We start from the raw sequence: 247,433 nt of genomic DNA, 5'->3' as shown, positions 1-247,433 counted from the left end.
AGGGACTGAGTGTCATGGCTTTCTAAGATGGCTTTCTCTGATACCAGGAGGCCAGTCTCCCCTACTTTTCCCTTTTAATCTCTGATCTGGCAATGATGTAGGAATTTCGATAGTTAACTAGTACAGAATAACTAGCACCCCAGAGGCCCAGGTGGGGCTGTGTCATGGCGTATGTGCTCTGAGTCAGCAAACATTGCCAAAACCTGTGCATAAGGTACTTACTAGGTTCTACAGAGAATGAAATCAAAAGATGAAAAAGACACATTTCAGGCCTTTGAGTAGGGAAGGCAGACACTTACCTAAAAAACTAGCCTTGCCATCCACTTATCAACTGACCTAATTCTCCCAGGCTCAGTTTCCTTTCCATGCAGTGGAGGCAACAACTTTGTAACAACTCAGGGCCCAAGTAAGTCTACTGTGGGGACCCTCCTAACAGAACATAGCACCAGGAAAGAGGTCTTTCCTTCTCACTAAAGAAGATCATGTTAAACTGCTATAGTGTCAGGAGCACAGAGGTCACGTGTGGCTGGAATCTTTTTTCTGAGCTTGCAATTGAGAGCCCCACTGATGACCCTGTAAAGTCTTGTTACCAAGCTGGGCGTTTAGATGTCTATAGATCATAATTATCTGGGTGAAGCCTCCCAGCAGACTCATTACGATCAGCCAGTTTATCTTGAAACCAAAGGCTGCTACGGTCCCATGAGTTGCTTGGAGTTTAGTTTTTTCCAAAGTGTGATATTTCTACTACTACTCACATTTCAAAAATATTTTGGGTTAGGATAATAAAAAAAATTTTTTTTAAAGCAACTTGAGTTTAAAGAAAAATATTAAGTAAAGAGAAGAAGAGTAGGTGGTCTACAGCATTGCAAAGTTTTTAATGTCAAATTTGGTCACCACTGGGTCCATGGATGAAGGGACTTCTCAGAGGGGAGGGAACATAACAGGAAACCCCGTGCCTCCAATCCCACGGTCAGCTCTCATTTCTCCTCTCCTAGAATCTTCCTAGGTGCCTGAAATCACTTCCTCTCTGTTTCCAAAGTCCTTTGTGCCTGTGTCCACAGTGGCTCTTATTCCAGTTTATCTCAGTGCTTTTCCTCCCAGTTTGCTTGCTCTCCTAGTGTGAGCTCTCCTGGGAAATCAGCTTTGTATTCCCCGCAGTGCTTGGTACATAAAGGTGAACTTGGAAGATGGAGAGAAGAAGTGGGAGAATGAAAGCACTGTCTCTCCAGCTGTTTCCTGATGATTAGAAAGCTGTGAGGCAAGGAAAGGGATGGAAACTCCAGCTGCAGCACTATTGGAAAAGCCAGTTTGATTATTCAAGCAAAGCAATCCATATTTGGGGACAAAGATAGGTTTGTGACTCTCAGAATAGTTGCTTTCTATTTACAAGAACTCTGACAGAGCAGCTTTATCCACGCAATACAGGTGCTGACAGAAGAACAAGAAGATACCCTGTTTCTTTGGCATTTCCAGCTCAGCTGACCTTGAGTGGATTGGGAAGTCAGCATTAGTCTATGGCATATTCCCATCCCTCTCGAACTCACCCACCCTCCATTTGGATTTCTCTTCTTCCTCTCAGCCAGCAAGATTCCCAGTTTACCTATTGATATTTAAACTCTTCCTGAATCAAACCCGTTTTTCAAGAGGACTGTGAGTCATTAGTGCAGTTCATGGAAAGGAATGAAGCAATAATGGTGGTGTTATGGACTGGAATGGACCCCCCACCACCACCACTTACGTCTTAATCATTTAGCCAACTGCCTGCTTTGCCTCTTACAGTACAATTTAAATTCACTCTGGCAGCCAAACAGAACAATTGCAACCCAGCTCTGCCAGCCAGCCTGCTAGCCAGAAATTAAGTGCATAGACTCTGAGTCCGACTGCTAGGTTCAAATCTTAGGTCTTCTGCTTATCAGTTGTGTGACCTTAGGCAAGTTATAAAACCTCTCCTAAGCGGGTGACTTTATTTATAAAATGGAGCTGTGTTCTCTACCTCATTTGGATGTTGTGTTTACTGAAATTAATCATAAAGCACTTAGCACAGCACCTGACCCACAGCTGGTATCCAGTAAAGCTAGCCATTATCGTTTCATTCTTGCATTGGAATGTCCTAATTTCTTCATAGAGGCACAGGTACTTGAAGTACAGCTATTTATTTTGTAGGCAGGACATATTGCCTTGTAGCAGAGAGAGTAGTAGATAGACTTTCACTTGCTGAATGACCATGCTGAACCCACTTATTCTCTAAGGGTCTGTTTTGCAACTGTAAAGTGAGGAGGGGGGAAGGAAAGGCAGGAATTTTCCAGGATTGCAAACTCAATAGTCTGTAGAGGCCAGAAAGGTAAAATCAGTGGTGACTTGGGCTGAGTATAAGACAATAAAGAATGGTGGGGATTACGGTTAATTGTAGAGTTTAGTTACTCAAACTGTGGTCCACGGACCAGCAGGATTGACAGAACCTTGGAGTTGGTTAGAAATAGCTGACTCGCAGGATCCTCCTCAGCCCAAGCAAAACAGAACCTGTATTTTAACAAGATCCCTTAGGTGATCTGTGTGCACATGAAAGCTTTAGAAGGCTGTTGTGGAGCACAAGCCATCTAAAGGCGTTCAATTCTAGTTTAGTTTTTTTTGTGTGTGTGAGTCAAATAAGTAAACTTTGGGCTGCATCAGGCCTTAGGCTGCCAGCAAGTGCCAAGGGCCCACCATAGCTGCTGAGCTCTGAGATGCTGCCAGCTCTAGGATTCTCCATCTCTCCAGATTCTTTCATTGTAAGTTAGGGCTCTGGGCAGTTGGATATGCAGCCCAAACCAAGCCCGGGATGCTTAGAATAGTAATTCCTGGAGTGGAAGATGCCTAAGAAATCATCTGCTCAGCTCTCTGCCTTCTGACAGGTAAATTGTTACTGTTCCTCTCCACTTTGCAGACAAGATAAGTGAGGCACAGGGAGACCCACTGATCCAAATCCAGACACTAGAAATGGTGGTGATGGATACATTCCATCAGAAGACGACAATCCTGTGCTGTTAGAATAGGCGACCATCCTGGTTTCCAAGGCCTGGAAAGTCTATTCATTCCTTATATTCTCCAATGCATAATAATTGTTCTCCGTTTCTCTTGGCACCTCCCTGCCACTTCCTGTCAGCCCTAGGGATGGAAGGTTTCCTCCTTTCGGACAGAGAAGGCCCAGAGCCGGCTTCTGAACGGATATCCGGCAAGCAAGATGCGCATGAGGCAAAGGCCTCATTGTTCCTTGGGGTCAGCCCGCCCCTCCCCCAGATCGGAGGGCACTTGTCGCAGACCCTGGGAGTCCCAGGGCCCATTTCCCAGGAGTGGAGCCTTCAGAGGAAGCAAGGGAGCAACGCTGAGTGCAGATCTGGGGTCTGATGTTCTGAGGGTACAGTGGAAAGGCACTAAGAGCTCCAAGATAAATAATCCCGGAATTTGAAAACGAATTTCCAACACTGACTGGGTGCTGTTACTTATTAACGTTCCTGACTCCGGCGATTCCGTCTGCATTTTTATTAATCTGAATGAGTCTGGTGGTAATGAAGATCGTTGATTTGCGGGCCCCGCGTGCTGGAAGGCAGGTTATGTGCAAAACCAGCCGCTTCCCACGCCCGGATCCCCAGAGTCTCAGCCGGGCGTCCCGGGCGCAGAGGGGGTCGGGGGGTGGGGCCGTCGTCCGCGTGGACCCGCCGCCGCGCCTCCACCCCGCGGCCGCCGGGGGGCGCTCGGACTGCGCGGCCACCGACGCGGCCGCCAGCGCCGGGTCACCACCGACTCGCAGACCCCTTCGCGCCCTCGGAGGAAACAAAAGTACACCTTTGTCAGCCACCGAGCGCGTGTGCGTGTGCTACGGCGCACAGTGGCCGGCCGCAGCGTGCGGGGCCCGCGGGCGCGCCTCGCCGCCTCTGGGCGGCAGCCCCTGCGTGGGCCTGGCGTGCCCCAGAGGAAGCGGGCTGCGGCGCGCTGTCGGGCCCGCCTGACCTCCCACCCCGAGCAGGCCACGAGGGGAGGCCAGAACCCGCACCGACTCCTGCCCGGCCGCGGCGCTTCGCCCGCCGCCGCCGTGGCCTGTGCACTTCTATTTCTGGGTTTTCGGCAGGGCGGGAAGCGGGCGAGCGGGAGCCCCAGGCGTGGACGTGCGAGTCCGGGCTCCAGGGCTGGGGGCTTCGGCTCGGCCGAGCCGCCTTTGATTCGCCCGCCGCCCCTAGCAGCCCTGGGGCACCCCCGCCTTCACTCCGAGGGCACGTCCCTTGGCGGCTCTTGGACTCTGGTAGCTAAGCGCCAGCCCGGCCCCAGGGCAGGGCGCTGGGAGTACTACAAGTCCCAGCAGGCCCCGCGCCGCGAGCGCCGAAGCGGGAGGCGAGGCCCTGCCTGACGCCTGCGCAGTGCGGCCGCCCGAGCCTGCTAGTACCACACCCCCGGGAGGGACCGAGGGGAGGCAGAAGCATCCGAGGCATTAAAGCATCCGAGGGAGCCCGAGGGGAGGAGAATGGAGTGACAGAGAAACACGGAGGTTGGGGGGTGGGGGGGAGACTGTTGAGGGAGGGGGGAGGGGGGACACAGAGGGAGGAAGAAGCGGCGGCGGCGGCTCCTCTTTGCAGAGGTGGAAACTCCGAGGGATAAGAGCAGGAATAATGCGGTAGGCTAGGCGGGCTGCTCGCTCCCGGCTCCGGCAGCAGCGGCAGCAGCAGCGGCAGCACCTCAGGCGCTGACAGCCCCGCCGGCCGGCTCCCTCGCTGACCGCCGACTGTCAATGGAGCTGGAAAACATCGTGGCCAACACGGTCTTGCTGAAAGCCAGGGAAGGTAAGAGGCAGGGCTGGTGCGAGCCTGGCGCATTCGCCGCGGGCCGGGGTGCCGGTGTCGGGCGGCGTGTGGGCTGGGGCTGTGCGTGTGCAGGATGCCCGCAGTGAGTTGGTCGGGAGCAGGACACCTCGGAGAGCTGCTCTGCAAACGTTTCAGGGTTCCTGCCCTTGTGCTCAGGGAATCTGGACTTGGGCAGAGAAGGAGAAACGTCGAGGTTGCAGGGATTAGGATGCTAAAATATCCCCTAGTTTCCAGCCAGCTCTAACCTTATAGATCGTGCCATCTCGGCAGCTGTTGAAAGGTCAGTTGGAAAGGCTTTCAGGAAGAGATGGGCAAACATGCAAATAAAATAGCTTTTCCGAGTCGGCCCGGGATGGTTCTGTGAGTGAATTCGGGGGTGGGGGGTGGGGGGGAATTATTAGAAGCCAGTCTTTGCTTGCGCAGGCTGAGTTGATATAGGCTATTGCTGGAAACCATCCGCTGGGAATGTTTCTTAGGGAAATCCCGTCGTGTGGAAGGAAGCCTTTTAAAGGCAAAGTAAGATGTTGAGGAATTAGCCTGTTCATAGAGTAACGAGAGGATGGCTGTACAACTCACCTAGAAAATAATTCAGGATTTCAGGGGTGGGTCCCCCCTGGGTCCCCCCCCCCCCCGCCTTTTGGGGAGGAGGAGAGGTAAGTGAATTTTTTGGTTTTGGGCTCAATTAAGGAAAGAAAGGTAAGTGTGCCAAGTGTTTTGATGCGTTTTGGATGGAATTAGATTTTTCTGCATTAGGCTATCAGGAAATATCGTCTAAATGGAGTGGGTAAGAACCTAAGTCGAGACTATAAACACACTTTCTGACTCTTCCTTGAGATGGAAAAAAAAAAAAAAAAGAAAGAAAAGAAAAAGAGAGAAAGTGGCCCAGAAACTTACATGCTTCCTAAAATGATTGCGTGCGTGTAAACATACATATTTGGGAACACCTGGAATTTATGTAACATCTCTTTTGCCAGGATTTGAGCTCTGGGTGCAGCCTTTTTATGAAAGGGGAAGTGGTTTTCCCTTTCGTGGGAGGAGGCTTTATTTGACACCCAAGGTAGTAGGCAGTCTACGTAAGGTCTTGACTTCAGAAGGATACTCGGGGAGCAGCCCACGAAAACGCCTTATTTACTTCTTAATATTTTCATTCACCCACTTTAATGAATGAAGGAAGACTTTCTGGCCAACAATAAAACGATTCATGTTTATGCAGACGGTTCCATCACCTTGTGGCACTGTACACGCTGTGTGAGTAGGTGATGCACAGCTCAGCAACTCACGTCGTAATTTCGGTGTCACTTGTCTCTAAAGCAGCAGCCTGGAAGATTTGCTTTGAAAACTCCAGCAGAGTTGAAAATGTGCAGGTCTGTCCCTCCCATTGCTCAGCTTTGGTGTGAACAGACTTTTAAGAGAGGCTGTTACTTGGTGACTTCAGGTTCTAAAGCATGAATGTTTTCTGTTTTCCTAACGGGACATTTTAGCAAATTGGATCAAGGTGGGGGCTGGTGGGCTCTCTCCTGAACGGGGCAGTGTGTCCTGTAGGGGGAAAAGCGGACAAAACAGCCCCCCTCCCCCGCTCCCAGCCTTAGCAGCCGCCACCTAGTGGTGGAATATGGTTGTACATCTCAGGGCTCGGGGGCTGGGAAAGTTTTCACCCTCTCTCCATTCTGAAATTTTTTCCTGGGAAATCATTGGCTGTGATGGTACTGGAGGCTTCGCAAGTTTCACTGGTGTCTCCTGTTGCCTGGGGAATTGGGCTGCCTAGATTTGCTGCTCTACACATTCGTTTGCCTGGAGCTTGCTTTTTTCTTCTCTCAGAATTTGGTTGGTCCTTTTAAAATGTTTTGCTTGGAGTGGGCCAAGTATTATCAATTTTCTCCCCCAGTTTGGTCTCCCCATTTTTTTTTTTTCACCAAAATGAATTTACCACTTGATAATTTTGTCAGGTTAACAAATTGTTTTTTTTTTTTTTAACAAATTGTTATTTTTCAGAGGCTTAGGAAAGAGGGCTACAGTCTGGAGGCTTATATGGAATGACCGAATTACAGTGATTAAAAGTTCCCAAGAATGTGCCTTTCACTTCCTTTTCCTTTTAAAGTCTTTTCAATTTCTCTTTGAGAGTTTGGTAGTCATCTCATGGTGAGAAAATAGGCTCCTGATTGACGCCTTTGAAATGGAGGGGGCCTTGCCTCTAAGGATACAGAGAAACTGACACGTGAATGAGAAAAATTAATCGCTTACACGGAAACTTCATTTTGAAATTTGCGTTTCTCCCCCCCTTTCTCTCATATGTCTAAAGAGAATCCATGATTTTAAGTGCTTCCACTTTCTTCTTGCTGGGTCTTTATTAAAGATTTGAGTACATATATTCTAATTAATGTAGAAGCTTTTAGAAATAAAAGCAATTAATTTTTCTCTTCTCGATTCTCATGTAGTTGAAGTCATTCTTTTCAATTAAGTAATTTTCCTAATAATCGTATAACCCAAATATTCAGAAATGAAAGTTCTAGTCAGTTTAGTGAAAGATCTAACATAAAATTTATAGTATCTTTAAAAATCTGAGTTGTTTAGAATGTTTAAAATCACTTCTTGAAGATTCTTGTGAATGGTTATAGATGAGAAATATGATTGGTAAATACGAAATTTAATTTAGTTCACTTAACAAAATACACTGTAAACAATTTAAAATGTGACTTTCAAGTAAAAGTCACATTTGTCCCAAACAATAGAGAAACAGGCCTTGAAGAAAGACAGACATACTTTGCAAATGCTATGAAGGAATTTGTAGTTGTCCATGTTGGTGGGTAATTTTGGGGCCTATCTTTTGTTATTGTTACGCATTCTTAAAGGCAGATGTCTTCTAAATTCATTGTAAGTTCAGATTCTTACCATAATAATACATGTATAAAGTGGAAAAATGAATATAGCAATAAGATAGAAAATCTATAAGTGAATTAGAGTAAAAATGATTCATCATTAGTAATTAGAAAACATAGGAAGGCAGATTGCACCTTTGTGACAGTTGTTTTGAAATAAGATAGAGATCTGGGTTCAAAATTTTAAACCGCCCAAATGTATTTTGTTCTGGTCTCATGAGAAAACATCAACTTGATCACCCTTAGGAACTTCAGCTTACTCTCCTAAAAAGTGGGTGGTTAGGGAAAAAAAGAAAGAAGTTGAGACTGAATTCATGCCAATTTATGGAAATGAGCTAAGTGATTAAGCATTTAATGAAAAGAGACCCAGACTAACTTTATCTGTCTATCTATTTACATTTCAGAATCTCAGAAAATTGGCAAGCGTGCTAGTGCTGAAATAATAGTAGTGAGAAAGAGTGTTTGCAGAGGGCCTTTTGTGTGTTTCCTTTTGGTTTTATTGTTGCAGTAAAGGTTTTTGTGTTTTGTCATATTCTAGATCTGTTGCCTCACTCCTGAGTGAACGGTGTGGAGCAGAAATTTTGTAAAGGCCCACCTTTCCTTTCTTCACAGGCCAGCAGTAGCCATAGTTGATCAATAAAGACGACAGAGAGGGAGTATTGATCACATTTTCCTGAGCGTGATACTAGCAGGCACTGAGTACAGGAACTGAGAAGTCAAAAACATAATGACTTTGCCCTTGGATGTCAAAAACCAGAATATGCAAGAGCCTTTGACTCAGATATCTCTGTAAATTTGTTGGCCCGGCTCTTCCTGATGATTAAGATTGGGGACCTGGGGAAAGGTGACAGCAGAGGCTGGGGAGGGCTGGAGAGGAGAGGGGACCCGCATGCAGCCGGCGAGGGGCAGGCTCTGCCCGACAGACTCAGCGTTCCACAGCGGGGCTGAAAGCCCTTGTTGCCCCTCTTCCCTCTTCCCCTTGCACCCTAGTTCACGATGACAGAACCAAAACATCAGTGTATTCCGTTATTAGAACATCGGGATGTCTCTGAAGCCCGCAGCCCTCCTACTGCTATCGGCAGGCGTACTTAATCCACCCCGTGGCTTCTCGCTTCAATCTTCCCGCACAGAAGAGCGGCAGCTTTGCATCCTGGGTGCAGGCTGCTCAGCGTGTGTCAAAGCTGCTGGGCCTATTTAGTACAAAGCTGTCATTAAATGAAACTGCCTTTTACTTTTTCTGAGTTTCTTTTCAGTACTGACAACTTGGAGGTGGAGAAACCAAAAGCAATTGTTTTCAGAGGCCTTGCTTTCCTACAGAAAGATTTCCAGTGATGATTTTACTTAATCTAGCTGCCTGTTTTTAAAACCATCAGATAAATGCCCACAAGACTCTCGTCTTTCGGTAGCTTAGCCGCTTCTTGTCAGATTCTACACTCCAAAACGCTTGATTCTTCCAGCCCCCAAACTAATCCTTGTTTAAATTATATCTTCAGCAGCCATAATTCTTTTTTTTTTTTTTTTTTTTTTTGCGTTACGCGGGCCTCTCACTGCTGTGGCCTCTCCTGTTGCGGAGCACAGGCTCTGGACACGCAGGCTCAGCGGCCATGGCTCACGGGCCCAGCCGCTCCGCGGCATGTGGGATCCTCCTGGACCGGGGCACGAACCTGTGTCCCCTGCATCAGCAGGTGGACTCTCAACCACTGCGCCACCAGGGAATCCCAGCCATAATTCTTGTAGTGGCTTGCCAAATGATACCCTTTGGGTGTGGGCCGAAGACTTCGGTAACATCCAAGTGAATTTCAGGAAAGAGCTCAGTATAGGACCAAATTCACCTTTACCAAGGGCCATTCAACCCAGACTTGGGAATTTGCAGTGTTCTAGTGAAATGGTTCCAGGACTGCAGGTAATACTTAACGTTAATATTTGTTGCCAGTATATTTGTAGCTCAAGGTAAAGTATTATAGTATCTAGTCATTTTTGAAATAAAAAAGGCTTATGGTTACAAAAAGATTTCACTGCAGTAGATCATGCAATTCAGAGATGAAATTTGAGAAAACAATAGAAAGTGACTTAAAAACAGGTGACACATAGAAAAGGAAATCAGGAATTTCTTCAGTCTTACAACCCCTAGCCCCTACACCTCACTTCAAAATAGAATAGTGAAGATAAAAGGTTTTAAGATGTGATTTTAAATGATTAAAATAGATTATGTGGGCTTAAATAAAAGGAGTGATTTCTACTTTGAAACACATCCTATTACATTTCAGTGAAAATTTTTATTTAAAAATATCCTAAACGTTGAAAAGATTTTAATCCATAAGTAAAACTTAAAATTTTATCTTTTGGGGGTAAAGACAATATTGTTCCATCTGGTACCATTCAGACACTGGAGGAAGCACCCCATTTGGTATAAATTGTGCTGCCTTTTAAAGAGAAAGCATTTATGTCCTGACTAGACCTTGCCCTCTCCCCCAGTTTCTCATTTTGGGTTAACCATTCTTAAATTGTCTTCTGAAGTTCTTACAAGGGTAAAAATCATTCATTCATTTAGCATTTGATTGTTGAAGGACCCTGTTGGAGGTGACATTTTGGATGTTCAGCCTTGACGAGATGCAGCTGGAGGTGGGTGAAGAGATGGAATTGGGCATCATCATTATCTTCTTAGGCTTTTAAACTGATGAATCAGATCTGAATAGAACCTGATTTTTCCCCCGAAGAGCTGAAGCTGTCTGTTGTGTGACCCGCTTAGCTGGGAACTCTCTGTTGACTCTGCTGTGCCTAGAACTTGAACACTAGCCTGAGGGACCAAAACACAATTTAAGGATAATTCAGAAGTCATACCTGAGGGATAGGCCTGAATCTGGAAGACAACTGCTAATTTTCCAAGGTACTGTTTTTATGACAGTCAGTTCCTACAAATGGAAACCACTCAAAACAATAGCAAGAGGACACTTTGGTTGAGGAATGAGAAGATCCAAGAGGAAAGTCGTGTGCGGAGGTGCCTTCCAGGTGGGACCTTGGTGGTCTTCCTAGGGCAGCAGCCTGGGCAGGGCTGATGGGCTGCAGTTCAGGGGTAAAGATGGTGGAGGCCGCCTTCCTTTCTGGCTTTTTCTTGGAATTGGTTTGAGCATGTCCTCCGGTGGAGCCTGGAATGACCTGAAAGTGTTAGAGGCGTCTGTCTAGTCCTCTAAAGATGTGCTGTCCAACATGGTAGCTACTAGCTGCATGTGGCTGTTTACATTTAAATTAATTAAAGGGAAACACTCCATTCCTGAAGCCAACCACGTCTCAAGTGCTCACCAGTCACGTGTGGCTACTGCTACCCTGTTGGATGGTACAGATGTAGAACATTCCCAGCACAGCAGAAAGTTCACTTGGACAGAGCTTCTCTAGAGTTCTACACCTTGAATTAAATGAGTGTGATAACCCCATAACTTCTGACATGAAAACTGGGAGAAGGTAAGGGAGGGGAAGGAGGGGGAGAAACAGGAGGGGCTGGGGGGCTGGGGGATCAGGGATTAGGACTGAGTCACATCAGAGAAAAATGCAGTTCAAGGACAATCATAGGTGTTGGTGGTGATAGTAAGCCACCCATATTCCTCCCCCCCCTTGTTTTTTTTCATATCTTGTTGGGAAATTTGCCTAGATTGAGCAACTGACTGTCCTGATTTAAATTTTTTTTTGTTTTTTGCGGTACGTGGGCCCCTCACTGTTGTGGCCTCTCCCGTTGGAGAGCACAGGCTCTGGACGCGCAGCCCCAGCGGCCATGGCCGACGGGCCCAGCCGCTCCGCGGCATGTGGGACCCTCCTGTACCGGGGCACGAACCCGCGTCCCCTGCATCGGCAGGCAGACTCAACCACTGCGCCACCAGGGAAGCCCCATGATTTAAATTAAGTGCATGTTATAGATGCGCACAGGGCCCCATGTTCCTTCTCGAAACTCCTGAGGTGAGGATATTTTAAAACCTTCATTTTATTAATAAAAACAAAAAGTCATGTGTACAGTAAATCCTCAGAAAGAAGGAAAAAAAAACAAAGCCTCTTTCTATGGATTTCAAAAAGACAGTCTAAAATGAGCGGGAAAATAGGTAAAACAAGTTTAAGGGTTTCTGTTTTCTTTTGAACACGCCAGATTGAAAGAAGATCATGGAGAAAGATGTCAAGAACACACTATTCCTGCACCCGGTTTAAAATGATTTCTCTTTAAAAACTGTTTCCTGTGTGATTTGAAACCTTTTAATGATAACCCAGTTAGAACACACTTAGAAAGCAACATGATTATTTGAAACAATGAAACAGTGCGCTGCTGTTCTTTGGGGTCGGAAGCACAGGACTCTGTCTGAAGTTGTGCCAGGGAGTCGACTGGTAACCTCCTCCTGGCAGAAGTCAGCAATAAATTAGGCTCATTTCCATAGGGCCTGTTTTGTCTCTAGGAATTTGTGGTCGGTGGAGTATCAGTATTTTTTTAAAAGGCAATGATGAAATAAACCTTAAAGGAGAACTTCTGGGGCCTGTGCAGAAAGTAAAAGAAACGGAGATAAACAGATAAGAACATTCATAGGTTGAGAAGCGGCAGAGGTCCACGGGACGGCCAGGGCCTGGGCTGCCCCAAGGCTTCTCGGTGGGTCTACTGATCTGTTCTCCACTTTCCAGAATAGAGGTCACCCCTGCTTTTCAGATGAGGAAAAGCGAGAGGAAAGAAAGGGAGTCACTTGTCCAAGGTTACTTGAATTGCAGACTTTTCTAGAGAAGCCCTTCAAAATCCTTTAACGTTCCAAAAGAAATCTTTCCCCTCCCCTGTAATAACATAAGCCCCAAACTCCCACAAAACCCGAAAACCAAAAAACCAAACCCATTTCTCTGGGCGGTATGGTTTCTAAATGTAAATGCCCTGAGGTTGCACTTGTGGAAGAGAAAGAGGGTCTCTTACAGATTTCCTGGGGAAAAGGGGCAAAATGGGAATCTAATTGCCCTCCAGACCCTGACTTCAGCTAAATGCCAGTTTGAGAGCAGTTGGATAAAGTAATTCCTGCTAGGCTATGAATGACTACCATAAAGTGAGTCCTCACAGTGGGTGTTCCCCTTTTAAAAGTAGAACTGTTTATCAGCTCGACTGCATCTGTGATTGACAAGGGGGAGACATATACAAACGTGCCTGCACCTGTGCATGTGTGCACACATGGCTGCGATCCGTTCTGAAGCCCCCATCACCTGTGTTCTACCTGCGTTCCCCCGTCCCTGACACATACCAGCACAACCAAAGAGCAAGGTCAGCCTCTTGGCATTCTTCTTCTTCCTGGCAGGGCTTGGGGAGAATCCTGAGTAGCCAAAGAATTGCCCCTGAGGGACAGGGGATTAAACGAGATGGGCGGTGGTAGGGACATGTCAGCGGTGGCAGCCCTGCTCCCTTTCCTTGGCAGGGCCAAGACATGGGCACTGGACAGGCCAGTTCCTGCTGATGTTGGCTTGCCACATGCAGGTCATGTCTGCCCGAGCTCCCCTTCCTTGGGTGCTTGCTACCCCTTGGGAGATCCTTGTTCCCGTGCAGCTCTGGCTGATGCACCTTAGGTATATGCTCATGTCTCTGCAGCTTTCTTTTTTTTTTTTTTTTTTTTTGCGGTACGCGGGCCTCTCACTGCTGTGGCCTCTCCCGTTGCGGAGCACAGGCTCCGGACGCGCAGGCTCAGCGGCCATGGCTCACGGGCCCAGCCGCTCCGCAGCATGTGGGATCTTCCCGGACCGGGGCACGAACCCATGTCCCCTGCATCGGCAGGCGGACTCTCAACCACTGCGCCACCAGGGAAGCCCTCTGCAGCTTTCTTTACTAATAGAAAAGTAGGGGGCTGGGATGGGGGTTACCTACTGGAGTGGTTTCTCGGCCACATCGCAGGGCACACCCCCTCTTCCTCCCAAAGAGAATGTGTGAAGCAGCCTTTTCCCCCAGAAAAGCTCTCTCAGAGTTAACCCTTTCCATGCCACAAGGATAACCTCGTGGGTATTTGCATTTAGAAACCAGACCATGCATGCGTGGGTGCATTTTGCATTAACTTAGGAACTTTACTTTTCAAGGATCTTTGGGAGCTGAGAGTCTCTTCCTTGGGGGTTGCTGTCAAACTTGAGATATCCTGCTGGAGAGGAGGCAGCACGAATGAGGGGACAGGGAGTCAAGCCTTTGATCTGCTCCTGCAGAGAAGGTGAAGCTCCAAACTTAACCGCTTCAGGAAGGGAAGTGGGGGGTGAAGGATAGAATGACCCGCTACAGGGTGGAGAGAACCCAGCCAGTGTAATTGCTCTGCATATCTGATAAAAGGTCTTATGAAACCTCATTTGAAAATGGAATTCCATCTTGGCACAGGTCTTAGCACCACTTGTGAAATGGAAACAAGCTGGAGGAGGGTCAACAAATGGGCCATGAAAAACGGCTTTCTGATGGCTGTTGCAGGAATGCACTCTGCTCCGTCCTAACAGTGTCTGGGCGCTGAGGAACAGCTTGTTAGGATGCTTAGATAACATCCCCCGAGAAGGAACCCCAAGGTCTAGGACAAATAGGGGTGGGATGGGGACAAAGAATTGGGCCGCAGGCTTGAATGGCAAAGATGTCTCAAAATCCCACTTTTCTCAAGCCGAGTGCTGTAGTGGGTTGATGCCACTAAGCCTACAGTCACAGATTAGGGAGGCTGTCAGTCAGACGAGTGTGTGCCTGGAACGTAGTAGGTGTTCAACAAACCTTGATTTGGGAATGACTGATGTATATCTAAGTTTTGTGGAGGAGGGGGAAGAGCCAAGAAACTAAGGTCCTCAAGAAGTGGCCTTGATGTCGCAGTAGATGGTAAATTAGGAGATGATTCAACACGGTTAAGAAAGATTAACTAAGGGTATAGGGCAAATTGGAAAATGTTTTCCAAATGTTTGTCTTAACTGTGAAAAACGTCTGGCAGACTTCCCCACTCCGACCCCCAAATTGGAAGTGGTTTGTTTTTACTTGTTTTGGAAGAAATAAATATTTGCATTCGTCCAAACATTCGGGGCAAACAGTTCTCCCCAATTCTGAGGCTCTGTGTGGGTCGGAGATGTTTCATGCTGATAACACTCATACCTTTTTTGGTTAAATTGAAGGTAGCTTAGGACACAGTCTTCACATGCTTTTCACATCACTGCTAGAACGAGGCTGAGCAAATGGAAAGAAAATAGGAAGCCAAACACGGATCCTTCCAGATCTAGCAATGGCTGATGACCTGGCATTTGAAGGATAGAATCTTTATAGAAAAATTGCCTGTTTGCTCATGGGCAAAGAGGCTGGATCCAATTAAGACAAGGAAAACGTATGTTAACTCAGAGAAGAAATTTCTAAACAGTCAATCCTGTAATCCTCTCTGAAGAGGAAGGGGTCGACCTGATGGGGCTTTATGGATGATGCCAAACCCTGTGCTATATAATAATTAGTAACCACTGGTTATTCTGCCTCACACTCATTCCCCAAACCACTAACCATCACTTGCGGTGGAATGCACCAGGCCTAGATATTTGCCCCAGATGTCTTCCCATGGATAGTATCCAATTAGAGGACTTTTGAGAATTAAAGCTTAATTCTCCTATAACATAGCAGAATACAAATTAAAGAGGAGCAAACCTGGTTTCCTCGTCGGTTCAATGGGTGACTAAGGTGAGGGTTAGTCTTCAGGTTCCCTTCAAGGACGCGTCTCAGTTTACGTTTTGGTAACGCTTGGGTGGCTAATTGTTTTACGTCCTGGTGTCTGGTGCTTTTGCTAGTTTTTTTGGGCAGCTTACAAACATTTCAGGAGTGGCTGTGAGGGGGTCGAGGATTTGAGAGGCCTATTCAGAGAAGTGGACCTATGTCTGCTTATAATTTCATCCTTCCACGGTGGGCCTCTGCATTCTAAATGTCTTCCTAAAATATAGAGCTTTGGGGATCCCTGCAAGCAGAATTCCGAGGGCGATAGCCCTAGATTGGCTTCTGCATCTTCCCTAGGGTCGTAAATCCAGTATTTAGTTAGGTCTTCTTAGGTGCTAGGCACCATGCTAGGCTCTGAATGGAGGACAGGAAGCAATGGAGCTTCCCTTCTTTGTTTTTTTAAATAAAGATATTTTAATTTTTATTTATTTGGCCATGCCTCTCGGCTTGTGGGACTAGCTCCCCGACTAGAGATTGAACCCATGCCCTCGTCATTGAAAGTTCAGTCTTAACCACTGGACCGCCGGGGGATTCCCGCCTTCTTCCTTTTAACAGAATTGTTTAGGAATTATAGAGTCCTTGGTGCCCATGGTTTCATTTGCTCTTTACAGCCCTGTGAGGTATGTTTTGTTCTTCCCCAGTTTATAGATGAAGAATCGAAGGCTCCGAGAGGTATTGGGTTGGCCAAAAGGTTCGTTCGGGCTTTTCTGTAACTTCTTACAGAAAAACCAGAAAGAACCTTTTGGCCAACCCAATAAATGCCTTGTCCTGGAGCATCCTGCTAGTTCCACAGCCCGGACCCAGCGCCAAGCCCAGTCTCTACCCTGACATTCTGCTCCATCATGGCTGCTGCCCTCAATAATCTTACCAGCTAGTGGGAACATCAATACTAATGTGCATGAGACATTTGCAAAAGAATCAAGTGTGCCGCTGTGACTCACAATTCAACAGGAGTCATTCTATCTAAATTTGAAGGTTTTCAAACATTTGCACAGACAATACTTGCTTGCTAAAGAAAATGCAAACAACAGCGCACAACATCAAGAAGAAAGTCAAAATCTCCCTCCTCCCATGTGCCCCTGCTACCCGTTCCATCCCTCAGAGATAGTTACTGTCAGCATTTAGATGGACATTTTCCCAGATCTCTATGTATGTGCACTCATGAACATACAGATACATTTGACACAAATGGGATCCTAGTATCCATGTACTTCTGCAGCTGTTTTCAGTCAACAATAAGTTGTAGTGCCTTCCCATATCTCTGTTTATAGTTTCCCATGAAACGAAGGTGTGTTAGGAAAAATTGCGAAAGACTTTGTAAATGGAGTGTTGTTGCAGTGGAATGCTGGGTGTTTACTAGCAGACCCTGAAGGGCTATCGGGCTGTAAACGGGTCTGTGTCTTTGATTGTTTTGGAGTAGCTACATTATTGCATTATTAATGTATTTAACCATACATTATTAATGTATTTAACCAAGCCCCTATAGTGGGCCATTTAGGTTTTCCAATTTTTAAGTATATTGTAAACAGTGTGGGAATCGTCTACCCATTCTATAACATCTTTATACACTTATTTAAAGACTTAGTCCCCCCGACTCCCCATGGTGGTATCTGCCTAATAGATACTATCCCTCACTCCCCACCTTGGGAAGAAGAGTGATGATTTCTGAAATGGAGTTAAGTGATCCTAGGGATGTACAAAGTACATTTTCTTATGAGAAAGAAGCATGATACACGTGAGGACATGTGATATGATATTTTTGAAACCTTTGGTGTTTAACACCTGCACCTCTGAGTGTTCAGTCATCTTTTCTATGCTATTCAAAGCTTGGATTGGGGAAATCAAGTTCAGTCAAAGACTTTCCTTGGTGATGACTTTATAATTGCCCCTGAGTTTTGCATGTGTGAATCTGGCAGGGAACACAGGCTCAGATAATAGCCCATATTTCTCTCTCTCTCTCTGTTTTGTTTTGTTTTTTGGCTGCACTGTGTGGCTTGCGGGATCTTAGTTCCCGACCGGGGATCGAACACACATGCCCCCTGTAGTGGAAGTGCAGAGCCCTAAACACTGGACCACCAGGGAAGTCCCACATATTCCTCTCTCTTGATCATCACCACAAGCCAGACTTGGAAGCTATTATTATTGTTATTTCAATTTGAGAAAGAAAAATATCAAGCTCAGAGAGGTGATGTGATTTTCCAAGGTCACACAGCAAGGACCCACTTCTCCCCCTTCCCCCTCTGGTGCTAACTCACCGCATCTTTTCCCATCTCTAAGGACTTCCACATTTGTTTGTATGTTGCGTAACTCTAGGGAGTCATCTGAACCTGGAGTTCGGAGTTCATTGTTCAGAGGGAGTAGTTATAAATTTATCTTGGGGAAGGGGCACCCTTTCCTAATTCTTTCAAAGGTGCCGCATGTGCTGCTGGTGGTTGCACACAGTGTCCTTTGCCTCCTGTCTCTTAGCTGGTATGGCTTTCTCCTCTGTGGAATTCTGGGGGTGTTTCCATGGGTAACTGCTTTGACTGCAGGTTTGCATGTGATTTACCTGGGTGAGGGTTCTGTGAGTCCCACCTTGAGAATCCAGAGCTCAGGTAAAAACAGTACAAAGCAGAAAAACCCCTGGCCCTGCCTCCCCACTCTCTATATCCCTCTGAGATAAGCTTGGCTCCAGGGCATAGTCCAAGGTCCTGGGTCTTGAATATTTTTGTAACAGTTGGAGAAGAGAGTGGCATTTTCTTCCTGGAAGCGTTTGTGGGTTTTTGGCTCGCCCGGTGGAGACTCACTGTGCCTGGAAGCGCAGGGAACGGAGAAAGGCGGCCCCTTAATTGGATGATGAGTCTGCACATGGCTGTGGGCTCACTGTCATCTCCGAGTGCAGGAAGGAGCTCCACCAACCAGAGCCTGCGCCTTCCTTCCCCAGAAGAGGGGTCTCAGGACCGAAGGAAGCCCGCGTGTGCGTGGAGTGCAGGGCCAGAGCAGAAGCAGCCTCTAAAGTAGGGCCGGCCCCTCCCTGAGGCAGTTCTGCTCTAATACTGATTCCCAGGCTGCATTAGTTCCCTAGGGCCACTTAGGGCTACAAAGTACCACAAAATGGGTGGCTTAGAACCACAAAAATTTATCGTCTCACAGTTCTGGAGGCCAAAATCAAGTTGTGGGCAGGCCACGCTCCCTCTGAAGGTGCTGGGGAAGGATCTTTTCCAGACCTCTCTCCGAGCTTCTGGTAGCCTCAGGCGTGCCTTGGCTTATAGATGGTTGTCCTCTTTATTATGTCTCTTCATGTGCTTTTCCCTCTGTACCTGTCTGTCTCGGGGTCCAAACTTCCCCCTTTTATAAGGACACCAGTCATATTAGATTGAGGCCCACCCTAGCGACCTCATTTTAACTTAATTACCTCTATAAAGACCGTGTTTCCAAATAGGTCACATTCTGAGGGTTATGGCTTCAACATCTTTTTTTTGGTGGGGCAGGGCACAGTGCAACCTGTAACACAAAGCCCTGCCCCTGATGTTCTAAATCAGAAGCTCCTGGGGAGCACCTGAGCATCTGTATTTTAAAAACTCCCCAGGATCAGCCAGGTTGGGGAACCACTGCTCTAAAAGGTTTCTCACTCTCTTCTGAGGTGATCTTGGAGATTCAACTCCAACCTGGCTCCCCAAGCAGTACCCTCTGCAGCTTCCCTAGCAGTAGGTTTCTGCCCCCTGCTCAAATCTTTCTAGTGTAGAGGAACTCACATATATATGAATGATAGGCTTTTTGCTTTACCCACTAAACAGTAAACTCCCCTGAGGGCAGGGACTAGGTTTTTTCTTTCCTGTATCTCCCTGGGCCTCACCAAATGCTAATGGCAAACCCAAGTTTGCAGTCAAGCCCAGGTGTGCCTGGTGCCATGCTAACCCACCAGGTCCTGGTTCTGCTCTTTAGAGGCATCCAGAATCAATGCAGCACCCTTTGCTGAGGAGGCCCTTCTGATGTTAGAAGACAGCTGTAATGCCCACTGTAGAACTGGTGCCAGAACCCCAGCCTCTAGATTCCCAGGTCTGTGCTTTCGTTGTACATCACGTTCGAATAACACACACATTCAACCAAGGGTCAGAATCTGCTGGCAGATGGGGTGTTGCTTACACCTGGCACAGCTCAAGGAAAAGCTGTTTAATAAATTCCTAGAGGCGGGGTCGAGACACCCACTTTTTTGCTTTTCAAGATAATCACCTCGGCCCAGGTGATTTCCAGAGCTCTTCTCACCCTTTGGATCTTGAGAATTTGCTGGTGTATATTTCACTGATAGGAATTCATCTGTGGGTACTTCATGATAAGATTCGATGTTAATTTCGAGAGCAGGCATATTAAAATGAAAAGTACCCCAAGGAAAGAATTGGAGCTGGGAGGGGTTGTGTGTATAATAGAAACAAACAGAAAAAGCAAAAAACCCATCACTGTTAGTTTAACTGAAGCCTGCAATCTAAGAAAGGCAAATGCATGATTCTAGTATTTTCTTTAGTGGATTATAGAAAGGCAAATTAAATCAAAAATAAAAAATAAGCCATTTGATTGTTCTGCACTGTATTATCTTAATAAACCGTCTTCCTGGAAAGTTTAAAAAGACACAGTGCTCTGTCTGGCCAAAAAATACAATAAGTAAATAGTGTTGAGAAAATAAGAATTTTCCATCCAGACATGAGTGATGGAAACATTTTCATGTGGACTTGGTGACATCCCGCAAGCAATCAGAGATTGATAGGCATTACCTACTTTCCAGGGCTGTGGTTGGGGACATTGTTGTCACCCGCAGGAAAAGAGGTCAGAGACTCAGACGGGAATGGGCCCTGCCAAGCACTCTTGTGGGTTCCTGGCAAATCCTGACTCACTTCTTCATTCCCCTGCAACTTGCAGTCTAGACGTCTGCCTTATCTCGACTGGTGGCACAGATTTCATAGACTAGGGTGATGCTGAGAGGGTTGGTGGTCCTCTTCTGTGTAAGGTTTCCACAGCTGGAATTGGTACAAGGTGGAGACTGGTGATTTGGGTTCTGTCCTTGCTTTGTTGTTAATTTGTCTGACTAGGTCACAGGCTAGTAACTTAGCCTTTCTGTATCTTTATCATTACGTAATGCCCTAATGATTACAGAGACCAAAGAAAGGATATAAATAAAACACAAAGTTCAGATACAGACTCAAGTTTATGCAAAAATTTAGTATATAATAAAGGAAGCATTCGAATCAATAGGTAAAGAACAGCTTACTCAGGAAGCGATGTTGAGGTAACTAGCTCACTAGTCATTGGGGAAGACATGTTAGATTCCAGCAAGACTGGTGTTTCCCTCCCCAATTCTGATTCGAAAAATCCTAAGGAATGACTCCCGTTGGCCTGCCTTCATCGCTCTGGAACAATTAACATAGATCGCAGGCATCAATTCTTAGACTCTTAGGTTGCAGGCCATTGGGGTGAAGTTGTAAGAGGATGGGGGTTTTAAGTGGGGAGGTCATTTCTAGGGGGGAAATAAAAAGAGGGTCATGGTCAGACAGGCAGTATGGAGGGATTTGCTATACAAGAAAATATCCTCAATCTCACTAGTAAGCAGAATCTTAAACATATGCATAATCTTACATTGGCAAAAATTTTAAACATTGATAATGCCTCTTTAAGGAAGTGTGGGTAAATAAGTTCTTTCAAACATTATACTTCCACTGCTGATCGGAGTGTAAATTAATAAGTCTTTCTTAAGGACAGCTTGGCTATATATATATATATGTCTCAAAAGGCTTGAAATTGTGTAACCCTTGGTCTTGAAATTCTATTTCTAAAATATTTTTTTAGGAAAAAGGAAAAATCAATGCACAAGTGCTATGCAGGAGGTTGTTGAGTAGAGGGTGTTTATAATAGAGAGAAATTGGAAACAATTTCAGTGACCTTCAGTAGAGGCTTGATAAAATGAATTTTGGCATATTCAAAAAATGGACACATACGTAGCCATGAAGAATTATGGAGATCAATTCTTATTGACATGGAGAGATGATCATAACATAGTGGGTGGAAGTTAGGAAAACCTGGATTTTGTACAGTGAGTGTTCATTATACTTAGAAAAACAAAGACATTTCCATCTGGAGAGGGGCGAATGGCAATTTGTGCCTTGTAGGGCACAATTTCTATTCGATGGGAACATAAAGAAATAAAATCCATAAAAAAACAAAACAAAACATGCCAGGCCCTCTGGGTCTCACCAGGGGTTGTCCTTCTTAGCATTTCACCATGGTAAGTCATAAGATTATTCCAGCCATCTTGCTCAAATGATTCTAGAAATTTTCCCTTGGACCCATCAGTTGACTGAGTAGCTTGATTGAATCTGTGAATAGATGCCTTAGTGCACCTAGAACACTTTTTCGGGTGGGGAAGCATCTTTGTCTTGCAAATAGGAATTTGATTTTTAGGAAAAGCTTACATTCTTACTGTTGGGTTTGGTGCATGAGGGCAAGCGGCCCCTCTGGGTGGCAGTTTTGGAGCTGAGGAGGAGGCAAGAGTGGAGAACGGGACTCTTCCCAGTACCCTGGGCAGGGTTGGGGTTTATCTAAATCCCCCCCAGGGTACTTGCTTTGTTAGGCTGGGTTCTTCTGGGTGTGCAGGCCCTTTGTGTTTGCCTCAACAGTAAGGCAACTTGCTTGTTTTATCGTCACGTGACAGTTGGTGGGAGGTGAGCACCTGAATTCTTGTGTGACAAGTTGGGGAATTGATGAAGAGACACTGTGACGGTCTGGAATCCTGTAACCAGGGATGTGCCCGGGGCACTGGCATCCTGTCAGCTCTATCTAGTGAACCAATGACCAGCTAATGAGCGGGCCTACTTTGGTATGCACACAACTGGAGTCAGTTTCACTGCTATGATTCAAGCACCTCCCAGGTGTGCAAGGCCAGGTGAGGCGCTTTAGGAATGTCAAGATGAAAGAGACTGCTTTGGTCTTCAGGATGTTCCAGTGTAGTTGGGGAAGGACAGACACGTGGCCAACTACATTACAAGGTAGACCATAACTACAAAGGTGGTCTCGATGGGGGCGTTCAGTAAACACTTCACAGAGAGTTGGTGTTTGGCTGGACCATGGAGGCTGGTGGCTGATAGTGTGAAGCCACCATTCACAGAGCCCCTGCCGGGTGCCAGGCTTTGTGAAGGGCGCTTTACAGAGATGTAGTTTTCAATCCAGTGCGTTAGGTGTCATTGTCATTTGTACATGACAAATCTGACAGAAAGGCTACTGTCTGAAGTCTTGCAGCCAGTAAGCATTGTAGCTTGGATCTGACCCTAAAAGCAGTGTTGTGGGAAGAATTCCACCTCATGAGGTTACAGGGTGGAGACGGAGGTTCCTGGCAGTGGGGAGGGTAGAGCTAAATGGTGGTGACCGGGGGGAATAGCACCGGGTGGTTGTTTGCCTGGTGCCTGGACTAGCTGCAAGGTAGCAGGGCAGGAAGCCTGGAAGGGTGGACAGTCACGTGGGGAACGAGGAGGTCTCTGAATGCCAGGCTGAGAGTTCCATTTGGAGTCACTGAGTTTTTGAACAGTTACGGAGTTTTTGAACATTAGCATAGGCTAATAGGCTAATGCTGGCTGAGCTGGAAGGCCCTGGATCTGGCAGCAGAGGCTGTGAGGCCAAATGCCCAGTAGTTCTGAGAAGTATGTAGGGGCTGACCAGCCTCCTCCCCAAAAGAGGGAATGGGGTGGATAGGCACGGCCTTGGAGGCTGAATCTATAGAACTCGGCACCTGGTGGGATATGGAGGTGTGTGGAAGGACAAAACTATTAAGTTTGAACGCAGGCGACATTGCAGAGCAGCTGGGAAGATGTTGCTGGTTCTGGGAAAAGATGCAGGTATGGTTCGGGCCTCACTGAGTGGAGGAATGGCCGGGACGGAGCCTTGAAGTTTGTAGGAGCCTCCAGGCCAGAGGTGAGGTTTGGCGAGGTGCCGGCAAGCAGCAGCTTTGAAGAGACATGGGAGCAGATGGCTCTGTTGTTTTTCTCTGCCCAGCACCCATTCCCTCTTCTGGTAACTGCGCCTCCATTTTTCTCGGGGACCGCTCCTCCCTCATATTCAATCCATGAGGTTGGGTGGTAGTGACTTCTCATTGGCTCTGTTGGTGAGCATGTGACCCAACCCTGGCCAATCAGAGCACTGCTTCTCTCTCTACCTCAGGGACCAGAGATAAGGCTGTGATTCATGGTCAAGGAAGGGCTGCCCTTCTGTCGCTGGGGTTGCCGAGCTGGTGGAAGGGAAGCCTGAAGCTGCTGGTGGCTGTTGCCACAGGCTGCTTGAGAATAAAGCCAACCTGAGAGGGAGAGAGAGAGAGAGAGATGGATTCCTCATCACATTTATTTGATGTTGGTCTCCAGCCATCCTGGGAGCCAGATGTATACCCTAGGCTTCCTGTTTGGGTGACCCATGACTTGACACTAACAGTCAAAGGGTCCTGACTCACTCCGGGTTAGAAGCCATGTCTTTAGGGGATACCTAACCCTAGAAGGCGTGGCCAGAGGGATGGGGCATGTATCAGGAGGACCCTCTGCGTCAAGGAAGGCTGGGTGAACATTTGTCCCGGGCTTTGCCTGAGCATAGGGGCAGGTGCGTTTGATGTTTGCCACAAACAATACAGTCTCCCACCTGACTGCCCTAATGGGACTCCAGTTGTAGAAAAAAAAAATCAGGAAATAAGTAAACAAACATGCTGGTCACCATGGAAATGTGAACCCAAGGTGTTAGGAACAATAGCTGTGTGTGAGTCCGGAAGTGGATTTGTCTACACAGACATTGGTTTGATCCCAAATCTGTTTCCTTGTGGGAGACTGGACATGTCCATAAACTCATTATATAGCCAGCTCTTCCCTGGAGAGGGTAACATCTCTGATAAGCCTTTGTTTTATCATTATTAAAATAGCTATAAACTTAATACAGTGCTTATGCCTGCCAGGGCCCTCCCTGGCAACTGCCTTTTGAGGTAGATACTCTTTTTTTTTTTTTTTTTTTTTTGCGGTACGCCGGCCTCTCACTGTTGTGGCCTCTCCCGTTGAGGAGCACTGGCTCCAGACGCGCAGGCTCAGCGGCCATGGCTCACAGGCCTAGCCGCTCTGCTGCATGTGGGATCTTCCCGGACCGGGGCACGAACCCGTGTCCCGTGCATTGGCAGGCAGACTCTCAACCACTGCACCACCAGGGAAGCCCGAGGTTGATACTCTTTTTAATCCCAGTTCCACAGGTGAGGCTCACAGAGATTCCTCAACTTGTCCAAGGTCACAGCTATTAATGGAAAAGTTGGGATTTGAACCCAGGTCCCAGGGTCTGTTCCCTTTCAATCACCATGTTCCACTATCCCACCTTGGTGTTGAAAAAAATATTAATAAAAGTAGTTAATACTTACTTTGCATGTCTTATTTCCTTGAGTCCCTATCACAAATCTATGAGGTAGGTACCGCTGGTTAATCCCATTTTATAAACGAGGAAACTGAGGCACAGACCATTTAGGAATCCTAGCCAAGTCCCACAGTCAGTAGGAGGCAGAAATATATTTTGAGGTTGATTTTTTTCAGATGGACTTGAAATGCTAGTATGCCTTAAATTTAATTTGGAACCCCAGGATGGGTGATAACTATTTCCTAAATCTGGCTTTCATTGATTGTGATGTTCTTCATTTATTTAAAGAAATAAATCAGGAGAATGAACATTGTGGACAGAGAATAATCGTGACCTGATTTGTCTCTTATCATTGGAAAACCATATCCTGGGATTCACTAATGTGTAACTAGTTGGAAAATGTTAAAGCAAAAGGGTAAGATTTAAAAACAAAATCACACCATTAAGTCTATGTAAATTAGTTCCTCGGTGAAGAAAAAACCCAATGTACTACTGTTTGTGGGCCAGCTAGACGTGTTACAAATGCTGTGGAGTGGGAGTATGTGACAATTTTTTTTTTCATTGAGGGCCCATTAGAAGACACACTCAGGCTGCTTAAACTCCCCCAAACTCGTGAATTGGTTCAATAACAAAATGTATGAATCATTTTAATATGAAGGTACAAGGACATATACTTGAGTAATTTCTGACACTTTTTTTTTTCTTTTTGAAAATGTGTTATATTTAGGATTTACTGTTAGAATTAAAAGTGGATTTGGGGAGGCCAGGGCCTGTGCCTATTTATTGCTTTTTGTGTGTACCGGTATACAGAAGGTGCTCAATAAATACTTTTGGGATGAATTATGAACCCAGGAGCACCAGGAAGCTCCTCAGGCTGGCTGTTGGCCAAAGGCTGATGAAGTTTCGGTCCTAACAGGGATCCTATTAGGATTGTGCTATTGTTACCTCCATTTCACAGATGAGGAAATTGAGGCTTAAAGAGGATAAATAACTTCCCAGCATCCTGTGTCTTCTCAGTTGTTTAAACCAAGCAAGCGAAGATGATTCTTACATGCACTTTTCTGCTCTGTTGGGTCTAGGGCCCACTCCCCTGCTTTGAGTTTGGGAAAGAAGGTATAGGCCTTTGTTTTGTAGGACTATTTATTTGAGTTACTGGTTTCTGCTCCATCACAGGGTCCTGCAAACTAGTTAAGAGCTTTATTCTCAGTGTATCTTGTATATTTTTATTGAGAAAAGGCCGCCGGTATTGTGTTCCTTTGTGCAGATGGTCACGGTGCCCAATAGTGCTGGGGCCCAGGTTGTAGCAGGGGCTATTTATCATTTAGTCCAGGGGTTGCAAACTGTTCAGCCCACACACTATTTTAAAAATCAGAATATTTCACAAAACATTCCTGACTTAAGACTTCTCTTAGAAAACTGGAAGTTCTGGCAATATGAAATAAGAGTTTTTATGTAGCAACATCTGTTGAGGGCGGCTACTACTGGCAGAATTTAAAAGTTCTCTGTCGAGAAGCAAGAAGAACTACAATCCTGCAGCCTGTGGAACAAAAACCACATTCACAGAAAGATAGACAGGATGAAAAGGCAGAGGGCTATGTACCAGATGAAGGAACAAGATAAAACCCCAGAAAAACAGCTAAATGAAGTGGAGACAGGCAACCTTCCAGAAAAAAGAATTCAGAATAATGATAGTGAAGATGATCCACGACCTCGGAAAAAGAATGGAGGCAAAGATGGAGAAGATGCAAGAAACATTTAACAAAGACCTAGAAGAATTAGGGAACAAAAAAACAGAGATGAACAATACAATAACTGAAATGAAAACTACACTAGAAGGAATCAATAGCAGAATAACTAAGGCAGAAGAACGGATAAGTGACCTGGAAGACAGAATGGTGGAATTCACTGCTGCGGAACAGAATAAAGAAAAAAGAATGAAAAGAAATGAAGACAGCCTAAGAGACCTCTGGGACAACATTAAATGCAACAACATTCGCATGATAGTGGTCCCAGAAGGAGAAGAGAGAGAGAAAGGACCTGAGAAAATATTTGAAGAGATTATAGTCGAAAACTTCTCCAACATGGGAAAGGAAAATAGCCACCCAAGTCCAGGAAGCGCAGAGAGTCCCATACAGGATAAACCCAAGGAAAAACACGCCAAGACACAAAGTAATCAAACTGGCAAAAATTAAAGACAAAGAAAAACTATTGAAAGCAGCAAGGGAAAAACGACAAATAATATACAAGGGAACTTGCATAAGGTTAACAGCTGATTTCTCAGCAGAAACTCTACAAGCCAGAAGGGAGTGGCATGATATACTTAAAGTGATGAAAGGGAAGAACCTACAACCAAGATTACTCTACCCGGCAAGGATCTCATTCAGATTCGATGGAGAAATCAAAAGCTTTACAGACAAGCAAAAGCTAAAAGAATTCAGCACCACCAAACCAGCTCTACAACAAATGCTAAAGGAACTTCTCTAAGTGAGAAACACTAGGTAAGAAAAGGACCTTCAAAAAGAAACCCAAAACAATTAATAAAATGGTCATAGGAACATACATATCGATAATCACCTTAAACGTAAGTGGATTAAATGCTCCAACCAGAAGACACAGGCTTGCGGAATGGATACAAAAACAAGACCCATCTATAAGACCCACTTCCGACCTAAGGACATGTACAGACTGAAAGTGAGGGGATGGATAAAGATATTCCATGCCAGTGGAAATCAAAAGAAAACTGGCGTAGCAATACTCATGTCAGATAAAATAGACTTTAAAATAAAGAATGTTACAAGAGACAAGGAAGGACATTACATAACGATCAAGGGATCAATCAAAGAAGAAGATATAACAATTATAAATATATATGCACCCAACATAGGAGCACCTCAATACATAAGGCAACTGCTAACAGCTATAAAAGAGGAAATCGACAGTAACACAATCATAGTGGGGGACTTTAACACCTCACTTACACCCATGGACAGATCATCCAAAATGAAAATAAATAAGGAAACAGAAGCTTTAAATGACACAATAGACCAGATACATTTAATTGATACTTATAGGACATTCCATCCAGAAACAGCAGATTACACTTTCTTCTCAAGTGCGCACAGAACATTCTCCAGGATAGATCACATCTTGGGTCACAAATCAAGCCACAGTAAATTTAAGAAAAATGAAATCATATCAAGCATCTTTTCTGACCACAACGCTATGAGATTAGAAATGAATTACAGGGAAAGAAACGTAAAAAACACAAACACATGGAGGCTAAACAATACGTTACTAAATAACCAAGAGATCACTGAAGAAATCAAAGAGGAAATCAAAAAATACCTAGAGACAAATGACAATGAAAACATGACAATCCAAAACCTATGGGAGGCAGAAAAAGCAGTTCTAAGAGGGAAGTTTATAGCTATACAAGCCTACCTCGAGAAACAAGAAAAATCTCAAGTAAACAATCTAAGCATACACCTGAAGGAACTAGAGAAAGAAGAATAAACAAAACCCAGAGTTAGCAGAAGGAAAGAAATCATCAAGATCAGAACAGAAATAAATGAAATAGAAACAAAGAAAACAATAGCAAGGATCAATAAAACTAAAAGCTGGTTCTTTGAGAAGATAAAACAAAATTGATAAACCATTAGCCAGACTCATCAAGAAAAAGAGGGAGAGAACTCAAATCAATAAAATTAGAAATGAAAAAGGAGAAGTTACAACAGACAACGCAGAAATACAAAGCGTTCTAAGGAGACTACTACAAGCAACTCTATGCCAATAAAATGGACAACCTGGAAGAAATGGACAAATTCTTAGGAAGGTGTAACCTTCCAAGACTCTACCAGGAAGAAATAGAAAATATGAACTGACCAATCACAAGTAATGAAATTGAAACTGTGATTAAAAATCTTCCAACAAACAGAAGTCCAGGACCAGATGCCTTCACAGGTGAGTTCTATCAAACATTTAGAGAAGAGCTAACACCCATCCTTCTCACACTCTTCCAAAAAATTGCAGGGGAAGGAACACTCCAGAACTCATTCTATGAGGCCACCATCACACTGATACCAAAACCAGACAAAGATACTACAAAAAAAGAAAATTACAGACCAATATCACTGATGAATATAGATGTAAATATCCTCAACAAAATACTAGCAAACAGAATCCAACAACACATTAAAAGAATCATACACCATGATCAAGTGGGATTTATCCCAGGGATGCAAGGATTCTTCAATATACCATAAATCAATGTGATAAACCATATTAACAAATTGAAGAATAACAACCATATGATCATCTCAATAGATGCAGAAAAAGCTTTTGACAAAATTCAACACCCATTTATGATAAAAACTCTCCAGAAAGTGGGCATAGAGGGAACCTACCTCAACATAATAAAGGCCATATACGACATCATTCTCAATGGTGAAAAACTGAAAGCATTTCCTCGAAGATCAGGAACAAGACAAGGATGTCCACTCTCAACACTATTATTCAGCATAGTTTTGGAAGTCCTAGCCACAGCAATCAGAGAAGAAAAAGAAATAAAAGGAATACAAATTGGAAAAGAAGAAGTAAAACTGTCACTGTTTGCGATGACATGATACTATACATAGAGAATCCTAAAGATGCCAGCAGAAAACTACTAGAGCTACTCAAGAATTTGGTAAAGTTGCAGGATACAAAATTAATGCACAGAAATCTCTTGCATTCCTATACACTAATGATGAAAAATCTGAAAGAGAAATTAAGGAAACACTCCCATTTACCATTGCAACAAAAAGAATAAAATACCTAGGAATAAACCTACCTAAGGAGACAAAAGACCTGTACGCAGAAAACTATAAGACACTGATGAAAGAACTTAAAGATGATACCAACAGATGGAGAGATATACCATGTTCTTGGATTGGAAGAATCAATATTGTGAAAATGACTCTACTACCCAAAGCAACCTACAGATTCAATGCAATCCCTATCAAATTACCAATAGCATTTTTTGCGGAACTAGAACAAAAAATCTTAAAATTTGCATGGAGCCACAAAAGACCCCGAATAGCCAAAGCAGTCTTGAGGGAAAAGAACGGAGCTGGAGGAATCAGACTTCCTGAGTTCAGACTATACTACAAAGCTACAGTAATCAAGACAATATGGTACTGGCACAAAAACAGAAACATAGATCAATGGAACAAGATAGAAAGCCCAGAGATAAACCCACGCACCTATGGTCAACTAATCTATGACAAAGGAAGTAAGGATATACAATGGAGAAAAGACAGTCTCTTCAATAAGTGGTGCTGGGAAAACTGGACAGCTACATGTAAAAGAATGAAATTACAACAATCCCTAACACCATACACAAAAGTAAACTCAAAATGGATTAGAGACCTAAGTGTAAGACCACACACTATAAAACTCTTAGAGGAAAACATAGGAAGAACACTCTTTGACATAAATCACAGCAAGATCTTTTTTGATCCACCTCCTAGAGTAATGGAAATAAAAACAAAAATAAACAAATGGGACCTAATGAAACTTGAAAGCTTTTGCACAGCAAAGGAAACCATAAACAAGACGAAAAGACAACCCTTAAAATGGGAGAAAATATTTGCAAATGAATCAACGGACAAAGGATTAATCTCCAAAATATATAAACAGCTCATGCAGCTCAATATTAAAAAAACAAACAACCCAATCCAAAAATGGGCAGAAGACCTAAATAGACATTTCTCCAAAGAAGACCTACAGATGGCGAAGAAGCACATGAAAAGCTGCCCAACATCACTAATTATTAGAGAAATGCAAGTCAAAACTACAATGAGGTATCACCTCACACCAGTTAGAATGGGCATCATCAGAAAATCTACAAACAACAAATGCTGGAGAGGGTGTGGAGAAAAGGGAACCCTCTTGCACTGTTGGTGGGAATGTAAATTGATACAGCCACTATGGAGAACAGTATGGAGGTTCCTTAAAAAACTAAAAATTGAATTACCATATGATTCAGCAATCCCACTACTGGGCATATACCCAGTGAAAACCATAATTCAAAAAGACACATGCACCCCAATGTTCATTGCAGCATTGTTTACAATAGCCAGGTCATGGAAACAACCTACATGCCCACCGACAGACGAATGGATAAAGAAGATGTGGTACATATATACAATGGAATATTACTCAGCCATAAAAAGGAACGAAATTGGGTCATTTGTAGAGACGTGCATGCATCTGGAGACTGTCATACAGAGTGAAGTAAATCAGAAAGAGAAAAACAAATATTGTATGTTAGCGCATATATGTGGAACCTAGAAAAATGGTACAGATGAACCGTTTGCAGGGCAGAAATTGAGACACAGAAGTAGAGAACAAACGTATCGACACCAAGGGTGGAAAGCTGTGGGTGGGTGGGGGTGGTGGTGTGATGAATTGGGCGATTTGGATTGACATGTATACACTGATGTGTATAAAATTGATGACTAAGGGGCTTCCCTGGTGGTGCAGGGGTTGAGAGTCCGCCTGCCAATGCAGGGGACACGGGTTCGTGCCCCGGTCCGGGAAGATCCCACATGATGCGGAGCGGCTGGGCCCATGAGCCATGGCCGCTGAGCCTGCGCGTCCAGAGCCTGTGCCCCGCAACGGGAGAGGCCACACGTACCGTTAAAAAAAAAAAAAAAATGATGACTAATAAGGACCTGCTGTATAAAAAAATAAATAAAATAAAATTCAAAAATAAAAAAATGAAAACTGGAAGTTTTGGCAATATGAAATAAGAGTTTTTACGTAGCAACATCTGTCTACAGTTGTATATTGGTTGTCTATTTTGGGGCAAGGTTTCAGGCTCTACATTTCACCATAGATCCCACTATTCCCTCTTGCCTCATACCAAGTCCCCTTTACTCAGTTATGTCACCTGACCAACCCCCGGTTTGGGACCCCTGTCCTTTTCCATAATATATTTGCCTTGAAAACTTTAAGTTATCTAATAAAAACAAGTTGTTTTTTTTTTTTTTTTAAAAACAGCAGTTTTGCAGGCACAGGGTTCACTTAAAACATCATTTCAGCAGGCACAGATATAGTTCATTTAATGCTGAGAACTGGCAAGAACGCTGTATGAATACTTAGCAGTCGGAATGTGTTGGAGTGAAGGCCATGGCAGGCATTATCTGGAGTCTCCAGTATACTGAATGGGAGGGCTTCCTTCAAGGAAACAAAAAGTAACACACAAAGCTAAGTGACAGCAGCACTGTTCAAGGGGAAGACCCTTAAACTTCTGGGCTACTGAAGGAGGTGGGGAGCCGGGGAAGGCAGGTGGAAGGGGAGAGACCCTCCCATCAGCTTCTCCCACTCCCCATGGGAACATTCCACGACAAAGGAAATGGAAGCAAGTGAGCTGGGAAATACCCAAGCTGAAGCTCCAAGGATGCTGTTTACAAGTTCTTACAGGAAAGACTATTATGGGCGAGCTCTTAATGGGTTGTCTGTCTGTCAAGGGAAGAGAGGCTGGGGTGGGGGAGGGCTGGAGTTAAGATGGAAATGGCTCAAGCACTGAATCTTGCATTTCCTGTCTTTCCATTTGCAATCTGCCTGGGGATTAAAAGGCCAGGAGGGGAGCCTGCTGAGCTGGGGAGGAAGGGGGATCTGTGTGTGTGTGTGTGTGTGTGTGTTCCTTTTTCATGTCCTGAGTATCTTCTGGGTGCAGAGAGGGCTTTCTGGCCTGCAGAGGAGAGGATGCCCCTTATAGTGGATAGAAGCTGCCCAGATGACAGGCTGGAAGATCAGATGTTATTGCTTTCCTGGCTGGAGGGTGAACTGGAAGGAGAGGTGCCTAGCCCTGAAGATCACAGTGAAAATTTGGACTAGCTCACCCTGGGGAGGTGGCACGATTTCCTCTGAAGTTTTAAAATAAAGGGCAGAGATTCGATTCCATCTGGAATGATGGGTGTGGCCATGCCTGGCGGCTGGGATGGACACAATGATCTTCCCAGCCCTCTTTGTTCTGGGACTAGACACCCCACTCCTCACCGCCTGAGAAAATTTGGGGACTACAAAGGTTTAGTCTCAGCACATTAGAATTACTGCTAGAAAATAAAGATCCTTAAAGCTGGATCCTTTGGCTTCTTGGGCAGCAAACAGAGAAACACCTCCCTTCTGTTAGACACTCAAGCTCCAGTGTCATAGAGCAGAGTGAAGAGAATCTTCTTTATTTAAAAGTGGACTGCGTGGCGGTTGACTATTCCAGGGCCCGACATTAAATAACCGAATGCAGTTTGCTGTCTGGAAGTGGTTCGCCACGTTCTCCTGGGCCCCGTCGAGAAGTGGTGACCCCTGCAAAGAAGGGTGATAATGTGGCCAGTGTTAGGATTCATAGTGTCCCCTTTCATTCTTAAAAGGGTCCCTGTTTGGACAATAAGTTACATCGTCACTTTACCGTGAAAGAGCAGAAGACACTCAGTAGAAAACTTTGTTTGGGGAGGCAGTGTTGAAACCAAGCCATTTGAAAAACATGATTTTCCACTTAAAAATATATATAGGGCTTCCCTGGTGGCGCAGTGGTTAAGAATCTGCCTGCCAGTGCAGGGGACACGGGTTCGAGCCCTGGTCCGGGAAGATCCCACATGCCGTGGAGCAACTCAGCCCATGCGCCACAACTACTGAGCCTGCACTCTAGAGCCTGCGAGCCACAACTACTGAGCCCGTGTGCCTAGAGCCCATGCTCCACAACAAGAGAAGCCACCCAATGAGAAGCCCACGAACCACAACGAAGAGTAGCCCTGCTCGCCGCAACTAGAGAGAGCCCGTGCGCAGCAACGAAGACCCAACGCAGCCCCCCCCCCGCAAAAATATATATATATTTATTTCTTTTTTGTAAAATCTAAATGATGTCTGCAACCTTCAGAGGCTGACTTCTTGCTCGAAAGAGAGGAAGGAAGTTTTGTTATTGAGAAAGCTCATTGACTAAAACCAAACAGAAAAACAAACAAACAAAAAACAAAAAACCCCAGGGAGAATGAAGTAAAGGAACCTGGAGCTTCCTCATCAGAGGCCTGAACCATGCAGGGGCTGCGGGGGCTGAAAGGGGGCTTGTAGCAGCCTTCTGTCCACGTGGGCAGACGCCTCAGAAGCAGGGCCTTCTGTCCATGTGGGCAGACCCCTCGGAAGCAGGGTTTTGAAAGGAAAGAGGATGCAGAGAGGTTCATGACTTGATGCTGGCCAGCTGGAACATCCAGGATGCAGATGCCCAGGCCACAGGGCCCTGAGGTCAGAGGGAGCATGCTGGTGCCAGACTCTCAGCCCTTTGCTGGGGCCACTGGTCCATCTGTGACCACGGTTGATTGCAAGAGTGTGGGTTAGGGGTTGAAAAACATCTGGGCTCTAGACACTTCTGTTAAAAGATAAACTGAGGGATATTAAAAATTTTAAGGGTTCATTGGAGCAAAAATCAGTTCCCATCGGGCAGTGCCAAACCAGAAGCAGTTAGGAGTATTCCACTGACTGGGGGCTGGGGGGACTTATATAGAGAAACTGCGAAAGCAAAGAAAGGAAATGATTCAGTTGACTGAAGTGTAAAGCCCAGTTGGCTCTTTGTGATTGGTTGTCCTTAGCCTTTTAATTTCGTAACCTCAAAGCACTTACAGGCTTAGAATTTTGTTGGCTTATGTAGGCTGCCTCAGCCTAACCACCTCCTTCTTAATTAATGCAACACCAAAAAAAGCAAAAAGGACTTCCCTGGCAGTCCAGTGGTTAGGACTCTGCACTTCGACTGCAGGGGGCACAGGTTCGATCCCTGGTCAGGGAAATAAGATCCTGCATGACGCGCAGCGTGGCCAAAAAAATTAAAAAAAATTAATGCAGCACTTCCTAGGCGGGGTGACCTATACCGAATCATTCTCTTAGTTTCCTAACCTATAAACTAGGGATGGTACCACCACCTATTTCCAGGGCTTCTGTGAGAACAAATGGAGGAGGGCAAAGCTGGGCTGGGCCATGCCAACCTGAGGAGATGGCCTGTGGTCCGTTTGTGGTCACAAGGAGGGCTCTTTCCTGTGGGCAAAAGGGAGTAGTAACCCTCGAGCAACTTCGCTTTAGGGCCATGTGACAGGTGGCCTACAGTGCACTCTCTTCCCAGCCCTGTCAGCGGCTGACAGGTCCAATGAGGCTTCGCCAAAATGTAGCTTTTCCTAACACGGGTCTTTCTTCAAATTCCGTCCTACACTGCTGACCACATACTTCTCCGGGAGCGTCTTTTGCCAGAATGAAGCTGGCGTAACTGTAGAAAGAGGCAGTGTTATATATACATGATTGTGAAAAATGCTGTAGTGACTGGCACTGAGGAAATATTCATTCATTCATTTAATTTATCCACCAACAAACAGGCATTGAGCCCTGCTCTGGTCCCAGGCACTGCGACTGGGGTAGCCTGGCAGACATGGTCTCTGCCTTGATCTGGAACTTGCCTCCTTGAGGGAAAAGCTTGCAAAGAACACAAGTAACTTACCCTCTGTTAAAGAAAAAAATAAAGACTAAGAGACCAAAGATTGAGCACTAAGTGGGGAAGTTTTACTGCTTAGTGGGGAATCCGACAGCGTGGAGTCTTGGATGTGGGGGACGAGGTCTAGGCAGGGGAAGGGTTGCTGTCGGGCTTTCATAGCTAAACGCCCACAGGCTGTAACTCATTGACACTAGGAAGATAGCCTCGTGAGCATTGGTGCCCAGGCAATACCTGGGCTTGTTGGTTAGGTGGGCACCTGGCTGATTGGAGGTGGTCTCCTGCATGACAGGGGCTGCCCATGGCATCATGGTACTCTGCCGGTTGTGTCTTGTGCCCTGTGCAAGATTTGCCGAGTCTGGACTGTGGCACCCAGTGGGGTCTGTGTTGTAACAGTAGGCTGGGTAGCCAGGTCAGGTTTGTCCCATCTAATGGGTTATATACCCATTAAAGGTGAAAATTCTTAAGATAATGCAGAAACATGGAAAATAATCTGTGAACTCTTAACTGCAAGGAGTAGAACATGGAAAGATCACAACTGCAGTACTCAGAAATCCTTGGGTAGCAAGTGACAGAAATGCAAATCTAACTAGCTTAAACAAAAATGAGAATTTGTGGCCTCATGTGTCTGGGAATCTAGGGTATTGTTGGATTTCTGGGTCCAGGATTCAAACAATGTCCCTGGGGTTCTTTCTGTCCCTCGCAGCTCTGCTGGTCTCTCCTCCACTTAATTCTTGGCTGCTCAGGGGGTCCCATAGCAGCCCTCTTAGCAACCCCAGTGCAAAGAGAGCATCTTTTCGGAAAAGCAGCCGGAAAGTCCTGGAAGATACACTTTTTGGTAGCACGGTATCTCTTGCCTGCCTGATGCCTGGAGTGGAGGGAAGGAATGATGGCAGGGGGTCAGGTTGAATGGCTGTCGGAGGAGGGGAGGAAGGAGGGCCACAAAGTGAAAACCACGACTGTCCACCCCAACTGTGTAAGAATAGGCACCTCCTGGTAGTGCCAGAGACTCCTCAGTAACTTGTAGTCCTGGGTGGTAGGAGCTTGGGTTTTAAAGTTGTTTCCAGTCACAAAAATCACAGTGTTTAAAGAGAACAGTCTGACTCAGAATTGTCCTTCCTGTTACATTATGATTGGGGCCAAAATAGACATTTGCGTTTAAGCCTTGATCCTGTATACCAGGGTTTAGCAAACCTTTTCTGAAAAGGGCAGATAGTAAATATTTTAGGCTTGTGGCCTGGGTGGCCTCTGTGGTACTACTGAACTTGACCATGGTAGCTTGAAAGCAGCCATAGCCTATGCCTAAACAAATGGACGTGGGCCAGATTTGCCCCACAGGCATTATCTTGCTGACTCCTCATATAGATGTCTGAAAATCTTGTATTCAAATAGGCCATAAAACATTGCTCTGAAGTAAACTGTATATTTGCAAACCACATATCTGATAAGGGATTAATATCCCCCCCAAATAAGGGACTCCTAGAACTCAATAGCAAAAAACCAAATAACCCAATTAAAAAAAAGGCGAAGGACTTGAATAAACATTTCTCCAAAGAAGACATACAAATGGCTGACAAGTATATGAAAAGATACTCAACGTCTCTAATCATCAGGGGAGTGCAAATCAGAGCCACAGTGAGCTAATACTTCACACCCGTTAGGATGGCCGTTATCAAAAAACAAAAAGTGTTGACGAGGATGTGGAGAAACTGGAACCCCTGTGCTCTGTTGATGGGAATGTAAAACGGTGCAGCTGCTGTGGGAAACAGTATGGAGGGTCCTCAAAATATTAAAAATAGAACTACTATATGATAGCAATTCCACTTCTGGGTATTTATCAAAAAGAATTGAAATCAGGATCTCAAAGAGATGTTTGCACACCCATGTTCATTGCAGCATTATTCACTATAGCAAAGAGATGGAAACAACCTAAATGTCCTTTGACAGATGAATGGATTAAGAAAATGTGCGCGCACGCGCACACACACACACACACACACACACAACGGTATATTATTCTGCCTTAAAAAAGAAGGAAATCCTGCCACATGCGACAGACAACGTGGATGAATCTTGAGAACGTTATGCTAAGTGAAATGAGCTCTTCACAGAAGGACAAACACTGTATGATTCCACTTATATGAGGAAACTGAAATAGTCAAACTGATAGAAGCAGAAAGTAGAGTGGTTACCATGAGCTGGAGGGGAGGAGGGCAATGCGGAGTTGCTGTTTAATAGGGATAGAGTTTCAGTTATGCAAGAATAATTCTAGAGATCTGCTGTACACATTGTGCCTATAGTTAACAATAAACAATACTGTATCGTGCACTTAAAAGTGTAAGAGGGTAGGGACTTCCCTAGTGGTCCAGGGGCTAAGACTCTGTGCTCCCAATGCAGAGGGCCCGGGTTCGATCCCTGGTCAGGGAACTAGATCCCAGATGCGGCAACTAAGAGTTCACATGCCGCAACTAAATATCCCGCACGTGGCAACGAAGATCCTGTGTGCCGCAGCTAAGACCTGGCGCAGCCAAAAAAAAAAAAAAAAAAAAAAATAGTGCCACAATGAAGGTTGGGGTGAATGTGTCTTTAAAACAAGAGTAAGAGGGTAAACATCATTAAAAAAAAAAAAAAAAACTATATCGGGGCTTCCCTGGTGGCGCAGTGGTTGAGAGTCTGCCTGCCGATGCAGGGGACATGGGTTCGTGCCCCAGTCCAGGAAGATCCCACATAACGTGGAGCGGCTGGGCCCGTGAGCCATGGCCGCTGAGCCTGTGCGTCCGGAGCCTGTGCTCCGCAACGGGAGAGGCCACAACAGTGAGAGGCTTGCGTACCGCAAAAACAACAACAACAAAAAAAACTATATACCTAAAGTAGATTGTATAACAGTTTATTTTCTGTTCCTAATTTGGTGGGAGAACATTTGGAAAACATAAAATTGATCCCAGCACAAAAGCAAGGAATTAGAATTGCCCTGTTCAAAGGGGCAAGTGATGATCCATCATGGATCAGTCAGCTGAAGAAATCAGTCATGGCCACATCGGAAGAGATGATGTCTGAAGGCTGCACGATGGCTGGCTGGGTTCAAATGCTGGCTAGGATCGCTCTTCTCGCCAGTTTTAGCAATTCATACAGTTGTGTCACGGATTTGAGACTAGCATGGCATGCCTTGTTGAGGTTTAAAGCTCCCTCCTGGACCCTCCAAGCCAGGTGTTGCTCAGGATTAAAAACATTCATTGTTTGGTCAACCGAAGGCCCTCACAGCTCTGATGAGAATGTCACCTGCGAAGGACTGGGCTCCTCCCAGTTTGCATTTTAGCACCATCAGAGTCTGCTTCGGCAGCTGCTGTGTTAATGGGCACAGAGGGAGTGGCTGAGGGCCTCATGCGGGTCTGTTCCAGATGAGAAAAGTCTGGGGTCCTGGGGTCAGAGTGGGATCTTGGGCCTTCTTACGTTCTGCAGATGTGATTGCATGGCACGCAGAGGCAACCTGGAGTGCAGAGTCCATGTGACCGTCTTGGGGTATCCACTCCACGCCTCCTACCGGGGCCAGGGAAAGGCAGAAACTCTGAGAACATTCCACTTGAATAAGATGCGTTTAATAAGAACAACGGGAAATGGTAAACCTGGCTTGGGGAAAGGGAATGTGCTCTTTCATGTAAAACAAACCAAAAATGTGACTGTGGGAAGCATCCAAAAAATAAGATGACCTGGAGGCTGGATTTAAAAATTGGCACTGGGGGAAATCTCGTTTCCCCAGTCGATGACTCCCCCTTTAGCTGTGCTCATGCCAGTGGAGCAAACCAAAATAACTTCATAAATTAAAGTTTATGCGGGAAGAAAGCTAGGCCTGGACTATCACACACCAGATGAAAACCTTGACAGCTTTGTTTACAACCGACATCCTTGGTTTGAAGGTTAATGGTGTCTAGAGAAGGTTAGGTTGTACACATGTGCAATTAAAAAAATCACTATTGATAGAGACATAGCTGTGTTTACTTACTATAGTTTATGCCACCTTTGTTGGCTTGTTTGTTTTCCCTTCTGGAAAGAATGTCTTTGTCCTTCAGTAATTAATTATAACCAGCTTTTGTTTAGATCCAAGTACATGGAAACTGCTCAGAGAGCTCAAAGTATGTCAGTAGTAGTGCCTTGTAACTAGGACCTCAATTTTTTTTTCCTTTCATTATGCAAGAAATAGAAGGATGCATTTGGGATGTAAAAGGTTCAAATTACAGAGCAGCATTCATTCACAGGAGAGCTCAAAACTCCCCTCACCGCCACCAACCCGCCGCCCTCACTGCCGATGAGGTTTCCTGTTCTTTCTAGAACTGTTTCTTTATGTTCACTGTTTATATGTCCACCAATAAGTGTGTATTTATGTATACATAATATACACGATTACTTTTATTTTTAATACACGTATGGGGTCATGATGTATATATATTGACGGACAACTTGCTTTTTTCACTTCACGTGTCCAGATCTGCTTCTGGTCAGTCCATGTGTGCATGACTTTTAATGCTGCAACACATCTCATAACATGCATGCGTAACTTACTGAACCATTTATATATCCTTCCTTTTGCTGTTAAATGAAGTAATGAAGGCATGATATCACGACTGCCTTCTGGAGCTAGTCTGCCTGGCTTTGAAATGGGACTTCACTTGAGGGGTCGGGGGTCAGGGGTGTACGACCCAGGGCGGGGTTGGCAAACTGCAGCCCTCTGGCCAAATCTACCCTCCTCATGTTTTTGTATGGCCCATGAGGCAAGAATGATTTTCTTATTTTCAGATGGTTGAAAAAGAAAATCAAAAGATAAATGTTTCCTGATACATGGAAATTATATGAGATTCAAACTTCAGTGTCCATAAATAAAGTTCTGTTGGAATACAGCCGTGCGCATGTGTTTACTGTTGGAATACAGCCATGCTCACGTGTTTACTGTTGTCTGGGGCTGCTTTCATGATGCAGCAGCAGAGTTGAATAGTTGTGACAGCAACCATCTGGTCCACCTAAAATATTTACCATCTGGCCTCTTACTGAAAACATTTGTTGACCCCTGACCTAGGGCAAATTACTAAGCTCTCCGTGTCTCCACATTCTATACCATAAAATAAAGATAATAATAAAACTACTTTGTTCAAATATAGTTTAAAAAAAACACAAAAGAACAAGACCTACTTTGTAGGGTGAAGTTACTTATCTATATCAAATAAATATCACATGTAGATTATACCAGATTATAATGTGTCAAATGTATGTGTATAAATTACATGTGAAACATTTAGAACTCTTTAAATGCTTCATAAAGGTTGGCTACTATTATACCATCGTTATTATCATTATCATAACTCTGTGCACGTGTGCAGGGACATTGCAGACACCAGAAGTGGACTTGATGGTGGAGGGATGTTGGTGAGTGCTACTGAATTGCTTTCCAGAACAGCTTTACCAATTTTTGCTCCCAGGAGTCCCTGCCGTCCCACATTTCTGACCAGCTGGATAGGGACTCATGGAGTAGATTAAAAAAAACCGAGTCTGCGAAGAGTTGGGTCCTTTTGGGCTCCAAACACACTCTTGAGAGGCAGAATTTCCCCTCTGAGTGCTGTGCCCAGATCTCTGGGTCGACCGTGCCTGGAAAGGTGTCCCCTCCAATCAGCATGAACTCACAGTTGTTGAGTGAGGGCCTCCTCTGTGCTGAGCCCTGGGCCTGTACATTCTCATTTTAAGTTTTCACAGCCACCTCTATTTTCCAGATGAAAACTGAGGGGCTTAGAGAAATTAACTTGCACAAGGTTCACAAAACTTTTGATGCCACTCCCTTACTTCCAGGAAGGGATAAGGAGGTGTCAGACTCTCCATCCGCTCCCCTCACTTTCCCAAATCCGCATCTTGATAACTGGGTATGAGCTACGTGGAAAATTGGCAGTGAGCTTCAAAGGGAGTGGCTTAGTCACGGCCGCGTTTATCTCCTCCCGTTCTAAGTAAAGAGAATTTGTCATAGCATACGTTACTATATTTTTCATGCCCCAGTGTCACACTTTGTGCTGCTCAGTCATGCTGGGAATGATGCAGTTCTAATAGATAACCCCCCGTTGGGTAAAATGTCTATTTTTAGGCGTCTCCCGGCACTCCTGTGAGGGGCCTTTGCAATAGCATTTCTCATGTTCCATCAGCGGTCTGCAAAAACATGAAGCAAATTTACCCAGATATTGTTGACCTTGTACATGAGGGGAAGAATGTTTCTGGTTTTGTGTGTGTTTTCCCTGACGAACATTTGCATTCTTTCCTTCTTCACTTCTTATTTTTTCTCTTACTGACGTTAAGAAACAACAGAAGGCCACTTACCCCACAATTTAAAACTTGGGATCTTAACCTGTACAGACAGTTGTTCTCTATGAGGAATGTGAAACATTTGACAGAATTTCCTGAAGGAATGAAGAGCCACAATCCCTTGATTAAAACCACGTTACGACAGAAATCAGGCCATATCCGAAAGCCCCTGGCAGAGGGCTGCTTATTTAATCAGATGAAAAAGGTAGCGCAAGTTGGATGTTTATGGCATCACCAGGGCCTTTCTGTGATGCTTAAACTTTTTAAAGAACGTACTGAGAACTTCCTCTTAAAGCTGTCTCTGCTCTGAGTTATTTTCGCAAAGGCTGGCCTTCCTTCCTGCATCCCAGTGACTGATAGTCATGGTAATAGATGAAAAGCCCAAACTTCCATTCTGACAGGCTGTGAACTTTTATCTGAAGTTGTAATTGTCAGGCTCCCCGTGTTATTTTCTTGCTGTCTTATACAGCGATGATGAAAGGGGCCTGGGGAAAAGTAAAAGAAAAAGCCTTCCAGAAGGTATGTGCCTAAAACAGTGTTTGTCAGCCTTATCAGTATTGACATTTGGGGCTAGATAATCCTTTATTGTGGGGTTGTCCTGTGCACTGGAGGGTGTTTTGTTTGTTTTTTTTAAAAAATTATTTATTTATTTATTTATTTTTGGCTGTGTTGGATTTTCATTTCTGTGCGAGGGCTTTCTCTAGTTGTGGCAGGCAGGGGCCGCTCTTCATCGCGGTGCGCGGGCCTCTCACTGTCGCGGAGCACAAGCTCCAGACGTGCAGGCTCAGTAGTTGTGGCTCACGGGTCCAATTGCTCCGCGGCATGTGGGGTCCTCCCAGACCAGGGCTTGAACCCGTGTCCCCTGCATCAGCAGGCAGATTCTCAGCCACTGCGCCACCAGGGAAGTCCTGGAGGGTGTTTAACAGCATCCCTAGATGCTAGTAACACTCCTGTAGTTACGACAGCCAAAAATGACTCCACACACTGCCAGGTGTCCCAGTGTTGAGAGCCACTGGCCTTGATCTTGGTGGTCTTGAACTTGCATCCTGCTCCTTTGCCCTGTGCATCTCCCACTTGCAGCTCTCCCATGAACAGGAACCTGTTTTCTTCATCCTACCCTTACTGCCTTGAGATAGTGCTACATCTGGACAGGTGTGCCAAGCTCGCCCAGGCCCGGGAACCTGGAATAAGGCATTTCGCTTGAAGTGCTGCAGCCAGCACTCTCCCTGGCAGGTCCCTGTCGCTGCTTGTGCTGCAAGGTGTGCTGATGGGCAGGTGTGTCAGTAGTAAGACCGTCTTGGAGACAGGTGTGTGGAAGGGAAACTATCTGGTCGGTGTGGGGTGGAGCCTGGCAGCCCCAGCTTCTGGTCCTGATGGCGGGGGCAACTGATGGATCACCACGCTCTGCTCCCTGGCAGCCCAGGCCTGTGACAGACAGAGAGCTGCCCTGCTGTTTCCCCTTTTGGAATCTGAGAGATGGTGAAACTCCTGGGAGAGGCTCGGCTGGATCCCAGTGAGCGGGAACACAGCCCTTTCCCAGGGCCGAGGGGCGGGAGGTTCTATGAGTGCCTCTCTCTGGGACATATGGTTCCACCGGCCCCCAGAGCACCCAGATACCTGGGTGCAGTGGCTACACTGGGGCACTGGGGGAAGAGCACTGGTCCAGGAGTCACGTGGCCTGAGTTTGGTTTCCATTCTACTCCGAGTAGCAGTGTGACCTTAGGCAAATAGAGTCCTCCCTCTGTCCTTATGTTTCCCATAAAGCCACCTTCCTGTGTTCCTGTAGAACATTCTTCACTTCTGTTTTCTCCTGACTTACAGGCAAAGGTGGGATTGTTGACAGGTGGAATTGTGGCCTCATTGAATTTGCTTTTAGTTGTGAGTTCCTGACTAGTGGGGTTCAGTGAGGGGCTTGGGGGGGCTCGTTCATTGTTTTTTGCCTCATGTTTATGGGGTCTTGGAGGAGAGCCCAATAAATAGCGTTTCTCTTTCCTGAAGAAATTGAGAGATGAGACCCTGGTTGCGGCTTTGAACTTTGGAACTTGTCCAGATTTATTTATCAAGTAAGTCATCTTCTTCCCCTGGAACCAGTAAATCAAGTGTCCCAAAGGCCAGGAGTTTTTAGGGAAAGTGCTGGACACTGGAGGGCAAGGGTCATGGTCAGTGTGGACTGTGAAGGCCCTGTCCTATGCCCGGTAGGGGATGCTGGCCTGGCTTTCCTTGACCATCTCATTGCTCCAGGCTGGTTTCAGACCCTGGCTGTCCTGACCTGCTGGTGAGGGAGTACTGCTGTCATGTCCTTCTGAGCCTGGAGACAGCTCAGTGGTGACAGCCCAGGGACGACGCAGTGGTGTCCACACCACCCGGTGCCCCTCTGAGCTCAGTGGTAGAGCTCAGTAGTGGAGTAGATTACATTGGCCCTTGGTGGGATTCCCAAATTCCAAGGAAGAGCGTGGGGGATTGGGCCAACCATGAACTATCTCAGGTTCTGGGGTGCATCAGAAAACCTGCCACACCAGGTCGCTGATGTCTGCTCCTCTCGGCGTCATGGTCTCCACAGCCCCCTGGACCCTGCCTTTGGAGGCCTGTGGAGGAGCGGGACAAGCCTGCACTCTGTGTTCCCCCTTTAACTGGAAGCTTGGAGTCCTCGAGGCAGCTGCTCTGTTTTATGTGTCCCATTGACTGAGTCCAAGCTCTGCGTGAGCCTGGTCCCTGAAGTGTGATGTGTGGCCTCTCCAAGGCTGGACCAGCATCCCGGCTCTGTCCCTGGCACACACCCAGCTTGTTTGGAGGTCATATAGCTCACCATAAAAATGGTGTGAGTGGCCAGCTCTTTCTTCACTGTGGCTCTGGGCAGCCCAACCCAGCTTTAGGGTGGATGCGAGGCCTGAGAGTGAACTTCTTTGTGAATAATGACACAATTCCAGAAAAATGCAGCATCTCCCGGATACAGCTTCTGGGGCTTGGCCTGGGGAGGGGGGCCTGCAGGATTTTTTCGTGTTTGGGCTCTTGGCGGTTCTTTGCCCCAGGGGGGATGTGTGTGTGTGCATGTGTGCATGCTTTTTCACAGGACACATTATTTTCAGATGCTTGTGTGGACAGTTTTTGGGAGTCCCCTGGGGAAAGGAAAAAGTACAGAATGCTGTGACACCTGATGGAAAATATTATGCCTTAGTCAATGGAGCTGATGTGTCTCCTCTGACTCTTGCCTTTAGACTAAACCAAACCTCAGCCAGAAAGGATGAGGCACACATGGAGCCTTCTGGGCTGGTGACTGTCCCTCTGCAGTGGCACTGTCTTAATTCTAAGCGCCTTGGAAAAATGCTTTCAGAATCATACAGTGCTTGAGTTTGGGGGAGGTGCCGAACGGTCATCTTGGCCAAATAACTCTTTTTAAAGGAAGAGGAAACTGAAGGCCAGGGAAGACCTACGACCCACCCAGGGTTGCACAACTAGAGCTTGAATCCTGTCTCTTGAAACCCAAAAGAAGGTTTTGTCTATCCTGTGCTACTTGAGTCTTCAGACATATATTGTGACAAGTTTTAGCCAGGATTTTAATTTCCACTCTGGTCTCATTTGTTCAGTCACTCTGAGCGTCACACGTGCTCCAGGGACTGTGGACATAGAGGTGAGCAAGGCGGACCTGGTCCTTGTGCTTGGGGGGTTCCCAGTCTAACGGGGAAAACGGCTGTGAACAAGACACCACGTGTGAGATGTGAGCAGAAGCAGAGTCCCAGCTCCAGGAATCACCCATCACCCCCCAGACCCCACCCTCCATCCTCCAGGCCCTCTCTGCTCTTTGCAGAAAGGCTCTCAGTATCAGAGAATTTAGGGAACTTACTTATGGTTGGCATGGCCGGGTCAAGGCCTGTGGGTCTGGGGAGGTGACACCGGGCCGCAGCACACCCCTCTCCTCCCCACTCCCACCCCGACCCGTCCCCTAGCCTTCTGAGCCACTTTCCTTGGACTCTGGCCTAGTGGCTGTGTCTCTGGTAATGAGTGTTTGGCCTTTGAGCATATTTCTTTTCTTTCCTTTTTAAAAAGATTGAGATATAATTCACATATCACAAAATTCACCATTTAAAGTGTACATTTCAGTGAATCTCAGTGTATTCACAATGTTGTGCAACCGTCAACACTATCTCATTCCAAAACAGTTTCATCCCCAAAAGAAGCCCTACACCTGTGAGTAGTCACTCGCCTTTTGCCCCTGTTGCAGCTCCTGGCAATCTGTGTCCTCTCTTGCTGGACATGTCACATAAATCGATCATACAATATGTGGCCTTTTGTGTTGGGCTTCTTTCACTTAGTCTGACATTTTCAAGGTTCATCCATGTGGTAGCAGGTGTCAGGACTGCATTCCTTTTGGTGGCCGAGTAATATTCCGTTGGGTGGATGTATCACCTTTTGTTTATGTATCTGTTGATGCCCCTTTCATTTTCACTCTAATCACAGCCTCCAATGTCTGCTTGTGTTCTCTGGTGAGTGTTTGGAAGTTGTTTCTAATTTGTCTAATGGAAACTTTGGTCAACATTCTCCCCTTGGTAGGCTGGCTGTACTGGCCTAAGGAGAAGCTAAAGCAGTGATTCTGAATTGGGAAGGGGAATGTCCTCTCCCCCAGCTCCCCAAATCTGACATGACTCCCCCGGGGGCACTGTGACAGGTGGGAGTACGTCATATCTCGAGAGTGTTGGGGCAGAGTGGCTGAGTCCGTGGATGAGGGGATGCTGTAGATGGGCTGGGCTGCCTGACCGACTGGCCTGCATGTCTTTATTTACATCTCACCTGAGCTGCCGTGACGGGTTATGGCGCAGCCAGTGCAAGAGCATGTTTGGGACCCTTGCTTAGAGTATTGTCTTTATTATCTTTTATTTTCCCCATTTATTTCATTAAGATGTAAACTTCACCTTTTAAAATCACACGGTTCTGTACATTTTAACAAATACATGTAGTCATATAAGTACCACCGCAATGAAGAACATTTTCGTCACCCTCTGAAATTCCCCCAGATTCCTTTATAGTCATCTCCTCCCCCAGCCCCAGCTTCTGGTAACCTCAGATTTATTTTCTGTCCCTGTGTCTTGTCTTTACAAGAATATCACAAATGAAATCACACAGAATGTAGCCTTTTGAGTCTGGCTTCTTTCACTTCGCATAATGTATTTGGATTCACTGTGTTGCCATGTGTATAAGTTCCCTTTTATTTCTGAGTAGTATTCCATTGTTTGTTTATCTGTTCCCCAGTTGAAGGACATTTGGGTTGTTGCCAATTTTTGGTGACTATGAATAAAGCCACTATAAACATTCATGAACAGCTTTCTGTGTGAACATAAGTTTTCATTTCCCTTGGGTAAATATCTAGGAGTGGGATTGCTGGGTCATATGGTAAGTGTATGTTTAACTTTATAAGAAACTTCCAAGCTGTTTCCCAAAGAGCTGTAGCATTCTCACCAGGGATGTATGAACATTCATTGTCTTTTATTACATTCTAGTCTCCAAATTGATCAGAGCCAATATACGCTTGGCATTTTTCGTTGCAAGGTACAAAGACCTACTTTGTTTACCTTACCTGTTTTAGTTCAGATTCTCCCAGAAGTAGCCTCTGAGGCAGTGATTCGTGTATAAGTGGCTTATTTGGGGGATGGTCCCAGGAAACACCAGCAGGGCAGTGGAGAGGTGAGAGGAAAACAAAGGAAGCCAAAAAAGTGTGTTCCATCGAACAGTTTACCATTTGGGGCAGCTCATGCTCTATCCCACTAGGAACTCTGAGAACCAGTACAGAACACACGCCTGAGGCTTCTCCCACACGAGGAGCGAGACAGCTGGGTTCTGCAGACCATCTCCCATGTCACGGGCTGAAGGCTGCTGCTGGGGTATTGTTCGTGGCGCTTGCAGCTGCCCCGGGTGCAGGGACAGCTGGCTTTGGCAGACAGAGTCACAGGTGAAGGGTATTTGGAAGTCAGGCCAACCTGTGACAGTCAGGGTGTGCGCTCCTCAGATAGTAGACATTTCCTTCCAGCCGCTCCCCATCTCCCTCTCTCAGCACGGCTCTCGCCACTGGTGGCTCTCGCCACTGGTGGCTTCCCTCTCTGCTTTGTAATTCTGCTGTTGTGTCTCTTCTTATGTTCCCACTACAACTCACTGACTCTGTTGAGTTCAGACTCCCCAAAGAGAGAAACTGGCTGGCGAGTTAGTCACTGCCTTTTTACTGGGCAAAGTCCTCAATTTAGATCATCCTATAGACCTTCTGGCCATCCTTCGACTGCCCTTGGGTTAGGTGGCCTGGTCTGGGCCACTCAGCTGTGACCAGGGAGGTGAGTCAGAAAGTTTGGAGAAGCGCTGTCCAATAGAACCTTCTGTGATGATGGAAGTGTTCTGTATTTGTGCTACCCAATATGGTAGCCACTAGTCACAGAGCGCTATTGAGCACTGGAAATGTGGCTGGTGCTACTGAGGAACTGAATTTTTAATTTAGCTTAATTTTAATTAATTAATATTCAACTTCAGATAGTGGCTAGTGTACTGGACAGCGCAGTTCTAGACCATGGGCCACGAAGTGGCCTTGACCTTTTTCTCTAGCATATAATGTGATATGTGATATAACCTTTTCTAGAGGTCAGTTTTTTAAAAAGCTAATTAATATCTGATCCAGAATCTGTGGGATTCTGATTCCGAATCTTTTAAACTCTTGTTTCCCCCATCTGCTTCAAGAATGGGAAGTACCATCATTTTAGGCAATGAAGTTAAAATTGACCCAGTGATTTTGGGGGGGGTATGATCCTGTTATGAACCTCCTTTGATATATTTACATTTTATCCTCAGAAGTTCTCTTTAATTCTGTGACTCACTCTGACCTCTGTACTACCCCTATTTTGTGTTGTCAGATGTCTGCGTGTGAGTTACTGATTTCCCCCCTCACACTTGGAGACACTTGGCAGGTGGTTGACCCACCAAGGAGTAGGGCTGAAGTTGTCTCTTGGAACTTGGAAGTACAAGTTGTGTTCCTGATGGCAGCTTAAGTGTGCATTTCTAAGTCAGAACCAAATTAGAACAAGTGTTCCGTGAAACACCATTACAGGAAATGTTAATAGGTATATCCAAGAAAAAAGGTTCTATGGTCAAATATTTTGGGAAATATTGCTTACTATAGCTTTTTCTTAGGTATTCTTTTTTTAAAAATTCTTTTCCATTATGGTTTATCATAGGATAATGAATATAGTTCTCTGTGCTATACAGCGGGGCCTTGTTGTTTATCCATTACATATATTATAGCTTACGTCTGCTAACCTCATCCGCCCATTCCATCCCTCCGCCAACCCCCTCCCCCTTGGCAACCACAAGTCTGTTCTCTATGTCCATGAGTCTGTTTCTGTTTTGTGGATAGGTTCATTTGTGTCATATTTTAGATTCCACATATAAGTGATATCATATGGTATTTGTCTTTCTCTTTCTGGCTTATTTTACTCAGTATGACAATCTCTAGTTGCATCCGTGTTGCTGTAAATGGCATTATTTCATTCTTTTTTATGGCTGAGTAGTATTCCGTTGTATATATGTATCACATCTTCCTTATCCATTCATCTGTCGATGGACACTTAGGTTGTTTCCATGTCTTGGCTATTGTGAATAGTGCTGCTATGAACATAGGGGTGCATGTATCTTTTTGGATTAGAGTTTTGTCTAGCTATATGCCCAGGAGTGGGACTGCTGGATCATATGGCAACTCTATTTTTAGTTTCCTGAGGAGCCTCCATACTATTTTCCATAGTGGCTGCACCAATTTACATTCCCACCCACAGCGTAGGAGGGTTCCTTGGATATTCTTTTTTTGTGTGTGTGGTACACGGGCCTCTCACTGTTGTGGCCTCTCCCGTTGCGGAGCACAGGCTCCGGACGCGCAGGCTTAGCGGCCATGGCTCACGGGCCCAGCCGCTCCGCGGACTGTGGGGTCTTCCCGGACCGGGGCACGAACCCGTGTCCCCTGCATCGGCAGGCGGACTCTCAACCACTGCGCCACCAGGGAGGCCCTCTTGGATATTCTTAATGCACATTCTTACATCAAAGGCTCTGAGAAGTCCTGCAGAGGAATAAAATATTCTTTTTCACTGTATAAATCAGGTTTTCCAAAATTATTTGGACATGGAATCCACCTTTTTTTTTTTTTTAATGGGCCATCTCTTTTTTGGCATTTCCTAGGATACTGGTCTGTAGACCCTTTAGTTTAGGAAACAGGTATAGGCAGTTCTTAAACTTTTCTAGCTTAAAAGTCTGAGCGCTTGGCTAAGAAGGAAATTCTCTTTTCCATTATGCTCTTAGCTTTTCTTCTACAATCTTTACTTCTTGTCTCCTTCTCTTCCCCTCTGTCCCCCAAGTGTTGAAAACCTGGTTGATTACTAATTGTGGGACTTTTTCTGTAACACACATTCTGAGAGAGATGGCTGGACACATCAGAGAGTCACAGTGTTGCTTTTCTCAAATGCCATGTGCCCCAAGAGGCTCTATGTTTGTTATCAAAATGTGCTGCTCACATGCTGCCTTGGGTGCTGTCATTGGCATTTTCAACTTGTTCCTGTGTCATTTTGCAGCCTGGTTCTTCTGAATTTCAGCAAAATGACTGTGATTAGGTATGTCTCTTTACATTTCAAGTGACAGAAGCTCAACTCCAACTAGCTTAAGTGAAACAAACAAGAAACAAATCAATCCTAGGGAGCTTAGTTTAGTTTGCTTTAATTCTGGGTGGGGCTCAAATGATGTCATCTGGTGATGGTCCCTCTCTGTTTCCTGTCTCCCCGCCTTCCAAAGCTCTTGGCTCTGCTTCTCTTGGTGTGTTGGCCTCTTTCTTTCCTGACACAGCTCATCTCTTTCGCCATCATGGGAAAGATGGCCAGCTGCTCTTTTTTTTTTTTTTTGCGGTACGTGGGCCTCTCACTGTTGTGGTCTCTGCCGTTGCGGAGGACAGGCTCCGGATGCGCAGTCTCAGCGGCCATGGCTCACGGGCCCAGCTACTCCGCGGCATGTGGGATCTTCCCGGACCGGGGCACGAACCCGCATCCCCTGCATCGGCAGGCGGACTCTCAACCACTGCGCCACCAGGCCCCGACCAGCTGCTCTTTGTCGTTAAGATTTGCCGTCCCCCCAAAGAAAGACTTCCTGTGCCAGCACCAATATATCAGATGTCATTAAAACATTCTGATCAGCCTTGCTTGGGTTTTGTGTCCACACTTGTGAACAGGGGTTGGGGTCCTATGAGTCATGCAGGTGGCAGGGCACTGATTGGCAGCATAGCATAGTAAGTGCGGGCAGGACAATTTTTCAGCAGAGAGAGGGGCCCTGGGTGGACTGAAACGATAGTTATCCACTCACAGCGCCTACTCCCTTTTCCTGGTGGCCAGGGCTACCCTGAGTCGTCATGGTGTGATGTGTCTCTTTGATCTTCAGTTTTCACAGTTGGGTTTTGGAATTCAAAACCCAATCAGACAGAAAGCGATTTTAGGTTTGAGGCTACAACTTAAACGGAGGCCTCTTGAGCAAGAGGCCAGACAGAGCTCGACCACCTGCGTAGCTGCGAGGCCAGACGTGTGCTGGTAAACATTTAACAACCAGCTCTTTGGAAAGAAGAATGTCGTGATTTGTAGCATTTGTGTTTCCATGGTGTGAATATTCCCTCCATAGCTGATTTCAGGCTGTCAGCCTGACATCACTCAACAGGGAGATGGGAAAAGATGTTTGTAATTGGCATGTGCCCATGTAAGCCAGCTCCACAACATGGTGTGAGGTCTACCAGGAAGACCGGAAGCCTGGGAGAGGTTATCAGATTCGTAGCTTGGGCTGTTGAGGGGAAAGATAGAACAGGACCAAAAACGGATGAAAGCAGAACAATATGCCTTTGGCAGGCGGTTGAGTGGAGGCTGGGGTCCTTTTTGGAGTCAAATGACCTGGGTTTGAATTTCCACCCGCCACTTAAGCGCTGTCTGACCTTGAATAGTTCCCTTCACCACTATGTACCCAGTTTCCCCATCTGCAAAATGGGAAGAATACTGAGGCTCCATTGAGATGATGCATGGGATGTGTTGCACACAGGGCCTCGCCCCTACCAAGCACTTAAATATTAATTGTTGGGACTTACCTGGTAGCGCAGTGGTTAAGAATCCGCCTGCCAGTGCAGGGGACACGGGTTCGAGCCCTGGTGTGGGAAGATCCCACATGCTGTGGAGCAGCTAAGCCCGTGCTCCACAACTACTGAGCCTGCGCTCTAGAACCCACAAGCCACAACTACCGAGCCCACGTGCCACAACTACTGAGGCCCGTGCGCCTAGAGCCCATGTGCCACAACAAGAGAAGCCAGCGCAATGAGAAGCCCACGTACCGCCACAAAGAGTAGCCCCCGCTCGCTGCAGCTAAAGAAAGCCTGCACACAGCAACGAAAACCCAACACAGCCAAAAATAAATAAAAAGATAAATTTATTTTTTAAAAAATTAATTGTTGCTATTACTGACCACAAACAATAATTTGTATAGGATCTTAGGGTCCAAAGAGGAAGGTGCAGACCTGTCCTAGGGCGCTCAGTGTCTAGCTGGGAGGCAGACTCCAAGATGCCTTCCATCCTTTTGTGCTACTCTGTGCTGGGCCAGTGGGGACTCACTGCAACCTCTTGGGACAAGTGGCAGGCTTTACCCATTTTACCCCCTCTGCTGGGAACCAGGAAGCCTTTCCTCTGTGAATCAAGCACATGTGTCTGGTCCCCTCCTGCCCGTAACTTTTGGGGCCCTGCTCATATGTCGGGCTCTGTCCTCCCTGCTTTCTATTCCTCAGTTTCCTTAATCTTCTTAACTCCTCTATGAGCCAGGCAACACCAGCCTTGTTTTACAGATGAGGAAACTGGGGCTCAGGGTAGAGCAGGGCTTTGCCGAGGCTCCTGGGCAGGTGAGTGGAAGAGCAAGGATTTTAATTCAAAGTGGGCGTTGTGGACTGAATGTTTGTGTCCTCCAGAATTCATATGTTGAAGCCCTAACTTCCAGTGCAGTGATATTTAGAGGTGAGCCTTTGGGAGGGGATTAGATTTAAATGAGGTCCTGAAGGACTTCCCCGGCGGTCCAGTGGTTAAGACTCCGCACTTCTGCTGCAGGGGGTGTGGGTTCGATCCCCGGTCGGGGAGCTAAGATTCCGCATGCCTTGTGAGGGGCCAGAAAAATAAAATAAAAAATCCTGTTATTTGAAAAAATGAAACAAACAACAAATAACTAAATAAGGTCCTGGGAGTGGGGCCCCATGATGAAATTGTGTCCTTAGCTGAGCCGGGGACCACCTGGAGACAGAGGGCCTCCCTGGCTTCTCCTAGGAGGATGTCCTGAGGTGGAAGAGCTGTGCGCACCGTCTTAGGGAGGTTTATTTGAGGCTGCTGTGTGCCTGAGCAATCTGGATTCTTAACCTACTTTTAGAAACAATGCTGGTTGTTTTTACCCAGGAGAGCCCTTCCCAAGTGCTCAGCCACCATCCACTGAGCTTTCCCTTTTATAACTTGTGTGTTTTTAAAGGTGAGGAAGTTTAAATGGTAAAGCCGTAGGGTCAGCCAAGGGACCACGCTCTCTAATCCTTGCGGCTGGGGTAGGAAACAGGGAAAGTGGATTCTACCTGGAGCCAAAGAGGCCTATAGCTGCTTTTTCCTATTGGGCGGCTGGTTGAGGAACCAGAGGGCCTGTGCTGCTGCTTTCCCATGGGACCTGGATTTGGCCAGTTTGGCGGGGTTGGAGTAGGGAAGGGAGATGTGTTTTATTATCTGGTGCTGGTTTGGATGGCCTCTTCTGCCAGCTTACCAGTCTGGGGCCGGGGGTGGGTGGGTGGGGGAGGTTATGATTGTCCTGTAAGCTGGGCCTTGGGCTGCAAGGGGTTCCTAGGCTGGCAGGTGCCCGAGGCTGAGCTGACTGTGTCCTGAGTTAGGGATTGAGGATGGTGGTAAGTTGAGAGGCAAAGTCTTAGACCAGGCCACCTGTGGGTGGCCTTTGTGCCCTCTCTTTGTAGCTGTGGTGTGAAAGAGCTAGGCTGTTCAGGGATCTTCCAGCTGCTGGTGGAGGTGGGGCATGGTGCCAGGTGGCAAAGAAGGAAGTGAGTTGGCTGAAGACTCAGCCCAGGGCCTGGGTGCCTTAGTGAGGAGGTGGGAGGGTTTAGCACTAGGGAACCATAGAAGGAGCTGATGCAGGAGCAACTCGTGGTTTAGAAAGCTGACTGGTAGCCCCAGGTAATTTCATGGACCGCAAGGGGTTGGACCCACACGCTGCAAACCGTGAGGCAGCCTTTTTCTTCCTTTTTGTGGCATACTGCTCTGATTTCAGCATGTCTCAAACTTTTCACCCCCTCTCTAGTACAGGTCTAGGTACAGTGATAGTGGTCCAGGCCCTCTTGTTGGCGATTACTTCAGAAGGGGCTGTACTTGGGATGTGACTCTGACCTACAGGGACTGCACGTGCTCTTTTCAACTTGCCTCTCTGTTTTGCTCACTGCGTGGAACTCACCCATAGGTTTTTATGCACCGATGTGGAATAAGTGAGTTCTATTTAGGCTGGTTTGGTCTTAGGGAGAGAAGCCCCATAAAAGCCATTTCCAATAAAGGGGGGTTTATTGTACATATACAACAGGCATCTCGAGACAGGCCCCATGAGGACTCGAAATGGACCATAAAATAAGGAATGAGGCTGTTCTTTCCATATTTCAGGAGCTGCTTGCTGACTTAGCACCGGACCCAACAGGGCAGCCTCATCCCCCAGGCTGTGTGATCTCATTGCTCTCATGTCCCCACAGCTGAATGCCCCAAGTTCTTGGGGTCCCTGGGACAGAGAGCCCATCTGTCCTCTCCAGGCTACAGGAACCAGCCAGCCAAGGGATGGGAGTCTCTTGGGTCAGACGTCCATTCCTGTCCAAGTAGGCACATCATTGGCACTTGTAACTGACAAATCAAGATGGACAGGAGTGGAGGCAAGGGTAAGGCGGGATGGCTTAGGCGCCCCCCCTTCCCATCCAGGAGAAGCTGCTCATGGCCATTCAGCTGTTTGGTAGAACCACTTTGAACTCATCCTGCTGCTCTTAGAAGGTGCTTGTGGCAGTACAGGAAAAAAAAGCCGTTGACCACTCTTGGATTCTACAGCAGGTAGCTCCAGTGCCTGCTGCGAACCTGAGTTTTGCCTTCCATGAAATGAAGGGGTCCGATTAGAGGCTTCTGGGAGTGTTTTCAAAGCTATGGGTTTGGTGGAAATTTGCCTCGGCTCAGCCACACAAATGGTGATGTGGGACCGGGAGGCTGCTCGGGCATCAGAAAATGCATCTTCGGGCTTCCCTGGTGGCGCAGTGGTTGAGAGTCCACCTGCCGATGCAGGGGACACGGGTTCGTGCCCCGGTCTGGGAAGATCCCACGTGCCGCGGAGCGGCTGGGCCCGTGCACCATGGCTGCTGAGCCTGCGCGTCCAGAACCTGTGCTCCGCAACGGGAGAGGCCACAACAGTGAGAGGCCCGCGTACCGCAAAAAAAAAAAAACAAAAGAAAATGCATCCCCCCAACTCCTCTGCCCAGCCAGGTCCAAACCCCTAGATGCTGCCTCACAGGAAACAGGGTCCCCTGAGGATGGGAATAAAAGCTGGTGGAATTTCCGCAGATGTGAGGAAGGGGACAGGGTGCCCTTGTTTGTGCTGATCCCCAAATGAGTGTACTGTCTAAAGCCCACCAGGTTTGGTACCTGCAGGGTGTGTCACCAGGTGGCAAAGGATAAGGTAGAGACACTGGCACCAATCCCACTCCTGTTCTGTGCGCTGGCCTCATCCACACCCGCCTGTGTGCTCCCAGATGGAGAAATTCTTTGTATTTGTCATTTATCTCTTACCTGCTTCTGAAGCAGCAGATGGGAAAACGGAATTAGCAAAGGCAGCTTTCAAACAACCTTTGTGTTAATTAAGTAGAAATAATTAGATTATTTAAAAACAAAATCCAACACAGCATATTTCTGATTTTTGGATGTACTGTTTTTCCGTGCAAAGAAGCGATTTTATAATACTATAGAGGACGTGCCAACGTAGCTTCCTTCCGTCTCCGGGCAGATCCCATGTGTGGGCGTCAGCAGTTGGTCCTGATGTCTGAGGACCTGCCTCAATTAGTGCAGCCTCATCAATGAGCTCGACCCCCTTGGTGACTTTCGTTGCATAGAGGGGGCATAATTTCGAGGTTGGAATAAGTCAAGTGGCCTAGGCTTGAATCCTAGCTCTTCTACCAACTAGGATGTGACCTAATTTATTTAATTTCCCTGAACCTCTGTATTTTCATCTGTAAAACAGGGATAATAATAGGGTTGTTGACATTTAAATCCTTGACAAATGGCGCATGGTAAATGCTAAGTGTTGTCCTTGTCATCTTGGTCATCCTCCTCCTCATCATCTCAGGACATGGAGTAGAGTAGGGGATGGATGGGGTGTACTGTCTCTTTAGTCCCTGGAGAATGCAGTCCTGGCCCTGTCTCCAGGCCTGGATGAAGGTGGGGTTCATCAGTCATCTCTAGAGGCCTGGGCCCCAGCTGGCCTCACTCCTGGGTGATCTGGGGGAGTGGATGAGAGAGGGGGAGTCCTCACCTGGCAGCTGAGTCCCTGTGGGCCTGGAGGCCCCCTCCAGAGGGGGAGGATGTTCTGGCCCCTCCTCAGGGTAGAGCTGGGGCCTTGGTCACCGGCGGATCATAACTGTACCTCATTCCACACTCTTCCGGGCAAGTTTCTGCGTGTTCTTTAATGGAAATGGTAGAAATGAGCCGGCATCATTTCTAAACAAAGAGGGACTTTTCACAGGAAGCTTGCAGACCTGACACCTTCTTGCTTGCTGTGGCGCGTGGCCTCTTCACTGACAATTGGTGTGTGACTTGCTTGAGAACAATAGACAATAGTCGTGGCCTGCTTCCTGTGAGAAGCGAAGAATGGGCACAGGTGGGGGTCCGGAGGAAGGGATTTCCTGAGAGCATCCTGTAGCCCCCTAACGTGTTGGCGCTGTAATGAGAGCCGTCAGGGCTGACATTATTGAGGGTGCCCGTAGGCGGGCCCTGTTCTGAGACCTCACACACTGGAATGAATGATCCAGAGGAGGTGATCAGGACTGATGGAGGTGCCGAATGCTGTTGTCCAGGCCTCTTCCCTGGAGCCATCTTGGAAGGGGCTCGCCAGCTCCACGCCAGGGATGTTGAGCTTCGGGAGAGAGGGGTCTTGGCTTGCCCTGCCCCTCCCGCCCTGCCCGTGGCCCCTCGCACCGATTTCCTTGTCTACTTCTGCCGTTTGGCCTCCTGTTAGTTCCTTCGGTGGACCTTCCTGTGCGCCAGTCCCGCTGCCTGGAGCCTCTTCGCTCCTCTCCCGGCCCTTCGCCCATTCGATTCTTCACTGACCTTCAGGGTTTGGCATAAACCTCACCTTCTCAGGGAGGCCTTCGTTTGCCGTCCTGAGTAGCCGGGCTCCTTTGCGGACCACGCCATCCACGTTGTTCTCAGCCACAGCCCCCTGTTCGTTTCTTCCTTTCCCATTGCTCACCAAAACGTGTAACTGTACATTGGTTGGTTTTCTTGTGTGTTGTCCCGTCCCCAACTGGACCGTGGGCTGCTTGGTGCAGGTCTGGCTCATGCTGCCCACAGTGGAATCAAGTGAGTCCGCAGCACGAGCAGACCTTCTCAGAGACCCTCAGACGCTGGGTGAAGGCACGGCTTAGTGTGTGTGCGCTGGGGGATCTCGAGGAGATTTTCAGAGGTTTCTTCTGAGAGGCGTGAAGGAGAGTTAAGTACAGGTTTTGTAAGTAAGACAATAGGCATTTTCTCTCCAGCAGCGCCAACTGCAGAGTACCTGGCATGCTCGTTCAAAGGAAAAAAAAATCACTTAGTTCCTAAGAAGGCTCTGGAAATTTCATCTGCGTTTGGGTGAATTGGCACGCAAGGCCTCTGGAGCAATACAAATGTGGAATTTGAACTCTACCCTGCCTCAGAGAGCAAGGCTGGAGCGATAGGACAAAACGCATTTAAATGTCATGCGCGTTATTATTAGTTGTAATCTTATCTTTGTTAATAATAATAACAGGACCCGCCTAGAAGTTGCTGAATAATAGCAGACAGGCGCTTTCCTAAGCTCACCGTCAGACAGAACTGTGGACTCTGGGGGGGCGGTGGCTCCGCTGACACAACGGGAGGGATGGCGATTTCAGCCGGAAGCTCCACCCTGGTCACACGTGTTCTGCCACATCCTCCACGCCCTCTGGGGCTCTGGTCATTCGGAGAGGCGCCGTGGAGGCCCGTGGCCTCTCAGACACTGGCCTTGCCTCTTCAGAGGCTTTTCTACTCCCACCTCCCACCACCCCGAGCTGCTGGCACACGTTAGGGGGTCTGCAGGTTTGGGACGTGCGAGGCAGTTTCTTTCTGCAGCGATTCTGCTGTGGCCTTTCCCTTCTATTGTTTGCTGCCCCAGTGACTTGCTGAAACCATGTGTTTCCTACAGATTTTGTTTGCCTGCGTTGACTTCTTTGTTTTGCTCTAGTAAACAGCCATTTAGCATATACAGATCTCTGCACTTGACAAAGAGAAATCTGGAGCCCTGAACCGGGTGGCTGCACTGAGTCACTGACTCTTCTGAGTCTGAAGACCTTGGCTGGTCCAGAACTCGTAAATGACTCATACTGTCAGCGCTGGCCCGTGTGCGGAGGTTCATTTGCTGGCTGCGGTCGTGGAGGGCAGTATCGGGCCTCTGACTAGTCAGGGGGAAACCTATGTCTGAGAACTAGGTTAGTCAGTGTTGAGTCCCAGCTCTAGCACTTTGAGCAGCTGTGTGACTTTGGGGAAGTTGCTTACCTGATCTGTGTGTTTCCTCATCTGTGAAAATAGTACCTACCTTGGTGGGAGGATTAAAGGAGTTAATATTTGGAAACCATCTGGTGCAGGGCCTGGGGCTAATATATGCTAGCTGCACTTGTTATTTGTCTGTTGGGCCCTGTTACTGGACTTTCCCCAGAAATCCTGTTGGGAAAGGCTTTCCAGAGGACCCACTTCACTTAGAAGTGGAATCAAGGCGTTTATCACTGTAGGTTGATGTGATCTCCTGGATGTGGTGGTGACGGTCTATTCGTCAGAAATGGTTCAGAATGTTCTGAACTTCTACCTTGTACAGGACGCACAGATGCTGAATGGGAACAGCCCTGGGTTTGCACCCCTGTGACTGCCCTTACTGCCGTGTGACCTTGGATGTGCTGCGTATCTTCTCTGGGCATTTCTCAGCTGTGAAATTGAGCCTGTTGAGATCCCTCTTTCACAGGGTGGCCGTGAGCTTGAACTGCGCTTATGTTTGTAAGGTGCTTAGGTGACACAGAGCCAGCACATGGTGGGTCGGGGGTTTGCCCTGACTGATGAGCTGCATCTGAAAAGGCCAGAGTTCGGTATCCTTAGAAAGGGCATTGGAAATACAAGAGAATCTTGAAGAAAGTGGAGTGGTGGGGAGTGGGGGGCAGAGGAGGTGATCACAGCCTTTAAACTTCTCAAGGCTTTACCCCATCAGATTGTCTAGGTCATTTGTGGCCCAGCTCATAGAACTGGAGTGACAGGAGGCGAGACCATTGCGGAGGGACCTGAGCCGCCCCAGAGAGAGTGGATTCCTGTTCTCAGAGGGCTTCAGGCAGAAGCTGGATGGTGCCTGGGAGGGACAGGGATGTGGTGGTCCATCTTGATAGCCTTCAAAGTCCTTCCCACCCTGGATATTCTAGGATTCTCGCACAGAACCGGAGATAATGTTCCGCTTCAATACCACACACATGTCATTCCCCCGCCTCAGAATATGAGGGCAACTAATGGATTAATGGGGCACCTTTAACCAGTTTTAAAGGCCCAGTCAGAGAGGAGATTACACCAGGTCATGGATAGACTGTGGATTTCCAGAAGGGGGCCTTGGCAGCTCCACTCCAAGCTCAAAGGAAGTGATTTTGAGATGCATCCACTGGCACCTGTTCTGAGGCCAGTAGTGTTGGAGGCCGTGCTGGACACCATTAGCATGAAGGGGACTTTGATGTGGTCTCTTCCAGATGGAGCTCCATTGTGGGATTCCGCTGTCTGCCTTGGTACAGCAGGTTGTAAAGATCAGGAGTGGGTGACTTCAAGAGTGTACAGACTCCACATGACCATTTAAAAAAAGATTTTAAGTTTATTTATCCGTGAGCAATCCATGGTGGTCATTACCGGATGTCGGGGGCAGGGTGCCAGCCTCAGCACCCTGGCCCCAGGCTTTCTCAGGCCCGTCCAGGGCGCCCTAGGCATTGGTACCTCAGACCACAGGTGCAGGTGGACCACTGCTCTGACCCACAGGGCAGGGCTTATTTCCCCAGGCTTTGTTCACATTGGCCACCGACGTTTTGACTGTGGTTTTGGGGCTTGTTTGATGGTGGGAAAGTGTCTGAGCCATACACTTAATCTTTTTTAAAGATTTTATTTTTTTGAGAACAGTTTTACCTTCACAACAAAATTAAAAGGAAACTACAGAGAACTCCCATATACCCACTGGCCCCAAATATGCACAGCCTCCTCCTTTATCAGCATCCCCCACCAAAGTGGTACCTTTGTTACAATTGATGAACCTACGGGACACCTCCTAATTATACAAAGTCCATAGTTCACATTAGGGTTCACTTTTGGTGGTGTGCATTCTGTGGCTTTAGACAAATGTATCCACCATGATAATATCATATAGAATAGTTTCATTGCCCTAAAAATCCTCCATGGTCTGCCTATTCATCTCTCCCTACCCCAAAACCCTTGGCAACCACTGACCTTTTTACTGTCTCAGTAGTTTTGCTTCTTCTAGAATGTCATATGGTTGGAATCATATAGTATGTAGGCTTCTCAGGGTGGCCTTTTTCACTTAGTCATATACATTTAAGTTTCCTCCAAGTCTTTGCATGGCTTGATAGCTCATTTCTTTTTAGCACTAATATTCCATTGTATGAATGTACACCACAGTTTATATATCCATTCACCTTCTGAAGGACGTCTTGGTTGCATCCAAGTTTTGGCAGTTATGAGTAGAGCTGCTATAAATATCTGTGTGCGGATTTCTGTGTGGACAAAAGTTTTCACCTCCTTTGGGTCAATACCAAGGAGTGCAACTCGCTGGATCATACTGTAAGAGTACGTTTAGTTTTGTAAGAAACTGCCAAACTGTCTTGCAAAGTGGCTGCGCCATTTTGCATCCCAGTCAGAAATGAACGAGAGCTTCTGTTGCTCCACATCCTTGTCAGCACTTGGTGTTATCAGAGTTTTGGATTTTGGCCATCCTAACAGGTGTGTCCTGGTATCTCGTTGTTTTAATTTGCATTTCCCTGATGACAAAGAATGTGGAGCATCTTTTCATATGCTTATTTGCCATCTGTATACCTTCTTTGACAAGGTAACTGTTAGGGTTTTTGGCCTATTTTCTAATCAGGTAGTTTGTTTTCTTACTGTTGAGTTTTAAGAGTTCTTTGCGTAATTTTATTTTATTTTTAATTTTTATTTTGGCCTCGCAACATGTGGGATCCCAGTTCCCCGACTAGGTATTGAACCCGTGCCCCCAGCAGTGAAAGCGCAGAGTCTTAACCACTGGACCCCCAGGGAATTCCCAAGAGTTCTTTGTACATTTTAGATAACAGCCCTTCATCAGATATGTCTTTTGCATGTATTTTCTCCCAGTCCATGGCCTTGTCTTCTCATTCTCTTGACATTGTCTTTCGTAGAGCAGAAGTTTTTAATTTTCATGAAGTCCGGCTTATCTATTCTTTCTTTCTTGGATCAAGTCTTTGCTATTGTATCTAAAGTGTCATTGACAAACCTGAAGTCATCTAGATTTTCTCCTATGTTATCTTCTAATGCCTAGGACTTTTCAGTGGTGTCACTGTCATCTCTTGTTGAGATTTTTGGGTAGCCTTCCCTTGATCCTATGTGGTCTCTTTTTCTTTAGCTAGTTAGAGCTGGGTTTATGTCATGAATGAAAGAGCCCTGAGGTGCTTGGTTTATAGCAAAGCTTGGCTGGCCTTTGGCATGTGATGGGGGACGGGTTCCAACTCAGCCATCCCGTTGAGGAGCTGAGAAGCGGGACTGACTGGCCGACACGAGATTATAACACTGACCCAGGGAGGCCAGGGGTTTCCCCTGGGGCACAGGAGCACACACTACACTTATCTCTGAGATGTCTGACCCTGACAAGGCTGGAAGAGATGAGGCAGCGAGTGGTGAAAGTTCTGGTTGGGGCCGCACACGATGTGGAAGGGAGAGCAGGAGAGCAGGAGATGTTCGGAGAGATCCCAGGGGTAACATTCATTGTGCGGCTTCCTCATGCACTTACCCACCATGCTGACTTCAGAAGGTGATCATTGATTCCGAGTGTCACGCTGTTGTTGTAAGTGGTGTCTGGTTGGTCCTGGGAGACTCAGCACAGGTCTCTTTATGTGGCTGGTTTTGGTGGTTCTCTTTCCTTTGGTGTCTCCTAAAGCAAGGCTGGATATGTTCCTCTCCAGCCTGCTGTCTGCATCTGGAGAGGGGGGCTTGCATCTTTGCCTGTTGGAGGAAAGTTATAGTTCAGGTTTCTCCATCCCCTTCGCTGATTGTCCCTCGCATCCTTTAACGGAGCTGGTGCCCTCTGGGTGGGCTCTGCGGCCCGGGCCGCAGCCCCAAGAACGCTGTCAGCGGGGAATCAGCACGCCAGGGTTCCTGCCTCGGGTGCGGCTCCTCACTAGGTGGTCATAGGCGAATCTCCTGGCCTCTGTGGGCTGCAGGTTCCTGCTGTTACATGGGAGTTGCTGTGGAAAGGCAAAGACCTTTTTAATGTAAAATTTCTCAGAGAGCAATATTGGAAAGTGGTTCAGAACCTGGGATTGGAATTATGGTTTGGCCACATGCTAGCTTCCTAAGGCTGTCAGTTTCCTCACCTGTAAAATGGGCTAATGACGGTCCCTGTCTCGCTGCTTTTGGGGAAGATGAAGTGAGATAGACACCGGAGTACAGTCACTGGTACATTGGTAAGACTCAGTAGGTGGCAGCCAGTACTTCATATCCCCGTCATCGCGGGCGTGACCCTCACACAGGATGGGGAGCAAGTTTCCTGACTCTTGCTGGGGTTACAGCCCAGATGAGCACCCAGAGTGAAGTGAGGAGGGCATACTGTTGATCAGCATCTTTGGTTTCTTTTCTCCAAGCAGTGACCTGGACCGGTTGCGTGACTGTGACCTGCACTTGACCTGTTAGAAACAGATGAGGGCAACCTGAGAGAGCTTCCTTTACACTGGGCAGGATTGGATCTGTGACCACGGATCGTGTTACCACTTCCTGGAGACAGGCAGTCCTTTCAGTTTTATGTAAACTTTCCTGTGATGGAGACTTGATACAGAGGAAGAAAAACATAGGGTGAACCCTTTATTTCCTGTGATAAATGATGACCTTTGGAACTGGGGTCAAGTCTGAATTCTCCAGGCAGAATTATTTCTTGCTGCTGTGGTTTTATAGTCACGACATGCTGTGCTTTTGACTGCTGCTCCTTCTGCCTGATGATCTGATCGAGATGCCAATAAATTAGATGGCTGCCTTTGGAAGGCGTTCAGATATTACTCGTTGGAGTAAAAAGGCAACATTTGTTCAGGGAGAGGGCCGAGCATTATAAAAATGGGTATTAGGTACTTAGTGTCAACATCAGACAAGAAAAGAAGGGCTGCAGGAGCTGGGAACCGTCTTGCTGGGCAATACTAAAGATGCAGACAGAGATGCAATTGTCCACGGCTGTCCCAGCACCGCAGTGGGTTTTGAGGATTCCCTGCTTGAGGTTTGAAGGAAGTCTGTGTCTTTCCTCCTCTATTTGCCAGATTAACATTTCCACACATTTAGCCACAGAGGTGGGATATACCGGGCTTTTGCTGGAGAGACGTGCAGCTGAGATTCTGCTGTAAAGGATGAGGTTTTGAGTGAAATCAGAGGGCGTTTTTGGTTTTCTTGAAGTCGCCTTTGACATTTTAGCAACACAGCTAGCAGATCAGGGGTAGAAGACTCCAATAGGATTTGAGATCCAACAGGATGTGGGAGGAGTCCTAGACCTCAAAGAGAGGAGGGACTTTGGGGAGGATGAAGTGCTCCTTTTACTTATGAGAAAAGGCCCAGAGAGGGTGAGTGGAAGGCCAAACAGCACACAGCTAGTTAGGGCCAAGTTGAGACCTGAACCCACGTCTTAACTTCTCATCTGGGGCTCCTCTGTGGTTGGCCCATGCTTGTTGCAGTTCACAAGTCCTGTGCAGTGGTCGACTGTGATGGTGCTGTTTGTCACTTCTGTACCAATGTACTTTGGCAGATGAAATTTATATTTTACGATGTGTTCTTTTTTAAAAAGTGATGTGATCATACTGTGGAAAAATTTCTCCAAGGAACAAAGTCCACCAACCATTAATGTTTTGGCATATTTCTTTCCTGTCTTCATTTGTGCCTGAGCATGTGAGTGAGGAGAGAAAGGAAAAGAAAGACCCACAAAGTAAATATACAATAAGTAATTGTAATAATGTCAGACTTATCATTTAGCCTGACTTTGAAGTTTATTAGAAATTGAGTTGGAGTCCCCTGATGGCCATATTTCCATCGCTTGTCCTTGTGACTTGGGAAAATTTATGGTTCCTTGGCCAAATCTCTGGATAACATGACCAAGTTTTAGCCTCACCTGGGTGAGTAATGTTTTAACCTAAATGTTCTCAAGTGAAGAATTAGCTGGTGATAGTTCAGAAGGTAGCTTGTTTGGAATCCTCTCGCTAGACACTGAGCATGGGTTACTGACACATGGATCAGTTCAGCCAGACCCACAGAGAGCTCACAGACCGCCACACTGGGGCGTGGAGACCACACAACCAGCTGACTGTGTGCACTTTTCCCTTCCCAGTGGTTCTCCAAACTAGTTCTGGGGGCCATGAAGGGATTTCTAGATGTCAAAATAGAAATAATAATGTCCACACACTTTCCCTGGAGGGATAATTAATGCTGTTGAGACATGGTCCCTGTATATATCCTGTAAATGGACAGCAGTGGCAAGTGGAAGATGGCAGCCTGGGGTCCCTGGGGCTGGTCCTCATTGCACTGCTCCGGGGTGTCAGGGAAGGCCTGCACCACACTCCCTTTTCTCTTCTCTGTAACACCCCTTCCACGACACGGCCGGCCTTCACTCTCCAGACTGGCACCTAGGAACCTATATTCTTTTTAGAGCCACTTCATTGAGGTATAATTGACAGGCAGTAAACTTTGTGTATTTATAATACGCACACCATTGGAAAAGTTTGGGCTTATCCCCACACCTGTGAAGCCACGGCCACAAACAAGTTGGTGAGCCTGTCTGGCACGCCTGCCCGTTTCCAGATGCCCCTTTATCATCCCTCCCTCTCATCCCTCCCTGCCTCCCCCCCCAACCCCAAGCAACCACTCATCCTGCTTTCTGTCACTATGGATGAGTTGACATTTTTTAGAGATTTCTGTAAATGGAATCACATATAATTAGCACTCTTTTTTGTCTGGCTTCTTTCACACAGTGCAAGTATTTTGAGATTCATCCACACTGTTGTATGTATCAATACTTCCTTCCTTGTTTATCTACTCACCTGTTTGGGCATTTGGATTGTTTCCAGTTTTTTTTGCTATTACAAATAAAGCGGCTGGAAACATTGTGTGTACGTCTTTCTATGGACATACATTTTTCCTTTTCTCTTGGGTCAACACCTAGAAGGAGACACCTAGCATGGCATGGCTGGAGATGGTGGGTATAGGTTTAACTTTTCTGGAAATTGACAAACTGTCAGTTCCTAGTACCACCGTACTAGGAATCTATATTTTTAAATAAGCCTCCCCAGCGATTCTCCCATAGCCTTTTCCTTCCTGCGATTACCTATTGGCCTGTGGTTGGTCCTGAGTGGCAGGCCTCATGAGCCCGTCACCTCCACTTGTTCTCTCATGGCCGGCTTGGACTTGGCATCTCTGTGCAAGATGCCCCTGGGGAGCAGAGGGGAAGCTCAGACTCTTTCTGTGCATATGTGCCTCCCACCCACCCAAGCCACAGCAGATGCACTGACTTCCTCTAGGGTCGACAAGCCACGTGGCAAGGAACCGCCTTATCCAGTGCCACAGTGTCCCACCCAGAGGCCTTAAAGAGGTGGACGCTCCCGTGACCCCCTCGTGAATGCTTGGATGCCTCAGGGTTCACTTGTCGGCTGACCCCTGGGTTGACATGAGCCCACTGAAGAGACAGCCTGGAACCTGGCATGACTGAGCAGTGAATCAGAGCTCCTGCCTGCTTCCTCCCAGCCCTTCTGCCCATCCCCCGGCATTTACGGGCCCCCTTAGGTACCAAGCCATGAGCTGGGTGCCCATCACAGAAAGATGAACAGGGTAGTTCTGTCCTTGCTAGACTCCGCATCCAGGAGGGGCAGATTTTCTGATGACAGCAGGCCCGGGAGGGGGCAGGCTCGCTGCTTCTGGGTGGACAAGGGGCCGGGGCGTGGTTAAGCCAGACTTCACTCCAATGGCGACAGCAAGGGCCTCGTGTCCCTTCACAGCACAGACGACTCTTGAGGGCTCTTGGGGAGCGGGTGGCGACGGCCCGTGGCCCCCTGGCATTCTGTGGCTAAGGCCGCCTCGAGCCCTGCGGGGCGAGGAGGAGACGAGGTGTTCCAGGCTGCGGGCCAGGGCCCAGGCTCATGCACGTCATAGCTGCTCAGTGCGCAGCACGTGCTCTCGCTGGGCGCACTCACACCATTTTCTGGGGGGCAGTGAAGTGGAAGGGAAGCATGTGAAAAATAGAGCAACCTCGGGAGACTGTGAAGTCCTGGTTCTGCTCCTGGAGAGGCTGTGGTCAGTTTGCACACTCCTTGGGCTGGTGGTGATGGAGGGGCACGAATCCCACCACCTGGCCACGCAGGCTGTTTTGATCCTGTGGCCTCCTTTTCACTTGGATTCCTGCTGTCCTGACCCCACAAGTCCCATGTTTGAGTGGCACTGGGGCCAGGATGGGAAAAGCCCTAAATGCAAGAGCAGTGTTGGGACTTTACCTGTAGGCAGTGGCACGCCCCTGCGCTGTGCCCAGGGAGTTGGAGGCCTTAGCGTCTTTGACTAGAGGCTTTTCCCTGTCTGTGCAGAGCAACTGTACTTAAGGTGAAGAAGAGTGACTTAAAAATATTGGTGCGGGAACAAGTTATGTTTGGTAATGAGATATCCCAAGCATGCTTTGTCTGAGTGACGGTAACAGTTCACGCTAGGACGCACACAAAATCAATACTCCAAGCCTGTGGGCCAGCACACTCGTTGCCCCCAGCTTACATATTTTTTCTTGTTGGCTTTGCTACCTGCAGGGATGTGAATGTCAGGTTTCTGTGGCCTGCCAGGCCGGTGCCCTCCCATCCATCCCTCTGTCATCATTCAAAAGTGGTTCTAACAGCTCTGGTCCGCTGTCATCCGCTCTCCAGTTCCCTCTGCCTTTGTAGGTTGATACCTGTCTTATTCCTTGTCATTTTAGGGGTCTCAGGAAGGAGAGGGAGTAAACGTGTTCTGTCCAGCTCCGCCATGCTTGCCCGGGAGTGAACCAGGTCTCTCCAGGTGTTGGGCAAACACAAAGCATAGAATCTACCATTTTAACCATTTAAAGGTGTGCAACTGAGTGGTCTTAGTTACATTCACAGTTTTGTGCAACCATTACCACGACCCATTTCCAGAACTCTTTCATCATCCCGAGCAGAAACTCTAAACCCATTAAACAGTAACTTCCCACTCCTTCTTCCCCTCAGCTCCTGGTCGCCTTTGTTCTGCTTTCTCCCTCTATGGATTTGCCTACTCTAGGTGCCTCGTGTTAGTGGAACCGTACGGTATTTGTCCTTTTGTATCTGGCTTATTTTACTTAGCATAATCTTTTTAAGGTTCGTCCATATTGTGGCATGTATATAATATCCCGTTGTATGGATATAGCATATTTTGTTTAGCCATTCCTCTGTCGATGGGCACTTGCGTGGTTTTCACCTTTTGGCTGTCGTGAATAGTGCTGCTGTGGACACTGGTGTACAAGTATCTGTCTGAGCTCCTGTTTTCAATTCTCTGGGGTATACACCTAGAAGTGGAATTGCTGGATGGTAACAAAATTCTGTGTTTAATGTTTTGAGAAGCTGCTTTCCTCGCAGAATGCTTTGGAGGCAATGATTTCCCCACTGCCTGCAGGATAAAGCCCGATGCCCGCCTCTTGCCTTCAGGACTTTGATCATTCTGCCTCACTACAAGGATCTGCTCTGACCAGACTGATTTGCCATCATGTCCTGTGTCCACACCTGGGCTGGATCGTTCCTTTCACCTAGCATACCCCTTCACCTCCCTCTCAGATTTACTGCAAATCCTGCCTTCAACACCTCCTTTGGAAAAAAATTCACCCCTCCCTGCTGCTCCCAAGGCAGTTCTTGTGGGTCTGACTCGGTGATCCAGATCCCGGTTTGCAAACTAATTCTGGGTTGGTAGTCTGTGCCCTGAGATTACTGTTTCGCCCCTTTCCTCTGGCTCCTTAGCTCCCGCTAGGTGTCAAGCACACCGAAAGCAACCACAGACTGTTCCTTGTGGCTCAGCCCGTGCTTGTATGTCCGGCCTGTGACTGCCAGCCTGCGGGCGAGCTGGTGCTCTGCACCCAAGCTCCACATGGCATATCCTCTTCACAGGGAGGGATCTGGCTGGCCCCTGGCATGAGCGTGCTGGGCCTTCCATGCCGGTAGGTTGCCTCAGGTTTCCGGGGTGCGGCCTGGCTGCCTTTTTTCTTGGGCCCCTGCCCATTTGGAAGCATGCCCTCGGGTACCGCCGTCCCTGAACCAGGCCATCAGGTCATCCGATCCCCCAGGGGGGCCAGGAAGCCTGGCTGAACACTACGACTGTGCGTTAGTCACAGAGAAGCAAGCAGCCAGTTACTGGACTTGGTGGGCGGATTTGGTGGAGCCTCTGGTGTCTCAGGGGCCGTCTCGTTGCCCAGACACAGCCTGAGTGGCCCGTCACCCAGGCCAGAGACCCGGTGTTGACTCTCAAGCCCGGCCTACTTCTCATGAACCCTGGCGATTCTCCCTCTGAACTCTCCGCCCACGTCTCTGGCTTAGAGGATCCTCTCTGGCTTAGAGGATCTCTGTGGCTTCCTACGCGGTTCCCCCACTTCCGGTTTGTCCCCCACTCCAGTCTGCCCGTTTATGCAGCGCAGCCTTCCTAGAGTTCAAATCGAGCTGCACCCGCCACCCTGGTGAGTGACCAACAGCCCCTCCCCGCATGGGCCCCCGCACTACTTTAGTTCCCTGGGTGTGCACAGGCCCTCCTCTCACTGTCTTGTCTCACGTGTGCAGTTCCCTGGCCCTGGAGCATTCTCCCAGCTCTTCGCCAGGGCAGGGCACAGGCCCTCCTCTCACTGTCTTGTCTCACGTGTGCAGTTCCCTGGCCCTGGAGCATTCTCCCAGCTCTTCGCCAGGGCAGGGCACAGGCCCTCCTCTCACTGTCTTGTCTCACGTGTGCAGTTCCCTGGCCCTGGAGCATTCTCCCAGCTCTTCGCCAGGGCAGGTCCCACTCGTGCTTCAGGCTTCGGCCCTGACGTTGCTCCCTGGGAGACACTCCTCTGACCCCAGCTCGATTGTCCCCGCGGTTTGCGCTCCCTCTCCCCTCCTCCACCTGTGCTCACCAGCCTCAGCATGGTCTGGTCTCCTTACCTGGCCCCCTCACCAACTCAGCCAGTCTCATGCCACTGTGTGCCCAGCTCCTTCGACCAGGGCCTGGGCACGGAGGCTGCTGGAGAAATGTGGGTCATGGGGTAGGACAGACCCCCGGGAGGCTGGACTGAGGCCCTCTGGGGGTCCAGGTTTCTCACCTGGAGCAGGAAAGTTTGGCCCTGGGGTCTGGGACAGCTTCCTGCTGTCACGTCCAGTGGTTGGGCCCAGATCTAACTGGAGTAGAGACAAGTGCTCTGGGAGTTGTCAGTAGGGTCCAGCGTTGGTGGAGGCCCTGGAGGCTTTGAGGAGGCTTTCTAGAAGCATTTGGGCTGCTATCTCGTGAGCAAACAAGATTGAGTGTCTAATCTTCAAGGCAAGTTCTTTTAAGAAGGCAGGTCTATGGGGCCAGGGGGAGCCTGCAGTTACTCCAGGTGGCAGGGTCTGCTGGGCATGAGCAGCCTGCTGACCAGGGTCCAGTCCCTCCTCTAAGCCTGGACTGTCACAGGTGCCCATGGAGACTGGTCCTTCTGCAAAGGTGGATGCATCTCAGGGCCTCTCAAAGGTGGCAAGGGGCTTGGCCTGCTTCTGATTTTTTGTTTCGTTCTGAGGCTACGAATTCATTAAAATAAATTTTTTATTGAAGAATTGTCTTTTTATTATTTCTTTCTTATTTATTTATTTTTGGCTGTGCTGGGTGTTCGTTGCTGCGCGCAGGCTTTCTCTAGTGGCGGTGAGCGGGGGCTACTCTTTGTTGCGGTGCGCGGGCTTCTCATTGCGGTGGCCTCTCGTTGCAGAGCACAGGCTCTAGGCGCACAGGCTTCAGTAGCTGTGGCTCGCTGACTCAGTAGTTGTGGCTCGCGGGCTCTAGAGCGCAGGCTCAGTAGTTGTGGTTCACGGGCTTAGTTGCTCCATGGCATGTGGGATCTTCCTGAACCAGGGCTCAAACCCGAGTCCCCTGCATTGGCAGGCGGATTCTTAACCACTGTGCCACCAGGGAAGTCCCCCAGAATTTTTAAATTCCACAGGAAGGTTACAAACATTATGGTATTTAAAACGATTTACCTTTACTATGATGGTGCTTTTAAAACAAAAACTGCCAGCAGCTCTGGGTACCAGGTAATGAGAGGACGTGGAAGAAATACTGATTCATAGTGCACTGCAGGCGGGGGCGAGCTGGGATCAAACAGAAGTGTCCCCTCTCCCTCGGGCTGAGTGTAGTCTCATTTGAAGATCATACAAAATATTTGATCTTGAAGCTTCTATGAAAGTGAAGCCAAGCCCCACCTCCCTCCCCCTCCCCACCTTCCCACTCCCACCCCCAGGCCCTGCAAGTCCTTCTCCAAGGCTGGGAAATGAGGACATGGGGTGGGGCCTGGGGGAGGGAGCAACTCACACACATTCCTGGGGCTGTGAGTTGCGGGTTTCTGGAATGCCCCATCTCTGGGCTCCCTGGCCAAGTGCCAGTGGGGCCTCGGGCACAGATGCTCTTACCCAGGGAGGCTTGTTCCTGGGGTGGAGTGAGCTCTATACCCGCCCTCTGGGGACGGGCCTTCTCTGTGGCCGCCTGTGCTGGTGGTTTCCGTGAGATCTCAGAGTCATCAAGTGTCTGTCTGAGCTGCACATCCTATCCCTCACTCTGCAGATGTGACCATGAGTCCCCCTCCTTGCAACATACATAACTCAAGGTCACACAGTTAGTAGCAAAGCTGAGAGGTAAACCTGATTCCTTAAGGCCTGACTTGGGGCTGGGGGGTGGGAGGGGGAATGCCTCCAGCAGGAGAATGTTTCAAGTTTCCTCTTTTTTTTTTTTTCTTGCGGTACGCGGGCCTCTCACTGTTGTGGCCTCTCCCGTTGCGGAGCACAGGCTCTGGACGCGCAGGCTCACTGGCCATGGCGCACGGGCCCAGCCGCTCTGCGGCATGTGGGATCTTCCCGGACCGGGGCACGAACCTGCGTCCCTCGCATCAGCAGGCGGACTCTCAACCACTGCGCCACCAGGGAAGCCCTCAAGGTTCCTCTTTTTGTCCCCAGGGCTTAGTATGGAGCCTGGCATGTCAGGAGGTCAGCAAATCTTTGTTGAATGAATAATAGCAGCCACGATTTATTGAACGCCAGGAATTACGGTAACTGCAAATCTATATGGTTTCATCGAATCCTCCTCCAGCCCTGGGCAGTAGGTACTTTTATCCCCTGTGTGCAGGTGGGAAAGCTGGAATGCAGATGGGAAAAGAAACCTGCCCAACGTCAAATAACTAGTGAATGGAGCTGACGTTTGGACTCAGGTTGTGGGTCAGGGCCACTGTCGAGACCATTGCTGTCCAATAGGAAATTCATGTGAGTCTTCTGTGAAACTGAAAATTTCTAGTCATCCCATTAAAAAAAAGTAAAAGAAAAATAAAAGCAAAAGAGAAACACCTGAAATGACATTTATAATATATTTCATTTAATCCACTCTAAGCAAAATATTATCATTTTAACATGTCATCTACGTAAATATTATTACTAAGATATTTTGCAGGTTCTTTTCATGCTGACTGTTCAGAATCCAGTGTGTATTTTAACATCTCACTTTGGATTGGCCACATCTCGAGTGCTCAGTAGCTAGTCGTGTCCAGTGGTTTCTGTGTTGGGCATCGGGGCTCACTCTGCTCGTCAATGAATGAATATTGGGATTTGTTGCCGTTTGCAGCTGAGGAAGCATGAGGAAGTGGTCAAAGGGAATAACAGATAGAGAGGGCGTGGCAGGCCTGAACATGTGTTTTGGGTTCCAGAAAGCACTCGCTGGGTCTCTCCTCAGGTGTGTATGCTGGGTGAAAGCTGTCACCTCGAAAAGGGAGTATCCCACTAGGGGCTGCCCCTGAGAATGGAGCATTTCACCCACATTCTGGGACGGGGCGTGGGCAGGGTTGTGCAGAGCGCAGACACCCTGCACTTCCAGCTCTGAGCTGCGGGGAAGCCCTGCTAGTCTGCGTGGGGATCTGGCTCTGAGCTGTGTTGCTTTTGGCCAAAGGCGGTTGCAAAACTCCCGGAGCTCAGAACAGGTACAGTGTGTTCTTCAGGAAAGGTTACGAGGTTTCAGACATAACAGAGGTTCTGAGTATACAAATAGAGGATGTCTTCAGTCCAGTGTCAAGAGTGAAGTCATCAGACTCATACATCATGGGGTTGGTGCTGGCTGACGCATTTAGGGCACCTTGGGCTTGGAGGCGGCCTGTAGCAGGGGAGACTAGAAATTACAGACCCGGGGAGTGGGGAAGGGTGTGTAAACGGAAGGGGAGACAGTAATGCACTAGTGTTTTCTTAAATGGGTCTTGAATGAAAGGGGTTAAGACTGTCACTTAAAACATTTCCTGGATGGTCCTAAGGTGTAGCGAGAGGAGGGTTGGTGGGGAGAAGAGGGCTCCATGGGCCAGGCTCCCCCATCTCGATTCCTGGCTCAGGGCAGAGATCAGAGCAAGCTGTGGCCAGTCTCCCCACCAGACAAGGTGGCCATGCACAGTTCTTAAAATCCTGCCCTATGATTCAGGAATAGGACTAGGTGGCCTGGGAAAAGGAGTGATGGCAGGCAAAATATTTTAACATTAAAAAAATAACAGTGGGACTGCTCTGGCGGTCCAGTGGTTAAGGCTCCGCGCTTCCAATGCAGGGGGCACAGGTTCGATCCCTGGTCAGGGAACTAAGATCCCGCATGCCAAGTGGTACGACCAAAAATAAAGAAAAAAAAAAAAGAATAATAATAATAAAAAGTAACAACAACTGGTCGATAAGTCCACATCTCCTGAGGCAGGAGTGGAGGAGCCGGGAGCCACTAAGGCTGCGCCAGAGCCGGGGATGAAGTCCAGGCAACAAGTTCTCTCACCTCACCTACAGCTTCTTGGTGGAAAGCCCTCAGGCAAGGCTGTCTCAGCATCCCCGTCTGCAAAATGGGTCGAAGAATCCCTACTTTCCCTGCAAGTTCAAGTTAGATGCTGTACATGCAGAAGCAGTTTGTAGAGCCAAGCATCGCAGAAATCCGGAGGTTATTATTTTTATTAACCCTACGGTGGATCTTTTATTTTTATCTATCTTATAGCCTTTAGGTATTGTGGTGTTGTTTCATCTGAATTTTTAAAACTTTTCATTTTGAAAAATTTCAGGTGTACTCAGACATAGAGAGGATGGCATACTGAGGCCCCTGTGCCCTTCAGCCCGCTTCACCAATTCTGAATATTTCATCAGGGCGATTTTGAGCTCACCGAATCATTTCTTTCATTAATCGAGTTCCCGAAGTGCTTTAAGTCCTTTGAAGTAAAATCTGACCCCTCGCTTGGGAGAAAGAGTGTGTTTGTGTATTAGGCGTTTTGGCCTAACATGCTTGCCGCAGCAAGTGATGGGCTTTTCAGCAACGTCTCTTCAGTGGACTGTGTGGAATCCCACCTGGGGCCTCTGGGGCCCCCTCACCCTTCCTTAAGCCACGAGGGCAAGATCAATTCTTGCAGGAGTATGCGGGCCTCTGAGGACTCTCCTTTTCAACTTGCTATAATTTGAAGGGAAAAGGTTGTTCTGGAGTCTAAATGATTATTTACAAGAGGAGCTGGGGAGTGGTTGACAGGAGTTTTGAGGGGGCCGGGAAGTCTGTTGTCTCTGCTCATTTCAGCCCGCCACGCACACGGTCATCCATTCCCGTGTGGCGGTTTCGGTGGGAAAGGTGGGGAGGGGGGAAGTCGGGGGTGAAGGCTGATTGGGCTTCCTTTGATCTGTTTCTGCTCAAAGCTGCTATGTGTTAATTCAAGTTTCTTAACTTGGCGAAACCACCTCTGGGTGGTTGTGAGGGTCAAATGTCAGCTCCAGATGTCACGTCTGTCTAGCTCACTAATCTGTCCCTTGTACCTAAAACTGTATGTGGCACATAGTACGTGCTCAGTAAATTTATGTTGACGATCAGGAGGGAGGGAAGGAAGGAAGGGAGGAGGGAAGGAAAAGTTACATCCATCCATCTATTATTAATAATTCATCGCAAATCTTTCATTTCAGGACAAAGAAATGTCATTAGAAGGCCCCCAGGAAAAAAATTGCCTGTTTCCTCTGGGCTTCGAATGCCTTCTCTACTTTTTCTTCTTGTAGAGATTGTATTCTAATCTCAGGCTTAGCTCGGATGACATTTCATCTTTTAAAATGTTTTGGACTTTCTCTGGCAAAATCCATGGCCACCTCTGCTGTCACCCACACTGCTGTTCACACCTCCATTAAAGCCCAGATAGGAGGATGGGTCTGCTTCGTCAGGTGCCAGTGGCACGTTGGTCACTGGGAGGTTGGCACTGTCATGTCCACATCACCAGAGAGGACTCAGATTCAGAGAGACAAAGGGACTCTCCAGGTAGACACAGCTCGTGAACGGTGAGCCTTACATCCAAAGTGAGCCTTGTCTGAGTCCAAAGCTCTGCTCGGAGCCCTGCTGCTTCCGGGTGCATCTGAATCCTTGGCTTTCGGTTCTGCCTTTCTGGGCTGGGTGGTCCTCACAGGTAGGAATGGAGCCTGTGCCTGTGTCCCTTGCTCTCAGGGTTAGCTCAGAGCTGGGGACGTGGGAGGTGTGCAGCGCCTTTGGGGCCACATCTCTCTGGCTGGCCACCCTCGGTGCGGGGTCTGTTCTCCCCATCCTGACTGCCTGCGGATCCCCCCCAGGAGTTTGTGAGCCTTGAGGGCAGGGGCGTGGCTCACTCCGTCCTCGTTGATGTAGGCTTGCCAGGGTGGGGAATGAGGAGGAGAGAGTGGAGGGGCTCTGAGCACCCGAGTGTAAGCTCCATGCAGACAAGGGCCTTGGCTGTCTTGCTAGTGGTAGTCGCAGTGTGTGTTGCTCCGTCTAAGCACACAGTAGGTGCTTAATAAGTACGTATGGAAAGCATGAGTCACCTCCGAGCCCTGCTTCCTGGCCTTCCCCAGGGCTGGCTTTGTTGTGGTTTCTTGAGCTGCTGCTAAGAGTGGGTGGGCCAGGCCGAGGGGGCACCCGGTGTGACCCTGTCCCCTGGGTAGACAGCAGCTCTACCACCCCTCACTGGTGTCACTTCTCCTGCCCGCCTGCAGTGCATCCCCACAGCCTGGCCCGGTCAGATGAGGACCCTCCGGCGGTGCCCTTGTTTCCCTGCCTTCTCACCCGCTCACGCAGCGTCTCATCTCCTGGACACTCATATCCCGACTGGCTAGCAGGCCGGTCATCTGGAGAGGGGGACACAGCATCCAAGCTACTAATCCCTGGCCTCCGGCGTGCCCTTGAACTTTCCTTTAAACAGCTCTCCGACCCCCAGCAGCACTTCAGGTCACATTCCCAGAGAGCCTGCAGATGAGGGCTGAGTCTGTTTATTTTCCAAGATTTCAAAAAACATGCCTTTTTTTCCCCCTCTGACCTCAAACAAAACGTTTTCCCCTGAAACACTTGTATTTTTAACTGCATGAGAAAATATGGTAAGAGAGCATATTTTCTTTTCAGAACTGTCATTTTAAAAGAGTTTAATTTAAAAAAAGGGGTTGAGGAATGGGGAGGGTAAGGTGTTTTTTTGTTTTTGTGGAGGCTACTTGGAGCTATTTTCTGCCCAGAACCACGTGTGTGTGGCCCCTACTCAAAGATTCGCAGAGGTTTTTGAAAACTGAGCCTGCAGCTGTTTTGGTCATTGTTGTGATCAAGGATTTCTGAGCACCTTTTCCTCTCCTTCTGAAGACCTAGGACTGGACCCACTGAGGGCTGTAAACAAGCATCTCCCTCCACAGCAGGAAGTCCTTTAATATGTCTTTGCGTTGAGGAGCTGGTATTCTGGGCAGAGTGTGGGGTAGGATGGGAGGCGGGGCCTGCTGTGCTTGTGGCTTTCTTCCCCTGTGGGGGTCAAGGGTGGCAGCAGCCTGTGGACATATTTGTAGCCTCTGAATTTTCATCTGGTGATCTGAGGATCTGAGGCCCAGAGAGGGTTGGTGACTTGGCCATGGTCACACAGCCTCCCGGATAGTGATGAGTGGAGGCCTGGAAGAGAGTGTCTTCCCTGTGTCTTGGTCTTTGTACCAGATGCCCCCCGTGCCCGAATCTCCCCACGACCCAGCAGCGGTTTGTTGATGGACTTCCTGGAGGCAGTTTCATTAAGCTCCAGCTGAACTGTCTTTGGCCTGATTGGGATATGGTTCTCTTGTTTCCAGTTTGTACAACCGTGCTCTTTGTTCCGCTCAGATCAGGGTCAGGCATGTCAAATACCGCCATTTCAGGGATCCTTCTAGAATTTAAAACTTTTAGTTCAGCAAGTACTTACCGATTGGGAGGCTGCTCTGTGCTCAAGAAAAGTAGAAAAGCTGGCTGCTGCCTAAAAGGAGCACTTGCTTATTTAGCAGGGGAGGTTGAAGCCTAAGAACCCCCAAGTGCTGAGCGGCTTCTGGAAGATGCCTCTGTCCCCCGCTTCTTTCCACCTGTGGCCCTTCTCATCACCTCCGTCCTTTGCTGTCACCTCTACCGCTACTATCCTGGTTCGGAGACTCATTCCTTCTCTTGCCTGGACTTTTGCAGTAGCCCCTGAAATACCTCCTGGTCTTGCCAACATCATGACGACTCTCAAACTTGCGTCTGATCATGGCTTTCCTCCCACAGACTGGCTCTAACTTCTCTCCCCAGACTCCCGTCCTGTCCTAGACCCCATGATCCAGCCATTGCCAGGGACGACCCCTGACCCTCTGGAGCCTCTCTGCCTGGAATGCCCTCTCACCCGCCTCTGCTTGGAGGGCACCTACTTGTCCTTCCAGGGCATGATGAAACGTCCCTCCTCTGGGGGACCTTCTAGATTCCTTGGGCTTGGTTTTCCCCTTCTGTGCTTCTACAGCCTGCTGTTCACTTGGGTCCTGTAGTCCCTGGTGTTGGGCATAATCATCTGCTTCCTGGCCTGTCTTGTCTTCTGGACTGCGGGTTCCCCTAAGGAGGGGGCTGTCATCCCTGTGTTCCCAGCGGCAAGCCCGGTGCAGTACAAGTCAGAGATGGGAGCCTGTTTATTCAGTAAATGCGCCCAGGATAGAGTGGGGAGGATCAGGGGAAAGCAAGAGGGACAGGAGAGGCGGACCTGGGGCGAGTAGCAGGAGAAACTTTGCCGAGGAGTGAGCCTTGCGTTGGCCCTTGAGGGGTGATAGACATTAGGTTGGGGGTGGATCTAGGGTGGGGTAGGTCTTAGGCATTGGAAACAACGTGGTGGAGGCCCCCGGAGCCGGCTGTGGGCAGGTGGGCATTGAGGGCTGGGGGTGATCCTATGGTGGGGGGGTGTCTTCTTCTATGACCTTCAAGTTTCTTGTGGCTTAATCTCTTCCACTTTCTGGAAGTTGGCATCAGCGGCAAAGGAGGGTTCCTTGGGTTTCCAAAGTAACACAGATCAGCAGGAAACTCGGTGAAATCTGTGCTGCCCTTTTAGCTACATGCCGAGGTAGGGGGTTCAGCCTGGTATCCTTGGAGAAGCAGGCGTCTGAGCCCAGGCTCCTCTTGGGGTCATTCGTTGGGGTTGTGCCTGGATGGGTGGACCCAGCAGCATCTGCTGTGGCGGGCGTGACCACGGGGGCGCTGGTGGGTGTAGAGCTGCCTGCCAGAGCCAGGAAGGAGCTGCCTCCTCGGACCCCCCCCCCCCCGCCCCCGTCAGCCTTCACAGTCGACCGGTGCCTTCGCGTGGCGCTCATCCGCTCATTGTTTCTGGGTTGCTGCCTCAGACTGGTGGCTATTTTGGGGGTCTTCCAGAGAATGCTAAAAAAAGTAAGTAAGCCCCAAACTTAGTTCTTACCCTCAGGGAATAAGTACATTTGAAGTTGTACACAAACTTAAGGATGCCTTTTGCCAGCCGAGACAGGGTGGGGCTCTCCAATCATATTGACTTTACAAAGTGCCTTTAATAACTTAATCCTGGTGACACTGACCGCTAGCTCTGGGTCAGGCCCTGAACCAAGTGCCTGGGGACGTCAGCCCATGTCATACTTCCGACAGCCTATGAGCAAGAATTGTCTCATTTTATAGATAAAGAAATGAAGCCCTAGAGAAATTAGGTATCAATTGTATAATAGTTCAAGGTCAAGAGACCGCATGTGGGACTTGCTTACACTCTCCTTTGACTCTTACAGCCATCTTGTGAACCAAGGCGGGGGAAGTATTTTTATCTCCCGTTTAACAGATGAGAAAATAGAGGCCCGCAGAGACATACAGAGGCACGTCCAGCCTGAACGCAGGCTCCTGACTTGTGGTCCAGTGCGCTTTCTTCTGGCCATGCTGCTGTATTCTTTAGTTGACAGATGCTGCTCTCCCATGGGGTGGTTGTAAAGCTCCAGTGCGGGGTTGCCTTTAGTGAAGCAGCAGCAGGGCACCCAGAAAATGCTCCGTGCGCTAAGTGGCTTTGTTCCTGTCCACCCTCACCGTGCCAGAGCACCTCCCGCGAGGCTGTCACTCCAGTGGCTCTTGACGATGGGTGACCGCAGATCCGTTCCGTCTATGTCGACCTTCCCGGTGCCAGGCACAAGGCAGGCTTCCTTCTGCCGTGCTGGCTCCGCCCTGCCCCTGGTGATACAGTGGGTGGGAGGAGTGGGTGGTGCCTAGACGCTCTGGCAGCGGTCCCTCACTCAACCGTCTCTGCAGGGTGGTACCCAAGTCAGGGAGTGGGAACAATACTCTATTGTTATGTTAAACCTGAAATAGACACCTTCGGTTGGAGGGGGTGAGATGCGTCTATTATGGTTTAGTAATGACAAGAGCACGCTGTCTTTTCAGATGCTTGACAATCACCTGCTAATCCCCTGGGGTCTGGAAGCAGCTGTATCTTCACCCTCCCCTTCACTTTGTAGGGCGGGGGAGCAGCGGAATCGGGGTGGGGAGGGGATGGGACTCGGGCTTCATGGTTTGAGAAGATGCATTTGTACTTACTCCTGACCCTTCCCGCGGGGCGAAAAGGGCGTCTGACTCTGGGAGAGATGCCTGTATGGTGGTGGGAGAACATTGCACAGACCCAAGTTCAAATCCCAGCTAACATTTATTGAGCACTTACTGCATGCATGTGCTCCACTTAGCACTGTACCTGTGACGTCTTGTTCGGTCCTCACAGTGCAGGTCTCTGAGGTCAGTACTGTTTGCTCGTTTGTTCCCTTACTCATTCATCAAGATTATTGAGCTCCTCCTGTGTACCAGGTACGACTCCAGGTGCCAAACAAGGCAGACAGAGTCCTGCTTCCGGGAGCTTACACCCTAGTGAGAGGCATCGGATGTAGCAGAAAGCAGCAGAGAGCTGGGGTTTCTTACGCGCTTCTGAACGCCCTGTTCCTTGTCCCCCGCCCTGACCGCATCACTCTCCACCTCCAGCCCAGATCTCTCTCTGACACCATTGTCTCTGTCTGGACGTCCCAGGCACTGCAAACTTCACATTTCCAATGGGCCTTGTGGTTTTTGGTCTCTCCAAACATGCTCCTCTTGCCTCAACAAACGGGAGCCTGTCCAGACCCCCCTCCCTAAGTCCCCCTCCCATCCTCCCCTGTTATCAAGAACAGTCAGATCAGGCTTCCCTGGTGGCGCAGTGGTTGAGAGTCTGCCTGCCGATGCAGGGGACACGGGTTCATGCCCCGGTCCGGGAGGATCCCACATGCCGCAAGGCGGCTGGGCCCATGAGCCATGGCCGCTGAGCCTGCACGTCTGGAGCCTGTGCTCCGCAACGGGAGAGGCCACAACAGTGAGAGGCCCGCGTACCGCAAAAAAAACCAGAACAGTGAGATCAGCCTCTGTGTTGTGCTTCCAGGACCCCACACCCACTGCCCCTGCCGAGGTTCAGGCCCACACTGCTTCCAGCTTTGACCTGTTCAGCCTTGCTTTCCGGTTACCGTGCCTTTGCACATGCTGTTCCTGCTGCCGGGAACACCGTTTACCCTCAGGCACACTCCCCGCTCCTGGCAAAGTCCAGTCTTTGCTCAAACACGCCCTTTGTGGAGCCTTCCCTGATTCTCCTGGCAGACTCGTGTGCGCCTGTCCCCATGCCTCCTGCGGTTAGGACATTCCTCGGCTCCAGTCTGACCTTCTAAAGGCTGGCCTGACCTCCTCCTACCACCCTGGGGCCTCCTGGGGTACAGGGAGCAGGCCGCATCTCCTTTTTCATCTTCAGTGCCCAGAATGGTAGGTGTTTATTGACCGATGTGCTATGTAGATGAATATTAGATCTCTGACAGAGATGTCCATCTTGGGAGTATCCTTCATACCATGATAGACAGAATCCTGTTCTCCTTTAAGAAGCCTTAAGCTCATCTAATTCTGTAGTTTCCAAACTTGTTTAGATGTCTTAGAAACCTGTTCAAATGAAATTGCTCCACTCTAACGGTTCCTGAGGAGGTCCCCAGGGCACCCTGCAGGGTCCTAGTGGAAACTAGTGAAAGCCAGTGGTCTAGCCAAGCTCTCATGTATCAGTGAGGATTGGAGAAGAGAAGGGGTGGGTTGAAGGCGCTTCCAGTTTCATGGTGGCTAGTGACAGAGCCCTTTCCGGTGTGCCGCCGAGTCCCCCGTTCAAGCAGACGTTCTAAGGGGGAGCAGCCCTTTATCCTCATGATGCAACGTGAGGTCCATTGGTACTGAGCTTTGCAGAAGCTCAGTTGCTAAGATTTTTCTTTAAGCATCAAGTGTTCTCCCTAAAGAAAAATGCTGCTGAAGAGTGGAAAACCATGCATTACCCGCTGAGCCTGGGTGCCACTGCACCACAAGTTTCTAGGAGTTGGCAACTGTGTGTTAAAATTGAGAGGTGCACAGGAAGGGAGCCTGCAAGGAAGGAGCCTATAAATATTCCCTTTTGTAGGGTGCAGAATTGACGTTTAGTTTATTCGCAGAGTAGTGTGTTAGCTTCCAAAGCATGAGCCACAGGGTTCTGTATATTGTGAGGATGGGAAGGGGGGGGGTGGGGGCCATCCCGTCTGGAGAAAGATGCCAGTGTGCCGCTGGCCAAGGGCAGAAGTTGTCCCCACTGTCACCTACATAGTGGCCCAATTTAGAAGCTCATTGGCCTGGAAGGAGGACAAGGTTCCCTCAGTTTTCCCCCAGTCACAGGGTGAACTGAGACCTTGGGAAATTGTCTCAACTGCCTTTCATTTCTGGGGGATAGATAGCATGTGTGTTCTGCAGCACTCTCCCTTATATTGATACTGTGACCTAGAAGATTACAAAAGACTTCCAGACATTTTTGGCGGGGGCGAGTAAGCTTTTTATTGAGGTGTACTGTTCATGTAGAAAAGGCAGAAACAATCAACGTCCTGCTGGATGGGATTTTGCAAAGTGCACGCATTGCAGAGCCAACGCCCCAGAAGCCCTCTGGGACCCCCCTGCAATGTCCACCTGCCCCAAGGTGGTGCTAACACCAGGGGGTGGTTTTGCCCACCTTCGAAGTCTGGATGCGCAGAGTCACATGCCACCCGCTTCTTTGCGCCTGTGGCCTCTTTGACTCACCACCGCGTTCAAGGTTCAGCCACGTGGTTGCAGGCACTTGTAGCCGGCTCCTTCGCACGGTCTTCCACTATCTCCCACACACATTTGACGGTCACGACAGCCCCGCAAGGTATGCGGGTTGGGGACCGTTCCTCCCGCCTGATGGGGAAGGAAGCCCAGAGTCAGGGAGGGGAAGCGGCCTGCGAGGTCACATAGGTCGGCAGAGGTGGGCCGGGGGTCCCCCGAGAGCTCTGCCCTGGATCCCCACACCCCAGACCCCACAGCACTGCACTGAGCCTCGCCTCCCAGTTAGTGTAACATGTTCTGGAACTTTCCCCTCCAGTTTCACGTCAATCCTCTGTGCTGCAACAGAAGTTCCTTCCCACATCTTCTTTTGTTCTGTAGAAATGGACACTCACTCTCTTCTTTGCTCCTCTGGGAAATGACTTGCATTCCCTGGAAGTCACCCTTGGACGGCCGGCTGAGGGATGTGGCCTCCTTGAACTCACCCTCTTCCCAACCCTGTAATTATCTGGGTTACTCGCCTATAAGCCGTTCCTTAGCTGTGATTCTCAAACCGGGAACCCAGCTAGCAACCCCCAGTGGGGTTTGGCCCTCCCGGGAAGGTTCCTCAGGCAGTCATGCTGGGAGCCTTTTCCTCTGGCCTCGTGTGGAGGTAGAAACATACAGGCAGAGGTGCAGACTTTGTCCTGAAAAAGTGCCCACGGTGCTCTGCTAGGTAGGCCTGTCCTTTCCCCCCCGCGCTGTAAACCCCACTCCTGCACAGCCCTGCCTGAGGGAAGCCTAGTGATGGAACATTCTGTGCTCCAGCTCTTTCTTTCCCCTTGTTTTTAAATGGACGCCTGTCATCAGGGAGACACCCCCCCCCCCCCCCCCCCACGGAAGCAGCAAACCCTGTTCATAACTCTGGGTATTTATTTCTGCACCCTAGAGGTCAAACGCCCTTCTGCCTCGTGAGAAGGCTGGGATTGACGCTGAGGAGCTGGGAGTGGATCGTGGGTTGACAGCTCAGATGGGGGCGGCTCTGGGACATGTCCCATCTGCATGACAGCTGCTGAGGAAGTGACTGGATCCTTCTGGGAGTGATTTGTTCCTTTGCCCTAGAAATTACCACTGGCTCTCTCTATGGTCCTTCGAAAGCTTCTGGCTCTCCTTTTGAGTTACTTTGACCGTGTTTCCTTACCAGTTGAATCCCCGGTTTTCTGAATTCCCACTGCTGGTTTTGCTTTTTATTTTTAGCTAAGCCCTAAACTGCAAACATGTAGTATGTATAGCATTATTCCCCCTGCTCATGCCAGTAGCAGACATTGCTAATCAATTGTTGCACTCCTGTCCACTGAGCCTGAACCGTCTTGAGTCCTGGAACTCCAGGCAGCCACTTCCATCTGTTTGGAGCTCACAGGCGTAAAATCTTTTTGCCATTACAGCTCCAGGTGGTACAATCAGAATCCTGCTTTCTGCCGAGGAAGCTTGATTTCCTATGAAAGGGGCCAGAAATGAAAGAAATCGCCTTTTTGAAGCATTCGTTAGTTGCCTAGACCTTTTCCCTTTGCAGGTGGGGTGGCAGGGAGTAGGTGTGGTGGCATGTCTTGCCCAGTGGATATTTTGAATTCAGGAGTCCACATTCCTTTAGGGTGTCATTTGCTGCTTCCAGAATCACACTTTCAAGGAGACTTGAAGGTTGTAAATAAATAACTGGACTCTCTTCCAGCCTCCTGAGGTCTCACAGTGGTTGGTTGTTGCTAGAGTCCTCAGAGTACATCCAACAGGAGAAAAATGTAACTTGTGCAAGTCCCCACTTAGGAATAGACTCACTTCCTGCTTCCTGGGTGAGACACCACCTGGCAGGAGGGAGGCCCCGGCTGGGGGCAGGGCAGCCCGAGGGCCACTCTCCTCGCAGTCTAGCTTGGTCAGGGTGCCCCTGCTCCTTGCCCCGCGTGTTTATTTCCCAGGCAGGACTTCGGGGCTCCCCAGACTGCTTACCGCTTCTGTTCACAGAGCCGGTGGTGCCCTGTCTCTGGCAGGCAGCTTAGGGCAGAGAGTGGGGTTAGGAGGCCCCTGGGAGCAGGGGCGAGTCCTCCCTCGGGCCCACATTTCTTACCTGCCCCTCAGTGCGCTTATTACAGCGGGACTGGCTGGGGTGTATCGGCCTCAGGCCAGCCTACCTGGTGGTTTAAAACCAGACTTAATCAAAATGTAAATACTTCTTAGGGCCAGAAAGCAGGTCCCTCCAGGTGTTTGAGCAGAGGCTGGAGAGCCTGGAGCCTGAGGAGGGGGCAGGACCTGTCGGGCTCCTTCCACACTGAGGCCGGGGGGTTCCCTGGGGCCCCTGCTAGGGGTCCTTGGAGGATCCGCTGTCCCCAGGGTGACAGTGCCCCACCTGCCCCACCGCTGCTTGTAGACACTGTCAATGGGGCAAAGGTTCAGGAGGCAAGAGCGTCTGCGTCCTCCTTCCCTGCTCCCCCCCCCACCGCCCCTGCCTCTACAACCCCTCGGAGTCGGTGGCATTCCCCAGAGGGGGGTCTCTGGCTCTCCTGAGGTTGCTAAGTGAGTAGGAGGCCAGTCACATGCGTTGATGAAGGGCTGTGTATCCGGCATTGTTCTGAACTCCATGGGTCAGCAGTGACCAAGGCACATGCCATCCCTGCCCTCAGGCTTGGGTGGTGGCCCGACAGTAAACCAGGAAGCAAACAAGATCACGTCAGATGGAAATAATCTATAAATACGTAGTAATTTCCGATGGTGATGAGAACTGTGGAGTCAGTGAGATGAAGCGGGATTAGATGAGAATGAGACAGACTCTGCGGGTGGAAGTGTTACTGTAGAGGGGGGCCCACAGAGCCGCCACGGGGCTCACGTGACTCAGAGGTGTCAGAAAGGGGCCCGCATGGGATGGTCAGGCAGGGGGCACAGCTGGAGCAAAGGCCCAGAGGTGGGAACCAACTGGAAAGTCTCCGTGGGAACTAGAGGAGGTCAGGCTGTCCGGAGGGGAGTGCGGGCCTGGGCCGTGGTGGGGGCCAGCTGTGCGAGGCTCTTGGACATCATTCCAAGCTCATTGTTAAGTCATTGGAGGACTTTATGTGAGAGAATTCCAGGATTGGATTTGGGTTGGTATAGCTCTGGCTGCTGGGCCGAGATGGTTTGAAGCAGGTGACAACAGAGGTGGGAGAGCAGGGAGGAGGCTGGTCCGGTCGAGTGACAAGAGCTGATGCTGGCCTGCTTCAAGGTGGCAGCTGTGGAGACAGGGAGGGGACAGGCATGTGTTTTGCTGTAGAAACCACAGATCTGGGAATGGACCCAGTGTGGAATATAAAGTGGGGGAGCGAAAGTGAAGAATCCTGGGTGTCTCCTGGGTTTGGGACCCGGTAGGGCTCCTCCGATGCACTCACCACCTAGGGTTGCATGGTCTGCGGTCCCCTCCCCTGGCAGAGCCGGAGTCCTTGCTTACCTGAAGGTGCCACGCAGTGCCTGGCTCCTGTGGGCGTCCATTACCATGCCTGGAAGGGCAGACTCCACCCTGCCCTTCTGGAGCCAGGAGGCTGGACTGTGTGATGTTACCCAGAGTCTGGGGAAGTTGGAGAACTCAGGGTTTAATGCCCGAGAGGCAGCCCTGGGCAGCCCTGGCTGATGTGTTTGGTCCCTGGTGACGGCAACTTCAGGACAACGTTGAGAGCTACTATTGATTGCGTGCTTGCCCTGCCGTGTGCCAAGAGCTGTACACACATTTCTCTCAGGTATTCCTCACAACCCTGAGCAGCAGAGTAGACGATCTTATCCCCATTTTGTAGATGCAGAGATTGGGGCTCAGAGTGTTTGGTCCAAGGTCACCCAGGTAGTGAGCGACCCAGCTCACCGACAGGCCCCTGACTCCAGGTATTAAGTCCTTTACCAGCACCCAGCTCTGTCGCCAGTGAGCCACACCGTCCCCTCACCAGTTGTGTACCGAGGGCCCGCTCTGTGCCCGTCCCTGTCTAGGCCCGGGGGACGGAGAACCCCTGCTCCTCCGCGCATGCGGGAGAGGACCGCAGGGAGTTTGCGGAAAGAGCAGCCCCTCCCACCCCGTCTCCTTTTCTCCTTCCTTCCCTTCCTTCCCAAGAGGGTTCGCTGCCGGGGCTCAGGCCAGGTGGGAGCTGCAGGCAGAGCAGCCTTGGGCCCGGGCAGGGGCCGTCAGCCTCGTCTTTTGCGACAGCTGCCTGGGCCCCGCCCGCCTCCTCCCCGGCACCTGAGGGGCACACCTGACCCACTTGCACTTGATCTGCCGCCGCCTGGCCCTGTCAGTGGGTGGGGAGCGAAGCTCCTCCATCAGGTTTGGACGAATCCGAAGGACTCCCTCGGGGTCTGAGGATGGAAGTCATGCCAGGACATTATTGTGCCAAGTTTTCTTTAGCAGGGAGGGGGAGGGGCTGTTACTCTGATGTCCAGAAGAAGAGGGTGTGATGTGCCCACATTTCCCAAACCTCACGTCAGATGCCCTGGCCTGGCAGGTGACCATCCGTGTGTGTCCTCACGGGCACAGGGCCTGGGACTCTGGGGACTGAGCCAGTGGGGTGTGGCTTGCCCTGGCTGGCTTCCCTTCTCCATGTCCGCCTGCTCCCCAGTGTAAACCCGTGGGGGTAGGGCTTGATTCCTCCTCATTCAAACTGTGTCCTTACCCCTAGCCCCCCACCTGGCCCACTGTAAGTACCCAGTAAGTGTTGGTTGGTAGGTTGAGTGAATGAATGAATAAATGAATGAATGAATGGGTTGCCCCTGGTCTTCAGTGCTTCTCTGTTGCTCTAGACCTGCGCTGTCCAAGCTGGCAGCCACTCGCCACACGTGGCCATGGAGCCCCTGACATGTGGCCAGTCTGAACTGAGTTGTGCTGTAAGTGTATATAATATTTCAAAGACTAAGTATGACCAAAAAAAGTGAAGTGTCTCATTACTAATTTTTTATACTGATTATGTGTTGAATTGATAGTTGATATATTGAGTTAAATATGAAATGTTATTAAAGTTAATTTCACTCATTTCTTTTTCCTCTTCTGATGTGGCTGCCAGATAGTCTTAAGTTTGCCCGTGTGGCCCATGTTCTATTCCTCTTGGACGGCGCTGGCCTCGGCTGAGGTATTTGTCTTTGAAAGGCCAAGAGACCTGGGCTGGAATCCCAAGTCTCCCATTCCTGCCGGTGTTGCCAGTGCAGGGCTCTGAGTCTCAGTTTCCTCACCTCTGAAATGGGGATGCTGAGTGAAACCTCACGGTCAGAATTAGCCGGAGGAGACAGCAGTGCCTTGTGTATGGGGCCCCGGGGGTTTCTGCTCCCTCCACCTCTCAAGGAGGCGGCTCTGATTCGGGGGTTTGGGGCCAGGCCACGACTGGGCCCTGCTCCTGGGACTCAGAATACAGGCCGTGATGCTGAGTTGGAGGAGAGTGAAATAAAAGAAAAAGAAAATCACTGTGTCCAGAAAATCACTGTGTCCCGAGGAAGCAGAAATGTCAGAAGGATGGAGAAAGGAAGGCAGGCAGGCTTCCTCTCAGGACCCCTGAGCCCCAGGGCAGGGAGCTCAGGGAGCAGGGGGCAGGCTGTGATTGTCACCCCGACCCCGGGGCCCTGGGGTGCTCTCCACCAGGCAGTCTGCGCCACTCTGTGGTGCTGGGGTGTTCTGGTGCCTTTCAGTAGCCTCTGTGTTCAGAACAAGGCCAATTTGTGTGTGTGTGTGTGGCGGTTACTCCTTTCACCCCCATCCCCAGGGTTCGGTGTCTGTCCCTCGAACGGGGTGGGGCAGGTTCAGGACCAGGAGGGAGTTTCCGAGTCCCCCACCCTCACTCCCTTGGCCACCTGGGAAGCTACCAGGATCCATGCGGTGCTGAATGCTTCCCATGCATTTCCTCAGCTGTTCCTCCCAATCCAGCGAGCAGTAGCCCATTTCACAGAGAAGAAAATGGAGGCTGGGAAGGGAAGCAACTCGTCAAAGGCCATACACCTGAAAAGAGGTGGGCGGCCAGGAGCTGAACGTGGGTCTGCGCTGGGTGCTTGGAGGGTGGACTTCGGACAGAGCGCCCAGAAGGCTGCAGCAGAAGGGGCCCGGATGGACCGGCAGGGAGGCTTGTGCTGCCTGTCTTTAGAATATCACCATTCACAGTGTCATGGTCTGTCCGTCTCTCTGTCTCCAGTCTGCTTCACTGGCTGGTCCCTAAGCCTGCTTGGTTAAGGCCCCGGTACCTCCTGAAGCAAGAGGAGAATGCTTCACCATTCCTCAGTTTCCTCATCTGGCACAGCTGGACCTTCCTCGCTGAGTGGAGGGGGAGGATCGAGCGAGGTCAGCCTATAGAGGACGCTGCTCAGCAACAGCAGCTCACGGGTGTTATTATTCCTGTTGCCTCGACTGCCACCCAGTTCTCTTATTTCCAGCACTTCCTCTTGAAGCTTTGGAAACAGAGATCCTAAGTGATTGATAGCAAGTGAAGGTGCATTGCCCAGCCCTGCTCCTTGGCCTGACCCAAGGTCAGGTGTGGCCAGCAGGCGGGGGCTGGTCTGTTTCAGCTGCACAGGGATGCCAGGAATGAGGTGCGGCCCCTGGCCCAGCTCTCAGGGTTCCCAGAGCAGCTGCCTCCCACAACTGGGCATGGCCATGGAAGTGTGTTCCCCAGACCTGCCGAGGTGGAGCTGGACCGGGTGCCTGGCTGCTAGGAGCCCTGGGAAAGCCCAGGTGAAGGTCTCCTGAACCTCACATTGAGCTTGGCACTGAGGGCCTGGCCTAGAGCCTCTGACCCTCCAGCTCCCAGGGCTCCCTGCTTCAGGGCTCAGGGCTCTCAGAAGCTTGAGGAACCCAAGGTCCCCAGGGGATTCCTGGCCCCTTCCCATCCCTCTGAGGGCAGAGCAAGGGGCAGGCAGAAGATGTGCCAGGGTCACCTCTCAGAGTCCCGGGTAGAAAGGAGCACAGCACAGCCCGCTTCTGAGGCGATGCCTCTGCTCACTCATTCATTCATTCCCTCACTCATTTGCAGACACTAACTGAGGTCTGCTGTGGGCCTGGAAGCGTGTCCTAGTCCCTGAGTGCTGGTAAGCAAAAGTGACATGGCCTCGGATGGGACCTAATTAAGACATAAATTATAAGTCTTTGAAGGAAGGACTGGGGAGCAGTGGGAGAGAAACACGGAGATATAACTCTTGGATCGATGGGGAGGGGGTTCAGGGAATGATGTGACGCTGAGACCTGAACACTTGTCTGGGGAAGTGGGGGTGACATGTGTCAGAGCGCTCAGAGCAGCATTATTTGTGATGGTAAAAATCTGGAGATAACCCATGTCTCTCAACAAAGAGTGGATGAATGAATTATTTTCACAAAACCTGTGGATATATGTTTAATTTTTTTAAATTCTCTTTAAGCTTGAAATATTTCATTAAAAAAAAAATACTGGAAGTGTGTATCTGGCAGGGGAATGACATGTGCAAAGGCCCTGAGGCAGGAACTTTTCCCCAGTGAGGAAGCAAGTGAAGGCCTGGCTTTTGCCCTGGAGGCCACCCCACTTCCTCTCTGTTTGAAAGTCTGCTTTCAGCTGCCCCTGAGACCAAGAGAAAGGTCCTTGGAAAGGCGTTCTAGGAGTCCTGGGTGTCAGCTGGAAGACAGTATGATGGTGGGGGAAATTGGACCATCGGGGGCAGTGCCTGCGTAAGCTAGATTAGTGGGAGGGGAAACCTTCGGGGTGAGTCAGCCTTCTTCGGTTGGATGCAGCAGAGCCTAGCTGAGCTTCTGCCAAGGGCCCTTGGTGATTCTTCTCTCCTTTTGTGGAGGAACTTGCCTGCTAACCAGGGCATCTGTGTGAGGTGAGTCACTGTTTTCCCCATTTTGTTGATCGCAGACACCTCCAAACACGTCCGTTTAGTCTGAACCGCACACACTGATGAACTTGGACATCTGGACGAGCAAGCTGGGCATGTGCTTCAGTTTTACGTCCATGGACGGCTCTCTAGAACTCTCTGAAATCCATGGAAGCAGGGATTGCAGATTGAGGATCACTAATCTGGTCCAGGACCTCTCTTTTCTGATGCGGAAACAGAGGCCCAAAGAGAGGAGGTGTCCAATCTGAGGTCACGCCGAGCGGGAAGGAAGCAAGGGGCCCGGCTGACGTTTGCAGTCCAGAGCTTTCTCTTGGCCCGGAACATGGGGCTCGATGTCCCTAGCTGAGATGAGTCCTGCTGACCTCTCCTGGGGAGATGCGTTGTGTCTGACCCTGGCCCCTGAGCCTGGTGGGTAGGGTGGGAACCACGGGTGTGAGATTCTGGCCAGGGCACTGCACCTGCAGGTGCTTCCTGCTGGCGTTCTGCTAGGGAGCACTTCCCTCCCCCTTCCGTGTGACTCTCCGGCTGCAGCATCCGCCAGCATCTACTGGGTGCAGGGCAGTGTGCTGGGTGCAGAGGGGCCATGGCCTCCGCCTGCTGGATGCTTCTTCTGGCTAGTCTGTTCCAGGTGGTTGTTAGAGGGTATTGGGGCTTTGCCTGAGAAAATGCAGTGCGCCCTGCATGACTCACTTCTCTCTGGGCCTCTGTATCCCCAGCTATTCATTGAGGGGCAGGGCTGTGTGATCACCAAGGCCCCTCCCAGATCTGGCGTCCATTAGTTCTGAGTCTGGTGGAGAGGAGGGAATAATTACAGCCCGTTCTCACTGAGCTTTCTTCACTGTGCTAAGTGCTTTACATGCATCAACTCATGACTCCTGTGTCTGTGAGGTCAGAAAAGAGTCAGTTGAAGCTCAGAGAGGTTGAGTACTTGCCCAGAGTCAGTCACACAGCTAATAAAGGACACAGCTGGGATGTGAACCCAGGCAGTCCGTCCGACCCTGGAACGTGTCATCTTAATCACCACTGTGGCAAACTGAATAAGGGCCCCCAAAGATGTCAACATCCAAATCCCTGCAACTTGTGAATAAGCTACCTACCTGGTAAAGGGGTTTTTTGGCTTAATTACACTAATTAAAGGGTCTTGAGATGGGGAGGTTTGCCTGGATTATCCTGGTGGGCCCGATGTCATCACAGGGGTCCTTGTAAGAGGGAGGCAGAGGGAGATCTGACTACAGAAAAGGAGGTCAGCAGCTTGAGAAAGACTCAACCAGTGGTTGCTGGCTTTGAAGGCGGAGGAAGGGACCATGAGCCAGGGAATGCGGGCAGCCTCTGGGAGCTGGAAAAGGCATGGGAACAGATTCTTCCCTAGAACCTCCAGAAGGAATCAGCCCTGCCAACACCTTGGTTTTAGCCCAGTGAATCTGATTGCGGACTTCTGACTTCCAGAACTGTAAGATAATAAATTCATGTTATTTAAAGCCACTAAATGTGCGGTAATTTGTTATAGCATCAACAGGAAATTAAAACAACCATGTCCTACTCACTTGCAGCTGGCTCTCCTTTCTGTATTCAAGTTTGTTTCTGAATTCCTAGGGGTAGAAATCTGATCTGCCAAATAGAGCTCTCCTTGGCCATTTTACAACTAAAGAAGCATTTTAGACAAAGACTTTGTAAGGCCAACCGCCTTGCTCCCATTGTCTCTGCTGTGTAATGGGAATTAGGAGGGAAAGGGTCATGGGACCCCAGCATAGACTCTGCCTCTGTGAGTCCCCAGCTGGACGCTCCACCTCTCCAGGCACCGTCTTTGATCCTCTGTGAGTGATCGCCTGCAGTGGGGTCTGCACCAGATGCCCAGCACATCTTTGTGGGCTGAACAAGCAAGGTCAGGGCCAAGGTCTGTGGCAGCGAGTGGTGGGCTTCTCCCCAGGTCCCTGCAGAGAACACAGGTGCTCTGGTTCATCCTCAGGTACCTGTGCTCATGGTAGAAGTAGCCTGTGCGCTTTACTGGGTCAGGAATTTAGACAGTCCTTAAAGAAAGCAGTTCTTTCTGTAGAGATGCTATTTTGAGCTGATCTTTAAGGACAACATGCGGCTCTGTAGAACCCAAGGTGAGGCCCTCTGGTCCAGTCCAGTAGCACAAAAAATGGGGTTCTTTTTACCTTTCCCAGAGTGTGGCTTAACTGCTCTTGGGTCCTTTGCAAGGACCCATGGGCCCTGAGAGCTCATGGGCCCAACTCCTCATCTGAAGAAACTGAGGCCCAGAGAGGGGAAGGGACTCCCCAGGGTCACACAGGAAGTTAGTTAATAGTTTCCTTGTTGGGAATTACAAGCTCTGAAATGATAGGGATTTTTCTTGGGGTCACATTAAGATGGGGGAGTCATTCACTCATTCATTTAAGAACATTTTATTGTGTACCTGCTCGGTGCCAGGCACTAGGTATAGTCATGATGCCAGCTTTTGAGGAGTAACCTTCTAATGGGTGGGGTGGGTGGGTGACAATAGGCAAGCCTAAAAGATAAATGAATAAAATAATTTAAGGTCATTACAGTTTATAAGGGGAATAAACAAGACGTGGTGGGGAGTATCTGCTAGACAAGGGAATCAGCGAAGGCCTCTCGGAGGGGGTGATCTCTCAGATGGAAACCAAAGAAAAGAGTCATGAGGAGCGTGTTTCAGGCAGAAGAAACAGCCGGGCACACGGACTCGGAGTTGCGGGGGAGGGGAGGAACTGGTGTATTTGGGAAACCAAAGGCAGCCCAGTGCGACTGGCACGGAGTGAACCAGGAGATGAGGTAGGGTGGGGAGGCAGGTGGGCTTCAGCCTGCAGGCCTTGTAGGTCACGGCGGAGGGTTCAGGTTTCATCCCAAGGACCATGGGGAGCCATTGGAGAGACTGGAAGTGGTTTGCTTTTGTAGAATGACACAGGCTGCAAGATGGACGGTGCATTGGACAGGAACCAGATGGAGGCAGGGAGGCGTCAGGAGGCTGCTGCAGCCGTCCTGTGAAATGTGATGGTGGCCTGGACCAGGGCGGTGGCCCCCTTTGGAGGGGCAGGGAGATGGCAGAGTGAAAATGTCATTTGGAAAGAGAACCTGGAGGACTTGCTGGATGGTTGCAGGTGAAAGACTGTTAGTTAGCTGTCGCTGTGTAAGAGGTTACTTAGCAGCTTAGAACAACAATCAACATTTGTTAACTCATGGTTTTTGTGAGTCAGGAATTGGGGAGTGGCTTAGCTGGGTGGTGCTGGCTTACGGTCTCAGGTTGCAGTCATGATGTTAGCCGGAGCTGCCATCACCTGAAGGCTTGACTGGGGCTGGAAGGCCCGCTTCCAGGGTGGCTCCTGCACATGGCTTGGCAAATCAATGCCGGCTGCTTCCCGGAGGTCTCAGCTCTTGCCCACGTGGGCCTCTCCATAGGTGTCCTCAGAGCAAGTGATCCAAGAGAGGGCAGGGCAGAGGCCACAGTACTTTCACGACCTAGCCTTGGAGTCATACTGTCATTTCCACCACATCCCTTTGGTTACACAGGTTCAGTGTGGGAGGGGACTGCACAGGCTGTGAATCCCAGGAGGCAAGAATCACTGGGCCATCATGGAGGCTGTTTACCACAGGGGCCATGAAGAGGGTGAGATCAGGGATGACATCAGGCTTTTGGCCTAAGTAGCTGGGTGAATGGTGGTACCAGTTACCGAGGGGTAGAAGCGCCTGCTTGGGGGAAGGTAGGTGGGGATCAAGAACTCTCTTCTAGACCCCAGTTTGGGAGGCTTCACCTCTGCACTGCAAACTTCTGTCTATAGGTGCTGCTGTGCTGTGCTGGTTTGGGGCTTCCATAGCCTCAGACTTGGGGGGAACTTTCTCAGGGCCTAGTTGTCATCTGTCCCTTGAACTGATCCCATGTCAGCCTCGAGGACCAGGAATTAAGAACCAGGCATTCTTAGGTTCAAATTCCAGCTTAGCCACTTAGTGGCTGTGTGACCCTGAGCCAGATTCTTGGCCTCTCTGGGCTTGTTTCCGCATCTGCAAAACAAATCCACTTCGCTGTGGTAGCATGAGACTCAGAAATTATGTTGCCGTAGTGCTCAGGCTGGGGCCTGGCTCGCCCTGGCCTCTTTACACCTCAGATTCCCAGCCTTTCTGTGTGCACAGTCATAGCTACGTCATAACATACCCAGGTTGCTAGGTGGATTTGATTGGGAAGGATTTCTAAAGAGTCTGTTCAGCTTCTTTTAAGTAGATGATGCAGAAATTCTGGGGACAGCAGAAGTAATTATTACTCACAGGGAAATGCAAGTATTTTTATGAGTATCTTCTGAAAAATTGAGGCATTTCTTCATGAGCAAACAGTCCTGTTTATTTCTCTAACAAAATAGCCACAATTGTGCTGCAGGGGCCAACTTTCAATGCCAGTGGCTTTTCTCAGGGGTCAGCTCACCTCCCTCCCACTCCCCAACCCCCCCCCCCACACTTTCTTTTCTTTAACCTAGAGGAAACATAGTGAAGACAAAAGTGACCAAATTTGGGCTTTGCTGAGAGAACGGGATTACATTTGCAGTGAGAAGTTAATTTTTGTGGCCAGACTTTCTCAACTGTGAAAACCAGTGTGGGCAAAAGCATAGTAAGCCTGAAAGTACATTTGGAAAATGATTTTCCTTGGAAAGGACATTTTAAAGAAGGTCATTAGTGTTTGCAAGAGGACAGGGGTATCTGTTTTCTCCTGAAGGAAATGTTCACTCAACTCGTGAAGAGACAGAGAGGAGGAGAGGGGAACGGGGGAAGCCACGGGGAGGGGATGCTTGGGGAGCCGAGATGGGAAGCAGGACGGCTTAAAATCGTGTTCGCACCCGCCCGGTGCGCTGTGCTAAGCACACTCTCTATCTGAGCCTGACAAAGGGCATTTGGTTATTACACCTGTTAGGAAACCGTAGCTCAGAGAGACTGGGAAGGTGTCCTGTGGTCACTCAGCTGGTGGACAGAGGACTCAGAAGTCCAATGCTGCTCGTCTGATAGAGCCCCCCTCTTTCCATGCTGCCCTAGGAGAAAGGGCTCTTGGTCCGGGGTCAGGATAACTGACATGGTAAGATGGGAGGAGACACACCTGAGGGGAAGGGCTGGGGAGGCGGTGTGTGCCCTGTCCCTCCCATAGAAGGTGTTGTGTTCCCATTTTCAGGGAAAAAAAATGCAGGCTCGGGAAAGACTATGGTGTGTGATGTGGTTTTATTGTTTTAAAGTCCATTTGGGGGACTTTCCTGGCGGTCTAGCAGTTAAGACTCCGAGCTTCCACTGCAGGGGGCATGGGTTTGATCCCTGGTCGGGGAACTAAGATCCTGCATGCCGTGTGGTGTGGTGCGGCCAAAACATAAAAAGTAAAATAATAAAGTTCATTTGGAAACCATCTCTTCCCTTGTGGTCCTGCCTCTCCATCTGTTTATCAGTCTATTTGTCAACGAGTTATTGAGCATTTACTATGTGCCAAGCACTGTTCTGGGTGTTTGGGAGACAGCAGGGAACAAAACAAAGATCCCTGCCCTTGTGAAGCCTGCGTTCTAATGGAAGGAGGGGTGGACACAGGCAATAAGCCGCGTGGAATGTTACAAAGTGATATGTGCAGTCGAAATTAAACCTGCAAAGTAAAAGAAGGGTAGAGGGATCCGGAGAGGCAGGCAGTGGGTGGGTACAGCCTGTAGTGTTAGAACAGGTGAGCAGCAGGTGTTGCCTTGGAGGCATGGAAATGCTCTGGAACTAGGCAGCGGTGGTGGTAGCACAGCGTCGTGAATGTCCTAAATGCCACTGAATTGTTCCCTTTAAAGTATCAATAATTAATTTTATTTATTAGGGAAAAAATATTTATTGGGGAAAAAAAGGTGGTCAGGGTCAGCTTCATGGAGAGAATGATATTTGTGCAAAAGGCTAAAGGAGGGGAAGGTGTTAACACTTGGGATGTTTTCTCCCAGGGAGAAAGAGGAAGGCTCCGGGCAGAGGGAGTAGCAGGAACAGATGAACTCAGGTGAACTGTGACCCCCGGGCCAACAGCCTGCTGTCTGTTTTTGTAATACAGTTTTATCGGAATAAAGCCATGTTCATTTGTTTACGTATTATGTTGTCTGTGACTCAGGGACTTCACCTGGGTCTTTACAGAAAAAGTTCCTGACTCCTGAGGTAGAGCATACATAGGTCCTCAGGTGGGAAGGTCCATGGGGTATGTGAGGAGCAAGAGGAGGAGAGCATGGCTGGAGTGAGGGAAGGAAGGAGTAGAAGCAGGTGAGGTCAGAGAAGTCACGGGCACCAAATCAGGTAACCCTCCTGCATGGCTTTCCTGTGGCACCTCTGGTGAATGTCAGGACAGAGGCTGACATCATGCTGATGGGGAAGTGTGTGTGTGTGTGTGTGTGTGTGTGTGTGTGTGTGTGTGTGTGTTGGGTGGGGGCAGTGGTAGGGTGGAGAGATGGCTGAACTTGGGAGTCCTAACCCCTGGGCTTTAGACCTGCTGTCTGTCCCTCGCCAGCTCTGTGTCCTCAGTTATCTCATTTACAGAAGTCGTGATGGTGGTGGTGGTGACGGGTGATGATGATGGTGGTAGTGGTGTTGGTAGGGATGGTGATGGTGGTGGTGGTGGTGAGGATGATCGTGGTAGTGGGGATGATGTTGACGGCGGCGATGGTGGTGGGGATGGTGGTGGTGGTGGGGACGATGGGGGGGTGGCAGTGATGTTGATGGTGAGGTTGGTGGGGGTGGGAATGGTGGTGATGGGATGGCAGTGGTGATGATGGTGGTGGTGTTGATAATGGCTACATCCAGTGAGCCCCTACTCTGTGCTAGGTACTTGCACACTTGACTCTAACTCTTATCGCAGCGGTGCAGATTGGGTAGCAGCGTCTTCCTTTGCAAGAGAAAACACTGAGTGACTTGGGGAAGACCCTGTGTGTGGCAGGGCTCAGATAACATGCTGTGATAGCCACTTATCAAACTCCAGTGAAGAGACCGGAGGCAGTGGGCGTGAGAACCCCTGGTAAACAGCGCAGCCAGCACTCAAGGGCAGCAGCCTCCGGTCAAGGTGGCCCAGTCTCAGTGCTGCCCTTGGCAGCAAGGGTTTCCTGGGAGGGGCCGTCCCCGGGCCCCCCTGCCCTCCCACTCCCACTGCAAAGCCACACCGGAGGCCTCCCCTCTCTCAGGCTCCGTGTGATGGGGAGGGGCCGCGTCCCCCCCAGCCCCATGGCAACCAGTTACCAGGCCTGGTGTTGGTTTGGGTTTTCCTAATTGAGGTTGTGGGATCCTTCTGGTTGTGGCTGAGGCTTTTCTGCCCTAGAAACCCGGCTGCAGCGTGGCCATGGGGTGGGGCCTGGAGGTGCTGGGACCTGCCTGCAGGCCGCACACGCCCCGTGCTGCTCCCAATCCCCCCCACTACCTCCCGCCGCTTCAGTACCGCGCTTCCTTTGAAGAACATCCTGGAGGTTTTAGGTTCTTGTTGCTGACAGCTGTGGCACCACGAAACGTTCCGTGGTCAGGATCCCTGTGTGTCTTTGCCTCCCCATGTCTGGTCCCATGGAGGGTGCAGCCGGCCTTGAGGCCTGGGGTGTGGGAATGCACTGCTTCTGTTTGCCCACCGTGGTTTTTGCCCACCCTCCTGGTGGGGTCCCTGTGAACAACGGAAGCCCCAACTAAGCCGCGGAGTTCAGCTCCCAGGCGGGTAGACAGGCCCCGGAAAGGCCTCCGGTCCTGTCCCGTCCTCCTTGCTTCGCTGAGTGTGGGCAGGTGCTCCCCGGCCTGGCTGCACCTGCAGCAGTGTCAGCCTTCTGATTGGAGCCCAGGGCTTCATCCTGGATTCTGATGAATTCAGGTGGTGGTGGTGTGAAGGTAGCAAGCCCCTCTGGGTGGGAAGAGGCTCTGTGCCCCGAGCCCTGCCCTCCTCCCTCTCTTGCCCACTCCTGGGGTCCTATGCCAGCTAGGATGGCGCTGGACACACTTGAAGACACCAGGGCTACCGGATGCTTCCTGCCCCGAGGAGCCGTGGACTCGGCTGCCCCGCTTAAATGGCGCAGTTCCCATCACAGGAGATTCTGGGCCAGAGGTGCCTTTGGTAGCCCCTCGTGTTGTGTTTTCTTCCAAACGTTTCCATCAGCGGGTAGTTCTGGGGGCGTCTCCACTTGTCGCCACCAGATCCTGACCTCCCAGCTCCAGCGCTTTGGGACAGTGGGGTAACGGAGGAGTGGAGGACAGGGGAGGATGGAGGGGGGAGTCAACTAGATGCAGGGGGCGTCCAGGAAACGTCACAGAAGAGGGTGTCCTGAGGCAGAGACCCTGTGGGTACTGGATATTTCTAGAAAGTGAGACCTACAAAAATAGAACGAGGTCCCTGGCCCTGGGTTTGCAAGCTCCATCCCCCTTGCCCCACGCACCCGATCCCCTCCCTTCTCATCTGTACTAATGCGATCTTAAAGAAACACTCTTTTGAAAAAAAAGGGTTCCGCTGCCATGACCTGGCACCACCCTCCCCCACCCCCTCCTCCCCCTCCCATCCCAGGTGAGGAAACTGAGGCCAGAGGGGTGGGCCCGTCTCCCTTTCACAGTGGTTGCCAAGTGCATTGGGTTGGAGAAAGTCCCCTGCAGGCTGAGGTCACCTCAAGTACATTTGGCTGGAGTCACGTCCCTTTTGAAAAGGCTTGAGTCACTCAGTGACGCAGTCCCGAATGGCCCTATAATTGGGATCTTGCCTTGTTTGGGGCTGTATGAAAAGAGACTTGGAACCAGTGAGATACACCCTCCTCTTCAGCTTCAGCTGCGGGTGCCACTCTGGCAATGGCAAAGGGGACAGAGCCCAGGTGGATGGGACAGAAATATTGGTGGCAGGGAAGGCGAGCATAGAAACAAGCAGATACAGGGTCCACCTACCCCACCAGGAAAACTGGCCTCCTCCGCATTGCCTGTGGCCTTTGAGAACAGCCACGGCCTCCCCGTGGCGATATTTTCTGGAAAACCAACCCTGCTGGCAGTGCTGTGGAAACTGAGTCCTGAAAACTCACCTGGTTAGAAAGGAATTGAACAGACTCTTTAGCTCCACAGATGTCACAGGCAAAATTGTCATAGTGCCTTCCACTTGACCGGCTGGAGTGGCTGAGTCATCAGCTTCTGTGGCTGGGAACACAGAGAGCGATCCTTCCCATGTACAGTCAGTCACCAGGATGCTTGAGACCCTCCCAGACCTTGATCCAAATGCGCTGAGAGCAGCTCCTCCAGTTTTCATGGTTCTCACCCCCCAGCCCGCAGATGTGTGGTCTAAAGACCTGCTTTACAACACAATTTGAATTTCTAACAGATTTGGTCCCTGGCATTAACATGACCTTTCCCAGCCTCCTGGAAGCTTGGTGACCCACAAGCCATTCCGAGGAAGGGGCTCGGAGGTGACAGGAGGAAGAGGCCCTGCTGGGAATCCTGGGGCCCCTGTAGCCCGGGCCCCCCTCCATCCTGTGTCCTTGTGCCTTTAACCAGCAGTGCCCTAAACCGTTTTGGAAGAGAGGGCAGCTGTTTCTGTGGTTTCGCCTGTGCTGCCTCTAGTTACATCTGGCACCACCTGGGGGCCTCTGCACTGAACGGGCAAAGCTCGCTCAGCCCCTCCGTCTCGCCCCATCCACAAGGGCCAGAGCTGATTGGGTAATTTCAGAGCCTAGGCTGGCCCACGACATGTGGCGTGCCTGGAGAGAAAAGGTGAGCTGGCCAATCAGATTTGCTCCTTGGGACTCTAGGCTCAGGATTCTGACAGATGGGCAGGGAGGGGGCTTTGGGGCCTGCCGGCTGCAACACCATTCTGAGACTGACTACCCTGAGTGAGCAAAGACTCCGCAGAGGAAGCGCAGTCCCCACAAGACCACCCTCACTTCAGACCACAGCCACCAGTTTGAGAGTCCCCAGGCCACACATACTTCTGACTAACTGGCTAAAAATTTGGGGATTCCCCCAACCCCTCTCAGGTTTGATGATTCACTAGGACGACTCACAGAGCTCAGGAGAGCGCTATATTTACAGTTTTATCAGAGCGAAAGGATACAAATCTGAACCAGCGAAAGTGGGAGATGCATAGGGCAAGGTCTGCTAGGGACACGTCACCATCCCGGCACCAGTGTATGATCACCAACCAGGAAGTGCACCCAAGCCCGGTGCCCAGAGTTTTTATTGGACTTTTCATTACTTAGGCGTGATTGATTGAATCATTAGCCACGTGTTTGAACCCAGTCTCCAGCCCCCTTCCCCTCCCCGAAGTTTGGGTACCACCATTTGGCTCAAAGCCCCAACTCTCTAAGCCCATGGTTGGTCATTCTGGCATGGCCAGCCCCAGCTTGAGTCGTCTCCTTAGCATGAGCTCGGGTATGGTTCCGGGGGCCCACCACGAATAAAACCCACACCCCCATCACTCGGAAAATTCCCAGGACTGGGAGATCACCTACCAGGAGCCAGGGACAAAGTCAGTTTCTTCGTTATACAACAACAGCCAATTGGGTTCCATGCAAACAGGTGAGTAAGCCTGGCGTGGTCTGCAGAGAGGCACATGGCGGAGTGAGAGGCAGAGACATCCCAGCCCCGGGTTCTCTGTGTCTCCACAGCCTTCCTGTTCCCACAAACCCAGCTGCTCTTGGCTGCCTCTCCTTGGATTCCTAGAGGCTCCAGTGATCCTGGTGATAATCCCTGTCTTTGTGGGTCAGCTTAAATGATTCTCTCTTCCTGCTCACCTTGGTTAGAACCGCACTCACCAACACAGTTTTCCAGTGTGAGTTGACAAGTCTGTCCTGGAGGATGTGGTCCATGGGAAGACCGGCTTCCACTTCCTCAGGGCCCACAAAACGAATCAGGTGCTCTCCGGATCCCAGTGTGCCTATCTCCAGGGGTGATGCTCTTCTCTCTGGGTTCCAGAGAACAATAAAGGTCCAAAGGGAAGAGGTCAGAATGGGAAGAGGCACCCAGGAAGTATAGGGTGTGTGCACTGATGATTCGGGCGGGGTTTGAGGTGGGTCCTGCCTGCTCCGTAGGAGCCAGACCTGGGCCTGGTGCCGGGTGTGGTGGGCCCCTGAGGCCATCTCACCAACCTGTTCCCCCATGGCCACTGGTGAGCTTCTCTCCAGTGTCTCCCTCTGGATTTCTGGAAACAGTTGGGTCCGCATCCAGTTTGCCTTCCTACACCGGCGAGTGGCCGGGTAAGTGGTTTTATGGGCGTCGTGTGAGAAGAATGCTCACGCCAGGCAGGGGACAGGGACCGGGATTCTTGTCAGAGTCAGACCCCAGGATCACCAAATTGGTCCAAACTGCTGTGAATTTTTTCAGATCTAGAAAAGAAGTAGGCAGGGCAGAAATAAGTCAGAGAGAGAAATTTCCAGAAAGAGTGGTCCTATCGTCGTCCCGTTTCCCACATGATGCTCAAGGGCTTTCTCAAACTTGACTGTGCATCAGAATCAACCTGGAAGGCTCATTAAAACGGACCACTGAGCCCCCTCCCAGAGTTTCTGACTCAGTAGATCTAAGGTGGGGCCCAAGATTTTGCATTTCTGACAAATTCCCCAGTAATGCTGGTGCAACTGGTCCAAGGACCACATTGGGAACCACTGATTCAAGGGTGTGAAGGAAGGTCTTTCCAACAAATGCAGAGAGCCTTTCTCAGCTTCCCCCAAGGAACCTTGCTCTGACCAGGGAAGAAGAGAACATTAGAGTAGGAGTCAGGATGCCTGGGTGTGTGACACAAACCGCTTGAGTGATTTGAGCCAAGGTTCTTGCCTTTCTGAGACTCTATTTTCTCACCTGTCAAATGGGTCCAGTAAGAGGACCTACCTTGTGTGGTTGATGTGAGGATTAAATGAGAGGGTGTCTTAACAAACAGCTCCCTGACTCTGGTAGTACAGGAAATGCCACATTTCTCTAACTTCCAAATCAGATATACTGTAAGATTGATGAGAAGTTCAAGGTCAATTGTTTTGCAAAGGTCTGTCCCACTCCCTTCCATGGATGGCACGAGAAGCCCCAGGGCTCAAAGGAATCCAGCAAATAAGACCTCACACCATCGCGGTCACTGCTGTTGCCGATTCTGTCAGTGTCCTTTGGAGGAGAGGTCTCTGCGCTTTTCCACTCCCCTGTGTCAGGCTGGTCCTGGGTCCCGCACAGCTCAGGGCCCCTTGTCCCTGGGATCCAGCAGGGGCAAAGGCCTCCCCACCCTACTGGCTCCCTATTGTTCTCATTTCAGTCCTCAGCCTTCAAAGCACGAACACCTCCCTGGAAAACAGTAAAAGCAACAAGAATAACAGCCAGTTTCTTCCCCCACAGTGACAGTTTTCTCATGGCAGTTTTCTGGCATGATCTTTTCATTCTTCCCTGGGCGCACCCACAGGAGCAAAAGAAATGCCAGTTCGTTTCTCAGTAGCTCACCCTGTTATGAGCACTTGGCCCGTGCTTAAGACACGGTAGCTCTTTATTACTTTGCTTCTTCCCCCAAGTCCTGCGCTCCATCCCTGCTAGGACTTGCCCTCCTGCTGGCCACTCTCCCTCCTCCTGCCCTGCCACCCCCTTATCACACTTCCCTCGGCCCATCTGGGGTGTACCTGCGCGAGGCCATTGCTGGCAGCTGAGGGAGACCCTGGGGGCTGGAGCAGGCAGAAGTGATTTGGTGAGCAACTTCCTCTCTGGAGGCTGCATCTTCCTGTCGCCCACCTTTCTCCATGTTTTGCTTGGACTCTTACCCACCCAGGAGAGAGACCTGCTGCCCTGGTCCTTTGGTGCCTTCCCCAGAGCCATGAGTGGGTAGAGTTCAGCCCATGTCCACAAGCCTGACATCTTGGTCTCTTCTCACCTCTGATAGGAGCCCTCCTGTCTGGCTCCCAGCCTGTGTTGCTGGCATCCCCTCCCTGGCTGGGGCCCCCTTCCTCCATGCAGCCCCCACCTGCCTAGCCGCACCCCCAGTGGTCTCACTCAGCTCTGCCCTTTTAAGCGTGGAATGAGCTGGACGTCCACGAAGGTAGGCACTCTGTCCTCTTGGCCGTCTCGTTTTTAGCCTGTGGAAGGTAAACTGTGAGCAACCGTAGGCTGGTTCGTAAAGAAAATAAAGCCCAAGGCTGCTCAGGACGGGAAGTGGCTGCCAGTCAGTGTGGGTTGGAGAAGATACATGCTCCCGTTTGCGTGTGTGGTTCATCCATTGGCCCCATTAATTCCTCTCCCTGAGCCTCAGGTTTCTCATCTGTGAAATGGGGCTAGTAACTGCCTTATTGAGGACCAAGCGTGTAGCATCTAGTTCAGTGCTAAGCAAATATTCACTTAACCAGTCAGTCAGCATAACTTAACAAAAGCTTGCAATTGTCCAGGCCAGTTGTGTTAGCTGCCCCACCCTCTGGAAGGATATGGAGCAGGTCTGGGCTGAGCTGGGAGAGGGCTGTGGGCAGACAAGGGATCTGCCTCTCAAGGGCAGCCCTGGAAGGGGCATAAGGTTGGGGGCTTGAAGAAAGAGCAGGACTTCAACAGGCAGAGGGGCCAATTCTGGAGGTCAGAAGTCTGACCTGGGTCTCACTGGGTTAAAACTAGGGTGTTGGCAGGGCTCTTTCCTTTCTGGGGGCTCTAGGCGAGAATCTGTGTTCTTGCTTGTCTAGCTTCTAGCGGTCGCCTGCACTCCTTGGCTCGTGGCCCCTTCCTTCTTCAAAGCCAGCAACAGCTGGTCTAGTCTTTCGCACATCACATCACTCTGAGCTGACTCTCCCACCTTTGCTTCCACAATTAAGGACTCTGGTTACATCGGGTCCCCCCAAATCATCCAGGATAATGTCCCTGTCATTATCCTTAATTCAGTCTGCAACCTTAATTTCCTTTGCCACATAACCTAACATATTCACAGGTGCCAGGGATTAAGGGATACTTTGGAGGAGCATTGATTTGCCTGCCATAGTCCCTGCCCTGTTCTGGGGGATGAGGAAGTGAGGAGAAGGACGAAGGAAGCCCCAGGTGGCTGTGTGGTACCCACCGGCCCTTCATTACTCCAGCCTCTGGGTCATATCCTCCAGCCTTGACTCACCTTTGCCACCTCCCTACTACCACCACTGTGGCCCCATCACTAGCGAGTCTCTCCCAAACCTCGCACTCCTTCTGAGTGTTGGTCATAATGGTCATTAAATAAAGCAGCATTTCTCCGATGCAGCACTATTGACACTTTGAGCACATTGTTCTCTGTTGTGGGGTGCTGTCCTGCTCATTAGACAAGGTTTAACTGTATCTCTGGCCTCTACCTGCTAGATGCTGGTAGCACCCTCATCCAGTTGTGACAACTCCAAATATCTCCAGACACTGCCGAATGTCCCCTGGAGGACAAATTGCCCAGGGGTTGAGAACCACTGAAATCAAGCCTTTGATGTTTGTCTTCCTTACTAGATCGGGCACCCAAAGAAGGAAGTCCCAAGAGGGTGACACCCCGTCTGTCTTGCCTGTCCCCATGTCCCAGCACCTGCATAGTGCTCGGCATTTACTAGATGCTCCACACATACTGGTTTAATGAATTAATGAATTTTGTTCATTTTCTTTATTTTTAAAGTTTTTGGTGTTAATTTTCTTAATGGATAAATTAACCTATAAAAAAGTGTGTGTGTGTGTGTGTGTGTGTGTGTCTTAAATAGACTCCTGTTGCCATAGACTGGCTACCTAAGAATCGCCTGGGGAGCCTTTTACGTAGCCCGACTCCTGGGTTCCGATCACAGAGAGTTGGGGCTCAGGCTGATGGGGTGCAGCCTGGGAGTCTGTATTGTCAAGAGGGCTTCACCAGTTCCTCAGAAAAGGGAAACATAGAATTACCATATGATCCAGCAATTCTGCTCCTAGGCATATACCCAAAAGAATTGAAAGCAGGGACTCAGATATGCAGAGCAGCAGTATTCACGATAGCCAAAAGGTGGAAACAACCCAAGTATCCATCAACAGACAAATAAACAAAATGTGCTGTATGCACACAACGGAGTATTATTCAGCCTTAAAATGGAGTGAAATCTGACACTTGCTACAGCATGGATGTACCTTGAAGGCATCATGCTAAGTGAAACCAGCCAGTCACAAAAGAGCACATCTTGTACGATGTCACTCGTAAGGTCCCTAGAGTAGTCCAATCAGAGAGACAGAAAGTAGAAAGGTGGTTGCCAGGGGTAGAAGGGAGTGGAAGCTGGTGTTTGATGGGTACAGAGTTTCCATTTGGGATGATGGAGTTCTGGAGATGGACGGTGGTGACGGTTGCACAACAATGTGAATGTGCTTAATGCCACTGAATTGCACACCTACAGATGGTTAAAATGATGCATTTTCTGTTATGTATATTTTACCACACACACAAAAGTGCTTAATCCCAGCCAGATCTGGGAACAAATAGTGTGGGAATCAATGGGGGCACAGGGGGTGCAGACTGGATGAGTTCTTTCTTTTCTTTTTTTTAACATCTTTATTGGGGTATAATTGCTTTACAATGGTGTGTTAGTTTCTGCTTTATAACAAAGTGAATCAGTTATACATATACATATGTTCCCATATCTCTTCCCTCTTGTGTCTCCCTCCCTCCCACCCTCCCTATCCCACCCCTCCAGGCGGTCACAAAGCACTGAGCTGATATCCCTGTGCTATACGGCTGCTTCCCACTAGCTACCTGTTTTACGTTTGGTAGTGTGTATATGTCCATGCCTCTCTCTCGCTTTGTCACAGCTTACCCTTCCCCCTCCCCATATCCTCACGTCCGTTCTCCAGTAGGTCTGTGTCTTTATTCCTGTCTTACCCCTAGGTTCTTCATGACATTTTTTTTTCTTAAATTCCATATATATGTGTTAGCATACGGTATTTGTCTTTCTCTTTCTGACTTACTTCACTCTGTACGACAGACTCTAGGCCTATCCACCTCATTACAAATAGCTCAATTTCATTTCTTTTTATGGCTGAGTAATATTCCATTGTATATATGTGCCACATCTTCTTTATCCATTCATCCGATGATGGGCACTTAGGTTGTTTCCATCTCTGGGCTATTGTAAATAGAGCTGCAATGAACATTTTGGTACATGACTCTTTTTGAATTATGGTTTTCTCAGGGTATATGCCCAGTAGTGGGATTGCTGGGTCATATGGTAGTTCTATTTGTAGTTTTTTAAGGAACCTCCATAGTGGCTGTACCAATTCACGTTCCCACCAGCAGTGCAGGAGAGTTCCCTTTTCTCCACACCCTCTCCAGCATTTATTGTTTCTAGATTTTTTGATGATAGCCATTCTGACTGGTGTGAGATGATATCTCATTGTAGTTTTGATTTGCATTTCTCTAATGATTAATGATGTTGAGCATTCTTTCATGTGTTTGTTGGCAGTCTGTATATCTTCTTTGGAGAAATGTCTATTTAGGTCTTCTGCCCATTTTTGGATTGGGTTGTTTGTTTTTTTGTTATTGAGCTGCATGAGCTGCTTGTAAACTTTGGAGATTAATCCTTTGTCAGTTGCTTCATTTGCAAATATTTTCTCCCATCTGAGGGTTGTCTTTTGGTCTTGTTTATGGTTAGATGAGTTCTCATGGCCCTTTTAAGCCTCAGAGCCGGAGCTGATGGGGATGGGAGCATCGGACTTGGCTGATTTCTTGAGACGGCGGCTCTTCCCCGGGGGATGCACGTAACTAACCTTTACAGGGGCCGGGCCAGCTGCCGACTGGAGGCCACTGTCCTGTCCACAGGGGCAGCCGCCGCCCAGCTCCAGCTCATCCTGGAAGAGAAATGCAGGAAGAGAAGTCCCAAATCTGGATTCATATGTAACATCTCCACGTTTAAATCTTGACACCGGGTTCAATGAACAGGCAAACAAACCAACAAGCCGCACGTGGGTCCAACAGAGCAGCTCTTCAGGCCTCGGGCCCGGGGTGGCGTCTCTTCCCGGTGGCTTGGGCCTCAGCTGGAGAGATTGGAGTTCTGTTTCCTCCTACCGGATGCCGTATCACTTCTGAGGTCCGATGCCAGCTTCCTCTCTGATACCTGGGAGCTTCCTTTGCTTTCGGTGCTCCCGAAAGGGAGCTTTATAGACAGAAGGGTGAGCGTGAATGCCTATAGGGTCTGGATTCTGCTCAGGCTGGGGTCTTGGCCCTGCCATTTGTGAGCTGTGGGGCTATAGGTGACTTGCTTCTTTCTTCCCTGTGCCTCAGTTTCCTTGTCTGTCAAGTGGCAATAGTAATAGTTATGCCTGGGAGAGTTAGAGCGGGGACCAGGGCAGGGCAGCAGAAGGGCTGTGAGGTGTGTGTGGACGTGTGATGGTGTGTTGGTGCCGCTGGAGCAAAGAGCACAGTGGAGTCGGACAGGCCATCCCCTGGTGAGTTACGCAACGTCGGACGTCTGTTTCTACATCTGTGATATGCCCAGTGATTTCCTCCTCCACAAGTCATTCTGAGGATTAAGTAAGATAATGTTCAAACAGTGTCTGGCCACAACGTGAGCCCCATACACATTTGTTTTGTTCCTTGGAAGCTGGGGCCTTTGACCTTTGTGGAGGCTTGAGCAGAGGGGGCTGGGGCTGGTTGGCTGGGCTGAAGACAGAACGAGCAGAGAGCTGGGAAATGGACCGTGTCCTGGGCCTCTGCCGTCAGCTCCCTCCCCTCCTTCCTGGCCCCCCGGGTGGGGGTCCTGGTCCCATCCTCAGAAGCCCACCCACTTGCTGTTCAGGAAGGTGGCCTCAGCTTTGCAGGGCAGTTGGATGAGTTGGGAATCTCCCTTTATTGAGATCAGCTCTGTGCCAGCGCCGGCACACGCTGGACCAGGGGCGGGCCCAGATCCGAGCTCCTCCGGGTGTCCCTGGGTTGGCTGGCTGAAGAAAGGGGCCTTGCCCTGCCCAGATCCTCTCTGGGGGTCAGAGGCTGGGGGGAGCATCCGGGGTGCTGAGGGCCTGGCCAAGATCTGGCGTCTCTTTAACTGGCCCCAAACTTCACGGGTATTTGAGGTGGTGATCACATGAAGGGGGATAAGAAGCCCTTAAAATTCCGAGACGCTGAGGGACCTAAAGGACTATGTGATCTTTGGTGAGTTACTGACCAGTGGAATTTAAGGGCCACTCTGGGGGCAGTGGGCAGACGATGGCATCTCAGGTTCTTGGCGCGGTCCTGGCCACGTGACACAGAGGTGCCTCCAGGTCCAAGTTCCAAATGGTGGTGGGCTCAGGGACACGTAGGCTGGAGTCGCCCCCCCCCTTGCCGTTTGCACACCTGAGCGTTCTGACATCTGTCCACGGATAAGGTGTGGCAGGGCTGATGGGAACACCTGTGTGTGCGCCTTAGGTGGCGCCATGTGTTCATTGCATGTACGTGTTCATTGTGTGTGTTTGTTAGATGTGTGTTCATTGTGTTTGTATGTCTATCATGTGTGCATATCCATTGCGTGTGTGTCCCTAGCGTGTGCGTGTTCATTACGTGTGCACACTGGGCAGGATGCAAGGCCTGACGGGGGTCCTTCAGGAGTCCTTCCAGCCTTGAGAAATGCATCCCCTGAGACCCTGGGGTTCATGAGGCGGGAGAAGAAGGGGCTACCCTGGACAAGTGGGAGTTGAAGTCCTTGTCCCCGACACCTGGCCTCCAGCTGGGGATGGGGACTCTCCCCAGGAAACAAGGGGTAAAATGAGGTGGTGAGGGGGCTGCAGTCCACCCGCCTGTGAATCCATTTCACCAGGATTTCCCAGGCTGACAGCCCTGGCCCCTGCCATCGGAAGGTTGTGGTCGAGTCTGGGGCGAACACCAAGCACCCGGCAGGGCTGCACAGCCGTGGGAGACGCCGAGGAAGAACAGGGTGCCCGGTGTGGGTGCAGGCGTGGAGGATGGGAGGGACCGCTGCTGCTGGTGGTGGCGGGGGCCCAGGCCCGGGCGAGCCTGCGGGAAGAACACACAGGCTTGATGCCGACTGGGGAGGGGGCGCGTCCCTGTCTCCCAGCCAGGAAGCCGTGCACAGGCTCACTGGGCTGGGACACAGGCTCTGGAGCCTTGGACAACACCAGCATCAGCTCCCCATCTTTCTCCCCCATCTCTGCAGGGGGCGGAGGAAAGCGCAAGGGGAAAAGCAAGAAGTGGAAGGAAATCCTGAAGTTCCCTCACATTAGCCAGTGTGAAGACCTCCGAAGGACCATAGGTAAGCTCTCCTGCCTCGAGGGGGCACGGGGGGGGGACGGAGAGGGGAGCAAGCGGCCCGTTAACTGGAACCGTCTGAACGGTGAGTCAGGTACAAATCGATTAATGCAGTAAAGTGATGCCAGGTAGGCGCTCCAAGCTGATGCCTTTGCTAATTGATATAAAGATGCAACCAACATTCGTCGAGTATTTGGTGTGTGCCGGGCAGGATTATCTCCCGATTACCCTTTGAGGCTGTTATTTTACTCCACTTTTCAGCTGGGGAAACCAAGGCACAGAGAGATTCTGTAATTGGACCAAAGTTGCACAGCTTGTGGGAGGGCGGTGGAGGTGGGCCACACCTGGCCCTGAGCGCCCCACCCCCCCACTCCACGTAGCTTTCCGCCCTTCCTTCCTGGGGCCCGTGGGTCCTGCCCTCAGGAAGCAGCTTTGGGAGCTGAGGTGGGGTGGTGAGCCTCTGGGCTCCCCTTCCCTGCTGCCAGGGATGTGGGTTCTCACCGAGGAGCTGCCCTGCTCAGTGCACAGCCCTGTCCTCTTTATTCGGCACCCATGCGGCCAGGCAGCTCCAAGAGCAGAGGGCGCTCGTCTCCCTAGGGGCTGGCACAGCCAAATGCACAAGGAGGGTCTGTCCCCGGCCCCGCTCCGAACACGGCTGTGGTGAGGAGGCTGGGGGGCTGGACGAGGACTCTCTGTGCTGGTGGGAGCCCTGGCCCTTCTCCCCTCTGTGCCCAGGGCGGGGCACTCCCGCTTGCTGCATGAAGGCGTCTTATCTGCTCCTGACTGCTAGAGGTCACGGATGCGCCATGCTGTGTTTATTACACTCAGATCCTTTGAGCGCGCGTATGGGATGATGCTGTTACCCAGAACTCCGCAGGCCCAGCTGCTCTTGAGACTTCTGCCCGGGGCACTGGGTGAACTGCCCTGCGCCTGCTGTGGGACGTGAGGCCACTCGTGGCCGTTTAGCTTTTCTGAATGGCTTCTCCGCGTGGCCTGGCCTCCGCCAGCTCCCCAGGCCAGGTGGGACTCACATGCCGTCCCAGGCCTGCTCAGTCCTCTCGCCGGGCGCCCCCCTCCAGATCCTTCCGTTCTGCTGTGACAGCAGGTGACCTGTTCCCTCTGTGTGCCCCACATGCCCAGCACGGAGGAGGAGCTCCCTTAATTGGTGTTTATGAAGTGGAAGGGAGCCACGTGCATCCCACAAAGGCAGATGTGAGCAGGGAAGAAGTAGGGTGCCGAGTGGTGGGGAAATGACCTCAGACCCACCTTCCGTCCTTAAAACCTCAGGTCGGAGTCCCCACGTTGTTCTTGGGGCTGAGAGTGCAGGGGGCCTAAGAGATCAGGGCCTCTGGGTCCAGGCCGACTTGGGTTCAAACCCCACCCGCTCTCCAGCCACCTGACAAGCTACTTAATCTTGCTGAGCCTCAGTTTCCTCAGCTGAAAACAGTGCTCATGAGCCCAGTCCGGTGAGACCAGGTGTGTGAAGGGCTTCGCTGGAGCCCGGGACCACCCCCCTTAGCGCTTGACTTTCTTCCTGGAATGCACAGCAGCTCCCACTCTGCTGGGCCGCTCTTGTGTTGGGGGTGCCCGAGTTTGCCCTTGATCTGGAGGTGCGTGGGGCAGCGGGGGGAGAGAAGATGGGCTCTTCTTCTGGGGCTGGGAGGATGTCGGGGAGGGTTTTGCCACCGACGACTCACAAGTAGCCTTCAGAGAGGGGAGAGGAAGGAGAGTCCCTGCAATCTGCCGCCACCCTCCTGGGGCCATCTGGTTCTTTAGGCCTGGAGAGAGTAGGGCCTAGGGGTGGGGAGGGGTGGGGAGCTCAGATGCCGTGGTCTCCGCACACCCCTGGGGAACCAGACCCTCTTCTCCATCCTCTTGGTCCAGGGCGAGCACGTTCACCAGCTACCACATGCCTCTCCTGGATGCTGAGCCCAGCTTTTTCTCAACAGGCCCAGGAATGGCTCCCACTCAACCTCGGAGCCATAGGGCTGATCCCAGAGACCCTTCTGAGGTGTTGATTTGGAAGAGAGAACTTGAAATAGGAGGAAAGGACCCTCCAAAGTGGGGAGCTGTGTAGAGAGGCAGGGTAACTGCGTGAGGACCAGTATCACCTGGCAGGGGGCGGGCAGGTGGAGCCCATTTGCTTCTCTGCCTTGGGTTAACTGCCTGCAGGTGGTGGTGTCTGGAATGGTCCTCAGGACCCAGCCAGCTCTGAAGGCCACCTCCTCAGAGAATTAAAATTAGCTCCTGGCCAGGGTCTTTCAAAGCATCCTGCCCTTTTGTCAGGGCACCTCCCACCTCCCCACCTCCCACCCCCAGTTATTACTGGATGTCTGTTTGCCCCTCAAGTGCGAAAATCTCCTCGAGAAGGATCTTTTAAATTCACCACCATGTGCCTGGTGCCTGCTTACAGGAGGAGCACAATAGTTGGATAAACGAGTGAAGGAAAGAATGAATGAAGTGGTATGAAGGAGTGAACACTGAGCTTCTGCAGTGTTTTAAATAAATGGAAGAGTGTTGAGAGTCATATGAGGAACATTCTTGTACCTGCCACCTGGATTAAAGAAATGTTAATATTTTTCTATATTTGATTCATGTGTCTCTTGAAAATGGAAAACACAAACGTCAACTATAGGACTTCCAGTTCCAGACAACGTGGAGCGGATGCGGTTTCCTATCCCCCCGACCATGGGCAGTCCAGAGCTCTGGACGTCACATATAAAAAAATATAAGAAGATTCCTAAAGGGACCTCTCTGGTGGCACAGTGGTTAAGAATCGGCCTGCCAATGCAGGGGACACGGGTTCGAGCCCTGGTCCAGGAAGATCACACATGCTGCGAAGCAACTAAGCCCGTGAGCCACAACTACTGAGCCCTCGTGCAACAACTACTGAAGCCCGCGCGCCTAGAGCCCGTGCTCTGCAACAAAGAGAAGCCACCTCAGTGAGAAGCCCGCGCACCGCAACGAAGAGTAGCCCCTGCTCGCCGCAACTAGAGAAAAGCCCGTGCACAGCAACGAAGACCCAACACAGCCATAAATAAATAAATAAATAAAATAAAAACAAAACAAGCATTTAAAAAAGAAAACAAAAGAAGATTCCTAAAAATGGAGGAAGAGGCAGACTGGCTGCGATCTCAGGATGTGAGGAATGATGTGCCAGTGGGCTCCTGGCTTTTCTTTTTTGCCTCCGTTAAATCCCAGGGACCAGGTGCTGGAGAAACTCACTACCCGGAGATGCCAATGGGTGCAAAAGAAAAGACACCCCCTCCAAAAAAAAAATTCTGTTCTCTCTAGCCAGCAGCCTGGGAAAAGGACAGCTGAGCTGAGCTGGCCCCTCCAGAACGGTCACACTTCGGCCACAGTTCACTCCAGCAATGTGGACGCCTCACTGTCTACCTTTCTTTTCACCTATTCTAATGCCAGACTCAGAGACCCAGGGCTCCCTCCCTCTCCACGTCTCTCCTTTCTGACACACAGATCCTGTTACTTGGAGGTGAGCGAGTTCTGCCGAGGTTCAGTCCCTGACACCAACTCTCAGTGCCCCCCACTCTACCCTGCTCCCCATGGGGCCTCCAGGCATTGCCCCAGAAGGGCCCCAAATGCCTCTCTCCTTCCAGTTGGCCCGGCCGCACCCTCGTCACTTCCGGTACGGGGGACCCCCTGGAGCCTAGGATTCGCCTCTGAGCTTTTCTATGTCCGTGGATTCCACCCCATGGGCCCCATCCCCATCTGTCCATCAAGGTCCATAAACGGGCCTCTTGTCAGGGTCCCCTCCCCTGGGAGGGTGAGAGAAACGTGCACGCTGGCGTGTGAAAATGAATTCTTCTGTTCTCCTAGAGGGATTGAAAAGACTCTGTGTATGAGTGCAGTGTGAAGAGAGGCCGGGAAAACAGGAAGGCCGCCATAAACCGAGGGGCTGCAGCTCGTGGGGACCGGCCCCAGGGCTCGGGCCTTCCTGTGTGTTTACAGTCCGTCGCCCTGGTGTTTGCCCAGCCTCTGCTGGGGTCCTGCTGGAAGGCTTTCTTAAATAAAAATCTCATTTCTTTTCTAGACCAATATACAAACCAAACAGTGGCAAATGCCACATTTATTTTTCTTGTGGACACATGAGCTCACTTTCTGAAGCTCTTTGGGAGGATGTCCCAGAGCAGGCTTTGGGCCAGGGTGATGAGGCCCTTATGGGCCCAGAGGGCCCCGTGGGAAGGCTCTTGATCAGAGGGGAGGACGGAGACCACAAGGACCCCGTTGACTGGCCAGAACAGTGGTCTGTTAAAGCCACACCCTCTCTCGCCCCCAGCACTGCCCTGACAACCACAGGCCATCTCCCCCAGCAGCCAGGGGGATTCTGAGAAATGAAAACGGCACCCCTTGGGTCCCCTGCTGAAACCGCTGCAGCAGCTCCTCCCACCTGTAATAAAAGACAAACTTCTCACCGCGGCTTATGAGCTCTTTGGTCGTTGCGTGAAGCCTAGGGATCCCTTCTCAGAATAGTGCTTTAACATACAGAAAATAAAAGACGCAGGGTTGCAAAGGAAACCAGTTCTTTTCAAATAGTTATTAGATACTTTAAAATGTTATGATCTTGAAGTATATGTGCTTTCTTGTGAATACTTTAATAAGGCCCAGCAGCTGGTCTAATAGCTACTGTAATTTTGAATTAGTGAGAGCGTAAGTGATATTTCCAGATATCTGCAATGATGGTGATATGAATGGGTCTGAGATTTCTGTCGTCGACAAGTCCCAGCACCGCTAACATTACTGTGGGTTGTTGTCAACATTTGTGACTCAGTGAAGTGCTCATTTCCAGTTAGAGGCTGGTGAAGAGAGAGATGACATTTTTCTCCATCCAAGTTCACAGACCCCCTGAATCCTATCCATGGACCTCCTGGCAATGCCCTTCCTACCCTGTCCTATGTGAGCCGGCCCTCACCTTTGTCTCAGTCACTCCCTCCTCCTCCATTCACTTTGCCGTGCTGGTTGCCCTTTTGTCCCTTGACTACCCCAAGCTTGTCTGTAGCCTGGAGCCTTTGCCCCTGCTGTCCTCTGTCTGGAATGCTCTTCCCCACACTTCTTCTAGGGGGCCTTTAGGTCTCAGTTCAGATATCGCCTCCATAGAAAAGCCTTCCCAACCAGCCTTTAGATAGGAACTATACTTGCCCTCTAATTGCTGTCTTTCACACTGTGCTGTTTATTCATGTTCTTGACCTGCGCCCCCAGCTGCCGTCATCCTTTGTTTAGTTGTTGACCTGTGTATTTTCTCTCTCCCTTACTGGACTGGATGTCCCATGACAATACTGACTGTGTCTTGTGTGGGTCACCACTAGAACAGTGTCTGGCACACAATAGGGGTTCACTAAACGTTGGGAGAGTGAATGAAGGAATGAATGAAGTGAAATATTGGAAACGAGGGCTCTGTTTAAAAATTCTGTGACATATGCTTGCCATACCCACATTTAATTTAGCCAGTGGTTTAAAGTCATAACAGTTCAGACTTAGGAGGCACCTTAGAAAGCATCTGCTTTGTCTCCCTTCCCCCACTCCCTGCTAGATGATGAGCAACTCAGAGGGGCAGGTGCCCTGGTGGCTCCTGATCCAGGCCCGTTTCCCCTGAGGCTGCAACTGGAGTAATTCTCACAGTGATGTTAGGCTTTGACGGAATTCTCGACTCAAGGAACTAGAGAGCATCTCGTCTAGCCACCCCTTTCAGACCTGAGTTGGAATTTCAGAGCCTGTTAGGCTCCAAGAGGAGAAGTGACCTGCCCAGGACAGTCCAGGCCCCTGATCCTGAGCTGCAGCTCTCCACTCCCCAGTATCATATTGACTTTATAAACATTTTGGCATCAGCCCCCAGCCAGTACCCACAGCAGAGAAACTCAGTAGGTACTCGGAGGGATAGACATTTCTGTCTCTTCTTTCTTTCTTTTATCTTCTAAGTATGGGTAGCATGTTCATTTGCTTATTCAACAAGTGTTTATTGAGCACTTAAGATATGCTGTGCACTGGGGAAACAGGCCTGATTCCTGCCCCCCGCCCCCCGAGCTCACTCATGGCTGAACCCAAGAGACTGGCAGAAATAAAGAGGTGATAACAAATTCTGAGAAAGGTCCATGATGGAGGGACAGGTTGCCAAGCTAGATAATAGCGTGGAGGGTCTTCCACCCGTCAGGAACTTCCCTGGAGGAAGTGACGTCACTCTGAGCCTCCCAGGGCATCTCTTTGTGTGAGCTCCCTGGGGGCATGGACCACGTGCTCTCCATCTTGGGGTCTCCATCGGTGGCACAGTGAGTAGGTGGATGGATGGATGGGTGGATGATGGATGGATGAAGTGACTGAATGAATGGATGCTGCCCTCCTCCTCAGCCTGGAAACCATAACTGGGATTGGCAGTAACGAGTATTAAGACAGAGAGTCCTTGCCACATGCATCTACTTCCAGTGTGAGCCCCAGATATGAGTAACTGATTTTAGACAGTCCCAGAGGGGAGCAGACAGATCGTGGGAGAAGCGTTCTTTGATATCTGCTTGATGAAACATCAAATAATGGCATTCGTTAGTAAGCTAATTGTAAGATAATTAGAGGGTCCAAATCAAAGAAGTTCTCAGAATGTCCAAAACTTGGAAGGCTGGAACGTCATTGTGAAGATAAAAGATTGTTGAGGTCTGCAAATATTTCTCAGTGACGCAGAAAATTCTGTTGGGCAAAAAGTGTGGCATTTTTATTTATTTAGCTCAGGCTCATTGCATGCTTTTTTCTTTCATTAAAAAAAAAAAGAGTATGAGTGAAAGAGTTGGTTATTCCACTGTTTGGCAATATTTCTGTAGGAACTGTCCAAAAGCTATATAATAAATCAAGGCCCCTCCCCACCCCCTGGTGAGGCTAACATTTACCAGGAAGCTGTTCGCAGCAAGTAGCTGCCGCGGTGCCCTGTACACTCACCGATGGACGGGACGGGAGAGATTTCATTTGCCTTGTGGGACAGCGTCTTGCCAAAGTCTTAACTCTTTCCAGGAGCAGAAGCTCTAGGCTATGGGGGATTCCTGGAAGAAAATGGAGACTTTTAACCTTTAAGAAGAAAAAGCAAAATACTGTAATAATGTGAAGATGCCTTGAACTAGCCTAGTTTTGACTATTTACCCAGCATTGCTCATGGTCTTTGAACAAGAAGTCAGCCTACAAATATCTGTTGAGCTCCTGCTGGGTGCTGGGCATTGTTGCAGGCCCAGGAGCTGTACCATTGGCCGCAGAAGCAGGGTCGTCTTGTGGAAAGTCACTGGCATTAAGGTCAAACGGTGGCTCTGCTGCTCCCAGACGTGTGACATGGGGCAGGTTGCTTAACTTCTCTGGGTTGTCGTTTCTTTGTCTATCAAATGGGAGACACTATTACCAACCTGGTAGAACTGTTGGGAGGGCCAGCAGAGTGCCTAGAAGAAGCCATCCTTGTCACCATCATCATCATGGTGCTAGTGGTGTGTGGCAAAGGCTGAAGGCCCTTGGGGAGGGCTTTAGAGTTTCCCAAAGAAGCCGAATTGGCTGCAAACGATGAATGTGGCTAACTGCTTCTGCGCTGACATCTCGTGGGTCCAGTGCCCCAGGGACTCCAGCCTTGGGATCATTTGAAACCTACCCTTCCTTGAGCCCCTGCCTCTGGCCTCCCCTTCCCGGAGGCCACCCTGATATCCCTGCAGCCCTCAGCCCTCCTTCTTCCCCTCAGCCCCACAGCACACCTGTGGAAGCTGATGGCATCACACTGTGCCCAGATCCCTGACCTTGTAGGTTTCTTTGCAGGGACATATGGAAGGTTGCACCCCAGAGCACTAATAAAGGTTATCCCTGGGGAAGGCATAGAGGTCAGAGGGGATATTAACTTTATCTGTAAGGTGATTTTTTTTTTTTTTAAAGGAGAATGAATTGGCGAGTTATTTGTGTAAGTGAAAGTTGAATGAATAAATACGGAATTTGCTGCCTGGTTCCACAGTGGGGCAGTGGGATTGGTGACACCATTGCCCTCTTTCCTACTTGATTTTGGGTCCCCTGATGAGTCTGTGGTCTCCGAGAAGATGGTCAGAGTCTCTCCGTCTTTGCAGATCCAGCAGGACTGTGGCTGTGTGGCTCCTGCCCGGTTCTGCTGGGATGCTGGCAGGCAGGAGCCACCCTGTTGCCTTCAGCAGGTAGGGTCTCAGGGCCTTCAATCCTGCAAGGCTTTGGGGGAAGCCCAAGCCTGGATCGGCTCAGCCTGACCCTGGACCCCATCCCTGGAGTCTCCAGCCTCCTCCTGGGCTGCTCAGCTCTGCGCTCTCACTGGCGGGGTCCCCCTCATCCAGCCCACGGTGGTCTCCTGCCTGCACATCGTCGATGTCCACTGAGTGGAATGGGCAGCCGGGGTCCTTTCCCAGAGATGTGACAGGGGCTAGTCCATGCTGTGCTGCAAAACAGCCTGCTTTTCTGCTCGTTCCTGTTCAAGGGCTACAGGTTCCCTGGCATTGCCAGGCTCGCATCAGGGTCTGGAAAGGAGTATGGGCTCCTGGGACAGGTCTCACCCCACCCAAGGGTCTGCATGACCTGGTCCCCTTCAGGCCTTCCAGACTGGCACGTAAGCGCTTGGTTTCATCGCCAGGTGAGCCAAGTCTTTCTACAGACGTCATTCTCGTCCTTGGGGTGATAAGGGCACGTCATGTATGTCGTTCTGCCACTTGCCGTGCTCTGATAAGGCACAGCATCTGCTTGTCCTTGGAGGGCAAGATAAATTTAGATGTGGCGGATTTAGAGCATCAGGTGACCTGTCTGCAGCTGTAGCTGTTACGAGGGAGAGGGTGTCCTGGCTAGTTTGCTGGGTGTTAGTCTCACCTCTACACCAAGATGAACAGCCACTGGAAGGCAAGGGCTGGATCCTCAGTGCCCAGCCTGGGCTTGGGTGCAAGCAAGATGCTCAGTGATCCTAGCTGGTGGCTTTTGTGTTTGGAGATTCTTAGAATGGAGCACTGATAGGGATTTTACAGATGATCTGAGATTGTGGTTTTCAAAGGCTGTCCTGCAGAGAGCATGAGAGATCCCGAGCAGACTTCTATCTGAACAGGGTTTCTTTTTACCTTTTATATTTGGTAAGATTTTATTCCAGAGTGAAGGTTTTACCTGTGTAAGATTTTATTCCAGAGTGAAAACCAAGTTTGAAACCCACTGCTTTAGGCCAGGTCTCCCATTTTCCAGGTAAGTAGACTGAGTCCCAGAGAGACAAGTGACATGCCGAGGTCTCCCTGTGACCTGACTCCAAGGCAGGCTTTCCTTCACTGTGTTAGTCGACTCAGGCTGCCAGAGCAAAATGCCACAGACATTTATGGGGGCTTAAACAACAGAAATTTATTGTCTCACAGTTCTAGAAGCTGGAGGTCTAAGGTTAAGGTGTCGACAGTATTGTTTCCTTCTGAGCCCATGAGGGAGAATCTGCTCCAGGCTTCCCTCCTTGCTTCTCGTCGTTGTTGGCAATTTTCAACATTCCTTGGCTTGTAGAAACATCACCCTAATCTCATCTTCACCTTAACATGGCATTCTTGTTCGTGTCTGTGTCTGTATATGTCCAGATTTCCCCGTTTTATAAGGGCACCAGTTATATTGGTGTCATATTGGACCTGATTTTAACTCGGTTACCTCTGTAAAGACCCTATTTTCAAATAAGATCACATTCTGAAGTACTAGGGGTTAGGACTCCAACATGTCTTCTTTGGGGGTCACAATCCAACCCCTAGTATCACCTTCTCACATGGTCTCTGGAGTTCAAGTTCAAGGGGCTAGAGGATCCCAAATCTGACCAAGTCTGAGGGTGGATCCTTCCCTCCTTCCTGACCCCAGCTTGGGGTTAACCCCTGCAGGCCCAGGCTGACTTCTTCCCACAGGCCTCAGGAATGTCTACAAGACAATTAACTGCTTTCCAAACCATGCTGCATGGTGCTTTTTTGTTCCCTCTTTTTATTATTGTTGTTGTTATTGTTTAAGGAATTGTAATTGGTAAATTACTTTGCTAAAAAACATAAGAAAGGCCACCCATAATTTTACCACTCAGCTATAGCTAGTTAATACTTTCATGTAATTCCTTCTAGCTTTTTCTCCCTGTGTACATACCATGGTTTTGTTTCTTAATCTTTTTCTTAATATAATTTCAAAAATATTTTCCCAGGTCATTAAAAACCTCCATAAACGTGATTTATGTTTTTCCATTAGGTGCATATTTATTGAGTGTCAGGCATTGGGGATACATCAGTGAACAAAACACAAAATTCCTGTCTTGGGCCATCCAGAGGGTTGAGTGTCTACACCAGTGGACAGTGGGGAACTAGCCTATTGCCCTCCTCCCAGCATTGGTCCAGGCCCCCGATCTTTCCCTACCTGTGGCTTATTTATTTCCGGAGGGCGATTCTTCCTTTAAGTTATCTTGAAAATAAGCCCTCTCAGGACTTCCCTGGTGGTCCAGTGGTTAAGACTCCGCTCTCCCAATGCAGGGGCATGGGTTTGATCCCTGGTCAGGGAACTAGATCCTGCATGCCACAACTAAAAGAGCCTGCAGGATGCAACTGAAGATCCCGCATGCTACAACTAAGACCCGCTGCAGCCAAATAAATAAATAATTTTTTAAAAAAGAAAGGAAGAAAAGAAAAGAAGCCCTCTCCCATTAGCCTCCAATGAACCTGATTTTTCAAGGCTTCCTATCTATCCCATGTATATATTGTACTTTTGGGGGTTTTTCCCTCTAGTTTTTGCCATTACAGTTAGCGTTCAGATGAGCATCTTTGTACTTCATTGTGACATTGCTCAGAGGTGAGAAAGCCCATGCTGTCTTTTTTTTTTTGAATTTATTAATTTATTTTTGGCTGCGTGGGGTCTTCATTGCTGCACATGGGCTTTCTCTAGTTGCGATGGGCGGGGGCTGCTTTTCGTTGTGGTGCGCAGGCTTCCCATTGTGGTGGCTTCTCTTGTTGTGAAGCACGGGCTCTAGGCGCACAGGCTTCAGTAGTTGTGGCACGTGGGCTCAGTAGTTGTGGCTCGCGGGCTCTAGAGCACAGGCTCAGTAGTTGTGGCTCTCAGGCTCTAGAGCGCAGGCTCAGTAGTTGTGGCACACGGGCTTAGTTGCTCTGCAGCATGTGGGATCTTCCCGGACCAGGGCTCGAACCCATGTCCCCTGCATTGGCAGGCGGATTCTTAACCACTGCGCCACCAGGGAAATCCTCACGCTGTCTTTTTTTTTTTTAAACCCCACATTTGTTTATTTATTTATTTTTGGCTGTGTTGGGTCTTCGTTTCTGTGCGAGGGCTTTCTCTAGTTGCGGCAAGCGGGGGCCACTCTTCATCGCGGTACGCGGGCCTCTCACTATCGCGGCCTCTCTTGTTGTGGAGCACAGGCTCCAGACGCGCAGGCTCAGTAGTTGTGGCTCACGGGCCCAGTTGCTCCGCGGCATGTGGGATCTTCCCAGACCAGGGCTCGAACCCATGTCCCCTGCATTAGCAGGTAGATTCTCAACCACCGTGCCATCAGGGAAGCCCCCTCATGCTGTCTTTTTAAAGGCAGACGCGTGTAGCTAAACCCGAGTAGCCTGTGCCATGACCTCTGCCTCCCTTGCTTCCTCTGGAATGTTCTGTTTCCCGCTCATGCTTGCGTCCGCAGATGCCATTAACCTGAAATGTGCCTCTGATGGACAAAGCCAGCGAGGTTTGGTGAGCACCTTGGCCCCGCTTGCCAGCCCCAATTCACTGCAGTCGCGGGCATGAGAAGGGCTTTTCTGTCTGTTTTAAGGCCTGTTGCTGAAAACAGGGGAAAAACAAGCTGGTTTATGCAGCAATGGGGACCTCAGACCAGCACAAGAGGCCAGCCGACCCGCAGCAGGCTGAGCATGACAGTTCTGCCCCATAAAGAGACACTAGGACAACACTCCTGATGGTCTCTGCTCAGACTATTTACAGAATTTATTTCCCGGGCTCTGTCTGTTCAGCAGCACCTTGGCAGTATTGCCCCAGCCTCTGCCTCAGCGTATTAAACACCCCTTGTTCCGAGTACCCCAGAGCTAGCACCCAAGGGAGAGTGAGAAGAAAAAAATGTGGGCGGAGGGATATCTGTGGCCAATATAAACTTTCAAATTAAAAAAAAAAAAAAAAAGGACAACACCAAAAAAATGTATCCCCTAAAGGGCTCCTGTGGGCATGAGCTCCTACTGACTTCTCTCTGCGGCCCCTCCCAGCTAGTGTTAGGAAGGAAAATGCAAAATCCAGAAACGTACAAATCAAGCGCAGCTTTTCATCTGTTCGTTTTTTCTGTTTCACGGTTGTGCTGTCCTTGCATTGTCTTTAAAAATTATTTTTTTTATTATTATTATTTTTTTTTTGGCCTTGCAGCTTGCGAGAACTTAGTTCTCCGACCAGGGGATTGAACCTGGGCCACGGCAGTGAAAGCACAGAGTCCTAACCACTGGACTGCCAGGGAATGTCCTAAAAATTATTTTTAAAATTATCTTTTAGTTCTTTTTGTCTTTACAAAAATAATATAAACCCATTGATGACATTTCCAAAATAGAATCTAAAAAGAAGAAAATAAAAATTGCCAATGAGATAACCACTGTTGACATTCCGGTCTGTGGCCCTTTCATAGTTTGTTCTGCTTAGAGAGAGAGAATTGTGCCAGCTGTCTTTTGTTGTCCTGCCCAAAAGTCAGGTATCATCTTAAATTGAGAAATATGGTTGTAGAATCCCCAATGGACTGGGAGGCAGAAGACCCAGCTTCCTGTGCTCCTCTCTTGGTTCTGTGGCCTTGGGAAAGTTGCTTAACCTCAATTTGCCCATCTTTAAAATGGGGATCCAGTAATCTTTCCTACCATACTGGATGATCAAGTGGCCAGTGGAGTTACTGGTAGAAAGTCTTTATAGTGAGCTCTGCAGATTGATTCTGGCCGTTTTCAATGTGGTCGTGTGACCCTTTCTTCTAAAGTCACCCCTGTGTCCGATCTTGATGACAATCACCACCCTCCCTGTGGCTGCCCAGAGACCCGGGATCCTCCCTTTCCCTCTGACTTGCCACCCCTGTCCCTGTCCTGTGTACATAGCCAGTCCCTTCCAAGTCCAGGTAACTGCCTCCATGGTCTCTCTTGGGGCAGCCCCTCTCTCCCCATCTCCACCGTTCCCTTCGTCCCGGGCACTACCTTCTCCTGCCTGAACTCCTGTGTTGCTGCCAACTCCTTCCAGGCTCACGTGTTTCCTACCAAGCTCTACGCAACAGCCAGGAGGCTCTTTCTAAAACATCCATCTGATCACGCTACCACCTGCTGCTTCAATAGCTTTCCACTGTGGTCAGGATGGAGCCCAAAGGTCTCCAAAGGTCTTATCAAAGCTGTCCAGGCCCTGCCTTACCTGCCTTTTCTTACTGCTCCAGCTTCACCCCTGCTACTGTGCCCCGACTCAGCCTTTCCTTCTTTTTTTAAAAAAAATATTTATTTATTTAGTTAGTTTGGCTGCGCCTGGTCTTAGTTGTGGCGTGCATGCGGGATCTAGTTCCCTGACCAGGGATTGAACCCAGGCCCCCTGCATTGGGAGCACGGAGTCTTACCCACTGGACCACCAGGGAGGTCCCCAGCCTTTCCTTCTTGTTTCCTCCCTTCTCCAGGCCTTTGCCCGGCACACATCCCTAACTCTGCCTGGTAATTGACTCAACCTTGGTCTTCTACCTTGCAGGTCACTTCCCCCAGGAAGCTCTCCCTGGTGACCTTACCTAGTCTGGGTTTGGTCCTCACTCTGTGGTGGTCTGATGACTAGCCTCTTCCTCGGCTTGACCACAGGGTAGAGCCTGGATCTGCCTGGCACTGTTTCCCCAGCATCCAACACGAGTGTCTACCCTTCACCGTGCCCTTTTAGAATCTTCATTTTCTTTCCTTGCTGGGATATTTTTGCCTTAATCTTCCCAAATCCTGGAACGATTGATTGCCGATGGGTGGAATTTTTCTCTCTGAGTTCTTTTAAAAGACTCTGGAAATGTGGATCGAGAACGGCTTTCACCCTGTCCGTTCTGAAGTAGCTGCTTTCATCACAAATGGTTCAGGACAGAGGTGTCCAACTGTCCCCTCCAAGGGCAGTGACCCCACTTTTCTCTCCCTTTCTGACTCCAGGGGCAGCGTGGGAGAGTGGGAGGAAGGGGTGTGCGCTGCCAGGCCCGCTGTCCCGCCAGCCCCCTCTGGTTGGTGGGCAGAGGTGGGCACAGAGGTGATGCTGCTCCCCGCCTTTAGCTGAGACCCGCTTGAGGCGGAGCAAGGCGCCGGGAACGGCTTTGCCAAGAGACGCCATCATCAGGCTTGGGTGGCAGCAGCTCTGCAAGTACCCGGCAGCTGTAGGCACTGTGCATATGCCTCAGGCAGGTCAACTGGGGCAAAGCTTTGGAGGGGCTAACCCAGCTCTGTCAGTGTGGTACAGAGACAGCAATGAAGTGTGAGGGACCTGGTTTTGAGCCAGGCTCTGTTCCTTACTGGCAAGTGATGTGACTTCCCTAATCCTCAGTCTCTCTATCTGCAAAACGGGAATAGGAGTGTTGCGAGGATTACCTGGGCACGGGTGTGGGGAGAGCTCTGCACAGGGCTGGGCTCACAGTGGGTGCTCACGGGTGGCCGCTTCAACCCCTTCCTCTTCTTTATCTCACTGTTGTCAACAGTTGGTGCAGTTCAGAGCTTCGCCTCTTGGCTCCCTGAGTGGTGGTTGCCAGGTCCTGCTGGTTTTAAGTTTATCTGTTCATTCATTCATTCATTCTTTCATTCATCTGTTAAGTCTTTACTCTGTGCCAGGGATCTGGGGAGCTGCTTTCCGGAGTGGCTCTTGGTAGCATGGACTGGGCCGTGTATTTCCTTTACGTAACCTGGATATAACCCCTTTCCCTTAGCCCTCAAATCTCTATTTACTAACTCTCAGCAGGCTCAGAGGTTCCAGATGGTTGCCCTCCACACCTCCTTTCTTAAAGGCCATCTCATCTGACCCATCCCTCTGGCTCCAGGCAGGAGGGGTCTCAACCAGTTCAGACACATGGAGTGAGAGCCAGTTCATCCGCAAACCCCTGTCCAGCTTTCACTCTGAAGGCCCAGCAGAGGGTCCCCTGGGGGCATGTGAGGCCAGCTCCATCCCTTAAAGAGCTGTCCCTGGTCGGGGAGACAGGGCAGAAAGCACACACATGGTGCTGGGTAAGAGCCACGCGAATGTGGGCAACTGTCAAATATCTGTCCTTAGTACCATGTGCCCAGAGGTCGGGGGAGAAGCGGGACAGAAACGTCTGTGTGGGACGGGAAGGAGCCAGCTGAGTCGTGGCAGAAAGGGAAGACTTTTGGGGTCAGCAGGTTCAGCGTCATCCAACCAGCAAGCATTTCCTGGGCACTTACTCTGGCCAGACATCAGGCTGCTTGCCTAACAGACACAAACTCATCGAAGTATTACAGAACCCTATGGACCAGGGGCTGTTTTCCCCGCCCCTATTTTTTTTTTTTTTTTTTTTGCCACGCCGTGTGGCATGTGGGATCTTAGTTCCCCAGCCAGGTATCAAACCCGTGCCCCCTGCAGTGGAAACGCGGAGTCTTAACCACTGGACCACCAGGGAAGTCCTCCTATTTTATGGACGAGGATGCAGAGATTCAGAGAGATTAATAACCTGCTCAAAGCTACAGAGCTCTGGAAGAAGCAGAGCCCACATTCAAACCTGGGCCTGAGTCAAGGCCATGCTGGCTGTGATTTCCACCATGTTGGCCATGATTTCCCCATGGGGGTGGGACAGCATGGGGCACATTTGGAAGGTGATGGTGCACTGCTTTGGTGAGCTTTGTGCAGAGAAGTCAGGAGTGAGAAGAGGCTAAGAGAGGCTGGGTCGAGCCAGAGACACCATCCATGCCTCCAGCCTGGAAGGTTAGGTCTTTTTTTTTTTTTTTTTTTAAAGAAGATGTTGGGGGTAGGAGTTTTTATTAATTAATTAATTTATTTTTGCTGTGTTGGGTCTTCGTTTCTGTGCGAGGGCTTTCTCTAGTTGTGGCAAGTGGGGCCAGTCTTCATCGCGGTGCGCGGGCCCCTCACTATCGCGGGCTCTCTTGTTGTGTAGCACAGGCTCCAGACTCAGGAGGCTCAGCAGTTGCGGCTCACGGGCCCAGCCGCTCCGCGGCATGTGGGATCCTCCCAGACCAGGGCTCGAACCCGTGTCCCCCGCATTAGCAGGCAGATTCTCAACCACTGCGCCACCAGGGAAGCCCAAGGTTAGGTCTTTGTCTTGCAGGTAGTAGGGAGCCATTGAATGTCCATCTCTGACAGCCCCTGCAGCCATTCTCAGTGAGAGCAGAGAGCAAAGGGAAGCAGGCGGGGCTTCCTGGGTGATATGAGATTCCTTCACTCCTCCAGATACTTATCCTTTACCTACTGTGTGCCAGGGAGAAATGAGACAGTGTTTCTCAAGTACCCAGCCCAGGACCTGGAATGTCCCAGAAAGGCCCACCACTTCTGATGGCAGTACGCCGTGGCTCAGGTGATGCCACAGGGGACAGGAGTGGCTGGAGCTTCCTCACCCGCAGCGTCAGTCTGGGAGCAGGTTTCTCTTTGTGATGCTGGGTCATGGGATGCCTTTCACATCACCTGTGAGGTCTCCGAGCCGGCAGCTCTTCCCGCTGCCCACCTGTCTCTCTCCTTCTTTCCGGGGGTGATTTCTCGTTCCCCTGCTGTCTGTCCTCTCTCCCTCCTCCCCCGCTGGACCTTTTAGAAGGTGGCAGATGGGCAGGAATGTCACACTGGCCGTCTTTGGCCGGGATGAGCCTGGGGTCCGGCTGGGAGATCACCTCGGGCGTGGTCCAGGTGCGGCTTGCAGACCTGAGCCGACTGGGCGTCAGAACGTGGGTTTGGGTGCAGAGGGCGCTCCCCGCCCTTGACAGTCCTCCGCCCCCCCCCCCCCCCCCCCCCCCCCCGGCTAGTCAGCCAAGGGATTCGTTCCCTTGGGGCTTTTGCCACCGTCTGTCTGTGTTTGGCTTGAACGTGAAAGGAGTAGTTCTCAGCTGTGCTTGCCTGCTGCTGTGTTAACTTCCCACTCATCCCCAGTCTGCACCCCTCCTGGATTCCTGTTTCTTGAAATGACTTTACTAGGTAGAGACCTCAGAATTTCTGTCCCCAGTTGGTTGGATCTACCCCCCTCTTCTCCATCTCTTTGCTTTGACACTCAGTCCTGAGGGCTGAGGTACCGCTGGCACCTGGCTCATCTGAGGGGAGACCAGGTGTGTGCCGTCTGTTGCCCTCCAGCTTTCTGGAAGAGTCTGCGGAGGTTCCCTCTTGTTGAGGGGATTGTCCTCGGCCTGGCCTTTGTGACCCAGCGCTGTACTATGTGCGTGCGTGTGCGTGTGTGTCCATCACCAGACCATGTGCCCTGAAGGCAAGCTGTTGGCTGTCTTGTATCGCTTTTGCCTGAACAGATATCAGGTGGAGTGACTCTGACCTGGAGACAACACCGGCAAGGGAAGGCAGTGGAGAGAGTTCTGGGCCAGGAGATAGAAGTTCCAGATTCTGCATGGTTCCCACTTACCAGCTCTGTGCCTTAAGCCAATCACCCACCTCTCCAAGCCTCGGTTTTTGTTTTGTTTTCAATGAACAGGCCCTATTTTTAGAGCAGTTTTAGTCTGGTGGAAATATTGAGCAGAAAGTACAGAGAGTTCCCATAGAGCCCCTGCCTAAGCCTCAGTTTTCTCACCTGTCAAATGGGGATGGACACTCACCTTGTTCTTACTGTGCTGGGGGGTTGTATAGAAACGACCCCTCCCCTTGCCCCCATTTTATGGATGACATGGCTGAGGCTCAGAGACAATGGGCCTGTTCAGGACCACTGGCTGGGGAGTGTGAGAGCCTAACTGCAGGGGTCCAAGCAGGCAGTGAGTGGGCAGGGGAGGGACGAGCTGAGTGGGACCTTCGGCTTGTAAGGCCTTCTCAGGGGGCTGGAGAGTCTCCCCAGGAGCAGCTCTGATCTCCGCCGCCTTGGTTTGCAGCAGGGAGGAAAGCGCAGTGCCTCCCAGTGGCCACCGAGCTCACACATCCCTCCTGGGGCCCCTTCATCCATTTGTTCAGTGAGTCCTTGAGTGCTGCCCGGGTGCGGTGCCAGTGCCGGGTGCTGGAGATCCGAGTTGTAGTCGTTTTCGAGCTAACAAGATTCCTCCTGGAATATCAGAGCTGGAAGACCTCAGTCCCATTCTAGCCGCACCCCTCACTCTGCAGGTGGGGAAACCGAGGCCCCACAGAGGGACGGACGGGCAGGCTGGAGGCTGAGGACGGCAGGAAACGAGGAGGGGCCTGGGTCTGCTGGCTCGATGGCAGGCACCGTGGGCCCAGGAGGTGCCTTAGTTGAGGAGCCTGGCAAGCCCAGCCGCGGCATCTTGTGCGGGGGGGGGGGGGGGGTCTGAGCCGGGGAGGGGCAGTTCTGGGTCTGTGGCAACAAGGGACCCGTCCTTGGCTCCTGGTCTCATCCCATCCTGCCGTAGAGCTGAGTAATCACTTGCTGGGCAGGTCGTGGGGCTGCCACGCTCAAGGGCAGCCTCCGAATTGGGAAAGGGCTTACTCCCAGGATCCCGGCCCTTCCCTAGGAGACAGGGGCCGCTTGGCAAGCAAAGAGGGCAGCCTCACCGGTACCCATGGGTGCAGCCGGGTGGTACCAGGTGGCGCTGTCTGTCCCGTTGTGTTCCAGCATCCACCCTTCTCTTCTCCATGAGGGAGGGCAGAGTGATACCCCACGGGTGAGCTCTTCTCTCACCCACCCGACCCCACCCGACCCCTGGACAGGGGCCGTACCTCAGTTCCCTGTGCCCCCCCCCCCGGTCGTGTATCACAGCGCCGGCACCCAGTAGGTGCTTGTTGTGTGTTTGATGAACGAGGAGTCCTGGGGCCTGGTTTCCGTGTATGCTCTGCCACTACCCACCCACCTGCATCCCTCTTTGCTCAAACTGCTGGGAAGCCCACAGCCCAGTTTTGTGCCAGAGGCACAGCTCTCCTTTGTCAGATGCCCGGGGGAGCGTGTTTTCTTCCCCCTCCCTCTTTGCTGATTATTTCCTCTTCTTTGGCTTTCATTGAACGATGGAACTTGTGCTTTTACTGGGAAATGGTGCGGATCCTCTTGAGACGTGAGCAAGCAGCAAATACACCAGTCATTAGAGGTAAAGAGGAGGAGAGGCCCCCCCGCCCCACCTGGGAAGCAGGTGCATCTGAGCTCTGTTCCGCCCCTCTGGAGAGGGGCCGATTAGCACCTGCCCTGCTGACGTCGAGGAGTGTATGGGCAGAATGTATTTTGACAGGCCAGGGTGCTGGGCAGTGCCCGGCCAGTGCCTGCCCCGGGGCTCTAGAAGATGAGGCCCCTTGGGCAAGAAGCTGCCGCGGGCCTCCGTGGAATTGGCTGTGGAACAACCGGCCTGGAGGGGCCAGGGCTTGCCCGGCTGGGCGCAGCTGGCCAGCTCCCTATTTCGAAGAAACTGGCTGAGACCTTGGCTAGACCGACCATTGGAAAGTGCCCTGGAGGGGAATTAGACATCCCAAGTTATAGCACTGGTGGCAGGCCAACTTCATGTGTTGCTTTGCTTTGCTCCTCTGTCCCTGGTAAAGAGGTACAGTGACAGGGCATCCACGGTGAGCCAAGACGGTGACATTGTCCAAGAAAGGAAAGAGCTCGACTGAGAGGTACAAATAGGAGTGCGGGGCTGGGGGGTGGCCGGATGACGGGGCTGCTCTGCTCAGCCCCTCCACCACCACCGGAGGGCTGCTCTTGAGGTCCTGGCCACCAGCACGAGACAGATTTTTTGAGATGTTGGCGAGAGATGAGGGTTGAGGAATCTCCCATCATCTTGTACCCTCTTCCCTCGCCACACCCTGGCCATCACATCACAAGAGAGAGTTTGGGAGAATGAGCTCTAGGTGGCCCATCTGCTGTGTTCAGAAAAGAACTTGTGGCTTGAGACCAGAGGGAGGAGAGGAGGGAGGATGGGGGGGGGCTTGTGGTCTGTGCTGGAAGGAGGTGGGGGCCGGTGAGGAGCTGATGGGGCTGGACTAGCAGTGGGCCAAGCCTGGTCCTCGCTGGGCTTCACGGTTACAAAGCTGCAGACAAAAGGCAGGACAGCAGCTCAAGGTGGCGGCATGGCTCTGGGAGGTGGGCCAAGGTGATGCTGCATCAGACTATATTTCCGATGGTTCTGGAAGGAAAGCAGTAGCTTTAAAAGCCAAACAGGTTCAGTGCTTTGCTCTTCCATTTACTCACTGGGTAGTCCTGGGCAAGCCTCTCACCTTCAGGAAGCAGTTCTTCATTCGGACCATGGGGTAAATACAGGACACCCCCCGGGGTCTCCACGCGCATCAGCTGAGACACGAGTGGGAGGGTGCTGTACTCGGCGCTGGCACCTGCCGGTGTGGAACAATTCTCACTGGGGCCGAGATGGCCCTTGGGGGTCGGTGTGTGGTCTGTCTCTCTGCAGTCCTGGAGACGGCCTTTCTGGGGTCATTGGCCAGCAGCCAAGTTATTTTCCCAGTGAGGCCTGAATGGTGAAAGCCAGCTCTCCTGTCTGGCACTGATTCAGCTGCCGTCACCTCCTAGTCCTTTGAGTTCCAGGGATTCTTATGATCTTCAAAACCGCCACATGCCGCTGACTGTTGCTCTGAACGTGCCTGTCTTCACTCTCCATGGAGGCTGTGGGGCTGCCATGCAGCTTGCAAAGCTCTTTTCACACTCGCTGAGCTCATGTAATCCCCCAGCAATCCTGCGGGTAAGCGGTATTTCCATTCTCCTTTTACAGACCAGGCTCCTAGAAGTTGCCTCCATTGCCCAGCAAGGCCTGGCCTGTGGCTGCTCTCTGCTGCTTCTCGGGGCTTAATCGTGGTTGTGCCACACAGCTTGCCCCAGGATGGGGTGAGGATGCCGTGCAGATGGGCCTGGAGGGTCACGCCCATTCCTGCTAGATAAGCTTTCCACCAGCGGCAGCCGCCTCTTTGACGGGGACCCTCCAGCTCAAGAGCCTTTTGCATCTAGGTCTTTGGCTCCGTGGTCCCAAGCAGCCTGCTGGCCTACACCTGTCTCATTTTCTCAGTACTCCATTTGGCCACAGAAAGGTGAGGTGGTGGGAGAAGTATTATCTTTCAGTCTGAGTTGGCTTGAATTTGCCAACTTAAACATTTACGTACGCCAAAAATCATTTCACTTGGTTACTTCTTAACAGGCCTAGTGCACTATTTTCCATCAAAACATTTCCGTCGTTCAGAAAGTGTCTCTGACACAGAAGCTGGGTCCTGCTGCATCCTTGTCACAGCTCACATTTTATTTGGGATCCAGTGTTTTTGGAATGTCACCACCTCTTGCTTTGCGTAAGGACTGAACTCCCTGATGGAATATTTTGCAAGAATGTTTTTCATTGTCAAGGTGGCATAAAACTCCTTCAGAAGGTTTTCTTTGTCCAGCTCAGAGAAGAATCCCCTTTCTGTAGAGCTCCTGCCATGTTTCACTGGCCAGGATGGGTCTTGCCAGGGTACCACGAAATGGATCAAGTCCCCTTACAGCCAAAGCCATTGAAGGTTCATGGAAGTGTTTGTGGAAACAATTGCAGTCTCCTCTGCTGGCAGCCCACTCCTTTTGTGTAATTTTTGATAGAACATGCACCCAGCACAGCAGAAGAATTTGGCCAGCCCTTGGAATGTGCTGGAATGGAATTTAGCTGTGCTCTCCGTCCAGGTCTCTGATACGGCTGCGAGAGAAGGTTCGCCTGCTCATCAAGCAAATATTCAATGAGCTCCTTCTATGTCCCAGATTCTGGGCTAATCAGAGATAAGTGCCACCCGGGCCCCATCCTCAAGGAGCCTAGTTGATGGGGACTAAAAGATGCAGGTACATTTCATTCCTAAATACTTCAGGACCATATTAGGAAGGGCAGCAGGCACGTCTCTTAGTGTTGTGAGGTGATTTCAGGTGAGACATGGATGAACTGGGGTTATGCATTTATTTTGATGTATGCCGTTTAAAAGAAAAAAAAAGTAACTACTACAGTAATTTCCCATATGTTATTGATTAGGGAAAAAAGTTGAAAAAAGGTAGGAGGGAGAGTCAATTAAAACCCAAGTTAAAGAAAAATACCAAGTAAATACTCTAATGGTAGTAACTATTACAGGTGGTAGATTATGGTAAAAGTTATCGTTAAAAAATCTTGACAGGGCTTCCCTGGTGGCGCAGTAGTTGAGAGTCCGCCTGCCGATGCAGGGGACACGGGTTCGTGCCCCGGTCCGGGAAGATCCCACATGCCGCGGAGCGGCTGGGCCCGTGAGCCATGGCCGCTGAGCCTGCGTGTCCGGAGCCTGTGCTCCGCAACGGGAGAGGCCACAACAGTGAGAGGCCTGCGTACTGCAAAAAAAAAAAATCTTGACAGTGGCTCACGAATGGCTATGTCTGGAAAAGTTCAGTGCAGGTTTGTTGCATGCTGATGGGTTGCCAGGGGCTTTACCTGTACCATCATCCAAGCTTCAGGAAGCTCTGGGAGATAGATGGTAGTGTTACCATCCCAACTGACAGCTGATGAAACTGAGGGTCAAAGAGGGGAAGTGATTTGCCCAAGGCCACATGACTAGTAAGTGGAAGAGCTTGAATTGAACCCTGGTCTGACTCCTGATCATGAACTCTTCGTCACTATGCTAAATGACAAAGTACAGCAGTTGGTCAAATGAAGAAGTGATTATTTCCTCCCTAGGGTATAATCCAAGAAATTTCCTAGAGAAGGATGCCTTGACTGAGGGGCAGGATTTAGCAAGGGAAGTTTGGGTGGCAAGGCAGAGTATCCCATCCATCAGATATCTATGATCATTGGCTGGATGGTTTGAACAACATGTTTTTTCCTCATATAAATGAAGTCTCGAGGTTAGGCTATGGGTTGGCTCTTCTGTGCCATTAGGGACCCAGGCTCCTTCCATCTCTCATCTCCACCAGGTATCTCATGGTCCAAAATGGCTAATGCAGCTCCAGCCATCACATTCTTGTTCCAGGCATTAGAAAAAAGAAAGGGAAGAAAAGGGTAAATATACATTCCTTTCAATGAGTCATCCACCTTTAAGGAGTTTTCCAGAAGCTGAACCTAACCCAGCTTCTCCTCATCTCGTTGGCCAGCCCTTGTTATATGGGAGGCTGCCTACTGTGTGATAGGCATATGTGCATAGAAAACAAAAGTCCTGTCCTCAAGGTGCTTCCAGTAGAGTGAGCTGCTTTTGGTTGAAGATGTGGAGAGGACAGCAGTTGTGTGGAGAGAAAAAAGCCTCCTCTGAACTGGGACCTGCTTCTGGAGTGGTCCCAATAAGCCTGGTCTTTTTTGCACTGTTCTGCGTGTTGGTTTGTTGTTTAATTGGAGTGTAGAGTTGCAGCAATTAGGCTGCCCCAGGCAGCCCCTGCTCACCATCCCATCAGCCCCTCTGAGAAGACAAGAGCCACTCTTGAGTGCAAAACAAACCAGATTCGCAACCTTCCGTCCTCCAGTGCAATTAGAGCAGTAGCTGCAGAGTCAGCTTTTCACTGCAGCCTGGAACTGAACCCTGGGCTGTCATTTAGAGCCCTGCATGGGGTGCAGAGCCCCGAGGTGAGTGTGGGGTTCTGTGCAGCTCGCGGGAAACTGCTTACCACCTGGTCTCCAGCCTCCCTCTTGCCCTGCCTCCCGGCCGTGGGGACATAAGCGTGCTTTGCACTTCCCAACTCTCAGGGGGTGTATGTCGGCTAGTTGCCAGGAATGTCAAGTTTGGAGGGTTCTTTAATATCAGTGATTCTTTTCTGAGTTGCAGAAGTTGTCCTGGGGACCCATTCATAGAAGATAATCCTTGTTTGGGTGAAGCCCCCTCTGCAGGGATTTGGGTTCTTTTGGGTCTGAAATGCTCCCCTTTTACTTTGGGGGAAACTTTCACTTTTTATCAGATCGTGGAAAGAATGTTAGAGCTAAAATGGGCACAAGAGGTGAGATTAGCCCCCATGCCTCCATTTTCATGATCAGGAGACTGCTGCAGCCAGTATGAGGCAGAAGTGGGGAGAGCAGGCTTCTGCACGCCAGTGCTGTGTCTTTGCTCTGTAATTACCTCCAAGCAAATAGTATTATAAAGAGACTGGAGAGATGCTTTCCTATGGCGTTAGATATCAAACCGTTATTAATATGCTAATTACAATGGTTTTATATTTACCATTTAAGCAAGTCCTGGAGAGCTTTTCCTTGGCAACACTGTTAGACATTCTGTTCTTGAAATAGAAAGTCCATATTACTGCTTAATGAAAGCTCTAAATCCAGGCTTTCCCTATGTTCAGCCAGCCCTTTTTCTTGGATTTAGTAGGTCCAGCCCTGGCTTCCCGAAATGAAGGCTTGGTGGGGCTGGGTGAGAAGGAATTGACGCAGCTCGGAAAGCAGGCACCTCCTCAGAGATGTCATGTCGGTGGATGCTGGAGCCCGCAGGTCCTAGGCCAGTTACCCGCTAATGTCATTATACATCTAAGCATTGTTAGCAGTGACATCACTCACTCCCAAACCAATTCTACTGACTTTATTTTTAGACTGGATGGTGCAGGTGCTGTTTGGAAAGGTTTTTTTCTCCCTACATCACTTTTGTCTGGGAAGTACCTGGTTTATGAGAAAAACAAAACGGCAGTTTCTTAAGGAACCTCCATACTGTTCTCCACAGTGGCTGTACCAATTCACATTCCCACCAGCAGTGCAAGAGGGTTCCCTTTTCTCCACACCCTCTCCAGCATTTATTGTTTCTAGATTTTTTGATGATGGCCATTCTGACTGGTGTGAGATGATATCTCATTGTAGTTTTGATTTGCATTTCTCTAATGATTAGTGATGTTGAGCATCCTTTCATGTGTTTGTTGGCAACCTGTGTATCTTCTTTGGAGAAATGTCTATTTAGGTCTTCTGCCCATTTTTGGATTAGGTTGTTTGTTTTTTTGTTATTGAGCTGCATGAGCTGCTTGTAAATTTTGGAGATTGATCCTTTGTCAGGTGCTTCATTTGCAAATATTTTCTCCCATTCTGAGGGTTGTCTTTTGGTCTTATTTATGGTTTCCTTTGCTGTGCAAAAGCTTTGAAGTTTCATTAGGTCCCATTTGTTTATTTGTTATTTCCATTTCTCTAGGAGGTGGGTCAAAAAGGATCTTGCTGTGATTTATGTCATAGAGTGTTCTGCCTATGTTTTCCTCTAAGAGTTTGATAGTTTCTGGCCTTACATTTAGGTCTTTAATCCTCGGGGAACACTCTTGCACTGTTGGTGGGAATGTAAATTGATACCGCCACTATGGAGAACAGTATGGAGGTTCCTTAAAAAACTACAAATAGAACTACCATATGACCCAGCAATCCCACTACTGGGCATATACCCTGAGAAAACCATAATTCAAAAAGAGTCACGTACCAAAATGTTCATTGCAGCTCTATTTACAATAGCCAGGAGATGGAAACAACCTAAGTGTCCATCATCAGATGAATGGATAAAGAAGATGTGGCACATATATACAATGGAATATTACTCAGCCATAAAAAGAAATGAAATTGAGTTATTTGTGAGGTGGATGGACCTAGAGTCTGTCATACAGAGTGAAGTAAGTCAGAAAGAGAAAGACAAATACCATATGCTAACACATATATATGGAATCTAAGAAAAAAAATGTCATGAAGAACCTAGGGGTAAGACAGGAATAAAGGCACAGACCTACTAGAGAATGGACTTGAGGATATGGGGAGGGGGAAGGGTGAGCTGTGACAAAGCAGGAGAGAGGCATGGACATGTATACACTACCAAACGTAAAATAGATAGCTAGTGGGAAGCAGCCGCATAGCACAGGGAGATCAGCTCGGTGCTTTGTGACCGCCTGGAGGGGTGGGATAGGGAGGGTGGGGGGAGGGAGACGCAAGAGGGAGGAGATATGGGGATATATGTGTGCACATAGCTGATTCACTTTGTTATACAGCAGAAACTAACACACCATTGTAAAGCAATTATACTCCAATAAAGATGTAAAAACAAAAAGCCACTCAGCCAAGGGCAATATAAATATTTATCTGGGAAACAGGGGGGATGAGCGCCTTGTTTGCTTTGAGGGTGGATCCCAGGGAATCCGCACCCCTTAGCTTTCTGAGGGACTGGGTAAGGCAGGAGCCCTCTCGGAACTGGGTGCTTTCATTCACTGGCAAACAGGAGAGTGAGCCTTTGTTCCGATCGGGGATCAAAGATACCCGATGAAGGGCACAGGACTTTTCTGAAGAGTAGGCTGTAGGTTCTAGAAGAGTAATAATACGTTAGCTAATGTGTTATAAACCTAACACATATTTAAGCACCCACTATGCACCAGATCTAAACTAGGCACTGGAAATACTTTGGGGAATGTTCCAGTTACCATGGCTGAGTGATGTAGTGACACAGAACAACCATTTACTGTGCTCACGGATTCTGTGGGTCTGGAATTCAGAGGGTAAAGCGGGGGTGGCTTATTTCTGCCCCACGTTGTTCAAGGCCTCAGTGTAGGACTTGCCGTTTGGATGACTAATCCACTTACATGTCTGGTAGTTGATCTGGCTGTTAATGGGTCCTCTGTTCCTCTCCATGTGGCTTCACCATGTGGCCTGGGCTTCCTCACAATGTGATGGCTGGTTCCAAGGATGAGCATCTCGGAGATGGAGAGCTGAGCAGAAGCTACGCCCTTTTCGTGACCTAGTGCCAAAGCATCGCCCTCACCGTGTTCTGTTGGTTGAGGCAGTAACAAGTCCATACATGGATTCAAGGGGAAGGAACAAAGACCCCACCTGTTAGTGGGAGGGATGTCAGTCACATTGCCTGAAGAGCATATGGGGTGAATGTATATTTCAAGAAGTATAAGAGTTTCGAAAATATGAGCAAGGAAGAAGAGGCAATTTAAAAAAAGCAAAATAAAAAGAAAGAGAACTTTTAAAAATGAAAATTTAATAAATGAAAGTTAAAACTCAAGGGACACATTAAATAGCAGATTAGACTTAGTGGATAAAAGAAAAATTAGAGAAGTGGAAGATATATTCAAATAAGTAAACTAGAATGCAGCCCAGAGACTTACGAAATGGAAATAATAAGACAGTAAGAGGGCTTCCCCGGTGGCGCGGTGGTTGTGAGTCCGCCTGCCGATGCAGGGGACATAGGTTCGTGCCCCGGTCCGGGAAGATCCCGCATGCTGCAGAGTGGTGAGGCCCGTGAGCCATGGCTGCTGGGCCTGCGCGTCCAGAGCCTGTGCTCCGCAACGGGAGAGACCACAACAGTGAGAAGCCCGCGTACAGCAAAAAAAAAAAAAGACAGTAAGAGACATACAGGATAGAGTGAGAAGGTCTAATACACCCAGTTGGGTTTTCAGAAGGCAATAATACAGAAAATGGGAAAAGACAATATTTTAAGAGACAATGACTGAGAATTTTGTAGTCTTTGACAGATATGAAACCTCAAATCTAGGAAATTCAGTGAATCCCAAACATGAGAAATAAAGCATGATAAATGAAAATAAGCCTTCTCCTTTGACACATCAGTGTAAACCTGTGTCCACCTAAGACAAAGAGATAATTTTAAAAGCAACCAGAGAGAAGAGCAAGATTTCCTGTCTAGGAACAGTGATGAGTCTGTCAGATGACTTCTCAGCAGCAGTTTATGGGAGCCAGAAAACGGTCAAATAACTTCAATGTGCTGAGGGAAAGTAATTGTTAGCCTATAATTCTATACCCAGTGAAAGAATAAGAGCAAAATTAGAGATAGAGGACAGGGCTTGGACAATTCCCCACAGATTTATTTCATAATAGGATATTCTGAAGAATGTATTTCAGGCAAAAGAATATACCAGGTGGAAGGTCTAAGGTGCAAGATGGAATGACGTGCAAAAATTTTGGTAAATATTTGGCTATATTTAAACAAATGCTGGTTGTATAAAATAATGTCTCAATGGAGAGACTAAAACAAAACAAAACAAAATAGAACTAAAATACTGGGCAACCAGAACATGTAAGGTGGAAGGGGATGATCAGAATCAAAGCATTCAAACTTACCATATCTTTTTCAGAAGGAAATTTTAAATGTTCATTTACTTCAGATTTGTTAAGACCAAACAGTATAACTTCAAAACTAGTAGGACAGCAGTTTCTAAATGTGAACTGGGACCTTGGGCGTCCCTGAGAGCCCTTCAGCAAGGTCAGAACTATTTCCATAATGATACATAATCCTGATAATGTTATTTGTCCTTTTTACTCTTATTCTTTTGTGAGTATAGAGTTTCCTAGAGCCTATCATCACTCTGTTAATGAAATGTATGCCTGTATATTCTTTTTTTTTAATTAATTAATTTAATTTTTGGCTGCGTTGGGTCTTCGTTTCTGTGCGAGGGCTTTCTCTAGTTGCGGCGAGCGGGGGCCACTCTTCATCGCGATGCGCGGGCCTCTCACTGTTGCGGCCTCTCTTGTTGCAGAGCATAGGCTCCAGACATGCAGACTCAGTAGCTATGGCTCACGGGCTTAGTTGCTCCGCGGCATGTGGGATCTTCCCAGACTAGGGCTCGAACCCGTGTCCCCTGAATTAGCAGGCAGATTCTCAACTACTGCGCCACCAGGGAAGCCCGCCTGTATATTCTTGTGTTTTAAATTTATCTCAATTTTATTTTCTAATATGGAAACTATGAATAGATATAACCCACATAAACAAAAGCTGTTTGGGGTCCTCAACATTTTTAGCGGTGTAACACTGTTCTGAGTCTATAAAACTTGAGAACCACTGTGGTAGAGGGGAAAAAAAGGAAGATAGAAACAGTGAAACATAGAAGACGATTCTTGTATAGCACTGACATATATATATACTACCAAATGTAAAGTGGATGGCCAGTGGGAAGCTGCTGCGTAGCACAGGGAGATCAGCTCAGTGCTTTGTGATGACCTAGAGGGGTGGGATAGGGAAGGTGGGAGGGAGGCTTAAGAGGGAGGGGATATGGGGATATACGTATACATATAGCTGATTCACTTTGTTGTACAGCAGAAACTAACACAACAGTGTAAAGCAATTATACTCCAATATGGATATATATATATATATATATTTTAAAAAAGACAATTCTTGTGAAATAGCATTTCCTGAGCCCTGAGAAACAATTAGTCCTATATAGTTATCCTTCATTCTAAGATAACTCAAGATAGAAATTTTTTTTTTTTTAACTTTTTTGTGGTACGCGGGCCTCTCACTGCTGTGGCCTCTCCCATTGTGGAGCACAGGCTCCGGACGCGCAGGCTCAGTAGTTGTGGCTCAGGGGCCCAGCCGCTCCGCGGCATGTGGGATCTTCCCAGACCGGGGCACGAACCCGCGTCCCCTGCATCAGCAGGGGGACTCTCAACCACTGTGCCACCAGGGAAGCCCCAAGATAGAAATTTTAAAATCGAGAGAACTGATAAAGTAAGGTACTAATATATTCTGCAGGACTTGAAAACATTGATCTGGAAGAATTTCAAGACTGGGTCATGCTCATCCTGTGTTACAGTGACACCTACTGAACAATTGGGGCGTTACAACCCAGCTCTATGGGACCAAGAACCAGCAAGAGTAAATGCTGTATTCAGACTGAAAAGGACCTAGGAAAAGAGCAAATTCTGTCAGGCAGGGTATGACATTATAATCGGCTTAGACAAAACAGAAATTCTCAGGATGCAGAAGGCAGCTTAGAAAGGACATAATGACAGTTGCTTTGCCTACACACCCTCTTCCACAGTTAGAAGGAAAATCAGGGAGCCTAGGGTAGAGGCTAACATCAATCACCTTGGAGCTTTTAAGAAATAAATAGTTCCAAGGCTTTATAAAATCAGAGTGTCTGGGCTCAGAATTTTATATTTTGAAAAAGTTCTCCAGGGAACATGGTCATTTTAGACAATATCTGGTCAGAAATGGCCCTGCTAGGGTGGTTTCTGCCTTATAGGAACCATATAGGGCTGGAAAGCTGAGCTTTGAGTCTCATCTTTGCCAGTGCCGGCCCCCAGCCCTTCCACCAGTCGGTGCCCTGTTCCTTCCACTGTTGTCGACACCCAGGTTTGAGGCTCTGAGCCCTAGGCTTTAGACCATGTTCACGGCTCATGCCTTCTTGATTTCTGGGGTCCCGTCTGATTTCCGAGGTTGGGCTAGCTAGAGCCCTGTGTGCCTACCTTCCTGATGCCCTGCAGATCAGCCCCTTAACCACGTCTGGATTTCTACCCCCCGCATTGCCTGAATCCAACCTCAGACAGCCTTTGGGCTCTTCCAGCTCCATCTTTCTTCTTTGATCCCAGGATTATTTCCATTTGTGTCTCAGGACCATCAAGAGAAAAGAGCCAAGAATAGAGAAAACTATCAAAAATAAAAAGCAAGCAACAAGGCATAACCACAACCCTCTATATGCTCCAGCATCCGGCAGACCCAGCCCAGCCACCGTTGGTCCCTTTTCTCACAAGTTTTCAACACAGTCTATGGGAGGATTTGTCTTCTCGTGTGGGGACGCTTCTCACAATTGACAAAAGGAGAAAGGCTTTGCTTGACCGAAACTTGCTCTGCCAGCTCTCCCTTTTGCAACGTACCAGTGCTGGGCTGTCTCATGGTACCTCTAAGGCACCGTCAGAGAAGACCCAGCCCGGGACAGGGAGCTTCCACCCCTGCCGAAGAACAGCTTGCGAGGGAGGCCAGGCCAGGGGAGGAAACGTTCTTAACAACGAGTGAGGTATGAAAGGGGCCAAACAGAGCCTGGAGCCCAGGCGGAGCGGTGTGATGTGAGATGCCTTGCCGTGTCTAAGGCAATGAAAGTGATCTTTTTTTTTTTTTTCCTTTTAAATGACAGAGCAGGGCTGGGTAAGGAATAGTGATTTGGCCATTTTGACCATAAATGCAGGTGATGTGTATTTATGCTCCAAAGGGAAAGCAACAAATGGGATATAGAGTGGGCTGTGGCCTTCTCCTTTCTCTGGGCAAATTCCCGGGAGCCCAGCTCGAGATCATCTCAGTACAACAGAGGTGCCTTCAAAGGGACCTGTGTGGAGTCCGCATATCTGTCCCCTGGGAGACAGGCTGAGGTGGGACCTGGGAGCGTCCCACTGTGCCGGTTCGTGCTTGGGGTCAGAGGGATGTTTGGAAAGGCCATGGCTGCAAATGGGGAATGGCGGGGGGAATGTTCCATTCTGCTGCACACCTTGACCACCGCCTCCTGGATTCCTGCCCCTTGGGGGACAGCATCAGAGTCTGGATTGACGTTGGCTTGGCAGCTCTCCAGAGACCTGTGTCGCCACGTGCCATGGAAATTCTGACTAAAGTTCAGGTTCATTCAACGCTAGCAATCCCCGTGCAAACTCAGCCCCCCCGCTGGCCCCCACCATTTACTGCTCTGCACGCGTTTCTTTCCACGTTCTCTCTCCACCCCTCTCCCCACTGCAGCCGTCACAGCCCTGTGATGGCCCTTGCTCCTCCTTTGTATATCAGGCCTTCTCCATGGTTAGTAACCGCGCCATCAGCAGAGTGATGGGCTGGTGGGGGGCACACTGCTTAACTTGGCTACCTCGGTCCCGCGGGGACTGGATTTTGGATCAGGTGCTGAGGCAGCTTCCTGAGCGGCTGAGCAGCGTCTGCTGAGCAGATTCTGGTCCTCTTGGGGTGACTGCGTCAGTCAACACCCCAAGGGCTGAGGCCTCAGTGTGGAAAGTATGCAAGCCTTGGACGATGCCACGGACGGTCTGGAATGGCTTGGCCTCTCCTTCCCAAGGCTCCAGCTGATTTCCCCATCGTGTGGGGGAGAGGGAGCAAAGGGCCAGTGCGTCCCAGTTCCTGGAGCATCAGTGAGTGTCGCCAGGCCAGGGGTGTGGCAAGGGCTGGGAGCATTCTGGGGTGGCTGCCCAGGGGGCGTGGCTGGCCCTGGCCGGGATGCTGCACCCACCTTAGCATCTGGCCGTCACTCCCACACGCAGCAGGAACCTCGTCCCCATTGCTCAGCTGGGAAAACTGACTAATGGTGCCGGACCCGGGCCCGTAGCAGATGCTCTGTGGACAGTAGCTGCTCTGATCATGTGGTTTGTCTGGGGTCACCCAGGTGGCGAGTGGCGGGGCCAGGACTGAACCCATGTCCATCTCCCACCCCAGCCCTGCCCTCCTGCCCTGTAGCCTGGCCGTCTTCTCCTGGCCTCTCAGTGAGCTAGGCAGGGCAGAGAGAGTTAGTACCCCATTTTACACACCAGGAAACTGAGGCCAGGTGATTCGTCAGAGATCACTGAGCCTGGCATTGGTAGAACTGAGCTTCAAACCTCGCTCTTTTGCTCGTACACCTTCTATTAGTCTGCTCGGACCATGACAAAATGCCACTGAGTGCCACCACAAAATAAGGCTGAGTGGCTTAAACAACAGAAATGTATTTTCTCACAGTTCTGGTGGCTAGACGTCCGAGGTCAGGGTCGTGACAGGGTTGATTTCTGGTGAGGGCTTCCTTCCTGTCTTGTAGACGGCTGCCTTCTCGCTGTGTCCTCACATGGCCTTTCCTCTGTGCAGAGAGAGAGAGTGCGTGCAATCTCTGGTGTCTCTTCATCTTCTTCTGAGGACACCAGTCCTCGGATTAGGGCCTCACCCTTATAACTGCATTTAACTTTAATTACCCCACTCGAGGCCCTGTCTCTAATACAGCCACATTGAAGGTTAGGGCTTCAACATATGAATTTGAGGGGTGGGCACAGTTCAGTCTGTAACCTACCCTGAGCCCCTTCCACTCTTTTGGGGCCCCCAGGTCACACCAGGAAATGACTGCTACTGCACATCAAAGGAGTCGTTTGGAGCGACTGATTGTGCAGGAGCCCCGGGAGAGGACAGGGGCAATCTGAGAAGGCTTCCTGAAGGAGGGGTGTGTTTTTGTGTGTGTATACACTGGGCTTGAGTAGCTGGCCCATTTGGGAATCTGCGTCATTTCAGGGCAACCCCACAGGGCGTCCGCCCCTACCCCCCACCCCGTGATTCAGACGAGCTTGGCTATTTTCCAGGAGCAACTTTCTCTCCATGGATGTGGCAAGAGGGGAACCATCTGGTCCTTGCTTGGTCCAGCAAGGCAGCTGTAGCTTGATGCAGCCCATCAGGTAGCATTTCCAGGTCTTTAATGTGGAAGGGGATGGAGTTCCAGGTGGGCAAAGAAGGGCAGAAGTCGAGCTGAGGACCTGGGAAGTGCTCCTTCAGCAGAGAGAGACATCTGCAGATTGGCTGCTGCATATGGCAGCCAGCCCCAGCTGCTGTGGTCCCAGCTGCTGGGGAGCGTGATCTTTCTATAAAGAGGATCCTTGTTAGGATGTCATCACCTGCAGGAGCCCCTGCTGTAAATCCTCTTGCCTTCCTCACCCAGTGTCTGTCCTCCCTTCTCTTCTTAGACTCAGGCCAGATGTGGCTGGTGAAGGAAATCCTCGCTGCCAGGTTTAGAAATTTTAACTTTCTGCAGTGTCTGTGTTTCTGGAATGAGGGCGGGGTTCCCAGGACAGAGGCTTGGGTTCAGGCACCAGGTCCTGTGTGGAGTCCGGAGCAGATACGGGTTCTGTGTGGGGTTGTAGTAGGTACTCAGTCAAGAGGCTGGAAAGAGTGTTGAGGAGGTCGAGGAGGCCGAGGGAGGCCGAGGGACTCTGCTCTTTCAGTGGAACTTCCTGTTTCTCACGTTTCCTCTATAAAGACCACAGTGCCAGCCCTGCCCCAAAGCAGAGTGTGAGCCTGTCCATTCTGGGTGTCTTTGGCTTCTCTTATGTCTGTGCCTCGGCTTAGCACACCTTGGCCCTAGCCGGGCTCTGAAGGTGTTGAGTTGCTTCTTGGAGCTTAAGCCACAGCCCGTGTGAGAGGGAAGAGCCCCCTCTTGCTGCTCCATGTGAAAGTGCTTGAAGCTTTCGCAACCCCGTTAATTAAGAAGATGGAGTATCTACCCTCCCCTTGGGCTTCCCTGGTGGCGCAGTGGTTGAGAGTCCGCCTGCCGATGCAGGGGACACGGGTTCGTGCCCCGGTCCGGGAGGATCCCACATGCAGCGGAGCGGCTGGGCCAGTGAGCCATGGCCGCTGAGCCTGTGCATCCGGAGCCTGTGCTCTGCAATGGGAGAGGCCACAACAGTGAGAGGCCTGCGTACCACAAAAAAAAAAAAAAAAAAAAAAAAGAAGATGGAGTATCTACCCTCCCCTGTCTCCCACCCCTTCTCTCCTTCCTCTGCACCTGGCCCAGGGACCTTTGCTTGGGTGACACTCCCCTCCCTTCCTCCCTGAGGGAGGCCCATCGCTTCTCTGGTGGGAAGTGGTGGCTTCCTCTTGAGGGAGGAGCAATTTGCTGTCCTCCCTTCCTCCGATTCCCAAGGGTGAGTCTCTCTGGGACAGCAGAGGGGCCTCCTGGAAAGCCTCCTTCCCCCCAGTGCTCGCTGGGAGCATAGGGCCTTAGGAACCAAAAAGACCTGGACTCAGGCCCCAGTTCCCCCACTGCCGCTGTATGACCTCAGCGAGTTCCTTAGACCAGTGATGTGTGGTTTTCTGTTCAGTGCTGGGGGAGAAGTCTCAATCCCCCAGGGTGGCATTAAGAGCGAGAATGGAGTCTTCAAGCCTGGGGCTCTGTGGGTGCTGAGCTCATGTGCAAGAGCTCCCGTGTGAGTGGTCCCTGCCCGGGTGGGGGATGTGAGCTGATGCCCCTCTCCCATTTATCAGTCTGGCCTTGGCTGCTCTCTGCCTGCCTAGGTGGGAAGGCCTCATCATCATGATTAAAACCATTCCCTTGGGGACTTCCCTGGCGGCGCAGTGGGTAAGACTCCATGCTCCCAATGCAGGGGGCCCGGGTTTGATCCCTGGTCAGGGAACTAGATCCCACATGCATGCCACAATTAAGAGTTCGCATGCCACAATTAGGAGCCAGCGAGGCACAACTAAGGAGCCCGCCTGCTGCAACTAAGACCTGGCGCAACCAAATTAAAAAAAAAAAAAATCCCTATTTAGCAAGCCCCAGCCCTCGTCCATTCATTCATTCATCCATTCTCCTGTTTCTGAGAACCCGCCCTGTACCGGGCCTTGCTCTGAGTACTGGGGAGCACAACCAGAAATAAGATAGCAGGGCTGGCTCCTTATTTCCAGACCGAAGCTGGGGAGGGACACTAACCAAGCAACCACCCAAGCAGATTTTTTTTTTTTTTTTTTTTTTGGCTGCACCGTGGGGCATATGGGATCTTAGTTCCCTAACCAGGGATCGAACCCACGCCCCCTGCATTGGGAGTGGGGAGTCTTAACCACTGGACAGCCAGGGAAGTCCGCCAAGCAGATTTTAAAGGTCACCTGTACTGAGGGCCAGAGAGGAGGGGTGACGGGCCCAGCTCTGGGTGAGGCTTGAGGGGACTCAGAGTTGCAAGGCAGCCCTTGCCTTTAGGAAGTGTGGGCACCAGCTGTAGGCTGTTCCCACTCTGGGCTCTGTGACCGTCAGAGGCAATCAGACTGCAAGGTCAAAGTCAATATTTAAAAAAAAAGGAACGTCAGTTCTTAGGAAGCTCTTAGTAGCCCTGTATACAATCTTGTGTTTAGCCACTTACTTATAGCCGGGGGCCAGAGACCACCTGGATGTCTGCCCCTTGAGTGCACGAACATCCCCCACCTTCCTGGCCCTTGTAAGAGAGGCGGTGCCATCCCAGGTGCTGGTATGGCCATCTGGGGGCTGCTCCTTGCCCATGCCCTTCAGGAACCCCAGAGACACTTGAGCCTGATGTGGCCGGGACGAGGCAGTTCGCACAGCGCCTGTATCTTGGGAAAACGAATGTGGTTCCCAGTGTGCTGCCTTGAGTTCCTGGAACCAGAGTGTTTGTTTTGTGTAATATACAGCAAAAACAGTCCTAGTGACTTCAGAACCTTGTGGCTTCCAAACTATAACTTATTAAAATACTGGATTTTTTATCCAGTGGATAAAATGTGGATTACCCGGGATATCACAGGGACAGAAAGCTAAATTGTGTTTGACAGGGAGAGAAAATACTCTCCATTTCAGGTCACCGTTTTTTAAAAAAAATTTTATTTATTTTTTTATACAGCAGGTTCTTATTAGTCATCCATTTTATACACATCAGTGTATACATGTCAATCCCAATCTCCCAATTCATCACACCACCCCCACCACCCCGGCGCTTTCCCCCCTTGGTGTCCATACATTTTTTCTCTACTTCTGTGTCTCGATTTCTGCTCTGCGCACCGGTTCATCTGTACCATTTTCCAGGTTCCACATATATGCATTAATATACGATATTTGTTTTTCTCTTTCTGACTTACTTCACTCTGTATGACAGTCTCTAGATGCATCCACATCTCTACAAATGACCCAATTTCGTTCCTTTTTATGGCTGAGTAATATTCCATTGTATACATGTGCCATGTCTTCTTTATCCATTCATCTGTCAATGGACATTTAGGTTGCTTCCATGTCCTGGCTATTGTAAATAGAGCTTCAATGAACATTGGGGTGCATGTGTCTTTTTGAATTATGGTTTTCTCTGGGTATATGCCCAGTAGTGGGATTGCTGGGTCATATGGTAATTCTATTTTTAGTTTTTTAAGGAACCTCCATACTGTTCTCCATAGTGGCTGTATCAATTTACATTCCCACCAACAGTGCAAGAGGGTTCCCTTTTCTCCACACCCTCTCCAGCCTTTGTTGTTTGTAGATTTTCTGATGATGCCCATTGTACAAGTCACCATTTTTAAGGGGATTTTTTTTCCATCTATTTATTTATTTTTGGCTGCGTTGGGTCTTCGTTGCTGTGCACGGGCTTTCTTTAGTTGTGGCGAGCAGGGGCTACTCTTCGTTGCGGTGCACGGGCTTCTCATTGCGGTGGCTTCTCTTGTTGAGGAGCACGGGCTCTAGGCGTGTGGGTTTCAGTAGTTGTGGCACGCAGGCTCAGTAGTTGTGGTGCATGGGCTTGGTTGCTCCATGGCCTGTGGGATCTTCCCGGACCAGGGCTTTGAACCCATGTCCCCTGCATTGGCAGGTGGATTCTTAACCACTGCGCCACCAGGGAAGCCTCCAGGTCACCATTTTTAGAACTGAACACATGCTTTTTGAGATTTGGGTACCTTAATTCCACCAGGGAAACAGTTCTCTATTTGCTTAAGTCCAAGGGCTGCTAGAGGACCATGGGACCCTGGGAGCCTTATCACAGCACCGTGGATCATGCCAAGGGAGGTCGGGTGGGTACATCGCATTTGAAGGGACACCTCGGCCTCCCTCTCAGTGGCAAAGGAGCATCTGAAACTGCCTGATTTAGTAGATGAGGTTCAGGTGGGTGAACATCAGTTCCACAATTAATCCCTCATTGGCTGTGTGTGCTCAGCTGTCCCCTGGTTGGGCAGTGAAGGGGGTGGGTTTGGGGAATTGGCAGGAATCTCCAGTGACTGCTCCTTATAATAATGATGGATAGACAGTGTTGATACTTACTGAGGGCCTTCCATCTGACAGGCACTGCGCTAATAAACCCCTTGGTTGATCTGTCCCTATGAGGTAGGTCGTACTGTTATTATCTCTATTTTAGGTCCAGGAAAGTGAGTCTCAGAAAAGCTCATACAGCTAGTATGTGGTTGGATCAAGCAGAGTATAGGTTCGGCTGCTGTAACAAAGACCCACCCGAACGCTGGTTTAAACAAGGTAGAAGCTTATTTCTCTCTCATGGAACAGTGCTTGGGGTAGGGGTTTGGGGCTGCTGTGGAAGTTCTATCTTTGTGGCTATTTAGTTCCCAGTCTCTTCTGTCCTTAGGATGTTGCCTGCATCTACATGGTCCAAGATGGCACCCCACATGTCTGCATTCTAGTCTACGGGAAGGGGGACATGCCCTTTCTCCTAAGGACGTAACCCAGATAACTGGGACCTTTCTGCTCATGTTCTATTGGCCAAAACTTGGTCATATAGCCACACCTAGCTGCAAATGTTGTTGGGAAATGTAGTCTTTCTTTTGGGTGGCCATGTGCCTGGCTAAAAGTGGGAGATCTATTACAACAGAAAACACGATGAATGGACATTAGATGACTGGGATGAGTCTAGGTAGTGTACAGAGTTCATGTCCCTTACCTGTCCACCACCTCTCATCTCCGAGGAGTTCAAGGTCAGCTCCAAGGAAAGGAGCCCAGAGCTGGACCGTCAGCTCCTTGGGTGCTTACGGTGGTGGGTGTTTCTGCTGATCCCTTGATCCTCTGGGGGAGCACAGCGCAGGGCAACAAGTAGGTGCTCAGTAAATCAATCTTAAAGGGAGAGCAGTAGAGAGGGACCTGACCTACCAGATCCAGCCCCAGCTAAATATGATGGGCGCATCTGGATGTGAATTATAAGGGGACTGGAAACTGCAGTGACCAACTGCCAGGAGGCAGCTGGGCCTAGAAGGATTCCCTTGCAGGGTGGAGCTCCCAGCTGCTTTGGTTGGGACCACAGAGAGGTTCAGGGTATCCTGTTGGCTGCCCTGGCTTAACCCCAACTTTGAAGACATCTATGAGCTGTGATTCCAGACTGGAAATTCGACTCCGTGCCTGCTTTGGGAGGAACTGGCCACTTTGAGTGGCTTCTCCCCTAGCGGTGGTCTCTTGGGCTGTGCCCTGTACATTCCTGATTCTTTTCTGGCCACATGGAGGTCTGGGTTTGTCAGCTGCTGGCCCCTGGTTTGCGAGGAAGGGCCTCTGCCTCTCTCCCTCTGTGCTCTAGCTGCCTGCTCGAACTGGCCCTGATTCAGCTAGAACAACCTCTCAGAACCCAGGCCCCGTTCCGAAGTCCTTGGAGGGCTTTCTGAGACGACACACTGAATGTGGGGAGCTGAGAGCTCTCCGGTCCCTGTTACTAGTTACACCTTCTGAACAGAGCTTCTCTCCATGCAGGTGCTCAGAAGGGAAAAATCAGTGAGCATCCGATGTTCCAGCGTGGAATTTTTCAATCATTTGAACATTGTTCTTGGCAAGGAATGAGTGAAAACAAACAGCCATTATAGGTTACGTTTTGAGACCATTTAGCAACAGAGGGTATTCTTTGATCATCCCAATGGTTTTTTGGTCTTTTTCGCAGTTGTCTTTCTTGTGCTGAGTAACTGAAGAGGACACCGATTAGGCTCGGCATCAGTTAAGTATCTGTCAGAACGTCTGTTCGGAGCCTGGCAGTCAGAGGGAAGAGAAAAAGTGTTCCCAGAGAGTGGAGTTCAGGCTGAGACGGAGCTTACGAGGTCTAGACAGTTATAAGATATGTGGAACTCTTAGAAAAGAAAGAAGGGAAGAAAGAAAAACATGTGTTTTGGGTTCTACGTGCTTCTATTCTGTAGTTGTATAGCTGAGAAGGCTTTAGTTTACAATAAGTGGTATTTGGCAAGAAGTGTTACTGCCTGCTGACAAATTGATTGTGCTCTTTTACTGAGATGAAAATGCAGGAGGCATTTTGCTTCTTTTCCCTCTTGATGATTAAAAGCGTCTACTTGGCTCCAGGCAGAGATGGCCCCTGAGGATTTATATGAGACACCTGTGTGGCATCCAGCACCAGCCTTCAGGCTGACAGAAGCAGCTACCCTGCCCCGTGTTCAAAATGCCAGGTCCTGGGAGGGAGTTTTGACAGGCTTGACCGGGAGTCTCTGTGCCAGACCTGGGTGGGACCCTAGGGTGAGGGTCTTTGAATTTTAATCAAGAACTTCCCCTCCCTGTTCACGCTGAGCCAGGGCCTTAGAGCAGCTGAGCGGCTAAGCAAGCCCTGCGGTGATGAACAAAACCAGACCTGCCCCTACCCGGGCCTCAGTTTCTCCGTCTGAGAAATGAGGGCATCACACTGGCTTTCCTTCGGATTTTCTTCAGGGTCTGTGTCCCTGCTCCCTCCGGCACGCCCTTGCTCTGCCCTATGTTTGCGTTATAAAGAATGAGGATGCCAGTGTTGGGAAGAGGCTCCCTTTCCCACGTGGCAGATCCATTCATTAACTTGACACAGCCCAGGGACAAATTAGAATGTAGCCAACAGCTAGCAAATTGATGAGGTAGGTCGTTAATCCATTCATTCATTCATACTTGTGCACTCAAATATTACTGTGCCAGCTCTATGCCAGGCTCTGAATGGGGAGCTGGGCGTGCAGGGAACCAGGCAGCCTGGGCCCCGCCTGCTCTAGGTGGGGTCTAGTCCCGTTTGGATTCCCCTCCTGTTGGCTTAAGGACTTGCCTCTATGTCGGTCCTAGCACAGGAATAAGATGTGAAGTGCAGTTCTAACAGCCTGTTTAAAGCCAAGCATTTACTTTTGGACACCCAGGACTTTAAGATTTCTACCTTCAAAGAGCAAGGGATTTGTTTTGACAAAGGAAGTGTAAACAGGATCCTAGTGAATAATATTTCTCATGGCTGCTCCTGCTGTAATCGATTGTATATTTATTGGTGATCTCTTAAGTGTCCAGACTGTCCTAGGCTCTGCCGGGGATGCAGAGAATTTACAGCTCAGCTGGGGATGGATGGATGTGTGTGTGTGTGTGTGTGTGTGTGTGTGTGTGAGTGTGAGTGAGTGTGAAGGCCAACTCTGAGGACAGTGGCCGAAGGAATGAGACAGCACGAACGTTACTTGATCACAGGTGTGGTGCTGGCCGCAGAGCTGAAGGAGCTCCAGGGAGGGGGCGTTCCGGAGGAGAAGGGGAGAGAAGCGTATTCTACATCATTCTCCTTTGCCGGTCCAGCTGGTAGCCAGCCCCTGAGCTGCCACGGTTTTCCCAGGCCTTAGTCTCTGGAGGCTGAGCCCTGGACTCTTTATGCAGAGCAGTCCTGGGTCCATGAGAATGGAATGACAGGTCATGGGTGCGTCCAGGTTACCAGGGTGACTCTCTCCCCTGTGGATTCCCGGAGTCTGCCAAATGATGCCACTGGTGTGACGCCATCCACCTCTCAGTGTTCCAGTTCCTCACCTGCTGCCGCTGCGGATTCCCTAGAAGCTAAGAAATGAAGAAGAACTGTTCTCTTTTCAGGAAGAGCTGAGTTCAGATCTCATCTCCACCTCTTGCTAGCTCTGGGACCTTATGCTAATTCCTTCTCAGTGCCTCATTTTTTGACATCTGAAAAATAGGCTGTTAATAGCGTCTGTTTCGTAGATGCAAGAGAAAAGCATGTGAAGTGTGTCGCACGGTGCCTGGTATACAGCAGGTGCCCCATTCATGTTAACTGCTATCGTTCAGTTATTATTATGACACGTCAGGTGGCGAAGTCGGAAGGTCACCGTCTGATCCAAAAGTCATGTCTTTCTGAAAACTAGCTTAGCTGAACTCTATGAAAATTCATGTCTAAAATCCCGACCCACCCTGGGCTGTAACTCGGCTAAGTGAGTCTGGATTGAGGCTCCACCTCTCTCTGTTGGTTTCTGCTGAAGCATCATGCCTCTCCCCTGTTTCTCATCTGCAGCGTGGGTACCGGGTGAACTGTGTGCCTGGGAATATGTTCGTCTCTTCCCGACTCTAGCCCCTCTTGGGTCTGGGGCTAAGCTAAGCAAAGGTGGCTTGAAGGAAGGAGTTGACATGCTGTCATATTTAAGTACCAGAGACCTGGATCAGGTACCAGTGGGCCAAGCCCTCCATACGCTGTTCCGTGAGGAAGCAGAGTGCAGGTGTATCACATGGCCAGTCTTGTAGGAGCCGTGATGAGGCAGCTGTGGGAACTGGACGTGTATCTGAGAGAGGCCTCCAGGAGCACAGAAACACTGCCACCAAATATTTGCCCTCCCTATCTCAGGAATAAGGACTAAGGGACGGGTATTCCAGAAAGGTTTGGTCTCAAAATAAGAATGACTTTTAACATGGTGCTGATAAAGAGTACCGGACACCTTGTAGGTGAAGCGCTTACTGTCCCTGGAATGGCACAAGTTAAGGCTGGCTAAGCCACTAATGGGGATCATATCCAGAGGAGGGGGGTTGGGGGGGTCTTTGGAACCTGAGACATCAGGACTTTGGGGAGACCATCAGTTGCTTCCACCTTCCCAGGCATTCACTTCTTAAGCCGCTTTTGGCCAGCACAACCATGAGCCTCGCTAGGCCCTGGCCACTGGCCCAGGAAGAAGCAGGACTGCCTCTGCATGGAGGTTGCTGTTTGCCTTGGCCCCTGCTTGCCCAGCCACTTCCTGGCCCTGCCCTCCTGTGGCTTTTGCTTCATTAGCTCAGAGCTCCAGGTAAAGCCAGGCCCCGGGGCCCTGGATGGCACAGTGGGCACAGCCTCCGAGGCTGCAGAGCCTGCACGCCTCCCTGCTCTCCTCCCGGGCAGGCTGGGGCAGCCCACAGTAAGGGTGCGTCAGGCGCTGTCATCCAGGCTTAAACTGGAAAAACGCTCGAGAAAGACTGACGCATAGAGAGCGGGGGTCACGGCACCGGGGTCCCGCAGCAAACCGGCAGGGCTGCAGTGGAAGCCGGGGACCCAGCCCACGGAGCGGCGCGCTTCCCCGGCCCTGGGGAGATGCTGCTGTTAAGCTCCCGCTTGCTCTGCTCCCGCTCTGGCCACAGTGCAGGTGCAGGAGGGGCCGCAGCCGGGTGGCCTTAAAGACCCCAACAGTCGTGAACTCTGCTTGGGGCTCTGATGCTGGAGAAAGGCCGTGCCCTCTGGTCTCTCCATCCCCACCAGGCTCCTGCCTGTGGACGCACCCAACTGGGAGGCGGGGACATTTACGCTCCCCTAGTTCATCAGCTTCATTTTGTAAAAGGGGAAACCGAGGTCCAGAGAGCAGAATGATGGGTCTGAAGTCATACATGGGTCAGAGGAGAAGCTGGAGGCAGAGTCCAGTCCCCTGGCCCCAGCCCCATGGCCCTGGCTGAGCTTTGAAGACAGTGAGTCAGGCAGGGCCTGTGTTCAGGCCCTTCTCGCTTCTGGAGGCGAGGCCCACCACAGCTGCAGCAGACGGCCTGGCCCAGCCTCGCCTCGGCCTGGGTACCCAGAGCCCTGCAAGCCTCACAGGTTCTTTTGTTAACCTTAGATGGAAGCCCTGCTAGGGACAACTCTTCATCATCTAGTTTTTTCGGGGAGACCTTCATTTCTGGCAGATTAATCACTCAGTGGCGGGGGGAGGTGTCGGGGGGGTGTGGGCCTGGGATTTCTACTCCCCAGCTTGGAGGCTTATGGTCTCCACTTCACACTGATTTGTTCATTTGTTTTGTTTTATCTTCATTTGTTTTACGTATACACCTGCGCTCTTGCCTGGCCAGGCACTGTTCCAGATGCTGGGGATAAAATGATGAACTAGACCTTGGCATCTCCCGGGGAGCTTTAAACACTACTGACGCCATCTCCAGAAATTTGATACAGTTGGCCTGGGTGTGGCCTGCGTGTTTCAATTTCTAAAATTGCCTGTATCCACATGGAAATTTCTTTTCAAGGAGGAAAAAAGCTTGTAGGAAGGATGTGGCTCTAAGCGGATGGTTGTGAGCAGAGCCCGAGTGAAGGGAGGCCCCGGGTCATTCACCATCCACAGGCTTTCCCAGGTGCCACACCACAGTGCCGGGTTCCAGCTCCCGGAAGGCTCTGCTGCAGGCCCAGCAGGGTGAAACGGGGCTCTGAGCACCCGCCTGTGACCCAGGCCCTGCACCCCAAGGGGGACATGTCTGGCGGCCACAGCTCCTTTGCTTGCCAGGACCTTCTTAATCTCAGTGATCCTACAGCCAGATTTTTAGAATAGTTGTTTTCCCCTCATCTGTAAAGATTTAAAATCTTAAGAAATAGAAACCACCACAGGTCACACACATCAGTCGTCTCCTTTTTGCCTGGCATTTTCAAAATCCTCCACTGGTGATGAACCAGGTACCTTTTCTACTGATGCCTTGTGGCTGTCATGCTCCTTCTGTGCTCGCGTGGAGGGAATGCTTATAGTCACAGAGTGGGGACTTTCAGCCCGGGAGAGGGCTGAGAGCCCAGTGGTCTCTACCAGCCAGTAGAGATGGCCGGTAAAAGAGCCAGGCCTGGAACCCAGGTCCCAGTTCTGTCCCCAGCTCTTCCACCGTGCCGGGCATCCCAGCCACTGCCCCACAGTGTCCGTGCCTCCCTGGCCATTCCCTGGGTCCACCTCCGTCACCCCACCCCTCCATTTACCCACCCGATTCTTCATCCCATTCTCACTGCAAGGGAATATCTAAATTCTTCGCTTTTCTTGGCTGCGAGGATAAGAGAGAGGTCACTGCCTAACTCTGGGGCCCCATCACTGCCCAGAGGGCCCCGTGGTGACAGTGGAGACTTGACATCCTTTCCAGCTCAGCCCCCAGGCCGTTCCTAGGCTCCAGGTATCTCCTGGGCTTTGACCGCACCCAGTGGATTCAGGGCAGAGACCTGAACCCTCACAAAGAGGTGGGGCTCATTCGGGCGGCTGCATGGGCCCCCCGACAAGTAGACTTCCACCCACCCCTCTTCCTTTCACAGATCCACAGACCAGACCCTCCTTTCCTCCCCCTTTCCCACCCCTGTCCCCACTTCCCCCACCTGGCAGCCCAGGCCCAAACACCCTACAGCTCAGTGGTTTTTACATGTGACTTGTCCAGGTGTCACTAACCTTTGTAAGACTCAGGCTTAATAGTTTTGATCCTACAGAGACACGTGACAAGTACAAGACATTCAGTAAAACCCGAGACCAGCAGGAGGGCAACAAAAAGCACAGGGAGATGGGGCTCGGTTTGGGTGTGTTCGTGTAATGTGCCACATGTCATTTTTATTCACATAAAAACATCTTTCTTGAAGCAATAGGAACCCACTCGGCTGTTGCGAACCAAATACCAAATGTTTCCTTTTTCCTCTCCTGCTCCTTCCAAGAGGCGGGCTATGAAGAATTGCCCTTATCCGTGATGCTATCTTGCCTTTCAGAGAGCCTTTTCCTCAGAGCAAACGCCCGGATGTTTCTTTCCAGCTTTGGCAGGAATTTTTGAGAGAAAGCTGTTTTCAAATCCCTTTTCTGTCTCTGTCTTAGACCTGGAGTACAGCAAAGCGGGGGGCTCCAGGCCTCAGTCTAATCCAGTCTCCTCCAATCTGTTTTCCTCAGTTGCCTCAGGACCTATAAGCACCCCTGCCCCCAACGAGAAAAAACAACAAAACCTGGTATTTTGGTGAAACGGTGTTAAATAAGATAAAATGAAAGAAAAGAAGAGAAAGCTCCTGTCGGTAGAGAGATGGAATCAGGAATCACTTTTGGATTAGCTCTCCCACCCGCCCTCCGTGTACAATAAACAAGGGCTCCCGTGTTAGCATTTCCATTTCCTCAGGAAGCTGCCTTTCTTGCTCCTACTTCTGAAATGGAATGTGCATTTTCATTGGCCCAAGTTCAAGGAGTGCCTAGGGGCAACAATGAAAAACCGGTCCCAAGCCGGTCTGGGTGGTAGGTGGTCGACACCCCCTCCCCCAGAGCCGGGACTTCTTGCTTCCTATCCTCTGGGGATTGACGCCAGATGGGGAGGGAGGGGTAGGGAGGGAGGGGTGGCGACCTCCCTCGCTTGGGTTTGTAGCCATGAGGGGAGCCATGCTGTCCCCGCTGCCTGAGTTCTGGCTTTCAGTTGGGAAAGTCTGGTGACCCTCCAAGCATCCGCATACCAAAGGCTCTTAATTAAGAAAGTATGTTCCCATTTCATGTCACTCGAAAAGAATGAAAACAGTGACAGCATTTATTTATCTTCACTATCAATATCATTCCTGTTTCTAATTCCACTGGGGGTTATGAGTCTTGAAGGAATTGACTGTGGGTTGTGAGATTTTAACCCCAGCCATGTGCTGTGGGGATACATGTGTCTTCTCTCTGAGAGAGAGGCTCAGAGCGAGGGGGAGAAGGGCCGCAGAGCCCTGGCCTCTGCCCTTCTGGAGCTCAGTGTCAATGGCTCTCGCCGGGAGGAGTGGCCTTTGCTTTGCCTTCTTTGGTGCTGATACAGAGTTGTCCCCCTTTCACCGGCTACATCCCATTTCTTTTCTGAATCTTCAGAGAGTCTTATAGAGGAGTCTTATAGAGGAGAGGGGATGTCCGAATGGCTACCATTTGTTTAGGACCCACTATGTGCTGACACTGGCCTGGGCACTCACGTGTGTTGCTGATCCTCTGATTGCCCGTGTGATGCATGAGGACTTGGGCCTCAGGTTAAGGGATGTGCCCAAGACTAGATAACATGTTAGTCCATTTGGGCTGCTGCAAGAGAATACCACAGCCTGGGTGGATTTATAAAGAACAGAAACTGGGGCTTCCCTGGTGGCGCAGTGGTTAAGAATCCACCTACCAATGCAGGGGACACGGGTTCGGGCCCTGGTCTGGGAAAATTCCATGTGCCGCCGAGCAGCTAAGCCTGTGCGCCACAACTACTGAGCCTGCGTTCTAGAGCCTGCGAGCAACAACTACTGAGCCCGTGTGCCACAACTACTGAAGCCCACACGCCTAGGGCCTGTGCTCTGCAGCAAGAGAAGCCACCGCAATGAGAAGCCCACGCACCGCAACAAAGAGTAGTCCCCACTCACCACAACTAGACAAAGCCCACGTGCAGCAACGAAGACCGAACACAGCCAAAAATAAATTTATTTTTAAAAGAATAACAGAAATTTATTTCTCACAGTTCTGGAGGCTGGAAGTCCAGGTGCCACTTCATAAATGACCATCTTCTCTCTGTGTTCTCACATAGCAGAAAGGGCAAGGGAGCTCTCTAGGGCCTCTTTTAAAAGGGCACTAATCCCATACACAAGGGTTCCACCCTCATGACCTAATCACCTCTCAGGCCTTACCTCCTAATACCATCACAATGGGCATTAGGTTTCTAATGAATCTGGGGGGGGACACATTTAGTGTATAGCAGGTGTCCTTCACAATGGTCCTGAGGTGTGGGTACTGTCAATGGCTTATTACAAGAACAGGATGGGAGAGGAAGCTTCCAAGAGGAAGCTCTTGGCAAACACCCAAACATCACAAGGTGGTGGTAAGAACAGGGCTCCTTGTCTTGTTGTGCCCTCTGTTGGTTGACAACTTGTTAAGTGTCATGCCCGACTTTTAAGGTAGGCTTGGCTGTGCCTAAAAACTTCAGGATGTGTGTTGCAAAAATGCATATGTTGGCATGCTTTGCATGTGTATTCTCAGGCAGTTACCTTCATTACCAAGTAAATTTACTTGCCAACCCCTCAGATAACACTGTGCTGATTCGTGTCCCTTTGTGCCTCACCTCCTGTCCCCAAGCAAGCTATCAGTTTCTGTCCATTTTCTTTAAGCCGTTCTCTCTTTCTCTCTTTTTTTTTTAAATTGAAGTATAACAGATTTACAATATTATGTTAGTTTCAGGTATACAGCAAAGTGATTCCGTTACATATATTTTTTCAGATTATATTCCATTATAGGTTATTAGAAGCTATTGAATATAATTCCCTGTGCTCTACAGTACAGCCTTGTTGCTGATCTATTTTATGTGTAGTAGTTTGTATCTGTTAATCCCATACTCCTAATTTGTCCCTCCCTCTCTCCCTCTCCCCTTTGGTAACCATAAATTTGTTTCATGTTGTTAACGAGTCCAAGCTCGCTGTGCTCACCGCATGACAGGCCAATGAATCAGAGACAAGGTGTTGAGACAAGGAATACGACTTTCTTCGGAAAGCCGACAGACCAAGAAGGTGGCAGACTAGGGTCTCCGATAAACCATCTTCTCGGGCTTTGCATGCCACTTTCTTTTATAGCACAGAGAGGGGGAGGAGATGGGGTAGGAAAGTAAAAAGGCCATAAGTTTTGCAAATATCCCCTGGAATGGCCAGCCTGGGGGCGGGGGTGGGGTAGGGTGGGGGGAGGAGATGTGTTAATTTATTCTTTCTTGCAGCCATCCGCAGGTGGGCGGAGTCAGATTGTCTTCCTGAGAGCTGAACAGAGGCACTTTGGTTTAACATCTCAGGCAGAGGGGCAGGGTTCCCTGAGGCAGGCCATTATGTATGATTATAATAACAAAAGCAATGGAAAGCAAAGGTTAAAGTCAAACAGATCAAACATGGAGTCCGATTTAGCTCTTCCCTGTTACACTGTGTCTGTGACTCTGTTTCTGTTTTGTATATAGATTCATTTGTATTATTTTTTAGAGTCCACATATGAGTAATATCATACAGTATTTGTCTTTCTGTCTGATTTACTTCACTACGTATAATATTCTCTAGGTCCATCCACGTTGCTGCAAGTGGCAATATTTCATTGTGTTTTATAAGCCATTCTCTTTTTTTAAATTACTGTGGTAAGAACGTTTAACATGCGATCTACCCTCTTAATAAATTTTTAAGTGCACAATACAGTGTTGTTAACTACAGACACAGTGTTGTACAGCAGATGTCTAGAACTTAATCATCTTGCATAACTGAAACTCTATATCCATTGGACAGTAGCTCCCAATTTCCCCCACCCCCAATCCCTGGCAACCACTGTTTTACTGTTTCTATGAGTTTGACTATTTTATTCAAAAATTTTTTTCTTTTTTTTTTTTTGGCCACAACACGCGGCTTGCGGAATATTCCCCAACCAGGGATTAAACCCATGCCACTGCAGTGAAAACCCGGAATCCTGACCACCAGGCTACCAGGGAAGTCCAAGTTTGACCCTTTTAGATACCTCATAAAGGTGGCGTCATGCAGAATTTGCCCTTCTGTGACAGGCTTATTTCAATTAGCATAGTGTCATCAAGACTAACGCATGTTGTCACGTGACATGATTTCCTTCCTTTTTAAGACTGAATAATATTCCACTGTATGTATATACCACATTTTAAAAATCCATTCATTGGTCGATGGACATTTACGTTTGTTGCCACATCTTGGCTGTTATGAATAGTGTCGCAGTGAACATGGGAGTACTAATACCTCTTTGAAATACTGATTTTAATTCTTTTGGATAAATACCCAGCAGTGGAATTGCTGGATCGTATTAATTTTTTGAGGAACCTCCATATACTTGAAGCCGTTCTTGAAGCTTTCCTGCAGTGGTCGCAGATCTAGCCCTGAATTCTTGCCCTAACACACTTGTGCCAGGCTTGTCCCTGCCCTGTGGCTTCTCCCTGCCCCTCTCTCCAGCCTCTGGCCCTATTTCTCTGGCTTTGACCTTCTCCTCCTTCCCCAGCACTCAGCCTCTCCCCTGCTGACAATTTGCATTGGCTTTGGCGAGCCCATCACTCCCATTCCCATGCGCCAGCGAGCCCTCCCCTGGGCACCTCCCCTGAAACCCATCCAAACCAGGAGAGCAGCGTGTGTGCCCCTGCAGCCGGGGCATTTCTGGCAGCCCTGCGTGTGCAGCTTTGTTTGTGGCTGCCCTGCCCAGCCCTGTCTGTGAATGTGCCTCCCTCCTGCCTGGGCTGGTAAGCAAACTGCTGGGACAAAGACAAAGCCTGCGGAGCCTGTCTCCTTTAAGGGGTGCCCCTCCCACCCCCCTGCGACAGGGCCTGGAATGAAGTGCCCAGAAGGGGCTCAGCCAGTGTCTGTGAACTTGCTAAGGGAACGTTGGTTCTGTCTGAGGCATGGCAGGAGTTCGGTGTGCTGCGGGAAGGAGTGGCAGTCCTGTCTTCCTGGGCCAGCCGTGGGCGTGCTTGGGAGGCGTCAAGCCCTCGAAGAAGCAAACGACATGTGGTCTCCTTAAAGCCAATTCAGTTCGGCTTCTCACCAAAGCAGGATCACAACCACAGGGGCTGCGCCCTCCCTGCCCAAAGGCCAGGGCTTGAACCACAGGTGGGAATGGCTCCCAAACCAGTGACCTCCTCCGTAAATGTCTCAGGCTCGTGACTCCCACCCCATTTTTGTCCACCTTCCCATGCACTGCACTTGAATCATTTGTGCTCTAAAATCATTGATGCCCCAGTGGGACAGTGAATCCATTCCAGTCTCCTTGGCCTTGGAGTCCAGCCCTTTCCTGTCTGAGCCCAGCTGCCTCTCCAGCACATCTGCCCCCCATCCTCCTGGGTGCTGGTGGGCCCTAGCCCTCCCTGGGGCAGCCTGCCCCTTGATCCAGGGCACTATAAGTTCAGAGCTTATAATGGGCTTTCTGGACCCCCTTTTCCATCACCTTCCTCTGGACCCCCTTTTCCATCACCTTCCTTCAGTTTTGTGTCCACCTGACCAATGTTACTGCAGCCAAGGTCAAATGTCACATCACAAAGACCACACCCCTATTCTTGGTCTCAGCTGACCGCCTGCTGTTAACTCCAAGCCTGTTTCTGGATCATTAACCTGCCAGTGGGTATGAGGTGTGTCTCCTCCCACCCACTCATCCACAACCCCCACCCCCAGGTGTTCAATTCAATAAGAGAGTCTGAAAATTGAAGGAACCTTCTAGTATCAAAAAGCAAGAGACCTTGGAACAGAGTTTGTTGAATGAATGAAGGATCCAAAAGAATAAGGCTAGAATGATTTGATGATTGGTGAATACTTTGGGGGCAGGGAGCCTGATGCCCCTCATATCTTACATAACGACAGACTCTTTCTGGCTTGGAAGGAAAGATCAATGAAGGATGTGGCCAGAAGCAGGATTTTCACATTCAGAAGAGCTGGTGTGTATGTTTGTGTGTAGACCGTGCATGTGTGCCTGTGTACACAGCATCCCAGGGGCCTCCCAGCCTGAGAGAGAGATTCAGAGACAAGGAGAGCCCTGCCCCTCTGTGTTGGGTACTCCTCCCCACTAACCCAAACAGGACACCCTTGGGAGACGGGCTGTGGGCAGGGCACTTCCAAGCTGTATTTCTACAGCATGGCTGGCTTCCTTAGAAACCGACTAGAAAGGATCTGCTCTGAAGATGTATTACAGAGCAACTTGTGCTTTCAATTTCAGTGTCCTCTGACTTTCCCGAAGGGACCTGCCCCTCGGACTTGCCCTTGACGCATTAAGAACTTTGAATCTGCGCCTTTTCCTGTCACCTTGATGAAATCCCAAATTCACATTCTTTCTTCTGTGGCCTCGTTCTCCATTTCTAAAGGAATTGCAGACTTTGCACTTTGATTTTAGTGGTGGTGGTGCTTCCTCAGAGGATAAGCCCATTTATCTTTATTTAAAGCTGAGAAAACATCCAAACAGACGATTACTGATCCTCTTCTTTCTTCCTGGGCTTCCAACGCATGGCTTTCTTGCCTGGGATCCTCTGTACAGCTGGGAGAGGCACGGAACTGAGGTGCTGACAGCTTGTGTTGGAATCACATGGTGTTTACTGTGCTGTGAGTTTATAACGGCTTTGTTTCCATACTGACAGCACACGCCATATGGAGAGAAAAAATCCTGTCAGATGAGCCCTTGAGGAATCACAATATGGTACATGAAATCTCATAATTGCTTTTGGAAATGGGGGAGGGCCCCTTGCTCAAATCACATAAGCAATGTGGCGCTCTCTGCCATAATTGAATAAAACGGGAGTTTCACACAAGGTAATTTCCTTTGTTCTGTTTGTGCTGGGGAAGCTCAGCTGACTGGGGAAGGACAGGGAAGTTTGTTTTCCTCTCCTTGGGGGATCAGGCTGAGTGGGAGGTGGTGAGAAGGCAGGCTGTGTCTGTAGGGCATCGTGCTAACAGGTGCAGACTCCAGACCTGTCACCCTCCTGGCTCCCTCCAACCCAGACTCCCTCCCGTGGCTGATGATAACTTGACATTTTATTACTGTCACTTGGGATCTTGTCTGCCCACCTCCCCACACACCCCCTTTCCAACAGAATCCAAGATCGCTGAGGGCTGGGACCATGTCCCATTCCCCCCACTCCCGACCCCCACCAATCCTGGCACACAATGAGGTGAGTTAAATGTTTGTTGGAGTGGCTATTCCCGAACAATCTGTGCATGGAAAGGTAAGCTGAGTTAAGGCAATAGTTCAAGGCTAGTTTCAGCCCCCAAACCAGTTGAGGAGCGGGCCAAGGGGAGACTTGCAAGGTGCCTCATCCACTTGACCGAAGTATCCTCTCAAGAGAGAATGAGAAATTTGTGAGTGCCTTCTGATACAAGGTGTACTTACCACTGGTGGATTCCTACAAAAACCATTCTTGCCCTCAAGCAGTTTACCCATGAAAGGAGAAATGGGCTATAAGACTCTCCAGCCCCAGTCAGTTGTTCTTTCAGTTGCAAGAGACAAAAACCCAACACTGACTGGCTTAAGCAAAGACAGATGGCTAAAGGTGCAGGTGCTGGGCGGGCCTCAGTAGGCTGCCTTTCGGGGACTCCTGTGATATTCACAGCTCCAGGCTTCTCTTCCTCACTCAGCTGTCCTTCCCTTGCACTGGCTTCATTCTCCATGGGCTCTTGCTGGTGGGAAAGACAGTTGTGGCAACTCTTGGCTGACCAGTCCTAAGGCCTTGTCATCCCAGAAAGGAACAAGTGTCTTTTCTGGAAGTTCTACCAAAAACCCTGGAAGGACTCCAAGGCCCCCTGGGTCACATGCCCTGAACCGATCATTGTGGCCATGAAACAGAGGGCTCTGATTGGCCAGGACTGAGTCACGTGCCCACCCCTGGGGCTTGGGAGGAGTTGCTCCCTTAGGACCCTATGATGGTATTTTACAGACTCACAGAGAGGAGGTTCCCCAAAGGAAGGGAGATGGAACAGACCAAAATCCCCACTTCCACGATGATAACAGATGGTGTTTATTAAGCAATTCCTTTGTGCCAGGCTCTCACTGCTCCTAAGAGATAGTACGATGACTGTTCCCAGTTTACAGAGGAGGAAACTGAGGGATAATGTGTCAGGTCAGTTGCCCTGGGGCACACAGGCAGTGAGTAGTGAGTGAGGCTGGGATCTGAATCTGAGTTTAGCTCCAGAGCCCTTGCTCACAGCCACCACCCTCCCTACAAGTAATGGCTGTACCTCTGTGGATAAACTCTTTGGGTATGAAAATGAGTGGGCGTGATGGTTCTGTTCCTGTCTCCTTGTTGTTTTCCGTATCTCCAGGGGGCGGTTCCTGGCTCCTCCTCTACAGTTGGCAAGGATACAGTCCTTCCATCCTCCCAGGTAGCTCTTCTAACTGAGGTCTGCCTCACCCTCTTCCTGGTTTCCCCACGAAGTCACCTGAGTTTTCCTGGTGCAGCCGCAAAATCAAAGGGCTCATTTTCAGTTCTCTGGAGGGTCTGAGACAACAAGTCTCAGCCAGACCTTTGAGCATCTTTCTGCCCAGAGAAAGCCTCTTGCAGAGTCATTGCAGGAAGAAGCAGAAGGGACCCTCCCATCTTACCTCCAACTTGCATCTTCATTATCGAGAGGAAGAGTAAGGCCCAGAGAGGGCAAGTGTGTTGCTTGAAGTCACACAGCAGGTCATTAGCTAGAACCCTGGTCTCTAGGCCTCTGTGCTTTGAGTCTTGCACTGTTATTTCCTCTTCAGAACTCTCTTGGCTACTGAGTGGCTGAGGTCTGGTCACATCCTGTCTCTGTGCCTCTAGCTCCTCAGCTGGAAAATACAGGGTTTTCATAGTTTGAAGCATTCTAAGACTGGGCTTTGCTCCAATTGGGCAAATATGAAATTTTGTTTACTGTATTCATTAGAATATTTGAATTACAAGTCATTTTAAAGTTTTTTCAAATTGCCCTAAATAATGCTCATAAATAAGCCTTTCAGATGTGGTTTGGACTGCAGGCATAGTGTGATCCAGAGGTTCATAACTTCACCAGAGCACCTACTCATAATTTTCCCAGCTCTGACTTCCTCTGTCTGTCAACCTTATCCTCCCAGCAGCTTGTTGTGCGGTGTCAAGAACACTGCAGCAGACCCTGGCCTCACACCCATGCACCCCAGTACCAGAGGAGGAGGGAGCACCTTGGCTTAGCGTGCCCAGGCGACGTCTGTGGTTCGTGCTGATTTTACTGGCTTGGGTTACATGCCCACCACCCTTATCCAGTCAGTCCCTGTAACCACGGAATGTGACATGCGGATCAGGCAGTCAGGGGCAGAGCCTTAGTCCCCAGAGCTGCTAGCATCTCCGTACAGAAATCAGGACACTGGAAAGGGAGTGGGCTGGGGAGTAGAGGCAAGGTCATAACTGGCTCCTCTTTCTACACTGACCTTGACTCTTCTGAGTCTGCAGAGCCTGGAGGTGGATAAAGGGTCCTGGGAGTTTGCCGATCACCTTGCTCCATCTGTCTGAGGCAAGAACCCAGGTGTGGGTTGGTGGCTCTCTCTGGCCCTTTCTGGGGTCTCACCATATTCTTCTTTTCTTACCTCTAGAGAGAGATTACTGCAGTTTATGTGACAAGCAGCCAATTGGGAGGCTGCTTTTCCGGCAGTTCTGCGAAACCAGACCTGGGCTGGAGTCTTACATTCAGTTCCTGGACTCAGTGGTAAGTCCCTTCGCTGGGGGGAAGAGCCCTTTGGTCCTTTGTGATCAGCGATCCTTTTTGTCCAAAGGAAAAGATAGACCACGTGGCTTACGTGGATACAGAATAAACTTGTTGCTTAAGAGACTGCCAGTGCAGACTCGTCTCCAGGTCACCACCTGCTGCATGACCGTGCGGGGCCACCTCCTACTCTGGGCCTCGGTTGCCGCTGCTTTAACATGAGGTTCTGTCAGTTCTCTGATTCTGGGAGCCTGGGTTATTGTGAAGTAGTACCTAGGAAGTTGGGTGGTTTTCCCAACACCCCAAGGTGTTGGATTCCCAGGCCTCTTCTTCCAGCTGAGAACCCGTTTTCTAAAATTCCAAAGCTTGTGTTTCTTTGTGTGCTTGTTTACTGTCTGCTTCCCCACTAGAATGCAAGCTCCCTGAGGCCAGGGCCCTGGGCTTCCAGTTCACCTCTGCCTGGCATTGTGCCCAGCCCATACAGGCGTTCAGTAAACGTTTGTGGGAGGAACGTGTGTTGGCCATTTCAAGGCAATCTGACAGCTGCTGGCTGCGCTGCGCTGGCTGCTGGCATACACAGCTGTGACTGACACCACGGGGACTTCCTTCAGATGTACTGGTCGTTCATTTGTTTAACAAATGCTATATTACTCACCCATAAAAAAGAATGAAATCATGCCATTTGCAGCAACATGGATGGACCTAGAGATGATCATACTAAGTGAAGTAGGTCAGAGAAAGATAAATATCATATGATATCACTTATATGTGGAATGTAAAAAAATAATACAAATGAACTTATTTACAAAACAAAAATAGACTTGCAGACATAGAAAACAAACTTAAGGTTACAGAAGGGGAAAGGGAGGGGAAGGGATAAATTGGGAATTTGGGATTAACAGATACACAGTACTATATATAAAACAGATAAACAACAAGGACCTACTGTATAGCACAGGGAACTACATTTAATATCTTGTAATAACCTATAATGGAAAAGAATCTGAAAAAGAATATATATGTGTGCATATATATATAACTGAATCATTTTGCTATATACCTAAAACGTAAATCGCCTATACTTCAATTTAAAAAAAAAACAAAAAACAAATGCTGATTGATCTGTGTGGGCTTTTAGGACAGGACGTAGGAACACACAGGAGTTCCTCAACACTTGCTTGGGAGGACGGGGCACCTCAGCCTGGCCTACTGCTCTTTGGGTGTCTGTCCAAGGAAGGTAGACAAGGAATGGGGAGGTGAAAGATGAATCACGGTCAGTCGTGAAAGGAATGGGGTCATTTGGGCCCCCCCTTTCCAAGGCAGGGGGCCAAGGTGCTGTAGTTTCCTAGAGGCCCTAATGCCATCATGGGCTGCAGCCATCCTGACCTCCAGCTTGGTGTGGGGACAGCCCTATGGGGCCCAACCTTCTGTGTCTGCTTCAGGGTCTCAAGGTGGATCTCTAGACCCACTGGCCAAACTGTCCCCTGAACTTCTCCACCGGAAGTCACATGGGCCCCTTGAAGTCAACGCATCCTTAACAAACTCAGCACCCTCCCCCAGCTCCCCACGGCTACCAGCCCTGACATGTTCCCTATTCCAGTGACCAGCACGCCTCCATCACCCACCCCCGAAATCTTTGCATTGTTCTTGACCCCTCCCTCTCGTCATTCCTCACCCAACCGGATCAAGGACCATGTACCTGGCTCCTGACTCCTCCTAGCCCAGTTCCCTTCCCTCTACAACCTCTCTCCTGGTCTCCACGCAGGCTCTCGCATGACGCATACAAGTGATTACCGTAGATCTCAACCTCAGCTGAGCAGTAGAAACACCTGGGGAACCTTAAAAAGGATACCAATGCCTGAGCTGAAGCCCAGACTCATTAATTTCAATCTCTGGGGATGGGGCCTGGTATTTTCATAACGTTTTATTATGGAAAATTTCAAACTATAAAAAGTAAAAGTCTACAGAATAGTGTAATGAACCCCCATGCACCCTGCTCCAACAGTTATGGATTCAAGGCCAACCTTGTTTCACCCACATCCTCCCCTCCGGCACATTTTGCAGCTGACCTCACTTATGTCATTTTATCTGTGAACATGTCAGCATGTATATCTAAATGATGACGGCTCTTCAACCAAAAAACCACAATACCATTATCACAGCTAAAAAAAATAATTTGTTACTATCATCACATGATCAGTGTTAATAATCAAATATCATCAGTGTTCAAATTTCTGATATTCTCATGCTTTTTGTAAATGCACGTCTTAACAGTTTATAACCCTCTCCAAGAGTGTCCCACAGTCTGAATGTTGTGTTCTCACCCCCATGTGTCGTTTATTAAGTTCCTCTGTATTTCTTGTAAATTGCTCATTGAATCTAGAAACTTGGTCAGATTTAGTTTCAATCTGGTGGTGGTAGGGGACCGACTTCATAAGTGGTTTCAGGCTCTTCTGCTAGGGGACTTTTAAAAAAAATATTTATTTATTTTATTTTTGGCTGTGTCGGGTCTTAGCTGCGGCACACAGGATCCTTCATTGTGGCGTGTGGGCTCCTCGTTGCGGTGCGCTGGCTTCTCTCTAGTTGCGGCACGCGGGCTTAGTTGCCCCGCCGCATGTAGGATCTTAGTTCCCAGACCAGGGATCCAACCCGTGTCCCCTGCATTGGAAGATAGATTCCTAACCACTGTGCCACCAGGGAAGTCCCTGCTGATTCCTAACCACTGTGCCGCCAGGGAAGTCCCTGCTGATTCCTAACCACTGTGCCACCAGGGAAGTCCCTGCTAGGGGACGTATAATATTTGGTGTCTGTCTTTTTGAGATGGCAGCAGCCATAGATATTCAATACCCAAATCTATTGATTAATTAGGGGTTGTGACATGGCGACATTCTGTCATTCCTTCTTCATTTGCTAACTGGGAAACACTTCCTTTCAATTGCTGTTTGGTTACCCAATGGTAAAGTTCATATAGGAATTGCTTGATTCTTTCCCCATGTTTATGTTTTCAAAGTACCAAGTTGGTTCACTAGCATCCTCCAATGATAAACATGGGGCATTTTGATGCATTGGTGCTCCATGGTTTCATTGTTGGTCTGTGGAGCCCTTCAGGTTGGCTTTTGGGCCCTTGAGAGGACCCCAGTGGTCATTGGCAGCCTCCTTGCTGTCTGGTGTGATGCAGTGTTCCAGGCTCATCTTGTTTGTTTCCTGCCCTCCACCTAGAGTTTGTCATTTCTCCAAGAAGCCTTGGTTCCTTTTACTGGGCAATGGTACTTAGAGACTACAGTTTGGCACTAGGGGTGTTCATTACCTCCCACTGGATTGGCCACTGTTTGTAGCAGACATTGGCAGTTTTCACATCTCTCAGGACTGTACTGTGTGTATGTCCAGAGTTGGGAAACACTGACATCCAGAGAAAAGTCCAAGTTCTGAGGCTGCCCTCCTAGACCTTCCACCAGCAGGCCCCTGCCCACCCAGGCTTTGACTGGCCAGGCTGGTTAGAGCCTGTCAGCCCTGACTCCCTCCCTCTCACTACTCGAAACGCCTCCCGGGCCCCCTCTGCCTGGTGAGTGCCAGCTCATCCCCCTGCACTCTGCTCTCAGAAGCGTTCCCCATCCGCCCTCTCTCCCCACGTGCCCTCTGCTCCAGGCCTCGACACACACCTGAGCCTCACACACCTGAGCCTCATTACTGCACGGTGCTGGCAGAATGGCGCATGGCGGGGGTGCAGGCCCCTGAGACAGACCTTGAGGCAATGCTGGTGCCACCTCAGCTGCCAGGGAGACCGTGGGCAGGTGCTTGACCCCTCTGTGCCCCATATCTCATCTGTAAGCGGGGCCGTAGTTGTACCTGATGGTGGTGGACGTGTTGAGGAGAGATTGAATGAGTTCACGCCACTCAGGGCAGCGTCCGGCATGTCACAGACGCCTGATGAATGTAGCCAGTAGGGCTCTATTTGTGTGCCTTTCTCCTCCACTAACTGGAAGTCTCTGGGTTGGCACAGACATAGCTCATCATCTCTGAATCCTCACATCACTGAACCTGACAGGTGATCAATGCTCAGGACTCACTGGGAGCTGGTGTCCATGGCTGGAGTGGAGGGAGCCAGGGCAGAGGGGTCTAGGAGAGGTGACAACCATCCAAGACCTTGTGCCATTAGAGACCTCTGACTTTAAGTGAAGCAGGGGAGCCACTGGAGGGTTTTGAGCAGAGCAATGCCATGGTCTGATTTAGGTTTTTAAAGGATCCCTCTGGCTCCTGTGTTGGGAAAAGGCTATGTGGGGGGGGGGGGGGGGGGCAAGGGTCAGAGTGGGGAGCTCTGATGGGTGAGAGCGGGCAGTTGCTCAAGCCAGGGTGGCAGCAGCCGGCCGTGGTGACAAGTGGTAGGATTGGGGGCATGTTTAGAACCAGAGCTCACCGTATTTTCTGATGCCCTGGGGGTGAGAGAGAAGAGTTGGTGATGACTTCAAAGTGTTGACCTGAACCAGTGGAAGGATGGAATGAGGGTAGGGCTGTGGGAGGTTTGTTTGTGGGGAGGTCAGGATCTTCACCTGGGGCACACTCAGCTTCCGACGTCTACCAGGTGGCCCAGTGGAGATGTCCATGCGGAGGTGGGTGTCAGAATCTGGAGTTTGTGAGAGTGGTCTGGGCTGGAAATAGCAGATTGGGAGTTGTCAGCATGTAGCTGGGACTTAGAGCCACGGGCTGGATGAGCTCACCAAGGAGGAGAACGTGGATGGAGGAGCTGAGGATCAAAGTCTGAGCCCTGGACAAAGGCTCCTCCCCATTTGGAAAAGATGAGGCATCGGCAGCTTTGGGACCTGTCTAGGGAGTCGATGAGGCAGGGCAGGGCAAGGCTAAACCCAGGAGCCAGTGGAATTTTCCAGCCACGTGTCTTATTAGACGTTTATAGCCAGTTTGAAAAGAAGAAGGAAAAAAAATCCAGTGGATGCCTATTTTCATTCTGGTCCTGCAGACGTTCTCTTTTGCTGGGCCTGTACCAAGATCTCTCTTTTGGAAAGGAAATGTGAGTCTGGCTCCCTGTGTCGACGCGTCAGATGCTCCTTACATATGCCTTAACGCCGCCGCCCCTCGGGAGAGGCTCACCCCATCCCCTCGCGTTTCTGTCTGCATCTCTGGGAATTAGCAAGGCCTTTCATTGCCCATCCTGACGTGTCAAATGAACAGGCTTTGGAACACCTCTTTTACGCATGAAGACTTTACTGAGTTTTCCAGGGCTGGCGCAAGGCTCGTCTGAAATACCTTTTTTCTTCCATCCTGACTGGAACTCCGAGGAGGGAGGAGGTGGCGGCATCCTTGGTGTTGCACGCCGCTCCAGTGCCCCTGGCTCAGTCACAGCCATACACACCGTTCCCACCTCTGTGCTGAATTTCTACCAAGTGGAGTTTTTTAAAACTAACCCGTCTTCATCGGCTCTGACGTAGCCCCCAGGAAAGGCTGCTCCCCTGCACAGTCCCGAAGACGGAGTTTCTCGAGTCAAGCAGAAGACATCGGCTGTTTTAAAATGGGGCCTGGGTGATTTGGGGGCAGCAGAGCTGTTTGTGCATCATTCATCAGACTGCAGGGGCAATTCGGCCCTTAGTCTTGGTTTGTCGAGCAGCTTCTGGGAGCCTGAGAGGGACTCCCCCATTGCCCTCCCTTCCAGGGAAATGGAGTCAGTGACCCAAGTCAAGGCCTTGAGTAGATTTGGCTTCTGGAGGGCCAAGAAGATTTGCCTAGTGGGTCAGGGGATTGGAAGGGCTTCCAGGCTCATGTCAACCTCCACAGGCCAATAGGGTCTGGCCATGGACCTCTTAAAGACTGATGTACTTCTTCTCTAAATTGTTTTCTGGGAGCCTTGATGGCATCTCAGCTCATCTGAAACCCTCCCGTCCCCAAGCATGGGTACAACTTAAAGTTTTCAGATCTCTTCTCTTTGGGATTAGGGGAGGTTTGTCAGATACTCAACCAGATTTACTCAACACACATTTATGAGATGTCTCCAATGTGTCACACTCTGTTCTAGCAGTTGGAAACTACAGAGTGAGCAGGAGAAGTAAGTTCCTGCCCTCATGGAGCTTGCTTTCTGATTAAATGCAAGATTGAAAAGGAAAGAAAGAGCATTTTTTAATGAACTAAGAGATACTAGCTATAAGTTCAGACACCTGTCAAGTATTTGTTATCTATTGCCGGGTAAGAAATTACCTAAAACTTAACAGCTTGAAGCAACAATAAACATTTATCATCTCATAGTTTCTATGGGTCAAGGATTTGGAAGTGGTTAACTGAGGTGCTACTGGCTTATGGTCTCTCTAAAGGTTACATCAAGATATTGGCTGGGGCTGCAGTCATCTGAAAGCTGGATCTGTGTCCAGGCTTGCACACATGGCTGGCAGGTTGGTGCTGGATGTTGGCTGGAGGCCTCAGCTGTCTTCCATGGGAGCCTCTCCATGGACTGCTTGAGTGTCCTCACAACATGGCTGGCTTTCCCCAGAGCACGTGATCCGAGAGAGCATGGTAGAAGCTGCAGTGTCTTTTGTAACCTGGTCTCAGGGGTTCCATACTGCCATATCCCTGATACTGTAGTGGTTACGGGGGTTAGCCCTCTATTCAGTATGGAGAGAGCCTTCGCAAGAACGTGAATAGCAGGATGTGAGGATTATTAAAGTGTGCATTTTGGAGACTGGCAACTACAGATATGACTACAAATGGACTACAAATGGAGTCTCACATCAGGAAATGCTAAAAGTCACTCTAGCCCAGAACTATGGCATGTGAAATTAGTGGGCCATCACCTGGTTTCAGATATGTCCGGTTATCGTGGAATTTTGTTGTAAAATGAATTGAAATGCCTCATCAGCGGAACTAAATATTCTGCTTCTCTTATTTTTGAATCATACCCAGTATTTATTTTTGTCTTTCTATCACTGCTGTGATCTCCCAAAAGAGGGAGGGTGGAGGGTGGTAATCATTCTTCAGGTGGACATAAAGACCCTCAGAGCAGTTGGTAAAGCCTGGGAGCAGGGTCATCTTGAAAAAGTACCACTTGTAAAAAAGTAGGTTCATATACTGGACATCTGTGGGATTGTCCAGGCTCCTGGGTGTCCCACCTGTACTCCCAGACAACATGGCTCTCGTAGAAGCTGCCATGTTCTTAATGCTGTCGCCTGAAAACCACAGCTGATTGGAGCAGGGATGAGTCTGTGAGCCAGTGCAGATCAATGAGACCTTTCTCTGGGGTTTATAGATTTGAGGGGAAGTCCTTCTCTGGTAGAGGAGGCTGGCTGCTAGGTTTCGTACCACTGGAGGGAGAATGAGGCCAACACACACACACACACACACACACACACACACACACACACACATACACACACACACCCCGGTGAGAGTGGGTTCCAGAAGTGCTCATGTCCCTGGTTCCTGGTGCTCTGGGCCAGGCTGCATTTCCATTTTCCCCACAATTTGGTTGTTCAACCCATCCTTGGATTCCAGGAGCCCAGAGAATACGGTTTTGCCTGAATTAGGCTAGGTTGGGATTCTTTTCACTTAGAATTGAAAGAATAACAGGGAGAGCCAAAGACCTTTGCACGGTGGCCTTATGAGCATGGGAGGGAGTAAGGACAGAGAAATAACTCCAGGGGCTGCAGGAGGAGGACCAGCTGGGCGGTGCGGGGGTGGCACAGAGCCACTCCGGGCAGAGGCTCTCTGAATGATGGGCACACAGCAGGTGAGAGCACAGCCCCTCTGTGCTCTCTGACAGCGGCTGGTAAATCTGTCACCTCCCGCCGACCCCTGCCCCGAGAGAGGGTCAGCACCCTTTCCTCCTAACTTCTTTTCTGAGTTTGCCTCCGCCAAGATATGTCTCTCAAGCTGGTGGCCGTGGTGCCGCCACCTTGGGGTCACTCCTACCATTCTGTCTGTACCCCGCGTGGCCAGGGGTCCTCTCCTTCCTCCCTTCTTTCTCTGGGCCCATCCCATTGAAACCTGGGCCATGGAATCCCTTCCTGACCCAGGCCCGAGGGCTCCTCACATGGCAGCCAGAGACCAGAGAACACTCTGTCTGCCCAGGTGGGCACAGGCTGTGGAACTGACTAGGCCCATCTGATGCTGGGGCCCCGGGGGGACACCCCCATCTGCAGTCTCACCCCCATTCTTCATTCTCGCTGGGGGGGCTGGGAGGGGGCAGGCGATGCCAGCCATCTGAAGGACTGTTCAGGCATCAGTGAGGGGCCTGGCCGGAGATGGATGGCTCGCTCATGTGTGAATGAACTAGAGCTTAATGAGGACGGTTGACAGAGTGCTGGGCAGGGCAGGGAAAGCAGTACTGGCTGATGTACACACCTGCAGCTCTGCAGGGACGGGGAGGGGCCGATACAGGAAGGAGTGGGAGAAGGCAGCTGCAGGAGCTGGGTCTTCAGAAGGGGGTCCAGGAACCCGGGTGCCCAGGCGGCGAGGGAGCCCGCAGGGTGGGGAGTGACTCCAGAGGGGCAAACGGAGACCCCCACCCCCATGGTCGGGCACCAGCAAGACGCTGAGGCCAAGGTGGGAGGAGCCGGGTGTTTCTCCAGAAAGAGCCATGGGGAGCAGCCCTGCCAGCCGGGCGTGTCACTTGTCCCTGCCGCGAGGACTCTGGAAAAGCTGACCACATCGGTAATTACAGAAGCTGGAGGTGGCGAGACCTCAGCCTCTCTGATTTCATCTTCCTGCCAGGGCAGGAGAAGGGCTCCTGGGACGAGGAGGTGACATCTCGAGTTGGTCAGAGGCCGAGAGGAATTCAGCTCAGACTCGCTCTGTAAAGCAGTGCCGGCTTCTGTGGAAACGTGGCAGGGCCCCTTGCACCGGTTTGCAGTCTTCATGTTTTTAAAAACTCATCTGAGGGAAATGTGTTTTAATAGAGGACGTATTTTTATTAGCATTTTCTGAGATGGATGATGCAATTAGAGCCAGCCAAGAGAGAGAATGAAATATTAGGTTTATAAACTAGGATGTACACAGATGTTTATACTCTTTGGCAAGTACAGATACGTAAATAATTCTTTTCGCCTTAAACTCAATGCAGTGTTCTGCTCTTTGTGTTACAGCATCTCCTCCCCAAAGGCCATTCCTGTGTTTGGCATAAATCACTGTGCAAAGAGAAGGCTCATTAAATGTCTGCCTCCGTTGGCACCATGGATGTATCTGGGGAAGAGAAATACCCTCCACGTGGACTGGCACAGGAGCTCTTTGGCGCTCTGGCTGTTAGGGTTGAGCTCTGGGCAGGAGAAGGTTTCAGATGGGCAACACGGCAGGGAGGACAGTGTGTGTCCCCTCTGTTGGGAGGAGGGGACAAGCCCACCACCCTCCCTGGTTGGAGGGAATTCTCACGGATGGAGGTCACGGGGGCATCCTGGCATGTGGTTCACCTCTCTGTTTGTTGAAGTCATTGTCGGGCTGCCGCTTCCAGAGCCCACTCTAATAGTAAGATTCTAGGCTGCTGGCCCAGCCCAGCCTCTTATTTGCTGTCTATGTTTTCTGGTTGAAGCTGATTTCAGCAGCTTTGGCCGACTACCTGGGCAAGGGTGTTCCCGTGGCAGCGGGTTCCTGGGTGGTCCCCCGCCTCTGGTTGTGTGATCGGCCTGAGCTCTGCCCAGCCGAGCTGCCATGGTGCTTTTTCTCTGTAGGTGGCCTCTCAGGACGGGTCCCCCATGAGCCCCTCTCGGGGGTCACCGTGGAGACTTGGCCTGTCACTCCAGGTGACTTAATCGGTGTGGAAAGCCCAGCTGGAAGCCTTCTGTTGGTTTTCTGCCTCCCAACACAAATGCTCTTCAAGTGGTGGCGACCTGACATGGACTCTCAAAGAAAGGCCTTTTGATGCCGGGCCGGGGATGCCTGTCCCCGCGTGCTCCCGGCTGCCGCCCTGTGGAACTGTGGCGCCCAGCTGCCCAGCCGGGCCTCTGCTGGGAGGGAGCTGACCTGAAAGGGATGTTATTTTTTTAACGTGGGTTTTAGTACCCAGAGCAATAATATTTTCAGCTGGTTACTGAGGCTGATTAGTGAGCCTTAGGCCTCCATTTGGTTAAATAGAGCCTTCTTCACAGATGTGTTTTGGGACAGTGCAAATCCAGGGTTCTGCATGGGATTGAGTTACCCCCAAAAGGTAGTCGGGCATTTGCCTGTGGCCTGGGCCCTGCAAAGCAATCTGGGTAAATTCCCATAGCGCCAGACCACCAGGAGGGGTTTCCAGGGTGGCTGGACACTGGGAGCTTCTCTTCTCCCCCCTGGAAAATAGGGGGGCAGTTGTACTCTAGAACCCTCAGCCCCTTTAGAGTTGCAGCTCCAGCCCCGGAGGGTCTTCCGAGCTGGCCTGGGGAGAAATTGGACCCTAGACACTGGATTGAGAGGTTGCTTTGAACCAGGCCAGGGGGTGGGGGGCGGAGGTTGGGGTCTGACTTCCCAGCGAGGTGGCTGGGGAAGGAGTTTCAGTCCCTCTGTGCTGATGTCATTTCCTGTCTCTTTTGAAATAGCTGTACTTCTGGACGGAGGCTGACAAGTCCTTGGGTGGTGGATTTTGAAATGGTTATAAACAATTTGCAATTAGTTCCCTTGTTTAAATGAGAAGGGCAAGCTCACCCAAGCTCTTCCTTAACTCGAGGAGGCCTTTTACCCACTTAGCAGGTGGGTCAGATGCCAGGGAAGGAGCTTCTCTGGGGTCAAGGAAGATAACACAGTCTGTCTTTCGAGGACTCACTTCTTTCTTTAGAGCCCGGGTCCCACTGGCTTGGCCAGCCATCGGGATCCTAAATTCCTTGGTGTTGTTGAGAAAGAGGTCTGGGCTTGGAGGTCCAAGTCCCAGCCCTGCCCCTGCCCCCCGCCCCCGCCTACCTCCCAGTGACCCTGGGCGACTCTGCTGAACCTTCTGCTCTTTGTTTGCAGATGAAGGGGTATGACAGCAGCCCCTTCCCTCCTGTGTCACTACCTGGGCTCTTTTTAGGTTCATATAAGAGCATTTGAAATCTCTCTGCATGTTCCCTTTGTAAACTGAAAAGCTGTAAAAGCTACGGAGTGCATATTATTGTCTTCTCTTGCAAGGTGTAGTCATTACAATGAGTATTTATTATGTGCCCGTCTCTGTCCCGTTCTCTCTGCACAATCACCCTACACGTAGGTGCTTTTTCCATCTGCACTTTATAGAGGTTGAGGAAACAGTGCGAGGTCACACGGCTTGTAAGGTGTGTGACCTCAGGCAGCCTCTCTCGAGGATCTTCCAGGTTGGTGGCTCCAGTTACTTTCCAGCAGCTTCCTTTGATTTTCCGAAGCCGGTGGTTCTCAACCCCAGCTGCCTGGGTGCCCGGCCTCCATCGCCAGAGGGTCTGACTCCATGGGCATGGGGCGGGGCCCGAGCACCATCGTTGGCTCCCCCGTGATTCTTATGTGCCACCCCAGTTCTGAGCATGTGTCCACGGTGGAGCAGCGTGGGCTGGACTAGACGTCAGGGCTCCTCCCCTCTCTGGGCCTCAGTCCCTGCTCTGTAAAAGGAGGGGATTGATCACGTGACCTCCAGGGTGTCTTCTCCAGGGGCCTCTAAGGTTCTACAACTATGAGAAGGTCGTGAACAAATCTATTATTGTTCTTTTCCTTCTTCTGTTTTAGGCAGAATATGAAGTTACTCCGGATGAAAAACTGGGAGAAAAAGGGAAGGAAATTATGACCAAGTACCTCACCCCAAAGGTAAGAGGCTGCCCAAACCCCAAAGCAGGAGGAATATGGGCCCCCAGGTTTGTGCCAGGCCATGTGAGGAGTGCCCAGCCGGTGGTGCCGTTGGTCTCCAGATCCAGAATTCTCATCCTCCTCCAGAGGCGCCCAAGCCTGGCCAGGCCAAGGCAGTGGTCCAGGCCACACCAGGCCTGGGGTGGGGAGGCCCGCTGCTTGGGGGCCCAGTCCCCTCCAGGGGCCCTCATACCTCCCACTGTTCACACCCAGGCTTTTGTGGCAGGACAGGTGGAGGCTCGGCTGAGGCAGGGATCAGAGTGCCCAGAAGAAAGGGCACAGCAGGGGTGGCTCTGAGAGGTCAGCGTGACGGGAAGGGGCCAGGGCTGATGGGAAGGAAAGGGGCTGGCTGAAGCCGCGCCGGCAGAGGCAAAGTCAGCTGAACACACAGCAGGATGCAGCGTACTCTGAAGTGTTCTGGAGGACGCTCAAGGGCCTCAGGACTGGGGCCCCCCCCGTGGCCTGTGTGCACTCGCGGTGGCACGGGCGCTGGATGCAGTTAAACATGGATGCTACAGCTCCTCAGCTTGAGTTCCACTCAGGAGTCAGAGGCAGGACTGTGGACACAAGGAGCCCAGCTCACAGGTGGGCTGCTGAAGGCCCCTGCTGAAGGCATCCAGGGTGACACGAGGGGATTAAACCCACAGTAGCTCCTTCCGAGTTTACAGCCAGGCCTCCTCCTCTCCCTGTACATATGGATGGTTTCTGCACAGTTTTTTTGTTGTTGTTTTGTTTTTTAAAGCTTCATTTTAATTAGCTTCATTTAAAAGAAAAAATTTATTTATTTGTTTTTGGCCGTGTTGGTTCTTCGTTTCTGTGCGAGGGCTTTCTCTAGTTGTGGCGAGTGGGGGCCACTCTTCATCGCGGTACGCGGGCCTCTCACTGTCGCGGCCTTTCTTGTTGCGGAGCACGGGCTCCAGACGCGCAGGCTCAGTAGTTGTGGCTCACGGGCGTAGTTGCTCCGCGGCATGTGGGATCTTCCCAGACCAGGGCTCGAACCTGTGTACCCTGCATTGGCAGGCGGACTCTCAACCACTGCGCCGCCAGGGAAGCCCCTCTGCACAGTCTTATATATTTTATTCGCACAGCACGGAAGTCCCTTGAGTCACCTTGTCGTTCTCGGCAGGGGTCACAGGTCCTTGGCAGCTCTGCTCCCACCTCACACCCTCGCTGCCCCCTGGGATGTTAGGGAGGTCCCAGGGGCCTCAGTGCGTGACGAGGACCGCCCATGCCACACTGAGCCTTGCTCCGGAGCGGGTGTGCTCGCCTCCATCGCCTGCCGGCGGCCAGCCCAGCCTCACCCCACAGGCGTCTCCGTGTCCCTTTCCCCTGCTCCTGCTGAGACACCACCCCCAGTTGCTTCCCTTTTCTGCTTCTGCTGCTGTCGTAATCATACACACCTCTTAATGGAATGGCAGGCAACCCCAGGGCCTTTGCACTTTTCAGAAGCGAGTGGATTCATGTTCATAAACTCCTCCAGACGCTGGACAGGGCAGGCTCGCTCTGCACAAGGCGTGGCCCTGGGCACACCTGGCTGCCCTCCCCATCTGCAGGGCCACCAGGCTGCGTGGCCTCGCTTTGTTCCAGGTACGGGCCTGAAAGTCTTTAGGTTGAAAATGGTCAAGGAGGAGACGTGTCTGAGCAGGGTCCCCCTTTGCCCGCAGTCGCAGCCGCTGACCTGTTGAGAGGCTGCAGGGATGTTTTTGGTCTCCTGGCCACCACTTGACACAGGGAGCCCACTCCGGGCATAACAGGCCTGAGGGGCGTAAACACCCCCGGGGGAAGAGAACAGCTCAGTGCTGAGCACCTAAAGCAAGCCAGACACCAACTAGACACTATCTATGACGGTTCCGGCCTTCATGAGATGAGAGGTGGATAGACAGCCCTGTTTACAGGCAGCTGCCGGGGCCCAGAGCAGGGAGTGACCTGCTACGGCCGCGCAGCTGATAGACTCTTGCTGCCCTCGGCCAAGGTGGTTTCCACAGTGGCTCAGCTTTGTCCGTCCGGTTCTCCATCTGCGCCCCCCTTTCGGGCTGCCCACCTGCTGGGGTTCCCCCTCAAACAGTGGCAACTAACATATACTGAGGACCCAGTGTGTGCAGGCACAGTCTCACCTAGTCTTGCTGTCAACCATGTGATGTGATTCTGTTGGCTCCGTCTTGCGGGACACGGAGCCTCAGGAGGTGCTGTCCCTGTCCCAGGAGACAGCTGGGAGTTGAGCCCAGGTCGCGGTGATCCCAGAGCCTCTGGCTTTGCCCTTGTGCTGCACTGGGTCCACCGCCCGCCCCGCACATCTGCTGGCCTGGCCAGGATCCGTGGTGAGGATGAGGTTGTGCCTTTGCCTGGCCTTGCTGCCTCGCTTGGCCTATGCAAGGGCTGCTGCAGGGGCCATTTCCCTCTCCCCCCGCCGGCCGACCTTGACCAGAAGCCTCTTCTCACAGACCCCAGTCGGGGCCCCTCCCTACCCCTGCTCAGCGCTGCCTCTGTCTCCTGGAGGGGTGGGGCCCAGCCTCCCCGGCAGCTCAGACCGTTTCACAGGTGCCTCAGAGCTTGCCAGCATTTTTTCCTTAAGTTCCTCAATTAAAAAAATTTAAACCACAGCATATGTTATGGCCCAGGGGCCTGGGGAAGGTGGTCGAAGCGGTCCCGTGGGTTGACTGTTTTCCAATAATAAGTGTTGCGCTGCCTTCCTAGTCCTTCCTGCAGTCACTCTCCCAGGAGCCTGTGTTACTTCTCAGCGCTGCGGATACCCCGGGTGCTGGGGAGTGAGCGCTGGGAGAGGAGCCATGTGGCTGAGGCCCCAGCACTGGCTCTGAGGCCTTCGAACGACCCCCAGGACCCCTGTCCCCAAACCCAGGTAGTCCTCACGTTGTACCCACTCCTCAAGGTGCAGCTCATGTGTCTCGGCTCCAGGCGGCATTTTCCAAAGGGTAGAAGGTGGAACACTGACCATTCGAGAGGCTCTGGGAAAAAAAAACACCTCTGTGGACAATTACCTGTGGGCAGCACTGCTCGCTGGGTCTCTCCCGTGTAAAGATTCACCCAGCCTGTGAGCATATTAAAGGCTCTGAGAAGTCCCTCAGTAAAGAAACCTGTTTAACTGCTAATAAAGCATTTCCCAAACTTTTTCTTTTTTTCAATTTCACATCCTGCTGAATACATCTTGGGCTGCAGAGCACATGCAGGGGTCTTCACGACCTGGCCTCCAGTTTCCTCTCCCAAAGGCCCCACGCTGGGCTCCAGCCACGCCACCTCCCAGCCTCATCTTGATGTCCCCATCTCGTCACCCTTGTCCATCTGTTCCCTGCAAGGCCCCGCACCCGGAAGGAGCTGCCACCCCCCCACTGTCTTTCTGCCCCCCACACCCCACCCCGTCTTTCTGCCGCTGTGTCTCTGCTTCTCCGCACAGAGCCTCTTCTGCCTCTGGTCAGAAGCCATCATTCCCACCGGGGTGGTCTCCCAGCTCGCCGCTCTGTCGTGCCTCTGCAGGTCTGTGGGGTCAGTGCTTCCACGCCCTGGAGAAGGTGGCTCCTGAGGACCCCACCTTCCAAAGGGGGTGACAGCACGTCAACAGATCGGTGGAATGCAGTGTGATGGGAGCAGTGGCTGACGGTGCACAGGGAAGTGTGAGGGTGGGAAGGTCTGCGGAGGCTGTCCTAGACGGGCCTGGGCGAGCCAGGGAGCCGTCTGGGAGTGGATGCAGCTGCATCGAATTTCAATGTGATGCTGAGGGGAAGCCAGGTGCGAGTGAAAGGAAAGGAGAAGGGCCTTTCATGCGCAAAGGTCTAGAGCAGGGGTTCTCACCTGGGGACGTTTTGCCCTCCCCCACGCCCCGCCCTGGGGACATTTGGCTGTGTCTGGAGATCATTTTGGTGGACGCAACTGGGGGTATGTGCTACTGGCATCTAACGCACATGGGCAGGGGTACAGCTGAGCATCCTGCGATGCAAGGATGGCCCCCACCACGAAGAGGTATCTGGCCCCAAATGTCAGGAGCGCTGAGGGTGAGAGGCCTTGGTGCAGGGGTGGGAAAGGGTGTGTGTGCGGGGGAGAGGTCAGTGTTACAGGGGCCCTCTGGGTGGCAGGACCTGGAAAACCATGATGGGGAGTCTGACACCATCCTAAGGGCAGTGGGGAGCCCCTAGGGCTCTGAATGCCATTTGCAGTTTAGGATGGCCTCTCCCTCAACGCAGAGGAGAAAGGGGAGGGGGAGGGCTGGAGGCCGGAGGCCATCCCGGGAGCTGCTGGGGCAGGAGCGGGGGAGACGGTGGGGGGGGGCGGGGGGGAAGACACAAGGGCCTTGGGAAATGTTGGGGGAAGGAGCTCTCGGGGGGGTGGGTGGCAGGTGTGGGGCATGAGGAAAGGGAACAAGAGGAATCCCAAGTGACTCTCTGGTTTCCATCTCAAGTCACTGAGCGGGTGCAGGTGCCCCCAGGAAAGGCGCGGTACCCAGGATGAGAGCCATTGCTATAGGTGGCCAGGCTAGTAGCTCACTGGGCAGATATGATGGCATCTGTTCTCTGTGTCCCCTGCCCCGTGCACAGTGTTGGACACATGGCTCTCATTCATTGTGCGTTGGTTTGAATGAGACAATGAGGGGCCCTGGGAAGCTTCCCTCTATGGGCCCCTTCCCTCTCCCACCTCAAGTCTCTTTCTGGCGAGCTGACACGTGGCTGGCCTGTGTCCCCAGTGTCTGGCAGAGTGTGTTTGCTGAGAGTCTGGCTGAAAATCCCTGCTCAAAGTCAAAGCTCATGCCCGGAGCCGGATTCTCGCTCCCCGTGCCATGATGGTCTCCAAACCCCGGCTTGAAGGCATCCGTCTCAGAGGCCAATTCCTCTCTTTGGACACTGCCCAGAATCCTGCATCAGTTGCCCGTACACGGCCAGCCTTGCTCTGGGGGCAGTTAGAGGACAGCAGCCCGGGGTGGGCTTTGGGATGGGCTGAAAGCTGTTGAGATGTGACACAAAGGCAGCGGAGTGCTGTGAGGACGTGAGTTTTAGGACCTGGTAGACTCGGGTTGGAAGCCAGGCTTGGCCTCTTTTAGCTGAGTGGCCTTGGGAAAGTTACTTAACCTCCCGGAACCTCAGGCTGCTCCCCTGTCCAGTGGGCAAGGGTCATAAATACCAGCAGGACAGAGCCCAGGAGCTGGTACGAATAAGACTCTCCCTAAGCAGGGGGTCTCATCTGACTTTCCCTCTTTCTAGTCTGTGTTTTCAAATTCAGGCCGTTGCATGAGGAAACCATTCAGACATGACCTCCAGCTGTGGAGTTGTGAGAGGCCAAGGAGGGGTCCACAGGGTCCTCGGCCTCAGAGGGCTGGCCAGAGAGACTGGCCAACAGTAATGCATTGGTCAGGATGATTAATGCTAGCTGCCACAACAAACAAACCCCAAATCTCAGGGGCTTCACACCCCAGAAATTTCTTTCTTTCTCATGCATGCTCTGCCTGGGTCTCTTCTGGATGAAGAGCAGGGGTCCTGGCTGCTTTGGTGTCTCCACCACCAAAGGGGAAGAGAGCAGTGAAAGATGGACATGAGCTTTAACTGCCTTGGTCCCGATGTGACACATCACTTTCTCTCTGTCCACTGACCAGCAAGGAAGCCTGGGGGATTCAGGGGAACATATGGAAAATTGCTTCCTGCCTACATTTCCTCAACCCCCAAGCGGAAAACATTGTCTGTTTGGCAGGCTAATTTCTAGTGCTGGTGAGACAGCTCAGAGAAGCTGCCCAGAAGCTGGTCGAATCAGACATGTGTGCTGGGCTCTGTAGAGATCTGGGCAGCTCACTTTCCAGGTACCTACAGATCAGAGGTGATACAGGTGGCAGGTATTCAGGTGCAGGATTGCTCTGAGCTGGAGATGGACCAGGAAATATTCCTAATTATAATCATAAATAATAATAATGGATGATCCTGAAAACAGTATTCTATATCATTCATCACTACAGACATCATCTTTAAAATACTAGCTCATGGGGACTTCCCTGGTGGTCCAGTGGTTGAGAATCCACCTTGCAATGCAGGGCACGCCAGTTCGATCCCTGGTCGGGGAACTAAGATCCCACATGCCGCGGGGCAACTAAGCTCGTGCGCCGCAGCTAGAGAGAAGCGCAAGCACTGCGACGAAGAGCCCGCGCACTGCAACTAAGACCCAATGCAGTCAACAAATAAAAAAAAAATAAAGTTTAAAAAAATAAAATAAAATATTAGCTTATGGAGATATAATTCACATATCATAAAATTTACTCTTTTAAAGTCCACAGTTCACTGGTTTTTAAAATAGTCACAGAATTGTGCAACTATCACCACTCTCTGATTCCAGGACATTTTATCTCCCTGAGTAGAAACCCCGTACTCATCACCATCACTCCCTATTTCCTTTTCTTCCCACCCCAGGCAACCGCTAATCTGCTTTCTGTCTCTATGGGTTTGCCAGTTCTGGGCATTTCATATAAGTAGAATCATACAGTATGTGGACTTTTGTGACTGACTTCTTTCACTTAGCATGTTTTCAAGGTTCCTCCATGTGGTAGCAGGTATCAGTATTTCATTCCTTTTTATGGCTGGATAATATTCCATTTTAATGGATAAACCACATTTTATTTATCTTCTCATCAATTGATAGACACTTGGATGTTTCTGCTTTTGGGCTATTATGAATAATGCTGCTATGAACATCCATGCACAAGTTTTTGCATGGGCATATTTTTACATTTCTCTTGGGTATATACTTAGGAGTGGAATTGCTGGGTCACATGGTAACTTGATATTTAATCAGTTGAGGAATGGCCAGGCTGTTTTCAAAGTGGCAGCACCATTTGACATTCCCACCAGCAGTGTATGAAGGTTCCAGTCTCTCCACATCCTCTCCAATGCTTGGCATATTCCCTCTTCTTTTTTCATCCTAGTGGGTGTGAAGTGGTATCTCATTGTGGTTTTGATTTGCATTTCCCTAATGACTAATGATGTTGAGCACCTTTTCATATGCTTATTGGCCATTTGTATATCGTCTTTGGAGAAAAGTCTATTCAAATCCTTTGCCAGTTTTTAAATTGGGTCGTTTATCTTATTAATGTTGAATCCTAAGGGTTCTTTTTTTTTTTTTTTGGCTGTGTTGGGTCTTCCGTTGCTGCGCAGGGGCTTACTCTTCGTTGTGGTGTGGGCTTCTCATTGCAGGGGCTTCTCTTGTTACAGAGCACGGGCTCTAGGCGCAGGGGCTTCCGTAGTTGTGGCTCGCGGGCTCTAGAGCGCAGGCTCAGTAGTTGTGGCTCACGGGCTTAGTTGCTCTGAGTCATGTGGGATCTTCCCGGACCAGGGATCGAACCCATGTCCCCTGCACTGGCAGGCAGATTCTTATGCACTGCGCCACCAGGGAAGCCCCTAAGCGTTCTTTTTATGTTCTAGGTACAAGTCCTTTATCAGATATGTGATTTGCAGATGCTTTCTCTCAGTCTGTGGGTTGTCTTTTTACTTTCTTGATGGTGTCCTTTGAAACACAAAGATTTTTCATTTTGATGACATTCGGACTCATTTTTGTTAGGCCCATAAATAGGCCTGTTAGACACGTTAGGCCCATAAATCTCTCTTCCTCTGCAAAACCAAAGCCCCATTGCCTGTTGTAAAGGGCAGGGCCAGGTCTGGTCCTTCACCAATATTCCTCGCCTTCTCCTGGTTGACATGACCACATTCTTTAGGCTGTTGTCCGGGTCTAGCACTGCAACGACCTGCTCTTGGATCTTCCTAGCAACTCCCCAAGATGAGTATTAGTGCGTCTGTTTTACAGATCAGGCACCTGAGGTTTGGGAAGGGAAGAGGCTGGCTTAGAATAGCGGAGGCGGGGCTTTAAAGGAGCTTCTTAGTGTCCTGCTTCGGCAGTGTGCTTTGTAGGACATCTTGCTCTGTTCATTTTCATTGTGCCCATCAGCAGCTCTGCCAGGTCTCCACTCCAATCACTAAGGCCTGGCAGGTGGCACCCAGTTTCAATGTGGTTTTGCTAGGAAGTGTCAGTGGATGCCAGGCGGAAGCTCAGACCTGGCAGAGGGTCCTGTTGAAAGGGCCTGCGTGGGCTTCTTCCGACAATGAGGTGGGCGGGTGGGTTGGGACAGGCTTCTGACATGAACCCGCCTGGCATCCTCTGTGGGATCCTGGGAATGCCCCAGAGCAGGCAGCTCTTGGAGGGCATTTCTTGCCGGAGGTCCACTGGCAGGATGGCGTTCTCTGGGCCCTCCAGAGATGCAGGCCTCTTTGTTTCTGAAAACAATGGTAGGCTAGGGCAGGGAAGTTTGTTCTTGTTAAGGGGGAAACTACCCATCAACCTGAGTTTCTGCACAAAAGAAATCTATTCCTAGTGCTTGTTTGGCTCTCCGGGAAACATCTACTTTTCAAAAAGTAAGGAGCTTGAATGAAAGGAAATAATAATTATTCCAAGTTCCTCTTTCTCTGGCCCCCGGTCACAGCCTCACTTCACTGGTACCTCCCCCTACCCCACCCAGGCAGTAGCATAGGATCTGAGCTAAACCAAACAGCTGGTTTCTCGAAAGGGGACAGCTCCTCGGCCTCTGGGGCAGTCAGAGGCTTCAATCTTTGTCTTCAGGGGCACATGGAACCCAGTTCTGCCACTTTCCAGTGGGGCATGTTTGGAGCCTCAGTTTCCCCATCTGAGTATGGGGATGATAACAGTGGTGCTCAAATGGGCTCATTTTTCTTTAAATCAACTCATCTTTTAACCTGAAATAAATGAGTTTCAAAAGGAAACTTTGTTATCAGGAATTACCTGGAAAGCCAGTATTGATTTGCTGTACATAAAGATAACTGGAAAAGTTATCCTAGCTGGGTACTCTTTTGCTTACCTCATGCTCGGAGCCTCCTTTCTCTGTTTCTGAAGGGCAAGTAGCGAGTATTAGAGACAGGTCAGCAAGATGGTAGGCAGCATCACACTGAGACTTTCTTCTTGATGATGGGAGACTTGAAAGAAAATTGAAAAGGGAATACTTTTTTCACTGAGTGATTCAGTATTATTTAATTGTGTCCCTGTACCTCGAGGCTAAGACCACTTCATCATCTTTAGAAAATGCTGGGCTGTTTACTTCCCAGCTATGATGCATTTTAGAAATGCTGGCTTGTTGTTGGAAGAGACAGCATGACCTAAAGCAAAGGGCACTAGGACTGAGGCTCGCTCCTGGATCTCCCTTCCTGGGATCTGGGGCCCTGAGGAGCTAGCTTAGCATCCATCTAACCATCTAACCAACACTTGGTCTCCAGGGACCCAAGGCCATGGAATACGGGTGGCCCGGGTAATGCCTCCCTTCCACGTGCCTGGCCTGCCCTCCAGGGGTTTGAGCTCCCTACTTCTGGCCCCAGAGCCAGCTGTTCATCTCTGCTAAGATCACCTGGCTCTTGTCTGCCTCCCTGCAGCCCAAACGGCATCTCCATCCTGTTGTCAGTGAATCTGGTGAGCTCAGAATCCACCTTTGCTTGAACCCCTCCTGGGCAGGGTCTGGCTGGAAGGGTCCAGCTGGGAGGACCTGTGGGGCATGGAACCCAGGTTTTCCCACTTCCTGCCACAGCACTGCAAGAAGTCTCAAGGCTGGAAGAGGGTTGAAAAGAAAACTTGAGAAAGGAACTTCCTGGGAACAGCTCTTACTGTGTGCCAAACACTGTTCTCAGGGCTTTAAATAACTCACTTAATCCTCATATCTACCCCATAGATTATTATCTCCATTTTAAAGATAAGGAGGTGAAGACACAGAGAGGTTAAGTAACTTGCTCAAGGTCACACAGCTGGGATGGAGGAAGCTGAGACTTCGGGGTCTGTGCTCTTGACCCTTCCCCATCCTGCTCTCCTAAGATAACCTAACCTGGCTCCCTGCCTTGAGCTCCACTCACATCTCTTCTTGATTGAAGGACTGTTAATGACCAGTCCTTTGGAGACTGGCAAACCAGTGCCGTTTGGAGAGCTGCAGGGCTCCTGGGTCACTTCAAGTTTGCCCCCAGCACCCAGCACTACATGGCTCCCCATGGAGTGCCCCTGCTGCTTGAGCCAGCAATCCTGGTACGTTGGGAGATGACTCCATAGCCCATCCTCAGGGACTGTTCCTCTAGTTCATCCCAAGGGGAAAGAGGACACCACCTAGAGTAGGCTACAGCACCCAGGGGATCTCAGGGGCCACCCGGTCCAAGGCTTTGCATGCAGTTTTAGCTGTAGATTTCCAGATGCAAAGACACGCAGGTCTGCTGTGGTTGACTAGCTTAGGGCAGGGCCCCCTGTTGCTCCCTTCCCCGTCCTGGGCCCTGGCTTTGAGAAGAACACCTGTGGCTCCTTGGAACCCAGTTTTAAAACTCCTGGGCTAAGCCAAACTGCTCATTTCCTAGATGAGGGAACTGAGGCTCGAAGAGGAGCTGGACCCCTGAAGGGTCATACAGCTGGAGGAGGAGAATGGAACGTTCCTCACTGGGCTTGCCACACCCCTGTGCTGCAAGTATGGCGCAAAGGCACGAAAAGGAATGCTTCCTGACTTCATTTACCACCTCCCACCCTGGTTGGCCTGCAGCTGGGCCTGAATTCCCCTGAGGCTCTTATTCTTTGCGTCAGTATTTGTCTAAATGCTGAGACATTGGTAGTGTGCCAACAAAGCAGAGAAGGCTGCTGGCGCCGAAAGTTCTACCATTTAAGTATCCAGACTTTTTAAATGGAGATGCCCTTGAGGGGCATCACGGAATCTAAGCCTCTCACACTCCTTTACTAAGGGTGGGTGTTAAAGGGGGAGGTGGGGCAAAGTGACATTATTTTAGCACCTACCGTATGCTGTGTGCTTTACATCTTTATCGCATCCTGTCTTCATGACATTCATTTGTAGTAGACACGTTTGTCCCTGTTCTACCTTGGGTAAAGGCCTTTAGCTGTTAAGAGTGAAAGCTGGGAGAATTGAAAACAGGGACTGACACAGATACTTGTATGCAAACATCCATAGCAGCATTATTCACAATAGCTGAAAAGTAGAAACAACTCAAGTGTCCATTGACGGATGAAAGGATAAGCAGAATGTGGTGTAACGACACAGTGGAATATTATTCAGCCATAAATAGGAATAAGTCTTGACACATGCTACGGCATGAATGAATCTTGAAAACATTATGCTAAGTGAAAGAAGCCAGACATAAAAGGCCACATATTGTGTGATTCCACTTTTCTGAAATGTCTAGAATAGGCAAATTCAGTGAGACAGAAAGTAAATTAGAGCTTACCAGGGACTTGTTGGAGGGAGGGATGGGGAGTTATTGCTTAATGGGTATAGAGTTTCTGTTTGGGATGATGGAAAAAATGTGGGAAAAGATGGTGGTGATAGTGGACATTATGAATGTAATTAATGCTGTGGAATCGTCCGCTTACAAGTGGTTAAAATGGCCATTTTTCTGTTGTGTCTATTTTACCACAATAAAAGAAAAAGAACAACAACAGAAGAAAGGTGATGACGAGATATAACCTCGGTCTGTCCGATTCTAGAACCTGGGATCTTTCTTTTCCACTGTGTCTTCTTCTCAGAGGTTAACCAAAGACAAAATCCCCCGAATCACCTTCCCGGCTGCTGTACGAAGTAGCAAGTCCGGGAGGGCAGGTGGATTGGAGGATGTGCACACTGGCTGGTCCCTCCTGTGCCGGGTCCACCTTCTGGCTCCAAACCTTTGCGCCGTGTCATTAGCTTTTCCTCATGTCACAATCTCCCTGCACAACATTTTTAAAGACTGTGTAATTGTCCTTCAAATAGATACATTTATTTCTCTCCCCCAACCTTTCCTGGAAAACACATCCTCTTTGACTGATGTCTTTGGGCCCCTCTTAACATCCTTGAGGCTGCTCTGCCAGCCGGGGCTCCCCAGAGCAGGCCGGAGCATGCCCATCGGGGTCCCTCTTCCTTTCTTCTGACCTTCCAGGTCGGAAAGTTGGATGTTCCTCCGATGCCAGTGGAGCCGGCGCTACCTCTGACCCCCATTCTTGTGTGTGTGTGTGTGTGTGTGTGTAGTGTTTCCTGACCAGGATTCCTCTTTTTAGAGTGTCTGGAGATAGAGAAACCAGCCACAGGCTTCCTGAGGACAACCTCCCCTCCGCCTTGCCCTGGGTAGGCAGCCCTGGGTAGGTCTCTGTGGTGCCTGTGCTCGGCTGAATCCGTGTGGCCTGACAGGCCCTCCCTGACCGTGGGCCTTGGGCAGAGAAATGACATCATGGGGGTTTCAGTCGAATTCCCTGGATCTTAGGAGATTCCTGCCCCTCCTTCATTCCCAAGCCGCGTGGAATGAAATCTTGACTGGAGAAAAATCTTCCCGGGCCAAGGTATTTCCAACACGGCTTCAAATTGAAGCCGGTCTGGAGGCTGTGGACCGGGAGGGTGTTCTGGAAGGTGGGGAGTCAGCTTGCTGTGCTCTCACCTCTCATGCATGAGGAACGAGAGACACTCCCGGCCGTGAGCGTTCTGCACCTCAGCCCCTTAGGACCCAAGTTCTACCCGTGAATTACCTGCACGTGGCCGCCCTGACCCAGAGCAGAGTTGGCCGAATTCAAACCGCTTGCCAGGAAAAACCCTGCCTCTCTGGGTCCTGAGAGCCAGGACCGCCTGTGTAAACAGCGAGTCTTCTCCCATCGCACACTCTGGGCCCACAGGTCTTGACCGGAGATTGTCAAGTTGACAGAGCCCGGCTGGCCTCTCACTCCACGTCCAGGCAGATTTTGTTTTGTTAATTATCCTTTTTGCTTTTGACGTAAAGAGTCATGGTCTGGGTCAGGGCCACTTGTATGTTTTCCTTTCTTTCTCATTCAAGTTGCCCAGCTCTCAGGGCCTCTGGCTAAATTCTGCTAGTGTTTAAAAATGTTCTCTCTCACTTCCTGACCCCTAAAAATCCTTCGTCCTGATTTCTGCGAAGCCACTTGAACAGAGGAAGTAAGGGACAAGACCCTTTCAGTCCCTATGTGCTTTTCCCTTCTTGGAGGGTCGTGGCTATGTCTCAAGGGCTGTGCTTCTCCACTTTGCTGACCCAGGGAATGTGATACCTTGTGGCCCGGGGTGGCCCAGTCAGCAGGGGCACCCTTGGAAAGGGCTGGAGCCCCCTGTGGAGCAGGCTTGCTCAGAAGACTGCCTGCTGTGGCCCCTCACGCAGCTGATGGTCTCTGTGAACCTGCTCTCTGCCATCTCAAATTTGTCCAGACAAGTGTCGATTTGCCATAGGATAAAGTTGATTCTTTCAGAGCCCTGGTCTTCTCAGAATACTTGCCAGGGTACAGATACCTGGAGGGTCCTCCTCATGGCCTAGCCAAACGCCCTTCGTCCTCTGAGCCTTGATCAGACCTCACCTCAGCCATGAGGCCACCTGTCTGAGCTCGCCCTTCTAGGGGCTAAAAGGCCGCTCCACACTCGGCCACCCTCAGTCCCCACCAGCCTTGAACTCCTGCCATTGGCCAAGTGAGTCTGTTTATGAGGTCACTGGGGTGGAGCTCGTGACCTGGGCAGAGTGGACACTCAGGGACCCTGTTGTAGCTGACAGACTGGATCAGCTCGGGCCCCAGCGGGAGAAACAGCTCCTTGCTCTCCGACTGGTCACAGCAGTGGTACCACCTGTGGGTCCGCTCACAAAGGCAGCTCTGTGCCCTGCGGTGTCTTCCAGGCCTGGCAGAGTAACCCGCTATCCCCAGGGTCACCCCCGAATTGGTGTAAGAGATCGTTGCCCAAAGACTTAAGGAGATCACCAGGGTGGCCGTGTGTGTCTGCGTCATAATGGAACCGTGGGCCTTACGTAGGACACCAGGCTGCTTCCCAGCACAGTGTCAGGGCAATGGCCTTCCTCACCTTCTCCTACCGTGAGAAGCCCCAGAGAGCCCCGGGAGTCCCTTGGACTCTGGGTCTCTGGCTGTTCATCACAAAAAGGTAAAGGTGCAGAGTGGCAGTCGGGCAGGAGGTGGACCCCTGGATGTCCCCCTAGAGAAGGCCCCTTCAAGACCGAGTGCTGTCTATCAGAGACAAGGGAAGGTCCAGGTTTTGTAGGGGTTGAAGCTTAAGTAGCATGGGAAGTATGCTGTTTAAGAAGAACGAACAGAACATTAGGTACAGAAGTATTTCCTGAGAATGAGAAAAGAAACCACAACCAATGCCTGGAGCCTTGGAGATTCGGTCTTTTTCGCCTGAGATCTCAATTTACTGGAAGTGCTTGTGCGGAAATGCTTCCTCTCTCACCTAGAAAACTCTGTAGCTCCTAGGACTGCAAGTAAAGGGCCCCAAAGCTTCAGCTTCCTCTGCTTCAGGGTGAGTTGCTTCTGATTGGGTACCCTGCCGGTGAGCACCACATTTGCTTAGAGCTTGAGACAGGTGCCATGAGACTTGTCGTTTTCCCAGCTTCTACCCCAAGGACCTCCAGCAACCAGCTGCCTGTCCAGCATGTGTCTCTGCCCAAGGGGTCTGCATCTGGCACTGTGCTCAGGCCGTGCAGTCCAGCAGCCTTGCTGACCACGTGGACGCTCAGGGAGGCGTTGGCGTTCGGGCCGAGAGCTGCAGGACCCAGACATGGGCCCAGCACAGCAGGAGCCGGAGCCCCTTTGCTCGCGAGCGCTTAGCTTGGCTGATTGACTTTTCCCCAGTGACCAAGATAACAAAACCCTGCTTTTTCCTCTGTTTCTGTTCTCGCCTGGGGCCTGTGGACTGTGCCTGCTGCCTGGTTGATGTGGAAGACGAGCTGCTCCAGATGGACCCAGGCTGCGTGGCCGTGGCTTTTCCACACGGCACTGAAGGTTTTGATTAAAAGGTGGAAGAATGGCTCTTTTTCTTCCTGTCAGCCAGACCTTAAGTCAACCCTGGAGTGAGGAAATGCTGTCCAAAGCTGCCGTCCAGTAAATGCTCTCCTTTGTCTGCCAGTTGCGATTGTACAAGCAGGTTTCATTTCAAGCCAGGATCTGGGGTTGGAATGAGCACCCTCCTTTGCCCACCTCCTGCCTGTCCTGCTTTCTTCACCCAGTTCCTGTTCCTAGAGTCTGGCGGGCTGGGCTGAGTTAGTTTATGGAACTCGGAACCGGCCAACTTGAGCCGGGGGAGAGAAAAGCGAGTGGAGGGGACGCCTTTAGAGGGTCCTCCTCGCCACCTGGCCCAGCTCCTGAGTTTACAGATGATGCATTTGTCTGGATTCTTGGCATCAAGTGGCAGATACTTAACTCCCAGTTGCTCAAACAAAGGAGGAATGTATTGGAGGGGGTGGGGGATACGATTAAATGAAACCGTGAGAGAGACACGGCTGTACGTGGGCTCAGGAACCCCTGGCACCAGGGCGCTTTACCCAAGGCAGCTCCAGGTCCTCCCCCAGCCACCCCTGAGCCTCCAGCCCACAGTTTCTGCCCCAGACAAGCACTCCATCTAGTTCTAACTAAGAAAATCCCAAAGAACTGATTGGTTCTGATGTCCCAAAGGCAGGGGGTAGACCAGATGACCTCATGAAGGTTCTTCTGCTATGAACAGGCATGTGCATGCACATTGGTTCAACAAATATATTGAGCACCTACTACATGCAGGGCACATTGTAAGTTCATATCAGCCAAGCAGAGTGGAGAGATTACAGATTTTGGAGCCGGGCAGGCCTGGATTTGAATCTCAGGTCGTCTGTTTACTAATTATTGTGTCTAGGGGCATGTACGGAGTACTAGCTGCTCACCAAGTGCTGTACTTAGTTCTGATGAGACAGGAATGAACAACATTCCTGCCCCTCAAAGAGCTCTCTCAGGCTCAGCGTCTACATTTGTGACCTTGGAACAAGCCCCACCTATGGCATCGTTCCGGGGAGCAACAGAAGTATGAATTTGTAGGAAAACTCACATGGAGGGGCCAGTGACTATCAGCCAGCCCCTCTCCCAGGGTCCCACGATGCCTCTGGCCCTGGATCCTGCTGGAGGCTGATTCCCACCCCTGCCCCTGCCCACAGCCAGGCCTTGGCAGCCCTGTGTGCAGAGCTCCCTGCAGCTGACACAGATCCCCTCACCAAGGGTCAAAGGGTGGCCAGGGTACAGCTGTGGGAGTGCCCCTCCCGGTTCCTGTCCTGGAGGAGAAATGGGGTGGCCCCCCAAGAAACAGCTGCCTCTACCCTGGTATGAGTGGGACAGGCAAACCCCCAGTAAGCCCCTTGTTTGGAAGGAAGGAGACCCCCCGGAACCCCTGTCTTCCAGAGTGTCTTGCCTCTCTCCTGCTCAGCTTTTCCTGAAGGTCTAGTCTGTCCACACTGAGAAATTGCAAATAGTTTACATGGGGAATGTCAACTGCCCACGTATGAAAATATACACATCATTAAGTCCTAAGTGCTTGCGTCTGGAGAGAGAGCGGACAGTCTCCTGGGCTGACCTTTTGTTCACTGATGGAACTGCTGCTAATGAGTGCGGAGCTCCTCGGAGGGATGTTTTCATATGTTGAAGCGAAGCATAAGCTGACCACTAGCCTGTGTGTGCGTGTGTGTGTGTGTGTGTGATACGTATGGCAGCGCTATACAAATAGCACTTGCCGAAACATGCAGAGTCCACTGCACCTCGTTATCCAGCCTCCAAAGAGGGCTTTGCTCTCCAAGGCCAAAGTCACCTCCTCTTCACTATTCGAGAAAGACTGTGGCGTCCTTGGAGGACCTGATGGTGCTTAGGGATAAGGCTCTCTGACCAGATTGCCTGGGTTTGAATCCTGTCTATGCTCCCACTGTGTGATCTTGGGCAAGTTACTTAACTTCTCGGGGCCTATTTCTGCATCTGTAAGATGGAGATAATAAAACCTACTTTGAGAGGATTAAAAAAGATAACCCCACGTAAAGCTCCTAGGACTTAACATATATTAGGTGCTCAAGAAGTAGCAATGGTGACCACAATTGTCACTGGGAGGTGGGATTGGGTGGAAGGCCCTGCCTGCTCAAAGATTCATCTTGGATGAGGTTGTATTGGAAACAGGTCCTGAAGAGGGGGTAGGGTTCGGACAGCGTGCTGTGAGGGGGCCAAAAGGGCTCCTTCCAGTAGCAAAGGCTCAGCAGCTGGAAAGCCGGAGCTCGCCCAGGAAATCACAAGTATGGGGTGAGAGCCCTGGCGAGCAGAGGGCATGATGGGGAAGCAGGTCGAGAAGGACATTCGGGACCAAGGCCGGAAGGCACTGGGTTTTGGTCCTCTGGCCGTGGAGATCACTTCCGCTGTGTGTGCTCGGAAAACTCCCTTGGCGGCCGTTGTGTCAACATAAGAGCAAGTGGTTGCAGAGATTCGTGAGGGGCGTACTGGCTAGTCCAGGCGATAGAAGAGAATTCTTGAAACCAGGGCAGTGGGATGGAGAGGGGTTGGGTGGGTGACATAGCAGGGCTAAGATTGCCGTGTGTGCCTGTCCCCGTCTGTGAAGTGGGGAAAAGCGGGTTTCGAGTGGGGCCAGGGAGGCCAAGGCTGTGTCCTTTCCGTAGAGCTGGCTTAGGACAGCTGGTTAGAGCCCATGCAGCTTGGATCCACTCCCCGAACTCTGCCCGCTACAGAGCCCCTCTGGTGTCGGTCCGGCTTGACCCTGGCCAGCACTGTGACTCGTAGGGGTCCGTTCTCTCGGTTGCCCATCGGTGCCAGGAGTGGGTTGGATCAGTGAAGCCCTGGGGGTGTTCCCAGAAGAGCCCTCTGTGTTTTCCTCCTGCTTCCTCTCGGTCCTGAACCTCTGAGCAAGTGTAGGGCGTGTGTTTCCAGGAGGCTCCAAGGGCGACAGCAGAGGCGCTTGCTTCAGGAGTCTTGGCTACTGAGGAGGTGTGGAGGGTTGTCACGTGGCCCAACCGTGCCTCGATCCCTGGGCGCTGCCAGGGGCACTGGCCACATACAGTGGATCCCATTTCCACTCTGACATCTTGAAACAAGGGACTTGGGAGCCAGGAGATGCTTCGGGAATAAGGTCCTCAGACACGTGGAGTTTCTCTCCGATGCAGGAAATGAGGTCCCTTCATCCTCCTGGTCCCCTCGGAGCAGTGGTGCCAGGGAGAGCAAAGCAGCCGCCCTCACCCTCATGATGCCATCGGGCTGGTGACTCAGCAGCCGGTGAGAACCAGCCTGGCAAGACCTCATCCTGCCAGCCGCCCCGCTTACTTAACCGTATCTGGATGAGTCCTCCGCACTCGGGGCAGCACCCTTTGCCCGCACGGCCCCCCTCCCCTGGTGTACATCCCACCTCTCCCTCAAGGTCCAGTTCCAGTCTTCCCTCCCCAGGGAAGGCTCCCTCCCAACCTGCTCTCTCATTTCCCCCCGAACCCGAAATTCTTATTGCAAAGGCCGCCCGCCTCAGGTCTGAGATGCAGCACTTGGTAACCAGTCGCTCCCGATAGAGGCCAGGGAGGCTGGTCCTCTGGGGGGTGTCTGCAGCAAGGGGCTCCATAGTGCCACCTGGTGGACCAACAGCTGGCTCGGCCCAGGCTGGATGACCTGTGGAGGCCGAGCTGGGCTTGGGCTGTTGGCCTGCCTCTGGGGCTGCGTCCCTCTCGCTGGAGTTCTCTGGGGCAGGCAGAGTGCTGAGTGAAGCACCCACGGGAGGCTTCGTGCCCGGACCAGGCCCATGCCTTCCCCACCACCGTCCCTTGCTCCCCAGCCTTGGTCCCTGAAGCACCCCGGTAATCTCTGTTAGCCGGTATGTCACCCCAGACCCAGCACATGCTCCCTCTTAATCCATTGCCATGCAGATGCAGCTTCAGGACAAGTCCTAGCTCTTCTAACTAAGCAGACGCCCTCCCACCCACAATCCTCCAGCCAACTCTCTCTTTAGAAACCCCAGTGCACTGAATCATTACTGGCCATCAGTACCGTCCACGCCTGCATATTGCAGAGGTTTCCATGTTGATGGAGCAGAGGATGAGAGGTCTGGCCTAGGCCACTTGTTGAAGTTTAGGGTCATAGGCAGTGAGGCAGCATGAGGGCACTGAGAACTTAACAGGGGAGTGGGGACAAAAGGGAGGAGAGGACTTAGGGAGGAGTGAAGGTGCAAAGCCCATTGGGCCCCTGCACCCAGTTCACTGGCCTGCCCCATTCACATTCAGAGCAACACAAAGGGCTCTTCTCAATGTGCTCTGGTGCCCAGAGAAACACCACGCAGCCTTCACCTCTCGCTGCCTAAAATGCGCATTCTGGCTAACACGTAGCAGGATGCCTAGAACCTGTGGCACACGCATCAGCAACAGCAGAGAGTGAGTCTGGGCCATAGCGGGGCTGGAGGTACAAAGGGGCAAGTGTGCTGAGTCTGTCCTACCATCTGGGCCTGCTGGCCACCTGGCCCCATCCAAGTGCAGCCCCAAGTTCTTCTGGTACCAGATTCAAGGTCAATTTCATGTTCCACAGGGAGGGTTGGAGCCCGTTCTTTTCCCTCTGGTGACAGGGGCTTTTATCCAGAGGCACAGACCCACAGAGAGTGGATAAAGCACACCCGAGCTTTAATGCCACGTCTGTTCCCACTGCCAGCCTCAAGGGAGAAGAAATGGGGAGGAGTCTTAGCCAAAGAGCAGGGGGAGGTTTATTCCCTTGCTCCATGTGTGATTTCAGGGGCAGGACAGGTGGCCCTGAGCCTACAGTTCCTCAGGGAACCAAGTCCCATCTCATCAGGCTGGAGGGGAGAGAGCTCTGTGGTTAGTGGCCCAGGGCGTACATAGCCGTGTCCCAGAGGCACGTCTTGCTGTTTTAAGCTCTCCTGGAGTTGGCCGTAGAACCCTCCTTAAGGGCAGTTGGGGCTCATCCTGACTGCCAGCAGAGTGGACCTCTTGGCGGGGCCAGGCACACTGGTCACATGGAGGTTGACCAGCCATTGGCTTCAGCTGCCCTGGACCATCAGGAGGCCAAGTGTTCCCAGTGGGGCCTCCTCCGAAGCAACACCAGCACACATTTCAAAGGAAGCTTGGTGCCTAAATTCACACTCTTGTGTTAAAGTCTGGGCCTGCAGGCTGGAGCTACTTGAAGAGACCACCTGGTGACCAAAGAAATTGTCACTTCAAACCACGGCTGGCCTGAGGGGTTCCCAGGCCCCAGGGGGAATTTTACCAGCCACCTCCACCAACACCCCTTCTCCGGGCTGCTTTCAGTCCTGCAAATATCTGAGGGCCTTGAGGTCCTTTCTGTTTGGTTAGAAATTAGGGGAACATCTTTGACATGGAGGAGAATGACCCCAATCCTTCCTCCCCATGCTGACCCTCAGCTTCATCCCAGAGGGACAGTCCCCGCTAGAAAGAGCCACAGCGCTGCCCACCGTAGCTCTCCTGGCGTTTCGGAGGCTTCAGTGCAGCGAGGGTGACATTCCTGGCCAGAGCCCACCTGGCCTGTAGGATACACCCCTCTCCCTTCCCCAGCTGGCCTCACAGGCCTCCTGGGGCCAGAAGGGATTAGTTTCCTGGAAAGAGATCTGAAACTGGAATTCTTCTGCCTTCAAGCCACAGAGGATGGACTGTGGTTACCGGGACCTCAGAGCCTTCTCAGTGTCTGAGGGCCCTTTTTCTTACGTGACGCATCAGACCTTACCTGTGGACTGGGGAGAGCCTTCTCTGGGGGTCTGCCTTTGAAATCGACTTCTCTGAACTGGAGGAGAAGGACGAATACCCTCAGATTCCACTGATGCAAATAGCAAATGTCCATTTGAGCAGCGGCTCTGCCCACCCTCCTGGCAGGTTTGAGTGTCAGGTCCCAACTTAAACCGTCCAACAGCTTCTTATTCCCTTCTTATTGGCAAAGGTGTCACTTCTCAGAGTCACTTGAGAGAAGGTTTGGTTGGAATCACTTAGTCTCTTCATGTCGAGCCAAAGACTGAGTTTAAACCCGTGGTCATTAAACCAAACGCGTTATTGACTCCCCTCAGGACTTTGAGTGTGGGCAGCTTCCCCAGAGCCCTCCTGCCAGCCAGCCCCAAGGAGTGAGAGTGCTGCAACTTCATGCACAGCTGGGCTGCCCCCAGACCCTGGAAGCCCCTCCCATCTGCTTAGGAGTGTGGCTGACAGGGAGCCCTGCTGGCTGATGGGAGGGCCCAGAAGGGGTGGGTGGTCTGAGGCCATGTTCTGCTTTGCCTCTGACCCCATCCTCTGGGAAGGTTTCGCAGATGACCCCTGCCCCCCAGCAATGATCCCCCCCTCTCTCTGAGCCCAGTGGCTCACTGCCCGGAGCTGCAAAATCTCCTATATAAGTTCTATCTGCCTCTGCTGGAGGGTCATGGTGCCAGGTCAGCCCACGGCTAGGGTCACACCTCAGGGGACTCCTGGGAGATGGGGGTGGGTGACGGCAGCACAGGTGGCCCAGACACCCCACCACCTCCAACCGTACTTACTCTAGACCCACCCAACCTGGTGTAAATCCCCTCTCTGCCGCTTGTTGGCTGGGTGACCTTGGGCAAATGTCTTAACCTTGCTGAAACTCAGTTTCCTCATCTGTGAAATGAACATCATAATAGTATCCACCTCACAGAGCCAGAAGGAATATTGAACGAAAGAATGTGTTGGCCTCAATAGATGAAAACCGTTGCTACCCATTGTATTACTTATATTGGTTTTAAATATTGGGCCTGTAGAAGCATTTCATTTAGTGGAGGAGAAAAGAAATTTGCTGATAAAAAAGTTTGAGAGCCATTGAGTTCCATCCATCCAGCTCATTTTATATATCACCTGTAGCCAAGAGAGGCAAAGGAACTCTTCTGTGTGAATATGACCTTATTTATGTCTTACTGGAGAAAAAGTGCTTTGAGGTCAAGGACCACCCTGGCTTCACATTTTAACACCCCTCCCCGTGCATGTGCCCAACACCAGGCCGGGCCACTGCGCGTGAGGGTGGGTCCTCCCTGGCTGAACTCCATGACAAAGTGTGCGTCTGAGTGCATACAGGTGGCAACTCGGGTGCCTTTCTGAGGTCCCCATGTTTCTCCCCATGGCACGCCCACCCAGCGTCTCTGCGCTTTGCTGACTCACGGCAGGGTTAAGGCCACACCCTGGCATACTGTGTTTCATCTTGCTTCCTAACAAATATATGCGGGGCACCAATTCTGTGCCAGGCACGGGGCCCTTCAAACCAAAACTGCCCCAGCCGTCAGGTCTCTTCCTGAAGCCAGTTCACCCGTGGCCTCAGTGGCTTGACCTAATATTTGATTGCTTTGAAGTAACCTGGAATCGTTGATCCCCAAGAGACAGCTGCCAGGATTCGAAGCAAGTTCCCCAAGTCTCAGAAGCAAAAATGACCAACCCCCAATTGTCAAATCTTGAAGGGCCTGTAGGGCATCTCTGGAGCTGTTCCCTCCTGTTACAGAGGAGGAGATGGAGGCATGAAATGGCCAAGGGCAGAGGGCAGAGCAGAGCTCGGGACTTCTTCCCCAGCAGTGAGCATCCTTTCTGCAAAGCGCGCAGCAGTTGCTCCAGAAGCCAGCGCTCTGCTTGTCGCTCTTCTGATGTCTCGTTCATTGAGTTGTGTTGTTGTTGTTGTTTTGCGGTACGCGGGCCTCTCACTGCTGTGGCCTCTCCCGTTGTGGAGCACAGGCTCCGGACGCGCAGGCTCAGCAACCACGGCTCACGGGCCCAGCCGCTCCGCGGCACGTGGGATCCTCCCGGACCGGGGCACGAACCCGCGTCCCCTGCATCGGCAGACGGACTCTCAACCCCTGCGCCACCAGGGAAGCCCTCGTTCATTGAGTTTTTAGTGTGGGGAGAGGGGGATGGTCCAGGGCAAAGTGGGATGGAAGGTGGGGCGAAGGTGCCGCCCCCCAGGATTGGCGACAGCAGCCCTGGGGAGATGCGCTCTGAGTCTGCGGGGTCGTGTAATGGGCTTTGCCTGCGCTTGGGTGTGCAGGCGGCATATACTGGCACAGCAGCCGCCCCCAACACACACACCTGAGGCCTCCCCCGCTCAGAGGCTAGGTGAAAGCCTGCAGAGAGGACCAGAGAGGAGAGGACCAGGCTAGGGGAGAAAGGAAGAAGGAAAGAACTCAGGAATGGGGGCATTCAGAACACTGGGGAGATTTCATTCACCAGAGCCATGCCAGGCTGCTGTGGGCACCCCCTCCAGCCCCAGAATCAAACCCCCCAGAGACACCACCCGGTGGGCTTAATCAGCCCCCAAGTTACAGTTCAATAGCTGGGAAGAGAAAGCAAGCCTTTCAGATTTCAGCATCTTTAGGGGGAGAAAGATGTGTCTACATCCTGTGCTTTGGAGCCCACTCCTGGCAGTTTTCTCTGTTATCCCTGTAGTTGATTAAAGACCCACCTGGTGAGTAAAAAGCCGGCAGACGGTGAATGAAGGAGGGAGGGAGAGGGGTGGCCGGGCTGCCTCTGGCTGTCTCTGCACCTTCCCAAGGGGGCTGCCGCTCCTGGGTAGGACCAGAACCTCTTGGAACTGTCCCTTCAAACTTGAAACATTCAGGCCAGGCAGCTTAACTGGAAGGAGAACGAAATGACAGTGCTGACATCTATTGCACGCTTTCTGCTACCTGCCAGGATCCGGGCCAAATGCTTCACCCAAAGGCTTCATTGATTCATTCCTGGAGGAACAATTATTACTGACCATCCTCCTGATAACAGCCAGGTTGTACCAAGACCAGGGTCCCAGAGCTATAGCGGCAGATGTGGGAGCGGCACGCAGACCTACCAACGCCGAGGCCGTGCCGGTGTCACATCCCTCCCCTCGCCGCTGAGCCGTCCGTCCACCTGCCCCTTTGCCTAGTCCAGACCCTTTCACACATGGCCTCGAGGCCGGGCAGGGGACCGTCTCATGTCTGCCCTCTGGGGACGCAGCCCCCCACCCCAGTGGCTAAGGGACTGGGGCAGCTCCGAGGGGCTCCCTACACTGTGAGGCTCACACCTCCCACTCGGTTCTGACCGCAGTCCAGGACGCAGGGATGTCGTGATCCATGTTCTGCAGAGCGGGGCTCAGAGGAGCCACGTAGCCTTACGAGGTCACACGCGGTGTCCGTGGCAGAGCCCGAAATCTGACCCTGAGTCCCGGCTGGTTCACCACCTTCCAGCCCAGCCACCTTGCCAGACTGCCTACCACGGTGCGGGGGCCCAGGACCAGGTGCGGGTAGGAGGGGCCCCCGAGGCCACCCGGCGCCCTGCCCCCTCCCTCACTGATACCTCCTCTCCTCTTCCTCCCTGCAGTCCCCAATTTTCATCGCCCAAGTTGGCCGGGACCTGGTCTCCCAGACGGAGGAGAAGCTCCTTCAGAAACCCTGCAAAGAACTCTTTTCTGCCTGTGTGCAGTAAGTGCTCCGGCCGCCGGCCTCCCTCCCTGCTTCCCGGTCCGGGGCATCAGGCCCCTCCACCTCCCCTCGGGCTGCCACACAGTCACCAGGCAAGGGGCTGCCTCTAGCCTCCACCTGAGCGCTGGGCACCCGGGGCAGGTCTTCAGTGCCTGAGGGCCCAGCCAAGCCACCCAACGCTTGTACACTTCTCATGAAGGGAAAATACCAGGGTGCCAAGTCCAAAGAGAACATCTGCTTCAGATGGTGTCGAAAGCAAGTAGCTCTCCAGGCTGTGGAGACAGAGGAATGTGCACGGATCTGACCCAGTCTGGGTGGTTTGGAAATCCTTCCCAGGTCCCCCCCACGCCCACTCCTGCCCCCATCACTGCCACCCACCAGCGCTGCTGCAGGAGCTGGGCTGCAGGCTGCCCTCTCAGCCACACCCCATCACCTTGTTGCAGGCTGTACGGCAACCATAATGGGGCATGAGACAAGTCAGTGGGTGTGGGGCGAGCCGTGCACCCATTAAGCGCCACCATGAAGGCTTAAGCAGCTAGGCTCACGCCCATTCCTGCGCCCACACACGCACCCTCCCTGTAGGCTGACGTGCAGCCACACGAACATACGTACGAGCCAAGCTCACAGCTGGCGTGACGGCACCGTGTTCAGACTCTGCACCCCAGACATTAGTTGAGCGCCTGCTATGTGCCTGGCATGATGCTGCGTGGGGGAGGCCTTGCGAGCAAGAACCTGGTCCTGCCTCCACGGCGTATTGCCGGCGCCCCATGCGCTCACCACGGGAAGAGCTGGGACATGCAGGGGCGCCAACAGGGGGCCCAGCCCTGTGGCAGGTGCTGGAGAGGGCCCACCGTGAGCAGAAACAAGCCTGGTTGCTGCCCTCCTGGAGATGTCCGAGGGTCAGCTCTGACGGCGGGTGAGGTCCCTGGGCTGCTCCCTGACCTTGAGGGAGTGGCCGTCCTGGCCCCCGACGCCAGCCCCTGTTCAGGTTTGGCGGGGCACAGCCTCCAACGAGCCCCAGCTCTGCGTGTCGCCTCCCTTCCCCAGGTCCCAAGTGTCTGGGCTCGACTGGTCAGCGTGGCCGCTTTTTAAAGGGAAGAAGCCCAGTTCAGAGCCCTCCAGGGCCTGGCCTAGAGCCTGGCCCACAGCAGGTGACCCGTAAATTCTGCAGGGTTGAAAACCTCCCAGGGGCTTCACTGGTCCCGACCAAATCTAGGGCCTGCGCCCCTCTGCCCCTTCCCAAGACACCCAATCCCTCCATTGCACATCGTTAAATATTCCTCTGTTCTCATCTCAGCTCCTGTCCCTTCTTCAGAGAGATCTCCCTGACACCCCCCGGGACCTCGCTTACCCCACTTCACGATAACATGCCCCTGGGGTCGTTTATTTGTTTGTTATTTGCCGTGTGTGTCCCCCATCATGCTCCCTGCTGTATCCCAGAACTAGAGCAAACCCCCAAGGCAACTACTTACTAAAGGTTTGCAGGGTCAGTCAATCTCAAACAACCTTTGTAGAATGGTGGAGCCTCTCTCCACTCCTGCTGCATCTGTCGGAGGCCCCTGTGTATTTGCATTTCCAAAGTCTGGAAGTGGATGAGGCCGGGCTATAATCTGCTGGTTATGGCTCTGCCCACCTGCTCCAAGGTCAGGGTTGTAAAACGTTCATCTGTTTGTTCCCTCTGAGCTAGGTCTGTCCACGACTACCTGAGGGGAGAACCCTTCCACGAGTACCTGGACGGCATGTATTTTGATCGGTTTCTCCAGTGGAAGTGGTTGGAAAGGTGAGTGCTCCCTGGGCACAGCCCCCCGACACACACACACACACACACACACACACACACACACACACACACACACGAGTGTGTGCCAGTGTGTGTGTGTGTGCGCGCGGGGGGTATTGGTTTTTCACCTAAGTCCTATAGAAGTCTGCTACGTCCCATGGGCCCATGGTTCAGATAAAATTCAGCGTTCTCTGCCTGTTAATTAAGTTCTTGTGTATTCTAGAAATGCTGTATGCTTATTAACATCACACACACACACGCTCATGCAGACACACGCATACACTCAGCCTCCTGTTCTTACTTTTTGGGGTCACCGTCTTCGGGAATTCTTTCTCTGCCAGCAAATAAAGAGCTGCCATATCCTTTTTTTTTTCTTTTTTAACATCTTTATTGGAGTATAATTGCTTTACAATGGTGTGTTAGCTTCTGCTTTATAACAAAGTGAATCAGTTATACATATACATATGTTCCCATATCTCTTCCCTCTTGTGTCTCCCTCCCTCCCACCCTCCCTATCCCACCCCTCCAGGCGGTCACAAAGCACCGAGCTGATCTCCCTGTGCTATGCGGCTGCTTCCCGCTAGCTATCTACCTTATGTTTGGTAGTGTATATATGTCCATGCCTCTCTCCCGCTTTGTCACAGCTCAGCCTTCCCCCTCCCCATATCCTCAAGTCCATTCTCCAGTAGGTCTGTGTCTTTATTCCTGTCTTACCCCTAGGTTCTTCATGACATTTTTTTTTCTTAAATTCCATATATATGTGTTAGCATACGGTATTTGTCTTTCTCTTTCTGACTTACTTCACTCTGTATGACAGACTCTAGGCCTATCCACCTCATTACAAATAGCTCAATTTCATTTCTTTTTATGGCTGAGTAATATTCCATTGTATATATGTGCCACATCTTCTGTATCCATTCATCTGATGATGGGAGCTGCCATATTCTTAGAAAGATTTGCGCATCCCTCATGTAACCCAGCCCCCTATTGATGGACATGGAGGTTTCCCTCAATTTTGTGTGCAGCCTTCCCGAAGTAGTGAATAACTTTGTACATACATCTTTATTTTTGCAAATACATGCATAGAAATTCCTAGCAGATGGGAATTCCCTGGCGGTCCAGTGGTTAGAACTCGGTGCTTTCACTGCTAGGGTCTGGGTTCAAGCCCTGGTCGGGGAGCTAAGATCCTCAAGCCACTCAGCGTGACCACAAAAGAAAAAAAAAAAGAAAGAAAGAAAGAAATTCCTAGCAGAGGAATTCCAGGGGCAAGGTTTTCCGCTGTGAGGGACTGCTAGATTGCCCCCCAAAACTGCTGCCCGATTCCCAGTCCTGCCAGTGCCCGGGCGCTCACTTGTCCTCAGATTCAGCAACACTCTTCTTCGTGCGTGAGAGCCGGGTTTCCTTCTTGTTTATCTCTTCACCTCTAATCACGGGTGAGACCGAGCATCTTTTCATGTGTTCCATTTGCCGCCTTATTCTCTGCAAAGTGCTCTCACACACACGGTGATGACTCGGCTGGGCAGAGGTGACCTCTGTGTGACTGACAAGGAAGGAGAGGCAGGGAGGATGTGGCTTGCTGGGTCACCCGGCAGGGATTAGTGCAGCCAAGGAGGGGACCCTGGCCCAGGACCCCCAGAGCGGTGCTCTGCCCACCACAGCGTCCCAGGATTTGCAGGAGAGGGCAATGCTTACATTAAATCCATGCTGGGTTAGCTGGTAGGTGAGGGTGGGAGTTTCCCCTCCCACTGCCCAAGGTTCCTGTGCCCCAGGGGCCTGGCACTCACTGCCATCTGGGTATCTGGGCCGTGGTCAGAAAGCAAGGAGCCCTTCTGCTCCTGCATGTATATCGGCATCTGTGCTGGCCAAGTCCCCTGCAGACACTTAGGACACATACCTGTGGGACATGAACCCCCGAAAAGCCGAATTCACAGCACTCCCTGCCCACTTCAGGAAGCCCTGAGGAAACACCCTGCCCTGTAGCCTCTGGGGGACGTCTCTCTCCACCCTGACCCATGGGGGTGACAGAGAGAGCAGTGGACGGTCTTCTCTGTTGGTGCACTGCCTGCCACTGGCCGCCTTGCCCGTGCACGTCATGCCTCCAGGAGATGGAAAAGCCAAACGTGGGCCACCAGGAGCCCACAGCCTGGGTCTGAGTCCCAGCTCTGCCTCCTCCCTAGGGGCTGGGGGAGGGATGCTCTCCACATCATGGTTTCCTCACCTGTAATGTGGGGATAATAACACTGCCTGCCTTATAGGCATGGGGTGAGGGTGAGGTGAGATAGCACCGCACACATCAACAAAGCCAGCCTTTGGGCCTTGGGAAGTAAACTGCTGAATGTAATTGTTGGGATGAGTCGTCACTGAGCACATTGGCATCACCATTGCCGTCTCCTCCCCCTTCTGATATTGGAGGGAGCAGCTGACCCTTGCGGAGGACAGTCTGGTGGGGAGGTATTCATCTTGCCCCACCTGCCACTCTGGAGCCCTGGGCTGTGTAACACAACCCCACCTTCCTGGGGTGGCAGAGTCAGGACACCGAAAGTGGGCTCTGCAGCAGGCTTCCTGGACTCCACTTCCAACCCAGCTACTTACCAGCCGTGACCTTGGGCATCTCATTTCACCTCTCAAAGCCTAAGCGTTCTCATCTGCAGAAAGAGGACAGTAATAGTCTCACCTCCTGAGGCTGGTGTGAGGATTACATGAGTCTATGTATAAGCTGCTTCAAGCAATGGGGATTGTTACCATAGAGACCCCCAGAAGGGGCTGTGTCCTTTATCCCAAGAGTTCTAATAATGACATCTGACACTCAGCAGCTTACAGAAAGCCTTCAGATGCATATACCCTTTTACTGAAGATGCAAGGCTCAGAGAGGTTGATGGGTTGGCCCTGGGTCACACAGCAATGGCCTGGCAAGGGTGGAGCCTGAAGCCCAGGTCCCTCACTCAAGTCCTTCACTCTTAGCCCACCCAGCACTCCTGTTCCAATGGAAGCCTTTAGCTGTGGCCACTGGCTTTCAGTTTACTTGTCAGTACCAAACACATGAGATGGAGAAATGGACTTTTAAAATCTGCATGCTGACTTCAAAGAAGTTATGCCCTTTTGAGGACGGTAAGCTGTTGAAGCCAGCAGGGCAGGACCCTGGCCTAGAAATGCCCTAAATGACTGACAGCACCCCGCCTTCCCCACCCTCCCTTTTTTTTCTTGCTAAAAGAATCATGGCCTGTTGGTGCTGTACTGTTGAAATATTAAAGGGATTTTTTTTCCCTCCCAAGGTTAACCAAGAAATTCCTCGGAAATTGTATTACACTCATTTCCCCCAGCAGAGGAGCTCTGCGGTAATGTCGACCGACTGTTTGTTCTCCGCGTATCGTAAACTGTTAGGCCTGGACGCCTTCATGTGGTTTCGAGGGCAGCTGGAAGAAACGCTTCCCAGGGCCACATGGCAGATGCAGGCGCATGGCAGGTTTGCTCTAGGCCGGCTACTCATGTGTAAGATGCAGAGAAAGGGGGAGTTCTGCCCAGGGGCAGCCTGGGCCCCGCTTCCTAAAGAAACACCGGAGAAGAGAGAGTGAGTCGAAGCACATGAATTCGAGACAGGCGTGCCAGGGAGTGCTCCGGAGGTTTCAGGGCTGTCCTAAGAGAACAGGGTGGTGCCGAAGCTGTGATTTCTGGGGAATCCCAAATCCTCTTCAGGACCCAGCAGCGAGAAGAGTTTCCACGGAAGATTCATTCAACAGCTGCTGGGCGACCAGAGGCTCACTGCTCTTTCTCAAGCAAAACCAGTTCTTTGGCCCAATTCAGTCTCACACCAATCCCCGCCCTGGTTAAGACTCTTGGGGTGGGGTTGGGGGATGCTCAAAAATAGTCCTAGAGGGGCTTCCCCGGTGGAGCAGTGGTTGAGAGTCCTCCTGCCGATGCAGGGGACACGGGTTCGTGCCCCGGTCCGGGAAGATCCCACATGCCGCAGAGCAGCTAGGCCCGTGAGCCATGGCCGCTGACCCTGCGTGTCTGGAACCTGTGCTCCGCAACAGGAGAGGCCACAACAGTGAGAGGCCCGCGTACCGCAAAAAAAAAAAAAAAAAAAAAAGTCCTAGAGAGCCAAGAACCAATTTTAACGTCGTAAAAGCTGCTTGTTCTTATCCATGAATCAACTGATGAATATTTAGGTTGTTTCCATGTCTTGGCTATTGTGAATAATTCTGCAATGAATGTAGGAGTAAAATATTTAACGTTTATAAATGGACCATTACTCAGCCTAAAAAAGAAGTCCTGCCATTTATGACAACGTGGATGGACCTGGAGGTCGTTGTGCTAAAGTGAAATAAGCCAGACACAAAAAACGAGTACTGCATGACCTCACTTACATGTGGGATCTAAGATATTCAGACCCATAGAAGTAGAGAGCAGAGTGGTGGCTGTCAGGGGTGGGGAGGGCTTGGAGAAATGGGAGATGTTGGTCCAGGGCACAAGGTTTCAGTTATGCAAGATGAATAAGTTCTGGGGATCTCCTTTACAACATGGGGACAGTAGTTAACGGTACTGTATTATTTACTTAAAATTTGCTAAGTGGGTAGATCTTGAGTGTTCTTGGAAGAAAGGAAGGAAGGAAGAAAGTACGGAAAAAAGGGAGGGAGGGGGAATGTTAATTTTGTGAGGTGACAGAATGTTAATTAGCTTGATTGGGTAATCATTTCACAATGTATACATATATCAAAACATCAAGTTGTACACTCTTTGTCAATTATACCTCACTAAAGCCGAAAAGAAGAGGGGGAAAACCTGATTTTCCTTAGCCAAACAGGCCAGCGATGAAAAAGCACACACTGTCTGCAAGGTGGAGTCCTTTGCTGCAACTAAATGGCCATTTACTTATTTATCCCACAAGTCCCATCCTTGGCTCCCGATCAGAGGCTTGTCTCATTAGACATTATAAATGGCTTTGGTGGGACTTCCCTGGTGGCACAGTGGTTGAGAATCTGCCTGCCAATGCAGGGGACACGGGTTCGAGCCCTGGTCGGGAAAGATCCCACATGCCGCGGAACAACTAAGCCCATACGCCATAACTACTGAGCCTGCAATCTAGAGCCCGCGAGCCACAACTACTGAGCCCGCGTGCCACAACTACTGAGCCTGCGTGCCACAACTACTGAAGCCCACGTGCCTAGAGCCCATGCTCTGCAATGAGAGAAGCCCGCGCACCGCAACGAAGAGTAGCCCCCTGCTCGCTGCAACTAGAGAAAGCCCCTGCGCAGCAGTGAAGACCCAACACAGCCAAAAATAAATAAATATTTTTTAAAGAATGGCTTTGGCTAATTAAAATGGGGAGTCGGGAGACACAAAAGGATTAGTCATAAATACGGCTTTTGGCAGACAGGATCTCCTCGTGTTCTGGGGCTCAGGGGGGTTACATATAGCACAGTGCCCTCGGTGGCGGGAAGCCTGGGAACTGCCATGAGAGAGTAGCCAGACTGGACCTGGGGACCAGCAGTCTCTGCCCACAGGAGGTCGGGTCTTCCCGGGGCAGGTCTGCAGGAAGGAAGAGCTCGGGCGCCCCAGGACGGGAGGTGCAGCCGTCCTGCCCTCCTGCCGTCCTGCCTGCAGGTGTGGGAGGGAGGGCTGCGGTTTCCTTTGTGGCCTCCGTGGGACACCAAGCCTCTGTGGCTCCTGGCCCCCTCCCCTCTCCCTGCACTGAGGACACAGCTTCCTCCTGAGTTTAGCCGCATGATTTGCATTTGGGAGAGAGAGGGGGAACCACAGGGAAAGTGTGGTGAAACAGCCTCCGCTCAGCTCTTCCCTCCCAGTGCAGTCCTGAGGGCGGCAGCCTGGGATTTGAACACCCGGCCCCAGCCCCAGAGCAAGTCCTCGAGGGTCCCGTCTGCAGTGATGGTTGCAGGGGGTCCCCGGGGCCTGGTCTGGCCGTTTGTGCCTGGCGCTGGCTCTTTTCAATGCTGCCCTTGTCTGTTTCTTCTGGATTCTGCATCTTAATACTACAAGTCCCATGTTGGATTTTTGCTTTTTTCCAGGCAACCAGTAACCAAAAACACTTTCAGGCAGTACCGAGTACTAGGAAAAGGGGGCTTTGGGGAGGTAAGTGAATATCCACGTATTCATGAAAAGTTTCTGGACTCTTGTCACCTTTTCTGTCCCTTCGGGCTTGGCCTGAAGTGTGCTAAGCGTGGCTTCCGAGCGAATGGCTTGGTCATGCGCCCCCGATGGAGAAGGAGGGTGAGGCCGGGGCCTTGAGAAGGTCTGCTGTGTCTGAGGTGAGGAAGGAGGGTGTCTGTGGCAGGGCAGCTGAGCTGGAGCCAGCCTCAGGCAGGAGTCACGTCTGGAGAGGAGAAACGGGCCCTCTTGATTGTGTTTGGAGGGAGAAGGGAGGGCGTGAGGGGCTGAAGCATCCTGGCCACACCATGCTGTTAGTATGCGCTGTTGTACTTAATCTGATCTTCCCAAGCCTTGTTATTCCCACTTTAGAGATGAGGAAAGCTGAAGTTCACAATGGTTAGGTGACCCAGGCAAGGTCACACAGCTGAATAGGGGCAGAACTAAGACCAGACCCAAATGCCCTGGTTTCCATTCCTCTGAATTATACAGTCAGGGTTCGCAGGGGTCTCCCATCACTCCCCCCCCGAAACAAGCCTCTCCTACCAGCAGCTGGTGCTTGCAAGTCCCCAGTTATCAATGGCTACATCTGGCTGGAAGCTTGGGACAGAGCAGATCTAGTTGCCCCTGAGAGAGGAACAGTTCTTTAGGCCTCAGCCAGCCATCTAAACATTGGTGTAAGTGGCTGATTCTGCACCTCCAAGGGCTAGGATTTGCCTAAGGTGCCGCCAAAGCCAGATCTCAAGGGCAGGGCCCTGGGAGCAGTGGGTCCACGGCCAGGCATCCTCCAAGCCCCAGAGACACAGCATCCTGGCCTTGAGGGAGCTTCACACTGGCCCTGTTTCACGTGCCGTGTGCCCTTGGCTTCTTTCTTGCCCCTCAGGTCTGTGCCTGCCAGGTTCGGGCCACGGGTAAAATGTATGCCTGCAAGCGCCTGGAGAAGAAGAGGATCAAAAAGCGGAAAGGGGAGTCCATGGCACTGAATGAGAAGCAGATCCTGGAGAAGGTCAACAGTCGGTTTGTGGTGAGTGTCAGGGCCCCAGGGACAGGCCCCCTCCTGGTGACTGGGACTTCTGTCCCTTAAGTATGACAGGTCCCCATCCCCCAGGGCATGGGATGCAGTGAGGGGGGGTGGGCTGCAGAAAGGAGCCCGACACTCCCTCCATCACGAGGCATCTGGGGGTCAGTTGGGGCTGACAGTGGTCACCAAGCTAGCCTGGCTCCCCTCTGGGCATGAGACCAGGCTTCTCTGAGCGCCTCTGTGGACGAAAGAGGCCCACGCGGGGCCCAGCCAAGGAGCTTTGTTTCCACAGACCCCTGTAGGCTGGTTTCATCACAGGAGACCGAAGTGTCAGGATCCTAGAGAGGCCCATCTGGTTTATATTCGTGTGTTACTGCATCCAGGCTAGGCTCTGCTGCGGTAACAGATCAACCCCAACTAGAAGTAGCTGAAAATGGCAAAGGCTGTCCTTTTTCTCACCCCAAATCCCATCAGATCAGACCACCTTCCTTCATCTTCCAACCACACCCTTCCCGGGAGTGTGGAGCGTGAGTGCTGGGGGCTCTGCACTGCCTCGGCTGCAGTGACACCCCTCACTTCCACCCACAGTCCTCAGCCAGAACCGGTCATGGCCAGGGACCAGCCAACCGCAGGGGAGGCTGGGAAATGTGGAGGAGGACTTGGGTATTTGGCCAGCTCTCAGTGTCACTGCCACTTGTTATTATAAAAAATAATATATGCTCCGGTAAAAAGTCAAACAGCACAGATGGGCGCAAAGTAAACATAAAAGCCTCCCTCTCTAAGTAACCATTCCAGACGTGCTTGATTCATGTACAGATTTTATTACTTTTAGCCAACGCGATCTTACTACAAATCTTAGGCTGCAGTGTTTTCCCCCTTAAATTGTAGAGCTTTTCCTACAACAGACCAACAGCTGCACCTTTTTTTTTTTTTTTTGCACCTCTTTTTTAAAGCTGTGCACCGTTCCCCAGATGCACAGGGAAGAGCTAGGCCACGACCTGTGCAGCCTGTCCCCACGATAGAAGTTGTTCCTGGTTTTGAAGCCACCGCAACAAATAAGGCTACCGTGTCCATCCTTCAGCATCCCTTTGGCATATTTCTGTGAGGGTGTCCGTGGGATGGACTCCTAGTGGAGGAATTGCTGTGTCAGAGGGTGTGTGCACGGCCCCCAGTTTCACTCCCACCAGCTCTGCGTGAGGGCGGGCCACGCCATCCACGTGGTGCTGCTGTCATCCCCCAGAGTGGGCTGGGCTTTACGAGGTGATACCCAAAGGGGGCAGAAGTTTTAACCACCTGATGCACACGCATGCTTTTGTGATGTAAAAATGCAGACACCGTCCTGTTGGGACCCCGGAAAGGTGCTGGCCTGCCCCTTCCGGCTTTGCCCCCTCACCTAGAACCACTGAATCTGATGGAGGGGCAGCAGCAGGGGCACCAGGAGGCTGTCAGGGCGCAGGGGGTGGCGTGAAGCTGCTGCAGCTCCTGCACCCTAGCCCTCCCGCCCAGCTTCAAGGCCCGGGAGGAGGAGTGGACGTGGTCAGAGGGTCCCCGGAACACCACCGCAGGGCTGTCTTGTGCTCCCAGGTCAACCTGGCCTACGCCTACGAGACCAAGGATGCGCTGTGCTTGGTACTGACCATCATGAACGGGGGGGACCTGAAGTTCCACATCTACAACATGGGGAACCCGGGCTTCGAGGAGGAGCGTGCCCTGTTCTATGCGGCAGAGATCCTGTGCGGCCTGGAAGACCTCCACCGTGAGAACATCGTCTACAGGTGAGCGGGCTCCCCTCCCAGTGCCCCGCAACCCTGGTCCCCCCATCTGAGTCTGAGCAGGTGAGGCTGACCCTTCCATGCCCTGGACTGGACGCTCGACCCCACCCTGGGAGTCGAGGCCCGGGCATTGCCCTTGAGTCAGGCTCCTGCCCAGGAACCGAGTAAGGGAGGGAGGCCAAGTGTTCCGTCAAGAGTTGATGAGGTTGGGCCACTGTTCCCTTCCCAACCAGCGCCTGCGAAGCTCAGTGGAGCCTGGTGGCCTGATCCGGAACGAACCCCAGGAAGACTTTAGTAGGATCACCACCGCGGCAGGCATCAGAATGGACCCCGTTCCCTCCCACACCATCCAGCTTTTTAGGACCAGGTGTCCAGGTTCTGTGCACGGTGGCCCTCAGACTCTCCTCACAGACCTCCTCTCAGAATTTTGAAAATCTGTGTGCCCTCATACATTTTATGTAGACATCTGAAATTGTCCATCATATGTTAAAAGAGTGGCTAATATTGATATTTTGAAATGGAGCTAAAGTGACATCACATTTCTAAAGGTATCCAGTGGAATCTGATTGCTGTAGCAAATTGATTTCCACCATTGTGCAGCTAAAAAAGCGCATGAAAACTCCTTAATGGTGAGGAGTTTTCTATCATTTTCTTCTCTACTCCCCTCTACCCCGACAGAATAGTTATTATAATGTAATATTTTTTTTGCATAAAAGTTATCGATTAGCATTCCACTCTGAAATATGTGGATGTATGTAAGATTTTTTTAAAATTTCCTTTGACCATAAGGCTCTAAGTGTTAAGATAATATATTCTGTTGAGTTGACCTTATAATTATTATTACTAGATCCCACCTCTAATTGGGATCTATGGTGACTGGCTCCAGAGCCATGGTCACATTTAGGAGTGGGGAGGAACCTGCTCTCCTTCTGTCAACTGAAGCCACCAGCACGTGGGGGACCCCCGCCCCCCAGCCGCTGGGGACACACACCCCAGTTTGAAGACCTTTGCCATGGGGCTCTTGTCGGAGATTATCTTGGGAGCCCGAGAAGGTTTTGAAAGCAAGAGGAATGGTCTTGATGACGCGCCCTTCTCCCCACACCATCTCCCAATTTATGCTTTTGTTTTGTTTTCATTCAAGTGGGAAGAGAGTCAGAAAATGTTCCCTGAGGGTTGAAAAAAGAATCCTCCACTTGATTGCTTTTCTCTTAAAAAAAGAAAAAAGTCATCCCTCCAAATTCTAGCCCTTCTTCTATGGAGGAAGGGAACCATGGTGCCTCCCCGGCCCCGACCACTTGCCAGAGCCTCTCTGGGGGTGTGGATTTGTGCCCACTAGCCAGCTGTCTTTCCAACCCGGTGGTCGGTGGGGGCTGATTAATTGCAGTGATGACTCCTGCCCCTATTTGGAATGGTTAACACACCAAAAGCATGCAAGTTAACAACAGCAACAGAAGTATGTCGTAATAAATAACTACATGCAAACACCAGTTATCACTTTGTGATGCTGCACCACTGGATTTGGGCACAGGAACTGCTCCCCATGAGGAGAGCTGCCCTCCCATTTGATGAACAAAGCCAGTTGGTTGAGAACCGAATCCTCGATCTAGATGCCATGTATCATCTGCCCGATGGCTTAACTGAGTTGCACACACTATCCTGTTATTCTTTAACTCGTGGAGAAAACCTTTTATTAATAAAACCAGGGCTTCCCTGGTGGCGCAATGGTTAAGAATCCACCTGCCAATGCAGGGGACACGGGTTCGAGCCCTGGTCCGGGAAGATCCCACATGCCGCGGAGCAACTAAGCCCGTGCACCACAGCTACTGAGCCTGCGCTCTAGAGCCCGTGCTCCACAACAAGAGAAGCCACTGGAATGAGTGGCCCGCGCACCGCAACGAAGAGTAGCCCCCACTCGCTGCAACTAGAGAAAGCCTGCGCGCAGCACAATGAAGACCCAACGTGGCCAAAAATTAATTAATTAATTAATAAAATAAAAACAGACACTTCTGCTGCCTCCCTCCCCCCCAGTGGGAGTGGAGAGGTTCCCTTTCACATGAGCACGATCATTTCATCAAAGAGAAGAGAGACGTTAGGGACAGGAGGAGGCGGCTACGTCTACAGCCGTGCCTTCTGGCGGTGCTCTCTCCCAGGCTGTGGCTCAGCTGGAGTTGGGAGATGTGCCAGGCTCCTGGGGGCCCCCTCCCAAAGGGGGTGTTTGTACTGGAGGTTACCGTTCTCTCCCTTACAATCCTCTGTCCCAATTCTGCGGCTGGTTCTTTGTCCTCAATAACTTCTCTGCTTTCATTCCCAGACCCTGCTCTGCCTTCAAGGCATCCTGAGACCTCAGGGTCTTCTCAGGCCTGGAGGAGTCTGTCACCACTCCAGCCAGAAGTGTTCTTAGCCCTGGGGCCATCAGTGTGTGGACAGGTGCCAGGACTAGCCTTTGCCTAACTTCCTTTTCAGTCACTCTCCAGGGTCAGGAAGGCACCTATGGCAAAAAGCAGCATTTGTTTTAAATTCCTGGAGGGAGAGAGGTTAGCACAAGATTGTCTTGACCCAGAGAGAGACCAGACCTCCTGAGCCCAGAGTCGGGAAGGAAACACTCAGGCCGGGTTGGCCCAAGGGGATCCACCCAGATGCTGGTGTGCCCTTGCCTCCCAGAACAGCCACACTCACTTGCTGGTGATCTTTCCCTTTCAGAGATTTGAAACCTGAAAATATCCTGTTAGACGATTACGGTAAGTCAGGCAGTGGCCCGGGGATCCTTCTCCTGCTCTGCAGCTGAGGTGAGCGTCGCAACCCAAAGGGAGCAGGGGTTCCCCCAGCGGAGACTCAGAGACACTGACCCGGGGTCCACGGGAGGGCAGAGGGCGTGGACAAAGCTCCCACCCGGTAAAGAAGCAGCCGAGAGGGAGGAGAGGGAGAGAGCGAGCAGTGAGTGAGGAGTCGAGAATTCCAGAGGCTCTGGGCCAGTACTTAACTCTCACACAGCTTCCCTGCGCCTCATCTTCCTTGTTTGTGAAACAGAAACAGTGGGTCCTGCCCTGCCTGCTTCAGATGGTGGAGGGTGGTGGTGAGGTTCTGACAAGATAGCTTGAGGAGAAGTTGCTTTATCAACTGTAGCCAGCTATAAATGTGTTGGGCGTTATTACTTGTCTGTCACCTTGTTATTTTCTTGTGTGTTTGCGCGCACATGCACAGATAACAGGAGCCACCACGGTAGCCCCTCATGACTCTTCAGCCTCTCGTGCCTGGGAAGGGGTTGTCACATCTTCTATCTAACTAGATCTTCTCATCTCTACAGAGGGGGCAGGGCCAGCACCCCTGTGCCCATTTTACAGATGATAAGATTGAGGCTCAGAGGAGCCAACCTGCCAAGGTCACTCACCCAGCAATATCAGTGGGGAGTTGAGACCAGAAACCAGTTCTCCCTGGCAGCACACCCCAGACATCAGGCAGCCCCAGGCTGATGGGAGAGAGAGAGGGAGGGAGGGAGGGAGGTTGTTCGTGACCAAGCGAAGAGGTTTGATTGTGATACTGTCGTGTGGCGGAGCAGGTAGAGGGCTCAGGGCCCACCGCCCCTCTTTGGATGCGCCCAGTGCCCGCAGGGGGTCTTGCTGGTTCCAGAACTGTGCCCACCACTGATTTGTTGCCCAGTGGCTGGAATCTGTGTGCTCTCTCCCCTGCCCCCTACCGTTCCTGCCTTTGTCAGGGGCCACTGAGCCAGGGGAATCCACTCAGCTGCAGCCTAGCGGGGTCTCTGGCATTGGGCCTTGCTGAGGTCCAGGCTGGGAAGGAGGGTAGTGTTCCTCCCTGCAGGGTCAGATGAGGCCACGACCCTGCCAGCTGGGCCACTAGGAGAGACAGCACTGAGGCGAGCTCTCAGCAACACGTTGTCTCTGCCTTTGGGGGTCGGTCCTGGTCCAGGAGCTCCAATGCCTCCCCACAGTCTCTGCTAAGCCTGGGTGGCAGTGTCTCCAAAGGGAGAAAACAACCCCCAAAGACCAACAAGGCAGCACAGGGAGTTGCTTCCCAAATTGCTTTATGATTTTTCCCCTTAAGCAAATTGTTGCAAAATGTCAGGAGACTCTTACATTTTCCCATGAAGCAATCCCAGAATCAGGCCAAGGCATTTTAAACTTTGTGACATCAGCCTTCCAAGAAGCCCATTAGGGCATTTTATGAGGCAGGTCTGTAATCGTCTAACCAAATCCAGGCATCCTTTTCATCGTTAAGTTTTTCTCTGAAAAAGTAATACTTTACCCCTGTCCTCTGACACCTGGACTCTCCCAAGGGTCTGCAGTCACCCTGCCATGGCAGGTTCAGTACCACTCTTTCTAGGACAGATGAAATGCCAGGGGCCCATGGCAAGTCTGGGGCCCTGCCCAGGGTAGACCAGATGTCCACATGACCATCCCAGGGACCTACTGACTCTGTTGTCCTCCCTCAGGCCACATTAGGATCTCGGACCTGGGCCTAGCTGTGAAGATCCCGGAGGGAGACCTGATCCGCGGCCGGGTGGGCACTGTCGGCTACATGGGTAAGTGTAGGCGCGGCCTCTCACCAAGCCCCACCCTCAGAGCCACTGGCCTCTTTGTGCAACTAGAAGTAGTCATGCTGGGAGGTGGGAGGTCTTAGCCAGGGTTCGGGGAGCATTGGGGCACCAGGGCGCAACTTGACTTCACTGAGCTCTGCAGCTCCCACCCCTAGCCCCAGCTACATCTCTTGGGAGGGCAAACCCCTCCCAAGGTCAGTGGCAGAGCTGACAAACAGAGCTGCCTGGGGGTGGGTGGAGTAGGGGTCTGCTGAGTTGGCAGACAGCCTTTCAGGGTGACCTCGAGAGGGGGGAGATCATTAGGAAGGGTCCAGAAAGGAGAGGAGCACCCCACCTACTGTGTCACAAGTACCATTTTAAGGAGAGACCGGCCTCGGGCTCCCTGCGCTACATCCCCTGAGCCTTCTCTGAGACCATCATCCCGGGAGCTACGGGGAAGAGCCCCAGAGCTACACCGACCCCTGGAATGCTCCTGCCAATAAGGGATATTCCCTGGGCTTCCTTCTGCACATCTCCCACTCATAAGCCCACTCACACCAGGAGGTAGAGGACTCCTGAAAGCTCTGGGGGTGTGGGAACCTTGTTTTCCTCTACCGGGCTGTTGCCAGCGACACATGCTTAGGGTTCTAGACTTGGTCTCTGGTGCTCGAGGGTCCTTTTCAGGTTGCACGACATTGGAGGACCTCTGAGGTGTGTATCTGTGTGTATGTTGGGAGTATGTTTACCCATGTGAATGCTGAGGGATGGATGGACAGATGACAGGTAGATAGATAAATAGATAGATGACGGATGGATGATGGATGGATGGATGGATTAATAAATGAGTGGATAGATGGATGGACAGATGATAGGTAGATAGATAAATAGATAGATGACAGATGGATGGATGATGGGTGGATGGATGGATTAATAAATGGGTGGATAGATGGATGGATGGGTGGATAGATAAATGGGTGGATGCATGATAGATGGGTGAGGGATAGATAGGTCCATCTGTGCACCTTTGTGTGTGTCTGCCTGTGCATCTGCGTCTTCTCCTCTTGCACAGAGTGTCTGCACAGCACATAGTGTTGTGTGCATACCAGCACATGTGTGGATGCATTTGCCTCCCTGGATGAATGTGGCCTGCCTGATGACCTGAAACTATCTTTTTTGCATTTCTATGGTGAATCTATAATTCATTTTATCAAAATGTTAGAGAAGCTATTTGAATTCCAGCTAAATTTAAAATCGTTTTACTTTGGGTAGACACACCATTCATTGTAACAAATATGTGTGCAGCACCTACTGTGTGTCAGGCGTCGTACCTGTCACCGGGCACAGCAGGGAATAAGGTGGCTCACAGTCTAGTGGGGGAGACATCAAGGGAACAGGTTGTTTCCATCCACTGTGGTCAGGCTTCTGAAGCCACAGTCAGGGTCCTGGGAGCACAGCAAAGAGCAACCAGGGCAGGCTCCCAGGAAGAGGTGGTATTTACAGCAGTTGGTAGACCAGGGTTGGCAGAGGGAAGAGGTCTGAGCCATCAAGCTCCAGGCCTTCTGTGAGCAGCAGCAGCACTCCTGGCTGCAGGACGTCCCGAGGCCCCGTTGACATCGCAGTCCTGGCCCCGTCTGCCCGGGCTCTGACCTGCCACCAGCTGTCTCTCACCTCTCCTCGCTTCCCTGCTCTGCCCCCAGCTCCAGAGGTCCTGAACAACCAGAGGTACGGCCTGAGCCCCGACTACTGGGGTCTGGGCTGCCTCATCTATGAGATGATCGAGGGCCAGTCGCCCTTCCGCGGCCGCAAGGAGAAGGTGAAGAGGGAGGAGGTGGACCGCCGGGTCCTGGAGACCGAGGAGGTATATTCGCACAAGTTCTCCGAGGAGGCCAAGTGCATCTGCAAAATGGTGAGCTCCCGGTGAGCCAGACGCTGCCCCGGGTCTGGTGTCCAGTGCTGGCTCCCCTCCCGGCCCTTAGCCGAGAACAGCAAATGGGCTGAAGGGGACAGGATCGGGGCACGCTAGGGTGTGGGCGATGAAGCCACCAGGCTGGAGGAGCAGGCTGTGGACTGGGGCGGGCGGTGAAGGCTTCCAGGAGGGAGCCTGGGGTGGAGCAGGGCGGCTCTGTGATAAGGGAGGGGGCTGCGTGACAATGGGAGACACCCTCACGTCCAGCTCTGTGGGGGAAGCCAGCATGGGGAGAAAGGGGCTGATCCTGGCTCGCCCCCAAGACACAGAGGGATCCAGGCAGCCCCTACCCTTGACCTTGGGCCTCCTGCTGTCTCTCCAGCTCTGGACCCCTGGGTGCTGGCTTGAGGCCAGGGGCTGCAGGTGGGGGGTGGTGATAGTTTCTTATACTCGAGTTTTCTACCCACTGTATGGAATGTTGGTCACACTTGCTGGGACCCTGTGTGACAGCATCCATGGATAGTGAACTTGACCTGGCCACAGGCAGGGCGCACTCGGGGAATAACCTTTACATAGGCTGGGTGGACGGGGCCAGACTCGGGGGCTGGAAGCCAGATAGAGGAAGGAGTGACAGGAGCCATCAAAAATGGAGCTGGGGGACTTCCCTGGCGGTGCAGTGGTTAAGACTTTGCCTGCCGGTGCAGGGGGTGCGGGTTCGATCCCTGGTCGGGGAGCTAGGATCCCACATGCCTCGCGGCCAGAAAACCAAAACATGAAACAGAAACAATGTTGTAACAAATTCAATGAAGACTTCAGAAATGGTCCACATCAAAAAAAAATCTTAAAGAAAAAAAAAGTGGGGGCCTCCCTGGTGGCGCAGTGGTTGAGAGTCCGCCTGCCGATGCAGGGGACACGGGTTCATGCCCCGGTCCGGGAAGGTCCCACATGCCGCGGAGCGGCTGGGCCCGTGAGCCATGGCCGCTGAGCCTGCGCGTCCGGAGCCTGTGCTCCACAACGGGAGAGGCCACAACAGTGAGAGGCCCGTGTACCGCAAAAAAAAAAAAAAAAAAAAAGTGGAGCTGGAGAGAGTCCGCCCCTGGACCGCGGCCCTTCCTCTCGGCCCAGGTGGGCCCGCTTCCTTTCCTGCCTGGCTCGTAGGCTCCCAAGGCCCACCTGTGCCCCCCAGGGCCCTCCTCCCTCTGGTGCTAGCCCAGCTGTGCTAGCACCTCCACTGCAGGCAGCTGCCCTCTTATACCAGCCACTCGGAGACAGGAGGGGCCTGAGCGCTTGGCTCTGGGCACCAGGGATCCACAGATCCCCTTCCTCTCCCTGCAGCGCGCTGCGCCTGGAGCAGCGGACAGGCCGGCGGACCCTCAGATCTGAATCATGGGCGTAAACCAGGCTCGAGTGCAGAGAAGGGCAGGCCCGGAGAGCTGATGAAAAGTAGCAGAGTTTCCGCTTCTAGAAAACCTGAGGCTGCACTGCTAGGGGCCCAGAAACCATCTGGCATAGTTCCCACCCCCAGAAGGCCACCCTCCTGGAGCCGTCCGCCTGCTGCCTGACCGCTTCCTCTTACCAGCCTCGGTCTGACGTCACAGAGGCATGGGAAGAAGGATTTGGGCTAGAGCTGCCATCTGACCACTTCCAAAGGAAGAGGAACCATAGATCTGCCATTGGCATGTGTGAGAGACAGGGAGGTGTGGTGTGTACACAAGCAAACACACGCCCGGACCACAGGCCTGGGCCAGCCTGTAGCTGGGGGACCTCCGAGAAAACAGGTAGTCACGGCAGCCAGAGCTGGGGTCGGGGGGCAAGAGGAGCAGGGCAGCAAAAGGCAGGTACGTGGAAATGTGGGGTCCTAGGGATGATTGACAGCCGGGGGCTGGGGGGTGCCAAGGATACTTGGTTGTGTCACAGTCAGGTATCTGTCCAGAGGGAGCCAACTGGACAAGGGAAGAAGGAGGTCACAGCATCACCAAATGTCCTAGGTCAGGGAATTCAGAGAAGCAGGTCTTGAGAAACGTCCAGCAGCAGCATGGGATGTGCTGAGAGGACAGAGAGGCACAGAGCGCCCCCTCCCTGCCCACAGTCATCGGCTTTGGCGCCCGGCTTTGGGGCCCCAGGACCGGGGGCACTGCTGTTCCTCTGCTGTCCCCTGGTGGCCACTGAAGGAAAGGTGGCATCTGAGCCTGGGGCTCCAGGCAGACCTGGGTCCGTAGGTGTACGTGTCAAACCAAGGTCTCCTGTCTCTCTCAGCTAGAAGAACCTTTGGAGCTCTCTGGCCTTCCTCTGCCTCCTTACCCTGGGGTCTTGGAATTCTGGTCTTGGGCTTCTTCTGAGCCCTTAACCACAGCCCATCTGGTCTGGCAGCCAGGCTGCCACCACCAAGGGACACCAGCTCAGGACACAGCAGGGCCTGACCGTAAGGAGACCATGGAGGCCCGGGGCAGCTCCAGCCCCACCTGCCGAGGAAAGTCTCTCTACAAACAGCAAGGAAGCTGGTCCCTGGCCCCCAGGTTCTGTCCCTCATTCCATCTTGGCAGCCACAAGACCCTCTTCACTGCCCCTGGTGTCCAGAAATGCATGTATCTCATTGCCTTGTCCCCTGGGTCCAGTCGTACCTAGGCCCAGACCTCAGCCCCCACCTTTCTGAGGCCCCTGCTGAGTCCCAGCACTGGTTCTTCCCCACTGGCCCTGTAGCCCTCTCAGTCTCTCCGGTCCTTCCAGCCCATTGCTAGTCTTCCTCCTCCAGGAAGCCCTCTCTGCCTGCCCCATCCACCTCAGCTCACACTATCTCTCCCCCTCACTTCTGGTTTATACTGATATTACATGTGTAAACTCTCTACCTGATACCCAGGTTGCAGACAGGCAGCATGTAGATGGGTGTTTATTTCAGCCTGCATAGTGTCTTAGAGAGAGGTGAATAGTGGGTTACTTGCCAAGATTTTTAAATGGGGCAAATTCACGTAAAAACCTGGATTTTCTGGCTTCTCAAAAAAAGCAGAAGCCCTGGACACTGGCCAGCATCCCTGCCTGGCAGGAGCTGACGGGCATCCTGGCACGGCCCACCCAGCCCAGCCCACCCCTCACCTTATTGCTCTCACTTGTGCCATCTGTCTGGCCAGCCCCTGCAGGCTTTGGGGTCTGCAGGCTCTTGGGATTACTCAGAGCAGAGCAAAGCCCCAGGAGAAGAGCAGCTGAGGCTCCGAGCCACCAGCCCACTGGGCAAAACACTCTTGGGTGGTCGGTGGACCAAAGGGTGACATTGTGAGTGGCTCTCTCACGGCTTAGTCCCTTCAAGGCTGTGACCTGGTGCTTGCCCCACTGCCACCTTTCATTCCTTAGTTTTGGGGGGGTGGGCAGTCCCAGCAAGCCTCCCCTCCAGACTCTGGGCCCCAGGAGGCCCTCCTGCCCGCTGGCTCTCAGGGCAGCCATAAATGTGGATTAAATGAGCACATGCAGAGGTCGCCAGGGTATTGGTAAAGGAAAGGGCTGGACTCCCTCCAAGGTGCAGACCACCCACTTTGATTTTAGTCTCAAAGCAGACACTTAGTAGATTCCAGCTGCGTCTATGGTGCAGTGCTCAGTGGGGTGGGGACACTGGGACTGTGGGGAGGGACTGATGCCCTGCGGTCACGTGGCGGCCCTGCCCCATCTTCAGCCGGGGCCTGCCCCTCCCCTTCCCCCCTTCCTCTCTTTCATTCACACCTTCCTCCCGTCCACCTGTCTCTGCTCCTGCAGCCCCTTCCTCTCCTATTAACCATCCTGCCTTTTGGTTGTGATGAGGACAGTCCTCTACCCCAACCATCCTTGTCTCCCCACTACACCTGTATTAAAATCCTACCTCTGGACCTGCCCTTCAGGACCGTCCATCACTCTCCCTAACCAGTCCCCTTCCCCCGACCCACCTCCCTCATCCTTCTCTCAGACTCAAAGACAGGTGTTCCCCAAACACGCCCTGAGTGTCCCTGCCGCCCTGCTCATGATGCCACAGGTCCCTCCGATATCTGCTCCCACCTTTGAAAGCCTGTCGCAGACGCCCCTTCCCCAGGACACCTCCCGATGCCTCAGCTGGCAGCCAGTTCTTGTTCCTCTGCCACCATGGTGTCATATCTGCATTGCCTTGATGGGTCCTCTGAACATGAATTTCCTGAGGCCAGACCCTTAGCATCCTCTCTCGGGACCTACTGGGTACAAGTCTACAATGTACTTATGAACGGAGTAAATGAATGAAAGAACCCACTGACCAGCCCTTGCCCTTTGTAGCTTACCTGGAGCAGAAGAGTTAACACCAATTCAACAAACATTAGTGCATGCTGGGTTGGAGAAGCAGACAGGATTCCTGCTCTCCTGGGGGTCAGGCATCTGAGCATGCTGGGAACATGGGACCACCAAGCACACTGTGGCTCAGGAGGCCACCCTGAATCGAGGCCTGAGCAGGCAGTGTCTGCTGGGTGCCTGGGGTGGCGGAGGAGAGAGGAGGGGCGTTCGGGGGGGCTCGGGGACACCGTGTGAAAGGGAGGCGACCACAAGCTCTCCGAAGCCCCTCTGCCCCTCGGGCCTCTGGGCAGGAGGAAAAGCCCCCCGGGCAAGTCCTCATGGGGCTCTCCTGTCACAGCTGCTCACCAAAGACGCAAAGCAGAGGCTGGGCTGCCAGGAGGAAGGGGCAGCAGAGGTCAAGAGACACCCCTTCTTCAGGAACATGAATTTCAAGCGCTTAGAAGCCGGGATGTTGGACCCTCCCTTTATTCCAGACGTAAGTAGCCTCCCCAGCCTAGACTGAGCCTGTGCATTGATTTATGACCTTCGACTTCACTGAACATCTGTGCTGGGCCCCGGCTCAGAGGCTGAGACCTGTGGGCAAGGGGTGGCCCCCGTCTTCCAGTAGCAGGGTGTCGCCCGGTCTGGGGGTCTCTCTGTACCCACCCTGGCATCATCACCTCTATGAAGTCCTCATCTCCAGAATCGCAGGCTCCCAGAGCCCCTGGGAGGCCTCCCCCACTGACCTAGAATCCCCAGAGGGCAGGGCACGGGTCTGTCTCTGTGAGTCCCCGCACGGCTGCCCCAGAGCATGTTTGGTGGATGAGTGAGATGAAAGAGATCACTATGGTTACGGCGCCAGGGCCATAGCAGCACTGACGACAGCCCCGTGGCCTGGTGCCTCGACTGCCCCATTTTGCAGGTGAGGAAACTGAGGCCTCCAGGGGATATGTAACTTTAACAAAGTACCTAACACAGCTGGGACCCCAGCCCAGGTCTGTGTGGCTGCCGAGCCTGTGTGCTGACCTACCACCCCTGACTGGCCTCCGATGCGAGAAGGGCCAGGGAGGTCCTCCTGGGACATCGCCCCGTTGCATACTGTGCGGGGCAGTGATGGCAGGAAGGGGCCCTGAGCTCTCGTCACCCCAGCTGGGGGCCCCTTGGCCCCTCTGAGCGAAGGGCAGCCCGGGTTCCCGGAGTGGGGGTGGCCCTGGGAGACCCCCGCTGCTCTCCATCAAAACCATCCGGGCCTGGCTGGGGGCCACCAGAGCCACAGGCAGGGCTCCTGGTGACCAGCGCCCTGCCCTCCCAGCCCCGGGCCGTGTACTGCAAGGACGTGCTGGACATCGAGCAGTTCTCCACCGTGAAGGGCGTCAACCTGGACCACACAGACGACGACTTCTACTCCAAGTTCTCCACGGGCTCCGTACCCATCCCTTGGCAAAGCGAGGTGAGCACGACGAGGCCCTCAGCTTCACCCCGAGGGGAGGGTGCAACGAGGGCAGAAGAGGGCCAGCTGGGTGGGCGTCCCTGTGGGCAGACTCGGGCATGGTGTGGTGCTGGGTCAGGAGCTGGCTGGGCGGGGAGAGGAGGCCTGTCTCGATGGCTCTCTGGAGAAGCGTGGCTGGGAAACGAGAGGAATGGGGCAGCAGCGGGAGGCACGGGGGCTGGAGGCGGGCCAAGCTCGAGCTGGTCCGAGTGAGGTGGCAGCGACGGGGCAGCGGGCCTGCCGCGCTGGAGGGGAGGGTCCGGAGCGCCGGGGTGAGTCCCGTGGCTGGGCGATGAGCGCTTCCCTGCCGCTGCCCTCCGTGGCCGGCTACTGTCTTCTCCGAGAGGGCGGCTTGCAGGGCCGTCAGGGAGAGGCGGTGGGCGGGCCTTGCTGCCTGGCTCTCTGCCCTGTGAGATGGAGGGCGGGCGGAGAGCCTGGCAGGACCGGGCTCGGGGCAGTGTCGCCCAGGGCTGGGCTGCTGGGATTCCTGTCCACCCAAGATGCCCAGCGCAGCCCCTGACACCACCCGTGTTCTGACCACTTCTCCAGATGATCGAAACAGAGTGCTTTAAGGAACTGAATGTGTTTGGACCTAACGGTACCCTCTCGCCGGACCTGAACAGAAGCCACCCTCCGGAACCGCCAAAGAAAGGGCTGCTCCAGAGGCTCTTCAAGCGTCAGGTGAGACCCTCACTCCCACCTCAACCCTGCTGTCCTGGCCTCAGCTCTGCGAACCCCCAGGTCTTAGCCTTCCAGACAACTGAGACCAACTTGCAGGCTGGGGAGACTGGGGGCAGCAGCAGCCTGGAAGGGAGAGGCAGCCTGTCTGAAGTGCCTTGAGACCCACTGGCTGATGGGGTCCCCAGAGCAGAAGGGGCAGGGCCAGCCCAAAGTTAACTGGTCGTCAGGGTTCCTCAGCCTCGGTGCTGCTGATGCTTTGGGTTAATTCATTGTCACGGGGACTTATGCGTTGAGGGAACTTAGCAGCATCCCTAGCCTCCGCCCAGTAGATGGCAGTAGCACCCACTGCCGTGTGTCAATCAAAAATGTCTCCAGGACTTCCCTGGTGGCGCAGTGGTTGAGAGTCCACCTGCCGATGCAGGGGACACGGGTTCGTGCCCTGGTCCGGGAAGATCCCACATGCCGCGGATCGGCTGGGCCCGTGAGCCATGGCCACCGAGCCTGCGCTTCCAGAGCCTGTGCTCCGCAACGGGAGAGGCCACAACAGTGAGAGGCCCGCGTACCACCCCCTCAAAAAAAAAAATTGTCTCCAGATGCTGCCTAATGGCCCTGGGGACAAAACGCCCCTAGTCGAGAGCCATTGTAAAGACGACGCAAGTTATGTAGGTAAAGATTTGACATAGAACAGGGGGATCTGGTGCTGGAGAGGTGATCCCCAAAGAACCTCATGGCTCCTGTAGTTTGATGCTGTGCCCTGCAGCTGGCAGCCAGAGGAGACTTTGGCCCTCAGGAAAAGGTATTCTTCCCTCAGAGCCTGTCCCTGGATCAAGGGTTGCTGTGGGCCACATGGGAGAAATGGCCCAGGAAGGACCCGGCAGGTTTTCTAGAGTGAGAGACCCCTAACCTCATCCCTGCCACCAAGACGATGGCCACAATAGTGCCGCCTCCTGGCCTGGCCCTTCAAGAAGGCAGGGCCCCATCCTGAGGCCTGGGAGGCCCCTGGTTCCTTACTTTCCTCCTCCCCCCAAGGGAGTAGCAGCAGCTCTGTACCCAGGCCCCGGGCATCCCAGCTCCCTCCTGCTTAGATAACAGGGAAGAGGTGGCTGTTCGTGGCACTCCACTGTGGGCCAGGCACTGTGCTGGGTGCTTTTTGAAGGCATCTCTTATTTACTCTTCACAAAACCCCAGGCCTTCATTCAACTATTCATTCCACAAATATGTATTGAGCACCTACTCCACTCTAGACTGTTACCTGAGGACTTAAGATGCATCAGCAAGCAAAACTGCATCCCTCCTTTGGGGCATCTTAGTGAAGTGTGAGCCCAGGATGTGCTCCCATTAGCCCATTTCACAGATGAGGAAACTGAGGCTGAGAGGAGTTAAGGAACTTGCCAAGGTCACACAGCCAGTGAGTGAGCCCTTGCGGAGGATCTGGGATAACAGGGCGGGCAGCACGGGTCAGGCACACTGAGAGAAAATGCAGACTGAGGCCTGAGTTTGCGGTTTTATCTAAAAACTTCATGTGAGTTTCACCTCCTATTCCATAATATACTCATATCCATCATCTACTATAAAAATATAATTTTCGGGCTTCCCTGGTGGCGCAGTGGTTGAGAGTCCGCCTGCCGATGCAGGGGACATGGGTTCATGCCCCAGTCTGGGAAGATCCCACATGCCGCGGAGTGGCTGGGCCCGTGAGCCATGGCCGCTGAGCCTGCGCCTCTGGAGCCTGTGCTCCGCAACGGGAGAGGCCACAACAGTGAGAGGCCCGCGTACTGCAAAAAAAAAAAAAAAAAAAAAAAATATATATATATATATATGTGTGTGTGTGTGTGTATATATATATATATATATATATATATATATATATATATATATATAAATTTTCAAATGCTTCCATTAAGTAAAATTGAAGTTCCAGAAAGAAATGACCTCCACCCCCGAAGTGGCCGAGTCCCCCAGGACGGCCCGGGATCCTGGGACAAGCGTTTGCTGTGGAAGCTAACGGCCCAGGTTCAAATCCAGCCCTGACCCTTCTCGGTTGGGTGGCAGTGTATTGAACCCAACCCCTGCCCCAGCCTCTGTTTGCCCATATGAAAAATCAGGATGGAGATGCCGGCTGCCCAGGGTGAGTGAGGTGGAGGACAGTGACCTCAGCACAGTGCCTGGCACCACGACTGCCACCAGGGGAGCAGACACGCCGGCTCTCTTCTGCAACGTGAGGGGCCCGCGCCCACGGGGGTGCCAAGAGGGTGCCAGGGATACTGAGGGCGAGCAGCTCGTGGTTCCCAAGCCGGGCACCTGCTAGAGCCCTTCGCACACACAGCCTTGTTTCCATCTCCCAACAGCCCTGTGCAGAAGCGGCTCCTAACCCACATCACGGGCCAGGCAACCGAGGGAGTCAGACACTTTCTCAAGGTCACTCAGCTAAGAAGTGGCGGATTTAGGATTCGAACCTGGCAGCCTAACTCTGGGCCTGCAGGCCTAACCATGTAGATAGATAGTATAGGAGGGACCACCTCCTCTCTGCCTTGGGCGTCTGTTAATCAGGAAAAGCCCTCTGCCCCAAGGGGTGGCCTCCGGACCTGGGTCTGCAGGGGGAGAACAGAAGGCCGCAGAAAGCAAGGCGGGGAGCCGGTCAGCTGAGCTCCCCTCCAGTTCAGATTCAGAGGCCCCTGTGATGCAAGGTCCCCAGGGCTCGACTCTGCGATGACTGACCTTCTCTCTCCCTCTTTCTCTCCTCCCTGCTCACCCCCCTCCCAGCATCAGAACAATTCCAAGAGTTCAGCCAGTTCCAAGACCAGTTTTAACCATCACATAAATTCAAACCATGTCAGTTCAAACTCCACCGGAAGCAGCTAGCTGCAGCTCTGGCCTGAAGCCCACGGTGGGACCAGCCTGAACCCTTCTCCTTAGAAGCGGACTTGTGACCGGTGGAGCTTCCGCCCTGGCGGGCAGGCGGGGGAGCCCTCCAGGAGCCGGGGAAGGAGGCCGTCCAGCCCCGAGATGGGGAGCCTCCAGGTTCCTCAAAGAGATTTCCACTCAGGTCTGTGTTCGGAGGCGGCCCTCAAGCCAAGGTGGATTGGCTGTGTCTCTGTCGAACATTGCAATAGAAATCCAATTGGATACAACTTGCACGTGTTTTAACAGCGTCATAACTAGAACTGAATTTTGTCTTTATTATTTTTAAAGAAAAGTTTTGTAAATTTCTCTATTGTTTCAGTTTACATTTTGTATATTTGTATTTAAATGAAAGTCAGACTTTGAGGGTGTATATTTTCTGTGCAGCCACTGTTAAGCCATGTGTTTTAAGACATTTTAGAGGGGGTGGCGGGCGGGGAAGGGTGTAAAAAAAAAAAAATGTGACTCAAGACTTCCAGAGCCTCAAATGAGAAAATGTTTTTATTAAATGTAGAAAATGATTCCCATTTCACCTTTAAAGGATTGATTGTATCCATCTCTATAACCTTTCCCTCCCTCGCATTGGTATCACCGTTCTGTTGGCTTGTAACTATCTGAATTAAATGCGCAAAGACCGACTGGGACTTCGCCCCCAGCCAGGATGTCTTCCGTTGGGGTCCATGGAGTTGCCTGGGCCCAGCCCCGTCAAGATGTGCACTTTTCCTTTGGGGGCGCACGATGCCACTGTTGCTTTGGCCTTGGCCTCCTCTTCCTTCTGGAAGGCGGCCGGTACGTGGAGCTGAGGGTCTTCAGCTCAAGGGTGTCTAGGCCTCTTTCTTTCTGAGTAGGTTCTGACTGCTAAAGCCAGTATGTTTTCAAGAGGCTTGCATTTGGGGATTGTTTTATTCTAGTTTTAAGAGACGCGTAGCAACGATAACGAGTAGTCATGGAACCCCAAGAGTCCCAAAGGCTTACAGCCCTAGAAGCATCAGGGAGCGGAGGTCTTGGGCTTGTAGAGGAGAAGGCGGCTCTCCCAGGATCTCTGGGCATGTCCCTTGAGTGTTTACGGGGTCAGAGGGCCTTGAGAGCTTCCTGGGGCCCCGCAGATTCATTGGCTCAGGTGGCATGGATGCCTGAGGTTGGCTCTCCAAGCAAATGGGAGAGGCCGGGCCACCCACAGAAGCTCAAGAAAAACTCACTGTCCCTTCCGGGAGAGGTGAAGCAGAGGCGAGCTCTCATCGGGCATCTCAAAGCTCCAGGCACAAGTAGCCCCAGGAGAACTTGGTGGCTTTGCCAGACCAGGGTCTCTAAAGGCAGCCCCCAGGCCCTTTGAGCAGGGCTGTCCAGCCCCAGGGAGCGGCCAGCCTCCCCCCTGCTGCCTTCACAAGGTGACAGGGAGCAAATCTGCCTTTGCCTCCCCTCCGGGATGGGGGGAACAGTTGAATTCCCAGCTCCCCTGCTTGCCAGGTCACCCTCAGTCAGACCTGGTCTCAGCCACTGGGCAGCTGCCAGGGTTTCTCCCGGCGTGGGCCCTGCACTTCCTGCAGCAGCATCTCCTGTTAAAATACAGATTCTGGGCTCCACCCCCAAACCTACGGAATGGGATTCCCTGGGAGTAGGGCCCAGGAATCTGTATCTCTAAAAAGCGCGCCAGGTCATTCTGATGCACCCTGGAGTGTGAGAACCACTGCCTTAGGCCATCGGTGGGGCTTTTGATGTGATCCTCCCAAACTTATTCCTCTAGGTGACCAGGCAACTTTGGAGCCTGAGCTTTTAGGGAGGAGAGAGAAGCCAGCGTGTCAGCCTGTGTCCCAATTTCCATGCTCCTTCCCCAAACTTTGCCATTCGGTCCTGAGGCTAGACAGGGGCCTGACCGTTGCAACTGACCATTTTGAGGTCATTTTACAAGGAAAGAGAAGAAAAGAAACAGTTGGGCCTCCCTTAGATCCCTTTAATGTGCAGTATTATTTTCTTCAAGACCAGCTCTCGTCTCCGAGGCTGCTTCCGTTACCTCTCTGGCGCTCAGTACAAGATTAATACAAACAGCCGTGTTCAGTGTTCGCTGAGGAAGTGGAAAGCTCTTTGACCAGTATTTTAAGATCCTCACGCTCTTACTGACCCTCCTCAATGAAAAGGACAGTCATCTTCCTGGGACAGTCAGTAGTCCACGCCACCACCCTCCTGTCCAGAAATTTCATTCATTTTGCCCGATTCACAGCAACTCAAACCTTTCCAAACGGACTGGTGGGGAGCAACCAGTCTCTTTACACCTCAAAGCCAACGCACTGTCCGTTTGCGGTAGAGAATCATCAAGAAGCAAGAAAGAAAACATACATCTGCTCAGTGTGTTTCTACATCGTGAGAGCACAGAAGCACAGGACTTTGCGTGGCTCTCAGGATAACGGGAGTCTTCCTTCACCCTCGCCACCTGTCCCCTGAGCGCCCCAAAGTGTACGGGGTCAGAGTTACTGGCCTTTTCAATCCTCCTTTTCCTTTCGGTCCATTGCTTTGTACAGAGAAGGGGCGTCTTCATTTAGACCAGTGCCTGAAAGCCAGCCCCCTCCCCTCTGGGTCCCCAGTTGCCACAGGTCCTGTCCCTGGACCCCCCGCCCCGCTGCCAACCTCTACTCCAGCTTGTTTTCTATGGCTGCATTTTTAAAAAGATTTTTTAACTTAAAAAAAAAAAAAAAACCTTCCCACCATCTACCTGTCCAGGAGGAGGCCTATTTGGGCAGCCAGTGGATTTAAATCTTTTTACTGCATTTGAACTCTTCACGGAAGAGACTTTCTTCCTCCAAGCATGACGTTTTTCTCACCGGACCTTCTCTGACTTCGTGCCTTTGAGGTGAGACGCAGGGTCTTGCAGAAGCACCTCTGCTTCCCCTGTTCCGGAGCCAAGCCGCTGTCCCCAGTGAGACGGGGGTGGTCTCTGCCGTGATCACCATGACCTGTGAGTGTTTCTCAAGCCCCCTGGGCGGCTCCCATGATTATCACCCACGAGATCACAATGACCCAACCCCACCTTCACGGAGGATGGTACCACCTCCCACATCAACTCATCCTCTGATCTTTCTAGGCCGGGAACATCGTTCTTTAAACCACGAGGCTTCTTGCGAGGGCGGCTGACTTGCACAGTAGCTAAGGGCTGCTCTGTCTTGAGCCGCCCCAGGAGGGCTTGTTTCCCGAAATGCACTGCTCTTAACAAAGGGGAGCGCTCAGTCTTGGAGGCCATGCTGCACGGAAGCAAGCGGTGTGGCCTGGGGTATGCACGCTTCCCAGGCAGCCCACGGGGGCAAATGGCAGTGAGTTCTGGGGACACATATGTGGACGTGGCCTTGGCATTGAAAGCACAAGTGAGATGCGGCTGCCTGCCTTGAATCTAGCAATCCTTGGTGATGCTGAGGGCCTGGCCTCTGAGAGGCCAGGGGTCAAGGAGCCCAGCCCTCCGTGGAAGCTTCTTCCTATCCTTCTACACCCCTGTCCTTTCCCCCAAACTTTTCCCACTAACTTTCTCATGCAAACTGCTGACCCAGACCTCAATACAGAGGGAGCACTGCAGCCTCCTTGAGCCTGGTAGTCCAGGCCTTGCCGAAGGGAACAGCGGCCTTGCGGACCACCAAGTCCCCCGAGATGAAGAGGAAACGCCAGTCGGGGTGACACCCAGCTCTCCTCTGGGGCTGCTGTGTGCTTGCGTATCCATGGGCAACCCCTCTGGTTGTCTCCTGTTCTCTAGCTCCACACTCTGAGGTAGGACCTCCTAACTTTTTAGCCTTCCTATGGAAAGAGTGTGAAATCTTTGTGCATTTCCAAGCGCAGAGCTGTGAGTCACGAACGGCAGAGAGCTCGCTTTCTGATCACAACAGACCACATGGTGACACCTCGTCCCCCTAGGCGCCTTCTGTACCTACTTTTAGGACCAACCAGCCCAGCTTTTGAAGCTCCAACGTGTAGGGGTCAGACCCTGCTCAGGTGCAGGTACCTCGTCTGGTCTAACTTTAAAGGCTTGTGCTGTGGACAGTGGCTAATACCCTTGAAACACTAGCTCTCCTTAGGAGGGAAAGACACTCCCCAAAAGAAGAATCTAGATGTCTTTCCCTGGTCCATCACTAAGTCATTTTTGTAATAGATCAAAAGCAAATATTCTCAATTAGAAGAGCTTAGTGGCTGTTAAAATAATTAGTGTTAAAATAACAATCCTTCTAGTATCCAAAGGTTTCTATTTTTTTTTTCAGGGAAATTTTAACATTGATGAGTAAAAATAGTTCCATTCTGGAGTCATTCCTGAGGATAACGGCTTCTGTTCTCCTGCTGCTCTTGAATCTTTGTGTGTTCCCTCGATATGTCACAGTGCTGCTGTATCTAGATCGAACCACTGTTGTTGTTTTTTTAAGAGAAATAAATTCCTTAATGAAAATATGGCTGCACTTCTTCCCTTCTGCTGAGCTGTTCTATTTCTTCTGCCAATGCCAGCTGCCCCCAAGATGCCAGGACGTGCTGCTTCAGTCTTTGAGTTAACCTTTCCTCAGGTGGACGGTTCAGCCCCACCCAACGCTGGCCCCCATGCTGACCACCCGACCTGCCCTGGCCCAGCTCCAGGGGGCAGGGTCTAAGGAGACCACCTGAGCCCTTTCCAGGTTGATGGGCTTCTGATCGCAGACCCAGCAGATGGCTCCAGAAGTGTTCCTGCCACAAGGTACCATGCAGGAGTGGGGCGAGAGGGCCTGAGTGGGTGCTGGCACCCAGATCAGAGGGGGCACCTCCACCTGGCAGGTTTTACCTGACAGAGGCCATAACTTGGATGTGGGCTCCACAGAGAGGGCCTCTTCTGGCTGTCCAGCCTTCACGGAGCCACATGTTAGAACTGCTCACCAGCACAGCAGGATGGCCTCAGGACCTGGAGTCCCAGTCTAGGACCCGAGACCCGACCAGTCCCCCTTCACCTGCCTGGCTTAGTGGGACAATGAACAGGGCTCTGGGCTCAAACAACCCCTTTCTGACAATCTGTATGAGTTTGAGCGGCCACTTAACCCTGAGCCTCAGTGGCTTCGTGTGTACAGTGGGGTAACACCTGCTGGGGTGCGGGTTCTCCTGGAAGATTCAGGGGGACACGTGTGATGCCCAGCACAGAGGCCTTTGCCATGGAGGACACTGTCGCCCTGGCTGTCTTTGGACCCCTTTTAAGCCTTGACAGGGCAGGGGTCCTAGACCCACACACATCGGCCCCTGGGCCCAGCCCGGGAGCTGGCGGCAGTCCTAGCCCCTGGCAAGGGAGGCCCTGAGCTGGGAGTCGAGGCTGGAGCCGCCCACCTCACAGGGAAGGTAGGAACTGGAATCGTGTCGCCCCGTGGCTCCCGGAGCAGGTGTCTTTCCTAACGATGTTGGAGGACTGAGGAGGAGTCTGCTTACTGAGGGGCTCGAGGGAGGGGGGCTGGTGAGCAATGGGGATGGCGTGGGGACCTGCTTGGCTGCGGGCCTGAGGGGGACTTCTCCTGGAGAAAAAGGAGGGGTGGGAGGAGTGCTCTGAGCCTCTGGACAGGGGTCCCATCACAGGGGCTGTTATCTCGGTGGCCCCAGTGCTTTCTCTGGGACCTTCTCCCACCGACCCAGGACCCTCCGCCACCTGAGCCGGCCCCCCAGGCAGACAGAGCCTCCGTCCTCCTGGGACAGAGGGGCCAAGGGAGAAACTCCAGCCCCGCACACCGGCCACCCGCCCCTGATACCTCTGGGCCCCTTCCCAGGCAGAAGGGGCGGGCCAGGGGCAGACGGCCCCTCCCTGACCTCCTCTCACTACGGACAGCCATAGACGTGGTAAGTGGGGGCTGAAATGGCCTCCAACTGATTTAGTTTCAGCGAGGCTCAGCGTGGGCACCCCCAGGACACCAAAGAGCCTCAGGACGCTATCCGTCTGGCAGGGGGCCTATCGGGGTGGCGGGATCTACCTGCCACCCCTGGAGACTGTGAAGAGGAAGGAGACAAGGGACCCTCGGGGACGGGCACTCGAGCCGTAGCAGGTCAGGGCTCCTGGTACCACTTTGGCTGTCCCTCAAGCCAAGCACTGCCAGGCCAGGTTGGCTGTCGGGGCGGGGACAGGGCGGGCGGAACTATAGGAAGGAGGCCGTTCACTTGGCTCGAGGGCTCCCCCCTCTCAGCCATAAATCAGATAAAGGCCCTGCCTGTCCAGCTTGTATTCCAGGGGCATCAGTCCCCCCGCCCCCCACACACAGATAAACCAGGGGTTGTGGAGACTCAGGCCAGTGCCTCTCACACTTAGGGAGCATAGCCTCACCTGGAGCTTTGTAAACTACAGATTCTGATTCACTAGGCCTGGGTCAGGGTCTGCATTCCTAACAAGCTCCCTGGAACGGCTGCTGACCCACGGGCTATCTTTGAGGAGAGAACCTCAAACTGGGAAGTCAGGCCAAGGTCTCTGGCCAAGCCAGGGCCTGCATTCCCACTGCTGTCCCCTTCAGGCCCTGCATTCAGAGGTATAGATATCTTAGGAGTACTCGAGTGTGTCTGCCCTGCCCTCAGAGGGGCTCAAGCTAGTGGTTCTCAATGTCTGGTCCCCGGACCCGCAGCAGGAGCCTCCCTGGGAGCTCGTGCAAATCCTCACCCTGACCCCAGGCCCACTGAATCAGAAACTCTGGGTGGGACCTGGTAACAGGCCCTCCAGGTGATGCGGGGGCACACTCAAGTTTGCGGGACACTGATTTACAAAGTGCTTTCATCTCCTTAAAATCTTGTTGAAGCCCACGGTCTCCCTGTGGACAGCTTGTTAAGCTGAGACGGTGGAGGGTTCACGTGGGTGAGGTTCATACCTATAATGTGGTTGGCTGCCCTCGTTCCTCAAAAATGAGAGCGGGGATGTAACATGTGGTCGTATTGCCTTATCTCTTTAAAAATGAAAGGATAAGCCAAACACTAAAAGAGAGAAAAAATTACCTAGAGGGAGAAGTAGCCAACAGGGACGCGGGGTGGGGGAACAGATATGAAAGGCAGACTTCTCTGAATGTGCCTGTCTCGTAGATTTGACTTTGAAAGCTACGGGTCAAACATAAAATAAATCTGAACTTAGGGGAGATTTTTATTCAAAAGGATTCTTGCCAAGGAGGAAAGAAGGGGTTATTGCCAACAGGGGGATGGAGAATATCGCAGAAGAGAGGCCGCTTTGACCCTGAGATCTGCAAGGACTCGGGGGTTTTCGTTCTGGAGGAGAGTAAACACGCCGCCTCCCATCCCACTTCCCCGCCCTCGTTCTTTCCAGAAGAGAACGCTTTAGAGACCAGCATATCGTCCAAGGGGCTGTGTGCTGGCGCAGGCTGAGGGCGGGACAGAGTTCAGGGTCTGGAGGAAGGAGACAAACCGTAACCAAAGCTGGGTTGACAAGCATTTTGTTCCGACGGGCCAGTGAGGACTGACAGTTCAACTATTCATTTAGGAGGCAAAGGGTGGGAATTTGGAGGGTCTGTATCTGGCCTTGTCCTAGGCAAACGAGGGGGACATCCATGGGTCTTATCCAAGTCATATGGAAAGGGAGGTTCTTTGCAGTGAGCTGTTTTTTTTTTTTTTTTCCGGAACTCAAAAGGGTGAGGGGTTATTTCTTTAAAGTCACTGTTTTGCAAAAGCCCAGGGGCTCAGGTAAAATTCAACACTGTCACCTGTAAACGCTTTAGATGATTATAAAACAAAACTAGTATCTTTAAAAGCATTCCCTAAAAATCAAAAGACAAAACAAACCTATCTGGGTACGCAGCTGGTGGCGTAATCACACAGAGAACGCTCCTAAGTGACTTTGAAACCGAACAGGACCCCGTGGGGCCCTCCCAGCTACAAAAGCCCCTCCATGTCCCCTGTTTGCAGAAAAAAGGCTTTAGTCTCCTAGGCCTTCCCCAAGCTCCAGAGAGCAGCTCAGGCAGTTAATAGGACAGAGTCACAGGACTTTGGGTTCCCCTGAAGGGATGTAGATAACAATCTAGAACATATTTGAGTTTTTCTGCAGAAACTAAGACACCCACCCAAGGGGAGGATGGTGACTACACGCTGACCACAAGCACGCAGACCCCAGACTGGTAGGAAGCAGAAGGTTGAGATTCTGGGGACATCACCCTGTTACCACCAACCAATCAGAAGAACGTCACACGCCCTGCAGCCACTACCCCAAATTTTACCTTTAAAAAGTCTTCCCTGGGATTCCCTGGTGGAGAAGTGGTTGAGAGTCCGCCTGCCGATGCAGGGGACGCGGGTTCGTGCCCCGGTCCGGGAAGATCCCACATGCCGCGGATCGGCTGGGCCCGTGAGCCATGGCCGCTGAGCCTGCGCGTCCGGAGCCTGTGCTCCGCAATGGGAGGGGCCACAACAGTGAGAGGCCCGCGTACGGCTGAAAAAAATAAACTAATTAATTAAAAGTCCTCCCTAAAAGCCGCCGGGAATTTGGGTTTTTTGAGCACTAGCCGCCTGTCCTCTTAGCTTGGCCCCGAAGTAAACCTTTCTGTTCAGATTCTGACATTTTGGTTGTTTGGCCTCACTGTGCGTCGGGCACACAAACTTGGGTTTGACCACAGCAGGGAGTCCTGTGGGACCCAGACCGTGGCCTCCAAATACCATTTCCCACTAAAAGGACCCAGGGCTCCTGGTGAAATGGCCGACTCCAAGGCTTGGGGAGAAAAGGCCCAGGAGAAACCTGGAGTATCTTGTTGTCCCAGAAAACAAGGAATTTATCAAAGACTGCTAGGGTTGTGTCCAAAGTACTCAGGAGCAACTTGAAGGAGTTCCCAGTGGCCAAATAGGGGACAACTGGAATATTAGTAAGAATGACAGATTAAAACAATCAAACATGTTGAAATCCAGGAGTTTCTAATAATATTCAATAATTTTTTTTTTAAAGAAAAACATCATCAGTCTTTTTTTTTTTTTAGCTGCACGGCTTGTGGAATGTTAGTTCCCCAACCAGGGATTGAACCCACGGCCTCAGCAGTGAAAGTGTGGAGTCCTAACCACTGGACCGCCAGGGAATTCCCCATCAGGCACATTTGGAGGATTCTAGAGAACTAATACATTTTTTGGAAAACTAATAAATAATGGAAAAGAATCAAGTCCCATTTATCGTCCAATAGAGTTTATGCCAGGAATGCATTGATATAGACTTTATGTCTCGCATTCTCTCTCTCAGCCACCTAGAAAGGGTTGAATACTCTTATGATGCCCATTTACAAATTAGGAAACCGAGGCCTTGAGAGAGTAATTTAACCAAGCTCGCCCAGCTACATAAATAGAGGTGCTGGGACCTGAACCAGGCCATTGGGCTCCAGAACTTGTATGCTTGGCCACTGGGTCATACAACTGCTATAATGAAGACACTCTTTGCTTTGCCCAGCCAAAGGCAAAGGCTTCAGAGAGACAAAAGCTCAGACAGGAAATGCCAGGGCCTGAGGCTCATTGAATCTTCGATGTCTTGTCCATGTTACTTTACAGATAAACCTCACACCACTTCAAGCATGAGAATGTTCTCACTCACCTGATAATGGGCCTGGCATCCAGGAGACATTTTTTAAAAAATTATTTTCCTCGCTTTCCCATCTTCCCCCCATAAAACAATAACAATGAAAACTACCAGCTACATAAGGCCGAGCCAGAAAACCCTGTCTGGGGGTTGGGCTGATGGCTGAGTATTAGAACAGAGCTGCTCCCAGCATCAGTGCCCAAGTTTCTGCTAACTTGAAAGAACATTTGTCGTTGGCTTGGGCAGAAACCTCATCTGAATAAACCCTCTTGTGCAGATTTTGATGGTGATATTTTGAAGACGTGTCTACACTGGGAGTGTGAATTCCAGAGTAGGGTCCTGCATAAGCTAGCTAAGTACTGCACTTCCACGCAGGTGTTATTTCACTGTTTATACCAAAGCATTTCAATGTAAATTACACACAAGATAACATTTGAGTGAGGCAAAAACCCCGGGCCCCAGTATTATGGAGCTCATCAAAGCCTGAGAAAAGCTGAACTTGACTTTGGCACAAACTCCAAAGTAAGGATTTTCAAAGCAAATAAGTTTTTCAGGCAAGGGGAAAAATTACACTTAGCAAGCCTGTGAAAACTGCCTTATATTTAAAGTGGGTTTCTTGTGGACCACATAGAATTGGGCCCTCCTTTTTTATCCAATCGGACAATCTCTGTCTTTTAACTGGCATGTTTGGACTACTCATGTTTAAAGTATTGTGTTGGCCAAAAACTTCATTTGGGTTTTTAACCAACCCAATAATTTCTATGAATATGGGTGGATTAAAACCTTCCATCTTGTTAGCTATTTTCTATTTGGTCCGTTTGTTCCTATTTCTTCCTCCTTTTCTGCCTATGTGAGTTTAATTGAGCATTTTTTATGATTCCATATAACTCTTGAGTTATTATTTATACATCTTTTAAAAACATCTTAGGAGATGCCATAGGGCTTACAATATACGTTTTAAAATAATCTGAGTCTACCTTCAAATAATATTATACTGCTCTGTAAGTCATGTAAGGATCTTAAAACTTCTATTCCCATTACTCAGCCATAAAAAGAAACAAAATTGATCTATTTGTAGTGAGGTGGATGGACCTAGAGTCTGTCATACAGAGTGAAGTCAGAAAGAAAAAACAAATACAGTATGCTAATGCATATATATGGAAGCTAAAAAAAGAAAATGGTACTGATGAACCTAGTGGCAGGGCAGGAATAAAGACTTAGACTTAGAGAATGGACTTGAGGACATGGTGGGGGGCTGGGCAGAGGGGGAAGCTGGGGTGAAGTGAGAGTAGCATCGACATATATACACTAACAAATGTAAAAGAGATAGCTAGTGGGATTGTTGGCAATCTGTATATCTTCTTTGGAGAAATATCTATTTAGGTCTTCTGCCCATTTTTGGATTGGGTTGTTTGTTTTTTTGTTATTGAGCTGCATGAGCTGCTTGTAAATTTTGGAGATTAATCCTTTGTCAGTTGCTTCATTTGCAAATATTTTCTCCCATTCTGAGGGTTGTCTTTTGGTCTTGTTTATGGTTTCCTAATGCTCAACATCATTAATCATTAGAGAAATGCAAATCAAAACTACAATGAGATATAATCTCACACCAGTCAGAATGGCCATCATCAAAAAATCTAGAAACAATAAATGCTGGAGAGGGTGTGGAGAAAAGGGAACCCTCTTGCACTGTTGCTGGGAATGTAAATTGATACAGCCACTATGGAGAACAGTATGGAGGTTCCTTAAAAAACTAAAAATAGAATTACCATATGCCCCAGCAATCCCACTACTGGGCATATACCCTGAAAAAACCATAATTCAAAAAGAGTCATGTACCAAAATGTTCATTGCAGCTCTATTTACAATAGCCAGGACATGGAAGCAACCTAAGTGTCCATCAACAGATGAATGGATAAAGATGTGGCACATATACACAATGGAATATTACTCAGCCATAAAAAGAAACGAAACTGAGTTATATGTAGTGAGGTGGGTGGACCTAGAGTCTGTCATACAGAGTGAAGTAAGTCAGAAAGAGAAAAACAAATACCGTATGCTAACACATATATATGAAATCTAAGAAAAAAAAAAAGTCATGAAGAACCTAGGGGTGAGACGGGAATAAAGACACAGACCTACTAGAGAATGGACTTGAGGATATGGGGAGGGGGAAGGGTAAGCTGTGACAAAGTGAGAGAGTGGCATGGACATATATAAACTACCAAACGTGAGGTAGATAGCTAGTGGGAAGCAGCCGCATAGCACAGGGAGATCAGCTCGGTGCTTTGTGACCACCTAGAGGGGTGGGATAGGGAGGGTGGGAGGGAGGGAGACACAAGAGGGAAGAGATATGGGAACATATGTGTATGTATAACTGATTCACTTTGTTATAAAGCAGAAACTAACACACCATCGTAAAGCAATTATACTCCAATAAAGATGTAAAAAAAAAAAAAAAAGATAGCTAGTGGGAAGCTGTTGCACAGCCCAGGGAGAGCAGCTCGGTGCTTTGCCAAGACCTAGAGGGGTGGGAGGGAGGCTCAAGAGGGAGGGGATATAGGGATATATGTGCGCATATGGCTGATTCATTTTGTTGTACAACAGAAACTAACAGCATTGTGAAGCAATTATACTCCAATGAAGATGTATTAAAGTAAAACCTTAAAAAACTTTTATTCCCAATTCCTTTCTCCCATCTTGTGTTATTGTTGCCATATATCTTATTTTTACACATGCTGTAAGCATACAATGCATTGTTGCTATTTGTCTTTAAAATTTCATTTATCTTTCAGCGAAATATTATAAGAAAAAAATACTTGTTTACCTTCACTTATTCCTTTCCCAGTGTTCTTCATCTCTCTGTGCAGATCCAAGTTTCTAACCTATATCATATTTTTTCTGCCTGAAGAACCGCTTTTGTCATTTCCTAAGTAAGTCTGCTGGCAATGAATTCCTTCATTTTTTATTTGTCTATAAAAGGGCTTTATTTTTCTCTTCATTTTTTAAAAGACATTTTGCTGGGTTGAATTCAGGGTTGACAATTTTTTTCCTTCAGTACTTGAAAGGTGTAACCCCACTGTCTTCTTTCTGGAATGGTTTCTGATGTACTTTTTACCTTTGTTCCTATGCAGGTAATTTGTCATTTTTATTCGTCTGCCTTTAAGGTTTTCTTCTTTGTTTTTTAGCAGTTTGAATATGATATGCCTAGATGTAGTTTGGCTTTGCAATTTGTCCTGCTTCATGCTTTCTGAGCTTCCCAAATCTGTGATTTGCCTGTCATTAATTTTGGAAAATTCTCAGCCTTTACTCCTGTAAACATTTCTTCTGCCCCACTCTCTCTTCTTCTAGGATTCCAATTAGGCATATATTAGACTGTTTTGAATGCTCTGGTTTTTTTCTCTGTGTTTGGGGGTAATTTCTATTGACCAATCTTCAACTGCACTGATACTTTTCTCAGCTGTGTTGGACCTAGTGGTGAGGCATCCTTCACCTGTTACCAAGTTTGATTTCTAGCATTTCCATTTAATTCATTATCATTTCTATCTCTCTGCTGAAATAACCTACCTGATCTCCCATTCTCCATTAAAGTTGTTCATATATTAATCAGTTATTTTAAATTCCCTGATAGTTCCAACATCTGTGTCATATCATCATGTTGGATCATTGGTCTCTTCAGATTGCAATTCCTTCTGCCTTTTTGTATGCCTCAGTTTGAAAGCTGGATACATTGTATAGGATGGCAGATTCTGAGGAAACTGTTTTAATGCTTAGAGATGAATGTGCTATCCCTTGAGTGTGCCTTTAGCGTGTGGGCTGTGTTCATCCAGTCAGTAGTTGGGCTGGGGTGCGGAGTTTATTACCTTCAGTTGCCAAGGCTTCACATTCCTCTGGTGAAACGTTGCATTTAGCGAGTGGGCCAATCCACCAGAGGGATTCTCTCAGGGTCTGCTCCTGGCTTGGATTTTGGATCTCTCTTTGTACTGCCCTCCAGGGAAAACCTGTCTCAGCCTTCTGAGCTGTATCCGCTGGTTCTTTCTACTCTGTGCTTGAGTCATATGGTGGTAGAATGAATAGGGGTGGGGAGTGAGGTTGCATTCTCTGATCTTCTCATCAACCTTCAGTCTTGGCAGGCCCGGGGGAGCCTGGATCTTGAAGTAGGGCTCTCAGGTGGTCCACCCCACCTCCAACTTGAAAGCCAGGCGGGGCTCTATCCTGCATCTTCCCCGGGCAATGGGGGGTGGGTCAAGCTTTTTTTTCCTAGTCCCTCCCCCAGCTGCAAAGGGTCTTTGAGTGTCTTACAGCTACAGTTTTTATGACCCTTTCCCTTGCAGTTGAAGGTTTTCGTTTCTTAGGGAGACTGGAGAGCTGCGTTTCAAAGGAGTTTCCACACTGGGAGCCATTCCCCTTCCCCCTGTGGCCCCTTGCAGAAGCTTTCTCAGGCTTCTCCCCATCTTCCCAGTGACTGTCTGGTGGGATCCTGTAGGAAAAGCCTGCAGGAAGGCATGAATCCCTCTGTGTTTGCAGCCCCAGTGGCTTCATACTCTCAGCCCGTTGCAGGAAGTTAAAATTTTCTAGCTGCATTTTCCTACCAGCATATATATGGCCAGAGGCACCTGCCCCCCAGATAAGCAAATGCTTAGGTCCTCTCTCTCCCCAGATTTCAGGTTAGTTGCTTGCCCTGCAAGCTCAGTTCTCTGATGGGTTTAAGAAAAGTTGTCGTTTGTAGTTTGCCAAGCTCCTCTCCTGTTGCTGGTGGGAACTATACTCTGGCTGGCTCTCTACAGCTCTGCACTGAGGCCAGAGGCTGGAAAACACTTTGAAGGCTCTAATGTGTGTCAAATCCTGACCGTGAGTCACGCTCCCCTGCAGGAATGCAGGCTGGGTTCCTTTTCCCAGCCTCTGCAGTCAGGAGCGGTTCAGACAGTGACACCTGACCCCACTGAGACCTTGACCAAGGAAGAACAGAGGGCAGCTGGGGCACAGAGGTGGCTCTGAAGTGCCTCTGGGTGCTGGAAGATTCCTGGGCCAGGGAGGGGGTGCTGGGTGTGCCAGACCGAGAAGGAACGGGGCCCCTTCCACCAGTGAGCCACAGGGCGGGAGACGGGAGAAGGGTCTTCCTGCCCCACGCCCGCCTCCTTCTAATTCATTCTCAGAAAGGCAGCCAGAGACAGCGTTAAACTTACTGTTCTAACAGGCTTTTCCCCTTATAACTGTGACCTGAGGAATAAGCAGTTCTTCCCCCACATCAAGGGTTTGCCCCAAAGTGGAGACTCATACATCCTTACGTAGTCTCCATATAGAAACGGGGTGGGAGGGAGGCGGGGACGCCGTGGTCAAATTCACCCAGCTGCAAGTAGAGAAAAAGCTCTCATTTCCAAATTCCTGCCAGAGCCTGTGTATCCAGCAGGGGCCCCCCAGTGTGAGGGCTGCTGTGGGCGTCCGTCCTGCTCTCTCCACCCGTGGCCCTCTGCCCATGGGCTGGCAGCTGGAGCAAGAAGCAGAGGCTGCTGGGCACCATTGTGTCCGCACCCGGTCAAGCGCAGAGGAGTCTGGGCAGTTGACGTTGTATCACAAAGGTCCCCTTCCTGGTGATGGATTCAGGTTGCCTGGCTCTGAGGATCAGTCTCTGGGAGACGGGGCGTGGGGTGAGGGGTGAGGGGCGGCGATGGTGTCATAACAGATCACTAGGTGTATGATCAGGCCACTTAAGATGGCTGTTCCGTTTCTCTCTGTATATCCCCTGCTCGACCAGGCCCTGCTTCATTCACATGACTATCCAACTTCTCTTAATTATACGGCCTGATAACTGAGCCCACCTGACGTCAATTCCGCCATAAATAAATGGTAGCCTCCTTCTCTCTGGAGTAGCAAAGATTGCTGTCGTGTTTGCTGCACACAGTGGGGTCTCACTTCAGGACCCTTTGTGTAAGATCCCCATCCAAGAAGCCACTGATGTCTCTGTCCCTGTCTCTGGGCTCTTCGGTCTTGAGGCTGGGCAACTGCTAGGCTTGCGGGCCAGCGGGGTGCAGCCCGACGCTAGTTAACGCACCTGAAGGCCGGAAGGAGCGTCTGGAGGAGGCATATTTGCCGAAGGGCTCGCATGGGTGACTCGGTGGGCACCATCCAGGGAGATGGAAAACCCACCGGGGCAGTCACGCTAAAGTCCCCCCAGGCGGGAGAATGTTCTAAGAAACTCAGATCCTTCTGAAGGTGCCAGGTCTTGGATTGCCCTAGTGGGTGAATGTGACTAGGTTGGAAAATAAGACCAGTCTTCCGTTGTGGCTGAATGTTTGAAAAGTGTGGGGAAGGGAGGTGGACTGGCTCTAGGGCCGCTGCCAGGGAAGGGTCAACTTGAGACGATACTTGGCTCTGGGCTATGTCCTGGGGAGCCCTCTGGGGACATCTTTGTGGCTCTTTGGGTGATGGGGACTTTTTTTTTGCTGCACCACGAGGCTTGTGGGATCTTAGTTCCCCGACCAGAGGTTGAACCCAGGCCCTTGGCAGTGAGAGGTGGAGTCCTAACCACTGGACCACAAGGGAATTCCCTGATAGGGACATATTTTAGGTCAGTTAAAAGCTGTGTCCTCCCACCCTGTGATGTAATTCCCTCTGTGTCCTACCTTCAGAAAAGTCTGTTCCAGATGCAGGGCCTCGTGCTGGGGTGGAGAGGAGACTAAGGGACCTGGGGCCTTCCTCACAACGCCCCTCTGCTGAGGCTGACTGGTGGAAGTGGCAGCATTCAGGCGGTTCTGGAGATGAGGCAGGAGCTGGTGGCAGAGGGGCAGGGGCCCAGGACAAGGACCCATGAGCCTGGGAGGGGCCCTTGGCATGAGGCAGCTGCCCAGTGGATGACCCCACCCCAGCCCTTTCTTTTTTTGTTTTAATTTATTATTTTTATCTTTGGCTGTGTTGGGTCTTCGTTTCTGTGCAAGGGCTTTCTCTAGTTGTGGCAAGCGGGGGCCACTCTTCATCGCAGTGTGCGGGCCTCTCACTGTCGCGGCCTCTCTTGTTGCAGAGAACAAGCTCCAGACGCGCAGGCTCAGTAGTTGTGGCTCACGGGGCCAGCCACTCCGCGGCATGTGGGATCTTCCCAGACCAGGGCTCGAACCCGTGTCCCCTGCATTAGCAGGCAGATTCTCAACCACTACGCCACCAGGGAAGCCCCCCAGCCCTTTCTTTAACATACTGAAAGAAGTGATCCTTAAAGAGGGGCGGGAAGGGATGCAGACAGAACACTCATTCCAGAGAGAAAACTGATTACGTGGTTCCCTGTGTCAGACCCTCTGTGGCTTCCCCATGCCCTGCCACCTCTCCCCTCTCACTTCCAGGCCTTTGCACATGCTGCACCCCTCCCTGCACCACCCTCCACCCCTCTTTCTTATTTTTTAAATTTATTTTTTAAATTTTTATTATTTTTTTGGCCGCACCATGTAGCATGCGGGATCTTAGTTCCCTGACCAGGGATCGAACCCACGCCCCCTGTGGTGGAAGCACAGAGTCCTAACCACTGGACAGCCAGGGAAGTCCTCTTTTTTTGGCGGGGGGGGGAATCCTCTTTTTAAAATTATTATTATTAATAGACTTTCTCTTTTACTAGACTTTATTGTTTTAGAGCAGTTTTAAGTTTACAGAAAAATTGGGCAGAAGGTACAAAGAATTACCGTACGCAACTTCTGCCCCCCCTCCCCCAGCTCCAGGACACAGTTTCCTCTGTTATCAACATCCTGCATCACTGTGGTACGTTTGTTACAATGGCTGAACCATTATTGATACTTTATCATTAAAGTCCACAATTTACCCAGGGGCTCTCTCTCTCTGTGTTGTGCAGTTCTATGGGTTTTGACAAATACATACTGTCATGCTTCCACCAGTAGAGTATTGAACGGGAGAGTTTCACTGCCCTGGAAGTCCCCTGTTCTCCACCTATTCATCCCCCTTTCCTCCCCCAGAACAAGTGACATCCCTTTTAAAATTAATACCCACTTTACTCTTTGACCTAGTTTACTTTCTTTCTGATTCCCTCACTGAGTTTACAAATCTTTGACATAGGTTGGGTCTATATTTGCATGAAGTGATTTATTTAACTATTTGAAGACGATGCTTTGACAATGGAAGAACACAGGGAAAATGACAACAGATAGTTTGTACTTCCCCTTTTATAAAGGGAGTAGGAGCCCAAGAAAGGCTGAATGCTGTTACTGTTCTCTCAAGTGACTGGTACAACTACCCAGCAAGGCAGGAGCTCTTACCCCATTATAGAGATGAGCAAACCATGGTTTTAGTTGCTTAATCACTCACCCAAGGTCACACAGCTGGGAAGTGGTAGGGCTGGACTTGAACCCTGCACCGTCTGGCCACAGAGCCTGTTCTCTTTCAAGAATAACCAGAGTTGAGCATCTGTAATGTCACCTTCTATCCGTGAGCTGTTTTTCTTCCACAGCCTCGCCAGGCCTGACACTTACCTTCACACGGCTGGCCAGAGCAGGCTCTGCAGGCCTACCCACCCTCACTGCCTTCCTGGGCTCTTTGCCAGGATAACCATTGCTTCTGGTGGCTTCATTCGTGCTGGGGACTGAAGAGCCTATGTGGCCACAAGAAAGACAGGAATCTTGTGGGACTCCAAAATCAGAATATAAGAGGGACTTCCGGACGTCTGGACCAGGCTCCACGGTGGCCCCAGACCCCTGCCGTCACGCCAGCGGGGGCTTCCCCTGGTGGGTGGCACACTTCCTCCTCTCTAGGCAGTCAGCTTCTCTTCCTGTTCTCACCTGTCCACCTCAAACTGGGCCTCAAACAGCTGCTCCTCAAACCCCCAGAGCCTCGGCTGACTCCTGGCTGGTGTCTCCTGTCCCCATACAGCCTCTCTAGACCATGGGCTCTAGATCACCCTCCACTTCTGCTGCCCACTGCCCAGCTCTCCACGTGTCCTGCTTCAAATCCCGGAGAGAGCGCTCGATGGGGAATGAGAGGAGACAGCACAGAGTGGCTCTGTTTGGAAGAAATTTGTCCCCAAAGCCATCTCATAATTCTGGTAACCTGCCCCTTGACTGCCTGTTCTCGGTCAGTGTCTGCAGCCCCACAGTGAGAAGAGGGGGCAGAGAAAGTGGGCTGGAATCACATGATGTCAAATATGTTTGCCCAGGGGCATCCCCTCCCCCCAGGACTGTGGGCAGGTTCCGACCCTGGCACCTGGATACCCCTTCTGCCCCCTCCCCACATTCCTGCCTGCTGTCTGGAAGCTGGGGGGATAGACGCGTCACAGGCAAGACAAAGGACTGGAGTCCAGTTGAGTCTCCTAATACAAAGCTTATCTTCATTATTTTACAATGTTTTATCAATGCACTACAGGCCAATACAATACAGGCCACAGAGTACAAAACGTTAGCAGTTTTCAACTCACCTTGCCCTGCCTGCCTGTCCCACCCTACAGCCCTGCGAGCCCGTTGTAGATTTCTGACCTCTAGAATAGATTTGTGTTGTTACAGCAGAAATAGGAAACTAATGCAATCAGTGATATTTCTATATTAATAGTGTCTTACACTCATTGTGCTTTACTATTTTTTTTAATTTATTTAATTTATTTATTTTTGGCTGCATTGGGTCTTCGTTGCTGCACGCGGGCTTTCTCTAGTTGCGGCGAGTGGGGGCTACTCTTCGTCCTGGTGCGTGGGCTTCTCACTGCGGTGGCTTCTCTTGTTGCGGAGCATGGGCTCTAGGCACGCGGGCTTCAGTAGTTGTGGCTCACGGGCTCAGTAGTTGTTGCTCGCGGGCGCTAGAGCACAGGCTCTGTAGTTGTGGCTCTCAGGCGCTAGAGCACAAGTTCAGTAAGCGCACGGGCTTCGTTGTTCCGCGGCATGTGGGAATCTTCCCGGACCAGGGCTCGAACCCATGTCCCCTGCATTGGCAGGCGGATTCTTAACCACTGCGCCACCAGGGAAGCCCCTGTGCTTTACTATGTACCCAGCATTTTCCATCCTTGTCTCCCTAACTAGATTATAAATTCCTTAAGGATACGAACCGTCTTTTCTACTTCTCTTGCACCCCAGTACTGGGTGGATGGGGTGGATGGGGGTTCCACACCCTCGGATACCAAGGGCCGACTGTGGTGTCTAGTATCTAATGGCTCTAGGAACTCGGTAAAGGAGGAGGAAAGAAGGAAGGAAGGGAAAAAGTGATGCTTATTCCACATACATTCTGTCGCAGGCACTATCCTAGGCATTTTACATGCTTCACCTCATTAAATCTTCACACTCCTTAATGAAAGGTGGGGCGGGGGGGATGGAAAGAAAAAGAGAATCTCTCTATTTCATAAGTTCAGCGTTTCATAAGTCCTCATGTTTCCCGTGTTTATTTCCCTTTGGGCTTCACGGGTTGTCAGGAAAGTTCCATTTGAAAACCTCTATCCTTTAAGCCAAGGGAAACACAGAAATGCGACCGCTTTGCCCACGCTTGGCCAGAGAGAAGAAAGAGCCAGGTCCAGAAGTGGGTCGAGAGTGAGGCTTTGAACCAAGAGAGTTGGGTGCAAGACCAGCTCTGCAACCCACTGGCTCCATGAACTTGGGCAGCTTACTTACGTTCCCCAAATCTAAATCTCTTCTGCTAAAAAACTCATGCAACGTTCACTACACAAATGTGTAGTGAGCTCTTACTATGTGCCAGGCACTACCCCTGGTCCTAGAGAGATGAACAAATGAACACAAAAGGCACAAGTCCTGCTCTCACGGGGCGTACTTTCTAGAGGGGTAGAGAAAATAAATAGGACACATAAATATGTAGTATGCTTGTCAACAATGCTAACGGGAAACAAATGTCCTTCATAGGTGAGTGGTTAAATAAAGGGCAGTACATCCAATATCATGGAATATTCTAAGCAATAAAAAAAGGAAGAAACTATTGATACACACAAGGACTCTCATGGATCTCAAGGGCATTCTGCTGAGTGAAAAGAGCCCATCTCAAAAGGTCACATGCTGCATGATTGCATTTGTATGTCATTCTCAGAATGCCAACATTGTAGAGATGGGGAACAGATTAGAGGTTGCCCAGGGTTAGGGGCGGTGGGTGTTTGGGTTTGACTACAGAGAGCAGCATGAGAGAAATCTTTGTGGTAATGGAGTATTCTGTACCTTGGTTGCAGTGGTGGTTACACAAATCCACACATGTATTTAAAATGGCCTAAAACTACACACACATTGGACCAGTGTCAGTTTCCCGGCTTTGATGTTGTACCATAGTGACGTAAGATGCCACCATTGGGGGAAACTGGGTAAAGGGTGCATGGGACCTCTCTGTACTGTCTCTCCAGCTTGCTGTGAACCTATCATTATTTCAAAATTAAAAGTGTTTTTTAAAATATGTAAGAAAATATAAACTACAGTAGGGAGGAAGGGTAGGCACTATGTGGGCAGCGGGTGTTGAAATTTTGGATAGAGCATGACAACCTCAGAGGGTAGAAGGGTGGTTTAAATGCAATGTGACACGAACCTAGAAATACTGCAGATACTCAGTAAATGCCAGCTTATTATTGTTTTCATTAGAGAGCTTAGGGTTCTGTTTAAATAACTCCTTTTTTATTTGATAATATTGCTGTGGTTATTTTTTTCTAGGTCCATAACTTTTGAAGATGCACACTGAAATATTTACAGATGACATGGTACGAGGTCTGGGATTTCAAGATAAAACACAAGGCAGAGAAGCGGAGGGATGTGGATGGTCAGGATTGGCGAGGGTTTCGGCTGTGATGGTGGCAGGGGTCCCTTGAATTCCGTCTCTAGGACACAGCAACCTCTCATCCCAGAGGGACCCCAAGCACAGCAGGAGCCAGTTCTCCTGCGGGTCCCTGAGGTCAAGGCCACGCCCACATCATCGGCTTTTGGTGTTGCAGAGAAGAGGATGTGCCCTGCCAACCCGGTAGACCCACATCGTAGGCTGGGGGTCTGTAGGAGTCCATCCGAAAGGGCTTCTCTTTCTGCTTTTGGAGTTGAGACCATCTCCTGGTTTGCTGTTTAGAGCTGGTTTTAGGGTTCGTCCCTGTGTTGTTTCTTTTTTTTTTTTTAATTTATTTTATTTTTGGCTGTGTTGGGTCTTCATTGCTGCACACGGGCTTTCTCTAGTTGCGGCGAGCGGGGGCTACTCTTCGTTGCGGTGCGCGGGCTTCTCATTGCGGTGGCTTCTCTTGTTGCGGAGCACGGGCTCTAGGTGCGCAGGCTTCAGTAGCTGTGGCGCACGGGCTTAGTTACTCCGTGGCATGTGGGATCTTCCAGGACCAGGGCTCGAACCCGTGTCCCCTGCATTGGAAGGCGGATTCTTAACCACTGCGCCACCAGGGAAGCCCCCTGTGTTGTTTCTTAGTGATCTGTTCACTTAGAAAATCGGGCTCTGAGGGCAGGCAGTGCAGCAGGATGATGCGTGTTTTTCCCAAACTTGTTTTAGCAGCAGAAACTTTTCTCCCCCCAAACAAATCCTTATGTGGCAACCAAATGTATGAAACAGACCACCTTTCTACATTTCTACTGTGGGATCTTGAGGAAAGTGCTTCTCCTCCCCTTCGGTTTCTTGGCACAG

General features: G+C 50.9%; 1 protein-coding gene across 2 annotated transcripts; it reads left to right on the top strand.

The window, feature by feature from the left end:
• Positions 1–4,587: 4,587 nt before the first annotated feature.
• GRK5 (G protein-coupled receptor kinase 5) lies at positions 4,588–225,897 on the top strand. Of its 2 annotated transcripts, XM_082854559.1 has the most exons (16): positions 4,588–4,811; positions 108,650–108,745; positions 162,865–162,977; positions 174,600–174,677; positions 198,824–198,924; positions 200,612–200,704; positions 206,728–206,791; positions 207,690–207,830; positions 209,412–209,602; positions 212,300–212,337; positions 214,050–214,139; positions 215,831–216,039; positions 220,658–220,795; positions 221,612–221,749; positions 222,338–222,469; positions 225,233–225,897. In XM_082854559.1, exons 1-16 carry the CDS (start codon positions 4,760–4,762, stop codon positions 225,329–225,331), a joined length of 1,773 nt encoding a protein of 590 aa, XP_082710685.1. In that variant the 5' UTR covers positions 4,588–4,759; the 3' UTR covers positions 225,332–225,897. The 2 variants fall into 2 exon arrangements, with proteins under 2 accessions (XP_082710685.1, XP_082710686.1); XM_082854560.1 differs by lacking the exon at positions 108,650–108,745.
• The last annotated feature ends 21,536 nt before the right edge of the window (positions 225,898–247,433 follow it).

This window comes from Leucopleurus acutus (genome assembly GCF_964270905.1).
Source record: "Leucopleurus acutus genome assembly, chromosome: 14".
NCBI classification, from domain to species: Eukaryota; Metazoa; Chordata; class Mammalia; order Artiodactyla; family Delphinidae; genus Leucopleurus; species Leucopleurus acutus.
The sequence above is the reverse complement of the archived record's forward strand: the minus strand, read 5'-3'. Positions and strand labels throughout refer to the sequence as shown.

Excerpts from the sequence above, each read along its gene's own strand:
- GRK5 (XM_082854559.1), top strand. The coding sequence starts at position 4,760 with ATGGAGCTGGAAAACATCGTGGCCAACACGGTCTTGCTGAAAGCCAGG. Across the intron at positions 212,338-214,049 it reads TATCCTGTTAGACGATTACG|GCCACATTAGGATCTCGGAC; the intron begins GTAAGTCAGGCA and ends GTCCTCCCTCAG. Across the intron at positions 222,470-225,232 it reads AGAGGCTCTTCAAGCGTCAG|CATCAGAACAATTCCAAGAG; the intron begins GTGAGACCCTCA and ends CCCCCCTCCCAG.